General features: G+C 34.0%; 28 protein-coding genes, 1 long non-coding RNA gene, 3 other non-coding genes and 3 pseudogenes across 42 annotated transcripts; 21 read left to right on the forward strand and 14 right to left on the reverse strand.

Moving 5' to 3' along the window:
• The first annotated feature begins 16,083 nt into the window (after positions 1–16,083).
• On the forward strand, positions 16,084–19,595 carry LOC145562703 (uncharacterized). Its single transcript, XM_081623070.1, has 4 exons — positions 16,084–16,365; positions 18,042–18,539; positions 18,904–19,050; positions 19,155–19,595. Exons 1-4 carry the CDS (start codon positions 16,258–16,260, stop codon positions 19,242–19,244), a joined length of 843 nt encoding a protein of 280 aa, XP_081479196.1. The 5' UTR covers positions 16,084–16,257; the 3' UTR covers positions 19,245–19,595.
• A 4,268-nt stretch (positions 19,596–23,863) lies between these two features.
• LOC145562704 (histone-lysine N-methyltransferase ATX5-like) lies at positions 23,864–35,318 on the forward strand. The gene is made up of 23 exons (XM_081623071.1): positions 23,864–25,617; positions 25,723–25,778; positions 25,870–26,089; positions 27,055–27,183; positions 27,388–27,456; positions 27,562–27,630; positions 27,709–27,797; positions 27,951–28,043; positions 29,073–29,208; positions 29,592–29,697; positions 29,839–29,938; positions 30,092–30,216; positions 30,636–30,781; positions 31,009–31,113; positions 31,712–31,776; positions 31,867–32,080; positions 32,595–32,681; positions 32,795–32,851; positions 32,936–33,025; positions 33,518–33,604; positions 34,268–34,342; positions 34,607–34,707; positions 34,816–35,318. The coding sequence occupies exons 1-23, from the start codon at positions 24,451–24,453 to the stop codon at positions 34,904–34,906; spliced, it is 3,477 nt and encodes a 1,158-aa protein (XP_081479197.1). The 5' UTR covers positions 23,864–24,450; the 3' UTR covers positions 34,907–35,318.
• A 1,066-nt stretch (positions 35,319–36,384) lies between these two features.
• Positions 36,385–40,082, reverse strand: LOC145564330 (F-box/kelch-repeat protein At3g23880-like). The gene is made up of 2 exons (XM_081624645.1): positions 38,885–40,082; positions 36,385–36,775 (listed from the first exon to the last, which is right to left on the reverse strand). The coding sequence occupies exons 1-2, from the start codon at positions 40,044–40,046 to the stop codon at positions 36,747–36,749; spliced, it is 1,191 nt and encodes a 396-aa protein (XP_081480771.1). The 5' UTR covers positions 40,047–40,082; the 3' UTR covers positions 36,385–36,746.
• Positions 40,083–51,397: 11,315 nt separating this feature from the next.
• LOC145565560 (F-box/kelch-repeat protein At3g23880-like) lies at positions 51,398–52,660 on the reverse strand. Its single transcript, XM_081625523.1, has one exon. The coding sequence runs from the start codon at positions 52,658–52,660 to the stop codon at positions 51,398–51,400; it is 1,263 nt and encodes a 420-aa protein (XP_081481649.1).
• A 3,555-nt stretch (positions 52,661–56,215) lies between these two features.
• Positions 56,216–57,755, reverse strand: LOC145562706 (F-box/kelch-repeat protein At3g06240-like). Its single transcript, XM_081623074.1, has one exon. The coding sequence runs from the start codon at positions 57,712–57,714 to the stop codon at positions 56,521–56,523; it is 1,194 nt and encodes a 397-aa protein (XP_081479200.1). The 5' UTR covers positions 57,715–57,755; the 3' UTR covers positions 56,216–56,520.
• A 1,172-nt stretch (positions 57,756–58,927) lies between these two features.
• On the forward strand, positions 58,928–59,000 carry TRNAR-ACG (transfer RNA arginine (anticodon ACG)). Its single transcript has one exon. It is a non-coding gene; the product is annotated as a tRNA-Arg (tRNA).
• Positions 59,001–59,151: 151 nt separating this feature from the next.
• LOC145562705 (pentatricopeptide repeat-containing protein At5g13770, chloroplastic-like) lies at positions 59,152–61,218 on the forward strand. The gene has a single exon (XM_081623073.1). The coding sequence runs from the start codon at positions 59,257–59,259 to the stop codon at positions 61,102–61,104; it is 1,848 nt and encodes a 615-aa protein (XP_081479199.1). The 5' UTR covers positions 59,152–59,256; the 3' UTR covers positions 61,105–61,218.
• Positions 61,219–62,126: 908 nt separating this feature from the next.
• Positions 62,127–63,764, reverse strand: LOC145562707 (F-box/kelch-repeat protein At3g23880-like). The gene is made up of 2 exons (XM_081623075.1): positions 63,627–63,764; positions 62,127–63,432 (listed from the first exon to the last, which is right to left on the reverse strand). The coding sequence occupies exon 2, from the start codon at positions 63,411–63,413 to the stop codon at positions 62,316–62,318; it is 1,098 nt and encodes a 365-aa protein (XP_081479201.1). The 5' UTR covers positions 63,414–63,432; positions 63,627–63,764; the 3' UTR covers positions 62,127–62,315.
• A 4,135-nt stretch (positions 63,765–67,899) lies between these two features.
• LOC145565561 (F-box/kelch-repeat protein At3g23880-like) lies at positions 67,900–69,920 on the forward strand. Its single transcript, XM_081625524.1, has 3 exons — positions 67,900–69,115; positions 69,510–69,633; positions 69,803–69,920. The coding sequence occupies exons 1-3, from the start codon at positions 67,900–67,902 to the stop codon at positions 69,918–69,920; spliced, it is 1,458 nt and encodes a 485-aa protein (XP_081481650.1).
• Positions 69,921–71,926: 2,006 nt separating this feature from the next.
• Positions 71,927–80,277, reverse strand: LOC145562708 (uncharacterized). Of its 2 annotated transcripts, none has more exons than XM_081623077.1 (5): positions 79,203–80,277; positions 75,078–75,981; positions 73,571–74,882; positions 73,393–73,476; positions 71,927–72,688 (listed from the first exon to the last, which is right to left on the reverse strand). In XM_081623077.1, the coding sequence occupies exons 1-5, from the start codon at positions 79,807–79,809 to the stop codon at positions 72,062–72,064; spliced, it is 3,534 nt and encodes a 1,177-aa protein (XP_081479203.1). In that variant the 5' UTR covers positions 79,810–80,277; the 3' UTR covers positions 71,927–72,061. The 2 variants fall into 2 exon arrangements, with proteins under 2 accessions (XP_081479203.1, XP_081479202.1); XM_081623076.1 differs by having other exon boundaries at positions 73,393–73,479.
• Positions 80,278–84,381: 4,104 nt separating this feature from the next.
• Positions 84,382–91,421, forward strand: LOC145562709 (putative plastid-lipid-associated protein 14, chloroplastic). Its single transcript, XM_081623078.1, has 14 exons — positions 84,382–84,808; positions 85,085–85,414; positions 85,513–85,556; positions 85,758–85,836; positions 85,930–86,046; positions 86,224–86,406; positions 86,512–86,598; positions 87,611–87,711; positions 87,824–87,911; positions 88,101–88,181; positions 88,301–88,377; positions 89,179–89,314; positions 89,951–90,013; positions 90,289–91,421. The coding sequence occupies exons 2-14, from the start codon at positions 85,100–85,102 to the stop codon at positions 90,916–90,918; spliced, it is 2,001 nt and encodes a 666-aa protein (XP_081479204.1). The 5' UTR covers positions 84,382–84,808; positions 85,085–85,099; the 3' UTR covers positions 90,919–91,421.
• Positions 91,422–91,696: 275 nt separating this feature from the next.
• Positions 91,697–101,698, reverse strand: LOC145564331 (splicing factor SF3a60 homolog). Of its 6 annotated transcripts, none has more exons than XR_014094800.1 (14): positions 101,301–101,698; positions 101,084–101,197; positions 100,546–100,650; positions 97,851–97,993; positions 97,629–97,725; positions 97,145–97,306; positions 94,097–94,168; positions 93,722–93,883; positions 93,442–93,519; positions 93,207–93,335; positions 92,828–92,974; positions 92,370–92,528; positions 92,139–92,199; positions 91,697–92,047 (listed from the first exon to the last, which is right to left on the reverse strand). XR_014094800.1 is itself a non-coding variant. In XM_081624649.1 (13 exons), the coding sequence occupies exons 1-12, from the start codon at positions 101,472–101,474 to the stop codon at positions 92,382–92,384; spliced, it is 1,530 nt and encodes a 509-aa protein (XP_081480775.1). In that variant the 5' UTR covers positions 101,475–101,698; the 3' UTR covers positions 91,697–92,047; positions 92,370–92,381. The 6 variants fall into 6 exon arrangements, 3 of the variants coding, with proteins under 3 accessions (XP_081480775.1, XP_081480773.1, XP_081480772.1); XR_014094802.1 differs by having other exon boundaries at positions 91,697–92,060; XR_014094801.1 differs by having other exon boundaries at positions 91,697–92,060; positions 92,139–92,528.
• A 2,695-nt stretch (positions 101,699–104,393) lies between these two features.
• On the forward strand, positions 104,394–109,132 carry LOC145564333 (uncharacterized). Of its 2 annotated transcripts, none has more exons than XM_081624651.1 (6): positions 104,394–104,562; positions 104,663–104,716; positions 105,830–105,903; positions 106,523–106,644; positions 107,201–107,259; positions 108,534–109,132. In XM_081624651.1, exons 1-5 carry the CDS (start codon positions 104,455–104,457, stop codon positions 107,239–107,241), a joined length of 399 nt encoding a protein of 132 aa, XP_081480777.1. In that variant the 5' UTR covers positions 104,394–104,454; the 3' UTR covers positions 107,242–107,259; positions 108,534–109,132. The 2 variants fall into 2 exon arrangements, with proteins under 2 accessions (XP_081480777.1, XP_081480776.1); XM_081624650.1 differs by having other exon boundaries at positions 106,523–106,640.
• Positions 109,133–121,549: 12,417 nt separating this feature from the next.
• Positions 121,550–132,630, forward strand: LOC145562710 (glutamate synthase 1 [NADH], chloroplastic-like). 3 transcript variants are annotated; one of them, XM_081623079.1, is made up of 22 exons: positions 121,550–122,197; positions 122,296–122,415; positions 122,515–122,628; positions 123,137–123,289; positions 123,941–124,041; positions 124,158–124,254; positions 124,705–124,814; positions 125,034–125,137; positions 125,262–125,441; positions 125,524–125,867; positions 125,992–126,062; positions 126,144–126,613; positions 126,736–127,605; positions 127,733–127,887; positions 128,171–128,332; positions 128,423–130,018; positions 130,109–130,327; positions 130,431–130,699; positions 130,800–131,105; positions 131,197–131,464; positions 131,600–131,857; positions 132,058–132,630. In XM_081623079.1, exons 1-22 carry the CDS (start codon positions 121,838–121,840, stop codon positions 132,334–132,336), a joined length of 6,606 nt encoding a protein of 2,201 aa, XP_081479205.1. In that variant the 5' UTR covers positions 121,550–121,837; the 3' UTR covers positions 132,337–132,630. The 3 variants fall into 3 exon arrangements, with proteins under 3 accessions (XP_081479205.1, XP_081479206.1, XP_081479207.1); XM_081623080.1 differs by lacking the exons at positions 121,550–122,197; positions 122,296–122,415; positions 122,515–122,628; positions 123,137–123,289; positions 123,941–124,041 and adding an exon at positions 124,314–124,458 and having other exon boundaries at positions 124,164–124,232; XM_081623081.1 differs by lacking the exons at positions 121,550–122,197; positions 122,296–122,415; positions 122,515–122,628; ... (1 more) ...; positions 123,941–124,041; positions 124,158–124,254 and adding an exon at positions 124,349–124,551.
• A 663-nt stretch (positions 132,631–133,293) lies between these two features.
• On the reverse strand, positions 133,294–135,233 carry LOC145564334 (uncharacterized). Its single transcript, XM_081624652.1, has 3 exons — positions 135,048–135,233; positions 133,668–133,834; positions 133,294–133,541 (listed from the first exon to the last, which is right to left on the reverse strand). Exons 1-3 carry the CDS (start codon positions 135,109–135,111, stop codon positions 133,524–133,526), a joined length of 249 nt encoding a protein of 82 aa, XP_081480778.1. The 5' UTR covers positions 135,112–135,233; the 3' UTR covers positions 133,294–133,523.
• A 4,679-nt stretch (positions 135,234–139,912) lies between these two features.
• On the forward strand, positions 139,913–144,225 carry LOC145565562 (putative RING-H2 finger protein ATL21B; annotated as a pseudogene).
• A 2,509-nt stretch (positions 144,226–146,734) lies between these two features.
• Positions 146,735–148,245, forward strand: LOC145565564 (zeatin O-glucosyltransferase-like). Its single transcript, XM_081625525.1, has one exon. It carries the CDS (start codon positions 146,735–146,737, stop codon positions 148,142–148,144), a length of 1,410 nt encoding a protein of 469 aa, XP_081481651.1. The 3' UTR covers positions 148,145–148,245.
• A 7,901-nt stretch (positions 148,246–156,146) lies between these two features.
• Positions 156,147–156,665, forward strand: LOC145565565 (RING-H2 finger protein ATL22-like). The gene has a single exon (XM_081625526.1). The coding sequence runs from the start codon at positions 156,147–156,149 to the stop codon at positions 156,663–156,665; it is 519 nt and encodes a 172-aa protein (XP_081481652.1).
• A 1,518-nt stretch (positions 156,666–158,183) lies between these two features.
• LOC145565566 (RING-H2 finger protein ATL22-like) lies at positions 158,184–159,571 on the forward strand (annotated as a pseudogene).
• An 846-nt stretch (positions 159,572–160,417) lies between these two features.
• On the forward strand, positions 160,418–161,971 carry LOC145565567 (putative RING-H2 finger protein ATL21A). Its single transcript, XM_081625527.1, has 2 exons — positions 160,418–161,093; positions 161,781–161,971. The coding sequence occupies exons 1-2, from the start codon at positions 160,418–160,420 to the stop codon at positions 161,969–161,971; spliced, it is 867 nt and encodes a 288-aa protein (XP_081481653.1).
• A 1,292-nt stretch (positions 161,972–163,263) lies between these two features.
• Positions 163,264–164,747, forward strand: LOC145565568 (RING-H2 finger protein ATL22-like). Its single transcript, XM_081625528.1, has 2 exons — positions 163,264–163,997; positions 164,275–164,747. Exons 1-2 carry the CDS (start codon positions 163,367–163,369, stop codon positions 164,745–164,747), a joined length of 1,104 nt encoding a protein of 367 aa, XP_081481654.1. The 5' UTR covers positions 163,264–163,366.
• Positions 164,748–169,544: 4,797 nt separating this feature from the next.
• Positions 169,545–171,829, reverse strand: LOC145564335 (bark storage protein A-like). Its single transcript, XM_081624653.1, has 5 exons — positions 171,536–171,829; positions 171,291–171,446; positions 170,648–170,848; positions 170,095–170,274; positions 169,545–169,774 (listed from the first exon to the last, which is right to left on the reverse strand). The coding sequence occupies exons 1-5, from the start codon at positions 171,806–171,808 to the stop codon at positions 169,598–169,600; spliced, it is 987 nt and encodes a 328-aa protein (XP_081480779.1). The 5' UTR covers positions 171,809–171,829; the 3' UTR covers positions 169,545–169,597.
• An 11,712-nt stretch (positions 171,830–183,541) lies between these two features.
• LOC145564336 (bark storage protein A-like) lies at positions 183,542–185,703 on the reverse strand. Its single transcript, XM_081624654.1, has 5 exons — positions 185,431–185,703; positions 184,887–185,042; positions 184,463–184,663; positions 183,945–184,124; positions 183,542–183,830 (listed from the first exon to the last, which is right to left on the reverse strand). Exons 1-5 carry the CDS (start codon positions 185,701–185,703, stop codon positions 183,654–183,656), a joined length of 987 nt encoding a protein of 328 aa, XP_081480780.1. The 3' UTR covers positions 183,542–183,653.
• A 3,695-nt stretch (positions 185,704–189,398) lies between these two features.
• On the reverse strand, positions 189,399–190,475 carry LOC145564337 (uncharacterized). Its single transcript, XR_014094804.1, has 3 exons — positions 190,339–190,475; positions 189,952–190,131; positions 189,399–189,718 (listed from the first exon to the last, which is right to left on the reverse strand). It is a non-coding gene; the product is annotated as an uncharacterized LOC145564337 (long non-coding RNA).
• A 1,154-nt stretch (positions 190,476–191,629) lies between these two features.
• On the reverse strand, positions 191,630–193,756 carry LOC145565569 (bark storage protein A-like). The gene is made up of 3 exons (XM_081625529.1): positions 193,484–193,756; positions 192,837–192,992; positions 191,630–191,650 (listed from the first exon to the last, which is right to left on the reverse strand). The coding sequence occupies exons 1-3, from the start codon at positions 193,754–193,756 to the stop codon at positions 191,630–191,632; spliced, it is 450 nt and encodes a 149-aa protein (XP_081481655.1).
• An 18,956-nt stretch (positions 193,757–212,712) lies between these two features.
• LOC145565570 (bark storage protein A-like) lies at positions 212,713–217,090 on the reverse strand. Its single transcript, XM_081625530.1, has 6 exons — positions 217,050–217,090; positions 216,160–216,389; positions 215,894–215,961; positions 215,577–215,736; positions 214,799–215,112; positions 212,713–212,892 (listed from the first exon to the last, which is right to left on the reverse strand). Exons 1-6 carry the CDS (start codon positions 217,088–217,090, stop codon positions 212,713–212,715), a joined length of 993 nt encoding a protein of 330 aa, XP_081481656.1.
• A 285-nt stretch (positions 217,091–217,375) lies between these two features.
• Positions 217,376–222,407, forward strand: LOC145565573 (putative RING-H2 finger protein ATL21A). The gene is made up of 2 exons (XM_081625531.1): positions 217,376–217,379; positions 222,046–222,407. Exons 1-2 carry the CDS (start codon positions 217,376–217,378, stop codon positions 222,405–222,407), a joined length of 366 nt encoding a protein of 121 aa, XP_081481657.1.
• A 7,674-nt stretch (positions 222,408–230,081) lies between these two features.
• On the forward strand, positions 230,082–231,181 carry LOC145565574 (putative RING-H2 finger protein ATL21A). The gene is made up of 2 exons (XM_081625532.1): positions 230,082–230,829; positions 231,000–231,181. The coding sequence occupies exons 1-2, from the start codon at positions 230,082–230,084 to the stop codon at positions 231,179–231,181; spliced, it is 930 nt and encodes a 309-aa protein (XP_081481658.1).
• A 4,088-nt stretch (positions 231,182–235,269) lies between these two features.
• On the forward strand, positions 235,270–243,134 carry LOC145565575 (trans-resveratrol di-O-methyltransferase-like; annotated as a pseudogene).
• A 966-nt stretch (positions 243,135–244,100) lies between these two features.
• TRNAV-AAC (transfer RNA valine (anticodon AAC)) lies at positions 244,101–244,174 on the reverse strand. The gene has a single exon. It is a non-coding gene; the product is annotated as a tRNA-Val (tRNA).
• Positions 244,175–244,267: 93 nt separating this feature from the next.
• Positions 244,268–244,341, reverse strand: TRNAV-AAC (transfer RNA valine (anticodon AAC)). Its single transcript has one exon. It is a non-coding gene; the product is annotated as a tRNA-Val (tRNA).
• A 5,743-nt stretch (positions 244,342–250,084) lies between these two features.
• On the forward strand, positions 250,085–251,599 carry LOC145564339 (putative RING-H2 finger protein ATL21A). Its single transcript, XM_081624655.1, has 2 exons — positions 250,085–250,844; positions 251,166–251,599. Exons 1-2 carry the CDS (start codon positions 250,094–250,096, stop codon positions 251,597–251,599), a joined length of 1,185 nt encoding a protein of 394 aa, XP_081480781.1. The 5' UTR covers positions 250,085–250,093.
• Positions 251,600–252,486: 887 nt separating this feature from the next.
• On the forward strand, positions 252,487–254,188 carry LOC145564340 (putative RING-H2 finger protein ATL21A). Its single transcript, XM_081624656.1, has 2 exons — positions 252,487–253,231; positions 253,761–254,188. Exons 1-2 carry the CDS (start codon positions 252,487–252,489, stop codon positions 254,186–254,188), a joined length of 1,173 nt encoding a protein of 390 aa, XP_081480782.1.
• Positions 254,189–263,547: 9,359 nt separating this feature from the next.
• Positions 263,548–266,587, forward strand: LOC145564341 (putative protein phosphatase 2C 8). Of its 2 annotated transcripts, none has more exons than XM_081624657.1 (3): positions 263,548–264,202; positions 265,799–265,904; positions 266,061–266,587. In XM_081624657.1, exons 1-3 carry the CDS (start codon positions 263,576–263,578, stop codon positions 266,381–266,383), a joined length of 1,056 nt encoding a protein of 351 aa, XP_081480783.1. In that variant the 5' UTR covers positions 263,548–263,575; the 3' UTR covers positions 266,384–266,587. The 2 variants fall into 2 exon arrangements, with proteins under 2 accessions (XP_081480783.1, XP_081480784.1); XM_081624658.1 differs by having other exon boundaries at positions 266,100–266,587.
• A 3,433-nt stretch (positions 266,588–270,020) lies between these two features.
• LOC145565576 (protein FAR1-RELATED SEQUENCE 5-like) lies at positions 270,021–275,084 on the forward strand. The gene is made up of 3 exons (XM_081625533.1): positions 270,021–270,253; positions 270,613–270,706; positions 272,817–275,084. Exons 1-3 carry the CDS (start codon positions 270,021–270,023, stop codon positions 275,082–275,084), a joined length of 2,595 nt encoding a protein of 864 aa, XP_081481659.1.
• Positions 275,085–288,358: the final 13,274 nt, after the last annotated feature.

The raw sequence follows: 288,358 nt of genomic DNA on the forward strand, positions 1-288,358 counted from the left end.
TTTTAGTTCAGTTCAACTCCAATCAGTTCACTTCAACTCAATTTAGTAAATGTGAACAAGCCCTTAACCTACTACTCCGTAGTAAAATGCAATTCCACTTGTTTCTAAGTAAAGTATGCTAATGAAAGTTTATTTACATATTAATTGATCGACCCTTTAGTGTTAAATTATGAGTATAATTAGGGGTTCATTCATAGAGTCAGATATTTTATGTTGGAAAAAAATTTTCAAAATTTATGTTTATATTGTACATATTATTAGACTAATTGTAGTCATTCTATAATTTGAAAAAAATGAACAATCATATTATTTTTCAAATGGCCGCTTTAAAATCATCCCAACAACAACTTATACAACGGTCAACGTTATCCCTATAAATGAAATTTGGGGTTAATTACATTTTAAACTTATGCTACTATTTTTAATAAAATGATCTTTCTAGCGTACATTTGTAGACTACATAGTAACGATGTACTTTTTTTTTTTTTTTATTTTTTTATTATTATTAGTAGTATTTCGATCCGGATTAACAGTATAGGCTATGCGGGATTTAATCTCACAACTTCAAGGTTGCGAGATGCAAGTCTTCCTACTAGACCAAACTATGCTTGGTAGTAACGATGTACATACATATACAAGTTGTTTTGTAGAGTTGTAGAGTACTGTTTACTTCGGCTGCCTTTAGTACTGTGGAAAGGTCAAAACTGCCACGATCTATTTTTAATTGACAAATACAAGTTTATCTGCCAGATAAACGTATTTTTGTTAATCTGGTGGCAGTTATGTAAATATATTGAAATGTAGTCATATATTCAGTACTTTTGGTGAGCTGTTCAATTACTGTTTGCAACTTGCATTTACTATTTGGTGATGAAATTATACATGTACCCCTCAACTAGTACATAAAAAGACGTATGTACCCCTCCACTGGAACTTGAAAAGACGATTATACCCCAAATAAACAAATGGGGAATTAATTGGGCACAACTCATTTTTAATTAATTGTAAGTAATTATTAATAAATGAAATTACCAAGTACCAGCTCTACTTTACTGCAAGTCAACTAAAGTGGAAGGATATGAAAGTGTGAAATGAAAACAAAGTCAGCGAAAAAAACAACAGTTTGAAACATAAATAAAAAAAAGGGGCAGAGAGCTGACATTCTTCAGCATCTAACTCACTTACCCTTAAACGTTCTTTTTTTTTTTTTTTTTTTTTCTCCCTTTTTCGCATTTTATGTTTTGTAGGGTTCTTCAATTCAAGTCGAATCCGCTTCCTCGATAATACGTACTGTACTGTTTACGTGCAAGTAAAATCAACTACTCTTTTCGTTCTTATTTGTTACCTCCTACATGCTCTTGTCGAATGAAATGTCTTTATAAATTATGAAGCATAGCTCGTAACAATAACATTATTTTGTGAAATATTGATACATTTGTCCCTCAATTCATTTGTCCTGATTCTTAATTCTTCAATCTCAAGTACCTGTAATGTTTTAAAATTAGTAGGAGTAGGTATATATACTTAAAATGTTACAGTAAAAATGTAGGTAAAGGCCTGTTCTCTTTGGCTTATTTTCAGTTCACTTTAATTTCTAATTTCCTTCTCTCATAAAATATTCATTTCATTTCAGTTCAGTTCAGCTCCAATCAATTCAATTCAATTCAGTTCAGTTTAATTTAGTAAATCTGAACAGGCCCTAACTCTGACTCTTTAATTCATATTTTCACTAAACTTTCTTCAAATTTTGAAAACAAAATAGCAAACACACCACTTTGAATTGAATGAACTCATAAGAGTCTAACATAAACAAATCGTTCCTACATCGTCTATCCAAGAGGTAATCAAATTAACGTACATCGATCCTAGATAGCTTTAGCTTTACTATTAGAACTTAGTAGGAGTTTCCTAAAAAAAAAAAATAAAAAAAAAAAAACACACATTTGTTGACATTGATGTGCTTGTTATATCATAGCTAGCTAGACACCAATAAAGATAAAAGAGTAAAGAGATACTTGGTATTCGATTAGTATCATGCATATGTACTATATATCACTGTATATGTAGTGGCTTCTAACTAATGCTTTTCTTGGTGATTCCATTATATATCATTATTAGAATCTTTAATTTCCGCGTTTTCTTTCTTTCTACTTTTTTTTTTTTTTTTTTTTTTTTTTTTTTTTTTTTTTTTTTTTTTTTTTTTTTTTTTGCTATTTCACGTGTCGAATTATTTATATGCATAGGAAAAAAAGAGTATAAAAAAAAAGTTGCTCAACTTCTGGAAACCAAAAATAAGAAGGGGATGGAATACACAAACAGAATTTTGGAATCAACAACACATCAACTTACAGTTGTCCAATCGTTTTTGTTTGTAAACTTTTTCATTCTAATGATGCTTCCAAAAATGGCAAAGAGAAATGAACACTATATTGGTTGTTCTCCAATATTTGCCACCATAAGTGTATGTTTCACTTATTAAGGGGTTGCTTTACACTTTTATGTCAATTGCCAAGCCAATATAATTATGTGATTTACATTGTGTTATAAAGTAGGAACTTCAATATCTAACATACATGTATAGGTATAGCCGGGTAGACTAAGTGTGAAAGAGTGTGTATTGCATACGCCTAGCACATGTTGTACAAGCGTCATTACACACAAACCCATGAATTACACATGCTAGTCTTGTGCCCCCATTTTTTTCTACTTTTTATGACACTTTATATTCATTCGTCCTAATAAAATGTTAACGATCTTTTTTCCCCAAAAGTATATGATATGCTCAATGTAAATTAATCTCACTATGTTACATGAGATGTTATTAGGTGTACGTGATTATTAAGATACGTTTAAAACATGAATTAGTAACATCGCTTATTGTTGGTTAAATAATTCTATATTTGTAATTAATATTACTAAGAAGTCTTGTTAAAATGGAAGGGAGCATAAGCTCAATACTAGTGATTGATATTAGGTTGTACGGAATGGGGTTGAAATGTGAAATGAGTAGAATTCATTTTAATGTGTTTGGTTAGCTAGACATATTTTGGCATAGATCATTCATCAAATTAAACCATTATAATAATCTAACTCTATTTCTTTCTGGTCCTCTTAATGGTACAGTGGTATACTTAATATACCATTATATATGTAGTGGTACTTTTTGTCATCAAATTTTCCACCACTGTTTTTTCTCATATTCTTCTATTTACGAAAATGTCATCCTATTTATTTCATTGGCACATAAACCCTGTACGCCAATACTTCTCCCCACTTAATATGTTATGACTTAGGAGTGATAGAAAGTAGGTTACAAAGCTATGGAAGAGTCGTGGTCCCATTAGTCCCCCAAATAATCCAATATAACTCCAAATTATGATTAAACTTATCACTGATTTGAACGTAACCCAAAAATAGTTCTTGCTCCTTATGCCATTTTCACACCATCTTTCTCCAGCTGTTTTTAAACTTTACCAGGTTTTTCCTTTTCTTTTTTTATTCTTCGCGTCATCTCACTTTCTTCTCCACTCTTCAATTTATATTTTATACTACTTTACTTACAAATTAATTTCACTCTGTCATGGTCACTAATACTCCGTAGCTAGTAACACAAATTATACTAGTATTTTACATTTTTAATATGTATTAGAAAATATTAAGGGTCTGTTCACTTTAGCTTATTTTCAGTTCAGTTCAATTAAGTTCAGCTCTAATCATTTTAGTTCAGTTTAGTTCAACTCCTAATATCCTTCTCTCATAAAATATTCATTTCAGCTCTATTTCAATCCAGTTCAGTTCAGTTCAGCTCCAATCAGTTCAGTTCAGCTCGGTTCTATTCAGTTTAACTTAGTTCAGTAAATGTGAACATGCTCTAATTTTGATAAGGATCATTATATTCACTTAATTTGAATTACAAGGTGAATTCTTTAAAAAAAAAATAATAATAAAATCACAAGATCCGACACATTACAACTTATAATAATTAAGTCGTCACATATTCTTAATTATCATTCAAAAGCAATTTGCCAGGATCACATTATTATGATACATGTAGATACTTCGTATGATTTGAACTATTTTCTTAATACACATAGAAATTATATGACAATTTCCTCTTAAGACTGAAACTATATGTAACTCCAATTATATTAATCAATCAGTTAGTACGCTAACTAATTAATCATAGGATTATTAACTAACCTTTAAATTCCATTTGACAATACCAAATAAATCTTTAACAGCAAACTTGTTAATGGGAAAAGTTGGAAGAGAATAATGTGGCTAAATTCAGCTCATCTCATTCCTCAACTCGACACTAAAGAGTGGGGATTCCCATTCATGTTATTGTTTTTTCTTAAATGATTGCGCGATGTTTTCACTTTTTTGCGGGTATATTCCAACGTAGTGTTTTTTCTTTTGTCCAACTCTTCTTCTTAACGAAAACAAAGTGCTCATTTGGCATTATGTGAAGTTTTCTTAAGCTCCACAAATTAAATGATCTCATTTTTGAATATTTTTGCCTTTTATTTTACCAATACAATCAACTAATTAATTAAAATGTAATACACGTTTTGAAAGGAATGTGACGAATTATTGCTCATCTGTTTTAAGTTGAAGAGAATCATAAGATCTTACTTCATTCAAATGAATGATAATTGCACTTATTGTTAAAAGCACGGATTCTTGTTGTGTCTTTTTTTTCTTCTAATTTCTCTTATGTATGTATGAGGACTTCATCCGAGTCTAGGTCCTACGAGGTGAAGGTGTCACCACTCAATTGCTCCCGGCCCACTGCCTCATGCATATATGTAACGTTGTAACATGTATAATGTTATACTTGAAAGTCTTTATTACTAAAGCTCTATTATTGAAAATTTTGTTATATGCTCCCCAATACCTCAATAATGGACAACCAATTAAAATGGGCACGAGGTGGTATGAACTTATGTAAGATGTCAAAAACCAAGATATGCCACGTGTATGGAGCTAATAACTTGACATAATTTTTCCTTTTGGTGAAAGTGTACGCATCATTTAGTTCTAGTTCTAGCAATTTGCATATCTTTTGGGCCAAATGTGAATGAAGAAATTGCATTAAATTGCTCATCTCTTGATTTACATACAAGATTCTCTGTATGATCGAAATGCTGCCAATATGTAGTTGTGCCCTTATAGATATTAATTGATGATGATGACTATGCATACAATATAGAAAAATAAAAAATGTTTTGGCATATGGACCATTGATAGTCGTATGACATCTTCAATTGAATTCAAATTCAACCAATATAATTACATACTTCGTATATGATTATATTGAAGTATTAACGATATAAATATGTCGTTGAAATAAACACAAATCACAAACATCTAAACTTAACTCTAAAATATGTACTAACTCTGATCAGATATGTACGTTGTCATCAACTAAGTTACTAACTACTTAAAGACCTAATAACTTCGCATGATTACGTTTGATAAATATGTACATGTCTAATTATGTGAAAAATTAGTTGAAGCTAGAACTTATGTACCCATAAGCCATAGCCATGAGAAAGAACAATCCATCAACAAAAGTTTGTTTGCAATAGAGAGAGATGGGAGGAATCAAAATACCTAATAAGTGATGTGAGAATTAAAAATTAATTATCACACACGGAGAGCTAGAGGATTACATTGTTCTATAAATTGTAATCATTTTTGTGTTTTCTATGAAGTCAAAATGTTTGCTTTCTCTTAATTTTCAATCTAAAAAATATAACAAATTATTATAGTATGAATCACGAGTAGTGAAATATATAAATTAATATTTTGAAAATATATAGTAAAAGAAATTAAACAAGACCAATCGTGCCGAAAATCTCGGAGATTATCTAGCTATAACTTTTTGATTTAAAACTCATCAACATAAACTATTTAGTTTAGTTTGGTTAAAATCTCGAAGATGGACCCAAAACCTTATTAAATCGAATCCTGTGTACACTATTATTTTTGCGACTGGACAGAAAATGTTTAGAATGCACAATTATGTAATTTTAGTCATCACTATTCACTCATCAGCATAGAAGATTAGAAGGTAGATAGCCTCCACTATATACTACTCTTATTGAGTATTGATTGATTGTTCCCTAGCTTTTTCGTTGAAATTCCTTTCTACTTTTAGATATCGACCTAAATTTCCTAAGTGCTACTTGTTCCTCTTTTATTTTGGATTAAGAAATATGTCTCTTCTCGAATAAATATTATTCCTTTAAATAAATATCATTAGAAAAAGGGTGTTTGACAATTGACTAAGAAATAAAGCACGTCCATTTGCAATTAGGCTGCGCGTTAATTAGTGTAATTGGTGGAAATACTCTGGTGGATCATACTGTTTAAGGTTCTGTTACATAATTCCTGGACAATTACTTAATCTATGTTAGGTTATTGGTTGTAAAATCTTTATTTATGTGGTACATGAACTCATTATATTCACTAACTGTAGGTTAAAGTAACTAATTTGATTCTTAAAATATAAAGGAGTCATTATCTACATAACAAGTTGGCCAGTATTTAATTTAGTACTTGAACATCTCATTATATGTTATTTTTTCCTTTTTAAAAAAAAAATTATTTGAAGGGGACATCTCATTATATGTTAGAGGTAAACTTTATAGATCAATTTATTTATTTTTTGAGGAAATTAATTAATTTATTTAGGAGGAGGATATGATGACCAAATGTGAAGAAAAAAAAAATAATAAATAAAAACAATTTTTTATTATATATTTTTTTTAACTTAACTGATAGTATAAATTTAATCATTGGTCTCAAAACAGTCACGTTTAACTTTTGATTGTATAAGAGAAGAATCAGCGTGAAAATAAGGTCACAAATTGAATCTCATCCACCGTACCATTTCTTTCAAAGTGGATATATTAAGCGTTAAGTATGGTGGGACACATGCTACTTTCACATTTCTAACCCGACTGACACTCATAGTCTCATGCAATGAGCATTTGAGCAAGCGTGATAGAGTATAAACTATCTATTTTTAGGCCTTGATTATTAGCTTAACCTTTTTGCTAAATTAATCCTCTAACATTAGTTATATATGCGAAACCCTTCAACTCAACTTTATCAAACGAAAATCATTGAAAGATTTAACATGATATTATATATGCCATGAAATTATCAACGCAAAACTACCTAATGCAATGCGTTTTAAAAAATGCTCATGCTATACTAGCTCCTTCACTTGCAATTTTGAATGTAATAGTATATTATACATACTACTATGAGACACTTTAAAGAACTCGGAATTGTATTGCCATATTATTCTTAGTGGAAATATGCATAAGATCACATACATTACAGATATATACACAAAATTAAATTTAAAAAAAAATTAAAAATAAAGTCACTTGTTAGTTCATTGTATAAAACCATGAAATTTATAATATAAGGTTTGAATTAGAGGAAAAGGACAAAAGTTGGTATTGACATACTTATGTTATACAGTTATGAATTTTTATATCCAAATTACAAACTGGGAAGCAAAAGCCCCGACCATAATTGATAGAGAATTTGAAATAATTTGAGCGAATAAGTAAGCTAAATATAGAATCTTTACTTCTTTTACAGCTAACATAAAATAATCCGATCTACTCTTTTTTCTATTCTCATTTTTTCCTACTTTGGATTTGGATAACAATTAAATTTAATAACATTATTTATGTAGGTATAAATGTATAATGACAATTAACTTTCTTTACAACCACAAATTAATGTATAGGAGCTATATTTACACCGTTACAGCTACGATAATGATGTTAATGTTATTAAAATATCAATTATATCCATTTAGATAAAGATTAATACCTCTAATTCATATGTTTGACGTCATTAAATTTGTGTTGGATTAGATCATGTTCTATTAGGTGACTTGGAGTACTTCGTGCCTGTTCTGTTTAGCTTAATTTCAATAATTCAATTCAGTTCAATTCCAATCAGTTCAGTTCAGTTCCAATCAATTCAATTCAGTTCAGTTCCTAATTTCCTTCTCTTATAAATAATTTATTCCAGTTCTATCCAGTTCAGTTCAGCTCTAATCAGTTCAGTTGTTTTCAGTAAATTGGAACAAGTCCTTCATATTATAAATTACTTTTACTTTTTCATTTTCAAAAATCAACATATATCCAATAAAATCAATGTATTTTTGCAAGAAATGATACATATTTCGTACTTTATAAACAATTGTTTCAGTGTATAACAAAATTAAAATTAAAAAGGATTAGTTAACGATGTATTTAGCATGTATTGAGTAACGGAGGAAGTAACTAAAGTCATCCCTGAGACCTGAAAATTTGGCTCTTATTTACTTTTATTGTAAGAACTAAATCTTCTAGGTAGCTAATTGATATTACTAAGAACAATCAAACTAATAATTATGGACTTTGATAACATTAAGTCTAAAGTGTGCTAAAAAAAGTTGGGTGCATGAAGCAAGTAAAGATAATGTTGTTGATCTTATGCATGTGCTGAAGTGAGTGATGACGGTGAAGTACTACTATACTGGGTAGGATACTGGCAGAGTAGCACCTAAAATCAATGCAGTACATGTTATTATTGACATGCTATTATTGTTTTATTTATCTATATCTTTAAAAAAAAAAAAAGTTTTATTTATCTATATCTTTAAAAATAAACAAATAAATAAATAAATTGGAAAAAACTTGTACTATCGCTTTCAACTAGAAAATTAATTTATATTAGGAAATTTTGAATTTTGGTACCTCGAAAATGACCCTAATTGAATTTTCACACTTATTTAAAACCTTTTTTTTTTTTTTTATTTTGGTACCCATCAAATGTAAAAAATATAGGTTTTGGTACCTCTGTCTATTTTCTGTTAACTTTTCCGTTAGTGGGGCCTAGCCAAAGTCCTGCCATCTCACAGCCACCCTTAGCCTCCCTCCCCCCTCCCTGAGCGGCTGTCGACAACCCCGATAACCACCTTCCAGCCACCAAAACACCAAATATCAGGTGTGCAACCAACCACAGCAGCTTGCCGCCGCGGCCAGGCCGAAGCCTAGCCACAGCAGCCTGCCGTCGCGGCCAGGCACGCAGACCAACCACAACAACCTATCGTCGCGGCCAGGAACGCAGCTTAGCCACAACAGCCTGCCACCGCAACTAGGCACGCGGCCCACATTCACCAATTCAAAGCCGCCGAACACACTTTAGCCGCCACCACCATCACTCGAAACTCCCTAATTCACCTCCAATTCGCTACTCTATCACACCACCACCACCAAAATTACCCCCTGCAACATGCACCAGCAAAACCCACCTAAAACATCCCCGCAAAATCACCTGAAACAACCCAGAAAACCACTCGTTTTCTGGGTTGTTTAAAAACCCTCAACGGGTTTTGTTTTTCGGGTTGTTTCAGGTGGGTATTAGGGTTTCGGGGGGCGGCGAAAAAGGGAGGGTGGTTGTTTCAGGGGGAGGGAGGAAGCCGGTGAACAGGGGAGGGGTTTTTTTTTTGGCGGACAGGGGAGGGGTTTTTTTTTCGGCGAAGGGTGGTTGTTTTGGAGGGCAGCTATACGGGGTGTGCGGTGGTTTAGCGACTGAGATCAGAGGAGGGAAAGGGTGGAGGTGGGCTCGCCGGCACCGGGGGAATGTTTGTGCACCGACAGCCGGGACGGGGAGGGGGAAGGGTGGCCGACGGGGAGGGGAGAGGGTGGTAGTGGCTAGTTGGTTTTTTTTTTCAAGTTTTTTTTTTCATTATTTTTTAAAGTTTTTTTTTAATAAATTAAATTATTAAATAATTAGATAACGGGCCCTACTAACGGAAAAATATGGACAGAGGTACCAAAACCTATATTTTTTGCATTTGATGGGTACCAGAATATAAAAAAAAAAAAAAAAAAAAAAAAAAGGTTCTAAACAGGTGCGAAAATTCAATTAGGGTTATTTTTAAGGTACCAAAATTCAAAATTTCCTTTATATTACTCACTAATACGAAGTATATGATTTTATTTTTGTTAATTGAATTGATGATGCTGACTATAAGTCTATAACTACTGCATCTTTACAATTAATAAACCAGTTGCCATTTTCTGCCATCGTATGCTATTAAGTATTAACCTAGTAAGATTAATTAATTAATTAATTAAATGTTTGTTTTGCAAACCTTATTCCACTTATTTTATGAAAAACTCTTATCAAATTTGAGTTGAAGTTTTCTAATCAGATTTTATATGACCTAAGTTCTTTTGTTATTTACCTTATTTTTACTTATGCTTTGTATATATCAATTAAATAAAAAATTTGATGTAATATTTTTTTTAATCACATTTATTGATTCGACTAAGCTTGACCTTACATAGTTATATGTCATAATATAATTCAATTTGATTTGAAATGGTCTAATCTAACCATTTCTTATACCCAAGTATAACTTCAAAATGTTGATGTGAATGTAGTCTCAAGTTTGGGAGAAAAAAAAAGGTTAATTATTGTTACCTATGTTTAATACATTCAATAAGCTCAGAACAATATGTAGGTGAATAGAATGTATCCAATCCTTAGTTAAGTTATTTGAGGTTGTTCTAATAACATGTTACTATGTTGGTGATCATTTAAGGACTTGGATTAATTAATCTTTATGTTATTGAATTTATAAGTCTAAGTATTTCATGCATATCTAGCTAATCTCTGGATGTATTAGGCAGAGTCTTAAGTTGTGGGGTCCCATGTGACAAGTTCTATGATATAGTATCTCAATTATTGCAATAAGTCACAAGTAGTTTTCACTTTCCAAAACAAAAATTGTGGTCCCGCCCTCATCTAATTACTCCTTTAAGTCTTAACAATGAGCTTATTGGTCATTGCAAATTTTCAAGCACTAATTACAGATGAATTGAAGTAAGATAGATGTGATAAGATAGTTCTAAATTATCTATCCATAAATAGTGAAAAAGATCGATACTAAATACTCCTATTCTCAAATGTATGCCATTTTAGCCGTATTTGTACATGTTGAAGTTTTGTTGAAGTTGCATGCATTGCTATTAAATTTAGGGGTTGATTGTTTGGGGGTATTTATCAAAGGGAATGGAAATCAATTGCGCTGATTTCCTTTGTTTTTGTTTGTTTGGCATTTTTTCCCATTCCTTTTACCCTCTTCATCATCCCAAATCCTTTCAACTTCATTCTCCACCCTCCAGGTTTTTCCATTCCTTTTCCTTAGCCGCCACAACACCACTATATCCAAACAAGCCACAACCATCCTACCCTATCCCCACCACCTAGCCACCATCGTCGTATCTCCACTGTCCCTTGTTGGATCTCCCCCCCCATCGTCGGAGCTCCCTTGTCCCTCGCCGGAGATCCTCTCCCCTAAAAAGCTGCTAGGATTTCAAGGGTGGGAGCAGGGCCGGCTAGCTGTTTTACGAGGAAGGGGGTGAGTTTTTAGGGTTTTTGCGAGAGTGGGGGAGTTTTTCGGGGGAGGGGATCTCCAGCGAGGGACGAGGGAGCTCCAAAAATGGGCGGCAAGTGGCGAGGGAGGGGCAGCGAGTGGTGGGGGAAGGGCAGTGAGTGGTAAGGTGGCTAGAGAAGGTAGATAATAGGTCTTGTGTGGTGGTGGAAGTGGTAGCTTGTTTCCCTTTGTTATTCAAAACAAACAACATAACAAATTTGGGGGGGGGGGGGTTTGTTGCATTCCTTTTCTTTTCTTTTGTTCGTTCCATTCCGATTATCCTGTGTGAAACAATAGCCTCTTAATATAAGATGGTAAAATGAGTAGTGAAAGTCAATATGCTATTCAATAAGCTAGCTCGATATAAGAATGGGTATTTAACATTTGGATTATTTTCCATCGTTGTCGATCCATGATTAGTATTAGTAATTAATTGGAAGATTTAATTTATCCATAGTTATAGAGAAAGGAACTGAACAACTGATTGACTAGCAAACAAATAGGCTCGACTCGAGGATGGAATGATGGAACTTAATTATTCAGATTCCTTTGTTAGAATTGGGGTGTATTTCACATAAACACTTCGCTAGTGACAATGTCACATCTGATTTCTAGTTAATTTTTTGTTTTTTGAAACTAGGCCCCTCATTTGTACCTTAAAAAACCCTTAAATAATGGTAATGAGCATTTGATGTACATATTTATATTATTACTTCCGTTTCTTATTATGTACAAGAAAGGAATATTTTATAGCTCACAAATAATACCCCTTTGTTGCACATAATAAGAAACAGAGGTAGTATAAATTTCACGTTAAGAGTTCAAGCCTATGGCCCTCCACAATTTTTTTTCCTTACTTGATTCTTGGTAGCTTTGATAGTTAGTTGTGTAACATGTGCTATGTATACATCATCTCATGAGGTAAATAGTATAGGACGAACATCTTATGAATAAAGTTCCAATCCATCTTACGCACAACATTGACGACACAGCTTCCACTCACCTAACTTAATGAGCAATTATTGGCACTTAAAAGAAAACCGCATACTCTATGCTTCGATACCAGTATGCACCGTAGGTCTAGTTCTCTTTACCTCATTTTTATCAAATCTTAAATTATTAGTACTTCATTAGTTTTCATAAAGCAAAATACTTTCATCTTTGTCGTAACATATCTTCATACAGAATTGTCATCGTCTACATCACTCACTCAATGTACAACACATTGCATAACACTTGAAAAATCGCTTGAATCAATCATTATTTATTAATTAAAAATTGTACACGTAGGAATCGTATTAAGTGATAATGCAACTTTGTGGTCTTCAACTAAGTTGAGCAGATTAAAATAATTAGTTTACAGTGAACACACAATAGATGGTTTAGAGTTAATTAAACAAGCTTTAGCTACCCTTTTATGAGATAACCGAAAGGGTAAAAAAAAATAAAGGCCAAAAAGCCCATAATTAATTAAAAGGGTCGGATAATCGTCCAAATTCATTTGAAGATAGTGGCCTACACGCCGTTTTTGTCACGTGAGATGAACTCTAGTTAATATTTTTCAATTATTATATTTTTAGTAGCCCACCACAATAAAATTAGAGTAGCATAATGATTACAAAAAGGCGAAAATACCCTCAAAAACAATTGGGCATTGCAATTCATCTTAACATAATTGCGGCATAAACCCTTTATTAATAGTAAACTTAGCCTATGATTTAAATTAGACTAGACTAGATGTTAACAACTTATTCATGATATGTTGGACTACATCTACTTGTAGAAATTAAGGTACCCCAAATAATAGGGCAAGTTACATCAACATTAGAATGTGTTAAGAAATTTTTGTTTTTGCATTTTAATTAGCTAGTAGACATGAACTAATTATATGCAATAAGACTGTATTATTGAATTTTATATGATAGATATTGTTGTTTCAAAAGTAAAATAAACTATTTCCTCATACAAAAAAAAAAAAAAAAGTAAAATAAAATATATGATAGATATTGTTATAATTTTTGCTAACGCATAGTTATGTAGTTACAAATTCCTTAGAATTTGTTATATACACCCGGGTGTATCGTACATCCAGGGTCATTTGCTCATTTAATCAACAAATAAGCAAATAATATTTTCACTCATTTGTTGGTTAAATGAACAAATGACCCCGAGTATACGGTACATCTGAGTGTATATATAGGCTCTCTAAATTCCTAGTATACAACCTCTCAATCACATACATAGATGCATATATATTTGACAAAATATACATGAGATAGTCTTATTACTCATTGTAGTCTTATAAACAATATGAAATGGGCCTCGGCAACCCGAATAAGGAGGAGGGGAGTTAGGTCCACAAACAAGGCTTTGGAGCTTCCATACTAAAACCAATTGGCAATAATAGGAGTTACTCCTCTACCTTATAAAGTGGAACCACCTCTCCTCTTTCTCCAATGTGGGACACTCACAAGTGATACACATTGGGTTCCAACACTCCCCCTCACTTGTGAGTGTCCTTAGAATTAGAGCACACCAGAAGGTACAATATAAATCCTCTTTGGGAATGAACATCCAATAGAGGCCCCTTAACCAGTGGCTTGACAAATACCCAGTTATAAACGGCCAAACAAACCTGGGCTCTGATACCATGTTAAATTTCGAAACAATATGAAATGGGCCTCGGCAACCCGAATAAGGAGGAGGGGAGTTAGGTCCACAAACAAGGCTTTGGAGCTTCCATACTAAAACCAATTGGCAATAATAGGAGTTACTCCTCTACCTTATAAAGTGGAACCACCTCTCCTCTTTCTCCAATGTGGGACACTCACAAGTGATACACATTGGGTTCCAACATTATTTTATTTTATTTTATTTATTTATATATATATATTAGTTATTTGACAATAATCGTGGTTCATAACAGACAAGTTACCATTAATTGACCATTAGCGTAATTGTTTTTTTGTTAATATTAAACTTATATATTGAATTCGAGCTCTTCAAATTATAAACATTACTCATAACATATTCTATTTTCATTAAGGCTCTGTTTGGTTCAATTTTTCTGTACCTAATATGATCTAAACTTTTTTTTCTTTTCTGATTTGATGGTCCTATTTGACTAAAATTGTACATGTTTGTACGCTAATATAATGAAAGTATATATTAAATGGAGTCTTGTGAATTAAAAAAAATTAGCAAAAAATATCGCACATTATAATGTATATTTAGCTAGAAACAAGCCTAAGTTTGAACTTAATTTTACTGATCTAATCTAACATAATTACAAAAGTAATAAACATAGCCTAAGTTGCTAATAAGAAAGCTTCAATTATAACAATTGCTAAAGTCATAAGGAGTTATTAATCATATTTCATATCATTGATAAAAAAATAAAAAAATAAAAAAAAAATCTAAAAAATATGTGAGAGCAATATTTAAGAGTATAAAATGTAAACAAAATCATCTTAATTATTGTAGTTGAATGCTTGATTTCAGTATCAGAAGGAAATAAATAAGAAAGCAACATCATTAAATAAGTTTCAAACTGAAATTGATTTGTAGTGAATGGAGTTAGGCATGACCCACAAAATATATGGGATTTATGAATTAATTTAAGTAATTTATTATGTATTACTAATTTACTCAAACCTTACATGTAGGATTATTCTTTTGGACTTATTTCTACTTCACTTTAAGTCCTTTAAGTTTAGTTCAATTTATTTATTTATTATTTATTTGAAACACAGTTCAATTTAGTTTAGTATAACAGAAAAAAAGCCTAAATGTATTAATCTTCCATTAAAAACTATTGTATGAACAAACCAAAAGTTGAATTTAAACTAATCCCGATTTGAGGATTAGTTTAGATGTGATTATGTACAAATTATCATTCTATGGCATGGCAAATGACAATTAGATGTTAGATGATAATTATTGGTTGTATTAGTTATTTGACGTAGCTGACTTTCTTTATTCTTTGTTTAAAATTGTATTGGTATATATATATTCCGTACTTTGTAAATATTAATCCACATTTATTATATTGTGTAAAGTGGTCAATAATAATATATTGTTGAAACTTGAGAGCATTTTAAGTACCTTTGATAAATGATTATATATTTGATCAACTTTAAAATATGATAGTCGTCTATATTTATATAATTATCTTTAAATAAAAGATATGACCTTTTCAATCTCTTTTCCTAAATTAATTTGATGGAATCAAAATTTTACCCTATTTTAAAAACGTATAAACTAAAAAAAAAACGGAAAAAATATACAAGTACAGGATTTGGGATGAACAAAAGAAAATGAAACAAAGTAATCAAAATAGAAAAAAGGTAAATTCCCAAACATTGGGGGATGATGTAACAATAATCAAAATAATAAATAAAAAAAATTAAAAAAGCATCAAAAAGAAAAAAAAAATAGGGAGACATGTTTGACAGTGCACAAAATACTGATGATATTATTATTGTCCTTTATGCCTTTGTCCTTATTGTGTACTGTTCATTATTGATAGCAAAATGTCTTAATTTTAATATTTTTTCTCTATAATTTATTACAACCCACTTTCAATACAATTTTGTGGAGTAATTTTCTTATATAAATTCTCTCTCCTCCTCTTCTTACCCCCACCTCTTCTTGAAGAAGGAACCAACCCATTTCCAGAATCTCTTTTAAGGCTGCTGTTGTTGCTCTTGTTGTTTTTCTCTGCCACTCCCACTTACTCATACCTTTATTTCTACTGATTAACTGCTTAAAAGTTGTCCTTTTTTCAAGAAAAAATGTATGCAGAAACAGGTTTAATGTATCCATATTTCCAGAATTTATCTCAGGAAATTCAGCCATTAGAGGAGCTTTGTTGTTACTCTCAAGAACCCACTTCTTCACTGGTATTCAGCTTTCTCTCTCTAAAGATTTCATCTTTTTGGGTGATTGTTAATGCCCAATTTGTTTAAAGTTTTGATCTTTTTGGGATTTGGATATGAATGGTGAAATGGGTATCTGGGTTTTTTTTTGGGTTACTAAATTTAGTGAAATGGGTATCTGGGGTGTTGTTTTTTGAAGTAGTTGATTTGATATTGATAACAAGTTTGGATCTTTTTCTTGGGTTAATATGGTAAATCATGAATGCTTTGATTTTGACCCACATTTGTTTAGCTTAATAAACCTTTATCAGTGATCAAACTGTTGTTAAACTTGATTAAGCAAGTTAAGAATTTTTTGATTGATGCATAAAATTTGATTAGTATATGATTTGATTGCTCTGAATTATATGCTAAAATTGGAATTAATGGAGGTGATTAAAGTTACTGTAAAAAAATAAAAGAGTAGAGAAATAATGAGTGAATTCATAGTCACAACTAGCGTGTGCTTTATTCTCTTTTCCATTAAAAGGGATTTGTTCAGAATAGCTTTTCCAACCCACTAAACACAAAGACAACAGTCAATAGGACTTTCTAAAGAAACTTTGAAGGAGATAAGTGTGAGATGTTTTTTAATGTAAAAATGGAGTTTTCTGGATTTGTGAGTTAGCTAAATTTGGGAAATTTTGGATTTTAGAAAAGATACCTTTTTTTTACAGGTAGAAGTTGATCTTTGCTGTACTTGATAAAAAAAAAAAAAGTTGGGTTATTTTTTTTGGGGGTTAAGCATCCTACTTCATTTGTGTTGTATGATTGTAATATATTGCATTTTCTGCCGAAATCGATGTAAAAACAGGTTGATTCTCTTGGTTACTTCTCAAAGATGTGAAATGGTAAAATGTGGAAAACTTGGACATAGTGGAAACTAAAGCTAGATATTTGTTGGTACTAATGTTTTAAAGTTGGGTATGTAGGAAATTGTGTTTGTACAAAGTATAATTTCCTTTTTGCAGTTTATATAATTGACTGAATGGCTATTAGATGCTAAGCTTTCTCACAAATAACATCAAGTTGAACTACTAGATATACTTTAGGTCTTACTTTATGAAGTACGAAGTATGTATCGGCAAAGGCCTCAAATGTGTTATGCACTTACGCGCACTTATGTCCACTTATGCGGACTATATTCATGTCAGCTGGTGTTAACCATTATAGCTTGTGGCAAGGCAGGATATAAGTATTGGGCTGTCTCTGCCAGAAACTTGTAGATTCAACTTGCCAAAGCTGTGTTAGGTGGTAAACATGGATTCGAGTTCTATGTTATATAAATAAACTCAATGACTGATGTTTTTGCAGAACTATTATCCATTTTTCGGTTTTTCCTAGTCTCATTGTGGTACAGCTAATCAGCAAATTATTTTCTGCTAAACGTGCTGAGTTTGCAACTTTGTAAATAATTGATTGAAGACACAAGTACAAGTCAATTATGTGAAGACAGTCATACTAAGTACAATCAAATGCTTTCCAAACATATTGGAGAGTCTGTCATAATATCTGTCACCATAATGGCGTCTAGCAGAAAACCTTTCAGGGTTAGGTCTTATGTTAGCACAAGAACTAAAAAAAAGAATTATTTCAGAGATGATGTGACACTGTAATATTTGTGATAATTGCTAATTTTCACTGTTTGTTTACTTATTCAGGACAGCATCATTACAACGTCTACAATCTCCGACTATGATTTGGGAGGCGAAGGGGATCTCTTCAAAGCACCAGAGCCCATAATTGAAGAGCCAATTGGGAGCCTCGATCCTATGACAGCAGCTATTGCTATGATATCTTCTGTGGAAGATTCTGGGCTCAAAGTTAGTGACATGGAATCCCTGCAAAATGAGCAACTTTTGTGTGATGTTTTCGATGGATGCCAAAATGAACTGTTGGAGAAAACAACATCTATGGAAACTGCTGTCTCTGATGTTCTGGACATCAAATTTCCTCTCATGATGACAAATGAGGTCCAAACTGAAGAAAACAAATCACTTCCTGCCTTGCCCTTTTCAAAAAGTGGTAGCTCGGGGTCTTTAAACTCAATGGAATGGGTAAGTAGCGCCACAATCAGGCCGAATTTCTTAGATTTTCCTGAACTGGATTTTGGAGCTGCTTATGGGATGAGGAGGGCATTCAGTGAAGGAGACATAAAGGTTAGGTTGAGAAGTCTAATATATATTCCCTCATTTTGCTTTCCATGTAATCCCATGAAACTCTCTATTGAGAAACCTGTTGAATCATACATGAACAAGAACAAGAGATATATCTCACAATTTGCTCATCTGATTAGCATGCTTTCTTTGAATCTCTTTTGATTGCATATGGGAACTTGGCTAATTTAGTGTAAGAAAAAGATGTGCTAGATGATTTGTTGTGGTGAATGCTTGAATCATGTTCAGTATTGAGCAAGGAGCATTTACAAGCTTTCAGACCATATAGGACCTAAGAAATGTTTAGATGTTTCTCATCATTTCCACAGGATGGGGCTAGATCATTGATTCTCGGTTTTTATGACAGACTCTAGCTAATGGCAATGTTAGTCTCATCCAATCTACACTCCAGCGTCCACTGCTGATTGGCAGTTGCACTTCTGAAGATCGCCTACAGAAGCTTTCCAGATACAGAAACAAGAGGTCAAGGAGGAACTTTGGCCGGAAAATCAAGGTAAATTGGTGATCATTATGGGTTTTCCTTGGTAAGCTTAAGGTTTGCATTTTTCTTTTGAGAATATCTCAGAAATATTGTCTTATATGGTATACCTGCTTCAGTATGCCTGCAGGAAGGCTCTAGCTGACAGTCAGCCAAGGATTCGTGGAAGATTTGCAAAGACTGAAGATGCTGATTGCAAGAAGCAATGAGTGACAGAACAACAGATCTTAACGAGCAAATGTAGGAAAGAACATAGAGATAGACGACTTTTGAAAAATAACAGCCTAGAATCGGTAGTGGTCTTAAGGCATAGCTTCTATGAAGTATATGATACACCTATATATCAGGGTTTGCTTAATAAGTGTTAGACCACTAACTCTTGGAGCGAAAAAAGGAAAGTAGTAGGTAATCTTTTAATTGTTGTGATAAATTCCTTTCTAGTTTTAGTATAATTAGCTGCTTAGCTTAGATTTGTACATAGGGAACGAAATAAGTTTTATGATGCTAATACCCTGTTACTATCAGCGTGTATCCGTGAATGAAAATGTCTGTTGTTACTAGTTCTTTTCCGTTACTGCTGTTGGTTCTCTTTGCGAAACATATATTTGAGATCACAAGCGCAAAAACCGGGGCTAATATAGGTTTGTTTGCCATGCTATCAAAAAATTGACTGGAGCAACTTGGAGTCCTGAAACCTCAGCTAGATGGGAGGTTTTTGGTTAGGTTGATATATACAGTACATATAGACCAGACAAAAGTTTGCATGTTGTTGAGACCAAGTCAAGTGGGTCACTTGATGCTTATGTTTCTCAACAATTATTGTTGAATGATTTATCAAAGACAAAGTGTTAATTAAGACTAAAAAATCAGAAGGAAAGAAGGTTTTGTTTGCTGCTTGGTACTCTGATTGCAACAGAAATAGACCTTTAATTCAGATTTTATGTTTACTCCGTATATTATGAGCCACTAACTAGTACAGGTTATTTCCTGGAATATTATGCAGAATCTTATCATGAAAATAATTTACTTGTCCAAACGCTAGGATTTGCTTTCTTTAGAAATTTGCATGTTTTTGGTCCTGATACAATGCCATCATGCCAAGTATATTACCTAGCGTTTGGACCAAATAACTTCTTAATTTATCAAATCCCATGAATTTCCCCTTCCCCCATTTTATATACCATGTTGAAAAGTCGAGTATCCATATGACTATATGACTAATACGAGTACTTAAGGGGAGAGTAAGTATCATTAAGGCACCAAAAACAATACCAAAGCTTTAATCTAATTCAAAGTATATCATGAGCTCTAGGGCCTGTTTGGTAATTAGCTGGTAGCTGATTGATATAGCTGGTTATATTAGCTGGTTTGACTAGCTGATTGTGTAAAAATGTTTGGTAAATAGCTGTTAATTGTTAGCTGTTTTAGTGTTTTTAAGAGACAAAAAGCTAATTGTACAATAAGCTAATTTTAAAAAGCTCTTTTAATAAGCTATTTACCAAACACCCAAATTAGCTTTTTTAATTGGTCAAACATCTAATTGGACAAAATAAGCAAAAGCTCTTTAAAAAGCTCTTTACCAAACACACCCTTAATTTGAAATAAAGATGGGCATGGGCCGTGCCGGCACGTGGGCGGCACGGGCCCGACACGGCGGTCCACTTCTGGCCGTGGGCCGTGCCGTGAACAAAAAATTGAAAATCGGCACGGGCACGGTGGTCGGCCCGTGGGTCGGCCCGGCCCACCATCCTGGCACGTGGCACGACACGACCCACCAATTATTGTACGATTTTTAATTATCATTAATTTTTTGTATTGTTGATTTATCGTACCGACTACAGGCATATAATAAAATAAGTTATTCATCAATTTTTTGTGTTATCGGCTTATCAAACTCGTAATTTTTTTTAATTATATGCATTATTGTTTTTTGCTAAATTAATAAAATTATTTATATAAACTTAAACATAAATTATTTATATAAACTTAATTAAATTAAGATTGTTCAAAAAAAAATATATTAACATTAACATAAACATAAATTAATAAAATTATTTATATAAACTTAAGTTGTTAAAAAAAATTATATATCGATTTTTTTTTAATATATATATATATATAATCGGGTTGGCCCGCAGCCCGGCACGGCACGGCCCGCCAAGCACATGGGCCGTGCCGTGCCGTAGGCTAGGGTGTGCCAAAATTTGGCACGGCATTGCACGGCCCGCGACCATCCAGGCACGGCCCGGCCCGGCACGATGCCCATCTTTAATATGAAATGTGGTCTATTTTTTAAACATACTTTTTTGAGGGGCTTAACGCTACTATGAGGTTGATGGCTGGATATTTATGTACTTAAAACTTCTCATTATCACTCAAGAATCTTATTCATGCAAATAAACTGTTTACCTTGAATACAACACTTCAAATTGATTTGAAAAAAAATAGCTCAAAAGGTATATGTTTCACAGTTCTTAATCCAAACAATTCCGGCTTATTTGAAATATACAAGTAATACTGTAGGAGCTAGGAGGTTTACATTAGGGATTTTTTTTTTTTTTTTTAAATAAAAAATTTCAAGCTAGCAAGAGGTTGAACCTTGACATTGTTCTGGTTTCTGTCAACTTAAGCACAATTCTTCGTTGGGAAGTAGAAACTAGCAAACCATGTAAAATGTCCACTTTAACTAGAGGTGTTAATTTGAGTCATTGTAAGGGCTCAGCTCGAGTCTAGTTGGACAGAGTCATTTTATATTTAAGTCATGCTTCATTATTGCGTCCATTTGATCAATTTTTAAATCGGATCTCTTTGGGTTAAACCCGGTTAGTTCCGCAGGTCATCATTTGCATTTTGTACTTGGTGGGACTCGAACTCGTGACCTTAAAGTCACAAGGTGAGTTCCCCACCAACTCCACCAAGCTTTGCTTGGTATAACCAACCATATACTTGCACTTGTATAGTTTAACATGGCAAAAGAGTCTGCTTCTCTAATTCAGCAATTTCTTCTTCATTGTCTTCATCACAGGTTCATAGCCTACTAAACTTCATGAACTATCTCTTTCATTCACCGTCTTCTCCATGCGCCGAGGCTGCAACCGACATCCATTTCTTCCTCATCTCCTCATACTCCACCTCTTGGACAAATTTCCATCTACACTTTCACTTTTTGAAACCAACAATTTCCATTTTAGATCAATCAAAGGCAAAGGCAAGAGCGGGACAAGGTCTAAGACACTCAACGAAAAGGCAGAAGGTTAGATTCTAGGCAGTCGAGTCCTCCACCACTTTTAAGCTAAGTAATCCAGCCAAACACGGTTGTCCCATGTTAATTAATCACGCAATTAATACAACTATGTTAAGAAGTAACGCTAACCAACAAATTCATTCAAGCCACAGCTATATATACAAGGCAGCATTAAGACACGGACCACCACGATTATTGTTGCGTTTGAAGGTTGCTCTCAATTCTTTGTCCTCCCTAAAACTAGAACATTAAGACAGAACTGAGGAAACCCGGATAAAGACCGCGTTTCCCCATCCTCGTATCATCAGCTATCGAACTTCAGTGGAAGATCGGTCTAGATCGATCTGCCCGCTTCTTCTCCGGTAGCCGGTACACCGGATTTTTCCAATACCACAATAAAAGCGAAAGATATACCAATTACCAAAGCCTAATGAAAGTTGTACAAGCTTAAACACGAGAAAGTCAAAAATACCACCTAAAGAATAACATATTAGTGCTGAAGGGGGTCTTTTTGGTAGACTTTTCCATTGTTTTCTTGCTTTCATCATCATTTTGGGATACTCTTTTGTCCTTAGACATTTTTTTAAACATCCAACTAATTTGTTTATCTCATTCAACCATTTTCTTTCTCTAGCAAAACTTGTTATTCGCGAATTCAATTAATATTCAGTCACAATTTCCAAAAAGTAAGAGAAAAACTCCAAAACACCATGACAAATTATCCAAAAAAAGAAACAGAAAAAAACCGAAACACTGCGAAATTGCTTGTTTATATGAAGTTAAAACTGAGAAAATTGGTAAAGAAATTCGTAACCACAATTCTTCGAACAAACCATGTTTGATTGAACAAAAGCTTAGTAAAATCCATTTTATAACTCAAATTAATTATTGCCTTGATCCCCCACCAAATAACAAAAATTTACTGTAGCAAATTATTTAAGCTACCAACTAAAAACTTCGAATAATAAAAACTGTACTATTTTCAGAATCGTGAACATAAACTATATAAACAACCACGAACTTGCCACCTTCATTTCATAAACAGAAAATAACGTTAGAATAACATAACATAAAAATAGAAACCTCTTGCCATTAAAACTGCAGCTTAAGGCCAGTAAGAAATTCACAACCATGGAAAAACCAAATTTGAAAACAGCTAACATCATCGTATCAATCTTTAATCTTCGAACCACCATTAATTTCTACATGCCAACAGCTTTCGGGCTGATCGAAATTGTGTTACACTACGAATTAACCTCGAAATAATGCTAATAGCTTAAAATGCATACATTTGGATTACATATTATACATAGTCCCGTAAGTTTTTCTTTCATTCTTTCATGGCAGCCATGAAATTGGTTACTTTTATACCTAGGATTCATATAACATTAAATTTAACCGTATCATTAAATATAACTATATAGTTACATAAATTTAAGACTAATAATGAGTGTCACAAACAAGAAATAATTTCATTTCTCAAATTCCAAAGTTTTTGGAACGAAAAATTTAACTCACCTTCATCCATTGTTACATTTACAGAAGAATTATATTAACTTAAAAATTGCACAAATTGAAATTAATTTATAAAATTAATAATTAGAAAAAAAAAAAAGGGAAATTAGAGTAACGAGAGTTGGTTCTTTCTTTTCACGGAGGATAACGCCGACCCATCTTTCTCTCTCCTCTCAGTAGTCAATCCCCATTCTTTCTTTCTCTACTTTCTCTCTCTAAAACTGATGAACATTTTTCGATTGATTTTCATTTTTTAGGGATTTTTAATTGTCTCTGTTTACATCAAACTCAGCGAACCCCCATAAAATTAGATCCCTTTTTCGTCTTCCTTTATCTCTCTTTTGTCTCTGTTTAATTTAACTTTTTCTGAAAAAAATTTCCCCCAATTTCCCGCCTAATTCTGGTTCTTCTTCAAATTCCCAGAAATTGAAGAACCCTAATTGGCATTTTCTCTCTGTTCTACTGTTATGTTTTTGTAATTTTTTTTTTTGTGATTGAGTGGGGTGTTAATTGTTCCTCTGTTGCTGCATCGGCGGATTTTTTTTTTTTTTTTTTGGGGTGAGATTTGATATGTTAGGGTTTGTTAATTAGGGTTTCGAATTCGAAGATTGGCTGTTTTCGGATTCGAAATTCTGGGTTTGGGTTTGATAGTTGAGATGATTATCAAACGGAGCTTGAAATCGACAATGCCTACCCTAAAACGGTGTCGTGTTATTCAACCTTCGAAAACTGAGGATGAAGATAGCAATGATAGGAAGAAGCGCAAATCCAAGAGCTATAATGGCAGCAATAACAATGGAAGCAATAGTAGTAACAGTAATAATAATGGTGGGAATTACTTCCCTTTGAGTCTTCTCGGTGAAGTTGCTGCTGGTGTCATTCCTTTCAGTGGATTTCATCGGATTTTCTCTGACAATAATAACAATAATGCCGATTTCCGGGGTTTCGCTGCGTCGTGGTGCAGCGAGGTTTCGTGCTCCCCTGCCGAGGAGGAGGATGAAGATGAGGATGAGGACGATGATGATGATGAGGAGGAGGATGGGAGGAGGGGGAGTTTGAGTAAGGTGAAGACTCGTCATGTCGCCGAGGTGGCGAAGGAGAGTCCGAGACCGCCATTAGTGAGGACTTCGAGGGGCCGAGCTCAGGTACTTCCTTCTAGATTTAATGATTCAATACTTGATGATTGGAAGAAGGAGAAGACTAGTAAGAATAATAATAGTAATGCTGCTAGTTATAGAGAATGTAATGGTGATTTTGATTATGATACTAATAATGATGATGAAGATGATTATGTTGGTGTTAGGAAGAATGAGAAATTTGGTGTTAGAGCTCAAAAGGGAAAGGTTTGTGGGAGTAAAAATAGGGGTAATGTGCATAAATTTGAAGATGATACTTGTGCTGTTTCGACGTCCACGGAGGAGTGTGGGTATGGTAATGGTTTCTATGATGATGAGGAGGAAGATTATGGGTGGAGAGGTGGGAGGTCGACGAATCATGAGGCAAGGAGGTACTCGAATTCTCGTAGTACTTTCACGTCGATTCGTGATAGAGGGCATTGGGTGGAATATGAGAAATCTGCCGTTGGTTATCATGGTAATAATGGCAGGTTGATGAGGGATCATAGAAGAGAAAATGGTGTGATGGGTATGGATGAATTTGTTCCAGGTGATATAGTGTGGGTAAAATCGGGGAAAAATGATCCAGCTTGGCCAGCAATAGTTATTAATCCAGCATCGCAAGCTCCTCGACAGGTTTTGGAATTCCGTGTTCCTAGAGCAGTTTGTGTGATGTTTTTTGGTTACTCACAGAATCGGAAGCAAAGGGTAAGGATGAAATATCTGTTTGTTTTTACTTGTTATTAATGATATTGATACTTATGTTAGATGCATTTATGATTTTGGAATCTTATAAACTACCATGCTATGCAGGATTATGCTTGGGTAAAACGTGAAAGGCTTTTTCCATTTGCAGATAATGTGGACAGGTAATGCTCCTTGACTTCTGTTTTTGTGTAAACCTGAATTTTTTTGTGCTTGCATGTCTGCTGATATTGGGTGCTCTTTTGATGAATTCAGGTTTCAGGAGCAAGCCTGCCTGAATGGTTGCGAGCCCAGCAACTTTCATAGGGCGCTAGAGGAGGCGTTTCTGGCGGAAAATGGGTTTATGGACACATTTATGCAGGAGATTAACATGGCAGCTGGAAGCGGTACTTGCATGAATTCCATTTCTAGAAGGGCACAGGGGGGTCTGGGCACTGGTTCAAACCAATATCAGGAAATGCACCATTATAGCCAGGTTAGTCTATATCTTTCTTTGACTTTGATTTTTGATGATATCTTTATCTGCATATGTGGTGCTGTCTGAGCAACCTGGGAGTTATAAGTCATGCTTCAGGAATCTGGGATTGTGGAATGTAAGGAAGTCATACTCGCTGAGCGTGATTTGGTTATCTCCTAGTTTGATAATTAGTGAGATTTTTTCTCTTCTAATTTTGTGAATGAACAATGTAGATGGTTCCTTCTGGGACTTCAGCTAAGATCCTGTATACACACTTTTCAAAAAATAATTTCATTATGACAATCCTTGTGCTGTCCTAGGCACCCTGGCTTAGTCCTTTTTGAAGGATAGTATCTTGCCCTGACTGGTTTATAAAGGATGTGCTCACTCTGAAGCACTACTATTGAACATGCTATTACTTCTTTTGTGGAAATTCTGTGCAATGAGCCATCTCTTTTTTCTTTTAAAGTATTTTGACTATGTTTACTCTTACATACAAGTGATAATATACAGTCAAAGTTTTGTAAGTTTGACATTTAAAAGAGAAATGGTGCAACTAATTAGTAACGGAGGTACTATATACAAAGTACTAAATTAGGACAGAGATTTTTAGTGGATTAAAGGGTTGATCTTAGTGCTCTATTCTCACTAGCAGTGTTGAGTGTGATTTCTTCTTTGCAAATCCTAACTGAAAGGGGTAGAGTTAAGAAAAGTAACCACACAAGCCCTGATTGAGGAGGGAGTATTTATCTGTGGGCATAGGGTGTGGTGGAGGTGCCGGACAAATTATGCAGTATTCACACACAGGACGGGCATAGTGAGCTCACTTCATAATGACGGAATAAAACTCTGGGAACAAAAGTTGTTGAAGTTTTTAACTAATTTTTCTGCGTGTTTGAGGGGCTGAGCCATTTTTGTTTCATTAGTTTCAACCAAAATGTTTTCTACCTTCTAAGTTTAACTAAACTTTTTCAATGCTGCAGAATAGCTTTAAGAAAGCAAAAGACGCACCATCCTGTGCAGGATGTGGTGCTGGCCTTCCACTTAAGATGAAGAAGGCAGGAAAGGCTTCAGGTTCTGAAGGCCACTTCTATTGTACAGCTTGTGCTAAGGTTGGTAGAAAATGCAAATATCTTTTGTTTTGCAAGCTCTGTTCTTTTTCTATCAAGCTTTTATTTTACCGGAACAAAAACAGTTTTTTCTGATGGCCTTCTCGCCTGATCCTCTTTGTTTATGAGATTGTGTGTGTAAAGGTATGCAAGTAACATTTGTTGTATATGCTTGTCTAATTGACTAATTTTTCCTTCCTATTTCAGTCACTAAGATTGAAACAATATTGTGGTATTTGCAAAAAGATTGGAAATTACTCAGACAGTGGGAAATGGGTAAGACTACCTACATCTTGACAGTGTATGCGTTTTTCATGTTTGAGATTATTAAAGCAATCTTGCTATCAAGTTAATTTGTTTTTGGATGATTTTAATCATCAGGTGAGATGTGATGGTTGTAAAGTTTGGGTTCACGCAGAATGTGACAGAATCTCAAGCAACCTTTTCAAGGTTTCTTTTCCTTGCTGAGCTACATTGAATTTCTAGTTATTAAAAAGAAGGTTTAATGTTTACTCTTGATGATGGCAGGATCTTGGGGCCACCGATTACTACTGCCCTGATTGCAAAGTGAAGTTCAACTTTGAATTGTCAGATTCAGAAAATCAAATTCGAGTCAAGTAAGTATTTTTCTCGTTAAGCATAATTATTTAGTTTGAATTTTTTCCAGTGTATAAAAGAAATTACTTCTATTATGTTTTTCCCTTTCCTTCAAGGGCTCTTTCTTGGGCAAAAAAGTTTAACGGCAAGTCCTCTTCTGTTCTTCAACACAGGTGCTATAAAAATAATGATCAGGTCAAGCTGCCAGACAAGGTCAATGTTATTTGCTCTGGCATGGAAGGCGTATATTTTCCTAGCTTCCATTTGTGAGTACTCTTCTTATGGCATGGACTTTTGAGAAGTGTTCTATCTCCCAAAGATATTGTTCTGGAAAATGTTCTAGTTTCCTTGTTTTCATATGGTATTTTATTGTATGTTGTGGTTATTGTTAGGATGATCTATCCATTAATCATAAGATGTGATAAAATCCGTGAACCATCTCCTGAGCATAATAATCCACTTGGTAGGTCTGAAGAGTGAAATACCGCGTGGTTAATGACCTTTTGTTCCTTAACATGCACTTATTTATTTTCTCAAATTGGGCTGGTCATGGGATTATGGGAATGCTCAGGTGCTTCTTGATGTGGACTCTAGCTATGACTTTAACCTCAAATTCCATTGTTATGTTGTGAGTTGTGACAGTGGCAGATGGCTGTACTATGTTGTTTGATCTTGATGCGTTCTGACATGTTTGTTAATTGTTTACATACTCCCATTATTTCAATTTAATTTCTCTAATCACTTTTGTCTAGGAGAATAAGAATGGTTATTGAATGTAGCATAATAAATGATGAAAGTGGGTAGTGAGAAAAAATACGACATGGCTTTGGAATGGATGAAGAAAAGGAATTGATCTGATGGAGGGAGATAAAGTGACTTTAACCTAAAATGATAATGAGACTTTGTCTGGGACATCCTTAATAGAACTACAGAAGTTTAATAGCATGAATTATTTAAGGAAGGGAGATTTTTTTTTTTTTTTTGTTTTTTTTTTTTTGTCTGTGGTGAATTTGGATATAGCTGAAGCCTGTACTGCTGTATATCATGTAGAAAATATCACTGCAAGATCAAATTACCACATGTAAAACTGAGTCAAATAGACTTTGTAATTAAAAAAATTTCGTAATCCTGAACTCAATATGGACCTTCTAGCCTATACCACAGGTCCACAACTTCCTTATGCATTGTATCCAACATCTCATGTTCCTTTAATTTGCATAGTTAAATTTACGGACTACATAAAATCTATTGATGAGAAAATTTTAGTGATTTTCTATACCTCTACCTTTGTTTAGAGTTGTGTGCAAATGTGGATTCTGTGGGTCAGAGAAGCAGCAACTTAGTGAGTGGGAAAGGCATACGGGTTCGAAAGTGAAGAACTGGAAGACAAGTATTAGGGTCAAAGATTCGATGCTGACACTGGAGCAATGGGTATGTACTTCAGCACTTTATATGCAACATTTTTTAGTTTTCAGTCCTTTTGCCGACATTGCAGAAATGTTGCTGATGTGTAAAGTAGCTTGTACCAGCAATAAACTTGCAAACCACCATCTTGCGCCAAAAGTTCTGTATTATGATAGCTTGAAGGCTTTGTTACTATTACAAGTGCTTATTATGGCATTGAGCTCATTTTCAAATGTTTGGAATATTAACATGTATCTGTCTCTTTCAGCTGCTCGCAAGAGTACTATTACTACTATAGCCTGTAGTTTAATGACTTATCCATCTACATGGTAGCTGTAATTTAACAAGTCACTGTTCTTGATTAAATATATTGATATACTAAAACTTGTTTTTTCCTTGTGTTTCTTCAGATGTTGCAGATGGCAGAATTTCATGCACAAGCTGCTGCTTCTGCTAAGCCTCCTAAAAAACCTTCGCTAAAGGTTCGAAAGCAGAAATTGCTATCTTTTTTGCAAGGTAATTGATGGTAATAGGATATCAATCAATCGATCAATCAATCAATCAAAGCTTTATACCCATAAGCGTGGGATAATATTATACATGGATAGAAATAATGTATCTATTTTGATGTTGACTGCATTTTTGTTGCATTTACAGAAAAATACGAACCTGTTTATGCTAAATGGACCACCGAAAGATGTGCTGTCTGCAGATGGGTTGAGGATTGGGATTATAATAAGATTATTATTTGCAATAGGTACTTTGTCTGAGATCTGTTTGCCTGGGTCATTTACATTGTCTAGCAAGGATAATGGCGGGGGCTGTGTACACTTTAGCCTTCTGAATGATGAGATATTCCCTTGTTTACGATTTTATAAAATTTAATCATTTTAAATTTGATCATGTTTAGATGCCAAATTGCTGTCCATCAAGAGTGTTATGGAGCTAGAAATGTTCGAGATCTAACCTCATGGGTATGCAGAGCATGTGAGACACCGGAAATTGAACGCGAGTGTTGCCTTTGTCCTGTAAAAGGTATGCTAGCACTTATTTCAGACTGAACGTTGAAGGGATACAATGCCTTTTTGCATTAAGTTTTATTTTTGTTGGGTCATTGTTTCTGATTTAGGCATTGGTGATTGCGGAAGCATGTGATCAGGATTGATCTGTACTGATTGACTGTCTTTTTGAATTAGTTCCGCAGTTTAGCTTTCCTTTTATGACTGTCTTGTTAGTTAATTTGGAGAGGTGGCCTTGCATTGACTGAACTATAGCATGTCAGCCTCATTGATGTGGATCCAATTCACATCACTCATATAATGAACTCTTTTCCACCCCCTCTGCTCCCTTTCTGTTCTTTTTCCTATTGAAGACTTATTCAGATTAAGTTCATTCTTGGCCGTGTACTTGTGTTTTGGAGTCAATCTCACGGAATGACTTTGTCTATTATACAGGAGGTGCATTGAAGCCTACTGATATTGACACATTATGGGTTCATGTTACTTGTGCCTGGTTTAGGCCTGAAGTTTCCTTTGCAAGTGATGAAGAGATGGAGCCTGCTATGGGAATATTGAGCATTCCATCAAGCACTTTTGTAAAGGTATTTCATGAATTTATGGTGCCATTAATCTTGTATTATCTTTTAACTGAAATGCCTTAAATGTCAATTACTTGCGCTTAACACTATTTCCATGTAATCTGGAAGCACTTTAGAGGTTTTTTTTTTTTTTTTTTTTTTTTTTTTTTTTTTTTTTTTTTTTTTTTTTTTTTGGTACATATAATATGGCTCATATACATTATTCACCTTTCTGTTTTTATGAGCTGCAGGTGTGTATAATTTGTAAGCAGATACATGGTGCCTGTACTCAGTGTTGTAAATGTTCAACTTACTACCATGCCATGTGCGCATCAAGGGCTGGCTACCGCATGGAGGTACTGGATTTTTTTTTTCTTTGGGTTATCGCTACTACATCACTTGTTAGCAATTTTATTATGAGCTTGTAGAATGGTCTTAGAATGAGAATACTTTTGAACTAAATGTGCAATTTTTTTGGTGCACACACACACACACACAAATGTATATATAAAAGTCCATATATAGTGTAGTTAATAGTATGCAACTGCTTTATCACTTAGAAATCAATGAAATTGTGTAATTGTCATTATCTCTCTCTTTTTTTTTTTTTTTTTTTTGGGTATGTGAGTGTGTGTGTGTTTGTGCACTCCATCATCTTGTCTCCATTCAACCGCCTTTCGAATAGTTTACTTTTTGGTATTTCATTCATATACCCTGATGAACTCTGCCCATTTACATTGTCCAGCATTGTCGTAGTTATTTGAGTTTTTTTTTTTTTGAGGGAGTTGTAGTTATTTTAGTTGGTAGTAACAAGTGAGCGACATTTTTTTTCCATAGTACCAAAAGTTTTCTTTACATTAGTGTTCTTTTTTACATGTCAGCTTATGTGTGGAGTGTTTTATTTTGGGTTATTTTCAATAATGGTGCTAAATTTGCCAATACCTTTTATTGCAGCTGCATTGCTTGGAGAAGAGTGGGAAACAGATTACTAAGATGGTTTCATACTGTGCTTACCACAGGTATTTGATAAAATAAAAGGGGGAAAATGGAAAGAGGAAGTAAGAGAATCATATTGCCTTTTGGACTAATTCTGTATATAATTGATGCAGGGCTCCTAATCCAGACACTGTTTTGGTTGTACAAACCCCGACAGGGGTTTTCTCCACCAAAAGTTTACTTCAGAGTAAAAAACGATCTGGTTCAAGGTTAATATCATCTACGAAGTCAGAACCTGAAGAGGCTCCAACACAGGTCAGTGAAGCTGATCCAGACTCTGCGGCACGATGCCGAATATACCAGCGTTCCAAAAACAAGAACTGTAAGGTAGGCTTGAATTGTGTTAAACTACCGCGGACAAATGCCTACTATCTAAGCATTTTTCTTTTAGTCTGCCTCCGGTTATTGGGAGTTATTTAGGGTATTTGCTCTCTTGCTGAGAATCTGAGATTCTTGATTTATGAACATGTTTCCTGGATGATGTGGAATTCATGATGTTCGATTCCTAACCAACTTACTCTGTATTTGCCTTATAAGATAGTGTTATCTTTATTTGGGTCTTTCAATTTCTTACATTTTTATTCATGGGTGTTGCCTTTTACTTATATGATGCCTCCGATGCTTCAAATACGTTGCACCTGGAGCCTTGTAGGTGATTTCTAGCTTTCTGAGAATGGTAATTATAGTTTAATTCACTTTTTAGGAGAAAGGGTATAATATGATGCTTATCACTTTAGCTATTGTCTTATCTCTTTTGGCTTAATTAAATTATATAAGTTTAATTGTGGTGCAATTGCAAAAGGCTCGTAAGTATCTTATGTTGTGATTTTGTGCTAACTAGAGGGCAGAAGAAGAAGCTGTTGCTCACAAAGTTAGGATGCCTTGTCATCATTCTTTGCGAGAGATGGAACGCGTGAATGCATTTAAAGTAAGCATTGCACTTCTTTAATATATTCCCATTGATATTTGATTATATACCCTATCTTTATGTGGGCCTGAGACAATACTGAGTTAGGCAAATTTTCATTTCTAATTTTACAGGTGGTAGAATATCCTAAGACATTTTCAACTTTTAGAGAGCGGCTATACCATTTACAGGTGAGGCTCATATTGTCAACTAATAGCTATTGGCTTTAGTTTCTTAAACTTGATTCTGAAGCTTAGCATTTGCTCTGAGTGCAGAAAACTGAGAATGATCGAGTTTGCTTTGGTAGATCTGGAATACATGGGTGGGGGCTCTTTGCTCGCCGTGACATTCAGGAAGGAGAGATGGTCAGTTATTTTTGTTTATTTGCATATAATGGTGAACTGCTCTATGGTGGTTTCTGCCCTTTAATATACAATACTATCAACTTTTGAAGCTGCCATAGTTTTCTGTCACTGTTAAGTACAATATCTGTGTTTTCAAATCCTCACACCTTAAGTTACATATTTGTGACTTTTTAAAATTGGTGCTGCCTGTGCATTATCATCTGGTTTCAGGAATTATCTAAATTGTTATGATATGCATCTGCATCTGCTTTATGAAAACAAAAGCATAAAGTATGACACTCAGAACCGATTTCTCTAGTTCTAAATCTCCACATGAATCTTTTGGAAAGATGCTTTTAAAATTACAATGAGTTTATCATTTTGATTGTACATTATGCATGAGATATTTTGGGAGGATATGTAGGATATAGTAATCAATCTGCATTTCTCCCTTCATGAAATAATTGTGGGCTTGTTTCTTCAGAATTAAATTGTCTGACATGCACTCTTCAGGTTCTTGAATATCGTGGAGAGCAAGTGAGGCGCAGTGTTGCAGATTTGAGGGAGGCTCGTTATCGGATAGAAGGAAAAGACTGCTATGTGAGTTACTTGTGGTCCAGTATTTTTGGTGCACTAAAACTTAGTCTCTATTTGACAATTAAATTTCTGTTCTGTATTAAAGTGACTAACAATTTCTTCACCAAATTATCTTGGGCTTCTTAATCATGCAGAAGTAAAGTCTTCACTAATTATCATGCGCTTTTTAATTATGTATAAATAATTGGTGTCAGTATGTTTCCTAATTACTATGAGAACAGCTTTTGCACTCAGTTGCAAATTTGCAGATACGTAAACCTTATCTAGATGTATGCCTGAAACCTTGTCATTGCCACCTGAATTGTGACTTAACATAATTTGTGGATCTTACAGGGTAGTACAATGGGAGATTGAACAAAAGGACATTGGATGTAAATGAAAAAAGATATATTATTCTTTTTAATGTGGCCTTACTTGACATGTTTAAGAGCAATTTTGTTGATTTGATACTACTTTACATGTTTTAAGAGTTTTTCTTTTTATAAATGGAACATGGGAATAAATTTGCAATTTGTACTTCTGGATTTTGGAACATTCCCTTGTCATTTTGTGCAATGTTTTATACATTCTATTTGTGGCTTTATTTCTGAAAATATGAAAACGTACATGAATTGTTTCTGACAATCAATGCCCTAGAGCTAATTTGTATCAATAATATTGTAACAGCTGTTTAAAATCAGTGAAGAAGTAGTTGTGGATGCTACAGACAAGGGAAACATAGCTCGCCTAATCAATCACTCAGTAAGTTATTTTTACACAGTTACTGTATTGCTTCCATCCCTTGCATACCTCAGCAAAGTTCTCTTTTTTTTTTCGTTACTTATGCGGGGTATGACCTATTTATTGGGAATTTGGGACTTCCTGCTTTTAGAATGACCCATCTTGTAAGCAAATTCTATGGAGCTGGGAAGGACCGTAGTTCAAGAGGAACAAGTTTAATCTCTCTCTCTTTTTTTTTATATTGAAATATTGCTTACTGAAGTATCGTTTCATCTATAATTGCAGTGCATGCCAAACTGCTATGCAAGAATTATGAGTGTAGGTGATGATGAGAGTCGAATTGTTCTTATTGCCAAAATGACTGTTCCAGCTGGTGACGAGCTAACGTATCTCTCTCTTTCTCTCTCCCCTTTGCACGCACTTGTGTATTTTTAGTTTTCACTTTGATTATATCTCTGCATATATTTATTTATCTTGGAATGTTCATATGGCAGGTATGATTACTTGTTCGATCCCGACGAGCCAGATGAGTTTAAGGTTCCCTGTTTATGTAAAGCTCCAAACTGTAGAAAGTTCATGAATTAGGCTACAGCATACACATTGTTTCTCCTTGCGGAGTTCTAACCTGCTCGTCTTCATCACCTCGATTTTTAGGCTTAACCTATTTGTAACCTCTTTTTGGCCTCTTACCAAATGTGTATAACCCCCTCTTTGCTTTAATAAAAGTGCGCCTTGAAAAAAAAAAAAGAAAAAGAAAAGAAAAGAAATGGAACAAAAAGAAAGTATATGTAGTGTGTTTATTAGGTAGGTAGTCTTGATGTATATGGTTAGTACACATTTTTTTTGTCTTAATTTTGTTGTTAAAGCATTTTCCTTGTGCAAATAGCTTAAATGTAATAGCTGGCTTCAGAGCCTTCAGTTATCTTTGTTTCCTCATTACAGTTATACATGTGATGATATTTGAAAAGATGATGAATACATGATAATCTATTTCAAAGTCGAGGTAGTTGGTTGCATCTTCAATTAATCATCAATTACTTATCAGCAATTATACTTGCATTTTTTTCATGGATCATAGCTTAGCAAAAGTTGAAGATGGGTTGTTCATATTATAGCAAAAGGATTTTCAAAGTCGAGGTAGTTGGTTGCATCTTCAAGTTTCACGTCTTGGTGGACAGCAGCAAACTAGCTCTCTTCTGTCAAAATAAGTTGCCTCTCTGAATCAGAACGACTGCTGTTGGAAACCATCTGCAACTTTGAAAATTCAGTAAAACAAACCAACACTTTGATCCTACCAATTTTAATCTCCTCTTCTTCATCAACATCAATATCAACATCTGACTTCACCGATTTGTTTTTATTTCTAGTAAAACCTGCAACATTATCCTAATAATGATGATTAAGTTAAAAATTATCACCAGATTGTATAAAAAGGGATTCAATGGGGGGACCTGGCCACCTGGGTAAGAAAGTATAATTTTTTTTTTTTTTTTAATTATGTAATTATGGATGAAATTTGGAGAAGATATAGAAGAATACCATTGTTTGGAAACTATGAATTGGGTTAAGAGTGTGATGGGTGAATATGGAAGAATGTGTTGAACTATGAGATCATTTGGAAGGTGCCTTTGTTGAATAGCTTCTCTTTTAGTTTTGTTGCTCTTCTTGTCTTCCATATCTCTGACCTTGTAGAGTTGTATGATATCTTACTTCTAAACTTCTACTGTACTCAGGTAGTGGAGTAGTGACTGTAGTGTAATAAAGACTATGAAAAGTTAGACCATTTGTCCACATTGTGTTGGGACCAAGGTTAATCCTGTTTTTTACTAGACATGTACTACATAATTCTTTATGTTAATGTGGACCTTTGATCAATAATACTCGAGTGTCTATAATCATCATCATCACCAAGTGTAGGGTAAATTATACTCCATACTTCATATTCCGCATAAATTTGATGAAAAATATATATAATACGTGTCTAGGTACATTAAATCAATTGTAACAACTATATATATACCAAGTAACTATATTTTTACTTTTATTTAAATCATCACTTAGAATGCTCAAAGTGAAGTATGTGAATAATATAAATAGAAAGATATGGGTATTTAACAAATCCAAAGGAAAAATCTAAAATAATCTACATTTGCCCAAATATTTCTTTTTATGCTACCCGGTTGCAATGATCATTGAGGTCGGTAAGAAGAAGCCAAAGACTGAATTAATGCCATGTCTACACATACGCCACGGATTAATTGCCAATAAGGTACATATCAATATTATTTCTGAATGCAGTAAATTATTTGAAACTGAAATCATGATTAGATGGAACAAGTTGTAAACAAAGACTTTCATAGTTCAAAACAGAGGTCAGTTGCACCATTGAGCTTCACATCTCCACAGACACCGCCACAGCGGCAAACTATCTTCTGTCAAAATCATTCTGCAATCCTGCATCACCAAATAGGAACCTGGTTAGAGACAAATCTACAGATTTACGATCTCAGCAGTAAAGTTGCATCAACTGTGGAAGAAACAAACCCTGCAGTTGTTAAGTGTGTCGTTTGTAACAACAAAGTTCTTGTGCCAAAACCGAAAAATTTGTAAAGCTAAATCAAAGACAACACATCAAGGAAGATGCACATTGGAAACAGAACGTCCAACATTTTACAACAGCAGTTATACCTACTAGCATTTCTTCATGGATCACATAGCTTAGCAAAAGTTTAAAATAGCTTTGTCAATATAACAGCAAAAACAGTTTCATAGATCAAATTAAAGGTTGTAGGTTGCATTTTCGAGTTTCATGTCTTGGTGGACAGCATGTCAATAGGTTTATGCAACCTGCCTAACTGAATCATCAGAACTGCTGTTAGAAACCAAGTTGTAACAGTCAAGCTTCAAAAATTCAATACTAGATGGGGCATGTTGAGACTTGAAACAAGGGTAACTAGTGAAAAATTCTGACAGAACTGCTTCTAATTACTGAAATTGAGTTGCATCTATTACTTTATTTGATAAGAATTGCATCTTAGCAGTAGCGTTAATGTGTTATAGGAGTCACTTGACTATTTCAATTCTTCCTGATAAACAATAAGATCCACTAAAAATTAGCATTCTGTACTTGAAAGTCAGAAACTAAAATGCAGGCCAATTAAGTGCTCGAACAAAGTTGATCAAACAAGTGGAAGAAGGCATCTTTTAAGCCTCACAAGCATATACCACGTATTCTTTAAACCATGAAATCAAAGTGGCAAATTTACATCCATTGTCATATTTAAACAGCTTGATTTAAACTTTCAAGAAAACAAAAGACAATGGATTTAAATTTAAAAGTACCTCTCCTATTACATTCGTCGAATCTGTAGTAGGATGAGGTGAAATTAGAACCGGAACATAACATCAATCTCATCTCTCCCTTAACCTTCAAACGTAAAAATTGGTTTTCTTGAACTTGAATCAACCAAGCCTAGCATTAGAGGATATTGCAAAGCAACATCCACCTTACCAATCTTTGTGAACTCGGTCATGTCTCTGATATCACTGTCTAAAGTCACATGAAAAACAAACAGAATCTACGTCTCCTGGATGTTTCATAATGTCTATAACCAATTCATTTTCAGCATTGAGAGTACACTTGGATAAGCACCCTCCCATGACACATAAGATAGCACATTGCCCCCATGGCAAATGCAAAGACAAGTGAGGGAACAATTCATATGTCTCAAGAGCAAGACCAAAGGCAATAATTCTCAATTCATATCTCAAAAGCAGTCCAGTACAAAGTTTCATTGACCAATTTTGGCCGTTTAATATAATATATCCATGAAAACCAAATTCAATCTTCTTCCAAGTGTAAAATTTCAATGAGAAAACATGAATTGATTTGGCTCAATTGTTGAATAATTCCAACCACCTTATGATCATTCAGAGAGGTTACATACCCAAATCCCCAAATAATACTGAAAAAAGATAGAAGTATTTCAACTTCTAGAAACAAGGTTTTATATTTATGATATTGATTATTAGCAGGGTTGTATAATATAACTACTCACTCAAATATAAATCGACCCAAATGTACTTAAACCTAATAGCTCAAATCACTTCAAATAACAAGAAACAGCCATAAAAGCTTATACTATTTAAAAAATGTATGCATAAGACACATCATGGTCTGTAACAAGTAATAAACAAAGTTACTACATGCAACTCAAGCCATAACAATTTAGAACATCATTTAAACACATACATTCATTGATTTCATTCCATCATGGATCATTGATAAAGATGAAGTTAAATAGCTCAAAAGATATTAGTATTAACAAATGAATTATACACTTTTAACATATTTAAAGCAAGAAGTCAAGAGAGGATGTTCTTAACATAACAAAGAGTCTCATAGTTCTAATCAGAGGTCAGTTACGTTATTGAGCTTCACATCTCCACAGACGCCGCCACAGCACAAAAGCAAAACCGAGAAAGTCATAAGCTAAATCGAGACAATGAGCTAAAGGAAGCAAGTAAAACAGAACAAATAAAAGGCAAAGGCATAGAGGGCACCTGTTCTAAAGCATTGGGCAACTCCACACTCCACGGGAGGAAGAGGTGATATTTGACTCGGAACATAACTCGCCATATAAGTGCTCCCCAGGTTTTCATTAGTTTCAAATGTCACAATTGATTTCATTGAACTCGAAACAACCAAGCATGGCACCCAGCAACGAGGATAAACAACAAATATCTTGCCAGCCTCTGTCAAGCCGATCAAATCATCAAAAACAGTGTCTCTCACATCAGAATAAAAACCCTTAACCACGATTCCCGGTCGTTTCACAATGTGTATCACCAAATCATCATCAGAGTTGCGAACACAAACAGATAAGCACCCTCCCATGACACATAAGGATAAGGTAGCATTCTCGGGTGCTCGAATAGCCAAATCAGTGAACATAACAAAAGTCTCAAGACCCAAATCAAAGGAAACAATTTGTACATCCCCATTACCATTATCATCCTCCTTTCTCCAATACAAAGTCTCATTAACCAACCTTGATCGACCCACTAATCTACATTCACCAACACCAAATTCAATCCTACTCCAAGTATTAGTCCTCAATGAAAACACATGAACTGAATCAATCTTGGCCCGAAACCGGAACTGAGCGATTCTAACGACCTTATAGTCATCAAGAGAGGATACATAACCAAACCCCCAACAAATATCCCTAGAATTTTGCTCCAAAAATTCAAAATAATATCTATGAAATTGATTGATTTCAGGGTTCCATAAAATGAAATATTTTCCATTCATTTCACCTAAACAAATCAACCCATTACATGATCCTGCCAATCCAATACTTTCCCTCCTACCAACACGAAAACCAGCATTTAATTCAACCAAATTATATTGACTAGTACGAACATATTCAACCTCAACATCATCATTATCATGATTATTGCATGTATAAAGGTAAAATGTTTTCCCAGATTGAATAAAGAGAGTTTCAATTGGGGTAAAAGGGTCACTAAATATAGATTGTTTGATATGATCCAAGAAGAAATTGACATTAAAATTCCATTGCTTTGAAATTAGCTTACATCGGATTAACGGTTTGGGAGGAAGGCGCGTAAGAATGTGTTGAGTTATGATTTCATCAAGAAGTTGTATTTCTTGAACATCTTCTCTTGATTTCTTGTTGTTGTTCTTATCGCTTTCTTCCATTTCTCTCACTGTTTGTGTTTAGTTTCAAGAATGAGGTCTCTTTAATCCGATTAACAAAACTGCCTCTTTTTATGTTTTCAATGTAACGGTGATAAATTTTGTTTCGGAAAATAGATATTATAGCTCAAACTTTTATTTCCCGATGACGGTAATAATTTATCGGTTGTTGTAAAAGTTCAAGAATTAATACTCCCTCTGTCATTTATTGAAAGCAAAATTAATATGAAAAAGTTAAATTTACACAAATATTGTTGTAAATTGAAGGGAATTTTAGTAAACAAATTGATATTAAAGGTACTTTAAAAAAGCAAATGAGACTATTATTTTGGGACTTAAAATTGACCATAAAAGATTATAAGGGACGGAGGGAGTACACCAATTAGTGTTTATGACCTTTTATTTCACGGAAAAGTATTGTTCAGAATGGACTCACGTGAGTCCAATCAAACAAAAAAAAAAAAAATTATTTGATTATTATGTTTATGACCTTTTATTATGTTTTGCCAATTGAACATCTTTTAAATTATTTTCATAAATGAACATATAATATTTTGTAATTGAACATCTTTTAAATTATTTTCATAGATGATAAAAATTTTATAAAAGTTATATTTTTTGTATTATTAGAGGAATTTGAGGATAACTGTAGAGGTTTATGTGAAAAATAAATATATATTAAAAATTAGTGGAGTATATAAAGTATATGAATATTTATACATATGAAAATGAACATCAAATAATATATAAATGATTTTTTTTTTTTTCATTTTCATGTAAAACTATAGAAAATAACAAATTATTTTTGAAATTCCTTATTAAATCTGTAGAAAATATATAAAGATCGAAGATGGAAAAAGTGTGGACATTTATCATATATTTAATGATCGTCTATTAATATGCGAATAATGATCATATACTGATATATAAATGAACATTTATCAAAATGAAAATGAACATTCAACAAAAAGAGTTTTTCGTAGTTCATCAAGTAAACACTATAGGTTGTGCAATATGAGTTTATTCTCCTGTAGCTATTGATTTACCTGTATAGTCAATATATCCATAACTCAATAACTTGATGTACATGTATAAATATGACAACGAACATGCATCCATTTCTAGATGAACATATTTCAATATAAGCATGAACATTTATTAAAATATCAGTATGAAATTCAAATGAAAATTAACAAATATCTTGACCGTGCATTTAAATTATGGGATCAAACAATTGCAATAATATCTGTATAAACATCTACTAAAAATTTGAAATATACATCTATTAATATCCTGGATATGTATCTACATGAGAATGAGCAAAAGAGTTTGATAAGAACATCAAATTTATTTATAAGTAGTTTAAATATAGTAAATATGAATATTATTAGACGCTAAATATGTATATATATATATATATATATATATATATATATATATATATATATTATAGGAAAAATAACACATGAAAAAGTATTTTAAAAAAAAAAACAATATATACATAAAAATGAACCTAAAAGAGTATAGAAACTGACATGATCAACATAATATGTAAATGAGCATATATGGGAATGATAATGAACATGGCGTAAAATTAATGAGCATTAAAAAATATATGTGGCTAAACATATAAAGCTCTACTCAATGTTTTTAGTATCTTATTGCTTGCATAAAATATACTCTTATGTTAGGTGTGACATACAAACGATACAAGCAAGCTAAGTAGTAAGTACTACATATACTTAATTACTTACTACTCCATACTATACATAAAAAAGAGTACGTATTTGTAACAATCAATACACATTATTTACAAAACGTGAATGAATGTCTATCAAAATTGAAATAATAAACTTATCAAAATAAAAATGAATATTTATCAATACGAAAATGCACATTTATTAATACGAAAACGAACATACACCATGTATATATCAATATCGCAATAAATATATATTAAATAAAGTGATCATTTATCAATATGAAAATGAACATTAATAAATTTAAAAATATAAATAAAATAAAAATAAAACTACTTTAATAATTTTTCTTTCATGATTTGGGAAAGAAAAAGAAAACAGCTATGCTTATAATAACTGTCAATTAGAAAGAGAAAGTAGAATTAGAGACTAAAAATTTAAGAGGGACAAAAATTGATGGGAAATTCAATCAATGAAATTTTTGTTGATTGAATTTTCCATGGAAATGATCAGTAGAAGAACAAATCACACACTTTTAAGTCACATACACGATTAATCGATTATCCATCTCCGCCATCGTCGCCGACGGCGACTTTAGCGTTGGAGGTTTTGGAATGCAGAACCATGGAGGTAGTTTGGGGAGTGTTTAATTGTTAGATCATTAGTTGCTAGAAATCTCATTGTCGACGAGCGATCTCGATGGTTTTATGAATTGAAGCGTGTCATTTTGATGGATTTAGATACTGGGTTAATAGGAGGCTAAACGCATTGTTTTAGAGGGAGTGTAGGTAGAGCTACATACACTAGAGTGTAGGGATATATAATTACTTTTAATTTGGTGTTTGAAGAACATATTCGGGCCCTTGCTGTACTATGTATCAAGGTGATCCTCTGGAACCCAAACCGAACCATTTCACTCATGCATTGGTCCAACACTCCAACCTTACCATATACAAGTATAAAGTAGAATATGAGTAATAGCCCTATAACTAAGAATGTTTAGCTTGTTAATCTTCTATTAATGTGAGACACTGTCATTTAAGAAGTTTATGTTTCATCACTTGAGCTCCTCCTTTTCTATGATTTAGTCTCGTGTGATGCGTAATGGGCTAGAGTGCATCTCTACATTCATTCACACATGTAGGGGTGTACATAAATGAACCGGACCTGAACCCGGACCTGAACCGGACCGGATTGGACCGGACCGGAACCTTCAGGTCTGCTCCCGGTCCTTATAAAGGTCTATTCCGGTTTTCGGTCCGGTCCGGGTTTAACCCGGAATTTCCCGGTCCAGACCGAAAACCCAGTTTTTTTATTAAAAAAAAAAAAAAAATTGGGTATAATCAAACATTTCATTTCAATCTCAACGTTCATTTTCACACTCTCTCTCCTAAAACCCTAAGTTCACTTCTCTCTCACGGCGATCCTCCCTCACCGGCGTTCTTCCTCACCGGCGTTCTTCCTCATTCATGGTTAGTGTTTTTTTCTCAATTACATTTACTTGTTGATGTTTGCATGTTGATTTTTTGAATTGTATTACATTTTTTGAGTGCATTTGTATGGGTTTTAGGGTTTCTTTGAATCTGTGAGTTTATGATTTTTCAATAGCTTTGTTTCTGGGTTTTTGTTTTTTCAATGCCCACCACCTGTTCGATAAAATTACCCCACCTCCCAAAGACCCAAACACCTTGTTATCCGTTGCTTTGCTCACCAAATTTCTCAAATGGGTTATATTTTCTTCTTTTTTTCTGCATTTTTTCAAATGGGTTTTTGAAATTCATGTAAAATTTGATTAGATATTGATGAAAATTATGCCCCCTACAATAGACGTGGCTGTCCTTATCTGTTTGTTCTTTGAACAATCCCTACAATTTATTCAATGAGTCTGATTAATGGGAATATCATATGGTCTTCATGTCGCTGTTCAGGGAAGGGGGGTTGTATTACATTTTCGATTGTTGATTAATGTTGCTGGGCAGGGGGCACATGATTTGAGGGTGCGTAAAGGGTTGAAGAAGAACTAGATTTTGCTAAAGAAAAATCCAACATAATTTTAAGATCTTTGTCTGGAAATTTGCAACATAATTTTGCTGTTGTACTGCCATTCAAATTAGCATTCTGATGAAATTTGATCATGAAATCACAATGGCAAACTTGGACTGAGATGATAAAAGTTGTTCATTTCAATAAGGTTACTGTCAAATTTTATGATTTCCATTTTAAGATGTAATTTCTTTTTATGGCAGATTATAAATCTTTATAATGTCCTGGCCCTCCTGGGCATTTAAAGCTCTGTATTGTTCAGCAAGGGAATGCTGCTTATACTGGCAGATTATACTGCTTATAAATCTTTATAATGTCCTGGCAGATTATACTGCTTATAAATCTTTATAATGTCCCGGCATATTATACTGCTGCTTTTTCTTCCCTGCCCTAACCTAACTCTTTTTAATGTAGGCGGAGAGCTCCCAATCCAAACGAATGCCCGCTTTTTCTCAAGACACGGCACAATCACTTAGTGAAGTGGATGTAGAAGAATTGTATGCTAGTTTGCCTCCGGGTAAAAAGTTAAAAGTGGGGCGGGAGTATCTACAAAATAGAAAGAGCAAGAGGACAAAAGCTTATTGGGGAGACTTCATTGAGTATGTTGAAGGCGGGAGACTACGAGCCGAATGTAAGTATTGTGACAAAACCTATGCTGCTGATGGAAACCTTAATGGCTCAAAAAATATTAAAAACCATGCAGAATCGTGTCAGAGTAATCCTACCAATGTAAATAAGGGCAAAGATAAACAAACTGAATTGCTTTTTGATAAAGAAAATGATAGTGGCAAATTAAAGTGTGGGAATGTTAACTTAAAAGAGATTAGGGAAGCATTGGTTTATATGATAATTGTTGATGAGTTACCTTTTAAACATGTAGAGAAGCCGGGTTTTAAGCACTTAATGCAAGTTGCATGTCCACAATTTACTATTCCCTCTCGTGTGACCATTGCTCGTGATTGTGTAAAGCTCTACTATAGTGAGAAAGAAAGATTGAGAGAAATGTTTAAAGCTTGTCAAAGAATTTCTGTGACCACAGATACTTGGACCTCAATACAACGAATCAATTATATGTGTCTTACGGCTCATTTTATTGATAGTGAGTGGAAATTGCATAAAAAGATAATCAATTTTTGTCCAATATCTAGTCATAAAGGAGAGGCTATTGGAAAAGCCGTTGAGGCATGTTTAGAGCATTGGGGTATTGAGGATAAGCTTTTTACTGTCACTGTTGATAATGCCTCTTCAAATGATGTTGCTTGTATGCACTTAAGTAGAATGGTTAGAAGAACCGGATGTATTAATGATGGAAAAAATCTTCATGTTAGATGCATGGCTCATATCATTAATCTAATTGTGTGGGATGGAATCAAACAACACGGTGTGTGCATTGATAGAGTTAGAAATGCCGTGAAACATGTGAAGAATTCTCCTGCTAGAATATCTAGGTTCAAAGATCTTGTGCAAAAAGCAAACATAGATTCCAAAGCTTCCTTGTCTTTTGATGTCCCCACTCGTTGGAATTCTACATTCACAATGTTGGACACGGCTTTGAAATTTCAGCGTGTTTTTAGTGGGTTATCTCTTCCCGATGGAGAGGATTTGAATGATAATGAAAGACCTCCCGAAGAAGAAGATTGGAAAAAAGTACAAAGATTTACTTTGTTTTTGAAGGGGTTCTATGTTTTGACTAAACGTATCTCTGGGTCTCATTATGTGACAAGTAATAAAGGTTTGAGTGAGATTGCTTCCATGTATAATATGTTGAATAAGTGGGAGAAAAGTGGGGATTTGAACTTTCAAGCTATGGCTATTGCAATGAAACAAAAGTTTGATAAGTATTGGGGGAATGTGAATAAAATGAACAAGCTTATTTATGTTGCTTCTATTCTTGACCCTCATTGCAAGTTCATACTTGTTGAATTGTCTCTAATTGATATGCATGGAAAAGAAAAGGGTTCGAAGCTTGCCAATGAGGTGAAGGATTTCACTTACACTTTATTTGATGAATATAGGAACATGTACACTTCTTCTATTTCTCAAAGTAGCCAACAAGGAGATTCAATGCCAATAGATGTTGATGTTGATTTTGATGTTGATGATGATAGTGCCTTTGGTATAGAAGGGGGTGATGATTACATGAAAAACCTTAGAGAAGTGGCAAAAAAATTAGAGGGGACAAGTGGGTATGTGATGAACGAGTTGGATAGGTTTTTACATGAACGTATAGGGCCGGAGGAAGAAGAACTAGATGCATTAACTTGGTGGGGTATTAATGGTCATCGATATCCAGTTCTTAAGTGCATGGCACGCGATATTCTAGCTGTCCCCTTGTCTACAGTAGCTTCTGAATCTGCTTTTAGTACGGAAGGTCGTACTCTAGATCCATTTTGGTCACCCAACACCGGCTATTGGTAATGACTATTCGTCTGAAAGAGAAGGCGAAGAAAAAAGTTAGACAAGAAGAACCAAGGATAAGATGGTGGACCCTAAGGGATGCAAAAGCTAAGGTTTTTACAGAAAAGGTAATTGAAGAAGCGGATTGGGATGAAGAGGTGGATCCGGACATGACCTGGTTACGAATGAAGAACTGTTTCCTAAGAGTGGCCAAAGAGGTCTTAGGGGAAGTAAGGGGAAGAACTTCGGTACAGAGAGATACTTCGTGGTGGAATGAAGAGGTGAAAGCAGTAATTAAGCAAAAAAGGGAATGCTATCAAGCCTTAGGAAAATGTAGGAGTGATGAAACCTTTGCAGCGTATAAGGAGGCTAAGAGTAAGGCAAAGGCAGCTGTTCGCCAAGCAAAAGAAAAGGCATATCAGGAGGTTTATGAAAAGCTTGATTCCAAGGAGGGAGAAAGGATCATTTATAAGATGGCAAAGAGAAGACAAGAGGCAAGGAAGGATATTGGCATGGTGAAGTGTGTCAAAGATAAGAACCAAATGGTCCTAGTGCAAGAGGAGGGCATCAAGGACAGGTGGAAGGGGTACTTCGATGAATTATTTAATGGAAGTAATGGAGTTGTGATAGGAGATACCTCTATGAGTGATGAAGAAATCAACATGGAGTATGTGCGAAGGATTAGGAGAGTAGAGGTGGAGATTGCACTGAGGAAGATGAAACCTAAGAAGGCGGTTGGCCCTGATGGGGTACCGATAGAGGTGTGGAGGTGTTTGGGTAAGATTGGTATTGATTGGTTAACAAACCTTTTCAACAAGATATGGACGGCTACAAGGATCCCACAAGATTGGAGGAAGAGCACCTTGGTCCCGGTTTATAAAAACAAAGGAGACGCTCAAGATTGTTCTAACTATCGAGGAATTAAGCTTATGAGCCATACTATGAAGTTGTGGGAAAGGGTGATTGAACAAAGGTTGAGGGCATGCACAAGCATTTCAGATAACCAATTTGGTTTTATGCCTGGGAGATCTACTATGGAGGCAATCCATTTGATAAGACAAATGATGGAGTTTTATAGGGTAAAGAAGAAAGATCTTCATATGGTCTTTATTGATTTAGAGAAGGCATATGACAAGGTGCCAAGAGAGATACTTTGGTGGGCAATGTTGAAGAAAGGTATCCCACGAAGGTATGTAGACCTAGTTAAGGATATGTATCGGGATGTGTCAACAAATGTGAGGACATGCGGAGGGTTGACAAAAGATTTCCCTATTACAATCGGATTGCATCAAGGGTCTGCATTAAGCCCTTTTCTTTTTGCAACGGTCCTAGACGAATTAACTAGACCAATTCAAGATGAGGTTCCATGGTGTATGCTGTTCGCAGATGATATCGTTTTGGTGGATGAGACTAAGGATGGGGTTAATGTCAAGTTGGAGCAATGGAGGCAAAGGTTGGAATCTAGAGGGTTTAAGCTAAGTCGGAGTAAGACTGAATATTTGGTATGTCGTTTTGGCACTCAGAGGGGGACAAGCAATGAAGTGGTGAGTTTGGATGGAAAGGATTTGACCATGAGTGAATGTTTTAAGTACCTAGGGTCGATCATCCAGAAGAATGGTGACATTGATCAAGACGTGACCCACAGGATTAAGTCAGGGTGGCTTAAATGGAGAGCGGCCACGGGAGTGCTATGCGACCGCAGCATTCCCTTAAAGTTGAAGGGAAAATTCTACAGGACTGCCATAAGACCAGTGTTGCTCTATGGTACAGAATGTTGGGCTTCTAAGAAAGAGCATATTAAAAAGATGGAGGTTACGGAAATGCGCATGTTAAGGTGGATGTGTGGAAACACTTTAAGAGATAGAATCAGAAATGAGGTTATTCGCAAGAAAGTAGGTGTGGCGGGCATTGTAGATAAATTAAGGGAAAATCGTCTGCGTTGGTTTGGACATGTAAGACGGAGACCCGAGGGTGCACCGGTGCGAAGAGTGGAAGAGTGGGACCATGGAGGGATTAAACGAGGAAGAGGGAGACCAAAGATGACTTGGTTGGAAGGAGTGAGGAAGGATATGAAGTGCATGGATTTACGTGAGGATGAAGTTTTGGATCGTAAGGGATGGAGGAGAAAGATTTATGTTGATGACTACACGGAATAATCAAATTTGGTTCATGTTAGCCGACCCCACTTTTGGGATTAAGGCTTTGATTGATTGATTGATTGATTGATATCTGTTTTATTATTATTATCAGGTTCTGTTTTGTTACCTTGTTACATTAATAAGCACGCGATATTCTAGCTGTCCCCTTGTCTACAGTGGCTTCTGAATCTGCTTTTAGTACGGGAGGTCGTACTCTAGATCCATTTCGGAGCTCTCTAACGCCTAAGGTAAAATTCTGTTTTGTTATCTGTTTTATTATTATTATCAGGTTCTGTTTTGTTACCTTGTTACATTAATAAGCTTTGTTCTGTCAGAATCTGCCATATGCTGATGTTATTATATGGTCTGCAGCATATCTTTATATATATATATATATATATATATATATATATATATATATATATATATATGCTCAGTTTTATTATATGGTCTGCTGTACAATATTTGGCAGCAATGAAATGAAGGAAATCTACAGACTTACAGAGATTAATCATGGTCTGCTGTTGTAATATGGTCTGCTGTACAATATTTGGTCTGCTGTAATATGGTCTGTTCTGTCATAAATTTTTGCCTTTTCTCACCTCAAAAAAAGGAAATCTACAGACTTACAGAGATTAATAATGAACACACCCTGAGAATGATTACCATACATAAATCTAACCAAATCAGCTTGAATTTGAGACATAATGAGATACAATATTGAGTATGAATGCAAGTCAGATACTTCTACTGTGAATCTAATGCCATAATCTCTTGGACTATAGTTAGCAATAGTTGTTGCATCATACTAAGCATTTTAATCTTGATATTTCACAAGCTCTTATTAAGATTTTGTTGTTAGCTTTCAATATTACCATAATCTCTTGGACTATAGTTAGCAATAGTTGCTGCATCATACTAAGCTTTCAATGTTGTCTTTGTATTAAGATGGTTCAAGCTCTTATTTGCTCACAAGATTGGTTAAGAGCAAAAGGATTGCCAATTATTGATGTGGAGGAAACTTTGAAAGAGTTAGAGGAAATTGAGAAAGGTAGTTATGTTATTAAGCACTTTTACTTATTTTTTTTATTATTATTACTTATTAATTATCAATACAATCTAATATAATCTATTTTCGTTTTGATTTAGATGTGCAATGTGGCGATGTAGACAATGAAGTCGTGTTTGTAGACTCGTTGGTTTGAAGCGCGTGATTGAAGGGAGATAAGGGATCAAGCATACTAATATAATCAATTTTGGACTTTTTTTTTTAATAGAATCAATTTTGGACTTTAAGTAACTTGTTAAGTATGGTTTATACTATGTTTTGATGTATATAATAAGTAGATAACTATGGTTTGTACTAAAAAAAAAAAAAGGTCAAAAGTTTGTCCAAAAACAGGTGCTGAAACAGGTCCTGAAACAAGTTCAAAACAGGTCCAAAGTAGGCCTTTATAAAGAAAGAAAAGAAAACAAGTCCAAACCTGAACCGGACCTGAATTATCAGGTCTGGACCGGACCTGGACCGGCTGAAACAGGTCCATTCCAGGTCTTTAAAACAGGTCTGATCCGGTCCAAGTCCAATCCGGTCCCGGTTCGGTTCTGGACCGGTGTTCACCCCTACACACATGGATCTAATTCATTATGACCCAGCATAAAAAAGTTTCAACCATGGGCTTAACTCTTGTACTATGCCAAAAAACAATTCAACCAAAAGAATAAGACTACTTTATTAGGACCTCTCTATTTAAATTTCTGTAGCTTTTGCTTTGTGTTTGACATTTGGAACTGTTTGCTATGCTATGAACTATGATCAACGGAGAGATGTAAATTTCACAACTAATGTGAATTACAGAGACTAAATTAGTAGTGGTTACACGCGCGCGCACACGCAAAAGATGGAATTAAGCGAAACATGCCTTCAAATTTTATTGTGTAATAGTGTAACACCCTCTCCTCCCCAATCCCCCCCCCCCCACCCTCCCCCCCCCCCCCCCCCCCCCCAACCAAAAAAAAAAAAAAAAAAAAAGAATTAAACAAAACGTGATTTCAAAATTTGTTTTTAATAGTAGAGTTCGAGTGCTTCCTAGGACCTCACAGTTAGGCACAAGCATATACATAACAATGACAATTTTGTAAATAATGATATTGGAAAATTTGCAAATTACAACTATTTAAAGTTCGTATTTTGCAAATTGCAACCATTTAAAAAAAAATTGCAAATTGCAGCCCAAAAGTTCGTATAAATTGTAAAATGACCCCTAAAACCTTAACCGAAAATTTTTCGACATGTAAATGAAAAAGTTAAATCGAACTGCAATTTACAATTTATACGAATTTTTGGGTTGCAATTTGCAATTTTTTACAATTTGCAAAATACGAACTTTAAATGGCTGCAATTTGCAAATTTTCCAATGATATTTTAAGAATACTACTGAGAGGTAATATAGTACTACTGGACATCCTCAGTAGTACTATATATGATTTCAGTAGTACAAAAGACTCTGAATAGTAATTATGTGTGTCTAATGGTGATATATTAGGACTTTTTCGTAGAACTCACACCTTTCAACCATGAAGTTGGAGCATTTAATTTTCTTTGATATCTTATCGTTTATTATTACGTGATTGTAGTTATCACTAATTTCCTTTCCAAAGCCTATTGTATCCATTATTTTAATTTGTCATTTTTCATTCCTGTCCCCGTTTCGTTATTGACCCTCTTTCATATCCAAATGATAAAAGTTACTCGTATGTTGTTGTGGTGATCTACTATGTGTGTTCAATATAATGAGTTGTTGGATTTGTTTCTCAATACATTATGATAGAGAATATCATATTTTTACCATATTATTACAGATACAGAAAATAAATTATAGTTTGGTCCAACCGTAATAGATGACTAGATAGCACCATCAGTTTTTATTTGTTGCGATACAAAATACACTTTACAAACTACTTCGTATAAAATATGATATCGTATTATACAAGATAAATTAAATATCCATAATTAAGTTTTGCTTAGCAAAAAAGTGTAATAGAGTACTTCCCCTGTTCTTCAACACTTCTGTAAACTTCAAACTACAAATGGTGGGATTAAACTAGGGAAGTACCCCACCATATAAGGTTTCCGAGCTTCATCGAAAGTTACAAGGGGAATGTACTGCTTAGGGGATGAATTCATATCAACCAAAGCCAGCTCCCAACTCTTAGAGACCACAAGTGACTTGCCAGTCCTTGTGAATCCCACCAGGCTAGAGTAAGACCACGATTTCGAGTTAGAGGATAGTGAAATTGATTCCAGAACCTCACCGGATTGCTTGATCATCGATAAATAAGACTCCTTACGTAGTTTCGAGCTGCACAGGGACAAGCACCCTCCCATGACACACAGAAAGTGATCATGAAAACCGGCACTCCTAGGAAAAAGACCGGGAATTTCATCAAACTTCTCAAGTTTCAAATTGAAACCTACAACAACATTCTTCCTAGTAGAATCTCTTGTCTCCATGATCCAATAGAGTGTGTCATTCACCAAAACACCGGGGTTAGTTTTGGCTAAAGAAACACGATGATCAAGCCCATGATCATGAATCTGTTTCCATTCCTTGGTCTGCAATGAGAAAACTGACACACTGATTTCCTCAGTGTCATAGTTTTCTGCTATTCTCACTACCTTATAGTCATCAATAGAGGAAACATAGGCGAAACCCCAAGAGATGCAGTAGTTATAAGAATACAAGCAGAGGTCAGAAAACTTCTGCCAATTATAAGTAATGGGGTTCCAAACATAGATGTAACCTGCTAAAGAATCTGATAAACATACTAGGCCGTTACATGAGCCTACCAAATGAAGCTCATTTAGGCTGTTAAATTCAAAATTAGGCTCAAGTTTCACTAAGGAATAATCAAGCACTTTTTCTCCTTCTTGAAGGTAGAAAAGATAGAAATCTTTTTCTGCTTGAATAAACAGGCAGTCTACAGGAGAAGAGGGACAAAAACTAGAGTAACAACTTTTTAAATGAATATTAGCAAATTCTTTAGAGGAGACAGTAGTGTACCATTCTTTGGAAACCAACTTTGATCGAAGCAAGGATTTGATAGGCAGTCTAGCAAGTATCTGATGCATTAGTATATCGCGAGGGAGTTCACTTTTCTGCTCAAGAACATCTTCTTCTTGATCCTTACTAACCTCCCTCGCGCTTACAATGCTGCTTGTTCTGGCAGTATTGCAGGATTCAGTAAGCAATCTGATTCCTGATACTATCTTCCGATGATGTTTCTGATGGATGATGGTTTTCAGACAGGTACTCCTATCTTCATATTCACAAGTATTCATTAATAACTCACTCTTTTGATTCATTCTTTCTTATTCCCTTTCTTTTTGCTTCAGCTAGAGGAGGTGTTATAGATACTCTCATTTGGCAGTTGGGTTGCACTTTAAATACAAGAAAAAAATAGAAGCATGTGTTGACAGTTGTGTTTCCTCCCACCCTAATAAATAATTGGAAATTTAATTTTGCCAATGCAGAATTTTGATCATTAATTTCTTTAATATTTCATACACGTGAATCACAAAAAGTTGAAATTTTAAAAATATATAGAGTTATCTAACAATACTTTACACAATGACATTAGTCAAAGTTAATATATTAATGGCGCAAAAAGACAATTATTATTATTGTGATTAAATTCTGAATTTAAATGTTAATGTTGAACACGAGTACGCGTACAAGTGTCTACTGCATGTTTATTTTAAAAATAAGTTATTCGTGTTCCAAAATAAAGACCTAAATTTAATTAAAGAATACAAGAAACATGAACCACATAAACAATTAAGAAGATAATAGTTTGTACATAATAGAGATCGTTATTCGGCCAGCAGCCTCTATTCTCCACATAAATGAAAAACGTATTAAAATCATAGTGACAAATGATGACATAAAAGCTCATTATTCTTTTTGGTGCAACAACATTTCATTATTAACATGATAATAGGTATCTTAATATTGGATTAGGATGCCAAGCCAATCATGACGCGACGAACAAGAAGTTAGACAGTAATTAACAAACCATTTAGTCTTAAAAAGCTAAATCAACAAGTAATCTTACATATATCATCGTCCTTTCTCCACTAAATTCCCAACCATTCTCATCTTTTTCTTCAATTCAATATAGGGTATAATTAATGACTATAATCCATGATTAGGAATCCAAATTACCCCCTCAAATTGCCCCTTAAGAAAAGCACTAGAAATTTCAGGAAATTCCATATTATGTTCATTTAATAACTTTATTATAAGCATGGAATTTGGCTCTTGCAAATAACAAAAAGACAGCGGAAATTATAGACAGATTTAGAAGTAAAACAAGATTCCTGTAAAAACAGATTACATGATAATCATGTAACACGAGGGCATGTGTTCGAATCCACCTAATAATCATACCTTATCATCTTATCTCTTAATTAAGTCAATGACTTAATCCAGCTTCAACAGCAAGATTACATAAACAATTCCCAATTTCCCACGTTTACAGACTGCAGAGTTCTAATTCAAAGAAACAGATCCTATCTTATTAGACCTGTCAAATCGATATCATCATTTTTGGTGACACACCTCAGGATAAAATTATTCGGGTTAATTTTGGTTTTGGGTTGATGACTGTTTTAGATTTCATGATTGTCAGGCAGGCTGTTATAGGGTATTTTCCGGGTTAGATTCTGACAGTTCAACCTCAACTCGATTTTAAAACCAATTTACATCGCTGGAATATGGTAAAATTCAGAGGACTCTTTAAGAAGAAAACTGTAATGAGGATAACCGAAACTGACAGTATGCACTGATGCAAACCGAATTATACTAAAATTGGTCCTATACAATCTGACATTCTGATCACTCATAAATTCTGATCCTTTCAGGTTGCAACTTCCAGTGACCTGATAATTGATGATACAGAGAAGCATGGCTAACTGCAGGGCCAGATGAATCTACCATCACTAGTCCGATACGGCACTACCCCACCCTCCACCCACCCCCTCGCCCCCGCCAACCGAAATCATACAAGAGTAACAGTAGGACCGGACACGTGGTGGTAAATCTCATGGAGCTTTCAAAGGACAGTTTGGGTGGGTCTCTAAGCATAAATGCTCATAAAGTTATAATTCTCCCCAAATTCGACTATAGCAGGACTTTCGTCCATGTGGTTGCCCATTATTGAGCACATGAAGGCATGACCCTCTTCTGAGCTAGACCTTATTAGCTACCATAAGACTCTGTCCCCAGAGTCCGATACAGAAAAAACAATGGAAGGTTATGAAGGTCTGAAATCAGAAGTTTTAAATTCCGGAAGAGAATCAATGATCAAAATGCAGAGCTAAGCATTATATACTTACCAAACTTAACATCCAAACTAGCATCTGATTGTGCTTGCGCACACTGCACAAAGACACACTGAGAGACGACCTGTCAAAAAATATATTTCAAGCAACTTACTGACATCATCATGCCATTCATACAACTAGTTCAGTATTGTGGCAACAGAATGCCAAATGCCATTATTTGGTAGCTTAGTCAATTAACATTGCAGCACTATCTCTGGCCAAGCACTACAATAAACTAGTGATAAGAACTGGCAGCTCTTAAATTCTTATAAGCAGAGCATGTATGACTGTATGTTCAGATTAGAATGATGAAGATATCTGAGTGGTAAAATGGTAATTACAAAGTTCAAGTCACCAAACTTGGATCCTTACAACAGATTAAGGAGCTCTATGAAAAGTTCTTACAGACATTACTGTTGTAATTTACAGCCTTTCAGAATGCTTTTCGCCAAAGGTTATCTAAGAACCACTATCATCTAGGATCAACACAGGCTACAGGTAAAAAGTCCATTACTTGATACTTAATCTTCTTCCATCGCGCATCTTCATATAAAAATTGCATCTCCAGTTAAGCAATGAATTAATGACAACAACGAGTCAATGACTCAATTGGCCGGTTAGGATCTTACAGGAAACAACAGTAACAGAACATGTGCCTAACAAATCTAGCACATAGCAATTAGGGGGCGGCCTAGATAATAATAAGGCTTGGTGAGAAAAGCTCAATGTTGGACAATAATAGTAATGCCTTCCATGTTCTATGAACAAAAAACTTCCTGAATATTATTATCTGATGAGTCTTAACGTTGTGTACAGCCTACAGGTCTTTACAAAGGGAAGACTCGATCAGTATTATTTTCTGATGAGTCTTAAAATCCCCCTGAGTGGTGCCATGAGGTCTAAATTCGAATTAATTGTCCTGAGACTCATGACTGATTTTAGGTGCTGTATAATCTATGGTCTCTGAGTTAAAGTGGCCATTCTGGACTCTCAGAAGTCAGAAGCTCCTTGGTGCTTCAGGCACTTACATCCAAACATTCCACCAGCATCTGAAAACACATAAGTCACAGTTTGAACATATGACCTTTGAAAGGAGCTTTCATACAATTAATATATTACCTCAATACCGCTAACAAACATCCTACCTAGGCCCGGTTAGAGAAGGCAGATTTATTTAGCCTGACATATACAATTGAAAAGAAACACTTTTAGCCTTTGGAATGGGCCTTACCAGGGTTGATTATTGTTTGTTATTATCTAATGCTGTAGTAGCCAATAGCTACAAGTCACCTTAAAAATCTTGCAAGGACCTAAAGAAACTTCCTCCTGAATACAATAGAAGATTTCCACTAACTTCGAAAATACACCACACTGGCTATTTTTGGCTTTTTTTTACTTAGGGTGGGGGGATTATCTAAATCAATGGTTTTGGTGGCCTTTAACATAGCCTCAACGACACTCAGAAGATGAACTAAAAAACAGTATGCAGCAACTGAAAGATGTTAACAAGCATTGAAACATGGAACTCAAATTCACAAAATATCAGAAGTCAGAAAATGAGATACATCTGCAACTGAAAACAGCATGAGAAATGATAAAAGTAACATTCCAAAAAGATGTCCATTTTGCATTTCTTCATCTGCTTTCTTTTTCCACTTTTAGGGAGATGAGGGTAATTATTGCAAAACATAAATACATCTTTGTTTACTACTAACAACACAATTCAAAGGTAGTTTACATGCAATAATTCCATGCAATCTATACAAAAAGAATACACAGATAAATGATAATTGTACCGTTCCACAATATTGGAACATTCAAGAGAAAGGAGAAACAGGACTCCGAATGTAATTCACTACCTCAATATCACCCAAATCTTTCACTAATGATATAAAACGTGGCTGACCTTGATCCGGATCAGCTAGCAAGAGACATCCATCATTTGTTTGGACCAAAACTTTCCCGCTCTCTAAGCATCCATAGAAGTTATCCAAACCCGGAATCATGTCAATCTTGAAAAGTTTCGTCCAAGAATCCCACACCCCATATTGCATCAACATCCACATTTCCACCCCACCATAGATATCTTCACCCCAAGCACACAATGATCCATTCATCTCACTCAATTTGAAGTCCAAAAAATGATCATTACGCCAAAACACCCTAGGCATCCTCACATCCTTGAAGCTCTCATCAACCAAATCAAAGCCACTTATACACTTAGCATTCGTTCTTCGAACTTGGGTTGTAAGCCAATGCAATGTCTCATTAACCAATACTCCTCTACCACCCAAATATATCGAAAACTCATCTTCATCAAACTCTCCGATTTTCTTCCAATCATTAGACCTTAATGAAAAAACGTACACAAAATTCTTATAACTCTTCCTCTGAAGACCACCAACCAACATCAAATAATCATTTTTACAAGAAACAAACCCAAACCCAAAAATCAATTTCCCTTGAAAATTCCCTAAAGGATCTGATACATGAAGAAACTGACCCATCACCGGATTATAAACACGAAAGTTATAACCAAATTTATTAAAAGCAGTTCCACGACCAAAACATACTAACCCATTACATGAACCAATTAAGAAAGTATTCACACCATTATCATCAAAATGAAGACTTTTAACCTTAATCAAACCCTTTTCATCATAATTATCATCTGGGTATCTATCATATGCAGAATAATTAAGAATGTAAAAATCATAAGCAGATTTAATAAACACACAATTTGAGGGCACAAAAGGGTTTGAAATAGTGCATTTGAGATGGGAATTAATGAAATTTGGGGAGGAGATAATGAAATTCCATGTTTTTGAAACAGATTTGAAGCGGGTTAAGGAATTTACCGGTAATCTTGGAAGGATTTCAGAAAAGATGAGTTCTTCAGGAAGTTCAACAGAATTTAGGGGTGATTGAAAGGGGTTATTTTGGGGTTTATTGTTTGTTTTCTTCAACCTCTGTTTCTTCCTTTTCCTGTTTCTTTCGATTGATCTCACCATTTTAGAATGAAGGGTTTTGGTATGTGGAGGGGGCAACCGGAGGTTATGCCGCCGGTGACAACAAAAATTGTTGAGCTTGACTTTGTTATATAACAATGTATATGCGCTTGACTTCTTCTTTGATCGTTGATTTGTTACTCGTATTTTATACTCTGTATTTTTTTTTTTTTACTCTGTATTATTATACGGTATTTTCTATGATGGAGTACTGTATTTTTTTGGTGTTACTGTATTTTCTGTTTTTTTTTTTATTTATTTATTTTTTTTTTAATTTGAAACCACTGTATTTTCTTTACAAATGAGGTACATTGCGAGTTTGTGACAAATTAGATGAACCCCAGCATAACTTTTTTTTTTTTTTCATTTAAAATAAGTTATGTGAATAATATTCAACATCAATATCAAGTTATCAACTACTACGTAAAATAAAATGGATGAAGTGGTTTTGTTGGATTTATTCAAAAAAAAATAAAAGTATATTTATTGAAAATCCAACTTATGCATTCTTAAATTGTGCTTCCCCTTAAAACCTAGTAAGTAGTAACCCAACGCAAGCAGCGCTTGATTAACCTCCAATTAGCCTCCTAATAACAATAATTGACAGAGAATGCATGAATTGATAAAATTGTCTCACAAAAAATATATAGTCATTGTACTTAACCTTCGCCAAAAAATTTCCTTTGTAAAGCCAATAAGTTTGTCACGCCATTTAGGTCTAGACTCTAGAGCAAATGGATCCTATTAGTCCTTGTATTACAATCTCCATATTGTTTTAACATCCATGAGGCCATGAGTCCACCAAATAAAAAGTAGACAATTAGTATATTAACAATGCACAAGTCAAAATAAAACATTGATACAAATACAAAAGGTATATATTTCTTAACACTCTACATCGCCTTTAAGAAGGGGGGAGAATGAGAGATCATGAAAGACCACTAGTCCACTACTATTTTCATCCAACAACCAATGTTAATACTCCGTACTTTGTATGGTTTTTTTTTTTTCTTCTATTTAATCCGATGTAATTATCCCAATTTATTTATTTTATTTTTTGAAATGGAAACTTAAGAGTTAACACATTCATATGTATTATAAATAAAATAAAAAATAATAGCCAATGCCAAAGGGGCAATGGTTAATTGGTGATAAACTTTGAACGGACTATGTTCTTGTAGTTATTATTTGTAAAATCAATATTAACATTAAATAAGACTCCATGGCCCAATGGATAAGGCGCTGGTCTACGAAACCAGAGATTCTGGGTTCGATCCCCAGTGGAGTCGACTATTTTATTACTTTTGTAACGCCAATATTTTTACCCTTTTTCTTTAAAAAAAAAAAAAAAAAAAAAGGCAAAAAGTACTTTCTTCCCACCTATCCTAAAAATCTAGGACAAAAGTTCCACGACCTCAAACCATCCACGTGTACTCCAACGAGTGGCTAATCAAATTCTTTCATATAAAAGATAATCCACCAAAAAAAAAAACAAATAAACTAAAAAAAATAAAAACTCACAAAATTCTCAAATAATCTTCATCAATGGCAATTTCTCCCTCAAATTTGTTCTACCCACTTCAAAACTCCACTAAATTCACCATTTTCAAAGCATTTCACCATTTTCTCTCTCCTCCAAAGCTCATAATCCTCCATTCCTCTGCTTTTCCTTCCCCTGTTTTAGAAGAAGAACCTTCCCCTGTTTTACCCCTTGTTGATTTCTCCTATAATAATCCAAATTCTGATTTCCAACCTATAAAATCAGATGAAAAGAACATAAATCAACTAATAAGAGAGCTTTTGAAGGATCCAAGGACTGAAAATCTGGGGTTGGAGTATTATGAGAAGGCGAAAGCGGATTCGGAATTTCATCCACAAAAAGCAACCATCAAGGCTTTGTTAAGGTACTTAGTGAATTCAAAGAAATGGGATTTGGTTTCAATGATGTGTAAAGATATAAAAAAGTGGAAAATTTTGCCTGATAAATTTTTTTGTGCTAGATTGGTTAGTTCTTGTATTAAAGCTAGGAAGTTTAAAGTTGCTGATTTTTTGCTAGAATGCTTTGAATTTGATCAAAAAGTTGCTTCTTTTGCTTATGATTCTGCTTTGAGAAGCTATAATAAGCTTCATTTGTATGGAATTACAATTGAATTGTTTGAAAAGATGAGATTAAAGGAGATTGTTTTGGATCCTGGAGGGTATGTTTTGGTTATGGAAGCTTATCTGAAATTGGGGAATTTCAAGAAAGTTGTTGAAGTTTTTAGTGAATTGGGAGAAATTAATAAGGTTGAAAATGTTGATAATTTGTCTAAGATTTATGGGGTTTTGATAGATTCATTGGGGAAATCAGGGGAACCTTTGAAAGCTCTTGAGCAATTTGAGCTAATGGATGAGAAGGGAATTCCTGTAAATGCCTCAATTTACGCTTCGTTGATCGGTTCATTGGCCGAAGATAAAGAGATTGGTGTGGTTGAGAGACTCGTTGAGGAAGCAGAATCGAATCGAATGTTGAAGGATCCAGCATTGTTTTTAAAGCTGGTGGTCATGTATGTTGAAGAAGGTTTGTTGGAGAAGACCTTAGGTGTCGTGAAGAAGATGAAGGCGGCTAACCTGAAGATTTCTGATTGTATTTTTTGCGCAATTGTCAATGGTTATGCCAAGAAAAGAGGGCTCAAAGAGGCAGCAAGAGTGTACCAAGAGCTTACTTTAGAAGGGTGTGAACCGGGGCAAGTGACATATGCATCTATAATCAATGTTTACTTTCGTCTTGCATTGTTTTACAAGGCTAAGATAGTGTTTAATGAGATGCAACAAAGGGGTTTCGACAAATGTGTGGTGGCTTACTCGACTATGATTGCAATGTATGGTAAGACGGGGCAATTGAGAGAGGCGATGACACTTCTAGCCAAGATGAAGGAGAGAGGGTGTGAGCCTAATGTATGGGTGTACAATACGCTTATTGACTTACATGGGAGGGCGAAAGATATGAGGCAAGTAGAGAAGTTATGGAAGGAGATGAAGAGGAGAAAGGTGAAACCTGATCGAGTGAGCTACACTAGCATTATAGGAGCTTACTCTAGGGCGCAAGAATATGAAACTTGCACCGTGTTCTATGATGAATATCGAACAAATGGTGGAGGGGTTGATCTAGCTTTGGCTGGGATGATGGTGGGTGTCTTCTCAAAGATCAATAGGATTGATGAATTGATTAAGCTATTGCAAGATTTGAAAGCTAAGGGAATTCAGTTAGATACTAGACTCTATAAATCCGCTTCAAATGCTTTGAGGGATGTTGGGTTAGAAATGCAAGTTAGATGGTTGGAAGAAACATTTGGGAGGCCTTCCATGATTTCGAATAGTGGGAAAATCAGAAGAAGGCCAGTTCCGTTTTAAGCATAAAGCATTCAAGAGCAAGCAGTGTAAGACTGTAAGTAACAATATATTTTGGTGTTGTACAGAATTTATGCAGCTGTATAATGTTAATGATCAATGCATATTATACGTAAATATCATGATGTGTAGAGCTGTTTGGCTACATAATAAGCATTACCTGAATCACCGTTATGCATCAATGAGAGTAGATTGAGTGGAGAACCTAGATCGTAGCCTCGTTTAGTGCTGTTATGCCTGATTTGGTCGGTGAAACTTAACATTGGTTGTTGAGAGATAACCACCATGGTTGGAACCTCTTGGCGTTTTTCTGATGGGAATCACCTAACAATCTGAATCTTTTCAAGCGAAGAAACTTAAAAGAAGGAAACATGTACTTCTCCTGGGATACATAGGGTGTTTGCTCAAGTAGATAAGCTTAAAGAAAAATTGAAAGAATTTGGATAGCAGAATTTGACAAATTGATCAATATTTTCCATCCAAGTTTCTAATTCAGTTTGGACAGCAATTGAATAAAACTTGGATCAAGTAGAGAAGCTCAAAGAAAATTGATAGAAAGCATAAAATCAAATCACATACCATTCATTCATTCAACACCAGCTTATTTAAGACTCCAAGTACAAGAGATTCAATATCCAAAGCCCGTTTTCTAGCCAAACTCTTTCCTCCAATATCCAAAGGGAGTCCTATTGCATATACAAACTAGTCGTAATAAAAAGAAAACTTACAAGCATGAGAGAGGATATCATGAACAATGACAGCATATGATCTTCCTTTACATCACCCCTGTAATGCCACGTTCAGCTACAATTTATCAGATTCCACCTTAAGAAGATGCCGGAGTAATATGCACTTTGTTGCAAGCTGCTGACAACAAATCTCTGCACTCTCAATCCCACATCCCTACTGAATTTGCAACATTTTCACTAAGCATAATCTGACTCTCTGTTTATATCTTGTAAACCCATAAGAGAAATTAAAGATGTCACAAAAGTAGTATATCCACAATGCATATACCCGCTCACTGCAGATTAATCATCATCGTCATCACCATAATCATCATCAGCACCATAATATAGAAAATCAACATCATTGCTATCATCATCATTATCAACATCCTTATCAAGAGGAAGGGGATTTAAAGGAGAAACAAGACTTTCCACATAATCGGTCAACTTAAAAACCTCTGCACCAGCCTCCCTAACAAAAATATGTCAAGGCGGATTGCACCTTGGGTTAACAACCACAAGTCCATCAGCCACAGCTTGAATGCAAATAATGCCACTGTATGTGAGCCCTAAAAATTGGGTGCAACGTGTAGCAATCTCTTCCCGCAAGTCAATTCTATATAACTTTTTCCAAGAATTCCAATTGTCATATTCCTCCAACATCCATAACTCAAGCATCCATTCCACATTTTCACAGTTTTCCCTTGAGTCTTCCTCCTCAAAGTCCTTCATGGAATAATGTACAAACACAACACATAGACAATCATATTCTCCAATGACACCAAGCAGCACCTGATCAACTCTCGGAAATAGCTTAGGCACTATTGAGAAGGCTATCCTCTCAACAATTTCAGTATCTAAATCAAATTTAAGTATGCACTCGCCATGAACAAGGTAATGCAACGCTTCATTGATGAAAACTGAGTTAGATCCTGACATAAAAGACAAATCTTGATCACTAACACACATTACTCTCCAATGATCACTCCTTAACGAGTACAAATGCATTCGCTTCCCACAGTATGGCTTACACACCGTAGAAACCAAGACAATCCTGTAGTCATTTAAGGAGTGAACAAAGCCAAACCAGCAAGAATCTACATGAACATAAGTCGAATTCCCTCCAACAGGCAAAGCAATTTTTTTGGCTTTTCTAACCAAAGGGTTCCAAAGATACATCATATCTTCTCCGCGTTTCCCCTCCTTAATGTAACGACATAAAAGACCATAACACGATCCAATAATGAAATAGTAACAACTCTCAAAAATGGCATTGTTGCCAAATTGTCGATCCCATGGGATTAAGTTTACACCCTCATTGATATCAGTGTAACTTGTAAACTTGAGTGAGGCTATGGTATTATATTGTAGCATAGCAATGGTTAAGGGTGGAGTGGTAGATTTCGATAATTCGAGAAGAGGGATGGTGAATTCGGGGTCTGAGATTAGGGTATTCAATTTCTTGCAGACACATTTGAGAATTCCTAATGATTTCAAGGGCGATCGAAACAGGATTTCATGGATTAAAACATCTGTTAACCCCACAAATGAGCTTGCTTCAAATTTTGGGTTCTTTGACATCATTATCAGCGTCTGTGTTCTTCTGTCAAAATACACAAAATCACAAAATTTAACTATAAAAAGCTATAATTTCACACCAATTTTATACACAGTTCTAAAAAGGGAAATTAAAACAACAGAATCATGTAATTAAAAGATTATTGAATTAAATCTGAAATTCAACAAATTAAGAAGTCTTTGAGAGTAAATTGGTAAGAAAAACGGGGATGAATTTACCTCAAAAAGCTCAGAAAATGAGGGAAAGTGGAAAGGAGAAGCGAAATGCTGAAATACAGAAGATTGATTGCAAGAAAGCGGTTGCCGGAGAGTGAGCGACAGCAGATCACTGCTCCCTTCGTCCAATATTCTAATTAAGAAAATTTCAGGGAAATTAAATAATTTTGTATATGCAATAATGGGGTGTTTTGCATTTGTAATTCTATATTTATACTACCTCCGTTTTATATTATATGCAACGATTTGACATAAAGTAGAGAGGAAAAATGTCTAATCATTGCAGATAATATGAAACGGAGGTAGTATGAAACTTGAACAATTTAATGTACTGAGATTATTCGTAGCCACTCGTTGGAGATGAAACTGAGTACGGTTTTACTATTGTACTCTGTACTTCTTCTTAAAACTCATTATTTTCATTCCTCTTTTAAGACACAAAACACACTTTCCCATGCATTAGTTTTTTTTACTCCTTGACAAAGACGATTTCTAATTTTTGCCAAGTATTTTACCTTTAAAAACTGAACTGAACTTAATTTATTGAAAGTGGAGTGAACTGAATTGAACTAATTGAAAATAAGCTGAAAAAACAGACTCTTAATCTTTTCAAAAAGGTCTTAATTAATTTAATAGTAAAGAGGGGTATAGGGGTATTTATGTACTTTAGTAACACGGAGTCTAATAAGGCCACTCCACTAGTCCATTATGGTTACCAAACTATGTTTGTAGGATTGTATCATTTGTCCTTTATAAGTCTCATTACCACTTGCAGTAACAAAATTTGTTAAAGTGAAAAAATTACTTAATTTCTTCTTCCCCAATTAACTACTCGTATCACATTTCTTTCTTTTTTCCCCCAAGTAAGTACAACATTATTATCTTCACATTAGTGTTATTTCTTCTATTCCATTTGATCATACAAATACACATTATTTTATTACATGAGCCAAAGAAAAAAAAAAAAAAAAAAAAAAAAACTTTACAAAAATTAAAATATTTAACTGAATTTCGTTAGTGGGCTGCAATTATCAACGACCCATATGGTCCATTCATTTGGGCCAATCCAAGCCTTGCATTTATTTTTTATGTTTAAACTCATTTTACTCGTACAATTTTCATTTATAAATACTCCTGAAAATCATGATTCGTCATCAAACTCTCGTTACTACAAACTAAAAACACACTCCCCTGTTTTTCACCCAAGAACCACTAAAAACAACCCATTTCCTCTCTCTTCCCCGCCTGCTCTCCTCCACAACCACCACCGCAAAACCCGAAAACTAAACTCAGATGGAAAAGCTTCCTAATGACCTAATCTCCATTACATTCCTCTCAAGACTCCCCATCAAAACTCTTATTATATGCAAATGTGTCTCGAAGCAATGGTTTTCTTTAATCTCATCTTCCCACTTCGCCGAAACCCAACTTCAGCGCTCTTCTCATTTCTCTTCAAACTCCATTCTTACTCTTAACTATGAAGGTACATTTGAATCTATTAATTACGAAGCATTTGACAAGAATCTTGATAATTTCAGTCGTAAATTTGTGGGTAATCATGAGAACGAGTTTAACACTCGTTCGATTGCTTCTTGTAATGGTTTAGTACTCTTGATTTCTTCTCTTGTGTTGGTAAATGATCGACATAATAATAATTTTGACTACATTGTTTACAACCCATGTCTTGATGTTGGTGATAATGTTGTGAGTATCCAAAATGATCGAATCATTGTTAGTAATCGTGGTGAAAATCAGTTCAGTTTCGGGTTTGGCTATGTGTCGTCGACTAAGGATTACAGCATTGTTGCCATATCTTTGCCAATTAGTCCACAACGTCCCGGGATAGTTGTGTATGTGTACTCATTAAGGTATAGACAATACCGCGAAGATTTGGGCCAAATGTACTGCCCTTGTCTTGTCAAGAATGTTGGTATAATTGTATAGGAGTATTGGTGAATGAAACCTTGCATTGGGTTTTTACTCTAGGGAAATTCGGGAAATACATTGGTGCATTCGATTTGGCTAATGAGAGAGACAATGCGTTTAAATTGTTGGATTTGGCGCCAAAAACCGAGTTAGGGGACGATTGCGTGATTAAATTGTGCAACATGGATGGTTGCTTTTTGTTAAAATGTGGGTGATGAAAGAGTACGGTGTAACGAAGTCGTGGACGTGCTTGTTGAAATTGAACTTAGGAGGTGTTTGTCACGGTATATTTCAACCAACGGAGTCCGGGAAGGTTATGATTGTCGTCGAGAATGATCTAGTGCTGGTTGACATGAGAAGTGATCCGCCAAATTTTGTGCAATTTCATCGTTGTGAGAGGTTAAGTGAAGTGGTGATTATGTTCAAAGTCTTATTCGACCCGACATTGAGCCTAGACAAGAGGTGTGACAGCTTAGGTTGTGTGCAACTACTCTGATATAGTAGTAGCCTATTTTCGACATCCCAAGAAATTCAGCAATACTTGGTTGGATTAGAATTGGAAAGGAAGAGTTTTTTTTTTTTTTTTTTTTTTTTTTTTTTTTTTTTTTTTTTTTAAAGAAATATCGATCTTAATGATGTTGGTATGTTGTAGCCTTTGATTTGTAGTGTTTGATCTTAGAAGTGTGTTAGTTGTTGTTTCTTGTTTGTAATACACCCAATTGTTTGATATGATAGATTTGTCTTCTTTCTAAATATGTCATAAATCAAGTTTATTTGACGGGAAAACTAGATACAAATCTAGAATGACCATTAGTTGTGATTACTGAAATTTGGTAAAACTTACTTCAATATGCTCTTATTTTGAAAATGGAACTCCATAGAGCTATTAATGTTCAAGTAAAAAAATACAAAGTAATTCCCTTATAACCATTAAGATACTACTCCCTCCGTTTTTAAATACTTACTCCATTTTTTCATGCGCGGAGTTTTAGGAGAAATTGAAGAAAATAATAAAATATAGAGGTAGTGGGGTTGGTGGAAAATAAAAAATTATATAAAGCGTAGGTAGTGGAGAGAATTGAAGGAGAGAGAATATGAAATTAATAAAATATAAATATGTTGGGTCCACTAGAGAGAAAGTAATTAAATATTGTAAAAGCTTTCCAAATAAGGAAATGGAGCAAGTATTTAAAAACGGTCGGAAATGAAAAGTGGAGCAAGTATTTAAAAACGGAAGGAGTATAATAGTTCTATTGTAAAAATTTCATAACTCGATAATTTATTAAAGGCAACTCAAATACTATAGAGTATTCCTAAAAAAAAAACCTACACAATAGAGTAATTTATTTTCTTCATTTTTATTTTTTATTTTTTTTTATTTTTTTTTTTTTTTTTTTTTGTGTAAGAGTATAACCTACAACAATTAATAGCAAATTTCTTTTAACACGATACTTTAAAGTTTTTATAGTTTGACATAAATTTTTGTAATTGGGCAAAAAAAAAAAAAAAAAAAAAAAAAAAAAAAAAAAAAAGAAAGAGAGAGAGAGAGAGAAAAAGGGGTACAAATTATCATTAATGAGTGCAACAACAATTAAAATTGTAATACTCCATAGTATATTACTTGTAAAAAATTGTTGTGGGAAAGGAGAAATTCGTAATTTAATTTTCTATATACTTACTATAAGGAGTAATAAAATGAGTATTTATAAAAAACTTCCTTGGGAATGAAGGATAGTTCAAGTTATTAGATCTTCTCTTTCGATTTTAGGAGGTTCTGAGATCGATTCTTACCCTTATCCTTGTAGTTCTCTAAACACTGAAAAAAAAATAATAATAATAATAAAAACTTCCTTGGGAAGATTATAACAAGTACATCCTAATATTAAATAAAAAAAACTAGGGTAATTTTATTTCAAAAAACAAGAATGTGGTAAAGTTTTTCAAAAATCTCTCCTCTTTCCCTCTTAAAACTACTGTGCCGATTCATCAGGAAGCCATCGCCGTCATCAATCTTCTTTCACAAGTGCAGCTTCAGCATTCCTTAAGGTATAATCTTTGTTTCTTTTAATTTTCCCATTTTATTTATCATATTACTCCCATACATTTTTTAATTTTTGTTCATAATTCTTCATTTGGGTACCTGATTATATTTCAATGACACAATTCTATAGTTTAAACAATAAAAAATTCAACTTTTTGTGGGAAATTGTTGTGGGTTTTTTGTGGGAAATTGTTGTGAAGTTTTAGTGGGAAGTTGTGAAATTTTAGTGTGTAATTGTGTGAAATTGTTGTTCTTGACTGTTGGATTTTGTGAATTTGTTTTCAAAGGAGTGCCAAGCCTTAATCTACTATGAAACACACCAAATATGAAAAATCCCTATTTTTGGGGTTAGCAGATGATTTAATCCATGAAATCCTGCTTCGAATGCCTGCAAAATCCTTAGGAAGGCTCAGTTGTGTGTGCAAAAAACTGAATTCCCTAATCTCAGACCCTGAATTTGCCATATCTCATATCAATTTTTCGTACTCGGCCGCTAATCCACCCTTAACCATTGCTATGCTTAGATATAATACCTTGTCTTCGCTCAAATTTAGTAGTTATGCGGATATCACTGAGGGCGTAGAGTTAAACCCATGGGGAAGACAATTCGACGATGATGATACTTTCGAGGGTTGTTACTTTTTCATGATTGGATCATGTAATGGTCTTGTATGTCTTTACATTAAGGAGATGGATAAGAAAAGATATGATGAGGATTTTATGTATCTTTCGAACCCTATTACCAATGAAGCTAGAGAAATTTCATTGCCTGTTGGAGGGATTTCGACTTATGTTTATATTGATTCTTGCTGGTTTGGCTTCGTTCATTCCTTAAATGACTACAATATCCTCTTAGTGTCTAAACAGTATAAGCCATACCATGAAATGTACATGTATTTGTACTCGTTAAGGAATGGTAGTTGGAGAAGGATACGCGTTAGTGATGGTGATCTGTCTTCCATTTCGGGATGTAACTCAGTGTTCAAGGATGATGCATTGCATTACCTTATTCACCGCAAATGCATACTGAAATTTAATTTGGTTACTGAAGCCTTTGAGAGGATACCCTTCTCAATTGAGCCTGAGCTATTTCCGAGTGTCAATCAGAGGCTGCTTGGTGTCATTGGAGAATGTGATTGTCTTTGTGTAGCGTTTGTACATTATTCTTACAATGAATTTGGGGAAGGCTCTGAGGAAGACTCGGAGGAAGATTCCGAGGAAGAAATTGAGGAAGGGGAATGGATGTTAGAGCTGTGGATGTTGGAGGAATACAACAATTGGGGTTCTTGGAAGTTAATGTATAGGATTGACTTGCAAGAGGAGATTGCTGGACGTTGCATCCGTGTATTAGGGCTCACATACAATGGCATTATCTGCATTCAAGCTGCGGATCATGGATTTGTGATTGTTGACCCATATTGGGATCTGCCATCATATGTTGTGAGGAATTCTGGTTCTAAGGTTTACAATTTGAACGATTATGTAGAGAGTATTGTTTCCCCCTTTTCTCCTTTTCCTCTTGATGGTGATGATGATGATGAGGAGGAAGAGGAAGAGGAAGAAGACGAAGAAGATGGCAGTGATGATGATGAAGAAGAGGACGAAGAAGATGGTGGTGATGTTGATGGTGATGATGAGGAAGAGGACGAAGAAGATGGTGGTGATGATGAGGAAGAGGAAGAGGAAGAGGACGAAGAAGATGGTGGTGATGGTGATGGTAGCGGTGGCGATGGTGGTGAAATTGATTTGACTTTGAGTTTATAGGACTTTTCAGTTTGTATTTCCATTCAGACTTTATTTGTAATACTAACTACTAAGTTCTATCTTACTTCATATGACTAATCATCAGTTGGTGGCTGTATTCATTATGGATCAATTACTACTTTTGTGGGATCTTTAATTTCTATGGGATTACAAAGAACTAAAGAAGTACAGAGGGTCTTTTGGATCTAGGAGACAAATTATGCCCAATGCTGTGGCCATAGATTGGGAATTGTCTTGGAAGATTTGTTGTCATCAGCTTCTAGCCTTGAGATATGGATTGTAATTTTGCAAATGACTCCGGTTTCGTCATCCAAACTGATAACTTGCAACTGAACTTGCCTTTTGTAAGAGTGATATAGAGGAAGATCATGTTTTGTCTTTGTTCATGATATCCTCTCTTATGCTTGTAAGGTTAGTTTATTATGAATAGTTTATGTCTTTGCAATAGTTATCCCTTTCAGTTTTTTAAGGAAGATCTTGGTTTTGAAGCTGGTACTACTTTTGGACAAGTTGGTGTTGAATTATTAGTGATTTATATGCTTTTGGTCAAAATTTTCTTTACCTGATTAATCTTACAGTGGTTAAATAACCACACTTCTAGAGGAATAATTGATAGTTTCCACTGTATCAACACATGAATCAAATACAGTCGAATTTGAATCAGAAACTTGGATGGCAACTTATTTAGACCGGACTGTATCTAGCTGGTTGGACCAACCCGGCCGGTTTTGTTCAAGCTCGAGCCGGAATTTGCCATGGGTATTACACTAGAGTATTAAGTTATTAACCCCTTCCTTCTGGCTTTGCGACGGGTATTAACACATAAAGAATCCTAGCTTTTCATTTTTTTGATCAAACGTGTATATATAGTTTGTTGGTAGTTCCCTTTGTGGCTTTGCAAATTATACCAAATTATTGGACTCCTCAATCAAGCGTGAGATACATTATGTTCTAACTGTCCTTTCAAAAAAATTAAAAAAAAAAATATGTTCTAACTGAATGTTGGTTGTAATTGATCAAGGATTGTAACCAATAAAATGTTTTTATTTAAAAAATGAAACATTATCGAATTTCATGCAATTCCAACTAAGATTGGATCATTTCATATTATCAATGAGTGGTGAATTAATTTGTCAATTTGCTAATGTCCTCATCTCCCACCCTCTCCTCTCTTAAACCCTAATTTTATTTCTTTATTTATTTTTATTTTGTTTATTGTTTCAGGTTTATGATTTTATAAAATTGTAACGCCTTTCATAAGCCTAGGGTACTTATGATGCGAGTCGAGTTCAAGTTTAGAGTATCTCAACTCAACTCGTTAACATATCGAGTCGAGTTTTGACCGAGTCGATTTCAAGTAGCTTGTTAATTAATTTGGTCTTAGTGGTGCCTCCTATATAAGTACTTAAATGTTATATATTTATTAATTATCACTGCAAAATAAAGTTTTAAATAAAAATATTTTTATTTTATTAATTATAATAATGTATACAAAATTCGAGCTTCTCACAAGTTTTCGAGTCGAATATTGAATTACTCGACTCGACTCATTAACATTTCGAGTCAATCTCAAGGTCAACTCGAGCTGACTCGAGTCGAGTTTTGACCGAATCGAGCTTGAGTAGCCCACGAGTTGTCTCGTCTCATAAGCACCTGATAAGCCAATGCAAGAGAGTAAGTTTTAACAAAGAATTCCTTCATTAGCATTGTGGATCAACATACATTATGTAGTTATGTGGGACTTATAATTTCTTAAGTTAAATACTTCGTACTACAAACTGGCACAACTCGAGTCCATACTATATTACTAGTACCCTAAATAAATAAATAAATAAAATAATAAAAGAATTGGCTTCCCACAAATATTGAGTTAAAACATAAGGTACGAGAATCAAATAAAAGAAATTATATCACTATTGACAGTGCTAACGAAGGAAAATACATATAATTTTTAGAGTAAAAATGTCCACACACTATTGTAAAGGAGAAGCAACTAATATTTACAAGAACACATAAAATAATTTAACATTTTAGAGGTTATAATTATCCAAACATTTTTTTATTTGAATAAATTTTAACACTTTTAATATATGAATTATCTCAAACATTTCAAAATGTAGTTATATGACACAAGCTATTATAGATTTAGGATTTCTCATGTAGTCACACACAGAATTCACAAAGCACTCAAATTTTTGTTTTTCTTTTTTTAACTCACAATCTTCACAAAATTTATAGAGGGATACTGATGGTGCATCCGTGCATTAAACGCAAATGGATGAAGTGAAAAAGGCATCTTAACAAAACTATGTAAGAATTTCAAAGATGAGATTGCATGTTTTACTCCAAATAAAAATAGTTCAATTCCAAAAATTAAACAAAAGCACAGAATCCAAATAATCCAACAAATGGAACATAGGCAACATAGAGAGTGATACAGATGCTTGCCAAAAGAAACATTTTGTCTTTTCATGTCAAGATTATTAGATTAGGCACAAAATAGGAAGGAAATGCAGAAGCAAGTGCAAAACAGCTCATCAAAGAAAGAAACACTTATTAGGGGCAGAAAAAAGAAACACAGATGCATTTTGATTTTATTGCTTTGACAACACTTTCTCTTCATAATAGAGAGAAATATGAAAGGATGGATGAACGGAAAATTGCTGAGCATTAAACGAAAATTAAAAATATTTAAAAAAAAATTGTTTCAATGTGTACTTTCAGGAGCATGATGTATCCGACTCAAAATTACCGAATCTGACTCATTTGACACTGACATTAAAGTTTCACATACTTTAACAGAATCATGGGACATAACTAAAGGACCACTTACAGCAACATCCAACTGCTCATCAGAAGCGGCGGACTCAGCACCACCTCTCATACCATCATTATATTCATTACCAACAACCTCTTTATTGGTGTTTGATTCAAATTCATCGGAATAGGTGTTCTCAACAGACAAGAGTTCCTTGTCAGGATTAATTTCTTCATCCACTTTCTCCAGCATGAGAACTGGTGTTTGTCCTTGATTGCTAAGACCAAGATCCAGCTCAGCACCCTCAAAGGATTCATCGTTCAGCACTTCATCACTGGTTATGGAAACAGGTTCTTTCCCTTCTACCACAGGTGTGGTGGAAACGACTTCTGGAACCGCCAGAATAGGCTCTTCCTTATTAGCACTACAATTAACAGGATTGTCTAATTTATCCTCTTGCGCCAAAATTGGTTCCGCCTCAAGCTCGGAATCTTTGGGACTATGCAAGATTTCCCAATTAGGTATCCCAGAAAATAATCTTTTAGTGCTCTGCGTCTTGTATAGATTCATTGCTTTCTGGAATCAAGTTGAAAGCACATTAACAGTTACATTTAAGCACAAGCTAGATCAGTAAATTCCACTTATCAGGTTTATTCAGTTAGTCAGGAGGTCAAAAAGCAACAATCACAAGAAAATAATTAACAATAACTACATTCAATTGTAACAAACAAGGACTCAGGAAAGTTAAAAGTTAAACTAATGTAGTCATATAAATGTTCATCACCAATTATATATATCTCGCATGAGAGCAGAAACAGATATACACACATCTCACTAACTGATGACATAAAACAAAAGTCCAATTGAATGAAATTTGCAACAAAAGAAACAAAATAGCCGTATTACTCATATATAAGCATTACCATTTATAAGGAATACATATTTAGGTGGATAAGAACTAATAGCAAACCAAAAGACAATAAAAACTAACATAAACAGCAACCTTGCCAGTTATTATAACTTATTTATTAAAACAGCATCAGCCAGCTTGGACAAACAAAATCATCTTAATAGACTAAATATAAATTTATTTAAATAATACTCCATAACACAAATCAACCTTTTTAGCAGCTGAACCACCTAAGTGATTCCAATACTATTTTCGTAGTCATTATTCCGAAACCACACTATCCCTACCCCAAACAGAAATGATTTTCATTTTAGATGTTATAAAATCAGACCCAAGAGTCAAGGTATATTGCATCAGTTAAAAGACACACCTTAAAAATAGAAGCTTTGGCAGTAGGGAAAAACGTCAAACCCATGGATAGATTTGCGATCTCTGAGTCAGCAACTGTCCTCTCCTGCTAATGAGTCACAGAAATATAAGCACTATATATATTCAATCTATGTCAAAGATGATGAAGGGAGGCAAGACAAAATTCGAGAAGATTCTACCTCAGTAAATTCAAGTTCCACTTCTTCAATTAATTCAGACTGTCCCTTGACAGCAAGGTTAATAAATTGATTATACAATTCTGGATCAGCCATATCTATCGAAATATCAAGCTTAGCAAGGTATGCACGCACTGATTGAGCAGTTTCATCAACACTAGATGATTCAGGAGTCTTCTCTGTAGTCACTTTAGCTGGAGTCATTGGAATTTCCTTTGTGGATGACGGACCACTTGAAGTAATCATCTTTTGACTTGGCCCCTCATCAAAGGCACCACTTTCAACATTAAGCCTTGAAGCACCCTGCACAGATGAAACTTCATCCATAGATGCTTTAGCCATGGGACCATCTTTTTGAGACACAGATGTCACATCCATATTCGGATCGCCATTTGGTTTCCACATATCTTGATTCATGTCCCTTCTTTGAGCATTGGCAAGATGACCAGGCCCATACATGGATGACTCATCCCTAAGGACACCATTACTTACATCCCATCCATGGAAATGAACTGGGCCATCTACCATATTCTGCCATCCTAAAGGTCTTACATGACCAGAAAACCGGTCCCCTTCAGACATATGATAAGGCATCCCAGGGTGGTTCATGTCCATAGATGGTCTAACACCAAAAAGAGGAGGGAACTGAGAGAGCATGGGTGGGAACCCCCCATGATGTGGCCCGGGAGGACCTGGTGGGAAGGGCATAAAGCCATTAGGTAGTGGTGAGGGCCAGTTAGGTGCCCCCTTCCAACCATTTCCAGGCCCTCTTCCTACATTGGGATCAACACTTCTCCTGAATCGGCTTCCTGAATGACCTCTAGTGTCTTCTCCTAAAGATCCCATGAAGGAAGGGCTGTCAGCTCCACTCCTAAACCCAGATGGACCAGGAGTGTGAGATGAAATATTGCCCTGACTTGACTTATGGTGAAAAGGAGATTCTACTGGAGGATACTCCTCCCCAGTAGGCTTCTTTACAGAAAAATCTCTACCCTGTCGGTCCTCATTAACAGAAATATCTCTTACATCATTGGAGCCACTGCTCCTCCTCTCAGCCTCATCAACATCAAGGCTCCTTCTCCTGCTAGTTCTATTTTGAAATCTGCGATCCACACTAGTTGTAGGAGATCTTTCCTTCAAACCTGCAGGAGAAGCCTTGGCATTTGGAGATCTTTCAGATGATTCTCCTACATGATTGTCGTCAAACTTGGTGCGCTTCTCCCCTGATCGATACTTAGGAACTTTATCAAGTGCCTCAGACGTAAAGGCATCTCTCGAGGAATCACCATACTTAGCCTCATCTTGGATTCCATCTCTAAAACATTAAATAACAGCAAAATATGCAGTTAGAAATATCATGAATTTGAAGCCAATCACTTGGATACAGCAAAAGGTAATTTTCAAAACAATGTGTCTTCGAAGCCAAAATGTAAATATCCAAGTAACAATCTGCAACTACATACCCAGTTATACAAGAAATGCATTTAATAGGTACAGACAAGAAGAGCACCTGTATTTATCTGTACTAACATAAGCCCTAGAATTGGGTGAGGACCTACGTCGACCGCTGCTCACAACACTGTCTATATGTGCTTTTCGGGGTAAAGATCTTTCCTTATCAACCTCTGACTCTACCCTTCTAGATTTATCACCATGATAGTCATCATACCCCTCAACAGATCTTCTCCTCCCTCTATCGTCCTTGTACCTAGAGCTCTTATCATCAACATGAGAGCCATACTCATGATCATAATCCCGATCTCGGCCTCGATCATGGTTGTGATCACGATCACGGTTTCGGTCTCTGTCACGTTCACGGTGATAACGATCACGGCCACGTTCCCTGTCCCGGTCTAGTTCACGATCTCGCTCATAGCTACGCTCAAGATCCCGCTCACGATCAAGATCATGCTCCCGGTCATCATGGTCCCTGTCACGTTCACGATCCCGATCATGACGGGTGCGATCCCGCTCTCGGTCCCGAACCCTGTCTCTATCATTATCACGGTCTCGTTCTCGCTCTGACTCTCGTTCATATTCGCTGCCTAGGGGCTTAGATTTCTTTTGGGACACATCCAAATCTTTCTTCTTTTCATTTAGATGTTTATCATCTGACCTGACACTGCTATACTCTTTAATAGCCCGATTATCCCTCTGCTTTTCATCCTGATGCCAGTTCTCCTTATCTATATCTTCTTGGTACCTATCTCTAACTCTCTCATCCTTGTGACCTTCATCTTTAGACTTCCCTGATCTGACAATATCTTCCCTAGAAGACAATCTTCTATCATCCAGTTCTCGAGTACTTTCCTGATGCTTGTCCCCATCGCCCGAACCATCTCTTTTCCTTCTAACTCGTCGATCGAGATCTCTCTCTGTATCAGGGTTACGAACTTCCTCTTGTATGATATAGTCTGATACAAAATAACAAGAACAATGTTCAATAACTCTACAAATCTTCAAAAAGAAATAAAATATCACATATCATCCCTTATCCAATATATAACTTCAGCATAGATCCTTACTCAAATCAATACACAATACTTAGCAGAACCAGGCAATCACCAGAAACAAAAGGCAAACACGGCAAACTGATTTTGTGTCAGAAAAAGTGTAATGTTAACAATCACAAATCAAACATGGATTCAACTTATTCAAAAACCTTCAATACGATAGAGGCAAACAAATATGCAAAGGATATGCAGTATAACCAAGAACATATATATGTGCTGTCAGTATGAGTCCACTCCGATAAACACAAGGAAAAAACCAGCATGCCAGAGTTTTGTGCCTTCATTGTTCTGTACTCTTAGCTTTATAATCCTTAATACTATAAATAATCTCCACTTAAAATTCTTCCTAGAGGAAAATAAATCTCATCAACAAAATAGTGGGATATACATTATATTGAATTGCATCGCACATATCTCAAATCAATTAATTATTTCAATAAAACCGAGATAACAAAAAAAATTGAAAAATTATAATGACAATAAACAGTCAGTGGACTGAAAATTCTATTACTGGTAGAAATTCTTATTAAATAAGGAAATTATGATTAGACCTTAGAGTAATAATAAATAAGAACTGTCAACTGACAAAAAAACTCTCAACTTGAATATTGTTAAATAACAGGGCAAAGATTTGAACTAGCAATCACTAACCACAGTATGAGTGACCTCCAGGTCTGTCTCATCCTGTCCAGCTTCCAAAGTCATGCATTAAGACAATTTGTCAAAAATATAGTTATCTACTTTAAGAAACAAGACACTCAATAACTGATTCATGCAGCGCAGTGATTCTAATGGCCTTTTTTGGCGGTACTTAATTATATCATAGTGCCAAATGCCAATGAGTCTTCTTCTACCAAAAGAAACAATGAGATTTCAAAGTACCCCACAAATAAACTCCCAATAAATCAAAGATCTTAAGCTCGGCAAAACCAAAAAAAAAAAAAAAAACTTTTTTCACTACTCTCCAATGCATTCAACAATACAGTATAGAAGTTAAAATAAACACAAATAAGCGCCATATTGCTGAATTTTTAACATCATCAACCGGTTAAATATCTCATGTGTACACCAAAACAGAAATTATTCTTTTGACAAATAATTGAGGTATAACTAATTGACATAGGTGGTGACTTTAAAAAATAAAGATAATCACAACCCCAGCAATGCTAAGTAACCAAATAAATTAAGGAATAAAAAAAGGATACTCCTAAAAATTTCTGCCTAGAAAAATACTGAATATGGAAACTAATACGATATTTAAAAGTTAACTTTAAAAAGTAAATAAACTTCAAAACACCAGATCATAAGTATAGTAACGCATGATCTCTTAGATCCTCTATCATGTAAATTCCATTACTGAACATCTTTAGAGATAAAAATAGATGGTAGTATGCAAACATTTATCACAAATCTACAAAATGTAAGATGATTGAGCACAAAAAATACCCTTCCACAACACCAACAGGGACAGTCCATGATGAGTGCAAGACCATACCCATGAAGTGCAAAACCTTATAAAATGACCAAAGATAATAAAATTCTAATCTATAAGGATGCTTTTTACAGATGGTAACCATGCTAAGGACCAAGACTCCAGGTGACAATTTCCAGTGCAGCCCAAAAACAATTAAAAAGCCAGAGAGAGAGATAGCCACGATGCAAGAGCTAACTCAAATGCATGATGTAGATATAAAGGTGCATTCACAACACCACAAGTCTCCTGCAAGAAAGAAGCTCTGAAGGGAAAATTCAGATTGCACTCCTCAAGGTTTTTCAAAACAATCATTAAGTGAATAATAATGAGCTGAATTATCAACCAAGCAAGCACCAATCAAAGAGGAATGAATATTTTTACTAAAAAAATACTTGCATAAGAACAAAGAGCATAACAAGCATAATGGATAGACAGTTTTTAACCCAATCCACAATACCCATTCTGTTTTCACAAAAAAGAAGCACTCCATGCCATGTATAATATCCCATATCTAGCTACATGATTGCCTCTAGCATGAGGTGGATAGCATGACATTTCTTATTGTCTTTGATCTTACTGCAACCATTAGCCTAACTTCTTGGTCCCGTAACAAAAAAAAATATTATAATTAGCCTCTTACTTCTGCATTTATAATTCAAAGCCATCCCCCTCTCCAAAAAAAACAAATACAGACTTTTTTATTTGATGAATATGTCCAGAAGATAGCACACTAACATTCACATAAATACAGGTACATTAAATATGTACCGGCAATGACTGAGGTCAAAACTCAGGTCATCTGCTCGATTACCTATCAACCAGCCCAAGTGCCCCAAAAAACCAACTACTAAACAAAATAATCAGCTTACCAGTATCATCAGAAATACAAAAAAATATTTCTTCCTGCTTTCCCTAAAATCATGCAGATGAAAATCCCAAAACTGGTCCTTCCCACATATATTCCACCTTTACCACTTCTCAAAATCATTGTAATATTAGAAGGCTACCTTAACACTTTCACCAAGCCCAATTAAACAAATTAATACATCCAAATTCTAGATACTCTTTCTTCCATTATATTGAACTTTAAACCAACAAAAGCCTATATACAAACTATTCTAACTTACTGAATCTAATTGCTAAGACAGTAATAACGAAATACGAGGAAGGGAAGTGGGCGCGGAACAGCAAATTCCTCTCACAAAATTTACAACATTTAAAAGTTCAGCTATACTAAAAATGAAGGGAAAAGACTCTTTCCTTTTGGCTTTTGCCCTTCCAATATCCAAGCAAAGAAAATGAATCCCTCACCTTATTTCCACTATCATCATTTCTTCAAATACTCAATCCAAACACACTATTAACATAATCCTTGTGCGTCATAAATCAGTTTTAGAGCTAGACATGACATTGCCCATACAAGGACAGCCAATTGAAGCAACTAGTAAACATCCACCTCCTTTGATGTATGAAAGGGTGGCAATGAAAATAAAAACAAATAAACCCTACACTACAATACCAACCACACGACGAAGAAACACCAGGACAATATCAATCCTACTACACCATGTAAGCAACTGTTCCCTACAAATCAAACAATCATTCAACAATAAACAATAGTAAGAAGCACATAAACAGGTTACCTTACCAGTATTACCAACACCATGCTTTCCACCACGCTCCTCTCCACTGCCCTGTTTCCTATTCCCTTCATTGCCAACATTCTCATTTCCAGTTACACCAACCACCAATCTCTCACTTTTACTGCCCTTTCTATCCCGCTCCGAACCCCCTTCTTTCTCATTCCTCTCTTTCCTATCAGACCTATGGTGCTTCGACTCCGCCTTACTCCCACTTCTCTTCCCTTCTTCCCCATCCACCACCAAACTCCCTTCTCTCCTACTCGACCTTTTCGAATCACTTTTAGACAGCTCGTGCTCGATATCACCTCCCGTCCACCGGTCATCATCCTCCTTCTCTTTCCGCTTCTTCGACGTCGAAGGCGCAACATACTCCTCAACAATATCAACATTCACAGCAACACTACTCAAATCCTTCGTCACATCCGCCGATTTCGAATCAATTTTCCGTTTGTCAGCAGAAGTAGACTCCTTCAAATGCCTACTACTACTATTACTCCCACCATCTTCCCTCCCTTTCTTCTCCTTCAATCCAGAGTCTTTCTCCGAATCAGAGTAATCCCTCACTTCCCTCGAACTATGCTTGCTAGATTTATGTCGCGAACTTCTCGGCATTTATCTTATTTCCTCAATTCAAACCCTTTATCAACTCAACCAAAACCCTAATTTCCTCCCTTTCTCAAACCCTAATTTTTATTTTTATTTTTTTTCAAATCGAAAAACAACTCCTACCAAACAAAAAACATACGTACATTACAAAACCTTCAAATCTCGCTTCCAAAACCAATCCGCAAATCTTCTCAAATCTCAAATTCAATCCGCAATAAAACCGAACCCTAATTTCAAAAATCCAACACCAATCCACAAAAAACGAACCGCTACTATAACCAAACAACCACGAAAATCACAACGAACAGAATCTCCGGCGACCGGAAGAATGCGAAACCACCGGAGAAAGATACCGGCGACGGAGGATCTCGATCGAGAGGAGAGAGAAAATTGTGGAGGAGAGAGAAAATAAGAAGAGAGAGGGTTTGTTGTTTTATCGGAAAGGAGGCGAGCGTAGGATAATACAGGCTTAAAAAATATGACGAAAATACCCTTGGGATTAGAATTGTAAGGGCGTGTTTGGGTTAGAGGATTTGTTTATGGGTGGGAAGTTTTAGGGTTACGTGGGTGATGCCAATTGGAACTTGACACTTCATCGATTGGGTTACCATTTATTAAGGGTGGAACGATGCGTTTTATGAAAATTAGGGAAATTGGAAATTTTGGTATAGTGTTAATCAATTAGTTGTTTGATAAATATAGATTAGTAGTTGGTTTGCTTTACTTGTTTGATTAAATGATGATATAATTGTTTGATTGATATGTGAGTAGTAGTAACTAGTAAACTAATCATTGCACTTGAATTTAACTTATCATATCATATAACTAATATATAAACCTAAACTTTTAGTTAGATCATGAGACAGCGACACTTGGCATTTCAACTTTTTATCAAGTGTCGCACCACGTTGGATAGATTTAAATAGATTTCCTAAGATTAAGAAAGTTGGTTTAGAATTCTATTTGGATAGAATTTTAGGATAAAATAGTTTAGAGTTTTATTTTCGATAAAATACCAATATATCATATGTACATATAATTCTCAAAAATTATATAAGAATTTATTTTTTATATCATAATATTTTTTTTGAGTGAAGGGAATAGTTTAAAGCGTAAAACACCCATTTATGATCTATACTAATCGGTTAAAATAATACATTTCACAATCCAATAGAATTTTATTACGATGTAGATTATCAATTAGGGTCGGGTCATGAGTCATCTTGAATTGGATCACTTCAAGATACGAGTCAAGGAATGTTCAACCCTTGCCCAAAGTTTTAGGTTTGGGTCAACCCAAAAAATTTATTTTTTTTAATATATTAAATTAAATCGAACATTTTTACCAACATTATTATTAGTCATTACATGCCTACTAGATAGCAAATCGTTACAAAAGCATATCAATTCTTGACTAATTTTGTATCAATGATATATTTTAAAATTTGACATATAGATTAAAAATTTATCTTAAAATTCAATAAATAATTCGGGCATCGCACGGGGCACAAAACTAGTAACTAATATATAAAACTAAATTTTTATTCAGGTCACAAGGCAGTGGCACTTGGCATTCCAACTTTTTGCCAAGTGTCGCGCCACGTTAGATAGATTTAAATAGATTTCATCAAATAAAAAGTTAGTATAGAACTCTATTTGGATAGAATTTTAGGATAAAATTGTTAGTTTAGAGTTTTATTTTCGATAAAATACCAATATTTCAGATGTACAAATTGAATTATATTTTTATTCAAAAAAATTATTAGATTATAATTCTAAAAAAATTATCATATAAATTTATTTTTTATCATAATATTATTTGGAGCGAATGAAGTAGTTCAAAGAGTAAAACATATATTTATAATATATACTAATCGGTTAAAATAACATACTTCACAATCTAATAGAATTTTATTACTATGTAGACATGTCAATTAGGGTCGGGTTATGAGTCATCTCGAATTGGATCACTTTAGGTTACGAGTCAAGAAATGTTCAACACTTGCCTAAAGTTTTGGGTTCAGGTCAACCCAACTGTCTTTGAACATTTATTTTATTTAATTTATTTTTTGCTAAATTTTTTTTTTAATTTTTTTTAATGTATTATGGGCTTGTTCACTTCAACTTAATTTCAATTCAATTCAGCTCCAATCAGTTCAGTTCAGTTCCGCTCCTAATTTCCTTCTCTCATAAAATATTCATTTCCGCTCAATTCAGTTTAGTTTAGTTTAGTTCATCTCCAATCAGTTCAGTTCAGCTCAGCTAAATTCAGTAAATGTGAATAGGCCCTAAATCAAACATTTTAACCAACATTATTATTAGTCATTACATGCCTACTAGATAGCAAATCGTCACAAAAGCACATCAATTCCTAACTAATTTATTTAATATATAGATTAAAAATTTATCTTAAAATTCAATAAATAATCCGGGCATCGCACGGGCATAAAACTAGTACTTTGTATAAAATTCTAATCAACTTTGTATTATTATCGAATAATACAAGTACTCCGAAATAAACTATTTACATTAAAATATATATATATATATATATATATATATATATTTATCTTTATCTTATAAGCCCTCATTGTATCCTATCTGAAATTTTTAATCATTATCTTATTTTGTTTAAACTTAATAGACTTAAGATAATTGAAATTAAGGTAAAATAAATATGACCTTTATTATTATTTTGAATCACGATTATTACGAGCGGTAATTAATCATTTGTGGGCAAGTTCCTACAAAATAAGTGAGCAAAAGTTACTTTCTCTTTCTTATAATTACTTTTCTTTTTTCTTTTCCTAAAAATGACATTTGTTAACACTAGTTTTGCTTATTTGAGAACAAGAAAAAATAAGAAAGAAAGAGAAAGATATAAGATTGAGCATAATTTGTGCTTAGTCCTTGCAAGGCATGTAATGTGAAAGATGACACTTTTAAAAACTTATTGTAATGAGGTTTGTTTATCAATTTATTTTATCTTATTTTGTTATATTACAATAATAAATGACAATTGATTATATGTGTTCAAATCAAATTGCAATAAAGTTTCAAAGATTTTGAGGAAAAGATATTAAATTTTATCCTAGATTTATTTTTTCCAAGCAATTCTGCATACATCAATTTGTATAATACACTTAATGTGTTTGGCTCTTGTTCAAAATTATCTCCTTAGTATTAAAGGTGGATGTTATAAATGAATTTATATATTACTTAATCAATGATGACCAAGTCTTGTTCTAGTAGGCCCTTGTACCTAGCAAAAAGTTAAATTCAATCGTTCCACATCAAAGTAGAAGTTGCCCCCTTGCAAAATTGAAATCTATGTGATGGATGCTCTTACCTAGTTTAAAAGAATAATATGTATAAGGGTCACGTTTGAAATGGTCGGTGGGTGACATTCATATGCAGTATGTGGACAGGAGAAATTATGTTAATAAGAGATAGTGCATGGTAGCTTGACATGATACTCCCTTCTCGTGAGATGATATTTTAAACTAACAATGTTGTCCAACTAGTTCATATAGCTAGCAAGCAAATATGGTGGGCTTTACTCATTGATTCATTGCTTTATATTATTGGTGTATCATCTCCGGTCAAGAGCAACACAAAAGCCACATTTTATATGGGGAGTGGATCATAGAGTGTATAAAGAAGATAGATTACAAGACATTGATTGGAAGCTAGCTAATGCACATATTAAATTTTTGATAGGCGAATCTTATCATTGGAAGAATATTAGGAAAAAGAAAAGAAAGTGCTAGGTATACCTAAGGTTAGAAATGAAATTTAATTTCAACTAGGCCAATTTCATCACCTTTGTAAAGGTGTTTTGTTATTGCATGCATACAACTACAAATTAAATAATTGATTGAGTTCAAGGCAAACACACCACAACCATGTTTCTCCCGTTTTTTTTTTTTCCATATACAATTAGCAAATTTTTCAACTTATCTCCCAAATCCATCATTTAATCTACCATTTTCAAGATACACTTTCTTCAATTTGGTTGTATAACTGAACAATTCGACAAGGTGAATTCGACAAGTACAACATTAATATTTTCCTATCCAAAGTTAATCAATGACATTTGGTTAAGATAGATTCCCGCTCTTCTCTATTTGGTTACTTGTATCTCTAGTGGAATAATTGGTGCATGATGTTTATGATGAATATGAAGGGGTACGGTGATCAGTGACATGGCGAGGATGATCAATGATACTTGTATGAAAGAAGAAGTAGATCACATTTTCTATTTCATTCATCTCACTAATTAGTTCTTCAAGGGGAGAAGATAATAGATCAAGAAAGCCAAATTCTTTAAAGGAAAGAATGAAAAAAAAAAAAATATATCTAACTAAACTAAGCTAGAAGAAACATATACCTTGTTTTCAATCTGCTACAAAAAACTGAAAGTTGTATGATGTAGGAATAAACGATAATTCTCTGTTAATATTCTATTACATACAATACATTCGGGATACAAGACACAACCAATAATATATAAGCGATTTCAAAATTCCAATCCTTGGCGCTATACAAACAAGTTTTTTTTTTTTTTTTTTTGGAAGGAAATACAAACAAGTTAAAATAGAGTCTATTTGCATAATCCAAAAGCTCAAGAACTCTAACAAAGTCCACGAGCAAACCCCGTGAATAACTTCCTCAAACACATGCAAGCAGAGCATTTCCCCACGAGTCTATCCAAAATTGCGGCGCGTATAATTCAACCAGTCATCATTGATGAAGATCTCAACTACAGAACACATCAGAGAAAACGAAGAAGATAGATATTTTTCACCAGTCTTTTTTTAATTTTGTTTATTTGTGTGTGTTTGGAAGAAATTGACATGCTTTGGCGCATGCCCAACTATTCAAACCTCTACTTTGCGCTCAATTACCACACGCCATCTTCTTTCTTCTATAATTACTTCTATTTCCCTTCAATTTGATCATTCTGCAATCAAAAATTTTCTGGGATAATCTCCAATTTTTCTGGGTATGTTTTTTAATCACCAGTTAATTCAATCCCTTTTCTGTTTTAGCTTTGCTTAAATTTCTGGGTATGTGCTTTAGTTATCTGGGTATTTTTCATAATCATCAATTAATATTCTTGTAATTTAAAGTTTCAATTTTTTTTTTTTTTTTTTTTTTTTTTTACGTTATCTTGCTGAAATTTTGATTATATAAATGTCAGGTTCATAGATTTGGGCATTTATAGAATAACAGTTTTTAGCTTCTGAAATGTTGATTTGCTGAAATTTCTATGTCATAGGTTGAATGTTAGTAAATGGCATTTGGCAGAATTGGAGCTCATCCGAGTATGGAAGCCATTGATTTACGCTTCCCCAGTATAAATTCGTCGACTTTACGACTTAAACCTGTATTTTCAGGGCCAATTTTGAAACCCTTTGATCAATTATTGCGTAGAAGTTCTAAAAAATGTGTTAAAATAACATGCAAGGCTTCAAAAAGTATTGCCTCAGATGAAAATGATAAAATGGGTGGATTGTCTACTGTGGATGATGAATTGGGTCTGGTTAATAAGTTCGAAATGTCTGATTTCGAGATTTCTGATCGTGTTAGCATCGGTCTTGGTGGGCGGGTATACCTTCTACTTGAACTTGTATCTTTTTGTGATCTTTTAGCTGAGAAATTATGTTGCTGATGATATTGTACCCTTTTACTTTTAAATTTATTTAGGGTGATGAGCTAGTTTTTGAAGCTCTTGTGAAGAATCCTGACAGGTTAGTCTGAAAACTCTTCTGAGTAACTTTTTTGGATTGTGTAAGTTGCATTATAGCCCCCCTCCCCTTTTTATTTTTATTATCGTTGTTAGTATGTTTACTTGGTGAATTGGCAGCCCAATGTGTATTTGTTAGTATGTTAATTTTGGGAATTGCAGCCCATTGTATAAATGTTAGTATGCTGATTTGGGGAAATTGCAGCCCTTTGTATAACACAAGAGTTGTGCTTCGGGAGCTTACCAGTGTTCAGGCTCGAAGGAGAGGCAAGAGAGCGATAGAGGTCTGTGAATATTTCATTATGTGAATGATGTTTTTGCACTTTGGAGATTTGATTTGGTTAATTAATGTCAGCTGTTAATTTTGTTGGCATCAGGTGTTCAAGAAGTTGGTTCGTCGTAGACTTTTGTATCTTTCTTATTCCATGCAAGTTCATGGTTATGTCTCTTCATCAACAAGTGATAATCGTGCCGAGTTTATACTGGTCCATGGTGTAGGTTTCATTCTGTTTAGAATTATATCTTTGTGCATATTCATAGTGTATTCAGATGGTTAAGCTGATTTAATGTTGGGTAGTTTACATCTTCTGTCACAATTTGAATTTTAGGAGTCCTGGTCCTGGATAATTAGCTCTACAATGAAATTCATGCAATTGCTTCTATAAATGCAGTATCATGGGAGTTTCTCGCTAAGGCACTGGCTTCAACAGTCAGACTGGTTACCAACCTTAGAAGCTACTCTTGCTCTCGATGAAGAGTCTGTTCGAAAGGTAGGGGATGACAGCATTGGAGGTCCAGCTGTGTCCAGGAAATTACGTCTGATTCGATTACTTATGAGGGATCTCTTGATTGGAGTATGATTATCGTTATTATTACGAGTATTAATCTATCCATGTCTTATGTGTGTTCTCCTGCTTAGAAGGTCCTGAAGTTCATTATGCACTTCCCAATGCTTTCAGGTAAATTATTTGCATAGTCATGGACTTGCCCACACTGAACTGAGGCTGGAAAATTTGCACGTAAGCCCTGTGGACAGGCATATTAAAGTGAGTAGCTCTTATCTATATGCAATGGTATCATGTAAAGTATTGTTTTTTCTTTTTCTTATAACTTATAAGCATGAAGTTGATCTAGTATACTAAATCATGATGGTTTTATCAATTCGAAATCAGAGCTCATCCAAATGGTTTCGCACACAAATGTGTGTTAACAATCTTAACATGTACTGGAATGAAACAGGTTCTTGTAAGCACTGCTTAGAAATTGTTGGTTACTTTATAGTCATGACTAATATCTGTATGCATATATAATTTTTGTGGTCTCATTGTCTTCATGCTTCACTAGCCTGCAATTTGGTAATCCCATAAATATGCTCGAGGTTTGCTGGTTTGTAAAGAATGAAGAAAGGCTGGGTTGCTGTCCTTGCTGATGTGTGTAAGCCTCCTTAGGCTATCTGGTGGTGTGTGTAAAGAGAAAGAAACAATTAATTTTTTGAGGAAAAAGCTTCTGCTGTCTTCCCTGAAGGATTTAACCCTTTCTTTTGGTTCTGTTGTGTAGTTAAAGTTGCAATGCAACAGGCAATTTGCTTCTCTTTCCATCCCTTAAGATTTTTTACATGCGGGTTTGGTAAAAATAATAAAGATCGATTTTTTTTTTTTTTTTTTTAGTTTATGGAGAAAAATATTAAGGATAGATGTTAAATGTGGATAAAATATGTACTACTGGATAAAAAGAGAAGAAGATAAAATCTGTCATGATAGAGAGAGATAAAAGGTAGGTGTGATGGAGAGAGGAGGGAATGTCTACTTGAAAGAGAAGTGCGGTTTTATTTTTTTCAAAAAGGCATGTCTGAAAGCTATTATGGGACAGAGGGAATATTCATACGTGATAGCCTACCACAAGTAATAACCCCTTGGAAAGTCATATTAATATAGTTTCTTGATAGCTCCCTCTGCTCCCCCCTCCCTCACAGAAAGTTTTTTCATCTATAAAAAGCTGTCATTCTCTCATTTTTATGATTTCTTTAGCAGTTTGTCTTATGGATTCATATTTTTCCAGGTAGGTTTTTTGGGAAATGCTGTTGACTTCATTGAGAATGCTTCAAATAGTAAAGTTTTTAACAGTAAGAGAAGGCAAATGATGATTGCATTTGATATGAGGTAATGAAAAGGAATGTTTATGTGTAAATCAACTTGTAAGTCTTGCTGGATAATTAGTGATTAAAAAAAAAATCCAGAGACCTTATACATGCTATTTACTTGTTACTCTTAGGTGTGTTGGATTTATCATGGCAAAGATGGTTCTGCCGGAGCTCATGGATCCAGTAATCTTTGCAGAGTTCAAATCATTTCTTACCAAGGTACTTATTCACGATATCCTTGTTAAGTATCCCATTTTGAATTATTAACATGTGATGTCAACTATTAAATAAGATTCCATGTTGCTGAGTTGTCACGAATGCTATGCTCCTGAGCTATTAAAATAATTCTATGCTGCTTAGTTCTCGCTATGTTATGTTCTCCTAGAGTTAATGTTCATTATTCTGTAGGGAAATGATCCATCATGCTTGCGTGAATTCATGTTGCCGATTTTGTGTAAGAACTCCCCTTCTGGAAATATTGGACTTCAGGTTGGTGAACTCTACCCAATTGAGTTGCTGCATTTTTCCATCCTGTCCTCTGTCTCTCGGTTTCCTTTTCCTTTTCCCTTTTCTTGGAAGAAGGTTGTTAAAAAGTCATTTAATTGCAGATGCTGGATCGAAACTGGGGTGCTGGGTGGAATCTTTTGGCGTTGCTGCTTGCACCAAAACCTTTTGATAGAATAAGGTACCTTTTCAGTTTTTCTAGAATATTGATGCTTTCCATCGCCCTATGATCCAATGGGATATCTGCTTGTCATTGTTTCTCCTTCTATTTACAAGTACTTGAATGTGAAAATATAGCTTCATGTATTGTCAGCTGAAAACCCTAAAATGTTGCAGAAGCCGCACATGTAGTATTGAGAAATGAGAATAGCTTTTATTGTGGATTTTCACGTTATCATTTTCATCAAAATACTGTCCTCATTGCTCAGAGGACTATCAGAAAGATAAGGCATTGTGTCTTCTGCGTTGAATGCAGAGATGATGAACTTTTTGCTTCATTAATTTGGCTTAAGAACTTATGCTGTTATATAGCTGTGAATTGGTGTGGTAGATGTCCATTTACCTTGATAACGCAGCTAAACTGGCAATGGTTGCAAAGCTGTGATATCTTGAAGAGATACAGAGAGCTTTTGCTTTCTGTGAGCATGGCAGGTGTTCATTTATCTTGGTATAGTATTTAGTCCAAAGACTTATAATGATTTTAATTAGTAGTAAAGAATGCTTAAGAAATGTATGGCGAGGTTTGAAATCTTGAATGCATATGATGTATGGAATAATTCTCATGGCTTCATTTCGTTATTTTATTATGTCATGTTCTTATTTTGTTGACAATCTAGTTCTGTTATTCAGCTGAACGGCTCTGTATATTAAGTTATTTCATTTTATCACGTTCTTATTTTGGAATTAAAAAATAAAGAATAAATAAAACTGAAAACCTGCTGCAGTTCTGATATGGGTTATGCTATCTATGTGTGCTGTGCAGCTGTTTAGATGCTCTGAGGCACCCATTTTTATGCGGACCAAGATGGAGAGTGCAGCCATCAATGAACATAATTAGATGGGGTCTTGGCTCTACTGCTGTTCGAATTACCGAAGAATACATCTATCGCCAGCCTCAGGTAGCTCTCAGTTGCTTACCCTTGTGACTTTAATTAAGATATAAGAGGATCTTGACCAATTATGTTATCCTCTTTTCTCATTATGCGAGAACAAAAATCAAATTTGTCCCTCTCTCTAATATAGGCTTCATAGCCATATATGATTCTGAGAACTTAGAAGTCACATAGTTCTTTGGCTTTGGCTTTGGCTTGATGGAATGCGTGGTTCTACCTACTATAGAGGAGTAAATTGTTAAATGTGATTCAGATTTAGCCATTGGATGACTGATGTTTGATGGGAATCGGAGGGAGAGAGGGGGTCAGATAGCCATCCTCACTTCCATTTGCTTGTTATACCTGGTCAACAAATTGAGATAAGTCGATAAGGTGCCCTTCCAGTACCAAGACTGGTTGAATATTTGGTCTTACTTAGCTTTTCATTTCCCTTCTCCCAGATCTAACTTGAACAGTGAGCTTGAAATGTAGTCTAGTAGTCTTTAACCACCAATGCCCATATCAGTCATGTGTGTTAGTGGCTAACATGTAGTCAAGTAGTCTTTAACTCACCAATGTCCGTATCAGTTGTGTGGGTCAGTGTGTGTACTATCCCATTGCCACAGCATGGATTTGGATTGACCTTGATGCTCGTGTTTTCAGCGTAACAGGCTCTCCTACTTTGTTGAATTGATGGAGATGCTGAATCCTCATCCGAAGCCTAAGGTACTGCTCCATAGTTTTATCTTTTATCTTACCACATAGACATTATTTGACATAGATTTAGATTTTACTTCTGTTAGTTGAACATCAACTAGTCCTGTTAGTTTTATCTTTTCTCTTACCACATAGACATTATCTGGCCCATGGTGGTTTTATACTGTTAATTTGTACACTGTTTTCTTTCTGTTTATTGATTGTTACCACGACTTCAAGTTGAAGAGTTAATAAGTTTTAAGTATTGAAGATTTTCTGTGTAGCTAATTTATATGATCTCGCAGAATTGGCTGGAGCTGTTGCCTGGAAAATGGCGTCTACTTTACTGCACAGGTCGGCACATTGGATTGACTTTTCGGCAACCAGCTCACCGAGTTCTTATTGGTGATGTGCACTTAATTGTTGATAAAATATCAAGTCCAGAGACAACATTTAAGTTCACTTCAGATATTGCTTTCAATGTGATTACTGGTCAAGATTGGCCTCATGACAAAACCGGTACACCTGGAAATCTTCAAGTAATGTCTCCATCCAGATTAAGGGCTGGCAGGCGGCAATACATTAAGAAAGAGAATTCGGAAATGTCATTTTCTACATCTTCTAGCGCAACTCCGGTAGTGAAGATATCATCTAACAGAAAATGGAAAAAAGCATTCCCTTACAAGGAGATTCCTTCAAGTCTTCCAGTAGCTAAATTAGCATCTAGTGAAATTGAATTAACCATGAACCTTGGTGAGCCACTAAGTAATAATGTTGATGATGCTAAAAATGTGCTTAAAGAAGTTCGACTGCAAGTACCACCGGAAATGTTTGATTTGTCAAAAGTTGTATGTGGTACATATGTAGATTCTAGGCTGCTTGTCCTCCGTAGTGTAAATGGTTCGGCACTTATCTTTACAAGATCATGTAGATAGGTCTATAGAATTGTATCTGTAAATCCCTTGGACAGGCCGGTAGCTTTGTACAGTTTTAAAATTATGTAAAAATCAGATCCTCTGCATAGCTTAAGAGAGATTAGGCAGCACTACAATTATTTTGTGCTGTAGGTCATGGGTTTAGATTATACACCCAAGGGGCTGCAAGCAGTGTTAAATGTAGCATATGTCCATAAATTATTTATTGCTTATTTCTCAAGTTAGAGATTAAATTCTGAAAAATATATAGCCCAAGAGAATTGATATACTTGTACAAGTATATAACCATATGATCTGTAGCTCTATTTAAAAGAAGGCATTAGGATAGGCTGAGGCCAGCTCATCATGAAAAAGCATGCATGTATAGATGTATTAATCGTAGTTGATGGTTAGCTGCTTATTGTTGCTTTGTAATTAGGAAGTTAAGAAACCAAGCTAAGCTTGGTCTAGTGGTCAGGATTGCACTGAGTGAAGCAAATCTATAAGGCTAAGTGTGCAGGGACGTCTTGTACAGGATAGAATGCTAGTCAGTTTGGTTGTCGATCTTGTCATCAGTCCTTATTTATTTTGCTTTCATCTACTCTCGGTTTTGTTAGGAAGGTTGAGGTACTGTATCTTTTGTCTAATACCAAATTTCGTACCATTTCAAGGGCGTTGAAACCAATCAAAACTATGGCTATGTGCTGTTAATACTCCTGTATAATTCTTCTATTGCTATGTGCTGTTAATACTCCGTATAATTCTTCTATTTCGCGTTTAAAAAAAAAAAAGATGATACTTTGTTACGTTATTTCTGAATTAGACCGAAATAATAGAAGCCAACTCCAAAAAGGGGACAATTGATCCTTTACTCGGTGAAAATAATGCAAAAACAGTACACCATCATCATGGCAAAACATAATACCGTTTTTTTTTTCATATAAATATCATCATGAATAAGAATGCCGCTTGCAAATTTGCAATACATCCTCAAATTTTACACTTGCCATGCTTCCATAATTTTTTCTTTATAAAATGCAATTGGAAACTGATACTCTTCAGATGCAACCAGTGATAGGAAAATGGTAAGCTCCAACATGCGGTTGCAGCTAAGCAATGATCACAATAACCAATATATGGTCAGAGTTCCCTACACAAAAATACTAGAATGATCAATTAAGTTTTTGTCATCAACTTTGGTGATGACCAAGGGGCTTAATCAGCGAAGAGTTACCGCTTACCAGAATGTCGTTTAAAGACATTTGTATAACAAATCTGCTGAGAAAAAGCTCAAAAATAACTCTGTTTCAAAGAGAAAAACACAATTACATTTCTTTCCCACCTTTAAACAATTACCATGCTGCATTAACTTCTAAAGTTTGGAAATAGAAACAATCAGGCAACAGGGGGAAAATGAAAAATGTTCTTGGGCAAGGGCAGCAGTATATATGAGAGGACCCAAAATGACTTACTTAATAGAAAGTCTATATCAATCCTTGACGCTGTAGATCAGTGTATGTCTTCTTATTGTAGATATTCCCCTCTTTATCTTCGTATTCCTCTTCAAGGTCCGGTCGCCACTTGTGCAATCCTTGTCTCCTTTGGATTTTTTCCCAGAGATTCTTAGCATCCTGCAAACCAGATTGAACATGCTAAATCAAGCACTTCCTAAATTTAGAAAGATAAAAGGTTTCGTAGACATCTTTGAAGCCAAAGAAATCAAAAAGTGATTACAAACTATGTAGCATAGGAAAAGTGGGGTTTTGGAAGCAGGAAAAACTAAGTTTCTGTGTTTCTTAGTTTACGAACACAATGCAGATGCAGTATGCAAAAGGCACATACAAGTAACTCTCAGTTTACTTCAAAGTTCAAACCTTTCAGAAAATATGAAAAATGTCTCCAGTATGCATAGGGAAACAGAAAGTGATACCTGAATAGATGTGATTTCGTTAAAGTTCTTTGTGTTGGGAATTCCAAGACAGCGCATTCCATGTTGGTGACGCCATTCTTTAAAATGTCTCTCAAAAGCTCTACGGCCCCAGTAGCTATGGTTCCCACAAATTTCACACTTAAACTCCTGAATTAAACAAGAGAGTCAATCAATCAATCACTCAAAGCCTTTATCCCATAAGTGGGGTCGGCTACATGAGCCAAATTTGATTAGGAAATTAGAGAGTAAAAAAAAAGTGTTAATTTCACAGAATGGTGACCTAAGATATTTAAGCCAACACATTATAAAACATAAATCAAACCAAATATATCAAGCTGCGGTAATGCCCTCTTGATGACTAAAATAAATGAAGGCATACCTGTCCAAGACCGTGGAGCTTATACAGCCAATATGGTATTGGTTTTCCATCCCAACCAAGAGGCAACTTTAGAGGATTGTATATAGGTTGATCTTCTTCATCACTTTCAGATTCAGCATGTACATCTTCCTGCAAAATCATAGACACGGAACATCACTGTATGAAGCAACAAGGTACAATTAAATAGCAGTAGAAAACATATGATGAATAAAAGAAAAGCGACGAATAAATTCACCTCCTCGTGTTCATTCGCAAGCTCCTCATAAGTCATTCCCTGCTTCTTCTCAGAATTTTCTTTAGTTCGGACTATAATCTGAAACCAAAAGAAACCAGAACGATAGCAACACTATCAGCCCCTTTTTTCTCACGTACTAAAAAGACAAATATACCCAAACAGAAGAATTAATTAATACTTATTTAAAGAAGATAATTTGTATTAAATACAAGTAAAAGCGCTAGGCAGATTCTTTTATCAATGCTGTTACCAGCAAAACTACAAAGAGTTATGAGCTAACCTCTTCAAGCAGTTCACAAAGCTTTACCATCTTGGCCTCAACTAAGGCCAACTCCTTAATATCTTCCTGCTTCTGAACCTGCAGGTCGCCATTACCATTCTGCTTTGAACCACGTTGCAGTTTAGTAAAATGCTTTTTGTCCAACTTTTCGAGAGGAGTGTTCTGTAACAACGGAAAACAAGACTTAATGTTGCAGGATATGTGCTAAGAGCATTTACAAACAGTAGAACTAAACAGATGTTGCTTTCATGGCACACCCTAATAGCCTCCAGTAATAAATAATGAAAATGTTTCACTACAAGGGGCTTAGCTAATTAAATTAAGCTCGGATTCAAAAATTTGAATTTCTTCATCATAAGGATTGTTCGAAAATACCTTGGTAAGGAATAGTCTCTCAGCTCTTTGTTGAACAGTACCGCCTGTTTTCAGTCCTAGAGCAGCCAAGGCCTGAAGGAAAACAACAAAGAAATCTACTTTTAACTTTTAAGTGCTCAAACAAATAATCACATACTAAGAGCAGCATACTGTAACAGACCATAAAGAAAAATAAATAAATCCTTCAAAGGGGGGAAAAAAAAAAAAAAGGAATAAGAGAAAAGGCAAAAATGCATGAAAAATAATAACCAGCAAGGTAAAAATGAGGCTAAAATTTTATTAGTACCCTGTTCTCCAATACAGATACATATTTGACTCTCCTGAAACCAACCCAAAAATATCCAATTCGGATTTCAGCTCGTATGGACACAAGAAATTATCTTGACTCAAGTTTGAAAATAGACCCAACCCGACCCGGGAAATAACGCCGCCTTAGTCCCAAAGGCATCGGCTAACATGAATCGTCATAAGAAACTGTACAATACTTTAAAAAAAAATAAAAATAAAAAAGAAAAAAGGGACATAATCAGATAATTATTTGAAATAGTTTGAAAAAAAGGTGAGTAGAGTAAGCAAAAGAAAGAGCATCCAAGAAATATTAAGGGAGTTTTAAAAGAGAACCAAGAATAAAGTTCAAGAAAGTTTAAAAAGAGTGGTTAAAACATTGGAGCAACGAAACATACAGATTTGGGAAAACTTTAGCAAAGGAAATCAATAAAATTCATAAAACATTAGTGGGATAAAATAACAAAATTAAATACGAAAATAATTTAGAAAGTATATATATAATCACGACGTGACCTCTATTCCCATAGGATTAAGTCAGCCAGGAGGGTGGCTTAAATGGACGGCGGCCATGGGAGTGTTATGTGACCAAAGCATTCCTTTCCGGTTGAAGTGGAAATTCTATAGGACTGCCATAAAAACAATATTGCTTTATGGTACAAGATGTTGGGTAGAATTTAGAAGGAGCACATTTAAAAGATGGAGGTTATGGAAATGCGCATGTTAAGATGAATGTGCGAGAATACTCTAAGAGATAGAATCAGAATTGAAGTTATTCGCAAGAAAGTGGGTGTCGCAGGCATTGCAGACAAACAAGGGAAATCCGTCAACGCTGGTTTAGGCATGTAAGACGGAGACCCAAGGGTGCACCAGTACAAAGAATGGAAGAGTGGGATCATGAAGAGGTTAAACGAGGTAAAGGGAGAGTGAAAATGACTTGGTTGAAAGGAGTTAGGAATGATACGAAGCATATGAATTTGCATGAGATGAGGTATTTGATCGTAAGAGATGGAGGAAGATTTTTGTAGATGACTATACGAAACAATCACTTCTGGTTCATGTAACACTTGTGGGATAAAGGCTTTGATTGATTAATATATAATCACGACAAGTCGTTGATGTGAATTTTTTCCCTCCACACCGCCCTATCCAACAATATATTTTCCTTAATCCCCAAAGCATTCATGTCACTCTCAATCACCCTCTTTCAAGTTTACTTAGGTCTTCCTCCGTGGGAACCACTTTTCTCAATGAACTACCATCCAAACAACATGCTAATTAATATACACAATATAGGCATACCAACATTATGTGAAGGATTATGCCTAAAGGAAATGTTGATTTATACTTCCTTTATTTTCTTTTAATTGCAACACATCTTATGAATGGACATGTCGTATTAAATGCAACACTATACATGGTAAGTTTTTTTAACGCTTACTAAAGCAACATTACACATTTTAATTACTCACCAACAACTCTTAAACATTAAATAAACTACAAACTACTCCAGCACCCAAACCTATTAATGATGATCTCACCTCCACCTCCACCTCCCCCCCCCCCCTCTTTCTTTCTCATCTTCCTCTTTTTTCCCCATAGCCGCCACCTCCCACCAAAACCACCACCAACCACGCACCACCATTCCCACCATCAACAAACATCATCAGGTCATCAACCAAAACCACCGCCAAATCCACCATGTGCCTCTCCACCACAGCCCCCCGAAACCACCACCACCTCCATGACTCTCGCCAAAACCAAAACCAACACCAATGTTCATCACTATCTCCAAATCCATCAGATCTACAAACCCTAAAATGTTAGCCACCGCCACCACCACTTCACCAAGTCTATGAACCTTCAATTGGAACCATCCTCTTCTGAAGACCAATCAAATCAATTTCCTGCACACTATAATTGTTGAATTCTGACCATTTTCTCCTTTCCTTGAATTGCATATCTGAACCCTAAGTTTCGTATTTTTCGGTGAGCATAGTGGGGTGTTTTAGTGGTTTTCGGTGGGAGTGGTAGTGGTGGTTTAGAGTAGTTTTGGAGGGAGTGGTGGTGGTTTTGTGAAGTGTCAGAAGTAGTGGAGGTGTTTTTGATGGGAATGGCAGTGGTTCTAGGTAGTTTTGTGGGAGTACGTGTTTTTGGTGGGGATGGTGGTAGTTTTTGGTGTAAGTGGTGTTGGTGGTTTCCGTTGGGAGTGGTGGCATGGTTTTGGGTGGAGTGGGGTGGGTTTTAAAGTTTAAATACAATTTATGGTTCTTAATATCTCCTCTAAATAAAATGTTTAAGCCCATGTGGGGCAAAAATTTACCCTATCTCTCCACTTTCTTGATTTATGTGCAAAAGTGTATTGCATTTTAGATTTATGTGCAAAAGTGTATTGCATTTTAAAAATACGAAGGAAGTACTTCGTAATTATTCAAGCCTTGAGATATGTTAAATTATTTAATAGAGAACAAGCATGTTAACATTCTCAAAGACCACAAGCTTTGAATATGATAACATTCACCAACAAGCACTTTTTTTCCCCAAAGTAAACATGCTAGGCGTATAAACAGATACAAATACATCCAACATTTGCAATTTAGCATCAATACATACACCAAATTAACAGTCGTAAGAAAAACATTAGAGCATTAACACTGTCTATTCTGCAACATGAAATAGCTTAATGAGGTACCTAAGTTTAAAGACATTACGGTTTCTACAGTAAAGACAACAATGCAAGAATTAGTACAACAGATGACTAACCTCTTTCAATTTCTCAGGCCCCAATTCCAAAAGCTCCTCCACTGTGCTATAATAATCAAGATCAATCAAGGCAGTCTCAGAAATATGTCCATTCTCTTGTCCCTCATTCTCCCAACCCTTTACTTTCCCATTGGCCCATTGCTCTTCAAATTCAGAAACTACCTGTTTTTACAAATGCATAACAGAATAGAAAGCAAACAATCAAGAATTGCTAACAATCATCATAATTTGTTGATTTACTAACATTAGCTAAACTTAATCAATGTTCTTCACGGGTAATTAAATAGCCACTACCCTAGATCACTACAGAATTCTATATGGAGTAATGTGCAGTGGCAAAGGGCACAATACAAGAATAATGAATTATTAAGACGTGCAGCCCCTCCGTCCATAAAACAAATCTTATTCATCTAAGGTCAGTCTGCAAAAGGTATCAATCATGCTCGGCAAAACATGTTATGTAAAGAAAATAGGGACATCTAACCTTTGAGAATATTCTATCTAGATCTTTTAATGGCTCCGTTCTCTCAAAGAAAGAGATCAGATACTCCAACAGCTCAATAATATACTCTTTGTATTGCCTGCAGAAGCATCATGAAAACAAAAAACAAGGATGTTGGTACTATTGCTCAAAGAAAAAATGGAGATAACTTATGACCACAAAAGACAAATAAATAAGAAAAGACTTCAAATATGAAGGGCTTACCTTGTCATCTTTCGTTTGCGAGGAATCGTATGTGGCTGTGAGAAATTTTTTAAATAAGTAACGTAATCCATTGGTTCACCAAATTTTGAATTAATGTACCTATTGTAGAATTCGTGTAAATCCAAGTACCGGCCAGATGCTTCCTGAAATTCCATTGAGCATTTTCGTAAAAAAAAAGTACAAACGTTCAGTAATAAAATTGCAACATTGCGAGGTAAAAAAATAACGCAAAATTAATACTAAAACTACACAAAGTAAACTCTTTAATGTTAAGAACTATTGACCTGTCGTATTAACATTTGAATCAATACAGGCTGCTTGATAGAAAAGAAACATATTAGAGAAGAACCATACTGTAACGATCTCTTGAACATATTACAGACTTTGTTATCTACACCTTAGGCATTATAAAATGATTCATCCATATACCCCTACTACCTTCTCTGTAAAGAGACACCCAAATAAAAAGAAAGAAAAAGGAGGAAAAGCAAATGGACTGCCTACACGGCTACATATTTGGCACAATCATTTCTAGATGCCTTTTTCTGTTCTTGGCAAGTCCAAATGAACAAGGACAAGAAAAAACAAATTAAATAGATAATTCCAAGAATGAATAACAACTCCTCTTGTTCAAAAGCCTTAATAATGACCCCTCGAATTAGAAGTTTTTAAGAGCCTATCAGGACAGAAATAGATAGTCATGCAGAAACATTACAAGTTCACATACAGTCATACAGACACGAGGAAATACAAGAGATATACTTTCAAATATTAGGAAACATGGAAAGGGCACCCAAGCTAATTTTTTTTTTTTTAAACAAAAGCTAGAAGAAAAAAAATAATCAACTAATACTTGGACAAATACATTATTGTCACAAACAAACCCCCAAATCTTATCCATAGCCAAAGGCCCAATCAAATCATAGCCCCTTTGACCAATATACAACCAAGAACCTAGGTTACCTCCTCCATCTTTCCTCTTTAGCTTTAGTTTTACCATCAGTTTTACTATCATGTCTCCACTTTCTCACAACAGCCAACCCAACTATAGGGGTTGACCCTTCATTTTCTTTCATTTTGATCGTTAATCAATATCCATATGTAACACCACCGGCATATATGCCTATCTCTGATTCCATCATGAGAAAAACCAAGAGACTCGGTTTCGCCTTAAATACACAAGGTAAAAGTAGTATTAACGACAAAGATTGTCAATCTTTCAAGTTGTATACACGCAGTAACACAGGCTTCTTAGTTAAAAATGTTTCAACCTTGGATGCACAACAGTTGCTGATTTGAAATATGATAGGGTTAAATAATCAATCCGTCTATTTCCTACTCTTTTCCCATGCTTCATAGAATCATAGCTAAGGTTGGTTTCTCCAAAGATAGTATCTATACAGCTCAACCACCTATATCTATTTATTGCCCCCAAAAGATGATTCATAGTATTTACTATTTGACTCCATCCAAAATCTTATCTACTAGTCCTAATGATAAAGAGTTTGTGGTGCAGAGTGCACCCACTTAAGGTTTACTGATCGTCCAAGCAAATAGTTGGCGTCATTAAGGCCAATTTTTCTTAGATGATAAAGATGGAGGAATTACATCATTAAGCCATACCCATCATCATCGAGAACAACCACACTTGTAGTAATACTTAAAGTCATCAATCTTTTAAACTATAGTTGTCTTTACAATCATCAATATGAATGACTCCCATTGTACCATAGACTTCCTATTGTCTTTACCTACCTTAACGGGTTTTGCAACAGGTTAAAAGTTGCCCAAAAATATGCTAAAATTAAATCTTAAGCATTCATTCACCCAATAATCTATTACCTCAGTAGTACCAAAAATTCTCAAAATATTGAAAATCCATCTATGATTAACCCAAAATGTAATCCTTTACAAACTCCCGCCAGAGTTTACCCTATTGATGCAATTATGACAGCTACCATATCCAAGCCTTGCAAGAAAGATAAATTTTATGATGTTTGGGGCTTTCAAGAAAAGGTTTTTTTTTCCTTCCTCGCCTTCAAAGTGAAATCACCCTTTCTACTCTTTCATTTAGCACCCAATTTGAGGCTTGAATGTCAAGTACCATGAAAAGAAACTAAGCATGATTGTTTGTCACAATACACAAAATGACCAATACAATGACTCCTCCATCAATAACCTTGAATTGAATCATTTGGTGGTCATTCTTTCCTAATAAAGTGTCTTGTCTTCATTGTGATGTAAGTCACAACTTACATAAACAAACCACCAACCAAGCCCCACATTTCCAAACTGGATGTACTTTAGATAAATATCACAAGAATAACAAAATTAATCTCTTTCTCGCTTCCTAAAAACAGTGCTTTTTATCTCTCTCCTCCTGTGTTCCACTTTTTTCCTATCCCCTATGGTCCTACCTATTTCTATGTTCTCCTTTAATACATGATTCTAAATTCTTCCCTTCTTTTCTCATATACACTTCTATTTTTTGTTACTTCTTCTCTAAATCCTTGAGATATTAATATCAGTTGTGCCATTTTTAATCCTCAACTTCTCTAATTGGGCTAACACATAAAATTGAAGAAAGCATACAAAATATCCTGAATTATTCAATGGTAATGCAGTTCCATGAAATATGTCACATCCAGGCGGGAATTCTCAAAACATAAAACAAAATAAATGATTAAAAAAATACCTCTCCACTAAAATCAAGCAATGGGTCCTCCTTAAACATCTGCTCATATTCCTCTTCAGCATCAATGACACGCGCAGATGGATGCCGCCTGTGATACTCACGAATCTGCACACAAATTTCAGATTAAAAAGTTTCACAATCCCAACATGACAACATCCATAAAAACCACAATTCTTATGGAAAATCAACAAAAGGCTCAGAGACAAAGAAGCATAAAGAAAACATGACGTTTTCAAAAGTCCCACACAAACAAACAAACATTTTTTTCCTCCAATGGGAATAACATTCGAATATACAAAACAATAAAACATACATATATCCCTGCAATCATAGCTAGTTAACTACTCCATAGTTAAATTTAACAAGGCAATTCAGCTATTTCACAACCTAATATTGTTTGAGACAACCACAATTGACAAAACCTCAAAAATTCAAACATAATCTCACCCTAAATTTCTAACACAACAAAGAAAACCAAATTTGCAATTATACTGAACCGAAAAAAATAAAAAAATAAAAGAAAAGAAAAAAAGTTTACCTCTTTCAATCTATCATAAAAAGCACTAAACACATTGGTACCAGTAGCAGTCTGACCTCCAAGTGCCGCAATTTCATCTTTCCGAGCACCATCTTTATCTTCATAAATCTCAACCTATAAATCAAATCCCATAACATAAAAAACCATAATCCCAGAAAAATTATGCGCAAAATCTACTAACTGAAAAAATTAAAATCAAAACACAAAGAGAAATTACGAGTTTATCAGTGGTAGAGAGGATGTGCTCAATCATGAAACGAACACGATGACTCTGCAAAAGACGATCTCTGGAAGAAGCACCTTCATTCTGCAGCTCCTTAACAATGAGGCGCTCCAATCTCTCTACCTCTTCGTGAGAACCTCGAGTTAGTTCTAGAAGAGTCGACGACATCTTCTAGTGTTTGCCCTAATTTCGATTTCGATTTTGATTTCTAGGGTTTTTGTTTCGATAGAGGAAATTGCAATTTGAGTTGCAGGGGTTTTGAGTTGGGGTTTTTTGAAAAGAGGGAGTTTGTGTTGCCGGAGATTTTAGGAAGAATAGATGGTTTCGGAGTTGAGTCGGTTTAGGAGAGAGAAAGTGCGCAAAATAACCCAGGGAGTGCCACCACCGGTTAATGTGGGTGAATGGGGATGAGTTCGTTTTGTATATGACCGGCTAATAAGTAATCGAGTAACAGATTAGATCGCTAGGTACGGTCAAATTTAGCGTAGTCCAACAAAAAAGTTGGTTTTGGACATAATTTATAGGCTCAAAATTGAATCGGTCCGATTAATTTATTTTTAGATCTTAGGCAAATCAAAATTACAATCTATACTTACTAACGTATCAATCATCAATAATTTAATACTAAAACAGACATTGGGAATAACACATGTCACCTCATGATGTAGTTTTTTCCCTCCAAAAACTTGATTATTCTTTTGATATCTTTTTTATTGACAGCTTATTTAAGACAATAAAATTATTTATATTCAATTTATATATTATATATCATAGAAATCAAAGATTCTTATTACTAATATTAATATTATTTGCTTAAAATAATTTTTTTCTAGATACATTACAGTCAAATGGTTTTAATTCATAGTATGAAATTTAAAAGCAAAACATTTTTACATTATATTGCATCAAATTGATCACTTTAACACTGAAATCTAACCAAAAATGACATGTGTCATATCCTTTTTAAAAATTTCTCGACAATATATATATATTTATTTTGCCAAATCTTCTTAGAGAATATATATTTAATATAATACAATAATATTTCCATTAGTATTTGGTAATTATATATTATATAATAACTAATATATAAAGCTAAACTTTTAACCAGGGCACGAGACAGCGACACTTGGTGTTTTAACTTTTCGCCAAGTGTCACGCCACATAAGCAACAAATAAATTATTATTATGACACGTAGGAGAAAAACATTGTATAAATTTATATAAATTTTGTAAGATAAAAAAGTAAGTTTAGAGTATTATTTTAAAATTTAGATAGGTTTTAAGATAAAATTGATGGTTTAGAGTTGTATTTTTATATGTACAAAATAAATTATAATCCAAAAATTGAATTATCAATAACTTAATACTAAAACAGACATTGGGAATAACACATGTCACCTCATGATGTAGTTTTTCCCTCCAAAAACTTGATTATTCTTTTGATATCTTTTTTACTAACAACTTATTTGAGACAATAAAATTATTTATATTCAATTTATATATTATATATCATAGAAATCAAAGATTCTTATTACTAATATTAATATTATTTGCTTAAAATAATTTTTTTCTAGATACATTACACTTAAATGGTTTTAATTCATAGTATGGAATTTAAAAGCAAAACATTTTTACATTTTATTGCATCAAATTGATCACTTTAACACTGAAATCTAATCAGGAATGACATGTGTCATATCTTTTTTAAAAATTTCTCTACAAAATATATATATATTTATTTTGCCAAATCTTCTTAGAGAATATATATTTAATATAATACAATAAAATTTCCATTAGTATTTGGTAATTATATATTATATAACTAATATATAAAGCTAAACTTTTAACCAGGGCACGAGACAGCGACACTTGATGTTTTAACTTTTCGCCAAGTGTCACGCCACATAAGCAACAAATAAATTATTAGTATGACACGTAGGATAAAAACATTGTATAAATTTATATGAATTTTGTAAGATAAAAAAGTAAGTTTAGAGTATTATTTTAAAATTTAGATAGGTTTTAAGATAAAATTGATGGTTTAGAGTTGTATTTTTATATGTACAAAATAAATTATAATCCAAAAATTGAATTATAACTTCAATAATTATTATCTTATTTATTTATTATTTTATATCAATAAATCCATTTATTATATACTTTAAAAAGTATAACCCACAACTTTATGATCGGTACGGTAGTACTATATTATGGAGGGAACTCGGGGCATCGCCTGTGGTACATACTAGTATTTCATATATACACATTCCACAAAAATATTGTTCTTTTATTTTATACTATATAATTATATTTTCCTACATATAACTTTATGACATAATCCGTAATTATTTTTATTAGTTGTGCATGTGATACTCTACTATTTTCTTTAGTATGATATAATTTTATTTTTATTTTGTAATTGGATAATTTTGTATAATTGAATATAGTGTTAAACTATTAATAAAGTGAAAATTACCATGTATAGCACGGGATCTAATCTAGTTAAAAGACGTTTCTAAGAACGTTGTGCTACGTATAGTCCCTTTTGTATTGCGCTATGTCACCTTTTGAAACATGGGTAGATGATGAAGGGTCAATGAATTAAATAACACATTCAATTCACTTGTGGCAAATAGGGCAATGTTTTGCCGAAGTTTGCACTACGTTGCGTAATTAATGGATTGAGCTGCACATACATACCGAAGTTGATCAGGAAAATACGAAGTAGCAATGCAACTTCTTACATACATAGTCTTGTTTTGAAACAAAAATGTTTGTTACTACTGCTTGTCAACAGTTATTAATTCAAGGTCCGCTTAAAATTATTTTTGGAGTTTAAAAGCTCGGTGTAATTTGAAATGCATACTACGTACTTGTATTACGGAGTACTCCATATTAAAGAGGTTCAGACTCAACCACCATTGTAAATCCACAATGACTCTATTGCTTGTACTGTACAAGTATAAAATATGATATGAGTATGTAAAGTACTTCCTATGATAATCCGGGACATCGTTTGGACCATTTAGTTCAAATTTTATATGCTGGCAAGCAAATGTTAGAGCCCAATTGGTTCAGCAGGCTACAGCAGTAGAAGAAAGTTAGAAAGTAAACCCAGAAACAAGAGAAAGAAAACAAGTAAATAATGTGGAAATCCATTTTAGGAGGAGACGATGATGAAGAAAGAAATGAACGCTTCTTCGACGATCAAACAACCGATGATGATGATCTTTGTGCTCTCTCTTACACCCAGGTTCTTCATTTCATCTTTACTCTTTCTGTAAATTCATCAGTTTTTTTTCCCAAAATTTTTTAAGTTAATCTCACTGTAAATTTTGATTTTTTGTCCGCAGAGAATGTACGCGTTTGCTGCTTGTCTGCTCGGCGGATTTCTCTTCATATTCTTGGTATGAAATATTGAAACCCTTTTCTTTTTAATCTTAATTTCAAGGATTTGGATCAATTTTCCTCTTTTCTGGGGAAAATTTTGGTACCTTGTGTATTATAGGGTGTTAATGTGATGGAAATTTTGTTAGTGAATAATTGAATCATGTGCTTTGGTATAATGGAAGTCAATTAGCTGTTTGAATTCATGTTATGCCTAAAGTTATGATTTTTATGTGTTTACTTTATTCTATACTGCTCCCTCGGATTTGGTGATTTCAATGTGCATGATGTGTGATTATTTTTTGCATTGAATAATTCCTTAGATTTCATGTAATACTGGAATTACTGATAAAGGGATGGTCGATGAACCGGATAGCATCATGATTCATGACTTTGTAGTGGATAATTATTTCAACAAAGAAGGAAATGAAGGATCGTTGTGATTTGTTTAAGCAATCAGCATCTGCCTTATAATGGGTTTATTTTTTCATGGAGCCTTTTGTGCTGACTGTCAAGTAGTTGGATGGTTGACCTTGACCTTCATTGGCTTTCTATCTATGGAAGCTTATATGGAATTTAGTTCAGTCTTGAACATAATAAAGATTTGGAAAAAAACATTAGGGCCCTACCTGAATTGAGGGAGCGACTTTTTGAATCCGAAAGGGATTGGCATTGGGGTTTGGCCGTTTGGGGCACCATCTAGTTTTCTATATTTACACTTCACAGAATTTTTTTTTTTTTTTTTTTTTTTTTAATCTCATAGGGAGTAATAAGCAACCATGACAAGAGGTGGTGCGTAAAGGTTTATTGCTTAGGAATTAGGACTTTTGTTCACCTTGTCCACGTGGATTGGCTTTATTATGGTAAATTCCAGCTTAGCAGGCAAGCAGCATATGCTAACTTTATTTCTGCATGTTTCTTTCACTTGAATGTGTTGTGTCTTAGATTTTTCAGGATCATTACTAGCTTAAAGCTAAAAAAATAAAGAACTCTCTATACCTAGAAAGATTTATATCATTTGAATAACACAAGCTTTATCGTTATGTATTGTGACCAAAAGGATTTTATGTAATTCTTCATTGTGAATCATCAAAATTTCTTCCTAACATAGTTGGTATTTGAATTTTTGGCAGTCAATTATCGTGTTCGTAAAGCCCATCAAGTTTGCCCTACTGTTTACTTTTGGGAATGTGATGGCTGTTGGAAGGTAAACATGTTCTTTCACTTTCACTACTTGATATTCACTTTTTGTACAAGTCTAGGTCCCTAAATTGTTAATATGTACTTCTACTGTTTGGAACATGTTTTTTTTGGGGAGATTTTTCATTTATTTTACATCTGCGTTAGACACGAAGCCACATTCTCTCAGTAGGTCCTCTCTGGGAGTCTGATTTTATTGATTATCTTAGCTAGTTAGCTGTACAGGTATATAGTGCCCACGACTTGGAGCCTGCTTTTCAACTTCATGTTCTGTTTTTACTTTTACCAATAAAATCAATATGTCATACAACCTGCATTTGCTCCCACAAGTACAGAAAGATCCATGGTTACAGTCTTATGGCTCAAGGTTCATGAAAAATTCAAAAGGTTTCATTTTTTACATTATATTGCTAACTTCAGACCTTTGTGCTTGTGTAACCTCTGACATTAAAACTAGGGTACACAATATGTCCTTCAATTAACAAGTTAACTGTAGCTATGCCTAATTGTCTGTTATTAATCATGAATAACCTTTGGGCAAGCCACCATATCAACGTAAATTCACTTTTTCCAAACTATTCAGCACATTGCATGATCTTATATATCATGTTTCTTTTGTGTGGCAGTACAGCCTTCCTTATTGGACCAGCTGAGCAATTAAGAAAAATGTTTGATCCTGTTCGTCTTTATGCAACTGCAGTCTACCTGGGATGTGTATTTTTGGCACTAATTTGTGCTATTTTGGTAGGTCTGCTTTTTATCAATCAGCAACATTATTACTATATTTTTTGAATGCTGTTGTTGTCTTAAGGTTAAAAAGTTAAGACTTGGGGTAAATGTATAAAAAAAATCAATTAATCATTGATTGATTAGCAATTCCCTTTAAAAACCTGTTGGCATACTTCCTTGGCTACCTTTAGTGATATTTTTTATGAAACGGTGACACTATCTTTGTGGATGATATTTGTCCTTGATGACCCTCTGATATCTTCTTGTATTTCTATAGTTAGCTAAGGTTTTCTTTTCTTATGCACTTTGAAGAGTTTGAATTATATAGTCATTGAAGTTTGCCATGCAATTAAAAATTTTATGGCATAGAGATTATAGTGTCTCTTTCTTCCTTATATAAAACATTTTTCGTGGCATTTCAACTTTGGTGTGCATACCCTTTATTGTTCTCATAAGTGTATTCCCCCCCCCCCCCCCCCCCCCCCCCCCCCCTAGTTCTTTTATGTTTCTAAAGGAAGTTGAAGCCTTTGTTATGGTCTGATATTGGCAATTTCTTTTGCTTTCTGCCTTTGCAGATCCACAGCAAGATTTTAACTATGTTTGCTATGATATGTGAGATATGTGCTCTCATTTGGTGAGTTCACTCATCCACTGAATTTTAAGCTGCTTTTTCCTATGCGTGCATGTGTGGGTGGGGGAGGGGGGGTTATTCTAACCATTCTCTTTATGATTGTGCATGTGGCTCTCTCTATATCTGTAAGCCTGAATGTAGAAGCCATCTATTTATTGACCAATGTTCTTCATCTGCTCATGGTTGTATATGGTTTTTTTTTTTTTTTTTTTTTTTTTTTTTTTTTTGGGGGGGGGGGGGGGGGGGGCGGGCGGGTATTGAGAAGGCCTATCGTAGGAGGGGGGATTTCAGTGAAACCCCTACTAGAATGAGCTTCGTGAGATTCGACCCTTGGCCTCGCGTCTTGAAGTCAAAGAGCTAGCAAACTGCTCTAACCTCCTATCTCGAGAGGGGGGGGGGGGGGGAGTGGAGAAATCATGCTTGCATACATGATGCGGACATCTCTGAAAACATTACATTTTGACTTAAGCATAGCCTTTTGCTGATGATTTGATGAACATTTTTAGGCTGATGAATATAAGAGCGGGTCTGGGGTGGAACTGTGGAATCACGAGGTGGCCAGGAGGAGCTGTATTTCCCTTTATGAATAATTCTTTGTAGTTAGGAGATCATTAAGTACACTGTACCCCTTTAAGGACATTTGATTAAGGCTTAAAGAAGACAATAGGGGTCGTACATCACAGTATCAGAGAAAGCATATTTAGAGCATACACCAACCTCTGAAGTCTTATTTGACCCCCCCCACCCCCCACCCCGTGGGTACAAATGTACAATAAGACAATCGAAGATAAAAAAAAAAATTAATCAAACCTCCCAACTATCCGTTCTCTGGTGCCAAAGCTCGAAAAGGACATGTTTTGACACCTCTTCTTAAAGATTAAGAAATAGTGAATGAAAAGTCACTACATAAGCCCAACATGGTTTCTTATACAGAAAACTATATAAGTTAGCTAAATTGTGCAATTGCAATTAGGTTTATGAATGATGGTTGTTCTTTGCGCTGGAAAATATTCTTACAAAAGGTAAGTGATGGGATAAATTGATATTACTATATAGGATGGTGTTGGAGGAAATCCTAGCAGAAGTCAGACAAAGACTCTTTAAGGTGTTTGCTGTGGCCTGTGGGCCATTTAAACTCGCGAAATTCTAAATGTTGACTTGTGAGAAAAGGCTTTCCTGAAGGATAAATTTTCTATTTCCTGATATATTTGATCTTAAGAATTTAAGAAGCTGCTTAAACTACAAAACCAACCATTTGTATTCTTTGGCTGTTGCAGGTACAGTCTAAGCTACATCCCTTTCGCCAGAAGAGTGGTCTCTGATGTGATGATCCGCCTCTTTGACACTGAAATTGAATTTTAGAAGTGTCATTGTTTTATCACCTTTCTCCACTCAGTTCACGATTTTGCTTGGCTCTTTCAGTTTTCTGGTGTTCTATTTCAAGCAAGTTCATACAGTTCCTCTTACAGCCAATTAGCACTTTGCAAGTTACTCTAATTTTTCGTGTTCAGTTTCCCAATTTTACCTGTAAATTACCCGCAAAACCTTTTTTTTTTCTTGTTGGACTGGGAAGGAAAAGTTCCGACTAATCAATCAAGGTAACAAATCTCCTTGTGTGCTGTATTGACACTGACCACTTACCTCTGCACCTAGAATCTTATGATGTTGATTCTCAACAACCTTAATTCAGCCTTCACCACCTACCCCAGAATGTATACCTGTGCTACCAAAAAGTTTTACTTGTATTATTTTTGTACAAATGCTGTTTTTTATGGGCACTACTCTGATTGGCTATGCTCGTTCCGAATTCTTTGGAAGAAAAATGTACGCGTGCGGTAATTGCTTGTGTATTAAGCAAAAGCTTTCCAGCTTTGAATTCTAGTGTTGGTTGATGTTGATTTCTCTATTTCTATTTGAGTCTAATCGTGTCTTTCTTACCTTATTATATACTTCTGACCTTTCTGTACATTAGCAGTTTCTATATCTTACCTTATTATATGCAAAGTTCTTCGTACATAAGAAATTGTATAGTTGTATTATAATATCAGCAGCAGCATTTCAACCCGACTCTTTTGACATGTTCTACTAATTCTGTACATTACCAGTTTCTGTATCTTTGTCTCTTCACATCATCCACACATCTTATAGTTAATCATGTTAAATTCTATCTTCAGATTAAAACACCAACTTTAAATGCAAATCCTCGATCCCCCATAGTTTTCACGCATCATGCGAATTTGACTATTGCATATAGAACTAGATCGAATCCAGAGTCATCTAACTCACCCGGCTGATTTTTTTTATAACATCACAGGAACAGTTTTCTGTGTTCACTGTAACATCACACCATGCTATTGCACTATTATGGCAATCCTACTAGTAAAAACCTTTGATCTAACATCATGAATTACTAATTAAAAAAATTAAAAAGAAAAGAAAAAAAGCAACAGTAACTTCAGATTTATCATGCGCTATAGACTATAGTCTATAATTTATACTTGTATTGGATTGTCATGTGACCAACGATTTTAAGATCTTGCCGTATCGCCGACTTGGACTTGGACCTAACACAATAAAGTCCGCCATCTTTTACTTATTTCCACTACTTTTAATTTTGTTTATTACAAAGTACTTCGTTATTTTGCCGTACATGAGTATTACTTTAATCGAAGAAAATTGGGTGAGTCTTACATTAAAAATTTAAAATCTAATTTAATTATTGTTATTAGATATTAGAATATTATTGTCATATATATTGGACTTATAACGAGTCTGATCTTACGCAAATTCTTCTCTATTTTACTACTCATTCAAAACAGTATTAAAAGGGACTGAGGTAGCAATTCGTATCTAATATCTTAATTATTGTTGCTAGAGGTGCATATATGAGTATAATAAATTATCTAAATTGGTTTAACTTATTTTTTTTCTTCCTTCCAATCTACCGTCATTTTAATGACCAAACGATTCTAATTAGATCAATCTCAATTCGATTAAGTTAAGATTGAGCCATGTATTCAGTCTTATCGGGTATGCATTGAAGCTTAAAAAACAAATTAAACGATAAGTATCTTCTTTATGTTTAATTTTTTGAAGAACTTTTTTTAAATAAAAATAGATACGATCCCGATCTAAATAGAGAATATTGCGTGCCATGTATCACTACTTATAACCTCACATAAATAGTGAACTTATTGGAGCTGAATTAAATTGAACTGAAATGGACTGAATATTTTATGAGAGAAGGATATTAAGATAAGAATCGAATTGAACTGAACTGAATTTATTGGAGCTGAACTAAACTGAACTGAACTGAAAATAAGCTGAAGAGAACAGACCCTTAGTTAGAATATTTTTCCTAGCTTTTAAAAATTAGAGATTTTTTCAATATTGTTATATATTTTTGATTAATGTGTAAACCTCAATCATGAAAAAAAGTCATTTTTAAAAATAATTACAACTGCAATTACTCTTTTCAAAGGGCTAATTATATCCCTAGTGTTTGGAAAAATAAAATAAACACCTTTTACTACGTAGACGTGTCCTAGCTAGCTACCCCATCACAATTTCTAACTAGATGTATAAACAATGATATCTCAAAACAAACAAATCACTTTCTACAATTCTAACTTTTTATTATTTTATGAGTACTATGATTAATTTTATATAATCTTACTAAACTATACACCTAATATAATATTAATGCACTTTAACTAAGAATCTAAGAGTAATTAGTCCCTTAAACGCCTGGAAAGAGACAAAGGGTGATGCTACTTTTGGACAATTTGACTAACTTTTCATCCCTTTTCTTCGTTATTTGCATGTTATTGAAATAATTGCGGCAACTTGTAAGGCCAATTTTTTTTTATATGTTGATATTTAATGTGGCGACTAGCCGACTTGTCCTGCAATTCTGGTTTTGGATCATGTGAAAAAAAAAAAAAAAAAAAAAAAAAAAAAAAGCTAACCTAATAGAGTTTAGTGGTATTAATAAATGTAGCGAATTAGAAATGATCTTTCAATGATCAATTGGCTAAATAATGATTTATATTTGTCGAACATGATAATTTAAATTCATGCAATTCAAAAATATCATATACGGAGTAAAATTTAGATTATTTATACTCATTCGTCATAATTGATAATTTTAGGGAAGTGTATTGTGTTATCATTCAGAATAATTGGCTTTCCATATTCTATATTATACGATCACGAGGACTTAAGACCTCAAGTTCTATAAATGGCGCACTACCACTACTCATCTCAACCTTTTGCCTCACTAATCATTTATTATTATTATTCTTCTTATTATTATTACCAGCGAAGTACATATATTGCATTATATCTAAATATATGATGACTTATTTCAAACAAAATTCCTTAATACAAAGTATGACAATATAGGTGAATTAAGGTTTTTTGTTTATGAAATTTTTTATTCTAAAACACAGATGCTACAATGAAAATCGTGTAAAAGTCAACTTCTAAAGCTCTATATGACTTAAAACGACCAACTCTGATCTAATTATATATGTCTAAACATAACACTTTCGTCATTTACAAAACTTACAACTACAAAATGAATATAATACTAGCTCGTTGTCGCATAGTGATTATGTTAACTCTGGCCTCTTTGATAATAATAATTATACAATCCTGTAAACAGCAATTGTTAAATAAATTGGAGACGTGCAGTAGCAACCTCTAATTAGTCTGATAATCATATATAAAGATATGATAATAATGGTATAATTCCCAAGATCAACCGGACTGTCGGAAAGAAGCTAGGAAAAGGTCGTTGGCTGTTGCATGAGTGGAAGGGTATCATTGTTAACTCTTTCTCCTTTCAAAGGGTCAGGATTTGGCAGTTTGGAAGCCCACCACATACGGCAAAAAGCTTGGAGCGTGTGTCTTTCACTTTTTTATTTGTAATTTTCAAGTTTACATTATTTTTTTGATAGATACGAAGTTACTATACAGTCCTGTTTAGCGGGTTAGGTTATTGAGAATGAAGAGAAAAAGAACATAATTTGAAGTAGAAAGCTTATCTTTAAATCGTCCTTAAGCGAGTTTGAGTTTAATTGCACTGAAATACAAACTTTACCATTAGACTAAGTACTACTTCATATATACTAGTAATACTACTACAAAATATATGTGTGTCATGCGAAGTATGAATTGTTGTCATATAGGAATCTGTTAAAAATGTACTCTTCAGTCTTTAGATTGCACCACAAATAATGCATGTGACTAGAATACAGATCTCTAGAACTAAATATTATACTTGTACCTATAATAGTTTGTTGTTTTGTATTTCGCTTTTAGATCCTTCTCACAAAAAAAAAAAAAAAAAAAAAAAACCCTAAGCTATGGAGTATGGACTATTAGTCTCTAATTTTAAGAATCGAGATCACATATTCACATACACTTGACTCAGGTGTATTCATGTCTTCATGATCAAGCTAGAAACCTAAGAGACAACTATAACAAATTTTTTGAAAAATGAATTAAAATTAAAACAAAAGGTGAGAAATTTGAAGAACTAAAAGTTGAATTGAAGTACGTTGACAATTGGAGAGGGATACAATCATTTATTCTTGCAATCATGTGCAAAGATACAATGTGTTTTGTGACCAAGAATATTGGAATACTCTTTGTTTCATAGATCCTTTAATTTAATTCGCTCAATAATTTTTATAGAGTTAGAATCTTTGTGCTTTATTTTGCTATCCTAGATTATTATTGTCGAGGTTCGCACCGCAATGTACTAAATCTCTACTAGTGACAAATGTTCGTTCAGATATGTAGGAAAATGGAAATTAAATCAAGAATTTTTAGATGTTTTAATCATCGAACATTTATAGAAAGAATTAGTACTCATTTTAGCTTGCTTTATTTGCTTAGAAATATGCTCATAGGTTGTGGTACGATCCATCACCAACGGTTTATCATTTATAATCAAACATTTTTCTATCACTAAGAAAGAATAATATTTGTACCTTATTCTTTATTTTTTCTTCAATTATTGCTCTAGATACCATTGTTCAACCTACTCCACTTTGATGAGGAAATTAAAAAGTTAAAGTAGGAATATAGATATATATTGGTATTATACTTCGAATATGATAATGTAATTATAAATCTTAATAAATATATCGATCTATCAATAATAAAGAATATAGACATATAGTACAATGGTTGTTCTTACAAATAATAACAATAAGAAAAAGTGAAGTCAATTTACTATGAAACTTACGTAAGAAAAGGCCAGGGTAAGATTTTTGTAAGGCAATACATGATGTCGCCATTTGTCAACAAGCAATAGAAGTTGAAAGGGAAATTGAAAATTGTTTTGAAAATAAGAATTTTTTTTTTTTAATTTTTTTTTTAAGGCAATACATGGTGATATTGGCATATTGCCAACAAACAATATTAGTTGAAACTCAAGCTTCTTGATAGGGAAATAAAAATGCTTTCACTACCTTAATGAAAAATATCCAAGTTGAGAGTTTGACTACAACAATCCAATGTTGTTTTAGCATGTAAAAAATAAACTTCTTTTTTTTTTTTTTTTTCTTGAAACAAAGTAAACTAATTAATACAACAAATAGTTAATAAAGTATGCAATAACAATACAATAACAAAATATATGGATCTTGAATCTTTTTTTAAAATTGATATTTGATTCTCCTTCATTCATCTTCACTATATACTTTACCTTCTAGCTTTTAATGACTTTCTTAGGACAAAAACAAAAGGTTCGTCATGCTTTAAATCTTAATCTCCCAAATGATGCCTCAAAGGACCCAACTATAGGTTTTAAAATTACTTCAGAGCAGTCCTATGGATGATGGGCATATGCTATGCGTGCCCTCTATGAAGGGGAAAGTATAGAAAGTCATGATGATTAAGATTAAATACTTAGTTCAGAGTTAGTTATCATAAAAATAAATTACGTACATTATAGACTTAAAGTGTCATTCTGACTATTGGTTTTCAATGAATGTAGGGAATATATACTAATCTAATCCATAATAAGCTTTGAATTTACAAATCATATTTGTATTACATGTACAAGCTTCGTTCTATGCCTCTTTATTATCCTTCCTTCCTTACCTTATAAAAAGTTCAAAAGAACTCTTATAAATAGTATGATGCCTTTTTTACCCTAAAAATGTTTATTTCCCTACCTTATAAAAAGTTCAAAAGAACTCTTATGAATAGTGTGATGCCTTTTTTACCCCTAAAAATGTTTATTTACTAATATACCCATTTATGTCATATTAATTTATTAAGTGTGTTTATGGCCTTTATGATTCCCATACTTGTTCCTCCTCTTTAGTCTTCCTTCCCTTCCAACTTCCAACCTTTTCCTCTCTTTTAAAGCCCCCTTTCTCTCTCCTTCCTCCTTTACTTCCCTACTCTCATTCTCTCCTCCATTGAAGCGAATGAGTCCTCTATTAAAGCACCTGGTGATGGATAAAATCCACTTTGTTACTATTTTCTTAAATAAAAAAAAAAAACAACAAAACAAAACAAAAAACATTCACGCACACGAACCCATCGAAATCACTTTCTCTGTGTTCTACTTACCTCATCACCTAATTAGACATTTTCTTTTGAAACTTTCTCCGTTAACTTTTAGTTGCAACATTTTAACTTTCATGCTTGTCAATGCATAATTTTGATCTTCCGTATCTCTGATTATAGACGAGTAAAAAATCTAAAGATTAAATATTTAAAACATATATATACAGATGAATCTAATAAGATCCCACATGACTATTTTGCCCAACCAAAAAAAGTCAATAAAAATAAAGATTAGTCATAAAAATGTGAATAGTATATATATATTTTCAAGTGTTGCAACTAAAAGTGACGGAGGATATATATTATACCTCGCAACAAAACCCATATTACAACACAAAAAAGCTTACTACTAAAATATGAATAGTGTATATATATTTTTAAGTGATACATTTCCGTATCTATGTAAGGCTATGATTGTCAACGATTAATTTCTTAGTACATGCGTTCGTAAGCCTAGCCAATAAATTTTGGGTGTCATGACAAGCTATTACAACTCGGTCATTTAAACTAATTTGCGTATGCTCCCCTAGTATAATTAAATCTCTCAATAAATAGGGAAAAAGACCTTAAGAAAATGTAATATCGGTTGACATATATAATTAAAGCTCACTTTTATTAATTCTATCATTTATAATTACTCTAAATTAATTTCTCAGATTAATTGTGCTACTACTTGTCCGACTTTGAATCATAGGTTAGTTTTTTACTATATATTTAGAGGATTATTTGCGTAAAATATAATATACGGAATAGTTCATGTTGGATGATCTATTTTTTTAAAAATCACACTTGTATTAATTAATTCTTTAGGTTATGAATATACTAGCAACAATTGCTATATATAAAACTACAAATTTGATATGAATATTCTTGGACAAGGTCAAATGTCAGAATTATAATATTTTGACAACTCATCCAATGCAAGTATGATGATGAGCACTTAACCCATGCTCCATAATTATTAGTTGGAAGGTTGTCTAGCTAAATGATGAATAAGTAATGCAGTAATATTATAACAATTGGTTGCAATTTGGAGGATGAATCTTTCTATATTTGGACCACCTTGAATAAGATTTTTGACTCAAGAATATATATATATATATATATATATATATATATATATATATATATATGTCCCATGACTCCCCTACTCAAGACATTAACTGATGAACACACTATACTGCTTGACTCCGACTTGTAAACAGTTAGATATAGCTAAGTATTAAGAACGGAAGAGTTGCCTTGATGTCTCCTACAATGAGCATTTTTCTACTAGTTCAATAAATTGTTCAAACTAGGATATATATTACATTCATTTATTCTTAACAATTACAACACTTAACATTAATTTGTAGTTTACATTGTATGGTGTGGATTATCAACTAGCTTAATTATTTAAAGTATTGAGGAGTGATATCAAATCTCGTTTACAATATTTAGCTCTCTACACGCACACGCGCACGCACACTGTATAATCTATGGATTGAAAAATGTAATGTCTTTCGCGTCGGTAATTAATTAGCTACATGATAATATGATATGATCTTTGTTTGTTTATGTGTCTCCTAATGTGCATCACAAATTCACAATTGAGTAAAGTTAGATAGACACTGCACTCATAGACATCTGACATGCATAACTTTGGATAGACATGCAAAATTGTCAACACATTGACAATAACGATGATGGGTTTTTCTCATAAGTTTCGTGAGTATATGTAGGTTTGAAAATTGATTGGTTGTTTAGTTGCTTTTACATTGTAATTTATTGATAATTACAATTAAAGAGATGAGGTTGAGGTGTGGGAGACACTTGGAGTACTTAGCTAGTTAGCTTTCTCAATATCTCAAGACCCACCTCCAAACAACTCTTAATAATGATGAGTACTTGGAGGAAAGAATTTGATTGGCCCGGCCTGCTGGCCCAGACCAACCCGGCCCGAAAATACTGGGTTATGGGCAGATTTTATTGGGCATGGATTTCTAGTTCGGGTCTTTTTAACAAAAAAAAAAAAAAAGGGTTTTGGGTTTCCGGAGCTTACATTTTAGATAAAATTTAGGTCTGATCCGATTTTGATCTAAAAGTCTGTTTATTTTTTTCCCGAGGTAGTGGGTTTGTACACAATTTTTTCGACTCAAAATTCAAATCTTTGACACGAAACGGGCCACTTTGGGACAACCCGGACATGTCCTGTGATCACCTTTACTTTGATCCACTTACAAATTCAATGGAAATATGATATCAAATCCAAGTGATGCTAACATTAATAGCTTTCTAGTTTTCTATGCTAATTTCACTCTTTCCAGTCTTCTGCTATCATTTATTATTGTATTAATTTTATATGAAACTCTTACATAAGACTGATGTGGATTACAAGTGGATTTTATAAGCATTGAATTCTACATACTTTCTCCGCTTAAAAAATTCTCTATAAGCATTTTTTTTAGGGTAAGATAAAGAAAATATTAGAAACCGTACAAAAAGTAATGTCTATGTTATCACTAACAAGAGTATAAACATTGGTATATAACGGTATTTATGTATTAATATATTTGTGGACGTGTGGTCCATTGTTTGAGAAGTGGACATGGAGGTAACTTGATTGTGTTTTGGGACCATGAAGACGACCAAGCCGACTACATCAAACGATGTTCCTATGATCCTAACTACGAAGCATTTCTCTCCGGCAACCTTTGTTGATAACAACATCTACTTGTAATCGCTCTCCTTTTTTTTTTTTTTGGAAAAATTGACAACTAGACAGGTATAGTTAAATCATTTTTTTTTTCTTTTTTTTAACTTCCAACAACTAAATGAACAACCATAGCTAAAAAATAACTACAGGATATCCCTTTCGCATAATTTGCAACAATTAAAAATTTACACCTTACAAAAATAATCAATTGTTACACATTATGTAAAACAAAGGTAGTAAATAAATTACATGAACTTCTATTACCCAATAAAAAAAAAAATTTGCATAAAAACATTCGTGTATGAGTACGGATTGCGAAGTACCTAGCTCACTTGATCACAAATTTAAGAACACACAAATAGGGTATTAAGTTTAAGAGTATGTGTGTATTAATCCTTGATTAATTTAATGAGCTTATTTAATTCTTGTGCTTAATATTTCCTCCAATTGAAAATATGGAGTATATGATTTTTATGTGATAGATACAACTTTTTAGCCTTTTAGTATAATAGAAAATGCGAATTATTTTGTTCGTTTGAGTAATTTATGAGTTCACTAAGGTCGTTTAAGGAAAATTTTGTCACAATTGCCTATTGTAATTAACCTACTCGTAATTGTTATCCAATTATCTATGCAATTAGTCATTTAGCTTTCCTATGTACATGACGTGGTGTAACAATTAGTTATTGACAAGTGTGTTGCGTTATGCGGCCAACAGTAAATGTGATAGTGTTGCCAATAGTTTTACTCAGCCAATAGAATGATGCTTTGATTCCATCACCCCCCCATTAACTATACTACTCCGACTATATTCAAAATTCAACACTCTCCTATTTTTTGATAAAGTGCTTACAACATATATAAGTTCAAATCTCTTTTATTGTTCTATATGTGATTCGCTAAATATTTTTATTTTCATGATAAAAAGTTAAAACACAAAATTTTGATATATGGCTGCTCATACGATATGACCCACTATTATTGGACTTACTTTGTCGGGTTACTTTATTAGTGTCAGGGGTTATTTCGTCTCTGTTATAGGGGTTACTCAATTAATGTTATAGAGTTACACGATTAGCATTTTAGGTATTACTTTACTCTTTTACAAGCGGTCATATGTGTGACTAACCTCACACAAGATGCATTGAAAAGTTAGCTATAGATTCAATAGAACCTCATTTGATATATATATATATATATATATATATATATATATATTTTAGATCACAAAAATAGCTTATATTTTGTATTTAAGGCCAAAGTTCACTCAAATAAGACAATTTAATCATATCAAATTGGATTAAAAAATGAGTGTAAGTCAAATAAAATTACAAAAATAAATTCTTATCTGAACTATACTATGTAGACTTAAAGATGGCTCAAGGTTGTCCCAAGTTGTGCCAGACCCACGTGCTTTGGGGTTAGTTAGGCTCGACCCATGTCTCGGCCCACGAGTTTTGTGTCCGGCCGATGTTTTCAAAAGGTTGGCCCGTACACAGCCAGACCCATGTGCCATTGTCCTGGGCCGTATCGGACTTGCATGCCTAAGCAAAATTGCATTTATTTTATCATAATGTCATGTCTTGCCATACCTTTTTCGTGCTGGGCCATGTCAGGATTTAGGTTGGTCCGACCCAATGCCATCTTTCACTTTGTAAAAAATGACAACATTTAAAAAATTTCAGTAATTCAAATATATACGTCAGCCATTTCGTCATCTAAGACGGTCAACCATTCACCTAACAATGCACCTTTTACCATTTTGTCCTCCTTAATAATCACAATCTAATCTAACATTCAGCATGATTAATTAGGTGATACTTCCCCAGTTGTAACCAGATTTGCGTCAACTAAAGTATGCTTTTGAACATGTTATAAGACCACTCTCACTCATGGGCAAAAAATAAAAATGCCACTCTCTCTCTACTAACTTTCTCACTCCTCTTTTCCATTTTTTCTTATGGGCATTTTATTTAAGAATTCTTCCCACACTCATGGGCTAAACAAAAAAAAAACCACACCACCATCTCTCCTATATTTTCTCTCATAAACACTTATTGGCCCATAGGTACTGTAGCAATTTATTTTTGACATTCCTATGGGCATTTGATAATCTCCTCATGGGCATTTTTTTTTTTGCTCATGAGTGGGATAACATTTTTAGCATTTTTACCATTAAATTCTCCTCATGGGCATTTTTTTGCCCATGAATGAGAGTGCTCTTAAATATAAGATCTTACTGTTACTTATTTATACACTAATACACATGGTGCTTGAGCTCGTGTGGGCCACAAATGTCGTCAGAATTCAGGCCTAATTAAACAATTAACTAACTTCATTCATAAGTTTGTTGGTATCTAATACTTTCTCTGGGATTACGGGATACTATTATAATTTAGGCCTAATTAAAATATACTTATGATGACTAGTTGATGGTGTCTAAAATTATGAGTGGGATCAAAGTATACTAATGATGGGAGGTTGTACAATTAATCATGCAAGGGTTAAATGGGTAATAGTGTTTGGAATCCATTATAATTATATTGCCTAATATAATACAAGTAGATTTAAGATTATTAGATTACTAAGTATCAATTTAATAAATGTCTTGCTTTTATCTTCATAGTTTCATGAAAAATGTGACAGTTTTGAAAAATGGTGGGACACGGACCACACAAACTCATTACTAATCCGCATGTATCAGCTTGAATGGACTCATTGAGTATTTGTAGCATTCTAAAAAAACACCAACAAGATTTAAAGCCTTTTTTTTTTTAGTTGTTTTGCTCTGCTGAAATCTGCTTTACATAAAAGTTCAAGAGAATAGAGCCTAAATATTTATATAACTTGTAGAAAAATTATAATATAAACATACATGAAAGTGCAATGCAATACTAATTATAAATGTGAACCGGAACAAAATATACTGCGTACAATCATCTCATGTGTCCAATATACAACACAACAAAGTAGTCATTTTGTTATACTTGTATTATTGTTAATTCATAGAGGTAGATAATCACTCCATTGAATAGCTTATCGTCATTATCACATGCGAACATGTATAGCAACATGAGAAGCGAGTAGAAAATCATTAAATACTTCACAATACAGTTGTGGAGTCATCACAATTCATGTTGTTTGACTATAAAACATCAAATGCGAAAAATTACTGATATCTAGAAAACACTCTCTTCGGGCAGTATTTAAAAACAATGTTTGATAAATTTTTTATTTTGGATTGTTTTTGAAGATTTTTATTTTGTAAATTAGTAGTCTAGTACGAGAAAATCATAATTTAGGTAATAAAATGGCATTAAGTAAAATTAAATTATTGTCAAAAGTCTCTCAAAATCACCCAAGTTGAACTTGGATAATCAAAGAGAAAAAAAACACGTACAACGTTTTGCAGCTAATTAATTTGTAAAAAATTAAAAGGAAATAAACACCAAAGGAAACAAAATCAAGAAATAAAAGGAAAGTAATCCATATAATCCATTATCCATAATTTACTGCTATAGTTAGCACATTATTCATTATTTTTTTAAAAAATTAAATTTGGATGGATAATTACTATATTTATCCAAAAAAAAAAAAAAAATTAATCCTAATCCCTAAATCCAAGAATAAAACGACGCCGAGCCGCGGCGGTTCGGACCCAAACCGAGTGGCGGCGTACTCTTATCAACCCTTTTTACCTCTACCAATTTTGTAGGTTAACTCTATGAAATTACTTTTTTACCCCTTTTCTCCTCAGCGTCTGTCGCGTGCCGCATAAGCTCATTCCTCCACGTGGCATCCCGACACCCTATTTCCTTCTGTCACGTCGATCGTGGTCCCCACTTTCCCCACTTTTTTTTTTTTTTTTTTTTCTTTTTCCCGATTTTCCAAACTTTTTAATTTCTACGAATAAAAAAAAAAATAAAAAATAAAAAATAAAAAATAAAAAACCGAGCTCAACACACTCTCTTCTTGTTCTATAAAAAGACCACACAACCCATCTCTTTGAAACGCTTTCACCTCTTTTACTTTCTCTCTCCTCTGCAATATTTTCTCTCTCTTCTCGCGGAAATCCGCCATTGCTGAGGAGACGGGAGACCTTTAACTTCTCTCTCTTCTTTTTCCCTCTACTGTGTCAATACGACGCCGTTTTCATCACCCTGTATAATAATCGGAAATCAATTTTCGTATATATTTAATCAATTATAATTATAACGACGATAATAAATAACAATAATCTTAAATTAAATTAAAAATCAATCCTAAAATCAACCGGAAAAGCTTCGATTTAACGACATGTCGGTTGCAGCAGGGGTAGGTTCGGTATTAAACCTCCGAACCAAAGTAGGTTCAGATAACCATGGAGGACTAGTGGTGGTGCAGCCACAGTTATGTAGGTTCGGTAAGAGAAGCTCCCGAAGCTATGCGGTTCGGAGGTCCGAAGCCAAGATCTGTGAAAGCAAAATCTTCGGAAATAGGTTAAGATCCGAGAGACTACGACCACTGCTTCGGGACCCGAATTCGAGGTTCGTTATTCGATCCGCATTATCTCAGGTTCCGGAGCAGCCTCTCGGGTTATACGACCCGAAAAATGATAAGGATTCTTGTGGTGTTGGTTTTGTTGCTGAACTTTCCGGCGAATGCAGCCGTAAAACGGTAAATAAATTTAATTTAATTTAATTTTTTTAGGGTTTTTGATTTTAAGGATTAATTAATTTACTAATTATTTGGTAATTATGGTAAAAAAAAAAAAGGTTACGGATGCAGTTGAAATGTTGGTGAGGATGTCGCACAGAGGTGCGTGTGGTTGTGAGACTAATACCGGTGATGGTGCCGGTATTCTTGTTGGTCTTCCGCATGATTTCTTCACCGAGGTAATATTTTATTATTTCTCGGGTTATCTCATTTTACTTGTCGCATTTGACTGTGTTTATTTGGATGGTAAATTTATGAGGAGTTGTGAATTGAATTAGGTGACGAAGGATCTTGGATTTGAATTGCCACCTCTTGGAGAATATGCAGTTGGGATGTTTTTCTTGCCTACTTCTGAGAGTAGAAGGGAAGAAAGCAAAAATGTGTTTACTAAGGTAATTTTTGAATTAATTTCGTTAGATTTGACATTTATTATTCTGTTACTTTTTGGTAGAAAGGAGGTATCACGTGACTAGATGACTATCAAGTGGTATAAAATATCATGTATTTCTTGTGTTTTGTTGTTTGCGTTAACTTCCAATTTGTAGTTTGTTTACGGTTGAATGCATCAATCATTAAGATTATGGCAGTTTTCTGTTAGGGTCATTTTGCTTTGTCCATGTGTGTGTTTAGATTTTCAGTTAAAAGAGATGCAAAAGTGTTACGGAGTATAAGATAGTCGAGTTTGACACTTGGACATGAACCCGCTCGAGTCTGAGTAACTATGGTCTTGGTCACAACTAAGTTTTTCAGGAATACTTTTGTCTGGAGTTTAAGATAAGAAATTTGACTGTTTGAATTATTTGTTAGGTTGCACACTTGCACATCACTTGGTCATACAGTCCCTGGACTGTAGTTCTAGATTATGAAATTTGACTGTTGAATTCTGTGTTGTGTTTTTAGGTTGCAGAATCTCTTGGTCATACAGTCCTTGGATGGCGTCCGGTCCCAACTGATAATTCCGGACTGGGTAAGTCTGCTCTGATGACTGAACCAGTGGTTGAACAGGTGTTTCTTACACCAACACCTCGATCAAAAGCAGACCTTGAACAGCAGGTAGCTTTCAAATTATCTAAAATTTATGTTTTTTGTTTTCTTAGTAACTATGCAATGCTGGTTATATTTGAGATGATGTGGATTTTGAAATTATCTAAAATTTATGTTTTTTGTTTTCTTAGTAACTATGCAATGCTGGTTATATTTGAGATGAAGTGGGTTTTGAAATTATGTATTACTCCCTCCGTCTCTTTATTACATGCCTATTTCTCATTTTGCACGGGAATTAAGAAAGTTAAAGATTCCTTAAAATTAATAATTCGGAGTATAAATATGCATAGGGGGTTAGAGAGAGATAGAGAGAAAGAAAAAGTAGTTGGGAATTAGGAGAGAGAAAGAGAAAGTATTGGAAATTGATGTTAAAGTACAAAAAAGAAAAAGAAAAAGGGTGACAAATCATAAAAAGAGAGTAATATTGTAAAAAAGTACAACTTATGAATAGAAATAGGCATTTAATTTTGGTCACCCTAAAAATGAATACATGCATGTAATAAAGGGACAGAGGGAGTACCATAAAATTTGATCTTGTTAGGTAATAAGTAAAGCAAAAGTATGATATTTCTAATATCTGTGTTATTATTGAGCTATTTTCTCTAGTTTTATGTTCTACCTTTTTCTAGCTTATTTACAAATTTTATTTATTTCTAACAGATGTACATACTGAGGAGGGTTTCAATGGTAGCTATCAGAGCTGCTTTGAACCTCCAACATGGCGGTGTAAAGGACTTCTATATATGCTCTCTGTCCTCAAGGTTGGCAATATTTTCTGGCACTCTATTTTAGTTAATTGTGGTACAGGGTACTTTATGATTCTGTTAGCAATAATTTATTTTGGCAATTTCTGTAATTTGGTGTTTGATTATTGCAGGACTATTGTTTACAAAGGTCAGTTGAAGCCTTCTCAACTGAAGGAGTACTATTATTGGGACCTTGGCAATGAAAGGTTTACGAGCTACATGGCCCTGGTAATTATATTTTCTATTCACTTGCATCTTTGTCTGCTAACTTATATCTTAACAACCAGAAGCATGGGAACTACGGGTAACTGACGAGGTGCAAGGTTGAGGAATGACTTCTGAGGCATTGAAGTATGAATGATCTCTTAAGTTCTTCCACTCCTTGATTACTCTATGTATTTGGATGCCCGATTGGATGCATTGGGTGCGTTGGTAAGGAACTCATTAAATCATCTTTGCAGAATTTGGTGCTGTTGCTCTCTATGATGTTCTTGAGGAGAGATGGAAAAGAAAATGTGTGTCGAGGTAGTATAGGGAGTTCGGATTTTTGCTGGAAATTACCCTTACCATAGCCCCTTCGAATGTAAAATTGTATACAAATCGGTTTTAAGAGAGTTTTGGATGTGTATATGGTAGAGAATTTCTTTGACTGAAACGTATGCTTCTCATACTTTGCAGGTGCATTCTCGCTTCTCCACCAACACATTTCCAAGCTGGGATCGTGCTCAGCCTATGCGTGTATTGGGTCATAACGGGGAGATCAATACTCTTCGTGGAAACGTAAATTGGTAAGTTAACCAACTTACAAACTCTGGCTATGCTAAATTGACCATTTTGTAGATATTGTTGCCTATAATAACTGTCCTTGCTTTTTAAAAAGATATTCCAGTGGAATTTTTACTTTATATATGCTCCTTCACTCATCAGGTAAGTCTTCCACCTAGCAGAAATAGAGCTGAAACAGTTTATAGCCATCTTACTGTTTGTTCTAAAATAATTTATCCTAGGATGCGGGCTCGTGAAGGTCTGCTTAAGTGCAAGGAACTTGGTCTGTCAAAGAATGAAATGAAAAAGCTTTTGCCTATTGTGGATGCCAGCTCTTCTGATTCAGGTGAGAACAATACTCTCAGTATCAGAAATACTGTCGGCTATTCTTGGCTTGGCATGTAATTTCCAGATTCTTAGGATGAGCTGGTGGATTCAGAGAATGATCTTCTACTGTTTTATCTTTTTAGGAGCTTTTGATGGCGTTCTTGAACTCTTGGTTCGTGCTGGTAGAAGTATTCCTGAAGCCGTCATGATGATGATTCCTGAAGCTTGGCAGAATGACAAGAATATGGATCCTCACAGAAAGGGATTTTATGAGTACCTCTCGGCCCTAATGGAACCATGGGATGGGCCAGCTCTTATAACATGTAAACATTCATTTTTGATCTCTTTAGTACTTTAAAGTTCTAATAGTTTCCCTGCTGAGTGCTGACATCAGTTTCCTTGCAGTCACTGATGGCCGATACCTTGGAGCCACTCTGGATCGGAATGGATTACGTCCTGGACGTTTCTATATAACTCACAGTGGACGAGTTATAATGGCAAGTGAGGTTGGAGTTGTTGATATTTCACCAGAAGACGTATCCAAGAAAGGGCGTTTGAACCCTGGAATGATGCTTTTGGTTGATTTTGACAAACACATTGTTGTCGATGATGATGCCTTAAAAAAGCAATATTCAATGGCTCGGCCATATGGGGAATGGCTGAAAAGGCAGAAGTTAGTATTGAAGGACATAGTTGATTCTGTGGCCGAGACAGAGAGGGTTGCTCCTGCTATTTCTGGAGCAGTTCCTGTAAGTACAGCAATTGTTTCCATTTGCCTGGAATGGATTACGTCCCTGATGTTTCTGTATTTGTTGGATGAAGAAGCTTACATTATTGAAATAATCTAATTGGATTTTGTTTTTGTTGTTATAGGTGTCTAATCTGGATGAGGACATGGAGAATATGGGCATTCATGGTTTGTTGGCGCCATTGAAGGCATTTGGGTAGATGCCATGACTCAACACTATTGCATCATATTATGCAACATTTTTCTTGAAATATTAACATGAGGTGGTTTTTTTTAGGTACTCTGTTGAAGCCTTGGAAATGCTATTGATTCCCATGGCAAAGGATGCCACTGAGGCTCTTGGTTCCATGGGAAATGATACTCCCTTGGCTGTGATGTCAAACAGGGAGAAACTCACTTTCCAGTACTTCAAGCAGCTGTTTGCTCAAGTCACAAACCCTCCCATTGATCCTATTAGGGAGAAGATCGTGACATCCATGGAGTGCATGATTGGTCCTGAAGGTGATCTTACAGAAATGACTGAGTTGCAGTGTCACCGTCTATCATTGAAGGGGCCTCTTTTGACCATTGAAGAAATGGAAGCTGTTAAGAAAATGGATTACAGAGGATGGCGTAGCAAGGTCATTGACATCACATATCCCAAGACCCTGGGTAGAAAAGGCTTGGAGCAGACGTTGGACAGGATCTCTGCTGAAGCAAGAGATGCAATAAAGGAGGGATACACTGTTCTGGTGCTTTCTGACAGAGGTATGATTAACGAGTCACTGATTGTTTTTTCCTGGTTAATTGACAACAGAAATTAAATTATGTTCATCAACTCTGTGATATGACTGATATCTTTCGATCCTTATTTTCTTCCTCTTTTGTAGCTTTCTCGCCAAGTAGAGTTGCAGTGAGCTCTCTATTGGCGGTTGGTGCTGTTCATCAGCATTTAGTTAAGACACTTGAGCGAACTCGTGTTGGTCTGATAATTGAATCTGCTGAGCCACGTGAAGTGCATCATTTCTGTACTCTAGTTGGTTTTGGAGTGGATGCAATTTGTCCGTATTTGGCCATTGAAACTATATGGAGGCTGCAAGTAGATGGAAAGATTCCACCTAAATCAACTGGTGAATTTCGCTCAAAAGATGAGCTAATTACGAGATACTTTAAAGCAAGCAACTATGGAATGATGAAAGTTCTTGCAAAGATGGGAATATCTACCTTGGCATCATACAAGGGTGCTCAGATATTTGAAGCTGTAGGTCTTTCTTCAGAAGTCATTGAGAGGTGTTTCACTGGAACTGCAAGCAGAGTTGAAGGTGCAACTTTTGAAATGCTGGCCTCTGATGCATTGAAACTTCATGAGATGGCATTTCCAAGGCGGGCTCTTCCGTTTGGAAGTGCAGAATCAGTCGCACTACCTAATCCAGGGGATTATCACTGGAGGAAAGATGGTGAACTTCACCTCAATGATCCTCTTGCTATGGCAAAGTTGCAGGAAGCTGCTAAATCAAACAGTGTTGGAGCCTACAAAGAATATTCAAAACGTATCAATGAGTTAAATAAATCAAGCAATCTAAGAGGACTTTTGAAGTTCAAGGAAATGAAAGATCAAGTTCCCTTGGAAGAGGTAGAACCTGCAAGTGAGATTGTGAAACGATTTTGCACTGGTGCCATGAGTTATGGATCAATATCCCTGGAGGCGCACTCTGCTCTTGCTATTGCTATGAACAAGTTGGGAGGAAAATCTAATACAGGTATGTGGCTTTTGATCTTTCTCAATCTGTCCATGCTATCTAATTTTAATGGCTAAAATCTTATCACTATAAGTCAGGCTTTTCTTTTTCTTTGAATAACTGTCTTGACTAAAAAGTTCTTGTCTAGGTGAGGGAGGTGAGAATCCGTCACGTCTAGAGCCACTCCCAGATGGTTCAATGAATCCTAAGCGTAGTGCTATTAAGCAGGTGGCAAGTGGAAGATTTGGTGTTTCCAGTTATTATTTGACCAATGCTGATGAGTTACAAATTAAGATGGCTCAGGTATGACATGGCTTAAGAGATTGGAGTACTTGTACCAAAAAAAAATTGGTTTTCTTTGAACTACTTCTATAGCACAACCCCTGCATTCTTTAGGAATGGAGGTTTCCACTTGTTCATGAATTTATGTTTATGGGCAGATGATGCTGTGTCTGCAAAGCACCCACGGGTGTCTTTGCTTCTTTAACTCGTACCTACATGTTAACTGTGGTGAGAATAACTTTTATGCCAAATTACTTTAATCGTCGTTGAATCTCTTGCTAAGTTGTGGAATTTTCTTATTTAGGGTGCTAAGCCTGGTGAAGGTGGGGAGCTCCCTGGTCATAAGGTGATTGGAGATATTGCTGTAACTAGAAACTCCACAGCTGGTGTTGGGCTTATAAGCCCTCCTCCTCATCATGACATTTATTCAATTGAGGACCTTGCTCAACTTATTCATGACTTGAAGGTACATATGTGGTTTTGTAAGATCAATTTAACATGTTTACCTGTGTAAAAATTATATATAGATGTTCTGATGTATTATTTTGGAATTCAGAATGCCAATCCATCAGCCCGAGTAAGTGTTAAACTTGTGTCTGAAGCTGGTGTTGGAGTGATTGCTGCTGGGGTTGTCAAGGGGCACGCTGACCATGTTTTGATCTCTGGACATGACGGAGGTACTGGAGCTTCTCGATGGACAGGCATAAAAAATGCTGGGCTTCCTTGGGAGCTTGGCCTGGCCGAGACCCATCAAACTCTGGTTGCTAATGACCTTCGAGGCCGTACAGTTCTTCAAACTGATGGTCAATTGAAAACTGGAAGAGATGTGGCAATTGCTGCTCTTCTTGGAGCTGAAGAGTTTGGTTTCAGCACTGCTCCCCTCATCACACTTGGGTGCATAATGATGAGGAAGTGCCATAAGAACACTTGTCCGGTGGGCATTGCTACACAGGATCCTGTTCTTCGTGCAAAGTTTGCTGGTGAGCCTGAGCATGTTATTAATTTCTTCTTCATGCTAGCAGAGGAGGTCAGGGAGATCATGTCTCAGCTTGGGTTCAGGAAGCTTGATGAGATGGTTGGGCGCTCAGATATGCTTGAAGTTGATGAAGAAGTGACGAAGAGCAATGAGAAGCTGAAGAACATTGATCTCTCTCTCTTGCTTAGACCAGCTGCTACCATCCGTCCAGGTGCTGCTCAGCGCTGTGTCCAAAAACAGGATCATGGCTTGGACATGGCTTTGGATCAAGAATTGATTGTGAGCTCTAAAGCTGCCCTCGAAAAGGCCCTTCCTGTATATATTGAAACCCCAATCCGGAATGTAAACCGTGCTGTGGGAACTATGCTTAGCCACGAAGTGACAAAACGTTACCACTTGGAAGGACTACCTACAGACACTATCCACATTAAATTCAATGGAAGTGCAGGCCAAAGTCTTGGAGCTTTCCTTTGCCCTGGTATAACTTTAGAGCTTGAAGGTGACAGTAATGACTATGTTGGGAAAGGATTATCAGGTGGTAAGATTGTTGTATATCCTCCAAGGAGTAGCGGCTTTGATCCCAAAGAGAACATTGTAATTGGCAATGTAGCTCTTTATGGAGCAACCTGTGGAGAAGCATACTTTAACGGCATGGCGGCAGAAAGATTTTGTGTGCGTAATTCAGGGGCTAAGGCTGTTGTGGAAGGTGTTGGTGATCATGGTTGCGAGTACATGACTGGTGGAACTGTGGTGGTATTAGGAAAAACTGGCCGAAACTTTGCTGCAGGTATGAGCGGTGGTATAGCATATGTCCTTGATTTGGATGGAAAATTCCATTCCCGATGCAATTCTGAGCTAGTGGATCTTGATAAAGTTGAGGAAGAAGAGGATATAACGACTTTGAGAATCATGATTCAACAGCATCAACGCCATACAAATAGCAAGCTTGCTCAGGAAGTGCTAGCAAGTTTTGACACCCTCTTGCCCAAGTTTATCAAGGTCTTTCCTAGAGACTACAAGCGGGTGCTTGCAAGCATGAAAACTGACGGAGTATCCCAGGAGACTGGCGGTAAGGTGGCCGAGGAGGAAAAAGATGAAATTGAAGTGACTGAAAAAGATGCATTTGAAGAATTAAAAAAGATGGCAAGTTCTGCTTTGCAAGAGCAAGACAGTCAGGTACATTATGTTGTTGTGTTTTTAATCTAACTTATATCTTGATGGATTTCCATGGATCCATGTGGGGCTTATGTTTTCATGATCATGCAGGAAGAGGACGAAGTAGAAGAGTTCAAGCGTCCTTCTCGGGTTTCTGATGCTCAAAAACATCGTGGTTTTGTTGCATATGAACGTGAGGGGATTCAGTATCGTGATCCAAATGAAAGGATGAAGGACTATAATGAGGTCATGGATGATAAAAGACCTGCCCCCTTATTGAAGACACAAGCTGCTCGGTGCATGGATTGTGGTACTCCATTTTGCCATCAGGTAAGTGAAAATGTTAAATGCGCAAATATTCATATTAACATGTTCTTTCCAGTGGCTTAGTAGTCTTATTGTGAGACTTGCTCTATTTTGCTTTTTTTTGCAGGATAATACAGGGTGCCCACTAGGAAATAAAATCCCGGAGTTTAATGAATTAGTTTACCAGAATAGGTGGTGTGAAGCTCTGGACCGACTATTGGAAACGAATAACTTCCCAGAGTTTACTGGTAGAGTTTGTCCAGCACCGTGTGAGGGTTCCTGTGTTCTTGGCATCATTGAAAATCCTGTGTCAATCAAAACTATTGAATGTTCAATCATAGACAAAGCCTTTGAGGAAGGATGGATGGTTCCAAGGCCCCCACAGAAAAGAACTGGGTACATATTATTTATTTGCAGAAATTGTCAATTTTTTTGGGTTAATGAAATTCCACTTCCTAGATTTGTGATCTGATGGCCTTCATATGTGTGATATCAGGAAAAAAGTTGCTGTAGTTGGAAGTGGACCTTCTGGCATGGCAGCTGCGGATCAACTGAACAAAATGGGTCATTTTGTGACTGTTTATGAACGTGCTGATAGAATTGGAGGGTTAATGATGTATGGAGTGCCCAACATGAAGACTGACAAAGTGAATGTTGTTCAACGGCGTGTGAATCTCATGGCTGAGGAAGGTGTTCAATTCGTAGTGAATGCAAATGTTGGCAAAGATCCACAATATTCCATTGACCGGCTTAAGGAGGAGAATGATGCCATTGTGTTGGCTGTTGGGGCTACAAAACCTAGGTAAAACTGTGGGAAAATTTGTATTGCAAATTTCCTATTCTTCCCTTCTATGGCTCATAAAACATAACTATACCTTTTTTTTTTGCTTTAGGGACCTTCCTATTGAAGGACGGGACTTGTCAGGAATCCATTTTGCCATGGAATTCCTACATGCAAATACTAAGAGCTTGCTTGACAGTAATCTTCAAGATGGTAACTACATCTCTGCTAAAGGGAAGAAGGTTGTGGTCATTGGTGGAGGTGACACAGGCACTGATTGCATTGGTACATCTATTCGACATGGCTGTACTAATGTCGTCAACTTGGAACTTCTTCCCCAACCACCAAATTCGAGAGCTGCTGGCAACCCTTGGCCACAGGTTTAGCATTCCCTTCAATCTCTCTCAATTTCAAAAACTTTGCCGAAAATCATGTCTTCTTCCCCATCTTTCACTAATTAATATAAGTGTTCTAATTGGAAAATTATCTTTGTCAATTTTTTCTTGGTCTTGCAGTGGCCACGTATTTTCCGAGTTGACTATGGTCACCAGGAAGCTGCTGCCAAGTTCGGTAAAGACCCAAGGTCTTACGAGGTTCTCACAAAGCGTTTTGTTGGTGATGAGAATGGTAAGTTAAAAGGTCTTGAGTTGGTACATGTCGTGTGGGAAAAGGATGCCAGTGGGAAGTTCCAATTCAAGGAAGTTGAAGGATCGCAAGAGTTCATTCAGGCAGATTTAGTACTTCTCGCTATGGGATTCCTAGGCCCTGAAGCGGTTAGTATTCTTTATTTCTCATTTCAAAAAGAAAAAAGAAAAAAGAAAGATTAATACTAGTGGTAAATTTTGTGAGTATCACTTTTGTTTAAATGGGAGGGAGGGGCTAGAATTGATTTTTAGATAATACATCTAATGCCTCATTCTTGAAATTTAACTGGGGGATGGTTGCTTACCATTTTGTTGCTGTGCTCCTGCAGAACGTGGCAGACAAGCTGGGCGTGGAGAAAGACAACCGCTCGAACTTCAAGGCTGACTATGGTCGGTTTTCAACCAATGTGGAGGGTGTATTTGCTGCTGGGGACTGTAGACGAGGCCAGTCCTTGGTGGTGTGGGCCATCTCAGAGGGCAGGCAAGCTGCTTCTCAGGTTGACAGGTATCTCATGGGTGAAGAGAAGGAGGTCGATGTCAGCTCTCATGTAGAAGAAGTTGCCGGTAAGAGGCAGCTGGAGAGTGACAAGCGAACTGTGATGACGTAGGTTGCTTGCCTTGATCAATTCTTTTCTTTATGCCAGAAAGAACCAGCATTAGGAACTGCTGCTTCGTAAATGTGAGAATTTAGAGGTGTTTGATTGATGACCACCAAGCTTCTTGTGGCTAGTAATAAGTAAAAGAAAGTGGTCGTATTTGTTTCTTTGCCACATTTTGTTTATATGGACTGCCCATTACCTAAAAGGCGTTATCGGGTAGAATCGAAGCTAGATAGAGCAATGTACAGTTTTGTTTGAAAGCTATATATGTGAAAGTTAGAGCTGGAAACTTAAGATTGCATATGATGCCAGATTGTAATTGAATCTGAAGCACCAATGTGAGATTTTTCTTTGTGAACATACAATATGAGAAGCCTTGTCCACTTATAATTATTGAAATTTGAGGCTATTATTTGTCAGCTTTCTATAAATGTTGCTCTTTGTTTTTTCTTGTTTGAGTGTTTCTAGCCTTTCATTTTTTTTTTCTTGCAAATTTTACTGTCTGTGACACATACTTGTTGCAAACCGGTGCTTGAGCTATGTGCATTGGTGAATTGTGCATCATGCTCTCTACATTCCTGGGTTCCCGTAGTAAATTTTAGAAATTGCAATTGCACAAGCCACATTCAAGTGTTGAGATGTACGATTCAATCTCGTCATATTCATGTTGGATCATATCTGTGACTAATTCCATTTGCCAGTGCAAAATCAAATTGGGTTAGGTCAATATTGGCTGTAGGTATAAGTGTGTTTATAGGATGTGTTATCTGAGCCTGATATTTTGTTAGGTTAATGTCAATAATAAACGAGATCAAATCAGTCACCATTAATTCATTATGTGATGAGTAGATTGTCATCGGTTCTGTACTTTTGTTTATAGGCGGTTTTTCCTCAGGGGAGACAATTCATCTCCAAAATGATTTTCACTACATTAGCCGTTCTGCAAAGATCACTGTGATAACTCCATACGATAAAAAGTTTATTATATAGACAGAAAAGATATTTCAGTACATCTGATGGTTATACAGACTGTTGTGAAAACAACATTCTGAATTTGCCAAGTCCAAATGTGTCTCACACCAATGAAGTTGAAGTCTTCAGCTCATGGTCACATTTGGATTGGAAGGATAAGCAAGAAAAGGTTGAAAATGCAGCAGGGTCTTTGTTTTGAGTTTTGACAACTTTCTGAAATGAAACTAAACGCAGCCACCCAACTGCAAGGACATAACAGGAGAAAGCTTAATTACTCTCTACTTGTTTCTTCTGTGTCATTTTCGGAATTTCAATTGAATAAAAGGATCTGAAATGGAGGAACTGTAGTGGGAGGGAGTAATTCTTACCAAGATAGCTTCCATCTCTTTGTCCGAAACTGGTGTGCGTTTAGGCTGAAGTGAAGCTTTACCACCCCCTCCTGCAGAGTTAGGTGCTGCAGGAACGTCAGACTTTGATGTTGAAAGCTTGCGAGTGTTCGTGTTTCCTGAAGGTGGCTTTGGTTGGGACTCGACACCTAAAAAAAAAGAATTCAGACAGCAGGAAAATATTGATACAAATTAATGGTACATTAATACTACAACAACATGTTCTATCTGAAAACATGGAATGCAATAAAGTAGTAAAAAAGTGGAGCTCCTCATACCATGCACATATGCCATTGAAAAGCGTCTAAAAACATCATTCTTAACAAAATCAAAGGCTCAAAACATCCCTACTCACTTACTCAGTCACTGATTAGCATATAAATCACATCCCTACTCACTTAGTCAGTCACTGATTAGCATATAAATCTCAAAATCTGTCCCTAACAGGTGACAATAGAAAATGCAATTGATAAGGTCAGTTGCAGTATGCAAGTGAACTCTAATGGTAAGGAATCCGAAAGGCCGAAACCTTAACAAATTCACTTACATGAATCAGGCATGAACATAACACACTACAAGTATTGTGTAACATGCGTACTGCTACTGAGCATAATTCTAAACCAAGCTAGAACATCTGCTTTGTTTCGAACACCAGCATATATATGATTATATGCTAATGATCAACTGTTCAGATTAAAATTAAAAACTCCGTAAAATTAAAACCCTAACTTATTGTGATAATAACATAATTCTAATCCCACTTGCAACCCCTAAAAAGTCATATCTTGATAGACCACAACAATAATAAAGCAGTACTGTATTAACTTTACTCCATATTTCGGAAGGTTTAGATGTAGGCAACCTTATCCGTGACCAAAAACTTGATCACTAACTTTTTGGCAAGCTCAATTTTGATTTGTGACAAATGAAAAAGTGTGGACAATAGAAGAAGGAATCTTTAACTACCCACACTAATAAAGCAATCCCAAATAGGCCAATTATGGCAATGAAGTGCACCATAGTTAAATCAAGAATTTTCAAGCCGCCATTGAAGAACAAACACGCTAATGAAAAAGCAGAGAAAAAAAATAAAGGGTTTTTTTTTTTTTAAGCTAGATTATGACTTAAGTATGATTAACGCTATGGAATTTCTTAGAATTATTACAAACTGTTACAACATACCCAGAAAAAAAACCCCAATAATAAAAGATTAAACACAATAAAAATTAATAAATAAAACAGTAGAAGATTAAAGATTACAACTTTAACTAAAATGAAAAGTTAAAAAAAAAAAAAAAAAAAAAAAAATATTGCAAAAAACAGAGAAATTCAGAAGGAAAAACAGGGGAAAAAGGTTTATACCAGAAGTTGAAGAAGAAGGTTTAGGGTGTCTATCAGGAAATTTGATGCGAGGTATCCTCTTCATTCTTCCTGCTTTTCTTCTCACTTTCTCTCTCTCTCAATTGTTTGATTGTGAAATGGATGAAGTGGGCGATAATAATTGGGAGGCTTTGATGACAAAGAATAATCTAAGCTTTCCCTTTTTATTTATTTATATTTTATTTATACTTCTATATTTTTAATACTATTATTTCATGTCTTTATATCTTTATAGATGCCATTCAATAAAATCAGCATTGTTTACTCCGTTCTAAAATAACGGTTTAAAACTCATACGTATCTTAATAATTAAAATTATATATATTGAAGTAAATTTAGTAGAATTATATAACTATGTATTACGCATAAATCACAAAAGATAGTTAAATGGAGAATTTTAATTTCAATAGTGTAGAATAAGAAATGAGTTGTGCCAGTTAATTACCCAAATAAATAATTTGTTTATGTGGGAGTATAATCGTCTTTTCAACTACTAGTGGAGGGGTATATGCGTTTTTTTATGTACTACTTGAAGGGTACATATGTAATTTCCTAAATGCAAGTTGCAAACAGTAGTAATTGGACAGTAGTAATTGAAGGCAAGATTAGTCATCTTGGGTAACCACCAAGTTGAAGGTCTAGATTACAATGAGACGTTTGCACCAGTAGCTAAAATGGCGACAGTTCGAACTTTTTGGCAGTAGCAGCTGCGAAAAACTGGGAAGTACATCAGATGGATGTGCACAATGCATTTTTGCATGGTGACTTACAGGAAGAAATATATATGAAAATACCCCCTGGTTTCAACAAAAATAATTCTGATTATGTCTGCAGGATGAAGAAATCGTTGTATGGCCTCAGGCAAGCTCCCAGATGTTGGTTTGCAAAATTGACGTCAGCATTGAAGACATATGGATTTAAACAAAACTATTTTGATTATTATTTGTTCACATTGACCAAAGGAAAATTACAATTGAATGTTTTGATCTATGTTGATGATTTAATTGTTGCAGGGAACGATAACGTTGCCTTGTCACAGTTCAAGGCATACTTGGGAAACTGTTTTAAGATGAAGGACTTGGGAGTTTTGAAGTATTACGTAGGACTTGAGGTTGCTAGAAGCAATCAAGGGTTCTACATTTATCAACGGAAATATGCTCTTGATATTATTTTTGAGACTGGGTTGTTAGGTGCTAAGCCTGCCGATTTTCCTATGGAACAGAATCATAAATTAGCTATTGCGGAAGGCAGAGTGTTGGAGGATGTGGAAAAATACAGACGCCTTGTTGGATGTCTAATTTATTTTTCAGTGACTAGACCGGATTTAGTGTACTCCGTTCATATATTGTCTCAGTTTATGCAGCCTCCGAAAGAGGAACATTGGGATGCCGCACTTTGTGTGGTGCGCGCGCTACTTGAAGAAAAATCCGGGACAGGGAATTCTTCTTCGTTCCGACGGTGCTCTGAGATTAGAGGGATGGTGTGACTCTGATTGGGCAAGTTGTCATCTTACTAGGCGGTCATTGACAGGTTGGTTTGTGCTACTTGGTTTTTCCCCGGTGTCCTGGAAAACTAAGAAGCAACCTACGGTTTCTACTTCATCTTCGGAGGCGGAGTGTAGGTCAATGGCGGCCGTGACATGTGAATTGAAGTGGTTGAAACAACTCCTAAGAGATTTGGGCGTGTAACATTCACAGGGTATGAAATTATTTTGTGACAGTCAGTCGGCTTTGTACATTGCACAAAACCCGGTATTCCATGAAAGAACGAAACATATTGAGGTTGATATGCATTTAGTGAGAGATGCAATTACAGATGGTTTGATTTCGCCATCATATGTTCCTACGAAGGAACAACTTGCAGACATCTTCACCAAGACCTTAGGAAAGGCTCAGTTTGAGACATTACTTGACAAGATGGGCATTCGGGATCTTTATGCTCCATCTTGAGGGGGGATGTTAAGATAGAGTATATCTAATTAGGAGATAATATATTTTAGGTATATAATTATATTTTAGGATATCTTGAGATCTTGGGAATATTATCTTTGTTAGGTAAATTGTTCCCCAAGGATTGTATTCATATAAATATTGATTAACTGATGACACTACTACAAAAAACCCCTAGTAAGTCGGACTTTTAGAGTCACATGTACATAAGGTGCAACTTATAAACCTATCGAGTCGCCTCATACTTATTAGGCGACTCTTTAAGTTGGGGTTAAAATCAACAAAGCACCTAACGAGTCGCCTAATATATATGAGGTGACTTGATAAGTTAACAAGTCGCCTCATATATGCATGCGACTCTATAGTCCGACTTATTTGGTGGTTTAAATTAGATTTTCAAAGTCACCTGTACATAAGGTGCGACTTGAAAACCTGTCGAGTCGCCTTCTACATATTAGGCGACTCAATAGGTGAGTTTTGTTATCTATGACTCTCACCTAATGAGTCGCCTAATATGTATAAGGCGACTCGATAGGTTAATGAGTCGCACCTTATATACAAGTGACTTTGAAAATCTAATTTAAGCCACCGAATAAGTCGGGTTATAGAGTCGCATGCATATATGGTGCGACTTGTAAATCTATCAAGTCACCTCATGTATATTAGGTGACTCATTAGGTGCTTTGTTGATTTTAACAAGTCGCCTAATAAGTATGAGGCGACTCAATATGTTTACAAGTCGCACCTTATATACAGGCAACTTTAAATGTCCGACTTGTTAGGTGCTTTATTATATGACCACTACCTAATAAGTCGCCTAATACGTAAGACGCGACTCGATAGGTTAATTCTAAGAGTGTATTTAAAATAGTTACAATATCTTATATATATGAAAAGTAACTTTGGCATAATGGCAAGAACTTCAACCTTCCAGGCAAAGAGCCAGAGATCAAGCATGCTGAGTGTCATAAACATTGACATTATATGAGCTAATAAAAATAATTGGAAAAAATGTTGATTTTTTACGTGTCGCCTCTTTCAACACAAGCGACACAATAGATAAATCCATGGAGTCGCCTGTTTCAACACAAGCGACACAATAGCTTAACAAATAGAGTCGCCTAATAACTAATAGGCGACTTATATAAAAGCTATCGAGTCGCCTCAGAGGCGACTTCTAAAGTTGGAAGCTATTGTGTCGGTGGCTATAGAGTCGCCTTTAAAGCGACTCGTTAGGTCATTTATAGGCGACTCGATAGGGGTTTTTTGTAGTAGTGTGAATGAGAAGATTTGGAATTTTGTGAATTAATTTGACACCAAAGTACTGATTAAATGACTACGTTTTTTCAATATATTTATCGAAATGCCACCACATTAACAAAAATTCTTTTATCTGGCACATAAACTTGTATTTGCCGATACCAAATAAGAAATGAAACAACTATAGAATAAATGGGAGAAGCCACTATAGTTTTTGTAAAAATGTATCTATTTATCTACATTTTATATTTCTTAGCTTTACTCCTGTTTTCTTGTTTGTGAACCATTTGTGGGTGATGCTCTTTAAGTAATTTATTGTTCTTCATTTCCATTTCAATCCTGTTTTTGGATAAGGACATATCAGAGAAGGAATTTAACAAATAACAAAGCCTAGTCCAATAGTACAACCAACATAGAGAGCAACGGTTAGTTTACTTGTTTTGTGCAATAGATTGGGCTGTTATGATTTAGAATTTACTTAGAAAAATCACTCCCTACATCCAAAAATAAAATAGGATCTCGAGTCAAGCCGAACTTAACTGAGCATTTTAAAAGACGAGTAGATTTATTAATTTTGAACTGAACTTAACGGACTTTAAGTTTGTAATTTATAGTCTAAGCTATATATAACAAATTCTAAGACTTCCCTAGTCTTAAAAAGTTGAAACTTGAAAGTGATTTAAGAATGTATTGTGACCCTAGGAATGAGCTATATCATAGTCATTTTAGACCCTTACACAAATTCTGTTAGTAATTGTTATAATTTACTTCACAGAGAGAGTTATATACTTATACAACTTGTACTCCATTTGTTTTCTTTTATTTGATACACTAGGTTATACCCCGTGCGATAGATGCACATTAAATAATTTTAAAGACAAAAAAATTATAGTAAATAAAAAAGGGCTCGATACACCAATTAATAGAGAATATAAAATATAGTCAAAAAATTAATTTGTTATAGTGAAACATTTAATATTTTAGAAAGTTTTTAAATATACTTCACATAAGATACAATGAACCACATACAATTTCTGCTGGAGACTAGATAAAAATTGAAAAAACAAAAGGGAGATTATGTTTGGCCATGGAATTTCTATTCTACCCCCTAATAATATTAAGGGATACCTCTAAAGGGTCTAATCCAATCCTTTAAACCTTATCCACCTAATCAAAAGCTAACACAACCAATAATCATAATAATTGCCAAATCTCTAATGCAAATTTCCATAACTAATACAATTATATATTAACCCAATTTGTTCTACTTGTTAGAGAATAATAGAGATCAATTGTATAGTATATTTAATTATAAATTATACTTTTATGCTAATAGGATCTCCTGAAATTAATATACATGCAATGTCATCAATGTCATGCATAATGTTTATTGGTGCATATTTATGCCAACTTGGCCGCTTGTGTATTTGTGAACACACAACTAATCTACTCATTACTCAATCCCTTTTCTTGATTAATTAAATATTCCATTTGAGAGTGACTAATTAGGATTAAATAATCATCAACAAACCTATAATAACATAGTTTACTTCTTCAATCAACCCCTCATAATTTGAGCAACAAGTCTTATATGTATACAAAACAACAACTAGCTTGTTCTCATTCTAAATTTAAATCATGGATCTAAACACACTAATAATTAGCCTTTTATTCTTTCTTCTTACCTTCATTAGCAACTTCCCTTACAAGGTGATGAGCAACAACTGTTCCATCTCCAAGTGTGGTGAAATCTCCGGTAGCCCGACAATCCGATTCCCTTTCCGGGTCAAGAGCTCCGGTGAAGAAGAACCCGACTCTTGTGGGCGCCCGGGTTTCGACGCGTGGTGTGATGAAGGATCCAAAAGCTCCCTTATTGAGCTTCCAAGGTCAGGAAACTTTAGTATAAAAAGTGTAGATTATGTTGCACAAGAAATGTGGATAAATGATCCAAATAATTGCCTACCCAAATAACTCCTAACTTTTAATCTTTCAAACTCTCCTTTTGTTGGTATTTATCATCAATATTTTTCCTTCTTTAATTGCTCAAAAACCCTAAATACCACCAAAAATAACACCACAAATAATTTAAAAGGTCTCATAGGTCCAATCAAATGCCTAAGTGGATCACATCATTTTATTTATGCAATCCCTTCAAATGGGACTAATAATAACAACTTTACTAGCACTTTTTTGTCACCTTCAAATTGTTCCCTCATTGCACCTTTGGTTAAGGTTCCGGTCCAATGGCCGCCTTCTTTACACAACAATAACACATATTCATCCTTATCATCGGAGCTCCATGACGACCTCCGGCTGTCTTGGTACATGCCGGAGTGCCGGTCATGCGAGTTACGTGGTCAAATGTGTGGATTGGAGACTAATAATAGCGGTTCACAAGTCATAATATGCTCGAATATTCCAAATCAAGGTACCCTTTTTAGCTAATATGTTTCTTTCTGATTAGTTAATCTTGCTTATTTAAGTATAATCATCATCATCTTGGTGGGTTTGTGTTTGAGAATAGAGATTAGAATCTTTCCTTTTAGTTTTGGGTATAAATTACTTAGAATTACATAGTTATTGCAATATAATCCGTTTATTATAATACAACTTGGTTATAGAAAATACATATAAATTTTGTCTGTTTATTTATGGACCAGTAATTTGCTTGAATATTTAAACATGGATAATTAGGGTTTTCATGAAAAGCATAAATCTAAGTTGATATGAACAGCCTCTTATAATCTGGGAAAAAGCACTGTTGACTGTCCAATAACTTTAATTAATTAAGTTTACTGTATATTTTGCCGGCCTTAATCTGCTGCTTGCATTAAAAAAAGATAAATAATCCACTTTTTTCGGGTTTGATTTGTATTAACATGAAGATAGAGGCAATGAGAGGATTTCACATTAAACTAGATCAGATGATTAACATTTAACAATGCATTTCGGTTATTTTTTGGTTGCAACATTTTAACTTTTACATTATATATTCACATTTTATTATGACTGATTTTAATAATTTATAGTTAACGGAAAAAAAATGTATGTGATCATGTTACTCACTTGTCAAAAAAAAAAAATCTTGTTACTCAAATCAATGGACATAAAATACTTTTAATTAATATATCAAGTTTTCAATTTTTTTTTTTTTGATAATCAACGATGTTAATGGTTAAATATATATATAGATGGAAGTTAAAAGATGCAATTTGAAAGAAAATTTTGTGACACTGATTGAATGAACATTACCTCAAAGACAAAATCAAGATTGATATAGTAGACTTGCATTTTATTTGGATCTATAATCAGTAATCTTGAAACTATGCGTCGGGCTAATTATGGTAAAATCTTTCAACACTTAGCTTCTAAAAAACACATTAAGCAGCATTAAACTGCTAGGACAACCATTATGAAATTAGTCATTGACAAGTAACATTCAACTAGTGATGAAATAAATGACATAAAATGTCCTCTTTAAGTTTAAAAGTTGCATTAAATAATCACTCCAAATCTTATTTGATAATACGTTGAATACGTATTAATATTAAATTTTTTTAACTTATTCCATACACTACCATAGGACAAATTAACTTATTTTTTCTATTTTTGTAAGAGTTAAGATATGTTGTGAGTACCCAACTTTCTTCAGTTTTAGGAAGTGGGTACTCAACTTTGTTTTTTTAATTAAGTGAGTACTTTAGCTTAACACCGTTAATAATCAACTTTATTTTCCGTCAAAAATTGTGTATTATAATTCATCTCATGACAGATGACACCATAAGGCTTCCGCATTCTGAACTTTTCAGGCAAAAACACTAAAGGCAAAATCCACTGCCCACTCCAATCTTTTGATTCAAACTTTTGTGTAATAATTGGTAACGTTAATATGCTAAATATTAATGCTCCTTTAAGACACAATTAATTTTTTTTTTCAAAGGCAAAATCATGTAAGTGCTTTTCAGAGTATCTTCATCAATGGAGTTTCAAACTAAAAAGCTAATACTTCTAGTCTTCTAGATAGATTTTACCTTTTGCAACATTTTAAATTTTTAGTAGAATTTAGGCAATTAGCTTTCATAATTGAATTAAGTTATTATTATTATTATTATTATTATTATTATTATTATTATTATTATTATTATCAAAAACAAAAGGCATACAACCTACAATAAATTAGTGGGAAGCCGAGATACAATCTGGGCCCCCACTCCTCTAGCTATAGCAAATCCTACCCTAGTGAAGATATGAGCTGCAGCACGAGCCCCAATGTCTTGCGTCATCGAGAACCTCTGAATCCGCTTCAGTAACGCAACACCCTCCTTCTCTAATTCCCCAAGCGAAGAAAAGGAGAAGGGAATGAAACCATATCCAATCGCCTGACATCGAGCTTCATACTTAACCCGCTTCCGATGAGCAGCATCAGCCACAACCCGCCCAGGAATAAAGTCAGATAGCCCTGACTGTGTCAAAGGAGAAGACCCTGTCAAATCAATACAGACATCGCGACCACGATCCCATGAATAAAGTAACACATCCGCAGGTCTAATATATACCTCTTAAATTAAGCTTTCTTTTAATTGTTGAGGGAGAAGCATAGAGTTATTCATCAGTATTTTATTCTATTTACTTAATAATGAATTAATACAAAGAGGGATTGAAATTATAAGAGACGGGGGAACTAATTTATATTAATACCTCTTAAATTAAGCTTTCTTTTAATTTGTTGACGGGTTTTAGATATTTTTTTTTTTTTTTGTGAGAAAGAGGGCTAAGCCCAGATTATTTATAGTTAACAGAATTGGTAAGTTAACAGAAGTTAGCTTCTGAATACCCAATTGATTAAAAAATAAAGTTGAGTGCCCAATTCCTAAAAAATCAGAAAGTTGAGTACCTATTTACTATGTTAACTCATTTTTGTAACCTTGTTCTTAATACAGATTATTCAACTCAAAATCTATTTGATAATACGTTTAATACGTATTAATATTAAATTTTACAATATAATCCGAAACCCTATAGATCTTCCTTTAGCTAAAAAAAGCCTGTCTTTTGACATAGCTTTTTATCTAACTTAGATGTGTTTTTCAAAAGTGCCTAATAATTGAAACTATACCGCTAATGGACATCCATGCACCCGAACTCTTGTTGTATGATCGATTAAGAGGGGGTAAGAATGCAGGGTCCGACAAAAATATACTGTACCGGATAAATTCGATACAAAAAGGCCATCGAGTAAGCTTGTACTCCTGAGTATAAACTTGATACAATGGATCTGGACAATGCGACTATTATTTTTAAACTATAAGTGCTACTTTCTCCGTTCTTTTTTACTTGACCTACTTGACTTTTACATTATTCACAAATCACAATCCCTTCTTTGACTTTTATGACTAATATGTGAGAAAAACATATTCATGTTAGAATTTAATTTGTATATTTTTCGAATTTCAGGTATGGTTGGGAAATTGCCCATAACCACCTTCATAGCAGTGATACTAGTGATATGCTCACCAACACTAGTTTGTCTAGTGGGCTCACTAATTATTTGGATCCGGGCTTGTCTTAGACGTAGAAGTTTAAACCACGATTTACAACTCGAATCAGTCGTCACTAATGGGCCTGACCGCATTGGAGAATTGGGCCTTGCAGAACTTAACATAGAGTTTGCAAGACAAGTAGTTCGACTGGGCCTGAATGAGGAACCTAGCCCAGAATACCGGCCCACTATAGTAATAAGTGAGATAGAAGAAGTGGGCCAAGGCCCAAATAGGGAGAATGAAAATGCATGTGCAATTTGCATGGGAGAATATAGAAGGAAGGACAGAATTGGAACTTTACCTGTATGTGGCCATTATTTTCATGCAAATTGCGTAAATAAGTGGCTTTTATCTCGTGGTAGGTTTGGGAAAACTTGTCCAATTTGCAGGACTCCAGTTGATTCATCATGACAAAAAAAAAAAAAAAAAAAAAAGGAATTTTTGTTGTAGAGTGATAATAATTGTTGCTTGATATATTTGTATTCGATGTATCATAAAATATAGTTAGAAACTTAGAATCATTCGATGTATGTTACAAGCTATACATAAAGATGTAAATCTCACAAATTATACATGTCTCTTTAGTTGAAAATTGATCTTCATCATTTTAGGATAGGAATCATAGGATGGAGGGCACACGGCACAGTGACCTATGCTTAAGATATCCTCAAATACGGAGTTTTGAAATTTAAAGAAGTTATAGTGTAATTTTAGAATGATAATGTCATTATCCATCCTCGTATGTTATTAAGACTTCTCAAAATTTAGCATGTGTCTACTAATCTAAACTACTTACCAGACACTTTTACACAATTAGCGATTTAAAATCAGCTAGCCAAACCAGCTAATAACCGAACTCCCAAAAATAGAGAGTGGTTGAACTTCATTTGTTATGGTATTATGTGTTATGGTAATATAACTTGTTAGTTAAATCACTTAATTTAACTAATTATATCAATCAATTATCAACTAATTACCAAATAAAGCCAAAACAAGATGAATAAGACAGGAAATAACCGAACTCCCAAAAATAGAGAATGGTTGAACTTCATTTGTTATGGTATTATGTGTTTAAGTTCAATAATGGTATATTGGTACCAAGATATCATCATGAAATTCACATTGGACAACTCAACCAAAAACCAAACTTATTAATGAACAATTACTCAAATAGAAAGTTAGTATGACAAATTGACAAGTATGACGTACCATTAATTATGTGGTGGAAACAACATGTATATCATCCGAGTAGTAAATTACGGAGTAGTATGTTCATGTACTTGCTTCAGAGGAATTAGGGACCTTAGGCATCGGAGATTTGGGTAGTTGAACATACATTTAAATGAGGATTTCTCAGCTTATATTAACCTGTTTTTTCAATGACTTTTATTGGCCTTTAGCCCTTTAGTACTAAATTGTGCTTAGTACACTCATCTTAAATCTATCTTAAATTGCAAATTAATTAATGACATAAATCTGTACTACAGCAAGGTAATGGGCCCAATGGCTTTTGTCACAAAAAAAAACAAATGTTGCTTTGTGTAATTTAAACCCATTTATAGAATACCATACTGTAAACTTTTCAATCAAATAAAGGAGTGAAAAACTTAACAGATGAAAAAGATCCTATTACTAGAAACTAAAGTACTGATAAATTTATACACGCAAGAACTAAAGTATTCATTACAATATTAATTTATTGTTATTCTTATATTAAAAAAATGTATCTTTACTAATAAGTTTTATCCATCTATTGTTGTTGACATAAACTTTATCTATTTGCCGTCTTTTGATCATCGATATAGAAATGTACATATGGGCCTACGTTATTGGTTACAACAAGATGCTTTTCACACTATGGAATAATGAATCTTAAACAAAAATGGTCCAAGGAAATTAAAGAGCTTCCCATGCTAGCTAACATAATAAACAAGTAGGCTGATTTATATGATCTAGGCCATGCCAGCTAGCAAAATTTTGCAATAGGGAAAGATGGGAAGATAAGTAGTTATAAATCAATTACTTCATTGCAACTACTACTGAAACGCAACATGGAGCTTGAGTGCTTGACCAATGTGATGGGAGACGTACTACAACATTTTAGCAAATAATAAGTGTCTTTTACATCATTAACAACGTGTCCAATTTTCTTGTTATTTTTTCAAAGAACGTGTCCAATTTTTTGAATCTTTAATTTTCGTAATATCTCTAGTAACCATAAATTATTAATTAGCTTAGTTGGCATGATTTTTGGATGATGTTTTATTATTCTTCTGACTCTCTATACACAGAGAAGTAACAAAAATAATTCTTATTGTCAGATGTCTTGATGTGAATGCTCTACCGACAATTATCTTCAAAGCAAACATTGAATGACGATTTCTAAGCAAAACTAGTGCTTTGAAGAAAGACCTAAATTAGTAAAGAGGGTTCTACCAACTTGGTTACTACTAACTATCAATCATGGCTACTTGCCTTCTTTTCTCATGGTTAAATACTGAGCTTTACAATAATCAATGACATAAACACACTATTCAAGCAACCATGACAAGGACATGATTTGATTGTCTTCAAATATGTCAAATAAAGCCGCAATGTAACACAGTAATTCATCACCGTCAGAAATTAATTACACAATTTAAAATGTTTGAAAAGTATTCACTTTAATTTTTAAATCATAATAATGGTCTATCATTAGATTTATCTTCCTAAAAAATGTAGGCATTATTATTCAACCCATGGCGTCACAACTCACAATAGAATCACAGAAGTAGCACAAAAGAATAATGAAGAGAGGCTTGAATATTAGGATAAGTATGAGCATAATAAATGACATATGCTTGTATTATTTATGCTAATCTTCTAGCAGGACTATATAAAGCTACAACCTCTAGACCAAATATGTAACCCAAAACCCAAAATGGCTGATCAAAAATATGACCTTAAACATCCCTCAATTGCAGCAATCATAGTACCCTTTCCAATGCAAGGCCATCTCAATGAGTCTCTCCATCTTTCCATTCTTATAGCATCATATGGCATACCGGTTCATTTTAGCGGATCCATAGTACACAATCGCCAAGCCAAGCTACGTCTCCATGGTTGGGACCCGAAAAATACAAGTAAAATGCACTTTCATAACTTACAACTACCGCCTTTTACCTCAAATAATCCTCCCAAACTCAATGCCTATACTAAATTCCCTGGTCACCTCCAACCACTTTTCGATGCTGCTTTACAGCTTCGTAAACCAGTGTTTCAACTTCTACAAGAACTCTCAGCTAAGTATCGAAGAATCATCATCGTGCATGATACTATGATGGCTTCAGTCGTTCAAGATGTAAAACTAATCCCAAATGCAGAGTCATATGCTCTCCATAGTGTCTCTGCCTTCACCGTCTTCTTCCACATTTGGGAGTCAATAGCCAAGAAACCTTTCCAACTAGATTTCGATATCCCAAACGACAAAATTCCCTCGAGTGAAGGGTGCTTTACACCCGAGTTTGAAGACTTTGTAGCAAAGCAATACAAAGTTTTAAACTTCGAGAGTGGAAGACTCTACAACACAAGCAGACAGATTGAAGGTAGATATATGGATTTACTCGCAAAGCTGCCAACAAATGCTAACAAAAAGCATTTTGCAATTGGACCTTTGCATCCAGTAGAGATAAAAAGCAGATACAGCAATAGCAGACACAGATGCCTCGAGTGGCTGGACAAGCAAGAGACAAATTCAGTGATATATGTGTCATTTGGAACTAGCATATCGATGACAGAAGAGCAGATCAGCGAGTTGGCTGTTGGATTGGAAAGAAGTAGGCAGAAGTTTTTATGGGTTGTTAGAAGTGCTGACGGAGTAGATATTGCTGCAGAAGATGATGTGAGAAGGCCTCGGCTGCCAAAAGGTTACGAAGACAGGGTACAGGACAGGGGAATGGTGGTAAAAGACTGGGCACCTCAGCCTGAAGTTCTTGCACACCCATCAACAGGAGGATTCATGAGTCATTGTGGTTGGAACTCGTGTATAGAGAGCATCAGTATGGGAGTGCCAATAGCAGCATGGCCTATGCACTCTGATCAGCCAAAAAACAGCATTTTGATAATAGAAGTCCTAAAGATTGGTTTATTAGTCAGGGATTGGGAACAAAGAGCTAAGCGAGTCACATCAACTTCTGTAGAGAACGCAGTAAGACGATTGATGACATCAAAGGAAGGAGAAGAGATGAGGAAAAGGGCAACAAAACTAGGTGGTGCAGTCCGAGGATCAGTTGCAGATGGTGGAAGTTCTCGCTTAGAAATGGATTCTTTCATTGCTCATATCAGTAGATGATAATCTTTCTCATCAAATTACATAAGAAGGTTAAATAAAAGCCTATAAGTGAACATTATTGTTTCTCTTTGTAAACTTTACTCGTAGATAAACACAATTACATCAATATTATAGAAATAAATTGCAATACAATCTTGCATGAAACTACAGTTGTACTAACAATATTAATTAATTTGATAAGGTTCTAACAGGATAATAAGGATTAACTGACAATATTTGAGATGCTAATGGACTTCTCACTTCCTGAAAGTAGGATTTTTAATCAAGTCTAGGGCACTCTTAGCATTGTCCTGGAATATTTTTTACTACCTCAATCGCATTCAGATGTTACATTGTTAGTTCAATATCACAAATGTGCCAACTAATTCGGGATGGAGGGAATTCTATTTAGCAGTTAGAACATTTACAGAGAGAATTTTTATGTACGTAAGCCATGTATCCTCCACATACTACCAGCAAACTGCCGAGTTCATGATTGCGATCATAGAGTAGCTAAGCAAGCTACTAGGCACTACAGGCTTATTAGAGCACTACAGGAAGTACCACAAGAATCTAGAGAAACTATGAACAAGAATTCCGTGAGACTTGAGAAAGCACAGAGCTTTGACATAGTATCTAGTGGTCCAAGTGCCAGGCTAAACCAATTAATGAAAATCATGCATCTCTAAAACGTGCAACTGTTATTCAAATGACTTATATCCAAATGTCGAGCATCCGAAACAAGCACTTAATGCGAAAGAAAGGACCTGTGTAACATATAGCCGCATCTCACTATCACTTTAACCCTCTATTCTCTTAAAAAAACCAAATATAGCTATTTGCAACTTTCCCATCATTACAGATGTTGCTTTCTATGCACCTTTTTGTTTTTTTTTTTAAATGGTAATACGCTGATTAAGATCAAACTATACTATTAATCCAATGACTAAATAAACAAAATCTTGATCCACAATTGTCTAATTGCACCAGAACATCAAACTATGCAGATCTAGTTACTATTACATCACAATTAACAAAATTATTGCTGGAAATTTCATAAAACATTCCAAGAAATTTCATCGAGTCCAACTAGACCATATATATAAGTCAAGTAAGGTTCTGTACATCCTAAAACCAGTGGATTACCATGCTAAACTTTTATGTTAGTCCTACCCCTTTTTCAATGCGGCGCAATTAGTCCCAACTCACATGTCCAAACCCTTTTTCAATGCGGCGCAATTAGTCCCAACTCACATGTGCATTTTCCTTAACACATAAACATGTAAGAGCGGGGCATGGAAATTACTAGCACCCAAGATCATCCAATCAGTCTACTTTTTGCAGTTATGTTAGACAATCATATAAAATCCATAAATTATAAGATGTGAGAATATAAATTTCTTAAATTTGTGAGCTTTGATACAAATACGAGAGAAATTAAGTGTAAAATTACTGCATTAAAAATTCAATTTATCAATTGAAAATTAATTACCGACAACTTTGTAGCCTCCAATTTTTAAAAAAATCCCCTTGATGCTGCGCCCAAGAGTTTGACAAAACGACTACAGAGGATCGTTTCGATCATATTCATTTTGGGTAGTAATTCAATTGATATTCAGGTGATCAATTATTCTTTTTGGGAATGATTTGAGATTTAGGGTTTGGTTATATATTCGATTATATTAGTAGAACAGTAGAATATTACTCCTATAGTCCCTCCGTCCTTTTATTAGAGTCCCATTTCTCTTTATTATGTATTATGTGAGTAATAAATGTTAGAAATGAGACTCTAATAAAATAACGAAGGGAGTACCGAAAATCAAGTACTCCATAATTATTTCTCTCTCTCCCTTTTTTTTTTTCCATCTCTATTTATTTACTCGTACAGTATTTGTCTTATAAACTTGACCAAGATAAAAAATAAAAAAAAATTAAAAAATAAAAAATAAAAAAAGGAAAAATTGATGGGAATAATCCCACCTTTGGGCCATCCGCGAAAATGAATCCCACCTTTATACCTTATCCACTCCTAATGGTCCCAACTAGTCATGTAACTTGTTATAACAAGAGCCCTGAGGTTGGTAAAAAAAAAATAAAAAAGTTTTTAAGAAAAAAAAATTGAATAATTAAAAAAAAAAAAAACCACCCACCAGCCCCAGCCACCCTCCCCGCCTCCCGCAACCGTCGTCATTACCGCCAATGTCCCCTACCCCACAACGCCGACCACCCAAATTGACTCCCCCAGCGCCGACGCCCCCTCTCCGCCTCTCTCGAACCACAAACCTCCCTTCCACCGCCACTAAAACCCTCGAAAACCAACCATCCCACAACCCTTGAAAACCATTTCTCCGCCCCAATCCCGGCTCCCCTCCCCTTCCCCCGTTCTGATCCCAAAAGCTCTCCCCTTCCTCCGTCCCGATCCCGGCTCCCTCCCCTTTCCCCGGCTACGATTCAGGCTGATTGGTGGGTTTCGATTTATTGAAGGTGGTTTTGGATTTGGTGGGTTTTTGATTTTTCGAAGGTGGTTTTGGGGTTGGGTTAGCTGGGGTGGATTGCGGTGGTTTTGAGTCCGAGTGGCGGTGGCGGTGATTTCGGGTCTGGGTGGTGGGGTGGTGGTTCTGATGTCTGGGTTTGGATGGTGGTGGTTGTGGTGTGGCTTAGGTGGTGTTGTTTTTCTTTAATTTAATTTTATTTTATTTTTTTAATTTTAGACAAATTAAATTGTGACATGTGTAAATTAAACTAAAAAAAAAAAAAAAATTAACCTCTGCAATCGGTTTCTGGTCACCCAGGACCATTAAGAGCGGATTGAGTATAGAGGTGAGATTATTTAAAAATATCTCAAAGGTCGGATTATTTTTCGTGGACGGCCCAAAGGTGGGATTATTCCCATCAATTTTTCCAAAAAAAAAAAGTCATATGAGAATATGGGAGGGTGCAAATTTAATGTATGTACTATATACTATTCAAGTACGTAATATAATATACAAAGTAGTTGGTAAATCAATTAAATAAATTTAATATTAGATGATAATTATTACACAGAGTGTTGGTGGATGATGCTTTTGATTATCACACATTTTTCATGTGAGACGATTTAAAAATATGTTAAAAGTATTTAAAGTTACCATTTACATTACAAAAAGTAATTATTTTTCAAATAATACTTTTTATCTTATAAAAAACTTATAATGTATTAGATTAATCATATTAGTCTTTATAATATGTAATCATGAATCTATAAGAAATTACACATTAAATAAAAATCAAACAAACGACAAATTAAAAGTTACCTTTGACTCTTTAAGGGGTTAAAGTTACCATAAAAATAGTTAAATTTACCCTCAAACTGGCCGTCTTACAATTAAATTTATGTACATCTGCCTTACACAAGACTTGTTGTTTGATTATTCTTTAATATTGATTCCTTATTTTGCATTAAGCGCCAATCAATATATATTATCATTATATGACCATTAGTGGATTTGCTAAAAAAAAAAAAAACTTATTATCATTAACTTGTTATTAGTAACGATTCATGCACAAACGTATATCATCATCAAAGCCTTAATCTCAATGATGGAGTCAGATATATGAACCAAGAATCTATCTCCTTTGTATCTCTGAAATCCGACTATGAATCAAGTTTTATATTCTCCTTTAACCCCAATTTCTTCAATCGTACACAAACATGTCACCAATTAAAATATTTACATACAACACTTTGCAAAATGTTGAAAGCATTAATAACAAGGCTATCATCAACATTTAAGGAGTGATTCTAAGAATTCCTTAGTACTTTATTCTCATTTACAATACATACATAATCAAACAACCTGATTACCTGAAACAAAACTTCATATAGACCTACAATGTGCATGATCAGAAGTTGAAAAATTCAGCATTGAAAGCGGCAAACAGGGCAAGTTTGACTCAGGGGAAGCCATTGATCAATGCAATGAGCATGAAATAGATGGAAGCAATCCAGAAACTCTACCATTTCGCCGTCTTCATAATCATCCAAGCATATCGAACATCTTTTTTCATCGTCCCCTTTAGGCATGGACTTGGAGGTGTAGGCCACTTTTGGCCTCAAAGTTATTAAAATCTCCGAATCAGCTTCGTGGCACGCGACATTAATACAGCTTAGGAGACATAATGCACCCACCACTGGCATCAAAGATAATATCTCAACAAGAAACATGATCAAATGTACAAAATTGGATTAAAAATAAAGTTTGTTTTGGATGATGAAGACGATTGAGAGGTCAGTTTTTAGGGGGGACTAATTAGTTTGCACGTTCAAGTTGAAAGTTTTACCCCACTAATGAAAAATGTTAGGCCTTCTTTTATTTGGGGTTCTAGGACATTTTCAACAATTTTAAAAATTTGCAATTACAAATTAAAAGTCTTTTTTATTTTAAATATTTTTATCTTATTTCTTTTATATCTTTTGTTACCTAAGCAAGGACTAAGTTAATTTTTTTGTTTTTTTTTGTTTTATAACTATAATATGTTAGGAGCAATCAGATTTTTGATGCAACTTCACTTCCAAAAAGAGGAGTTAAGCTCCAATATGAAAATTATGAAACTTGATTTTATGCATCTTTATATTAAACCTTATTGGTTAAGCTAAAAGTTTTTTTTTTTTTTTTTTTTTTTTTTTTTTTTTTTTTTTTTTGACAAAAAGCTAAAAGTAGAAAGATCAATCATCTATAATAACTACTACTAAAGTAATTACCACTGATATCATAATTATCCACGTGGCAGCTTCTTATAAAAAATTTTCCCTCCAAAATTATTGTTGATATTTTTATTTTTACTTTTTCAAGGTCGAACTAACATTTTAAAAATATTATTATAGTTATGAAGTCAATTAAAATATTTATGTCCTTCATTTTAGCTTAATAAATTTAACGAGAGGGATCACGATTTATTATATTTTGCTTAAAATATTTATGTTACACACTTACAAGTGAAATTTTTATTATTAAAACCGTGCATCGCACGGGACTAACCTAGTTAATTAACAAAAACAACACCAATTGATACAGCCTCATAAATAACTAGACTATTACAAATTCAGAATTATATTAAAGACCTTTGATTAGCTTTTGCTTATATCAAAATTGTTTCATTAAATTCCACATATGTATAAAAAAAGAGTTTACATCAAAATAATCAAGTTTTAACACTTCAACTAATGTATATCTCAATTATACTCTATATTTCATTTATCTACAAGCATACATCTTGCATTTGCGTAATCAAGATCTATCAATACATAGTTGAATTGAAAATTAAATGAGACTTCAATTAAAGTAGGATATGTAGGAATTTAGGTGTTACATTGAATTGGTAATTTATTAAGGTGTCGCTTAGGCTTTAGGATCCAAATGTGTGGTGATAATATGTATTCGTAATTAAAATCTTCATATTGAAAGAAAGCTTTACCATAATATATGAACTCGCTTCACTATATTTTGTTTTGAAAAAATGATACATTCGTAGATTTTTTTTTTTCTTTGAAACAATATACGTTCGTAATTAATTGAAATTATATGTACGGATATTATCCAATAGTCATTATCAAGAATTGGTTGATAAAAATGAGTTCGAATTTTTGATAATGAGTTCGTTCTAAGCATTGAACTAGTTTATGAATTTGAATTAGTACTCCTAAACTAAACTTGGACGTGCCAACCAATCAATATATTTCATACATTGTCAAAATATAATGGCCACAATTAATGCTTTTATTAGTTGGATCAATTATCTTCTTATTCATTTCATTGCTAGAAATATATATGAGCAAAATTAAAATTAGCCATTTATTGAGAGCATGGCGTTTATAGCAGTCCTAGCTATAGTTCCTGTTATCGCGATTTCTTGTTTGGCTACGTTTATTGCATGCCAACATCCTCCTACAACCTTGACTACATCCAACTTATGGCCTTTCTTGCAATTTGCTTATCACGAGAAGCCAAACTCGTTCCGAGGTTCCTTTATTAGTCTTCCCTTTGACAAGCCAGAGAGTTCAGCCCAAGGTGCAGCTAGGAGAGCGAAGAGAGCAATCTAATAACGCGATTTATTATCAAGTGCACTAGGGATTGATGGCCAACCATTATATATACATATACTGAGGCACTCGTATTTGCTCAACATATATGCTTTTTGCTGGAATGTTGAATATATATATGGTTTTGGTGTTACAAGTATCTCAATTTTTTTTTAAGGTTCTACTTAGATTTTCATCATTTTGCCTAACATATTGTCATTAGTGGTGATTACTGGTTACTTTTTTCCCCTAATGTTGCTCATCTGATTTGTATGAAATCATATATATAATGGTTTGTAGTTGTACGAACTTGTGTGATATTATTATAAACATGAGTGATTTATGATAATTAATTAATTTTTTTTTTTTTTTTTTTTGGTGCAAATCACTCACGATATTATGGATATGATGTACGTGTGATGACATAAACTAAATTTAAAAAGTGGACTATTATATTTTTTGTTACGGTCTAATTTAATAAAGAGGTCGATGGGAACCGAGATAGTATTTAAACTCAAAATTAGTACTCCATCTAGAAGAGCTATGTTGGAATGTGACTCGAGAATCAATCGAGGCTTAACATATAAGCTAAGGAGATGAATTACTTGTGTTAAGCAAGGAAGCATTGGATGGGTCAACTTCAACTGGGCATATCTCTCAAACTACTTGGAGTTTTGAGGTAATTCAAGTTGGATGTGAAAGCTTGTTTCAAGATCTTTTCAATGATAGGTCATAAGCTTAATTCCGATGAGAAACGAGGAAGTTATAGCTGTTTTACTACGAGCTATCTGTGCTGACCCGAACAGGGGATGCACGTCCGTGCCAAATTTGGCACGTCCGTGCAGTTCCAGTTCCAGACGACCTGTAGCTACTGGAATGATTTATCTAGGCTAGCACGTCCGTTCCATATTTGGCACGTCCGTGCCTACTTGATACCCTGTCCAAATCCGTCGGGGGTATAAATACCCATTAAGGGTTATTTTGTTCATTATCCCCAAATTGAGTGAAACACAATTAGAGGTAGGGTTCTTATTCTTGAAACCCTTGTGCTTTAGAGTGGAAATTAGTGAGAGATTACTCTTGTAAACACTAATTATAATCAATACAAACATTCTCCTTGTTCTTGGGTGGGTTTTATATTCTTCAAGTAATTGCTTGAAGGATTTTCCCACCTTCCAATTTCTTGTCTCTTTTACTATCAAATTTCTTAATTGTTCTTGCTAATTACTTCAATTATCAACCATTTACTCTAACAAGCTATAATTCGTAGAGCTTTTTAGAAAAGCTTAGATACAAGAATAAATTATACCATCAGACCAAGCCGCTGCAAAAGTGGATTGAAGTTGGAGCAACATGCTTATTATTCTCAGAGATTATTGATATTAGAGTAACTGATTTAAATTAATACCCATTTAAGGTTAAAACGGTCAACAATAGATAAAGTCAGACCGAATTTCATTTGTGAAAGAACTAGTTACGTACATAATTTAAAATTTCTAGATTTTTCATCTATTGGATAAAAATATAACATATAATTTATTTAGTTGTTCTTATCTTTCATATATGCTTTCCAATCATTGTTAGATGAGATTTGTAATTTGAAAAAGATAAAATTTAAGTATGTGATCAATTTACAATTATTTATGATTAGAGAATAAGTAAAATATCCTAATTGATATGAGTTTCTAAGTAAAATATCTTAATTATTGATGTGGGTTTCTTAGTAAAATACCCTAATTGTGTTTTTGGGTTTCTAGGTTATCCTATGTGATAGGGTTTAAGCGTACTAGACAGGTATGATAGTATGGAGAAAATCATGAGAAAGATTGATTATAATATGGAGTATTATTATTTTTGTGCAAATTTCATTAAACAATATTATTTGATTGAGGGAGATCTAAATTACCTCATAAACACTTGTCTATTTTAGTATCGTATTATTGGGTAAAAAGGAGAAAATAAAGCATGAGAAATTCGAAAAAGCCAATCGTTTTCCCTCTCATCTTCCTCTATTTCCTATGTATGCTAAACATTAGCAAGGGTGAAGATGATTGCAGCACAATGAGCTGCAAGACTTCGAAGGACATCATCGATATCTCGGTCGCCTATCCTTTCCGGTCAGCAGATCGTCAGTCCGAGTCGTGTAGTTCTACAGGATTCGACGTGTACTGTGATGACAAATCAGGCTTCCTCCTAGAGCTCCCTAATGCGGGGAACTTCACTATCGATGCCCTCGACGGTTCTTTGAGTCTCATAGAGCTTTCAGATCCAAATGATTGTCTTCCAAATAAGTTATTATCTCTAGATCTTTCTGCGATAACTCCATTGCAACTAATTGACAAAAGTGAGGACTTTTGGGTGTATAACTGCTCTAGTGTTGGTGACTTTTCTGATCCTTTCGGCTTGTACGATAAGATTGATTGTCTTAGCAGTTCAAATTATACCGTATTAAGTGTAAGCTTAGGTCCAATTGCCGATGTCTAATTGTGCGTTGCTTAAGACCGTGTCGGTTCCACTAGCTTCGGCGACTTTTGGCAATTACAGTAAGCTTAGTAATTTTTCAAGTATCGAGCTTACTTGGGATACTAGCTAGTATTATTGTGATTCATGTGGTAACTCTGGTAAGTGACTCTTTTATTTCAATTTGCTAATTTTGTTTCTCCAGTTCTTGTTCAACTAACAATGCTTATTATTCGCGCTTATATATGCTTACAATACTTATTGTTAAATTAAATTTTTGTAGTTAACATATATAGATAAGAATAATACTCCGTATATACTTCATCGAGCCATTGTTGTGTATGTATGAATGTATGGGTTTACTTGTGGTATTGTTATTAGCTAGTGTGGTTTAGTTATAAAATAATAGGGCAATTTGATTGTGGTCAATTTTAAGAAATTGAGTTCAAATAATAATATGATTGCTTAATCTATGAATTAGGTTGTTACATACTTCATCAAATATAATTATAATACCTTTCAACTATTGGACTAAGCTTGAAATTAAAACAAAACAAATACAACTTGGAACAAAACAAATCGTATTGGACCATTGTGTAAGAACAGTAGTGTTACCCTTATGAGGTTTTGATGCTGATGTCTATAATTGAGTAAACTTCCATCTAATAAGGATTTTCTAGTGTTGTGATGTTTAGGTTAAGTAAACTCCGGGAGTTGAAGTAGGAACTGAAACAGAGGAACTTTAGGAGATCTAGGATAACAAGTAAAGTCAGAACTTTAGGAGATCTAGGATAACAAGTAAAGTCAGAAGAAGAGTTCCAAAAAGTAGCTCTCTGAATTCACCTGGATGAAACTACAAGGAGTTCCCTAACAGGAACTTATCAACGAGTTGTAACGACCTGGTTCCGGTGTAATGCTGGAGCACAACCTCAACAATCAAGGACCAGTGCAGAGCTCGAGATATCAACCGAAAAAGATGGACTTCATAACTTAGGTTGTATTAAAGATAAGTTTGTTTTCTAGGTTGATGTAAATATATATCTAGTTGTAATACATGAAACTTATTAGAAATCGGATAAACCTTGGCAAGCTAAGTAATTCGTAAAAGATAAGTTTGGATTTTTGAAAAAGTATTTTATTTGATTTTATCTTTTAAAATCTGATTTAATTGGTTTTATTTTTTTCATAAAATTTTATCTTTTAATAAAATGAATTTTACAGAAAAAGGTTTTCTTAAAAACGAGATTAAATCTGTTTAGTTTCGGTTTTAAATGACCAATCTGGCTAAATAAATATTGATAAATTGATTCAAGGCATATTCTAATACAATTTGAAATATAGATTTGGCCAATTTAATTATACTACATCAAGTTTTTAACAAAGTCAACGATTCAAAAGTCAATATTTCATCTTTGAATTAGCACTAGTTATTTTTGTAAACAGAAGATCAGAGGTTGATAGCAACTAGAATATGCTTGAAACAAATAATTTAATTTGCAACTACCAATTACCAATGGTATTTGGTAAACACAAGGAAAATAAAGCATGAAGAATTTCAGAAGGTTCATCATTTTCCCTCACATAATCTTCTATTTTGTATGTATATCAAAGATGAGCAGTGCTGAATATTGCGGCGTAGTGAGCTGTCAGAAGAAAGTATCTTCCAACTTCATCTACAACAATATATCAATCATGTCTCCTTTTCGGTTAGTAAATCATCATCCTGAGTCTTGTGGTTTTCCCGGATTCGATGTGTATTGTGATGATAAGTTAGGCCCCCTCCTTGAGCTACCTATTGCTGGAAACTTCACCATCGATGAGATATACTACTATTTGAGACTAATAGAGCTTTCAGATCCAAATAATTGTCTTCCACAAAAGTTGTTATCTCTAAATCTTACCTCGATAACTCCTTTCCTGCCACAAAGTAGTAAGGATTTCTGGATGTATAACTGCTCTGGAGATGGTGATTTTATTGATCTCTTCAGCTCGTATGACAAAATTGATTGCCTTAGCGGTTCAAATTATACCGTATTAAGTGTAAGCGGCCCAGGTTTTAATGTCGATGAATATAATTGCACGTTGATTAAGATTGTTTCTGTTCCACAACGTTATATTGGTTTCAGTCAATTGAGTTATTATTCAAACATTGAGCTTACTTGGGATGAAAAGTATTGTGATTCATGTGGTGAGTGACTTCTAGTCGATCTTTTGGATTTGTTGTATTCTTACGTTTCTTCATTTCTTGTTTAGTCTCCTTGTTTTTTTTTAAAAAATTCTACAGTAGTAATTCTTAAAATGAAAGTAATATATAGTCCTAATATTTTCGGTCTGGTATATGCTAAAATTTTCGTACCAAGATATATACAAAGTAACAAATAGTCCTAAAATTAATTTGATAGCTAATAAATTGAGTTAATTAATTTGTACTTTGTCTAGAAAATTTGACCTGAACCCCTCCTCCGACAGCTTCTAGATCCCGCAATAACCCAAGTTCAACGCAATTCTATTGGATCGGAGTAGCAGCAGTAGCAGCTGTAGCACTCGCCTTTATGACATTTTGTGTTTGCTGCATTTGTGTCTCTCAATCGTCAGGGAGAAACGTTGAAGCGCCTGCTGTCGATGCTACCACAGGTACAAATAATCAGGCAATCTCACAGAGGCAAAGCTCAACACCTTGTAATGTACTTGGAGGACTTGATCAGGTCACGATAAACTCGTATCCAACGGTGTTGATTGGCCAGAGTGGCCGCATGATCAAACCAGATGATGACAGTTGTTCAATATGTTTGACTGAATACTTAGCTGGTGACACCCTTAAGATATTACCAGAGTGTCTTCATCGCTTCCATGTCGATTGTATTGATCTATGGCTATCAGTTACATCCACTTGCCCAATTTGTAGAACTTTTCCAACGCGTAATTCTTAATTAAGCTACTTGTGGATCATCATCATCATGTGTAAATTATTATATCGGCAACTCATATACAAATACATTACGTGTAAATTCCATAGATTAATACTTGTCATTCATCAATTGTATACAATATTTTTCTTATGAAACAAATGTGTATATTCATCAAGGTGTGAAAACAAGTTTTTAGTATGACAAATTTTTGTTGGCATGTTTATGGTATTAGAAACTACCCTTTGTGCCCATCCATATATCAGCTATGCATATATATTGAAATCCTTTTATTGTCTTCATGTGAGTTGTTCCACATTAGAGAAATGGGAAAAGAAAGCTACCTTATAAACTACAATATCGTAAATGGGACTCCAGCACTTTGCTCTTAGATCGCATGAATGATGAATCATCCAAGTTTTGATTCATAAACTATCGCTCTTAACTTAGCTTTCATAGTTTCATCTATGGTGGGAAGGAATTCAAGGAAATCGTTTAAGATGATATTATGATGCTCTGCATATACTAGTACAGTAGCACAACATACTCAAATAATCATTTATAAACTGTTTTTGGAGCTTGACTAATAACAAGTCAAAGCAACATTTAGCACAACATACCCAAATAACCATTTATAAATCGTTTTTGAAGCTTGACTAATAGCAAGTCATAAACATGTGTGTTGCCTTTTTCCTAGTCTAAAGAGTTGGTTCATGGTTTGAGGAAGGTATAATATTACAAATCAACTCTATTTCTTGCAACAATCAAAAGCAATGACAAGAGCTAGAATGATTCGTTCATTGTTTTTTGTGAGTTACAACACCTCATAAACTACTCCATATTGGACTAGTTAAAATCATGTTAATAACCATGAGAAAATCCAAATCCAACACGCTCATCTTATATTTTCTCATCTCCATCCAATTCCTCTGTATGCCAAAGACGAACAATGCTGAGACATGTGACACAAGAATCTGCAAGAAAACACCGTCTTTCAACAATAATAGTATCATCGATGATAAAGACTACATCTCAATACAATTTCCATTCCACTTAATAGATGGTAAGGTCAATTGCACTTGTGGCTCTCCCGGGTTTGACATATACTGCGACGACAAGCTAGGAGGACCGCTCCTTGAACTCCCTAACGCCATAAACTTCACCGTCGATTACATAATCTATCCTACTAGAGAAATAAAGCTTTCGGATCCAAATAATTGTCTTCCACAAAAGCTCTTATCTTTGGATCTTACAACTTCACCATTTCGGCCAGGAAGCCTAGTTAGTAAATATCAAGTGTATAACTGCTCCGGAGATGCTGATAATTACCCATTAATTGACGGTAAAATTGGTTGCCTTGAAGGATCGAATTATACCATTATAGGTGCCGGTCCAAACACTAGAGTTGTCAATTCCAATTGTACGTTTGTGAAGAATGTTTCTGTTCCAACTATCTCTGACTATGACCATTACAATGAACTGAATCAACATTCTAGTATTTACCTTGCTTGGGATATACAAGTACATACCTGTCTTCATCCAAGTGGTAAGTAACGCCATTTTAAAACGTTCTAGGATTTTTTTTTTTTTTTTTTTTTTTTTTTTGGGAGACTAGAATAATTTTCTAGGATTATTTACTTAGATTGTTTGTTTTAGTATGCCATACATTTCGGTATTTCCCTTGAAAATTTTCCCTTCAATTTGTAATTATTTTTTATAATTTTATAACCACGTTGATTAAATCATTTTTGAAGAGTTATATGAAAAAACTAAAATAATAGTCATGTGAGCCCTTTAGCCCAAGGTTGATTCATTTTTTTGTAAGTTTTTATAATTCATGTTAAGGAGTAATGTATAGGCAAGCATAAAACTCATAATTTTGCAAGTTAATTGACTAACCTTATTATATTTTTAGCAATAAGTAAATGTTTTGCATCAATATACATGCATTATTTCACATAGTTGGTACTTTGTCTAGACTAAAATTTTTAACATGGACTCCGATCCTCTAACAGCTGCTAGCTCGCGGGAGCGAAAACCATCAAAATATTTTTGGATAGGAGTAGCAGTATCAGCACTAGTAGCTGTCTCCTTGATTCTATTATTAGTTCGCTGCTATCGCGGTTCCCTGTCCTCCTGGAGAAATGTTGAACATCAACAACTGCCACCACAAGTACAAATCATGTCGGACTCGATCAGATCACGATTAACTCATATCCGACGGTGTTGATAGGCAAGAGCGGCCGCATGATTAAACCAGATGATGACAATTGTCCAATATGCTTGGTGGATTACATCCCTGGTGACTCCTTTAAAGTGCTACCAGGGTGTCTTCATCGCTTCCATGTTGATTGTATCGATTTATGGCTTTCTGCTAAACCTACTTGCCCAATTTGTAGAACTTTTCCACCTCTAAATTCTTAATTATGCCACTTGCTGATCATTGACAATTTGCATTGTTATGTATAATTTATTTAAGTGGAAGTCTCACATATTGCGTGTTATAAGACTAATATCAATGATGTATATATAATATGTTTTGTCATTTAATTAATGTATAGCGTTTTCTTTATGAAACAATTGTGTATTTATCCAAGGCATTACAAATTTTACCTTTATTTAGGGAAAGATGTAAGTTTTCTTGATGTTGAAAGTGATTTAAACAAACTGATCTCCGATCTGTAAATAATTGGTTACGTAAGCTCTTTTGAAAGGTAGTGATCCAAAAAGTTGTCAAATATCATGTGATATATTTAGACCTTTTATCATACCATATGCATGTACTCCGTAATAGACTCCACTTTTTTTCTTTATTTATTTAAAAAATATATATAATACAAGTATAGGTTTCACAAATTATCATATGTGGCTGGTCATATCGTGTGGCTGGGGTTAGTTATTCAAGGATTACTCAGTCGATCAGGGATTACTTATTCAGGGATTACTTGGTCGGTTAGAGGTTACTTAGTTGATCGGGGTTACTCAATCTGTTAGAGGTTAGTCTTACACAGAAAATGGCTAAGCGACCGAGTAACCCCATGATAAGTATCTCTGACTGACTGAATAACCCCAAAATAAGTAACCCTTGACTAACTAAATAACCCCAAAATAAGTAACCCCAGGCAGAAAAAGCACCGATAAGTTTTTAAATTAAGACTACTATGTAGTACGTACTACGTTCATTATTTGCATGAAATTGTTGATTTGTTGGGCTATAAGCCCTTTCCTATGCGGAGAGGTCCATGTTCTTTGTGTTCTATAGTTAGTTAGAGGCAAATTTTGGCACATCCTATGGAGTTATTGACCTTAGACATCATTTGAGTTCTGAACCATCCACCACTTATAAATTAATTTTCTTATCAGTTATAAAATGAATACTTTCAGATATTAAGTCAATGACATGCACATATAATTATGCTAACTGGCTGGTACAGCATTTTCAATTTCTAATAGTTTGATTTGCTCTTGGTGATTGACTCGTAAGTATAAACACGTCGACACTATATATACTTAATTTAAGATATAAATGGAATTTTGCCCTTTCCATAACTTAAAGAGCTGCTCCATAATCCATATATATATATATATATATATATATAAAATTAAAAAATAAAAAAAAAACACATTTTTTATATTGAATCAATCCCTTTCTTTGCAACAAAGTCAATGAAAAATGCGAGACCAATTCATCATTGAATAAGTACATGTTTAAATGATTTTTTCAGCAATTAGATTAAGCCTAACGTTTAATTTTATTAGGGATGAGAAAATGTGGAGTCCACTTAATACAATCTTACAATTTCTCAACAAAAATAAAACATGAAAATTTCTAGCAAATTCATCATATTTCTTCTTCTATTATCACTTCATTTGCTATGTATGCTAAAGACGTGCAACGCCAAGCCTTGCAAGGCCACGGTATGTAATGGAAACGTTTCGCTAGTGTCAATACCGATCAAGTTTCCTTTTCGTATAGTAGGTCATCAGGCTAACTCTTGTGGTTCTCCTGGTTTTGATTTGTATTGTGATCATAAATTAGGCAACCTTCTTCGTCTCCCAAATGCTGGAAACTTCACCGTTGATGCTATATCCTATTCTTTGAGGGAAATAAAGCTTTCGGATCCGAGTAATTGTCTTCCGCAAAAGTTATTATCATTAGATCTTACCACAACCCCTTTTCTAGGGGTAAGGCAAAAGGATTTTTGGGTGTATAACTGCTCTAGAGTTGGTGATCATAGCGATTTATATGATGAAATCGACTGCCTTAGAGGTTCGAATTACACAATTGTTAGTGTACAGCGAGGTGTTAATGTTACTAGTACTAATTGCAAGTTATTGAAGATTGTTTCTGTTCCAACAAATTATGGTTTATACAAACTTAATATAAGTAAGCTGAGTAATTATTCAAGCATCAACCTTACTTGGGACGAGCAAAAATGTGAGTCATGTGGTAAGTTAATACATTAGTAACATTACTTTTCATTTTGTTACATGCATTGGTTTCTTAGCTTGTTTAGCTTTCTGATTGACTCGAAAATATAACAATTATGACTCTTTAGCTCTATCCTCTATCACGAATTTTAAAGTTACTCCGATCCTCCAGTCTCAATTTAGGCATACAAAATGGCCTGGACTTGGATTTTATGTTGGATTTATTTTCATATCTTGAAAACGAAGAATCGAGGGTTGGATTATAAGTTATTTTTGTGTTTCTTCTAATTTTGTAGAAAGCTTCAGTTGGACATCTCCAGCAGCTTCAGACTCCAACAAAAACTCGTTAGAGTACCGCACATTGGTAGCAATAGTAACAACATTCGTCGTGTTATTTTTAATCTTCATAAGCTGTACTCTATGCATTCTGTTGTCAAGAAAAAATGTTGAACAACCAGCTATTATTACTACGACCAATACAATATATACCGACTCTGATAGACATAGTATTACGCTAGCAGATATCGCTGGACTCGATCTGACCACGATCAACTCGTATCCAATGGTGGTGATTGGCGAGAGTAGGCGCCAAATTAAACCTGACGATGACAAGAACTGCCCTATATGCTTGACGGATTACTCCCGTGGTGACACCCTAAAAACGTTACCGGATTGTCTTCATCGCTTCCATGCTGGTTGTATTGATCCGTGGCTAAGAGCTAAAGCTAGTTGTCCCATTTGTAGAACTTCTCCTCGTCTAAATTCTTGAGCTAGTAAGTATTATTTGATAACAAATTTTTGTTAAGGTGTAATTTGGTTAACCATGTAACTTATCCCCTTTTGTTTTTATTATTTTTTTTGGTGGGAGAAATTTCAAATATTTACACATATATAATTACGATAGCTCATAATCGGTTGTACAATACATCATACAAAAATTGTTTTTATGATATATAGAACAATGTAACTTTTTTAGGCTTATATGTGGTCACCAACCTCGGCTTTGACCTTTCGATGTAGCAAACAAGTTTGGTGGACTAATCTAATCATTATTAGCAAATTAATTTTATGATAGACTCGCATACTTTGGAAAATGTAATGATTAGTAGTTAATTAATTAACCTTATACAGTAACAAGAATTACATGACAATACATACTTGCTCTACCGTCCGCCCAAATGATACTGCTTGTTGGAGCTTTAATTTATAAGTAATGACACGTCAAACCTAAATACATTTGCTTCATCATTAAATTATACAAAGCATATTCTACCATGCTTTCTAGCAGCTAGAACCTTTTTTTTTTTTTTTGAGGGAAGGTAGGATATTTTATTATGTCATGAATTAATCCCTTTTCTTGCAAATTTAATACGAATTATAAAAGAAGAAACAATGATTCATTGTTGAACTAGTAATGGTTTGAAACGAACAGGACTTTATGAAGACAATGGTAAGAGATTTTTTTTACCAAGATTTTGTTTCAAAGTAATAACTCATTACAACGCTCGGACCTCACACTGATTAAAATTTAAAACTAAATATAGCTTCAAATATTTGTAAATTTTTTAATACCTAGTATGGATCAAAGGATTGAAGGCACATTTATGAAGGCCCATTCAGATATAACAAAGCCCATCCAGACAAAATTGGTCCAACATATAACAAGGCCCAATTTCAAAAAACTAAATCAATAGGATTATAAATAGTTTTTTTTTGGGGTTCATTTTCCACTTGCGCACATCCTTCATATTGCAAATTAGGAGTAATTTTTTTCACAAATTTTTATACGTGGATGGTCTCATTGGGTGGCCAAGGTTGTTTATAGCTGTTACTTAGTTAGTGGTTACTTTTGAATAAGTAATCTCTTATCGATTGAGTAATCCATAAATAACTAGCTTTTATTAGTAATTTCTAACCAATCGAGTAATCCTAAAATAAATAACCCCTGAATAAGTAACCCTTATAAATAACCCATGACTAATTAAGTAATTTTTTTAAGTAACTCCTAACCAACTGAAAAACCCTTAAATAAATAACCTTATAATTAATCATTGACCAATTGACTAACCCCTGAATAAGTAATCTATAAGAGTATACACAATGGTTAACCACAATCATTATGGTTATCATCTACTTTATTCATTTCTCTATCTTCCACCTCACATGTAATCACTTTTATAACCAATGTATCTCAATAGTTGCCCATAAATTTTATTCAATAAGTGGAGAATCTTACAAAAGGTGGTTGAATATTTATTCAATAACCATGTTACAATAACCTGGTTACAACTTTAACTAGACTATTGTTTTATCTCTCCTTCTTTTTCTCTCTCTACAATTGTTTATAATATTTTTACACTCTCTCACCTAATAACCACCCTAAATGATTAATGGCTGGCTATGCTCTTAAGTAACCCGGCCACAAAAAAAAAAGCTACGAATTTTTTTAAATTTTTTTTGGTAAATGTCATTGGTCAATGAAATTACACGTGTGTCAGTTGTAAATAGTCGCAACTTTCATTTCTTTGTCGTATTCCTTTGTGCTTTGACTGTCTGAGTTGTCTATTCATTTTTGAGATGGAAACTAATTAAAGCTGGCTGGGACATGTCTCGTGACTTATTAGCAATTCCATTATTTTACCGTACACGCATGCATCTTTTCATTACTCTTACATTTTACGTACTATTTCCGCTTTTTTTTTTTTTTTTTTTTTTTAAATGTTATCCCTATCTTTTACTAGTACTCCCTCCATCTCCTATTAATATTCTCTTATGTGCATTTTTTATGAAAATTAATAAACAAAAATAAGAATAGTAAAAGTATATTGAAAAAGTAAATTGACATTGGATATGCAAAAAAATAGAGAGAGAAAGTAATAAAAGTACATGGGAAAACAAAATTTACATCAGAAATTTAAATTTGCACAAATATTGTTGTAAATTGGAGGGAATTTTGGTAAAAAATTAATATTAATGGTTGTTGGAAAAAGCAAATGGAGTGAACATTTTGGGACTAAAATTTACCCATAAGAGACTTTCATTTGGTGACGGAGGAAGTAATAAGTTTGAGTAAATATCTCTTTTAATGAGTTTGAATAGTATTTGGACGATTATATACTTTAAAATGTTTATTTACTTATTTGTCATCAGTTTTTTTTTTTTTTAATTTTTTTATTTACTTAATTTTTTTTTATGAACTCTTATTAAAAATAACGTGACTTTTTTTGTTTTTTTACATGATTACATGTGTGTCCCTAAAAATATTTGTTTATATAATTTCTCTTATTTATCATACCAACCGCTAAAGTTATAACCTAAGGCTAATTAAAATAACTTTCCGAACACATCTAGATATTACAATTTTTTTTTTTGTTTTTTTTGTTTTTTTTTTTTTTTTTTTTTTTTTTTTTTTTTTTTTTTTTAATATTACACTTTCTTTTTTAGCAAAAAAATTCATAAATTCTACTATGACTCTCTCTTCTCATAACTCACCTTCAAGCCCCACCACTATTTTTTTTATACACCTCTATAAGAGTAGTGTTACATTATATATATATTGGTAGTACATGACAAACGGGTCGTTTGGATCGGATCGGGTCGAGTTGGGTCATTTACAGAGCTAGTTGTAGGGTCAAGTTATTTGGGATCGAGTCAGTTTGGGTCGGATTGGGTCAGAATTGTCAGGTCCGATTGATAGTACACTCATTCAAATAACCGTATCAACATAAAGTCTAATAATATCAATAATCTTATATGGGTACTTTATGATCTTATGTTGGTTTATATTATACCAACATGAGATGTAAAAATACCCATGGACAAGTGTTATTGTCATATTGTTCACATAGACTTACAAGTTACAACAAGTGAAATCTATTAACCTAGCCAAGAGGCTAAGATTTAGGGATGGCAGTGGATCTGGACCCGACCCGAATCCATGGATCCAGATTCGTTTTTCACGGATCTGGATCTTCAAATTTTGGAACCGTTGGATCCGGGTCGGATCCGAATCCTGCTGAAAAAACGGATCTGGATCCGGGTCTGGCCCCTAGATCCTGATCCGTTTACCCGTTTTTTAATTTTCCTATTAAAAAAAACTAAAATTGTTTGTTTTTTTATTAAAAATGTTGATGATGTTAGTAGTGATAAAAATTAGCCCTTTCAAGAGATGAATTTTGGACGCTCATTTCGGATACATCGTTGTTATTTTTTCACTTGCTCATTTGAAACATCGTACTTTTTTCGTTGTTTATAATATTTATTTCAAAATATAAGTATATAAGTTGATTACTTTGTGTTTTTAGATTAGTTGTATAACTTTAATTTAGGTTGAACTTAATAACCCCCAACGGAAATTTGAAATGCATTTTTTGACCCAAATATTATATTTGTTGCAAAAAATTAGGCAAAATATATTAAACCCGTTTTGAACCCGGATCCGTTAAACCCGTTGGATCTGGATCCTTGATACAAAACGGATCTTGATCCAGGTCCATTTGGATCCGGTCCAAATCCGACTCGTTTTCATCCCTACTAAGATTGATATGAGGAGGTTGGAGGTATGTACTATGTAGTCTATTTGACTCTTTTCTATATATGATCATATGTGGTCCAACTCTCCTACTCCATTATGATTCAAACTCATTTTTATCTTCTATCCAAATATTAACATGCCACATGCATCTTAGCGTCTATCTCTATATTAATGATTTCATATATTTAGGAAAGTTTATATATCTGTGAATACTTGCATGTATGGCATGTGCACTTAATTAGACTTGGTCCAAAAAATCACCCTAACTATATATGGCTCTAGGACAATAGAGTTAGCCGTGGTAACTTTTGTCGTGTTAAATAAATTGAATATATGTACAACTTGTTGTAAACACTAAACAGGACTTACTACTCCACATTTTATTAAGTTCTAAATAATTAATAGTAAACTGTCATAATCAGTAAAGTTTAATGTGTTCACTGTATTTTAAGTGTTTTACAGATTGTTTGTTGCAATCTTGAGTATATAGCTTGTACATTATGCATGGTACACCTTTGACTATATAGGCATGCATGTACGTCGGTACATAAGTACCTAGTAAGCACTTGAACATAAAAAGTTTATACAAAGTAACATTTAGTATTAATGGTGTTATCTTATATGGTAAATCTCATTTTAGGGTTATAGTTATGTAAATAACTACTCCATATTGCTTTTTTAGCTTTATTTTCTTAGACGTCATAAAAAATATCTTCATAGTATAAGTTTGAAAAAATCATAATTAATTATCTTTTGAGGACAAATTGTATATACTATCTTAAATATTCAGTGGAATAATGTAGTTTCGGGCAAAATAATTCACATCAAGAATACTAAAATTGAGTACATAAAAACTTTTTGAAAAAAAAACAAACAATTGGAGATAAAAAGCTGCCAATAACTTGCATAGACTCTTCAAGCATATCATACAAACTTAAACGGAGAGTATAATCCCTTGCTTAAAGTTCTAATTTAATTAAACACCGTAACCTAGACTTCCTCTTGGCCCTTATTATTGTAGCACTTACTAGGTACTACAAAATACATACTAAGCTAGGCAAAGCAACAAGAACACACTAAATACCTTAGTAGTACTTGTACTTAATTAATGGTAGCTGATTAGCTAGTAATTTGACAAACTTAGAGGCCACTTTAAAAGAGTTTTTGGTTGCCAAAACACCAAGTTTGTGGTCATATGGCACTCCTGGCTTGTTCGAAGCTCCGCGGAACACAATGTGTTTCACTCCATTTGCAACAGCAGTCTGCAACATCATAGAGTATAATCACATTAATAATTCAAGTTACACAAGTTGGCTTAATCTTAAGGAACTTCAAAAAATCCCTAGCTGATTTTTTATTTTTTGAACAATGCTAAAGGCATACATAAAAAATTAAAAATGCATGAGGGAAGGGTATGGTATGGTAGCGATACGTATATACATATAGTCACGTTGATTGCGTAATTTGGCCTCAAAAACAGTAATAGTGACAATCTAGTGAACTTAAACTTATAATCTAATGTATAAGAATATTTTGAAGCGAAGGAAGTATCTTAGTTGTACATTAAGCTTAGAATACTCACCGAGACAACAGCGGCACTTTTCCTGTCAGCAGTGGAGACGTTGAGGTGTTGATAGAGGAACTTCCCGTAAGCCGCGTTCATCACATGTCCGTCGGACGATGAACCCTTAACACCGTAAACAACTCTAGGTACATTCTTAGTGCACAGCCTCTCATCGGTGCAACTTTCAAGATTTATGTTCTGAAATTAAACCACACAATCTTTTTATATTAAACTTAAGGGTTTGAGTGTGCATTTTCCAACCTTACTCCACACTAGCCCGGTCTATGATCACCTCTATACATTACTTCCTCTGTTTTTTAATAGTTACAACACACCTTTTATCACGTTTTTCGATAAGTTGATTAAATTAGGTAAACGAATTAATTAAGCTTTGAAATTTTAACCGTAGCAACTTATCCCTTTCTTCTTATGGGTGATAAATTTTGAGATTTAATATCTTTCTTAAAATATGTGTCAAAAAGGTGTGTTGCAAGTAAATAAAAATGGAGGAAGTATATTCTTATTTGAATGATTTATGTAATAGAATTTGGTGAAATTAAGCTGAAATTACCTTGAGTTGATAAGCCATTTCAAGCCATTCAGGATCAATGTAATACCAAAAGGTTTCCTTGTTTGCACCTTTAGGTGTATATTTATTGATCTTTTGGTATTGCAAACTACCCAACTTGTTTTCTCCAGCTTTTGGAACATTGTAGTCTCCAATTCTCAGTGATGGTAGCTCATTGGAAGCTTCCATTCTACCTTCATATTCCTGATGATTGTCCAAAAAAATTAATAAATAAATTAGATCTACTACGTTTATATAATATGGTCGTCAAAAAAAGAAGGAATGAATATACTACCTCCGTTTTATATTTTTTGCAACTTTGGGTATTATTTGTGAGACATAAAATATTCCAAAGTTGTAAAAAATATGATACAGAGGTAGTACTTAAAATATGATTTCTTATACTTGTATATGGTTACACTAAGTTGATGAAAAGGTAACTAGTGGGAGTGTTGGACCTCATATTATATATCATGAAAAAACAAAGTTTCTTGAATATGAAACATTGAAACATATATAGAGCCAGGGGGACAGATGGAGTATATATAATTATATAATATGTAGTAGTGTAGTACATATGAAAATTTTATGAGACGTAATTGTTTATGATAAAATTATGAATAATGAAAAAGGCTTTAGTAGTTACCTTCCAAGTCCAAGTACTAGCAAAGGCAGTTTCACCTAGCACAGCAACATCAGCAACTTTCAATGAAGGGCTAACCGCGGCGCCGTTTCCTAAATCGATCACCCCTGTGATGTGGAAATGATCGACCAGGATTTGAACTGTTGCACTAACATGAGCCTACAATTACAACAACATAGCAAAGAATTTAAGACGAGATATTCTAACAAAACAGTTAAATTAAAGGTATAGTACTAAGTAATTCTTACGAGTGGAGGTAGAGAGACAACGTAGACGATAGGAACACCGTTGAAAGTACCAATGTTGAATGTTCTTCCGGCTATTTGCATTGAAGAAGTTTCGGGCATAGGGACGTACAAGCCTGAATCCAAAAGGAGCTTCTCGGTGAAATCATTGGACAACACGAGCCCGATAAAAGGGGTGTCACGGTCGGGGTGGTTTAAGGGGAGTTGCGTGGTGTTGGGCACCATTGCTAGTAGGATCCCCATAACTATCGCCACCCCTAACATCTCACGAGACATTTTGGTTTTTGCAAGTATAATAATAATTGTGTTTTACTTAGCTTACTAGACTCGACTTGCTTTGTTGTGTAACTTATGCTGGTGAAATGTGTTTATATTGACATATAGTGGGTCCTACACACTCATTAGTCATAAGACTCATTACTTGTCCAAAATGTGCATTCATATTTACTCCCTTCATTTTTTTTAAGCTAAATTTGGGGTTGTGTAGAGTTTTAGGATGTTTAATTAAATAGTGGGTTAGATAAAATTATTATTTTATAAAAGTAAAGTGGCATGAGAGGGGGTCAGAATAATTAAAGGAGAGAGAAATGATACAGTAAGAAAGAGTGGAGACAGTATTGACTGGTAAATATAATACTCCCTCCGTCCCATAGTACTTGGAATGTTGGGGTGGACACGTAATTTAAGAAAATTACAAGTGGGTCTATTCAAAACATTCTTTTATTGTATAAAAGATTTTCTTTTATATTTTTATATTACAAGAAAACAAGTGGAGTAGGAGTGAGGTAAGTGGAAAAACATTTTTTTTATTAGTGATCTAATTCCATACTTAGTAATATGTCAAGTATTGTGGGGCGGATGAAAATGAAAACTATCAAAATTTGTCAAATTTTATAGGACGGAGGAAGTATATTATTAAATTATAAGGGATTTCCCAAAAAAAAAAAAAGGGCAAAAAAAAAAAAAAAAAAAAAAAAAAAAAAAAAAAAAACGGAAGGAATATATCCAAAGTGAGCATAATTGGTACCCTTTCAAATTTTCAAAATCGGAACGGAAACCTGTTACTGCTATACAAAATGACTCCCTTACCTGGCCTCATCTCTCATCCCTTCTTTTTTGAGATGGATTGCAGATTTGCAGGTACATATGTCTCATGAATCGTGTATCACAAGTCGTGAATAACGTGAGATTCCATTATTTAGTTGCTTTTATTTTCGGGACTGTAGTAGCAAAATGTCACCATATTATTGTCAGAGTTTCTATAAAAATATTAAAAACGATTTCTTTGATAAAGAACATTGATTATTATATTAGATCAAATGTTAAAAGTGCATGATGCTTTTGTCATATGCTTTATCACGGTTGATTCAAATTTACTCCTTTTGTTTTTAAATAATTGCTTTATTTTTTCATGTACGGATTTTTAGAAGAAATTTAAAAAAATAATAAAATATGGAGGTATTGGAGTAGAGGAAAGAAGGAAAAATTATAAAAAGAGCAAAAGTAGTTGAGAGAATTGGGGAGAAACAATATGAAACTAATAAAATGTGGTTTATGTTGGGTCCACTAGGTTAGAGAAATAAATTAAATATTGTATAAGCTTTTTAAATAAGAAAATTGAGTAAGTATTTAAAAACGGCCGGAAAAAAAAAATGAAGCAAGTATTCAAAAACGGAGGGAGTAACATGATTCATACTCGAATAATAATAATAATCTATAGTCTTGCCTTTTGCACACGTGTTTTGGAAGGTACATACAAATACAAATATACTAGATTAGTCTCGTGCGATGCATGATTTGATTAAAATAAAATTTTCTAAATTTGTTTACTTTTTCATACCACAATTAAAAAATAAAAATATTTTCAAAACAAATAAAACATCAGATATTAATAAGAAAAATAGAGCTCATAGAAAAATCAAATGATGAAAAACACACCTGTGAAAAAAATTAAATTATTATTGTTGAATAGAATAGACCGTTTTTCAGAATTTGTTACTAACAATTATGTAGTTGGCCAGAATTTTAATAGAACAAAATAATATCAAAAAATGATGACATCAATTATAATTTTGGAGGGAAAATTTTTAATGACAACATGACATGTGTCTAATTTTAAATTAAAATGATGTTAGCGGTTGCTACTTTAGTATTAGTTATAGATACTCCCTCCGTTTTTAAATAATTGCTTCACTTTTTTATTTTGGATTGTTTTTAAATATTCACCCCACTTTCTTATTTGGAAAGGTTTTACAATATTTGATTCATTTTTCCGGTTTTTTTAGTTAACATTGTTTGAATTTTACACTATTCACATAACATGCTTTGACTCGCTTTTGTGGTTTATAGATACGATAAAACATATTCATGTGGGATCTTATTTGAATCGTTTCAATGTATATTTTATTAATATCCACTTTTTATAAATTTATAATATTGATAATTAGCGATATTAATCGTTAAAAACATGCGTTGGCAAACGTGATAATAGAAAGGTGTCAACTAAAAAAAAACAGAGGAAGTATTTTATTATTTCATATTGTCTCTCCTCCAATTCTCTTAATCACTTTTACTTTTTACAATTTTTTATTTTTTCACCTACCCCACTACCTCCATATATTATTACTTTCTCTAATTTCTCCAAAAATTCCCCGCATAAAGAAATGGAACAAGTATTTAAAAATGGAGGGAGTAAAAAGAAGATAACAAGGTATGAAATACGGATTGAAAAAATTAAAGATGGAAAAAAATAAATAAATAAAAGTTGATTGATTAAAGGTAAATACTCCCTCCGCCCACAGTAGTCTGCAACATTTTCCATAAGTGGGTGCTCTCTATTATCTACAACAAAATTTTTTCTTTCCATTTTTAGTAAATTTTATACAATAAAATGACCACCTTACCCTTACTTTATTTTTTTCAACTTTGTTTAACATCTTATAATTACACTTACTTACCAACTAATTACACCTTACCCCAGCCACTTTGTCGCCGCTACCTGCCAACCACTAGCCAGAGCACCACCCCCACCGCGACGAGACCCCATATCAACGCACCACTCTCCGACCACACCCTAGATCGCCGCCCCATTCTCCGACCAGACCCCACCGCACCTTAGATCGCCGCACCATTTTCCGCACCCTAGATCGAACACACCCTAGATTGTCGCACCCTAGGTTGCCACACCATTTTTCGTCGCCACTACTCCACCACAACCGCTAATCTGAGTTTGTGCGAGGTCAAAGTTCGTGGTGAGTTTCAATTCAAGATTTGGGGTCATGGGTTTCGTGGTGGGTGTCGGTAGTTTGAGTTCGTGGGCCTGGTGCATGAGTGGGGGTTGTGTGGTGGTTTTGGTGGTCTGAGTTCGGTGGTTCTGCGTCCGTGAATGGGGGTTGCGTTGTGGTTTCGGTGGTCTGAGGTCGGTGGTTCTGCGTCAGTGGTAGCGGTTGCGTGGGTGTCGGTGGTTCGTGGGGTGGCGTGGTGGTTCTGCGTCAGTGGTGGGGGTTACGTGGGTGTGGGTGTTGGATTAATTATCCCTTCCCTTTCCTCTTAATTTTCAATAATCTTGCTTAAGAAGTTTTGCCTAGAATTCCGCAAAAAGTAGGTTTGGTGCAGATAATCGTGGGCAAAGGGAGTATAAAATTTAAACAAAAAGCTAAAGTTGAATGTACTATAAAAATAATTGAAAATTAAGGGATATTTATCATGATGAGGACAGGTATGTAGTAAATTCTTTATATGAGCCCCTAGCTACGTGCAGTGTCCAACATTTTGATTGAAAGTTGAAACTTTTTTTTTTTTTTTAAACTTGTACTCCCTCTATCCTTATATTTTTTGCCCTTGTAGACATTCAAATGTGTCTCCCCAAAACAAAACCCAGTGATGAATATCTTTCACGTCACTTGATTATCGAACGAAGTGAAAGTGTGAAAAGTCTAGTGATGCGGTTGTTTTTATTAAAATATCTCGCTTTCTGTTTTTGAAAATATTTCTTTTTATATACTCTATTTATGAAAATAGCCAGTCCAGTTTAGTTTGGTCCATGATAAGGGTTCAATAATAGTGTAGTTGGGTCGGGCTCGAAAAGAGCTTTCCAACGATATATTATAAGCCCAATTCCGATAAATAATGAGGAAGTTGTGGTAATACTACTAAATTGGGCTCGAAATGAATTTTATATGTGGCCCAATGATCTAGAGGAGGGCCTATTAATTATTATTCCTAAAGTTATTAGGATTGATTTTAATCTTCTAGAATATCTAGAAGGTTCTTTTAAGTTCTAATGGAAGTAGGATTGATAATTATTATTTTAAAGAGTTTTATTTGGAATAAAATGAGTGTTTTATGATAAACCCGATTTTAATAAACGCAGAATTTGCTGCTTAATCATACTAAGAAGAGGATTCCGCGTGCAAAGCGCGTCTTATTTCCGACTCAGCGCAAGACAACAGGACTGTCGCCTGACGCTAACAGTTGTCGCCTGGCGCTAGTGCCTGTCGCCTGGGGCTAACTCCTGTTGTTCGTGACAAGAGGTATTTTATTCCGAATGGGATTTGATTTGTTTTCGATCGGTTTTTCTGGACTTTTTTTTTCTACAAATAGGGTCATAGACCTCCGTTTTTAAGAAACAGCAACCATCTAATTCTATTCTCTCTCTCTCTCTCTATTTTTTCTAAACCTTCCCGTATACAAAATACCGCATACATTAGTTCTAAACACACCTAGTCAAGTTCGAAGTTGCCTTCCCCCTAGACGTGAAAGGTTGATAATTTCTGAGGGTTTGGTCCCAAATCTCTATTTCAATTATTTGATTTAATCGTTTGTTTAATATTTTCCTTGAAGTTACTAACGTGTGTATTTTGTTATTAGAAAGAGATACGAGACATCCAAGTAAGTAATTTAATTGTTATTATTTTGACATAGAAATCATGCTTTGATTATTTTGATTCCTAGTATTATGTTAGGATGTTTTATTGCTTCCTAGTATCGTGTTTAGGGTAATAACTAAGATTTTTAATATCATGTATGGTTGCTTCCTATTTCTTCTATCATGTTAGTATTATGTTAGGGTTAAATCTTTGATCTTTAATGTTTAGTGACATGCTAGGATTTGTTATTAATCTTGTTAGTATCATGCCTAGGATCTTGCTAATATTATTATGCTTTATTGAGAATATTATGATGATGATGATTATTTTTTGTTGCTTGATATTATTATTTTTAATTGCTTAATCACGCCCTCTCTTGCAAGATTAAAGAGAATTTGTACTTGTAATCACGCTTAATAAGATAATTAATAATCTTGTTTAGGTTAATATGATTATAATTAAAGTGATCGCCAATAATAGTTTTGTTTGTGCATTAATATTCAACCAACATAGATTAAACAGGTTTAATGTTAACCTAATGATTGTATGTTAGTCAGAAAGCGTACATGGATATGAGAAGAATAAATTAGAGGCCTATTATTAGGGCAGGTTCAATCTCTTTTAGGTTGAATTTGTACCTTCATCCCCGAATATCCAGTCATGGTTCCGGACCACTATGAAGTTAGCGATCTCATGGATCGTGAAGGGGTGTAACCTTCACCCTGTGAACATTTTACAAGTTCCTAAAACTTATTGGCGACTCTTTTACTCTATCTTCCTTCCTTTTGGACGTCACCATGCTTAAGTGTATGGTCACAGTGGGGCTCAAGTGTGGGCTGCTTGAAATATTCTCTACATTTTTTGGTGACTCCATTGGGGAGGATTTTTATTTTAATTTCTGAAATTTATTTTGGCTATAATTTAGAATGAGTGGATGAGACTCGAAAAGTTCTAAGTATTTCATGTGTGTAATTTTGATTAACATTATTGGCATAAGCATAAAAAAGGTCCGTATTGTAAAGACCATCCGTAATGCGTCAAAAAATAGGATTTTTACACGTAGGAAATTAGAAAAATATCTTTCACAACTAGAATCGAAATAACGCTGCGAAAAACTGGAAAATTCAAGAAAAGAAAGCTGTCGAGGCATATAGGAACTAGCGTTGAGAAAACAGTGGAAGCGAGTTTAACTCGCAGGGTCCCATCCACTCGCGCCAACCCTTCCAAAGGTAAGGCTTCCGCGTGGTGCATCCGGACTCATAACCATGGACCCTCTTCGACTAACCCATATCCTGAACTTTAGAGAACTAAAGCTATGGTTAAGTTGCAAACTCATTGCATCATATTGTGACTATTTGATTACTTGAGCATTATTTGCTTGTGCATACTTACATGTGATTAAACTAACCATTTAGTTTGACTTGTAATTATAAATATTCTTAAATAAACTAACCAAGGACTAAAATACTTTTCTTAATTAATTGATTAATTAATTTGAGCTAATAAATATGTCTAAAATCGAGTCATAGTTCCTTTGAGTCAACCCGGATTTTTATTCCCGTATACTGCACGAACGTTAACTTATTTTGGTCATATCCGGAGTTCTAGAATGAATTACGAGTGGTACAACCTATGGATCTGTAGCCCCGAGTTTTATCTTTCATTTGGAGTTGGTTTCATCCAATTCGAATTCACAGATCAAAAGTTATGACTAAAATACTACAGCCTGTCCAGTTTAGTGCACATACGTGAAGTCTTAACTTAATCTTTGTTTGAGTCTAGTCACATGGTCATGACACAAGTCTTAACATGTCACTTACACTCATTAGTCTTAGCACACACTTTGTATATGTCACCATAACCATGTTTTTAGGTTCATGCATGAGTCGTTTTTCCGTCATTTGAGTTGGGGGCCTATTCTATTCCTAATTCTCCCATATTTCTCTATCAAGATCATTTTTTCATCCATATCATTCTTCGTTGATCTCTTCTCATTTATTGCATGTTGAATAGAGCTTGAGTCAAAAATAAAAATTTACCCCCAAGTTCCCTTTCCAACACTTGGTCAAGAAAGGAAGGGCGATTAATCAAGGACAACAACCATTTAATTCTATTCTCTCTCTCTAAAAGCTAGAAGCTCTCTCTCTCTATTTTTTCTAAACCATCCTTCATACAAAATACCGCATACATTAGTTCTAGACACACCTAGCCAAGTTCGAAGTTGCCTTCACCCTAGACGTGAAAGGTTGATAATTTCTGAGGGTTTAGTCCCAAATCCCTATTTCAATTATTTAATTTAATTGTTTGATTTATTATTTTGCTTGAAGTTACTAACACGTGTATTTTGTTATTAGAAAGAGATACGAGACATCCAAGTAAGTAATTTAATTGTTATTATTTTGATATAGAAATTATGCTTTGATTATTTTGATTCCTAGTATCATGTTAGGATGTTTTATTGCTTCCTAGTATCATGTTTAGGGTAATAACTAAGATTTTTAATGTCATGTATGGTTGCTTCCTATTTCTTCTATCATGTTAGTATTATGTTAGGGTTAAATCTTTGATCTTTAATGTTTAGTGACATGTTAGGATTTGTTATTAATCTTGTTAGTATCATGTCTAGGATCTTGCTAATATTATTATGCTTTATTGAGAATATTATGATGATGATGATTATTTTTTGTTGCTTGATATTATTATTTTTATTGCTTGATCACGCCTCTCTTGCAGGATTAAAGGGAATTTGTACAAGGGAATTCGTACTTGTAATCACGCTTAATAAGATAATTAATAATCCTGTTTAGGTTAATATGATTATAATTCAAGTGATCGCCAATAATAGATTTGTTTGTGCATTAATATTCAACCAACATAGATTAAACAGGTTTAGGGTTAACCTATTGATTGTATGTTAGTTAGAAAGCGCACATGAGTATGAGAAGAATAAAGTAGAGGCCTATTTTTAGGGTAGGTTCAATCTCTTTTAGGTTGGATTTGTACCTTCATCCTCGAATATCCAGTCATAGTTCCAAACCACTATGGAGTTAGCGATCTCATGGATCGTGAAGGGGTGTAACCTTCACCCTGTGAACAGTTTACAAGTTCCTAAAACTTGTTAGCGACTCATTTACTCTAGCTTCCTTCCCTTTAGACGCCACCATGCTTAAGTATATGATCACAGTAGGGTTTAAGTGTGGGATGCTTGAAATATTCCCTACAGCCCTATACCTAATGTTTGGATTAATGTTTTTATAATTTTGATTAAAATATAGTGTTATCATGCAAAATTTTATTAAATTTGTGTAATTGTATACTTTATTGATATTAAATTCTTATAATTTTTATGCTTATATAAATGGAGATATATACATTTTAACATACATCTCAAATACTGTAAAAAGTCAAATAGACTTAAAAAAAAAATAGAGACAAGAGGAGTATATCCAAATATTAACATGCCAAATTTGAGCATCTATCGCTAAAAATAATGAATTGATATAAATAGGAAATAGAGACAAGCGGAGTATATACCTGTGTAGGGAATATTTCAAGGCATCCCACACTTGAGCCCCACTGTGATCATACACTTAAGCATGGTGGCGTCCAAAGGGAAGGAAGCTAGAGCAAAAGAGTCGCCAACAAGTTTTAGGAACTTGTAAACCGTTCACAGGGTGAAGGTTACACCCCTTAACGATCCATGAGATCGTTAACTCCTATATGTTTGGAACCATGACTGGTGTTCGGGGATGAAGGTACAAATCCAACCTAAAAGAGATTGAACTGCCCTAAATAGGCCTCTACTTTATTCTTCTCGTATTCATGTGCACTTTCTGACTAACATGCAATCAATAAATTAACCCTAAACCTATTTAGTCTATGTTGGTTGAATATTAATGCACAAGCAAAACTATTGTTGGCGATCACTTGAATTATAATCATATTAACCCTAAACAAGATTATAAATTATCTTATTAAGCGTGATTACAAGTACAAATTCCCTTTAAACATGCATAAAAGGCGTGATCAAGCGATAACAATAATAATCATCAAAAACATAATAATCATAAATCATAATAATAATCATAATAAAACTAAAGCATAATAATAGCAAGATCCTAGGCATGATACTAACAAGATTAATAACAAACCCTAGCATGTCACTAAACAATAAAGATCAAAGCTTTATTCCTAACATGATACTAGCTAATATTAAGAAAGAAATAGGAAGCATCATAACAACCATACATGATATTAGAAATCTTAATTGTTACCCTAAACATGATACTAGGAAGCAATAAAACATCCTAACATGATACTAGGAATCAAAATAACAATCTAAGCATGATTTCTATATCAAAAGATCAATAAAGCAATTAAATTACTTACTTCGATGCTTCGTATCTCTTTCTAATAACAAAATACACACGTTAGTAACTTCAAGGAAAATATAAAATCAAAACAATTAAATTAAATAATTGAAATAGAGATTTGGGACCAAACCCTCAGAAATATCAAACCTTTCACGTCTAGGGCGAAGGCAATTTCGAACTTGGCTAGGTGTGTCTAGTGCTAATGTATGAGGAATTGTGTTTGTAAAAGGCTAGGCTAGAAAGAGGGAGAGAAAGAATAAGCTTTAGCTTAGAGAGAGAGAAGAATTAGAGAATTCCGGTTATCGAAAAAAACGGAGGTCCAGGGACCCTATTTATAAGAAAATAGTCTGGAATTGATAGAAACGAATTAGAGTTTGAAAAGAAATAAAACACGCTTCTGTCGCCAACGACAGGGCTTGTCGCCAGGCGACGAAACATTCGTCGCACGACAGGCTTCGTCGCCAGGCGACGAAACTGTCGTTTGGCGATGCAAAAGGTTTTCCACGCGGAATCTATTTTTCGATAAAATCAAGTCGTAAAATCCGTACGAAGAGTAAAATCGTAATTTCATTTAAAACACTTCTTTTATTCCAAATAAAACTCATAAAACATAATTTTCAATCCTAATCCCTTTAGGATTCAAAAAAACCTCCTGGAAGATTCTAGAAGACTATTATCAATCCTAATTGCATGAGAAATAATAATTCATATTAGGCCCTCCTCTAGATCATTGGGTCGCATATAAGAACCAAAATGGGCCCAGTTTGGCCATAACTTCCTCATTATTCATCGAAATTGGGCTTATAATATATTGTTGGAAAGCTCTTTTCGAGCCCAATCCAACTACACTATTATTGGACCCATATCATGGACCAAACTAAAATAGAATGCACGTTTTTCATAAAAATAGAGCAGATTTTTGAAAATAGAAAGAAAGATTTTTAATAAAAACTAACCACAACATTAGACTTTCCACACTTTCACCTCATTCGATTATGATTCGACGCGAAAGGTATTCATCACTGGGTTTGGTTTTGGGGAGACACATTTGGGTGTCTACAACCTGTCAATACTTTTTTGGTGGAATATTAGTCAATACTTGCATGTGCATTTATTTAATATGTATTAAGGTCTCGTTTGGTTGATATGGGAAATAAATTTCCATAGAAAGTTGTATTTCATTAGAAGTTATTTCCCAAATGAAAATCTTTGGAATTTATTTAAGTTGTTTGGTTGTGACTATGGAAGTACAAATTCCCATTAATTTTTATTGACCTAGGGAAGCCTAAGTAATTTACTTCCTATGTTTTGTGGAAAGTAGAAATTCCCATGAATTCTAATTTTCCTCATTTTTATTTCTTTGTGTCAACCAAACCACTACCCATATTATAAGTTCCCATGAATTTTCACTTCCCCCTTTTATTTTGTCAACCAAACAAGCCCTAAGATTTGGTTCATGCCTTGACCCTAAATACACACATCATTTTACAACTTACTTTACGCACCTAGCTAGTAATCACATGAGCACAAAAACTTTTAGGCCTTGTTTAGTCCAATTTAATTTTATTTATTTCAGAAAAAATAAATTTAGATCAAATAATCATTTTATGTGCGTTCTTTTTATTGCGGTATATCTTGGATTTTGTAATAAAAAAATTATGAAAATTACATATTAATAAATGTTTATTATTATGAAGTTAACAAGACCTCACATGATGTATTTTTTGTTTATAGTTTATCGTACACATAAGGTTAAAGTTTGGACAATTCAGAAAATTAGATTATATTATGTCAGATCACATAAGCAAAATTAAATAAGGTGAAATGAACTAAACAATCCTTAGTATATATAAATAATAATAAATCGTTATACTCCTATAGTGAATCACCTTAAAGTGGCATATAAATATGTAGTTATTGTTAGGGATGGCAGTGGGTCGGGTTAAATGGGAGACCCGTCCCATCCCCGCCCAAGTGGGGCGGGGATGGATGGAGGTTTGGCGGGTGATGGGGCGGGGATGGGTATAAAATGTGTACCCATCATGGGTGATAGGGCGGGTATGGATTTTAGAGTAGACCCGCCCCGCCCCGCACCCACCTTATACCCCCACCATTTTTCTTATAGAAGAGTTTAGAATTTATGAAACTTGATACCCCCTAAAACCCAATAAGCTTGAATAGTGAAAGTCCCAATTTTCTTAACCTAATTTGATATAATTGTCATTAATGTGCTACAATAGAGCATCATGGCAATGGGTTTGTGACGATTTTAGGGCGGGTATGAGGTGGGTATGAATATTCAAGTGGGTGATGGAACGGGGATGGATCCTATCTTGTATCCGGTGGGGCGGATATGGATGTGGATATTGTACCCCCCACGGGTGGTGGGGCGAGGATGGGTATAAGATTTTTAGACGGGTATGGGTATGGAGGTACCATTATCCGCATCCGACCCGCCTCATTGCCATCCCTAGTTATTGCTTTGTAGGTTTTATCTTCATAACATGAGCGTGAAAAGATCATAATTTTTGTTATTTTAGAGATTGTACGTATTATATATATTATTTTTACATACATATTGAATGTAGTAATATTTTTTTTTTCAAATAATTCCAATCAAGAACTCCAAACCTTTTGTTTTCGGCCGATCAAAAAAAAAAAAAAAAAAAAAGCGAAATGCGTAATAGAGGGGCCAATAACTTGCATAGATTTCACTCATTATCATACAAAGCTAATTAGGGAGTACCAATGCTTAGGTAGGTCAAAGTTCTAAACACCGTAACCTAGAATTTTCTTCCTCTTGGCCCTTATTATTGAAACACTTACTACATAGTACATACTTGGCTAAACAGCTAGCAAGAACCCTCAAAACAGTACACTTCAGTAGTACTTGTACTTAATCAAAGGTAGCTGATTAGCGAGTAATTCAACAAACTTAGAAGCCACTTTGAACGAATTTTTGGTTGCCAAAGCACTAAGTTTTTTGTCATACGGCATTCCTGGCTTGTTCGAAGCACCACGAAACACGATGTGTTTCACTCCATTTGCAACGGCAGTCTGTAACATCATAGAGTAATTAACAATCATTTGAGTTACACGACTAAATATATATTTAGAGGCGGAGGAAGTAGCTAATAGTGTATATATGCACGTTAGACTTAGAAAACTCACCGAAACTACGGCGGCACTTTTTCTGTCAACGGTTGAGACGTTGAGGTGCTTGTTGAGGAACTTCCCGTAAGCATGGTTCAACACATATGCATCGGACGATGCGCCTTTAACACTATACACAACACTAGGTACATCCTTGGTGCACAACCTCTCTTCAGTGCAGCTTTCCAGATTCATATCCTGAAATTGAACCACACACACTTTTATTATTAGACCTATTGAGTTTATTTATTTATTTATTTTTTAATAAATAAAAATGGACCGCTTTGGATTGTACATAAAATCAAAACTTGGTTAGACCTAAAAAGATCACACAAATCTATCCCAATTTTAAGGTTGGGTTTGTGTTTGTGTCCATGTACTGACTCTATCCTCTTTTAGAATAGGGCCACTCTTTTTAACCATATTAAATCCCAACTCGGTTCGGTGCATAATTAATCACCTCTATATATGATATTCTTATAATTGACATGATTAATGTTCCTAATAGAATTAGGTGAAAATGAGGTTGAAATTACCTTGAGTTGAGAAGCCATTTCAAGCCATTCAGGATCAATGTAATACCAAAAGGTTTCCTTGTTTGAACCTTTAGGTGTGTATTTTTTTATCTTTAGGAATTGTAAACTTCCCAACTTATTATCTCCTGCTTCTGGAACATTGTAGTCTCCAAATCTCAGTGATGGTAGCTCATTGGAAGCTTCTATACTACCTTCATATTCCTGATCATTGTCCAAAGAAATTAATTAATTAGAGTGAAAAAGGAAGAAAAAAAATAATTAATTGAACTAAAATTATCTCATTCTCTAAATGTATACTTTAATTACATTTCCACGTAGTATTCTTATATTTGGTCGAATAAAATTGATGAAAACATATAAGTAGTATATAGAGACAGAGGGAGTATATATTACATGTACAGTATGGAATACAAGCGTAGTATACCTTCCAGGTCCAAGCGCTAACAAAGGATGTTTCATCTAGCACGGCAACATCAGCAAGTTTCACTGAAGGACTAACAACGGCCGCGTTTCCTAAATCGATGATCCCCCAGATACGGAAATGATCCACCAGGATTTGTACTGTTGCACTTACATGAGCCTACAATTACAACAATAGAAGAATAAAAACGAGTTTATCATCATAGATCAGAGTAACTCATAACACGTACGAAGTCACTAGAATTTTGTTGTCCCTAGTCCCCGACTCACTAATTGGATATAAGAGGTTTAAATTTTCTCGTTGTAGCCTTGAGTCAGTTAGGCACTAGCCTCTTTTTTAGAATGTTGTCAAAAAAAAAAAAAAAAAAAAAATCCCTGACTCACTAATTGGATATGATAGAGAAACTCCATGCTGAGTCGTTCATAGGAGCAAACCGATACAATGCATATTCCAGCAAAATATTTAAAAAAAAAAAAAAAAATAGTAACTTTTCTAACGAAACAAAACAATTAAATTAAAGGCATAGTACTAGCTAGATAATTCTTACTAGTGGACCAGTAGAGACAACGTAGATGGTAGGAACACCGTTGAAGGTACCGATGTTGAATGTTCTTCCGGCTATTTGAATTGAAGGAGTTTCGGGTTCAGGGACGTACAAGCCTGAATCCAAAAGGAGCTTCTCATAGGAAGAACCGGATAAGATGAGCCCGATAAAGGGACCATCAATGTCGGGGCGGTGTAAGGGGAGTTGCATGGTGTTGGGCACCATTGCTAGTAGGAGCCCTATAACTATTGCCACCCCTAACATCTCACGAGTCATTATGGTGTATTGTTTAATTGTGTTTTGCTAAAGTTTACTAGACTCGACTTGCTTTGTTGTGTTAGTGAAGTGCAACTCTACAAGTGTCCTTATATAGAACTATGGTGGGTTATTCGTACTCTTTTATTTACATCACATTGATAATTTTGTATTTTTACCTTTCTCTCTCTTTCTTTTTTCCACTATTAAAATTATTGTGCCCAACTTATATGGTGCAATAATAAAAAAAACAGAAAAAGTAAATAATGTATATATCATTAATATTTTTAATTATCAACAAGTAAAAATATAAATAGATGAATGAAATTTAACAAGATCGCATTTTTTTTTCTTTTTTAAATATGAAACACCAAAGAATCAAAGATAGTTAGAGATTTAAAGTAAGAGTCTGTTCTGATTGATCAAACTGAGTTGAACTGAGCTAAACTAAACTGAACTTATTGGAGCTGAAATGAACTGAATATTTTATGAGAGAAGGAAATTAAGAACCGAAGTGAACTGAACTGAACTGAACTTATTAGAGCTGAACTGAAAATAATCTGAAGAGAACAGACCCTAAAAGATGTAAATAGTGTAAAAAAAATTAAAATGTCCAAACAAAATAAATAAGATTGAATATTTAAACTAAATAAAATAATAAAATGTGAATGAAAATGTTGTTACTCTATCTGCATCAACTTTTAACGCACTAATGAAATATCTAATCAATATATTATGCTAAGAGCAACTTTAGCCCCCAATCTTAAATTTGAACGTGACATCATTTTTTATGGTCCCCATTGAAAATGATGTCATCAAATTCTTGTTAAGATTCATTAAGACTTGTCTAAATTTATTACTTTAGTCCTAAGAATTAAATACTACGTATATGACATAATCTTAAACATATATATATAAGGATAATACAAATAAAATTGAGGTGGGTCATAATCTCAAGTGTTAAGTTGAGTATGAAATTCCAAGACACAACTTGAGACTTGCTTGAGATTTAAGAAGAAAATTAAGGAAAGTCTTAAACATAACTTTTAAGACTCAAAATAATGATGTCACCCCAAGTCTTAAGACTAAGAATGGGGCTAAACATACTCTAAGGCTAATATTAGTTCAGGAAAATTATACAATCAATTTTATTTTATTTTATTTTATTTTTTTTTTGGCGGGGGGGGGGGGGGGGGAAGGGAAATTATACAATCAAGTAATCAACCATAGTTTATGTGATTTTAAAAAGAAATTAGATAAAGACTTTTTATCACTCCTTACAGTTTTTGTTGAAAGTATAAAATAGATAGTACAAATGTGATAACTGATGTTGGATATGCATGTGTTACACGAAATCCTTTTTTGTCCGTTCTTTTTCATCTTTTTCTATGAAAGAAAATCTAAAAGAGAATTATCTTATAATTAAAGACGATGCTTAACATATACGGAGTTGTCGGAGTAAAAAGATGAGTCAAAATGTCTATTTTTTTCAAAACTTTTTACCATAATAGCTATTTTTTTTTTAAAAAAAAATGTCTTTCAAAAATAAAAATAGCTCTTTTTTAAAACTATTTACTGAAATAGCTAAAATTCTACAAAAAGCCATACTAAGGGTCTATTATCTTCAATTTAAGTTTAATTCAGTTTAGCTCCAATCAATTCAGTTCAATTCAGTTCAGTTTAATTCAGTTCAGTTCATTTCCTAATTTCCTTATCTCATAAACACTTCAGTTCAATTCAGTTTAGCTCAGCTCATTTCATTTCAATTCAATTCAACTCAGCTCAGTTCAATAAATCAGAACAGGCCCTAAACCCATTATTTTGTGTTTTGATTTCTTCCTTTGTGTCAAGTTTATGCACTGTAAAATCCAAGATATTGAATTTCCTTATAATATACTAGAAGAATGATGTCATACTTATACTTCTAATGATAACCGTGAGTTTCAAGTTATAGTTATTTTGTTTTCCCTTTTTTCAAGCTAAAGTTAATCAAAAATCTTGCGCGGTGCGGTAAATCGGTAATTATAAGCTTCTAATTACATATTGACATTAGCTGATTTGCCTGATCAAGCATCCAATATATAAGCCCAAAGTAATGGTTGAAGCCTATATATATTGTAAAATTCCCAAACAAATTAATTATAATTTAACCAAGATATTAAACAATACGGAATACTAATGAAATATTTAAAGTTGCAATTGGAAAAAATTCAATGGGTAAGGCGTTTGCTGCCGTTGTAAAATTGCTTTCCAATTTCTCCGCTTTAATGTCGCCAAAATAATTCTAGGAATGATGTAGATATTTGATGAAATTTTAGATATTAATGGATTCTAGAGGAGGGTTTAATTATTAGTTTGTTCATTGCAATCGTTGAACCCAGCAAAGAAATCAAACAATAAATCCAAAAAACCAGTTTAAGATGAGTTTACAATGGATTAGTTTCACTATCTCTCTAATTTTTAGGTAATTTGGTAAATTCTTTTGTAAAGTAGCTATTTTGGAAAATAGTTTATTTGGGTTTTATTCTAAGGTTTGATTTGGTCAAATTTAGCTGATTTAATAACCTCCAATCAAATAAGAAAAAAGTTTATAAATTCTAATAAAATATTTATTTTATTAGAATTTATAAACTTTTTTCTTATTTGATTGGAGGTTATTAAATCAGCTAAATTTGACCAAATCAAACCTTAGAATAAAACCCAAATTTGGGCATATATTATTTTTAGACTTGATTTTCCAAAAAAGAGGGTTTGGGCATCCTGAAAAAACCATTTAAGTTAAAATTTTGTTCCGGGTTGATTTTGGTATGAAAAGCCTACTATTTTTGGCCCAAAAACGCCGCTTTGGACAAAATTTTCGACCTAAAGTAGGCCTAACCCAGCTTGAAGGTTTGGCCCGAAATAGGCCATTTTTTTTTTACAAAGTCTGGCCCAACCTTTAATCACCTTTATAATCAGCCCTTAAACATTCTTAAAAATTGGATGTACAATCAAATATTGTACCTCCGTTACAAAGTTACCTTAAATTGATCAAAAGTTAATCTTTAATGAATGAAAGTTACTCATATATATATAAGTTACCCTGATATAAATAAAAGTTATTTATGCTTTATTGATATAAGTTACCCCCAAAAAATGTAAAAGTTACCATAAATTCAACAAAAGTTACCCCAATGTACAATAATATTATTGTACATCGGGTGTATACAAAATTTTTTGTAACTTATTATATAAACTTTTTGTACCTTATATTATTTATTTATTATTTTTTTTCATTATTTTAGTGAAAAAAAAACCTACATTTATACTTCCTTCGTTTTTTTTTTCAGTTGACACCATTTGACTTTTACACTATTCATAAACTACATTTTGACTAGCTTTTGTGATTTATAATTTTGATAAAATATAGTCAAATGGGGTCTTGTTTGAATCGTCTCAATGTATATTTATTAATATCCATTTTTTATAATTTTTAATGTCGAGAATTAGAAATATTAATCATTAAAATAATGCGTTGACAAGCGTAGTAATAGAATGATGTCAACTAAATAAAAGCGGAGGTAGTATAATATAGCAAAATTCAACTATACTACCGACAACAAATTTAACATTATTAACAACCACAAAAACATGTGATAAAATAGGGCCAACCATAATTAGATAGGCTCTTCATTCATTTTATTATCCTACAAATTAAAGTTGTGTACAATGCTTAAATTAGATCAAAGCTCATACACCATAATCTTGATCGATTTGTCTTCGCTTAGGCCCTCTTTATTTTGGAACTTACAACGACACACCTACGTACAACTGTACAAGCTAGACATGGCAAAGTAGCAAACATACACACAAAAACACTTCAGATGTACTTGTACTTGAGCATAGGTAGTTCATTAGCGAGTAACTCAACAAACTCCGAAACCACTTTGAATAAGTTCTTGCTTGTCAAGGCTTTAATTTCATTGTCTGATGATGTTCCTGGCTTGTTCGACGCACCACGGAACACAATGTGCTTCACTCCATTTGCAACGGCAGTCTGCAACATCAAATATGGTATAACAATTTATGTTACATGAGTTAGTTTTATCGTAATATTATAGTAATTACTCATTACTTGAAAGAATGTATTATTGTTGAGGAAAACTTTGTAGATGGTTAAATTGAACAACATATTTTTTGTAAATTAATTAGGATAATAATTCTAAGAAAAAAGGTTTGATTGTACACTTCTCTAGCTCACACATTATCTTATAGCCTTAGAAAACTCACCGAGACAGTGGCGGCGCTTTTCCTATCAACGGTTGAAACACCGAGTTCCTTGTTTAGGAACTTTCCGTAAGCTTCATTTTGCAGATACGAATCCGAAGATGATCCTTTTACATCAAATTTAACACTTGGTACGTCCTTTGTGCACAACCTTCCGTTAATGCAGCTTTCAAGAGTAATATCCTGAAATTATAAAATTAAAACATACAATCAATTTTTGAAATTAAATTGATTAGAAACTATTATTTATAATGTGATCATACTATGTATCGTAATGTAAGGTACGTAAATTATGATATGTTTAAGGTATGTAATAACGTACCTTGAGTCGAGAAGCAATTTTAAGCCATTCAGGATCAATGTAATACCAAAAGGTTTTCTTGTTAGAACCTTTAGGTGTGTATTTGTTGATCTTTTGGAATTGTAAACTTGCTAGCTTGTTCTCTCCTGCTTCCGGAACGTTGTAGTCTCCGATTTTCAATGATGGAAGATCATTCAACGCTTCCATTGAGCGGCCTTCATATTCCTGGAGGCAGTGATGGATCGTTTAATCAATAAACGGCCTTATTAATTAGGTGGCTAATAGTTAGCCAAATAATTGGAGGAAGTAGTAATGGAGGAATGTTATGTATGTAGAAATACATAACAAGGGGCATTTATGTAATAACATATATATATATATATATATATATATATATATATATATATATATATATATATATATATATGAGAGGACGATAAAATAATGCCGCCGAACATACAGTGATATTATATATGCATAAAGTGGTATTATATATGCATTTAGTTATACTAAATTATGCATAAATAGTAGCACTGAAGATTCAATGGTACTATATAAGCTTACAATGGAGCAATCAGTATGTGGTCCTCCACCACGTGAGACAATCTGACTAAAAATAGGCGAGGTCCACCTATAGGCTTCTCTCTTCCTATCTCTCTCCTTTTTTCTCTCTCTATCACGTGTTTTTAATATATTTTAGTCATTGTTATGTATTTATAACATTCCCCCCTTTAAAATGCCTCAAATAATCGCATCGCAAATTATGCACACACCTATACTCCCTCTGTTTTTTTTTAATTTTATTTGTATCAGTTTGACCGGCACATTTACCAAGACGTAACTTTAACCATTAATATCTTTAATTGTAAATTAGTAAAAATTATAACAAAATTATATTATGAAACTAGACATTATGACGAATCTAATGATATATTATATAATAACATTAATTTATTTTATAGAGGTGAAAAAATTAAGTCAACCATGGTATGTGAATAGTGTAAAAATTAAAGTGATGCATTTTAAAAAAAAAACGGAGGGAGTACTTTTTTCCTAAAAATGTTTATGTGCCACGTGTATCTATTCTTGTACTAGAATCATGCCACATCATCATTCATAATCTCTATTTCACGTCATAATTAACCAAAAATGCATGCAAAGAGGTTTGAACACTAGACCCCTCCTTTAATAAAGACAACACTTGGTACCATCTTAGCTACGAATAATTCATGTTCTATAAATCTAAAAAAATATATAAATACATGCACATTAGAATGTATCATAAAAGTAAAAATAATCCAAAATAATTAGTTGCTGTCATGGTATTATGATTTTCATTCAAATGAGTTTGAACTCAATATCCATCAAAGCAAGGAGATTTTAAGAAAGTGAGCTTCCAGCCTAAATTGACAAATAAAATACAACAAACTAAGTCTTTCAAGCTCTTTAAAGAGAAACACCCTGTGTATTGCTCGGACCAAATACCAGGTTGTTTATTATGTAGGGAACATAAATGAGTGCCATTACTTTTTTGAATGCCCAAGATCTTCAATTGATTAAAAAACATGTGATGGTATTAAACGTCAATTTCATTGAAGGTATTAAGGACAACTCTTAGGGGTTGTTTGGTTGCACTCAAAAAAATGGAGGAATTGAAAATTCTCATGAATTTGAAAATAAAAAGCTTGTTTGGTAGACCTTAAAAAGTGAGAATGTGGGAAATGTAAAATCATGGAAATTTTCAATTTTCACAAAACATGGGAATTTAATTACCAAGCCCCCCCTTGGTAATTCAAAATTCCCATGATTTGTAAATACCCATATAACAACCAACAAGTTTGATAAATTCCTAGGAAATTTGATGTGGAATTTTAATTCCCATGAAATACAAATGCCGATTTTAATTCCCATAGGAAATTAATTCCTTTGTCAACCAAACAAGCCCTTAGCTTGGTTATCCCGTTGTTAAGCTGTCCCTTTCACTAACATAAATAAAATTGTCATTTTTTTTAATGTTTTCTAAATTATAATGTAGTATGTAGTACTATTTATAATAAGTGTGTTTGATTATGAATTAGGTCAAGATCATAACATATGGTACACAAGTTTAGTAATGGATTACTAAAAGACCAAAAAAGGCACAGTTAAAAGGGCAAGAGGAAATAAGAATTATAAAATTTTATTCTTTTGCTGTAATTTATTGTCATCGTTTTTTTTTTTTTTTTTGCACAGTTAAATCTAGGCGAGAATAGTACGGAGTAATAAGTATTAACTTGGTGTTACTTGTATATTAGGTTTAACTACCACAAGTTCACATATGTCCTGTCATTATCTTTATATAAATATGTAACATCTTTTATACATTGAGAGCAAAATTATTTAGTTATTGCACGTAGAATGTTAAGATAGAATATATCTTATTATATGATAGGAAAGAATATATTGTGTGATCTTGTAAGTATTATCTTGTGAGGAGAATTATTCTCCAGAGGCATAACTTTGTATAAATATTTCATAATGATGAATGAGAAGATTAGGAATTTGAGCTCAATTTGACATAGAAATTAAAAGGTGTAGTAGTATATACCTCCCAGGTCCATGCACTAATGAAGGATGTTTCACTAAGCACTGCAATATCAGCAAGTTTTAGTGAAGGGTTAATCGATGCAGCGTTCCCATAATCGATGATCCCCATTATTGGGAATGTGTCGACCATCATTTGGACTGTTGAGCTTACATGAGCCTACAAATTATGAGAGAGAAAAAAATATTATTAGCAATCATAATAAAAATTTAAAAGTCAAGTTTTATTCTAGTAGAGTTGGAAGGTTCAAAACACGGATTATTTTATGGTAGTCATTCTTTGTTCAATTTGAAAACTTGGTATATACTCCTATGCTGAGGTTATGCATTGGTCTCACCTTAGCTTTTCTACTCAGGCAACACAATACACATAGTTGATCATAGTATTGCTACCATGATTCTTTTCTATGTAGTAACATCATTGTTTTTTTAAAAACAGTTTATATCTGCAAGGCCAATATTGTCATATACTCGCCATGCTACATTGACTTAAATAGCCTTAAATTAATAGTCAACGATATTACATAGTAATAGAGTACATCTAAGGAGTATATAAGTTCATAAGGTGGTTAATTTCCGTCTCATTTCCCAAATCACATGTACGCCGTGTATATATAAAACAATAAAGGTGATCATCTAAATAAAACTTACCATAGGTGCTAAAGCAATGACATAGATGGTAGGAACACCTTTGAAAGTTCCAACTTTAAAAACTCTTCCGGCTTTCTTGACGGAAGTTTCAGGGACAAACAAACCAGAATCCAAAAGTAGCTGCTCATCATGAGCAGTCGATAAGATGAGCCCAATATAGGCACTACCACGCCGATCAAGGTTGGCGCCGGTTAAACGAGATTGCATGGTGTTGGGCACCATTGCAAGTAGGAGCCCAATAACCATGACCACCCCCAACATCTCACGAGCCATCTTGGTGTTTTTAGTGATTCTGTTTGTGTTTGGCTAAGTTTACAAGACTAGCTTGGCTTATTGTAGTTTAAAGAGTGTAACGCTTGCTCTTATATAGAACCTGTAGTGGGCCCTACTCCGTAGAGAAAGATTAGGATTACATGGCTCTTGAAAATTCTATAAAAAAAAAGGGCTTTTTGTCAAAAACTACCTAATAAAACCCATATTTTACTAGGTGATTTATCAGTAAATTCCTATGAAACCTAATAAAAAAAATGTTGTTAACTATCTAATAAAGGTAAAATGTTGTAAAAAACTCCCTAAGAAAAGGTAAAATATAATGTTGTAAAATACTAGCTATACCGAATTTTTATCATTGATCGACTTCAAAATACTCCCAAAACCACCGCTTTCATTTCCAAAACTAGTACAACTTGCTTGAAATCGTCTCCACCACATCTAAACCACCTTTCTACCCCAAAACCACCACCTCTAACCCTAAAAAACACCATCCCGAAGGACTAATCTACCTTCACCAACTCAAAATATCCTCAAAACACCCCGAAAATAACCTTACCACCTTGAAAACCAACCCTCACGGTGGTTTTGGGGATGTTCTAAGGTGGATCAACATCCTAAAATTAAGTCAACGGTGGAATTTTGGTCTAAGGTAGTATATTACAACATTTTATCTTTTATAAGGTAGTTTCTTACAACTTTTTTTTTATTAGGTAGTTTCACAAATTTTATGTTTTATTAGGTAGTTTTTGACAAAAATCCAAAATAAAATGTTTTGGTTACTGTATTGGTTTTAGAGTATTGTTGATAAATATTACTTCGAATATAAAGTTTAGAATTTTTATACTCCATTAAGTTAATTAGTAATTGTAAGTCACTTAAAATTATAATTTGACACATTTGATTGAAAATATATGTTCTCTTATTAGGGTTAGGAACTTGGGATGTACTGTATGTTTTATTGTTTATAAGTAAAGGCTATGTTAGTGGCATAACTCCAGCCATAAGGTCAATGCTAGAGGACTAACCCGTTCACATGAGAGCCCTTTGAACTTTAAAAGGCTGGGTAGACGAGATTTGTAACCTAACTTAATCACATACATATTAGAGGATCAATTCAACTAAAAAGTTGAGCTAAGAGTTAAAATTATAGGATTGTATCAATACTTAAACTAATAATTAAAGCCCAAGATTTTTATTATACTGATAAATCAATTAATAAGAATAAGATATACTACCTCCATTTCATAAAATCTGCAACAAACTTGGTTGCACATTTCCCAAAGCAAAATTTCTTAAGCAAAGATTAGTAAAAAAAAGCATGTGATTAATTAGATGAGAGAGAAAGTGAACACCACCACTCCACCAGCACCCACCTTGTAACCCACCCTCTCACCACCAGATTTGAAACCCCACCACCAGCCCACCACCCAAAACCCGACTAACCAACTCGCACCACCACCCAAAACCCACCCCACCAACTCGCACCACTACCCTAACACACCACTACTAGAAAACAGCTCATTTCCGACGGATTACGTCCGACGGACCCTAAATCCGTCGGAAACACTAAATTTTCAGACGGATTTTCATTCCGTCGGATATTTCCGACGAATTCATTAAATCCGTCGGAAAATAGGTACTTTACGACGGATTTAAAATTCCTCGGAAATTTCCAACGGAAAAATCCGTCGGAAAGTAATTAAATTTCTGACGGAATTGTAATCCGCCGGAAAATTAATGCTTTCCTACGGATTTTTCCGTCTGAACCATTAAAATATATATTTTTTTTATAACACCCTTAACCCTAAAGGGTATAAGGGGCGCCGCTTCTTCTTTCCTCCTTCTCCCCTCTTTCCTCCTTCTGGTTTTCTCTTTCCTCCTCCTCCTCTACTTCGTCTTTCTTTTTCCTCTTTCTCCTCCTTCGTCTTTCCTCTTTCTCCTCTTTCGTCTTTCTCTTTCCCTCCTTCTCCTTCGTCTTTTCTATCTCTTCTTCTCTTTCCCTTTGTTTTTTCGTTGTTTTTCGCGCAATATTGGTGATTTCACGGGCAAATTGGTGGTTTTCGTCACAACATTCGCATAATTCCGTCAAAAAACGATGGTTTTTATGGAGAAATCGAAGGTTTTGAGGTCATATTCGACCCTGAAAACTCTAGATCTAGAGTTTCAGGGTCGAATTTGGCCTTGTAAACCTAATTTCGAGGTTTTGTGCGGTAGAATCAAGGTATGTATCTCCTTTTTTTTTATTTTGTTTGTTGTTTTTTTCTGATTTTTTTGGATATTAATGGTGGTGGTGGGTTGTTGTGGTGGTGGTGGTGGATAGGGGTTAGTAGATGGGGTTCGGTTAGAGTGGTGGTGATTTTAATCTGTTTTTTTGGTTAATTTTTGGGTTAAGTTTTGTATTGGCGGCGGCGGTGGATTAAGGTGGGTGGTGGGGGTGGTTTGCTTAGGTGGGCTGGTAAATCTAGGCTCGTTTAGGTGTGGGCTGGTAGCGTGGGTTAGGGGGGCTAGTGGTCGGGGCTGGTGGTGGGGGATGGTAGCTGGTGGTCTTGGCTGGTTGTGGGGTGTGGACGGGAGGTGGTAGGCTTTTTTTTTTTGTTTTTTTTATTATTTTCCGACGGAATTTCCCTCGCAAATTTCGGAGATTTACGACGGAAAGTACCGGTGCCGGAAAATCTTTTCCGACAAATATATTCCGTCGGGACAGTGTTTCCGACGGAATTTTCCGTTGGAAGAGTCTTTTTTCCTACAAACCATTTTCTGACAACCACTTCCAACGGAATTCCGTTGAAAACCCCTTTTCTGATGGATTTCAGGGTGTTTTCGACGGAAATTTTCCGTCGGAAATGAGCTGTTTTCTAGTAGTGCACCCAACCAACTCGACTAGCCACCAACCAACTCGACCGGCCACCAATCAACTCGCACCACCACCCAACGAACCCACCAACAACCCAACCAGCCGACCAGCCAACGAACGAACCAAACCAACAACCCGACCACCACCCAACGAACCCACCCAATCAACTCGAACCACCACCCAACCAACACACCCAACCAACACGACCAACCGACCACAAACGAACCCTCCAACAAACCGAAACAACCACCTTACCACCTCCAACAAATCGAAACCCCAACAAACCACCACTAATTTAGATCTAAAACCCCAACAAATTAAACCACCACTAGTTTAGATCTGAAACCATAACTTTCCACCATCCAATTTCGATTTTGTAAAAGGGAAAAGAGGCGGCAACGACGACTTTGAAAAGGGAAAAGGAGGGGCGGCGACAGCGGCGAACTTGCGAGGGGAAATGGTCGGAGACTTGATCAGAATGGTGGTGGTGGTGCGATGGTTGTGAGAGAAGAGAGGATAGGGCTGCTGCTGGTGGTGGGTGAGAGGGAGGAGAAAGAAAATTGGTGATGTTGGTCGTGGATGTGGTTGAGACTTGAGAGGGAAGAGAGAGAAAAATTGGTGGTGGTGGTGGAGGATGTGGTTGTAGGGAGGAGAGAGAATGTGGCTTAGAGTTCTAATTATAGATAAATTAAAAAAGGGTTAAAAAGTTAATATGTTGTTTGTTGAAGTTAAGTAAAATTTAGTAAGGGTATAACTGTAAATTTACACTAAAAAATTTACTATATTAGGAAAGTTTTTTTTTGTTGCACATAATGTGTAGTTTCCGGTTTTGAAAATTGTTGCAGATTTTATGAAAATGAGGTAGTAGTTAGAATGTTATATGCAAGTATGAGAAGAATAGTACTATCAGTCTACCAATATTCCATATATTTATTCTTTGGACCATCAATTCAAATTAAAATGGGTCTATGTGGGACCTATTTCGTTTCGTTTTAATTAGAAGTACTCTATATTAAAATTTTTCATTACGTTCTAACCTAGGCTAATCAAAATTTGCACTTCATAATTTGAATTTCTCAAGATCGACCTATATAAGTTCATGTTGCCTGCCTATATGTGCATGTAGCTAACAAGTCGTGAGTATTTCCTAATTAGTAAAACACGTAAAAATACATGTGTTTATTATTACTCTTTATTTTAAATCTTTCTTACATCTATCACAACAAATAATTGATATGTACTACTACTCCTATTGTAATTTAGTACTGCCTATACTAAATATTTGAAAACATAAGTTTTTTTTTTTAAATAAATTGTTGGTCTTAATATATTAGAACAAAGAACATACTGTAGGGGCCGGGTGTGGAGATTATAATGAAGAGGTGTAAAGCAAGTATTTGATGGCTTGATGCTTGTATTGTCTTCGGTAGCAAATTAGAACAATTGGGGATTATTATTATGAATTTTTCGAAATATAAAAATACTTATTTTAAACGATCGTTGTAAAAACATCCTCCTTCCCTTTCAGAGTTCTTGTAGATGGTAACAAATCAAGGGCAATTATTGCTTCCAACTTCCAAGTTCAAATGGTATCACGTATTCACGTTCCCCAATCGCTCCATTTCATAAATGTCCAATACTTTTAAAGGTTGTACGTATATAATTGACATAGTTGAAGAATGAGGACGTACTATGAATACAACATGATAAGGAATAAGTGGACATTAGCTAAAGGTTGTACTACGCAAATCTACAATAGGCTCCAAATCTCGCACGTTTATTATTTGCTTTGTCACATCAATTTTAATAATATCTGAATTACGGATTATCTCTATCAAGTTTGTACGAAGTAATAATTATTATGGGGTAACAGCTATGCAAGACTAGTACATGATTCATGGAGTATACTGTTCAAAAATAGAGGGAAAAAAAACCTTTAATTTTATACTATTATCTCCGTTTTATATTATTTGTAACAATTTGACATAAAGTAGAGAAGAAAAATATTTAATGATTGCAAATAATATAAAACGGAGATAGTATTAGCTTGGTTTATAGTTTTGTTCGGCTAATTCGATCCTGATAAATTTGAATTTGTAAACACCATGAAGTACTTCAGCCGTAGAATTAGTACAGATGAAATCTTACAAATTTACCATGGATTAACAACTGCTCTCAATTATTATCATCGGTCATCATAAAATTAAAGAGGTAGGGCCAGATGCTTTATATATATAACACGTTGAAATGTTGCACAGGACCAAATCTATTTAATTTCGATCATTTTCTTTGGCCCTCTATATACATTACTGGTAAGTGGTAGACCCAATTACCTGTCTTCTATTTTTTAACACGTTTCATAGGAATGAGACTTTACAACGAGTAATGATGTGATCTCATACAATTCATACACCATAAAATAAAAAAATGAAAAAAAATTCTATTAGGTCTAGTTTATGACTTATGATTAAGTTGCACTTATAGTACGCGCCTAAAAAGCAAAATTTACAAACATTGGAGAAGATGAGGCTTACTTCTCTCTTTTCTTTCTTCTCTCTCCTCTCTCTTTTAGGGATTTAATTTTTTTTACTGTTTAGGTCGAAAATAGTCTAATTTCTTCGACCCTTTTTCTTTGATTTAATTCACTTATTTTTTATTGTTTTGTTTTGTTCTCTTCGTTTGTGAGTGTCTGTCCCAATTTTTTTTGGATTTTTCACAATTTTTTGGGATTTTGATTCTCACCTATGGATGAGAATTTTATTTTCAGGGTTTTAATAATAATTGAAAAGGTGATTTGGATTCATATGGGTTTACCCTAATATCAAAACAATTATATAAGATTGTAAAAGTTATGTTATTTTCTCTAAATCTGTTGTATACAAATCTTAACTATTATTATAGATGCCGTAGGGTTATTTAATAATGATAATATTCTTTTTCCTGTAAAAAAAATAAAAAAAAAGCAAAATTTAGGGGAAATAAGTTATTACGTGACTTCTAGCACTTTCTTTGAAAAATGTTAATTATGCCCCCCCCCCCCCCAAAAAAAAAAAAAAAAAAAAAAAAAAAAAAAAAAAAAAACCTAATTAAATACAAAATGTGAAGTGTAAAGATATATTTCTAATTGATCGAAATCTCAACATTCAAGTAGAGTGGCCTGGTGTAAGTGCATGAGTGCATCAATACATACTAAATTACTAACTAGTATTGGCTTGGGTAATTAATTAAATTAAGAGATGGTCTAAATTCAAAACCATACACACTACCGTTTAGGCGTTTAATGGAACAAGAGAGACAGATAAGTAAGCATATCATAGTTTTAAAAATGATTATGGAAAGTACATGGCACTCATAATAGTTTTCTACATTCATATCTTTTTTTTTTTGAAGCCTCTACATTCATATCTAGAACATGCTAATGAGCTGAGGTAATCATTTGCATTTAGGACTATTTGATAGTAGCTTATATCATAAACATTACACTAATCATGATTTTATAGCGGTCTTTTAAAAAATAACTACCATATTATTTTAATGATATATAATATGATCGATTTATTTTTTTACGTTATAAAATAGTCACTATTAGTCTTATAATATCTACAATATAAATATAAATTCTGAAAATTTTAATCCAATATAAATAGATATTTTTTGAGAAATTATAAAATAAGAATAAAAATTACATAAATAAAATTAAAAATTTGATAAATTAAAAAAAATATTGATAATACTATTTAATACTATTAATAAAACAATATAATTAATTACTTTGAAAAAATATGTCAATTATGAGCAATATAATCATTAAAACATTATGATAGTCATATTCCAAACAACTAATGTAAAATTTTCATTACACTAAGATGTGGCTCACTCAATGCAAATCGAATATGTGTTAAGAATTCGTCTGCTGAATAAAAAAAATCTACAATTATTGGACCAACATTGAAAAAATGAGGTTGAAATCAATTAAATTATTAAAGTGACATACTTTGACAATTGACAAATCTTATATTGCCTCCATTATATCTAACTGTCATAAAATTTTTAAGAAAGAAAGGGCTCTACTTAATAATTTAGCAGACCACTAACATTGTTATTATAAGGTCGTTTATATTATGAAAGTATATATTTAAATGAATCTACTAAGATCATATTTCATTTTATTAAAATTACGTAAAAATTACAATTAAATTATCGCAAGATAGCATGTAAATAGATAGTGTGAACCCAATTGTTACATTAAATAAATCGAGAAAATATATATTACTACTTTTCGTTACTAAAAGTTAATATTCTATTTTTTTGAGAAATTATCATTTAAATAAAATGAAGTATTACTGTATTAGAGTGGAGGGAGTACGTTGTTGCAATGATATGCACTACAACAATTAAGGTACTCCCCTTTTTTTCTTTTTTTTTTTATTTTATTATGGAACATTTTCACAGTTTGTTTCACAATGAAAATATACTACGCAATTTTAATTTATCTTTCTCCTCACACAATCTCGATAAAATACAAGTTTATAATCTTGATAAACAAATTTTTTTTTTTATCAAGGGGTGTATATATAAACTACATCTAACTTTTGGTTAAATGTTGTTTTCTTTCTTCTCCTTCAACCTTTTGGTATTTTCTGATTTTCTCTCTCCTTCTTTAACCTTTTGTTGTTTTCCCTCTCCTCAATCAACCTTCAATTTAAATGGTGCAAAATACCCCTCACTATGACTAGAACAAGTGACATATATGAAGGAAGAAAAGCTTACCTACCCTCTAGGGTTAACCGGTTAACCATGTTCGTTATTTTCACTTTGTATTTGGGTTTTCGTTGAGATGGTGGTACGAAGTCGAATTTAATGGAGGAAGAAAAACTCAGCTACCCTTCAGGGTTAACCATACCATTAATTTCTCCTTTTTTAAATAGAGTTTTCATTTAATTTCGCCAGCAGCGAAAATGGTGTCAATGGGACTTGGAAGAGCAGATGAAAGTGGGTAAAGATTGGAGAAAGAAAATTAAGGTGGGTGGGAAGAAAAAATATGAACAAGAGGAAGAAGAAGGTACGAGGAAGAAAATGAATAGTAGCGGCAAACGGTGAGTTAACGGTATTAACTCCAAAAATCTGTCTAACTTGTCATAGTGGCCCACAAACAGTAAAAATATATATTTTTTTAATCAAAAAATACAATTTTCAGTGCAACTAAAATGCCATTTGATAAACATAATTTGTTTATGAAGGTTATAAACTAGGGTTTTCTCTATAGTCTCCCATTCTCCCCTCTCTTTTATCTCATTCGTTATTATTAATTCTCTCTTACCACGTCATTTATCTTCAAATTAAATTAATGGGAAATTCTCAATGGTACTCTCCAATTTTATAAAATTCTCAATGGTGAACAAAGTTTTATGAAATTATGTTTGGTACTCACTCATTAACATTTCTAATTCAATGGTGACATTAATAATATAAGTATGCAATTATAAGCTAACCCTAGTTAATTAAAGGCATAATTACTAATATAACCCTATAAATTAAATAAAAAAACCCCAACCACCCCAATCCCAACCCACTGTCAGAGCCCCCCTCCTCTATCAGCGGCGACCGGCGCGACCCCCTATCCTTTCCTTCCCCCTAGCACCGGCGACCCTGTCCATGGCAACGACCTTCCTTTGACACCGAAGACCTTCCCCGATTCTCTCAGTTCTCCTTGCTTGGTTCCCTCTCGTTCCCCCCGATTTCCAGCCAGCCACTCACCCAAACCAAACTACACCAACACAAAACTCGAGGAGAGAGAAAAACCCTCAAAAAACCTTCAATCTCCTTCAATGGCAGCTTCCAGTAGCTGCTACGCTAAGGTTTTTCCCGCATTCGAGTGCCGTTCTAAGCCTTTCGCTACCTTGAAACCCGACATCCCTTCCTCAAACTCTGGTAAATAGGTGGGAGTTTGTTTTCTGGTACTAGCGATCGATCTTCGATGATCTTGCGATTTCTTAGGGTTTTATGGGTGGTGGTTAAGGTGGTGATAGAAGTGGTGGCACCGCAAAAAGAGAGAAAATGGTGGGGTCAACGCCGGCACCGGGATCGTGGGTAGGCAGGGCCGCAGGGGCTGGGCTAGGCTATTTTGGGTTGGGGGAGAGGGAATAATTGGGTGGGATTTTTTTATAAAATAGGGGTATTTTAGACATTCTCATTGCCCTCCCTTATGAAACATTAACCATGGTTAATATTTTCTTAAAATGCTTAACTAATGTTACCACTGAATTGGTTTTACAAATTATAGATTACCAACGATAATTTTATATTTTAGTGTTTACCATTGAGAAAAATAAAAACCTAATGAGTACCATTAAGAATTTTCCTAAATTAATTATTAACCTACACTTCTTCTTATTACTTTTCTATGAGTATTTTTCTATTCATAACAAACTTCACTTACATACGATAATATTACGTATATTAACATCAATCACCTAAAACTAAAATTCTTTGCTGGTCAATTGTATTAAAAAAAAAAATGGAGGTTGTGAGACTTGTGACGACATCATTAAACATTATTGAACGATAATTGACGGTCTACTAGATAACTAGATTAACGTACACTTGGCATTACATGTGCGGTCATTACATATATATCTCACGTTTTCGGATATGGAATCTCTCACTCAATTGGCACACGTGGGTAATTTAAAGATATTGAAATCCATAACTTTTTTTCTATATATATATATATTTATTTTAAATTTTTTATGGAGTAAGTTCCATTATACATCAAGGCTAATTTTTATATCTGGTTGCCTGACTGACTACACCGTATGGTCGGGGTTATATATTAAGGGATTTTTATTCTTATTATGGTATCACTTATTTAGGGGTTATTCGATTGGTCATAGATTACTTATTTAGGATTACTCAGTTGATTAGGGGTTACTCTCACACAGAAAATGCGCTAATCAACTGAGTAATAACTCCAGACTAAGTAACCCTTGATTGACTAAATAACCCCTAAATAACTAACCTTGTTCCTCGGTCACACGATGTGACCAGCAAAAAAAAAAAAAAAAAAAAAAAAAAAGCACCACAACCTCAAAGTTACAAAGTAAATACTCCATACTACAAATTATAAAGTAAAAGAATAGGGAAACAATTAATAATTCTTGTATTTATATGCTGTAAATTATATTACAAAAAAATCCTTATATGTTAAACATCTACCCAACAATTGTTAAATATTAAACTAAATATGTAGATTAGAGAGATAAATACACAACAATTGCTACATACTTACATATTAACTCCCTCCGTTTTTAAATACTTGGTCTATTTCTATTTTTCCACTATTCATTTGTCTTACTTTGACTAATGTTTGTAATTTATACATAAGAAAAAAATATAGTCTTTGTGGATACTTGTTGGAATCGTTTCAATGAAAAGATTATTAATTTTCAATTATTATAACTTATACTTTTTGATAATTAAAGATATTATTGATCAAAAATTAGTATCGGCATACGTGTCCAAGAGAAATGGAGTAAGTATTTAAAAACGGAGGGAGTAGCTTATAAAAAATTAAAAAGGTAGAGCTGGTCCAATAGTCTAACCAAAAAGATTTAGTAGAAAATCTGATAAAATCAATTTTAAGGGGATTGCATATATAAAGGTATAAAACAATAACAATCACAATCACAATGTTCATTTAATTTTCTTCATCAATAATAATAAGTTTTGCTCAAATAATTTTATGGCTGATGACATTATTGGCCATTACCTTTTGAATTGTTCTTGTGACCATTATAAAACATGGGATCACTTAATTAGCTTAACAAACTACTTCATATTTTATAACCTGATTGAGTTTGATCTTTATTGATTCACTAGTACATTTTGTTATATTCTAATCAAATTGATAATTTATTGCTTAAAATTTAATTTTACTAAATATTATAATATATGGTACGTGGAGGGAACTAGTTCTTAGGTTTTTGAATGTAAGATACAAGCATGTGAGAAACATGTTGATATCAGGTCCAAGCTTGTTCCATCATAAAGGTAGGTCCTTTATATGTAATTAATACAACGACCTACACCAATTCAACAATAATGTCACATTAAATTGGTGCCATGACTATGCTTCAATTCTTTTTTGTGATGCCAGTGTACGTAGGGCAAACAGCGAAAAGAGAGGGAAGGATTAGGATAGAGGAGAAGACAAAAGAGGCTTTGGGAAAAATGGGAGGGGTTAATTAGGGATGATAACATACTAGCTTAGCGATACTTAATAATTTACTCTTCAGGATGCCATTAATATTTTCGCATAACAATTATTTATTTATTTTTAAAAAAATCTCCTTCAGGATGAAATTGAAACAAATAATATATGGATGCCATTTATATTTTGCTTGATTTTACGACAGTTGTTTGAAAAATGACTATCATATTATTTTAATGATATGATATATAATATGATTGGTTCATTTATTTACGTTATAAAGTGGCCACAATTAGTCTTATAATACAACGTAAATATAAATTTTGAAAATTTTAATCCAATATAAAATAAATATTATTTGAGAAACTATAAAATAAGAATAAAAATTACATAAACGAAACTTAAAATTTGATAAATAAAAAAAAATGTTGATAATAATATTTAATACTATTAATAAAGTAATATAATTCATAATTAGACCCTGTTCATTTCACCTTACAAAAATAATATTAAGTAAAAATAATTTCAGTTTAGTAAAAATAAGTTTAGTTTAGTAAAATTCAATAATTGTAAAGAAAAAATACAATAGAAAATCAGTAAAAAAAAATAATAATAATTTCAATTCAGTACAAATAATTTCAGTTTAGTAAAATTAATTTCAGTTCAGTAAAAATAATTTCAGTTCAACAAAATAATTTCAGTTTAGTAAAAATAATTTCTATTCAGCATAATTAAGGTGAAGTGAACGAGGCTTTACTTGAAAAAAAATATGTCAATTGTGAACTATATAATCATTAAAATATTATGGTAGTCATATTTCAAACGAATACCGTAAAATTTTCATAATATTTTAGCATAACAATTATTTCTTTTGAAACAAATAATTTTAATTATTTTCCCTTGAGGATGAAATTGAAACAAATACTAAAGTCCCGTTCACCTTAAAAAAAATAATATTAAGTAAAAATAATTTCAGTTCAGCAAATATAATTTTGTTTCAGTATAAATAATTTCAGTTTGACAAAAATAAGGTGAAGTGAACGGGACCTAACAAATTAAATATGACACTCCCTTTTTTTTTTTTTTTTTTTTTTGAGAAAATATGACACTCCTTTAAATTAATTAATTGATGTCATATATATTATTGCTACATACTCGGTATATAGATAGATTATTACTCCGGATTGTATAATATAGTGGAATGACACATACAAGTTCAACCGACATGAACATATGACACTCCTTACAATGCAAATTACATTTTTTTTTTTTTTTGACGAGAATATTGTTAAAATAACTTCATACTCGCATTGTTGTGTACTTTTTTTTTTTTTTTTTTTTTTTGAAACCGTATTGTTGTGTACTCGATGCAAGCAAATTTGTTGAATTAGAATGTATGTCGTATATCCTTAATTAAAAACCATCCTTAAAAAAAAAATAAAAAAAATATGCATGCATGGAATTATTGAAATATATGTATATATAGTACTCGTAGTACTTGACTCCTTTAAGTTGAGACCAAAATAGAAGCTCTTGATTTAGTTAATCCAAAGCAAAAGCTCAATGCAAGTGTTACATTAGCCCAAAGCTCAAACTACATAATCATTCTCTTCTCTTCCCCCTTCTTGGTCCCTGTTTATTTTAGGTAATAACAAGCGTAACTGAGTAGAAAAAATGACTTCATTCTACTCAAATTAAACCAGAAGAAAATAAAAAAACAAATAACAAGGAAACAGTAGAAGCATGAAACTCAGTAGGGCATGGCGTAGTTCTTGATGGCAATCGGATACGCGGCGTCAACGAATTTGGCAACCGTCTTGAGAACATTTTTGGCAGTGACCTCGGACAGCCTTTTTTCTGATGGACTTCCAGGCCTGTTTGATGCACCACGGAACACTATGTGTGGAACTCCGTTTGCGATAGCAGTCTGCGACGTAAGTGTACATATAATAATGTTACGGACTATATAAATCAATGGTTATAACAATTATATCGAAAACTTGAACTCTAATTAATTCTACTCATACATATATGGAATCTTTTAATCGTACTTATTTTAATTACATGGTATCTTTGTATCAGTTGTATATTATTCTGGGTAGTTGAAAAATCACGTGGATATAGCCTAGTACGTACCTAATTAATTAATTATGACATAATTCAGATTGACTATTTTACACATTTTATTATTTTAACCTTAAATATTATATGGATGTCAATAGATAATCTATTTATCATGGTATATATTTAACGTTTATAAAATAGTACTCCCTCTATCCCTTTATTATATGCCTGTATTTCTTTTTTGGGTCATCAAAATTAAGTGTCTGTTTCTATTTATATGTTGTACTTTTTTACAATATTATTCTCTTTTTGATGATTTGTCACCCTTTTTCTTTTTCTTTTTTGTAGTTTAACATCTATTCTCAATACTTTCTCTCTCCTAACTCCCAACCACTTTTCTTTCTCTCTATCTCTCTCTAACTCCACATGTATATTTATACTCTCAATTATTAGTTTTAAGGAATCTTTAACTTTCTTAATTCTCGTGCAAAATGAGAAATAGGCATGTAATAAAGGAACGGAGGGAGTACCATCTACTAGAATGGACCATGCAGAAATTAATATTTATTTGTAATGAGGAAACTGACCGTGACAAAGGCGGCACTTTCGGTTTCCACGGCGGAGACACCAAGGATTTTGTTGAGGGCTTTAGCATAAGCATCGTTCAACAAGTAAACATCAGCCGATCCAATTTTAATGTCGGGACCGATGTGGACCGTAGGACGCTCACCGTAATTGATTTCAGATGCAAGCTTAACCCAGTCGGAGTGGACGTTAATAAACAAAGCTTTCTTCTGCTTTGAGCTTGTTGGTGTGTAAATCGGTGTCGATTGGTACTCAATACTGGCCAATGCATTTGCTCCCGCTTCGGGTAAATTGTAGTCTCCAAAACTCAAACTTTTTGCAGCCATCATTGACTTGTCCTCCTCAGACTCGTACTTCTGCGTGCAATCATATAAAATAGACTCTTGCAAATTAGTTAAATATAGACAAAATTTAAAAAAATAATGCACATGTGAGTTGTTCCACGTGATAATCAAACATCCATATAAGACGAATGACAAGGTTTACTTTGATCTATTTATTGTCAAATGATTCTATGACAGAATCATACTAGCCTTTCAAATGATTAAAACAAATTAGATTATGTAGCGATCAATGATGTAAAATTAAATAACGGACTAACACGAAAAACAAAAAGCCCGTATCTCATCCATTCATTAATCCAAACGTTAACATAAACCTAACAAAAACATCGCATCTAATTAGCAAATATATATATATATATATATATTTATCAAAGATAGCATGGCATGTATCCAAAGGTAATAAGACAGCTCGATTTATATAGTTAAATTCTAAGTTTCTTTGTTAGTCATCAAATTCGATGAGATTAGTTGATGTTTAGAAATTAATAGGATGATGAAGTACCGACCTGCCACGTCCATGAACCAGTGTAAGCGACTTGTGTAGGCACAAGAACATCAGTAATGAACACCTTGTTGCTTACAGTTGCAGATGCTCCATAGTTGATGATCCCCGAGATACGGAATGTATCTATGAGAATTTGCACGGTCACTCCTACATTGGCCTAAGTTTTCAATCATCAACATTAGTTAGTAATTTCGTAAAGGAGAATGTACTTAATTATAATCTTAATTATATGTATATGAAACCGAAGATGTATATAAAGAATTCCATATTTTCTCACCAATGGCTCCCCAGCTATAACATAGATTGCTGGAACGTCATTGAACTTCCCGATGTTGTATTTTCTTCCTGCATATTTATGCAATTTAATTAAAATACAAAGGTGAATCAATTTAAAATAAAGAGCAAGAAAAAAAAATTAAATATATTTAGATCTTAAGATATAATGTTCCAAGTTTTATGTTCAATACGATATAATATATATGTAGGTTAACCAATTTAATTTACTTATCGAAAGGCCAGAGAGGGAAGCGTACCGGAAATAGTTAGGGAAGGGACAGATTGGTGAGGGGTGAAATAAGTTGAGTTTTTAAGGAATTTCTCATCTCTTCCACTAGAGATGACCAGCCCTAAAAAAGGGCCGGATTCAATGTTAATCCTTTGAACAACACTAAAGAGAGGGTGGTCAACGTTCAATTGCGTGGATTCGGGCACCAAAACAAGGAGCCCTAGCACCAACACTGCCAATTTCACTCCCCACATCTCACTAGCCATAGAGACACTCTTTTTTTGTTCACAAGCTAAGACTAATAATTTAGTGTTAAGGATATAGAAGAAGTATTGGTTGTGTGATGAACTTTGGTGCAATCCTAAGTGCCCTTATATAGACTGTTGAGATGAGTGATGTACTTAATCATCTATGCATGAATGGATGACAATTATTCATCTCTCTCAATCAGTGAAGGGAAATAATTACCTCAAGGTAACAATCCCCAAGGTAGTAAAAGATAAGAACTTCCCAAAAAAGGCAATTTGATGCTTCCTGCATTCTCAAACAATCACAATAAGCCAATGCACAAATTTACCCTTAATTATATGCAATTTTGTGCAAAAAAAATTATTATTATTATTTTTTTTTTTTTTTTTTTTTTTTTTTGAAAATACACATTAAAATCGATCAAACAACATATTACTACACATTTACATGTAAAAAAAGTATATAGTCATAAAAATAGTACTTAAGTCAATGTTGCGAGTATCATTTCATTATAGTACTTCCTTCATTTTATTATATCAAATTATGAAACAAGATTACACTTTTCAAAACACAATTTAAACATAAATAAATAACTTTAATTATATAACAATCTAATATATATATATATATATATATATATATATATATATATATATATAAAGGGGAGTTTTTCCTAGAGGTTTTAGAGAGCCATGTAGGATTTTGTTATTTTAAAAAAAAAATAGAGCGTCACATATTTATGTGTGCCACGTAGGATGAAATAAAAACAATAAAATGAAAAATTAAAATTATCATACTAATCTAATGATTTATCTAAGTATTTCAAATAAAATATGTTAATCCTTTAAAAATTTATTAATTCTATCCTACCATTATCTTTCTACGGTTCAAAGAACTATACCAAAAAAAATAATAAAATAAAATAAAATAAAATGAAAAATTAAAATTATCATACTAATCTAATGATTTATCTAATTATTTCAAATAAAATATGTTAATCCTTTTAACAAGTATATTTTATGGAATTTCAAAAAAGTGATATTAAAAAAAACATAATTACAAAAAATCATAATATATGATTATTGTTATCCCAAATATCCAAAATCACGTAAAAAATGTAATATGTATAAAAACAAAAAATAAATAAAAAAAATTATTCATATAGATAATAACTAAAAAAATGATAAAATTTTAAATTAACAAGATAAATTACCATGACATATTCATGTGATTGATGTCCTTAATAAAAACAACATTGATATGGATAACAATTAAAAAGGATTTTATAAAGAATGATAAGATTTATGTAGAGAAGATATGATATATTGTATTTCCTTATAAATAGGCCTTAATTTAATTCACAATACATAGAAAAATATTAATTGTTTCTTTTCATAGTCGGAGATCCCAAGATTCATGGCTACACAAAGTGAAATTTATAATACGGATGCAATATTTATAATACCTTCGAGGATGCAATGGTAAACAAAGATACAACTAAGGTTGGAGATGGAAAAAAATTAATCTTGTCACCGTCATTGATCGGAGGCACAAGAAATATGTACCAGAATTACAAAGAAACGATATACTCTACACACTACATATTTAGGGCTGAAAAAGGGAATAGGATAATCTTGTCAGCGTCATTCACAGGAGACACAAGATACATAAATCAAAACTACAAAAAAAAGAGAATAGAGTACTCTGCATAGATGTGTAGAAGAGAGAATTCTATTTGAAGCACACATTGGTTTTTTTTTTTTGTTTTTTTTTATTTTTGTTAATATAATAATAATAAATGTCGAAATAAATCTAAAAATTAAAAATAAAGCCGTGCAACGCACGGGCTTCACACCTAGTTATAATAATACGGATGGAATATGCTCTTTTTTTTTTTTTTGAAAAATCTTTGTTAAGAGTTTGCCTATTGAATAAACAAAATATAAATCTACAATTATTAGATAACTGAAAAAGTATTGTTGAATTAAATTATTGACAAAAACTCCATTTGTCCTAATTTAAATGAATGATTTCATTCAACGCAAATTTTAAGTAAAAATGGATCTAGTTTGGAAGAAAGATAGAGAAAATTATCAAAAATGGTAATATTACAACTATTATTATGATGACAAGAGTAAAAAATATGTGCGACTTAATATACAGAAAAGTTCTCTTTGAGCTTTGCAACTCCATTCCATTTCATTAATGTTCAAGTTTATACTCCATGCTTCTTTTTTTTTTGAAGGGTTATACTCCATGCTTATTACTCCTTTCATTTATATAATCCTTCTCGTTTTAATATTTTTTAAATATAAATAATCACGGTCTAATTGGGAAGAAATTCTAGAGAGGTAGTTAGTGACTAAGTGGTAGTGCTCAATCAAGAGTGAAGACAAGTGAGGCAGTGACAAGATAAGACATTAACGAGCGATAATTGAGGAATGGTACTTAAATGTACACATGGCATTATTAGTATGTGTGGTCGTTACATATTTCTCTCAGAAATTATTTGTATGATTGGTATTAGAATCTCATACTCAATTGGCTCACGTGGATAAATTACAATTATATTTTATTCTATATATTATTTTTATTTATAAAATTGTCAATTTTTTCAATTCAATCAATTTTATCAAGGTTAGATTAGGGACTTTAGGGTACTAGGTCATCTAAACGTCTAGGTTCATTACGAATGTCTACTACAGTGTATCTTAAATACGGATTAATGATTAAAATATTGCTTTGATGCATGAGAATAAAACCCCTTTCACTTAACTGCTCTTGAAATTTTTTTAGACAAAATAAATAAATACGAGTAAATAAATAAAAATAAAAATAAATTTGAGCGCCTAAGCTAACCTTATTATTTTTTAATTAAATTTTTATTATATATATCAAATTTTATAAGTTAATAAATTAAAGAAAACTAAAGATATTAATTATCTTTGATTCTTTGTAAAAGAAAGTGATGTATTTATTTTGACACAAAGAAAGTAAGTGAATTTTTGTACGATTTTATTTCAAATTATTATCCATACGAAATGAATCCAGTTTAGGTATACGTACCGGAGTCTTTCCTCTACTCCTACCATCCAATTCAAATGTCTCAATAAATAGCTAATAGTACATAAGAGGATGGACGACTATTCAACGCATGCAATGAATCCAAATTATAGGAATTACATATGTCATAAAAACATAAATCGGAAAAACTTTTTGTGTTCAACTGATAAATCTACTCCATATAATACAACATTGTGCACAATCACATTTATTCTACACTGATTGTACGCAAATTGTCGAGTTTAAACATTTATCTATATATCCTTTAAAAAGTCATTTAGCAAAAAAATGTACTGTTTATATGCATGCAACAATATAGTATGGACTAATGCTTTTCTTTCAATCCTTTAATTTGAGACCAACATGGAAGTTCTTTATTTATTTAGTTTAAAGCAAAAGCTTATAGTATTACAACACTACAACATATGTAAAATAGCTTAAAGCACAAATAACATAATCTTTCTCTTCCCCTCTTTTGGCCCTTGTTTATTTTAGCTAATAACAAGATATTTATATATGATCATGAGCAGAAAAAACACCTTCATTCTACTCAGAACGTAACAACAGATATATAAAACTTAATTGACCATGGCGTCGTTCTTGACAGTAGTTGGAAACGCGGCGGCATCAACAAATGTGGCAACCGTCTTCAGAACATTTCTGGCAGTCCTTCTAGATAAACTAGGCCTTTTTGGGACTCCAGGCATGCTTGATGTACCGCGGAACACTATGTGTGGAATTCCGTTTGCAATTGCAGTCTGCAACGTAACCCGCCCGTGCAAAGTGTTAAATGATAAATTCGATTTTGTTTTTAGGAAAATGATAAACATAGTCTTTAGCTTTTAAGGCTATATATAAGAAACTAAAAAAGGAAATGTTGATGATAAACTAACATTAATCACTATGATCTATGCGTGATTTTGTTATGAGTTCTCAACTTAATTCAATTTTAAAAAGTATATTTAATGGTTTTACATAGTCTTAAGTATTACATATATAATTACTCTTCTTTTTAATCGTACATTACATTTCGATGGAGTTTATTTTTTTTATTTTATTTTTTGAAAGAAAAGAATGCATAGATGAATTGTTAAAGTTTACAAAAGTAGGATTAGCTGGGACTGTCACCAGCAAAATGGTTATACATAATCTTAAGGGTTACATACATATATCATTACTCTTCTTTTTAATACGAGTAGTACATTTAAATTATATGGTGTATTTGCATGAACTACAAGTAAACTACTTCAAATTAAAATAAAATCAATTACTAGATAAAACCTTGTATTAATCATGACATATTTTATATCGTGTTGACTCGAATGAACGATACAAGAGGGGAGTAAATTGTATTGTAGAGGAACTTGAGTAATTTTTGCGGAATTTGTAAAATAAACTTAAAAAAAAACTTAAACTGCAAAGAGAGATTTTTACGAGGAAAACTTCTTGGCCCTAATCAAGAAGAAAAACCTCGACCACAAGGGATTTTAAATTCAACTCTTAATTATAATAGGGCAAACAACCTATTTTAAACTAAGACACTAACCAAAGTTCCTCAACGAACTTGATTTCCCTTCAACTGATCCTTCAACCAGTTGAACTCTCTAACTCTTTCTCTCTTTCTCTTTACTTCACTCAAAGTAAAACACACTTTAAAGTTTACCCAAATTCTAACCCAATATAACTCAAGATTAAACTCTAATGCTAAGTACTAAAACACTCAAGGACTTAAGTGGATTATGACTCTTTTCGAAAACTTAAATCTTGCAATGCTCAAGTATATCTTTCTCAACAGAAAACCAAGCCTATTTATAGAAGATAAAGGAAGAGAAAACTGTCGTCGCTCAATCTCCACTAAGTCACAACTTCCTCAAAACTAGGAAGTGCAAGTAGTGGGATCTTGGGCAGCAAGCAAAACCGAACTTACAGGGAGTGGTTTTACTGCTTCCCTAATTTTCTCAACTTCTTTGACAAGGTAAAACACACGTTTAAAACTATTTTCCAAAAACAGATTTTCCAAAAGATAAGCTTTAATAAAAACAGAAAATCTCTTAACTCAAAAAGATATTTTATACAAAAAGATATTTCACGAAATTATTTTCAAAATAAGATAACCAAGTTAAGATATGGAAAATAAAACTTTATCATATAAAATAAAATCCACTTAAGTCCTATTAATCATCAAAGTACTTTTTTTTTGAAATCTATCATCAAAGTATTTGGCATAAACATAAGAAGCCTAAAATACAAAATAAATTAGACTTCTTGAACTCTCTTTGAAGCTTCGACTCTGGAGTTTCAGTTCCTCGCTCAAGGAACTCGTCTTTTGGTTGTCTTCTTTATCCTTCTTTAGCAGACTTAGACCTTGTTTCATGCTCTTTTCTTACTCCAAAAACTCGTAGCATACAACTTGATTCAACTAAGAACGTATCATCAATCATAGCTAAAATAGAAAGTTAAACTATTATAAATCTGCTTAGGTTCTTTTGAGTCATCGTCCAAACTTAGGGTCAACATATCGACTATATATGAATTATTTTTTAACCCAATATAAATATTGTATCTACGTCTATATATATATATATATATATATATATATATCGATTTATCGTGGTAATTAGGGGCATGCAAAAACGAACACTAAATTTTAGTGAGGAAACTGACCGTGACAACGGCTGCGCTGTGGGTATCTACGGCGGAGATGCGGAGTTGTTCTCTGAGGACTTTTGCATAAGCAGAGTTTAACAAGTAAACATCAGAAGTACCGACTGCAACATCGTGACCGGTGTGAACTTTAAAACCCGTCGTGTCGTAATTGATTCTAGATGCAAGCTCAACCCATCTACGGTAGACTTCAATAAACATGAATTTCATGGGACCTGAGCTTGTTTGCGTGTAGACTGACGTTGGTTGGTACTCAATATTGGCTAATGCATTGTCTCCCGCTCTTGGCAAATTGTAGTCTCCAAAGATCAAACCTGGTTTCACCACCACCGATCCGTAGCTCTACAATCGTATTTAACAAAGAGGGAGCCCTAGTTAATTTTAGAGATTAACATTTCAATTTATCTCCTCTCACAACTTTATGCATTGATTTCTGTGTCACTTTGTTATTTTTTATTTTAATCATATAAAATAAAAAAAAATGATTAAATTGTGAGAGGAGATATATTCACATATTTATCTCAAGAAGAAACTTGAATTTACCCTTCAACAAACTTTTTTTTGAGGAAAACCCTTCAACAAACTCATGATATGTCAATTAACATATATAGGTGAAAATTTTACATATATACTTGAAAATTTTACATTTTAAATGACTACCACTATACATAGTTTTCATTGGCCAATAATTACTAATTAGATTAATAGATAGCTAGATTTATGTTGTTATTTTGGACATTAAACTTGGTTAATGTTTGGAAGATTTAGAACGAAATACCGACATGCCACTTCAATGAACCGGTGAAGATGACTTCTGTGGGCACAACAACATCTCCGATGGACACCTTGCGGGTTACAGTTGCAGCAGATCCATAGTGTACAATACCAAAGAGAGGGAATAAATCTATAAGAAGTTGCACTGTCGCTCCTACATTTGCCTAAGTTTTCAATCACCCAAAAATTGTTAGTAATTTAGTATAGATAATAATCGTAGTACGTATGTAGTTACATGTAATATATATGAAACCCGAAAATTTATAAATATATATAGGAAAAAAAAAAAAAAAAAAAAGGGGGGTTGCCAAATTTTCTCACCAATGGGTCCCCTGCAAGAACATAGACGGTTGGTACGCCTTGGAACCTCCCAAAGTTGAATTTTCTTCCTGCATAAGAAATTTAAAATACAAAAAAGTAAAGAACAAGAAAATAATATATTTTTAAACAACAGTATAATACATTGTCTGATCTTAAGATACGTAGTATTTAAATTCAAAGTATTATAATTTTTTACAGTTATAATAACCTATTAAAGTACGTGTTTGAAGTTTGAAAGAATGAAAGGCCAGAGAGGGAAGAAGTACCGGAAATAGTGAGGGAAGGAAAAAGTTTGTGAGGGGTGAAATAAGTAGAGTTTGTAAGGATGTTCTCATCTCTACCACTAGAGATGACTAGCCCTAAATATGGGCCGAATTCCAGGTTAAGCTTTTGGACAACACTATGGAGAGGGTGATCAATGCGCAATTGTGTGGATTCGGGAACCAAAACTAGAAGCCCCAGCACCAACACTCCCAATTTCACTCCCCACATCTTGCTAGCAAAAGAGAAATTTTTTGTTCAAGCTGAGATTGATCAAGGGTTAAGGTATTAGAAAAAGAATTTCTTGTGTGATGAACTTTGGTGCAATCCTATATAAGTTCCTTTATATAGGCTATTGAGATGCAAGTGAGGTACGTAATGTTGTCCTCTATGCATGAATGGACGACAATAATTCATCTCTCTATCTCATTCTAAACGTTTTTTTTTCTCCAAAATTAAACATGATTATTATATCAAAAAAAAAAAAAAAAAAAAAAAACCAAATCATCAGGCGGAACTTTTAAGTTAGAGATGGGGGGAGCAATCAATATTACTCCCTCCATCCCCTTTTGATAGTCCTGGACAAATTTTAGTCCTAAAATATTCACGCCGTTTGCTTTTTCTAACAAACATTAATATTAAATTTTACCAAAATTCCCTCCAATTTGCAACAATATTTGTGCAAATTTAACTCTCATGTAAATTTTGTTTTTCCATATATTTTTATTACTTTTTCTCTCTACTTTTTTGCATACCCAATGTCCATTTATTTTTTCAATGTACTTTAACTATTCTTATTTGTATTTATTAATTCCCGTGAAAAATGCCCATAAAGAACTATCAAAAGGGGACGGAGGGAGTATATATTAAAAGCCTTTCTAAATAAATTACGTACCACGTGACACTCTCTCCTATTTGTTTCCCATTTTTTGTCATCAATTAATAATTTTAAAAAAAAAAATTTATCCATACAAGATTTGAACATGTAACTTGAATTCCAACACTACATGTCTTACCTTCAATCTATGTCATAGTTTGTGTTATTTTTTCAAAACCAAATATAAATATGTAGTTAATGAATATGTGAAATACAATTTAAATTAAAGAAGATTGAGTCATAAATTTAATACTCCCTCCGTTCCTATTTATTAGTCACACTTTGATTTTTGGCACTATTTATCAAATGAGGGAATCTTCTAATTTATTCTTATATATAAAAACATGGGTAATAATATATATAATTCTTAGGGTCATATATAAGCATTAAATTTATATATACGTCTTAAATTGGAATTAAGTTGAGAATTCATGACAAAATCACTCGTATATCAGTGTAATTAATTTTAATTTATCCTTAATATTTTCTTTTTTAGCTTCTTATGCATAGCCCTTAGGACAATGTTTATCATTTTCCATAAAAATAATTTAGTCATGTGGGATCTTATTTGATTCATTTCAACGAGTATGTTATTAATATTCAATAGTTATAATTTTATAAGTATGCATTAAAACTATTATGGAGAATATCAAAAATAAAATTTTGCATATAATTAAAGGACGAAGGGAGTATAAAAAACATGATAATCTATATATACTAAAAATTAGTTCATTCACCAAAGTAAAATTAATGATGAATAAAAGAAACATAATACAGACACACCCAATACAAGTACATTACTATTTATGTTGAAACTAAAAGCATAATTAAAAGGTGGACTGCTAAGGCTTTTAATTTATTTATTGTTGGGGGTGAGTTCATCCTCGTGTACTTTATAAAAACGTTTTTTAATGTATAATAATATAATTTTATCATTTATATAATCGGTCCGTACGTGATAACCAAATTAAATCCCGAAGACAATATCTAGAAACTCAAAAACAAGAAAAAAAAAAAAAAAAAAAAAAAAACAGCGCTCATTGTAGGAGAATATGATCCGAGTATACCGATAAAGTATCGTTATCAACTTTGGAAAGACATAATGATAGTAGTACTTTATATACTGCGAGGAACTGAGGAACATCATTTGATTGTTGGTGCAGTGGTAATTGAGACTGCACTGAGTAGAAAGGATTCGTGTTCGATCTCCCGTAACAATAATTATAAGGGATTGGAATCTAATAATTCAAAACTGATCTCCAAATCCACTCCGTAATATATATAAGAAAACATAGTCTATCTGTAATTCAATCTGTCGAAGAGCAGTTCTTATATAGGCTGGGAATTTTCCACATCTGAATCCGACTCCCTACTTTTTAGAACTTGATTTGCATAGCTAATAAACTAGTTCACTAAATAGAATGCCAACTCATTTAGCTAGTAAGATTTTTTTATCCTTAAATTACCAACAAATAAATTTAAGACATGCAACCCTTAGGCTACTCAAGAGTAGGGGTGTACAAAAACTGGCCCGGACCTGAAAACCGGCCTGAACCGGACCTGTTGGGACCGGACCTGATCCGGACCTGTAGATTCAGGTCCAGTCCCGGTCCTTGAAATTCAATGATTCCGGGTTTCAGGTCCGGTCCGGGTAAAACCCGGAAATTTCAGGTCCGGACCTGAAACCGGTAAAACTACTTTTTTTTATTTAATAAGTCTAAATAGGTCCATAAACAGGTCCAAACAGGTCCATAACAGGTCCAAACAGGTCCATAACAGGTCAGAACTTTCATATTATTTAAAAAAAAAATCAAAAAAAATAATAATCAGGTCTATTCAGGTCCAAACCCGGACCGGACCTGATTTTTCAGGTCTGGACCGGAACCGGACCTGTTTATTCAGGTCCGGTCTCCGGTCCTTAAAAATCAAGGATTCAGGTCCCGGTCCATTCAGGTCCGGGTCAGGTCCGGTCCGATTTTGGACCGGTGTACAACCCTACTCAAGAGTGTTGAACACATATTTTTATATTAATTTAACTTGAAAATTTGTGATATAATCACGAATTTATTGATAAGTACGGGGTATAATATTATAGCAATACCAATTTAAAATTTAAGGTACCACTATAAAGTATCTTTAATATCATTAATAAGCATTTTTAAGTATATAGTACCATACCACTACATTATCACTATTTAATGAGATTATTGTTATTAGATTTCAATTTTATTTTTTAATTTTTATTTTTTAAGAAGAAGAAGAATAGATTTCAAAATATATATGAAACGATATGTGATTGTGATACATTCAACAAATGTACCATAAGAAATGTTGCCTCGCAAGCCCCGAGGACATACATGGGAAAAAAACGAGGATAAAAATTGAAATTACTAGACAATTGTACATCAAGAGCAAGTATGACTAGTCCCTCTATTTAATTTCATTTAATTTGTTTGTTACGTATGGTTCGCTTTTAAAAACTTTGACCTACTAAAACTAATATAAACATCACCATATTATATAGGAGCTTGTTGGGATTCGATTATAACTGTACACTTAAATATTAATTTTTTACTATTACCGTTTCATATTATTTACAACTTTTGTCAAAATTAAATGCTACTCATTATTTGTAACAAATATTTTATTTTTATTTTAGGTTGTCGTTAATTTCTTTCTATTTCTATTTCTATCTCCTCATCACATGCATTCATACTCTTTCTCTCTCTATTTTATCGTCACAGACAAATTTTGTAGACGAAAGAAGAAAGATTTATCACACAATCAACCTGTGCCTCGCATGCCCCGAGGACATGCATGAAAAAAAAATGAGGATAAGAAATTAGTGGATGATCGTTCGGGATAGTTCTAGAAGAAGTTGAACGTAGCACCAAAACACCAATATATTATAAACTAGATGAAACCCGTGCGATTCACGGTTTGTTTGAATTTTTTAAAATAATTTTTTTATACATATATTTATTTGCTAAAATTTATTATATATTTAGATAAAATTCCTTATATCAAAAGATAACATTTTATATTTAATTAATTTAAACTGGGAAATCTCATTCGCCAATTTTGCTTACGTGTCATTTAAATTATTGAATTCTAAAAGAAATTAATAATCTCGTATTTAATTGGCTACCACTAAAATTTATTATCCTACATGGAGCGCTGAAAAAATTAAATTCTACGTGACTCTCTAAAAACTCGGGAAAAAACTCCTCTTATATATATATATATATATATATATATATATATATATATATATATATATATATATATATATATATATATATATATATATATATATATATATTAGATTTGTCGACGTTGTAAGTCTAGTAAGTCAACCCATCGTTTTCATGTTTTCGAACTCTAAGTTATGCCACTATTTAAAACCAAACACTTCATACTTCATAATCATAAATCAAACGTTTGATATTACGTATCAACGTATATGTTTATCTTCATCAATATGTTAATGAGTTCAAATTATACTCCAATATCCAATATAAATAACCACCGCAATTCAATTGATAGCACGAGTAATGTTTAAAAAAATTTACCAGTGCATGACTCTCAACTCAAAATGCGTGAAAATGACATTTTTCTAACATCTTTAATTTTCAAATAATTAACACATTTTGATTGGACATATTTATCAACATAAAAGTTTAAACTAACAATTAAGCCTCAAACTATCAATTTTTATGGAGTAGAGAGGGTACTTTGTAATGCGTATATCCTAAATTATACTGAGTAAAAATACGGCCATATATACATACAAGCTGCTCTCAATATGAATTGCCTATGAATTATCCTTGAAAAAGAAAATATGGAACACAAGTTTGGCCCATGTTCTTAATCTAGAATGAAGTCCAATGCTCCTAGCCCACCTTTCCCACTCTAACATTGGCCCAAACAACAAAATGATTTTGGACTTATTGTTGAATAATTTAGAGAACGGTAGACAATTTTCATGGTGTTTAATTAAATTACTTAGGTTAAAATGTTGTATTTTAATTAAACAATTAAATAGAAGCAAAATTACCTCAATATTGAGGAAAATTGTTTTACTCCAAGTGACGTTGTGTCAGTTAGTTTCTTAGTGATGTTTGGCTTGAATAATTGACGTTTGGCTTATATGAAAATAATAAAACACTTGTGATGGTTGTGTTTAAATCCACTTATACCATAATACCAAACATCACAATTAACTGACATTTACCAAACGTTGCTAGGAGAGTAAGAGTTTATTTGCTTTTCTATACATATGTTCATGTAACATATGATGAGATTAAGGCATGAAAAGAAGTACAGTAACCTTCCTTTTCATTCTTTTGTTTTTTCAAGAATTATCATCATGATAAATTACCTAAAAAGTTTTGCTTACATTAGATCACAAATATACTACACACTATAATGATTGTCTTTGTTGTATATCCTAGTAATTTCGTGATACCCGGTGTGTATATTAGGGTCGAAATATTACTTTGGAAAAATAATTTTGTTCATGTCTCGAAGTGTTAATTTGTTCAATTTCGTTCTATTTTTGTGACCCGATAAACCAATTTCCCCAACAATTGGAAACATGAACCTTCCTTTATGTAATTAAAATAAGGTCATTAATGAAAAATTAAGTTTGATTCTATAAAAATAATTTTAAAGCCTTGTTGTTGATCATGTAGACTTATATCATCTTAAGATTTATATCAGTTTCACAATTTAGTCAACATAAATGAAAAATTATTGAATAATAAAGCACAGTTTCACTAGTTGACTTTGTTCCAAGCTTGCTAAATAAAAACATCTATGAAACATTCCATTGATATTCTCTTTCTCAATTTACTAGTAGTCATGATGATTTCCTTGAACATTCCAAATAAGTTGTTGCTTACCTTGGTACGATTATTTTCATTAATATTTTTTGCTAGTGCACAAAAATGTAAAGACTACGAATGTAATGCAAACTCATATGGGACTGAAATCCGATTCCCTTTTTGAGAAGTCGATCATCAGCCTAAGTCTTGCGGCTACCCTGGATTTGATGTGCGCTGTAATAATGGAGGAAAACCAACACTCGAGCTTCCTAACTCGATCACATTTGAAATCGATAGGATTAATTACGACGATCAATACGTTGATCTGAGCTATCCTGATGGTTGCTTGCCTTTAAAACTTCTCTCTCTTAATTTATCCACCTCTCACTTTTATGCCCTTTATTTCCAAGAATTCGCGGTCTTTAATTGCTCGGGCCAATTCGATGACCGGGAGTACAACAACACTTCAAACAACGACTTGAACAAAATTAATTGTCTAAGGGGCAGTTTCTCTTTTGTCATCGACTTGTCAATGGGTTGCAAACGTTAGTGTTCCCGATTATTTTCGTCTTAGCTTTTCTGCAATCTACAACGATGAGTCAATGAATCCAATGATAACTCTTCGCTGGGATGAGCCAAGTTGTAGACAGTGCGAGACTATAAACCGGCATTGCCGTGTTAAGAAAGATTCTACTGACGAAATCGAATGTACATCCATGTTTTATTCAACTTCTAGTGGTGGTAATGTTATATTTTTGTTTTACCTGATTTTATGTCTTCTAACATTTCAAATAAAATCATACAAAGTATACCATGTAGTTTATGCGAAAGTATAATTTTTCCGTCATTTTGAAGGTTTTATATTTTCAAATTTATATGATCATTTAAAAAAAAAATAGTACTTCCTCCTTTTTTTTTTTTTTAATAGTTGTAATAGTTTGACTTTTACACTATTAATATGTTTCACTTTAACTAACTTTCATGATTTATAGCTATGTAAAAATGTAGTCATATGGAAACTTATTATATTCGTCTCGATTTTAAATTATTTTAATATCAAAAGTTTATAATTTTTACATATTGGTAATTAAAGATATTAACGATTGAAATCATGCACCGACAAGCGTGTGTCAAATTCTGGGATTCGCCATTAAAGCAAAGAAGAAACTCAAGTTTAGAGAGAAAGAAGATTGAATTTTTTTTTATTGAAGAAGAGAGAAAAATGAGGTAAGAATACAGTAAGTAGTATTACAATAGTACAGTAGAGTATTTATAACCAACAACTAACAACCAAAAAAGAAGAAAAACAAAATAATAGAAAATATGAGCTGAAATTCTGTTATTCACGTGGGCTGTTATCTTGGGCTTTCTGAAGTCGTGGGCTGGACTCTGTAGTATGCTCAACACCCCCCCGCAAGTTGGACTGGGGATTGACCAGACCAAGCTTGGACAGAAGCTCTGCAAACTGAGCTGAAGGAATGATCTTGGTAAATACATCAGCCAGTTGAGACTTTGTTGGCAAATAAGTCAGTTGAATAAGCCCTTCAAGTACTTTCTCTCTTGTGAAGTGGCAGTCGATTTCTATATGCTTTGTCCTCTCATGAAACACAGGATTTTTTGCAATGTGGATTGCAGACTAGTTATCACAATGCAAAGTTACAGGCAACAGATTAGCAACACCTAGTTCACCTAATAACCTGACAGACCAAGTTACCTCTGATGCAGCACTGGCCATTGTCCTGTATTCAGATTCTGATGAGGACTTGGAAACAGTTGGCTGCTTTTTTGACTTCCAACTAATTGGAGAAGAACCTAGTTGCAGAACATAACCAGTAACACTTCTCCTTGTATCAAGGCAAGAACCCCAGTCAGCATCACTGAATGCTTGAAGAGTAAGAGTAGAAGAACCCTTTAGCAAAATCCCTTGCCCTGCAGTATGTGAAACATATCTGAGGGTATGCTGTAATGCTTCCAAATGAGGAGCTCTAGGTCTTTGCATATATTGACTGAGCACTTGAACTGTATAAGATAAATCTGGTCTTGTGTTGGTGAGAAAGTTTAACTTGCCAACAAGACTCCTATACATAGCTGGATCAGAAATTAAAGGACCATCATCTGCTGTCAACTTCAGATTTTGTGGCAAAGGTGTGACTGCACTCTTATGCAGAGGAAAATTACATTCTTCAAGCAACTCTTGTGTAAACTTCTTCTGTGTAAGAACCACTCCTTCTGACAAATAACTGACCTCAATACCCAGAAAGAAACTGAGTTTTCCAAGATCCTTGATGCTGAAAACTCTGTCTAAGTGAGTTTTTAACACAACAATTGTATCATTATCATCACCAGTCAATATTATATCATCAACATAGATGGCAGCAATAGTGATCTTTCCATCCTTTCTCTTGATGAACAAAGAAGCATCACTGTCACTCTGAGTAAACCCTTGCTTTTTTAACTCAGAAAGGAGTTTTGCAAACCACTGCCTGGAAGCTTGCTTCAACCCATATAATGAATTGTTGAGCTTACAAACTTGGCCAGACTTTCCAGTAATACCCTCAGGAAGAGACATATAGATTTCCTCATTAAGGTCTCCATGAAGGAAAGCATTATTTACATCTAACTGATGTAAACCCCATCCTTTATTGACTGCCACAGCAAGAACACATCTGATAGTAGACATTTTTACCACAGGTGAAAAGGTCTCTTCATAGTCAATGCCAAACTTTTGAGTGTAACCTTTTGCCACTAGCCTTGCTTTGTATCTTTCAATTGTCCCATCTGCTCTGAGCTTAATTTTAAATACCCATTTACAGCCAGTGGGCTTCTTTCCAGGAGGTAAGTCAACTATATCCCATGTTCTGTTTTTCTCAAGAGCACTAATTTCTTTCTGCATTGCAGAAATCCACTCTGGATGCTTAGAAGCTGCCTTATAGGACTTAGGTTCAGAAAGAGAAGAAGATTGAGAGATTAAGGCTTTATGAGAGGAAGGAATATCAGAATAGATAACAAGATTACACCAATGTGAACTAGACTTTTTAGGAAGCTTACACTCATAGTCTTTCATCCACTTAGGTGGATTACTAGGTCTAGTAGAATGTCTGGTGTCATGAACTGTTTCTGAAGATAAAGAATCAAGAATATCTGTAACCTCTGAAGGCTGAATAACAAGATATGGAAGAGAATAAGAAGATGTAGTGTTTGAGTTGGAATCAGTACTGGAAAAAGACATAGCAGGAGAAGAATAATTTATGGAAGATGAGTGATTTATGGAAGAGAATTGAGAATCAGAAGAAGTGGGAAAGGGAATAGGAACTGGAGGTGGAACAGGAGGATACCCTTCTGTACAGTCTACAAAAGGATCATTAAAAATATGATTGCTATTTTCATTAGGAAGGAAAAACTGAAAGGGATGTTTGTTTGTGTGAAGAATATGATAGGGGAAATGTTGTTCATAAAAATGAACATCTCTACTGACTGTGATCTGATTGTTCTTGAGATGCAGGACCCTATAACCTTTTTGAGTTGGAGAATAGCCAATAAAAACACAAGGATCAGCCCTGGGATCAAACTTAGTCCTCCCCACTTTAGATGTTGACACAAAACAGAGACATTCAAAAGCTCTAAAGTGGGAAATATCTGGAACAGTCCCAAAAAGTTTATGACAAGGTGAAAGATTATTTAACACTGATAAAGGCATTCTATTGATGATGTGGGCTGCACTTAGGACACACTCACCCCAATACTTATAAGGAAATTTTGACTGAAAAAAGAGGGCTCTAGCTGTCTCAAGAAGATGTTTATGTTTTCTCTCTACTACCCCATTTTGCTGAGGAGTATCACTACAACTAGTTTGATGTAGTATACCCTTAGTATGATGAAACTCAGCAATTTTCCCTTCACATAACTCCTTAGCATTATCTGTCCTTATGCATTTAACCTTAAAACCATGTTGATTCTCAGCAAATATCACAAAATCAATCAGAATCTGTACAGAATCATTCTTAAAACCCAACATATGTATCCAAGTATGCCTTGTGAAATCATCTACTATGGTCGGAAACATAGTACAATTATTGTGAGTTTTGTGTCTAAGAGGTCCCCAAATATCAACATGAACAAGCTCAAAAGGAAAAGAAGTTTTTATTGAACTTTGAGAAAAAGGTTTTCTACATTGCCTTGCTTGAGGACAAATTTGACAAATGTCATCATAGAAATTATTTACAGGCAAACTAGGAATTACAAACTTCAATTGCTTAAAAGGTAAATGTCCTAATCTTATATGCCACAATTTAGCATCATTATTCAACTTACAAAGAGAATCCTTAGTACTATTAGTTGCTGTAGAAGCTAGATGAAAGCTATTCTCAAGATTCCTCTCAAAGGGAATATTATCTGCAAGATATAGACCAGATTTCTGATTACCAAGAAGAAGTTCCTTGGTCAAGGTAGGATCCTGTATAATACAAGAGGTAGAAGTGAACTTAACAGAACAGGAAAGGTCTTTACAAAGCTTATGAACAGAGATAAGATTAAATTGAAATTCTGGAACATAAAGAACATCTTTTAAAACAATGTTCTGTTCTAAAGTAATTGTTCCTACATGGGATATAGAGACTTTTCTACCATCTGGTATAGTTATGGAATCCTCTCCTGAATTCACTACTTTATATGTATCAAACATAGTAATATCACTGCAAATGTGGTCTGTTGCCCCACTATCTATCACCCAACCAGTAGCAAAAGCATAAAACAAGCAAATTTTACCTGCAAAATAGGCAGCTCTGGAGGTACTTGCCACATTTTCTTCATTGTTCTGTCCCTGAGCATTAGCTGCAACTGTCACTTGACTCACTTCCTTACAATTTTCCAGATAATTCATAAACTTGTTGTACTGTTCTCTAGAAAAAGATGTTGTAACATTGTCATCAAAATTACCAGAATTCTCACCCTGAGCCAAATTAGCAAATCTCTTCTGAACATTAGGTTTCTGATCATTAGGGTAACCATGGAGTTTATAGCACCTATCAATCAGATGCCTTGTCATTTTACAATGATCACAGGACAACACAGGTCTGTTCCCTTTGTAGTTGTTTGGCATGGTCCTTCCCTGAAATCCTCCTCTACTGCTATTGCTGTTGTAAGACTGATGACCAACTCTATTGCTGTTGTACCCTTTATTATCATAGAACTTTCTTCTGTCTGCTGCAAAAGCAAACCATTCTGTAGAAGTAGTACTGTGGTCACTAATTTGCTTGTGCTTCTGTCCTTGTAACAACATTCTATAAGCCAATGTAAGAGAGGGCAAAGGCTGCATCATCAAGATGTTACTTCTGACTTGCTTATATTCATCTTTCAATTTCATCAAGAACTGCAAAAGTCTTGAATCCTGTTGTATCTTCAAAAATTTCCCTGTCAAGTTGCATATACAACCACTACATGTACACACTGGAATAGGATTAACATCATCAAGCTGATCCCACAATACCTTGATCTTAGCAAAAAATTCAGCAATTTCTTCTGTTCCTTGATGAACAGCAGAAATTTCCTCTTGAATCCCATACAACTCAGTAGATGAAACCTGTCCATATCTCTCCTCTAAGTCTTTCCATATTTCTCTTGTAGTCTTATAAAAGAACACACTCTTCTTGGTAATTGGTCCAAGAACACCCAATATCCAACCAATCACTAGATCATTACATCTAACCCATGCTTTGTAAGCTGAATCTGTACTAGCTGGAACAGACAAACTACCATCCACAAAACTTAGTTTGTTCTTAGTTGACAATCCTATAACCATAGATCTTTTCCAAGAAGCATAGTTTTCTCCATCAAAAATTTCAGAGATGAACTTATGTATGTTGTTATCAGACGGATGACTATAGTAAATCGAACTAGGATCTTGTGTCAATTCCAAAACTCTACTCTGATTCTCAGCAGATTGTTCTCCAGTCATTTTTAATCAAATTCAACTAAGAATTTCCAGAATCAAGAATTCAACAAAAAATAATTCGCCAATCAAACAATTACTTCCAGAACACAAAATCTCCCAAAAATCAATCTCCAAACAACTTTTCAATCAAAAACAATCTCAATCAAATCAATTCTCAACAATCAACTCCAAGCAAGAGTTCAAACACAATCAATTTATCAAGAAACACGAGAATCAAGCAGAAAATTCTCCAAACAACCAAAAAATTCGTAAACAACCAAAAAATTCGTAAACAAACGAATTGAATTAATCCAAGAATCGAGAAAACAAACCGATCATCAAATGCGAAACGATTGCAAAGAACGAACACTGCGGAAGACGAGAAACTCCTAAGATCGAGCGCGCTGCTCTGATACCATGTCAAATTCTGGGATTCTCCATTAAAGCAAAGAAGAAACTCAAGTTTAGAGAGAAAGAAGATTGAATTTTTTTTTATTGAAGAAGAGAGAAAAATGAGGTAAGAATACAGTAAGTAGTATTACAATAGTACAGTAGAGTATTTATAACCAACAACTAACAACCAAAAAAGAAGAAAAACAAAATAATAGAAAATATGAGATGGAATTCTGTTATTCACGTGGGCTGTTATCTTGGGCTTTCTGAAGTCGTGGGCTGGACTCTATAGTATGCTCAACAGCGTGAAAAGAGAAGTGTTGCTAGTATAAAGAAATATAGAAAGTATGGCTTAGAAATTTATTCCCATGAAATAGTATAATTGTATAAATGTTCGAGATTTGGTTTACTTCAGAATTTGTACTAATTGATTGATAAGTTCTATAGTTGTACAAATATTAACGATTTTTGCTTTGGTGTTTGTTGTTTGTGGTGGTGTGATAGTTTTAGACTCGGAGTTACATAGCAAGGCTTTTATACTTTCCTTAGGGATTGGTTTGCCGGTGTTTCTGGTGGCTGCATTTAGTTTATTACGGTGGTTTCAACAACGAAATAACGAATCACCTACGGGCACTACAATGAGGGCGCGCAGTCATACAACCAGAGGAATCAGCCAATCCGTATTAGATTCCTATCCAACCGTTGTCATTAGTGAGGGCTGCCAATTGATCACTCCTGAAATTAATACTTGTTCAATATGCTTGTCGGAATATAAGATCAACGAAGTCTTGAAAATTTTACCACATTGTCTACATCGCTTCCATGTTGCTTGTGTCGATCAATGGCTTGTCCTAGATGGTACATGTCCAATTTGTCGGGTTGTTCCAAGCCAATCGTTGTCATAGTCAGGCTCGGACTCAAGATCAAGGATGAACATGCGTCTAATATCATGAGTGTATATTGCACGTATTATTGTATATGCTTGCATTTTCTTCATGTGCTTATTTGCGTATAATTCTGTACAAATTTAAGTACATGAAGTTGGTGAATTATACAAGTATGACTCTTTAAACTTCAAAGACTTGCAATTTAGATTTACTTTAGTGTGGACGGGTTAAACTAACCTGTGGTGTAAGAATATAAATGACAAAAAATTTTTGTTGTCCAAATTTTCTAAGTTGTTTAAATGTGAAGTTTTTCTTTGATTTTATTCATTTTAAAAAACTAAACAATTTAGGATCTAGGCAAAAACGTTTTAATTTGGCATGAACCAAACAAAGTGCCCTAGTCATTTGCAAAACTGAATCATTTGTTGCTGCAGTGATCCTAACTTCCTAAGTGATTAATTTCGAAGTATCCTATACTTTGAAGATAAAACTAGCATGGTATATATGTAAAAGTTTGAAATTGATGGAAAAATTATGGTATTATCACTCGGTTTAGTAACAAAGGTTCACAAGACCAGTTATATGTGGTCTATTGTTTATGAACGGAGAAGATATCAACAAAATACGTTACATGATGCATTATAAGAATTAATCATCATGATTAGAATGTTTCATCTTTGACTTAAAATAAACAATACTTGTATATGCTACTTGCTATAATTTAAGTACTTCACTAAACTCATTTTTAAACATGAAAGAGCCAAAAAAATAAATAGTTAGTTTCAAGTTGATGATCAAGCTCACGCGTTGAGATATAAGACTAAGTAAATCTAAGAATCATTTGCTGATGAATTCAATTCTTTTCATTCAAAGACACATTTAATTTAAACATTATTCCTATTTTCAGGTAGCTCATGGTGAGTGATGACTAAATTTGTTTGATTACTTCTGCACAGTTACATCACAATAATTATACTTTTATACACTATGAACATTTAAACACATTCAAAAAATCATGAACAAAACAATACTAATTATTGTTAGGTTTATGATCAATATTTTTCTTCCATTGCTTTTGGCTGCATCTATTACAGCAGACACACAACAGTCATGCTTAAAGTCCGTTTGCGGGCGACACAATGGATATCTTTCCATCCGATTCCCCTTCCGCCTTATAAACACACAGCCTGAATCCTGTGGATACCCTGGCTTCGATTTATTCTGTGACGACTCTAACAACACCCTTCTTCACATACCAAGTTCCAGAAATTTTTCAGTTCAAACCATTGACTATCAAAGTCAACAAATCATGCTTAGTGATCCTGATAACTGCCTACCTAGACGACTCCTTTCCGGCGGCGGCCTTAATGATTTTTCCCATTCTCCCTTTCACTACAAAAAAGTTGTTGATTTCATTGACGATTTTACCTTTTATAACTGCTCAGAAAAGCACGAAAATTACACCGAGTCTATGCATAACGATAAAATTAGTTGCCTTAGTACAGTCCCTAATCATGCCATTATTATGGAGACAAATCGGCGCGGTTCTTCTTACGAGTCATGGTGTCAAGTAATTGGGAACAACGTAAGAATTCCAAGTGAAGCTACCTCCTATACGTCGAGTTTCCTAATAATGCCGCAGTTGTCATTTACATGGGACATACCAAGCTGTGGACTTTGCGAGGAGAAGGTTACACAGTGCGCGTTCAAACGTGACACTAGTACTCTTGAAACTACGTGCATTGATTTTGATCCCCCAATCGGTAAGATCCCTTCAAAATTAAACTTGCAATTCGACATTGATTATTGATCTTTTGTGTTGAGCTAAGTTTTCAAAGATTATTTATGTTGCTATTATCGTGTAACAATATTTCTCTTCATAGGTTTAGGATATACATGTATATATTTATATTTCTCCCAATTTATTAAGCAGCATCAAGAAAGCTATCAAAGAATGCACGCTATGCAATTGGGTTTTCGGTAGGCCTTGGTGTACCGGCAGTTGTAGTCATTATCCTGGTACTATATAAAAAGGTGACCCGATCTCGTCGTAGAGCAGCAGCAAATCATGACAATGATGGAAGAACTTCCGTTGACATGAATTTGCAAGGATAGCTATACATAGATGTAATCCATAATTATGTATTTCTGTTTATGGCTTGATGCTCTATCAAATATAGCTAGTCCTTCGATCAAGAATGTTTGTATGTTCATGTGTTTGCTCGTAGGCTGTAAAAATATCTTTTCCTCTTGTCAAATGCAAGTTTTATGTAAAATGTTTGTACAATTGTAAATTAAGTTGTTGTACTGCTTATATGGAGCTGAAATTGATGAATTAGTTAAATCTAATAGATCGATTCTAAAATAGATAGGTTCCTAAAATCTAATTACAACGGTTGCATAGAAATGTATTTTGAGTGTGAAAGATAGCTCAAGTGGTTAGAGTTTTCCTCCTGATTCCAAATGATCCTGGGATCGATTCTCACCCCCAAAAATAGAAATGGGATCTTTTAACAAAATGGCTAATTTAACAAAAGTATTTACCAAAACGGCTAATTATAAATTTTAATTCCCAAACTAGCTAATTAATTTATAAACTTGGAAGGAATTATCTATTTCTTATATTCCTTTGAACCGGTTTGGTTCACATTATGGGTTTATATATATTGTTTTATTAAAAAAAAATAGTTTTTTTTTTTAAATTGTGGATTTTTGTTTTTCTGTGGGAAATTATAATGCCATAATTTAAAATATCATTAATTTTAACAATAACATTCAACATAATATATTTGCAACAATTCTCAATTTTTAAAAAAGTTACACAACATAAATGTTCACTAAAAAAAAAAATCATCCAAACTTCCATCCAAAAAAAAAACCTCTTTTTTTTAATACATAAAGATAGAAATATATTAAGGTTTAAAGGCCCAAAGTTTCCAATGCACTTATAGGGAGAAAAGGTGCATTAGAAATTTAGAATAAGATAAAATCCTAAAATTTAGAAAGCAAGTAGGAACAATCAAGTCTTGATTATAAATAACTAGAGTTATACAACTATCGACCATAGGATCATTTCATTTGCTCCGAAAAAGATGAACAATACTTTATTTCTCTTATCGTTGTATAATTTATGATATTCTTATAGAACAATACTACTTGAAATTTCAAATTTTTGTGATTGATATGATCTGGACGAAATTAATTAAGGATTTTTTTTCGGATCAAAATTAGGGTTCTGCCACTGTTTACATACTCTGCATTTTTGTATATTGCTTAAATTTTCCAACTTTAAAAAAAAACTTTAAGAAAATTAAATAAAACCAAAAAATCAAAATTTTTTAAAAAAAAATCAATAAAATGAACCAAACCGGTTCAAAGAAAAATAAGAAATAGATAAATTCTTAGCCTTCCAAGTTATAGATTAGCTAGTTTAGGAATTAAATTTTATAATTAGCCGTTTTGGTAAATACTTTTGTCGAATTAGCCGTTTTGGTAAAAGATCCATAGAAATATGTATGTTTAAGTAGCTAAAATTATTTGCTTTACTACAAATTGATATATCATGGATAACTTTTTTTTATTGGAACTTTATTGATAATTACACTAATCACCACTTTACATATATATACTCAAAATAATTGATAATTTTGTAATTTTCTTAACAGAATCCTGGAAGTTACCGTAGCTCATCTAAACAAGCTTCAAACAGTGAAACACGTTATTTCTTGAAGTTTCAAAACAATTTCCTAATAGTTGACTCAAATTATAAAACAAAAGTTGACTTTACATATCAGTTAAATCTCATATTATATAGTTAGGCAAGATATAAGATCATTAAGACAATATGTCAATAGCTAAACACTAACTAAAATTAACAATGTTTGATAAACCTGCTGTCCCCTTTGCTGTGTTTTTCAGTATCATCATCGTTTTTCTTCTGTTTAGGTTGTTTTGCAGGGAGAGAAGAACTGCAAGAATCCAAGCCCAAATACCAGTATCCATGGATCAAACCCAAACCCAAGCCCAAGAACAGGCCCAGTCGACCCACGAACAGCAGCCCAATAAGGGGCTGAATCAGGAAACAATAGATTCCTATCCAACGATCGTGGTTGGAGATGTGTTGCATTTAGATGATAACACGTGTCCCATATGTTTATGTGAATATGATCAAAATGATGTATTGAAGGTTTTGCCAGAATGTGTGCACCGGTTTCATTGTGATTGCTTGGTCGAATGGCTTAAACTAGATGACACGTGTCCTGTGTGTAGGACTCATCCACCTCGCCTTAGCGATTGATACTTGATTTTTTTTGTAATCGATAGAATATGAAGTTATTCTTTCTACTTTCCGTTAGAACCAAGATATCGTTGTTAGAAAATAGGAGACTTTAATTGAATTAATCATAGATTGAGCTCTCTTTGCAACAACAAAGAAAGTGTTATAAGTCTTGCTATGGAATGCGAAGTATGTTGACTATGTACAATGAAGGAACTGCCTTGGTCTTCTACGCTTCTTTTTTGAGCTAAAAGTCTTTATTTAGTCTATTAAACTATACTACTCTCTATATGTTATGTCATTGTTGTATACTTGGATTTTGATCTTATTACGAAGGAAATAATAAGTTGGATTTTTGGCCTCAAATTGGTTTGCTTAATTACTACGAGGTATTATTTATTTATCAGGCAACATAAGATTTATTCTATTTAGCCTATTTTGGTGATCTGGTTGCTTAGTCCGCCAAGTATAAGTGTAGCCTTTTTTTATATTCTCGTACCAATTAACACTTGAGATAGATGTGGCCTAATCCAAATTAGCTCATGCATATTAGGGTCTGTTCACATTTACTAAATTGAACTGATTAGAACTGAACTAAACTGAATAGAACTAAAATGAATATTTTATGAGAGAAGGAGATTAGGAGTTGAACTAAACTGAACTGAAATTAAGCTGAAGTGAATTGTCCTAAATTTATTTGGACATTTCATATAAATTTTTAAAAATCTCGTATAAATTATTAGACATATCAGTTTTTAAATTTGTATGTATTGAGGGGTGGACTCATGTTCAAACGGACTTAACCAATGCTTTAAGAGAGTGAAATAATCAAATTTAAAAAAAAAAGTGTAGGCAAAACAAAATTGAAGTATAGTAAATAGAAAATTAATCTTTGATCTTATTGAATGGCAAATACCAACCTACATGCAATTGTAAATTTCTACTACTATATACAATTACAAAACTATCAGCGCCAAAAAAGTTTGCAGTAGCTAATTTTTTGTTTTTAACTCTGGTTTATAACCCTTAGTTTGATGAATGAAACATTATTTTCAAATTGATGTGATTTCTCAAAATAAAGCTAGATCACAAGTTATATGACAGAGCCAAATGTAACAATGTTTCATTCATACATGATAAATTAACAAGGTCGAGTGGGTTTCTCTCTCTCTCTTTTTTCCGAACGGTTGGTTGCATCAATGCATGAGTAGTTTGTCAATTGTCATGAAAGGGCCAACATACATGCAATTGCTCTAAGACTATGTACACCAAAAAGATTCAAACAAATGAATTGGACATTTCTTAAAAACTTTTCCCTAGTAGGCCCTTAGTATATATATATATATATATATATATATATATATATATATATATATATATATATATATATATATATGATGACCAAAATAGCTTTGTTTTAGATTGATTGTTCCTTGGGAGTTTTATGAGATGTGCTGAAAAGCTACCTAACATTTATGTAGCATGGATACACTTATGAAAGACATAATTTTCGATTCGCTAAATTAACCTCCTCATGGCCTACATAGTCTTTGGACTTGTTCTCTTCGTCTGATCTGGTCTGAATTTTGTAAGATCTGGTCTGATCTGATCTGAATTTGCGATTAATTTTTTTATGTTTGACCGTTTCTATGTATCCATTTTCAACTTTTCCTTATTCATGAACTCATAGCCTAACAGTCACATATATGATAGTTAGGCATGCATGACACATTCAAAAGAAGTCTAACTCATTTATGATTAACAAAGGTTGGTTTTATCTGTTTTTCTGAAGAAAAAAAATTAGGTAAGGTACTTAAAGAAAGATCTAAATAATCACAATATGATCAGTTAGAATCATATCACAACTTTATAAATACACAACCAATGAATGAAATTAAATTAGACGGAACCAAGTACTATAGCCAAGATGCAAGCCAAAGAACTACTAGATGCACAAGCTCACATATGGAATCATCTTTCCTAAATTCCATGGCCTTGAAATGTGCAATTCAACTAGGCATTCCAGATTTCATCCACAAAAATGGCAACCCTATGACTCTTAGTGAACTTGCCAATTCACTTTGTATCCACCCTAACAAGGCTCCTTCCCTATACCGCGTAATGCGTCTTCTTGTTCACTCCAACTTCTTCACCATGAAGAAACTACTCAATGGAGAAGAAGTGTTCGGTCTTACTATAAACTCGCAACTTCTATTGAAGGATCACCCCCTCACTCAAGCTCCTCTTGTAGTGAACGCGCTTCATTCTATCAATACCGAACCATCACACTACATACATGAGTAGTTGGCTTCGCGATGAGGTTGAGTCTCCTTTCCATGCTTCTCATGGGAGGGGTTTTTGGGAACATTGTGTTCATGTACCAGAACTTAACACGAATTTTAACCAAGCTATGACATGTGATTCTCAATTTGGGACTAGCTTGTTGGTTAAGAATGATGAGTTTAAGGGCTTAATTGAAGGGATTAAAACTTTAGTAGATGTTGGTGGTGGCCCTGGTGCTATGGGTAAGGCTATTGCTGAGGTCTTCTGACAATTTAGGGGAAAGAGTTAATAGAATGGCTTTTTATGGCTTTTATTATTTATAGTCATCATCGATAGGTAGAGTATTTATACAAAATCTACGCTCATAAGATAGGAAACAATATTCCTAAAAGATATACTATCTTAAAATAAAATAAACCTAAATATATATTCTCTTAATGATATCTACGGAAAATATATCACATATATTTTCCGATATCTAATATCTCTAACACCCTCCCACAATCGTAACATCAGTAACACACTAACATGAACGTTGCGATTGGAAATTCTTTACTTTGTTGAAGTCGATCGAGTTTCATAACTCAGTTGATGTCGCCTTTAATTTTTTTTCTTTTGAAATGATGAGAACGTTCATCTTTTCGAACCCATCAATCATCGATCAAGCAGGAACGTCACTCTTTTCGAACCTGCAAATATAACAACTTTTGGTTTTTCCAAACCACACTCAAATCTTTTAATGGTCTTTCAGAGTAAACAACACTCAAATCTCTTAATGATTTTTTAGAGTAAACCACAATTAAATCTCTTATTGGTTTTTTTTTAGAGTAAACCACAGTCAAAATATTTAAAACCAACACATGAACCTTGTCTCACGGCACAAGGAGAACCAATATATCTTGTCTCATGACACAAGAGAGCCTGTTTTTTTTAGTCAAATCAAAGTCAAAGCTCAGACCCTGATTCATCATCACCTCGTCAACACTATAGAAAACTCACAAAAAAGAAAAAAGAAAAAAAAAATTCCTCATGCATGATCATCAAGTGATCAACATACACTAAACAAGATCCTTAGATACGTAAAGAAAAAAAAAATTGTAGTTTTGGCTAAAGGTTTATCTCACCGGTGGGTTTAAGTTTCCAATCCACCGGTAGGGAGAAATTTTTCGTAAATACTCCCAAGATCTAACATGTTCTTGATACCATCACAAATTAGGGGAAAGAGTGAATAGAATGGCTTTTTATGGCTTTTATTATTCATCGTCATCATCGATAGGTAGAGTATTTATACAAAACCTACGCTCATAAGATAGGAAACAATATTCCTAAAAGATATTTTAAATACTATCTTAACATAAAATAAACCTAAATATATTATTCTCTTAATGATATCTACGGAAAATATATCACATATATTTTTTCTGATATCTAATATCTCTAACATCTTCCCTAGGGTGCAATGTATCGTGCTCGATCAACCACGTGTAGTTGAAGGATTCACCGGTAATGGCACGAACTTGATCTATGTTGGCGGCGACATGTTTAAGGCCATTCCTCCTGCTATGCTCAAGCAGTTTTGCTCAAGGTAACTCTTTCATTCATACCATTCTAAAGTAATTTCATTATCGTGCATTCCTTTTTGTAGAAATAATGTCAACCAAACAAATTCTTATATATAACTAAATATGTAATTATGAGTCAACTAAACCATTAGGGATGGATCATGATTCTGGTTGACAGGGTCCAATTCCACCGTGATTATTTTTTGAGTATTAGATTTAAGAAATATATTGGCTTTTTACATAAAAGTTTATGATACAATATGATGACATAGGGTTACATAAGTTATTATAGTATAACTTTTGTCTTTTGTCTCCATTTTAATATCAGATATTAACATGAATCGTTAATATAGTGGCAATTCCGAAATTATTAGCCTTGGAATGTGTACTTAATTGATTTAATATTACATCTTTGTTTCCTGGCAGACATGGACTTACTGTTAGCTAGTTAACTCCATTAATGAACTAGAACAAACGGTCAGTTATGGTTATGATAGCAAACGTTACTGTACTTTTCGTTTATTCATGAAGTAAATTCCAGAACAAACGAGAGAGAAAGCTCCATAACATTTGCAGAGAGTATGTATGACCTTATTCACAACCAACATCCACTCCACTTCTGCTTCAAACATCCACTTCCATCCATGATTGTACTTTCACGGATAAATCGAGCTTATTTTGTTGAAAATAGCAAACAATTCGAATTAAATTGACAAGCTCTAAATCGAAACCTTAAACTTGTTTCAATCGAAATTAGCAAGAGTTCATCGTGTTCAGGTTTTCAGTGTTAATGGAGGTCTTTACGTCGTTAACGCTGACTTTACAGCAACAAACAGTGTTAAAGTCATCCCAGTTACTTTGTCATACGGACTTTACATCACTACCCCTTCAATAACGCAGGAAATGACGAGCACACCTACTTGTTAATATAGGATATAAACTTGGATTTTTTCCATTTTAATTACTATATGTTGAAGCTCAAACTTAAAAGAATAATTAATAATATGAAAAAAGTGGAAGACATATTTTATAAAGAAAAGATAAGAGAAAGCAATTAAAACTGATTCATTTTACACACACTAATACCCAGGAAAATACAAAAGATATATATACGCCTAATACTAACAAATTGATACCTTAAACTCCTAAATAATAGGAACTCATACTCCACTAAGGGCTAATGCCATTCTCCACTAACAAAGTACTAACTGTTAGATTTCGGGAAAACTCCTTGGGTTGGAGTGTGTACCATTGAATAATATATATAGTGTTACAATACTAGTCCTAATCTTGTTAGGAAACCTAGTACGATAAGAATACAAACTATATCACAAATATATACAAATATATCCTACTCTGCGACAAATATTATAATAATCCTATAATATCTATCACACCCCCGCAGTCGTAGCGGGAGGAGGGCGAACGCTAAGACTGGACCTAAATTCCAGAAATAAATCTCGTGGTAGGCCTTTGGTGAAAATGTCTGCAAACTGATATCTAGTAGGAACATGCAAAACCCGAACTTGTCCCAAAGCAACCTTTTCTCGAACAAAATGAATATCCATCTCCACATGTTTGGTGCGTTGGTGTTGTACCGGGTTGCCAGAAAGGTAGATAGCACTGACATTATCACAATAAACAATAGTAGCCTGCCGTAGAGGACAATGTAACTCAAGTAAAAGATTACGAAGCCAACATGCCTCTGAGACAACATTCGCGACGCCTCGATATTCCGCTTCTGCACTCGACTTAGACAAAGTATGCTGACGCTTAGATGACCAAGACACGAGGTTGTCCCCAAGGAAACAACAATAGCCCGATGTGGAACGTCGGGTATCGGGACAACCTCCCCAGTCAGCGTCAGTGTAAGTAATAAGTCGATGAGAAACAGTCGGATATAAATGTAAGCCGTGATCAATGGTACCCTGAACATAACGCAGAATGCGTTTCAATGCCTCAAAGTGAGGTTCCCGAGGATCATGCATAAAAAGACACACCTGTTGTACCGCATATGCAATATCTGGCCTAGTGAAAGTGAGGTACTGAAGAGCACCTGCTAAACTACGATACAAAGTCGGATCCCGAAATGGTGGTCCTGCATCTGCACTAAGCTTTGACTTAGTGTCAACTGGAGTAGCTGCAGGTTTGCATGAGCCCATACCTGCACGCTCTAAAATCTCCTGTGCATACTTTTCCTGTGAAAGTAGCAAATAAGAGGGAGTACGGGTTACCGCTATACCTAAAAAATAACTCAACGGACCCAAATCAGTCATAGGGAACTCAGTTTGTAACTGAGATATGATCCCTGCACGCAACTTGTCAGAAGAGGTAGTTAATATAATATCATCAACATATAGAAGCAAATATGCCATATCATCACCCTGTTGAAAGATAAACAGAGAGTTGTCACTCTAAGAGATGACAAAACCCAATTTGATGAGAAAATTTGCAAAGCGTTGGTACCAAGCTCTGGGAGCTTGTTTCAAACCATAGAGAGCCCTGCGGAGTCGACAAACATGAGTGGGTGCTTTCTGATCAATAAAACCCGGAGGTTGGCGCATATAAACAGTTTCCTGCAAGTCACCATGTAAAAATGCATTTTTGACATCTAGTTGATGTATCGACCACTTTTTAGCTATAGCTAAACTGAGAACAGTACGAATAGTGGCCGGTTTAACTACCGGACTGAGAGTCTCATCACAATCCACACCAATTTCCTGCGACCTGCCATCACATACAAGACGAGCTTTGTGCCTTTCAAGGTCACCATTAGACTTGTATTTATGTTTAAATAACCACATGCAATTAACAATATTCACCCCCGCAGGCCTAGGCACCAATTCCCATGTCCCTGTCTTAATTAAAGCACTATATTCATCATTCATCGCCGCATTCCAATTATGGTCATTTAAAGCTTGTTTATAGGACTTTGGAAGGGGTGATTTATGAAGAGTGGGACCCGAAGGTTGAACTGTAAGGTTACAATATTTCGGGTTGGGTTTAAAAATACCACGTTGACTACGGGTGACCCGGGGCGAGGGAGGTGGTGGCCGAGTTGGTTGTATGGGAGGAACGCCACGCATCGGTGGCGGAGAGTAGGCTGTTGTGGCTGGGCCGGGGCTGCTGGCCGTGGGAGGTGAGGGCAGTGGGGTTCGCGGGCTACCCGCGGCTGGGACTGGGCTGCCGCAGCCAGCCTGCGGAGTAGCCTGCTGGACAGGCGTGTGTCTGGGCTGGTGGGCAGGTGACACGGGGCTGGGCTGCTGGCAGGTGGGCCGTGTGTGGGCTGTTGGATAGGGGAGATTTGTGGGCTGACAGGATTGGCAGTTGGGCCTTGTGTGTTTGGGTTGGTTTGTTGCGGGCTATGGAGTAAGGGGTGCAACAAATGGGGTGAAGGTGTATCATCATCACTTAAAAAATCATAATCCTTACTTCGGAATTGAGCGAGATTTCGGAAAGGAAAAGTCGCTTCATCAAAGGTGACATGACGGGAAATGATTATTTTATTTGTGGTGAGATCAAGACATCTATAGCCTCTATGGTCAATAGGATAGCCCAAGAAAACACATGGTGTAGACCGAGGAGCTAGTTTATGTGGAGTTGTTGCGGATAAATTAGGAAAACATAGACACCCAAAGATACGAATGTGATCATACGAAGGAGTTTTTCCAAACAAGGCAAATGCAGGAGTATTGTTTTTAAGAGTTTTTGTGGGAAAAATATTTAGGAGATAAGTGGCCGTTTCAAGAGCATAAAACCAATACGAAGGGGGAAGAGACGCATGAAAAAGAGTAGTACGCTTAATATTATTAAGAGTACGAATCATACGTTCGGCTTTGCCATTTTGTGAAGAAGTGTGTGGACAAGAAAAACGAAAAAGCATCCCATGGTCAATACATTTCTGCTTAAAGGGGTCATTATCAAATTCCCTACCATGATCACATTGAAAGCTTTTAATTTGACGTTCAAATTGGGTTTCAACATATTTTCGAAAATTGATAAAAGATTGAAAAGCTTGAGATTTGTATTTTAAGGGAATGGTCCACACAAAATGAGTATGATCATCTAATAAAACTAGATAATATTTGTGACCTTGAGCACTACGAATAGGAGAAGTCCATAAATCGGCATGTATAATATCAAAATCACAAACTGTAGCATTATTAGAAATCTCTTTAAATCTTTTCGTAATGTTTTAGTTTTTCATTGTTTTAGGGAGGGTAATAAAGTAGCCGATCGTTTGGCTAACTTAGGTGTCGTTCTCGAAGAGAGGGTAGTTTATTTCGATACTCCTCCAATCGAAATAAAAAATCTTCTCTGGGAGGACATAGTTGGGGTTACCTCACCCCGGTTTGTTAAGTAGTTTTGTTTGTTTTATTGTTCGGACTTGCCCACCTTTGCATCAAAAAAAAAAAAAAAAAAAAAAAAAAAAAAAAAAAAAAAAAAAACTAACGGCTATCCTAGCTAAACTATAGGAAATAATAACAACTAATAATTTGAAGCAATATACCAACACTATATTCTTTTTGACGGGCTAATTACTATATTCAAATGTGTTAATCCTAGTTGATTTGAACTCGAAATACATTGCATTTTAGGAGCATAGTATAGACTATAGAGTAGTATAATTATAATATTTTGATCATTATTTATATTTTGAATTATAATACAATATTGTAACTCTTAACCAATATTATTATTGCAGTGGATATTACACGATTGGAGTGATGATTATTGCATAAAGATACTCCAAAGGTGCAAAGAGGCAATTCCTAGCAACATCAAAGGAGGGAAGGTGATTATCATTGATATGGTGGTAGAGGACAAAAGTGAAAATTACAATATTGCCCATTACTCAAAAACCCAATTTTTATTTGACGTAAAGATGATGACTTTTGACATTGGATCAAAGGAAAGAACTGAAAAGGAATGGAAAAAGCTCTTCATCAAAACTGGTTTTTGTGACTATAAAATATATCCTACTAGCTTAAGGCTCGTATCATGCACGGTAAGTCTAATTTTTTTAAGAAAATTAATTATATCCAACAAATAAAATTTGATAAAACATACAAATCAAATATATAAAAATTATAATGTCATAATCTATATTAATAGGCAAAGCAACAAATTATCTAAAAAATGGATTTTTTTTTTTTTGTCTGTCCGAACTCGAGAATTTTTCAGGTGGGCTTGATCAGATCTAGTGGCCATGACAGTGAATACTTATTTATAAATGTGTTTCTAATATATATCAAAAACCAATCGAACAACAAACTAAAATCTCCACTAAAATTATTAGAAAAAAGTGCAAACATACACAAAATTACAAATAATATATCACCTTTATATCTAAAAAAAATCATTTGTTAAACACAACATTTATTATAGCTATACTATACTCTATAAATCAATTTGTGATAATATGTACGTATAGTAGTAAAATTTCATAAATAAAATTGTAATTAACTTGATAATATAGTTATATTGTATTGAAATTGAAATAAAAGATTTTATTTGAAAAAAAAATGAAGTGATGTTTTAAAGTAATTTCTTTATTATCTATTATATGAATCAATTTATTATAACTTTTTTTGGCAAAATCTAATAATACTCCATTTATAAGATGGTTGAAAAAAGTTGATTTTTTTTTTAAAAAAAGAAGTTGAAATAGTTATTTAGGTAAATGTATAAAGAATAATTATGAACACCGAATAAAAAGGAATATATATTTGTCATAATGATAATATAAAAGATTTGAAATGATATTATTATAGAATCAAATATTAACAAAAAAAAAGGGTTAAAAAGAAAAAGGGAGTTTTGGAGGGAAAAAACAATACCAGGATGTGACACATGTTACTCTCAGTTTCTGTTTTAGTATTAAGTTATTACTTATTATTATTGATTGATTTTAGGGCCAATATCTGTCATTGAAGTTTATCCTTAATTAATACCATGTAACTTAGTAAGTATTTACAAGAATTTAATTTAAGTATTTAGTGTTTCCTGTTTTTTCTTATATGTACTACCAACGAGCTAGCTCTTATATGTAATAAGTGCAATATTTTGAACATGATAAGCATGATCTTTAAGGATTATTTATGTCAATCTTATTATCAAGTACTTTCTTCGTCCCTTATTTACATGTCTATGTCTTTTTAGTATATGAGCAATAAATGTTAGAAATAGGCATATAAATAAGGGAGGAGGGAGTATAATAATTCAATCATAAACGTCTTGACGGGCATCTTTTTTTTATACTTACTTATACTGTGATTATATGGAATTCTCTTATTTTGAGAACTAGAACATACTCGTGCAAAGCACGGGTACATTATACATGAAAGAAAATAACCTAAAGTGAAATGTCGGTCGTTATAATAAAATTTTAAAATTGTGGGATGGATATGGTAGTTATTGGTGTTTACAAAAAAATTAAAAAAATTAAAAAAAAAAAAAAAAAAAAAAAAAAAAAAAGTGTGATCAACAGAATTTGAGGATTTAGGGGATTGTGCTGAATTGACTCTACATTATATTATAGAAACGATTTCAGAAAAAATAAAAATAAAAATAAATTAAAAAAATGGAATGGCTTATACCGTGATTACATGGAATTCTCTTATTTTGAGAACTAGAACATACCCGTGCAAAGCACGAATACATTATACATGAAAGAAAATAACCTAAAGTGAAATGTCGGTTGTTATAATAAAATTTTAAAATTGTGGGATAGATATGGTAATTATTGGTGTTTACATAAAAAAAAAAAAATAAATAAATAAATTAAAAAAAAAAGTGTGATCAACAGAATTTGAGGATTGAGGATTTAGGGGATTGTTCTGAATTGACTCTACATTATATTATAGAAACGATTTCAGAAAAAAAAAAAAAAAAAAAAAAAAAAAAAAGGGAATGGCTTCGCCCAGGCTCGAACTGGGGACCTTCAGTGTGTTAGACTGACGTGATAACCAACTACACCACGAAACCATCTTTGGTTAATAATAGAATGTAATAAGATTAAATTTAATATTTATTTGGACCAGTGCTTAATTCGCAATTTTCTTGTAAAAAGAAAACAAATGGCTTCGCCCAGGTTCGAACTGGGGACCTTCAGTGTGTTAGACTGACGTGATAACCAACTACACCACGAAACCTCTTTTTGCAGATTTAAACGTAATAATTATCTACTTCATGAATTTACAAAGCCTCTTTCACTGTTCATTCATCTAATTTTTGTTTGTTCACTTGTCAAAATTGTTCAGGGAAAATTTATAGTATTCGTTTGAAATATGATTACCATTATATTTTAATGTTTATGTATTTTATAATTGACATATTTTTATCTAGTAATAGATTATATTACTTTATTTTAGTATAGAATAGTATTACAATATTTTTTTTATTTATCAAATATTTAGTTTCATTTATGTAATTATTATTATTATTATTTTATAGTTTCTTGAAAAATATTTATTTTATGTTGGATTAAAATTTTCAATTTTTTTTTATTTTAGGTATTAAAAGAATAATTGTGTCCATGTTACAATGTGAAAAATGAACCGATTATATTATTTTTCATTAAAATAATATGGTAGTCATATTTCATACGACCGCATATAGATGGAAAGTAAAAGTGTATTTTTTTGATGGATTTCAAGGTAATACTGTGACCATATAATAATGCAGAGGCGGGGCTACAAATGCTAATACTAGAAATGGCCTGGTGCAATTTTGTTAAATTGGACCCTAAAATTAATTTTGTAGAAGTAAATTTTAAAAACTAAGACCCTTTTATAGTAGTTTTACTTAGAGATCCTGTGCGATCGACCACCCGTCCACCCTACACATGCTCGGATTCAACCCTGTAATAATGAAGAGTAATTATTGTTTCCGTGGGACGTTTTAAGGCAGATTCTAACACTTTCATTATTGATTCTTACAAAAATATGGTCCTAACATTATTAGGAATGAAAATGATACAGATAAATTCCGAACCAGTATAGATTGAACCTTTATACAAGTATGTGCAATTTGGCAAGAGTTGACCCATGAACTGATCTAATCAAATTGACTTCTTCATTAAAACTAGTACTATTCTAATAGGTACTTACTAATTTTAGAAATAAATATTACCATAGGCTAATAAACAAATCATGATAATTAATGAGTATTTGAAGCTCTTCTGTAAATAAATTCAAAGGCAAGACAAACATTTTCTTTCTAATCTCATTGAAGAAATACGATTAATAATCATATTTCTACCAATTTAATTATGGCCGATGTTATTACCATACTTGTAACAATTTTTGGTGTCATACTTCTTCTTTCAAGTCTATGTTGGACTTGCCGGAACAGAAGAGTCCAAGTTCAAATATCGTTTGCCATGCCCGAAGCCCAAGCCCAAGTCCAGGCCCATATCGAAAGCCAACAGATTGAAGACAAGGGACTTGACCAAGAGACTATTGATTCGTATCCAACGGTGGTGGTTGGAGAGGGTGGCTCGTCGATGAACCATCAAGATGATAACACGTGTTCCATTTGCTTATCGGAGTATGTTCCTAACGATGTATTGAAGATTCTACCGGAGTGTATACATCGATTTCATCGTGATTGTTTGGTTGAATGGCTTAAATTGAATGCCACATGTCCTGTATGTAGAACGCATCCACCTCACCATAGTCATACATATGCTACTTAAGTCTTGAATGGTGTTGCATATGTACTAAGCAATGTAATGTTTGCCTATTTGGCGTAATGATACAACTACAATGTACAAGTTAATTAACATATATTGAATTATGGAGTGTAATTGAAATTGTACATATATATATTGGATGGTTTTCTTTACTTTGTGCATTTTATCATTTAATTTGGCTTAAATGAAGAAAAACGTAGGCCTAACTTTGAATGAATAAGGTTACAAACTTACAATAAGGCCTAGGGCTAGGCCAAAGAGCCTTACTGCCAACCCAAGCCCCTGCCTTGCTTGCAAAATCAGATGATAAGAAGTTGACATAAGCCAAAATTGACCCTACTTAAAAAATGAATATGATTGAATTTGATATAGAATTCACATTATGTTAAGTCTTTGATTTACAATAAACTTGAAAGTGACCCGAATAGCTCCTCACTTAGATACGAACCCAACATAAATTGATCCAACTATAAACTACAAACGACTTCTTTTAGTACCTACCTAATGTACATAAGTCATATTGATCAGACCAATAATGTCTTTAAATTTGACCAAATCATGTTGTTGTTACTCTCTCTGTCCCTATTTTTTTGCCCCATTTGACTATACGCCTTTTCCAATATACGTCTTAAAATGTTTATATATTTATTTTCATACACGTAAAAATTATAAAAACGTGATATTAATAAAATATATAATGAGATGAATCTAACAAGATCACTCATGATTATATTATCTTTTATAGATTAACAGTAATTTAAGATCAAAACTTTCAAAGTTTGACCCAACAAATGGCAATGGGGCAAAAATAAAGGGACGAGGGAATATCTTTTTGAATGCTTATGATCAATCAATGGATGTCTTCTATATTCTAAAAGTAGATTAAGTGGGTTACAATGACATAGGAATAATGTTCATTTTTTTAATTTCTCCAATACAATGGGGTAAAAAGTGTAATTACATGTTAATTGAAAAGGAAATATCTTCATAATATATAAATTAAAGTATTGTATTTTCCTAAAAATCTAATAAAATGATCATGGTCCAGGTGGGAACATTATTAAAACCTAAATTGAATACCAAGTCTTGAGGAGATTATTAAAATAAGACCAATATATATACTCCCAGTTGATCAACTTTAATCCTACTTTTGGTAATTAAATTACTTCCACCAAGGAATTAGGATCTCATGCACTACAATACCCTACTCCCAATTTCTCATTTTTCTAGCCAAAAACAACATTAATTAAACCCATGGTTAATCTAGCAATTATTCCAGCAATTGCTATATTTGCTGTCTTTCTATGTTATGCTTGTTGTTGTTGCTGCCTAAGAAGAAATAGCAACAATAGCCAAAGTCGTCGAACCACGTATGTGTTTGATATAGCCCCAAGATCGAGAGCAAGCAGTCCAACAACGTTACAGCCTCATCCACCACCACCACCACCACCAATTGAAGTGATTGGCCTCGACGAGGAAACAATCGATTCATTCCCGAGTATAGTGATAGGAGAGAGTGGAAGGATGATTAAGCAACATGATAATACTTGCACCATTTGTTTGTCCGAGTATACTCCTAAGGAGACATTGAGGATCTTACCTATATGTTTGCATAGATTTCATGTTGATTGTATTGATCAATGGCTTCGATGTAATGGAACTTGCCCTATTTGCAGAATTCTTCCTCCCAATTCATAGTAGAGTATGTATATATCTTCTCTTTTATGTCTATTGTGATGGTTTAATTTGATTGTTACGAGTTTTTGTTCGATTTTGAGCTGATTTTGTTGATATAAATCTAAGGTAGAATTGGTGGTTAATTAATTAGTACCTAAGCTAGTTGTATCTTGTATATATGATTGATATGATTTATTTTTCTTTAAACCAAGTTTATAATTGATAATTGATCTTTGATTAAAGTTGAGTGAAGTTTAAAATTGTTAAGAATAATCCATGATCATAGGAAAAAGTCTAGGAGGAGACTTAGTTGAAACGTAACCCTGCTTGCACGACATCGAATTTAAAGACTTTTATTAGACATTCATTATTAGCATCTACAGCTATACAAGAAATAGTATGAAATTATTTAATAGAATACGTATAAGAGTATATTCTTGTAGAAATCGAACAGATTTGCCAGTGCATGTTCATTATTACTCCCTCTGTTTTTAAATACTTGCTTCACTTTCTTTTTCTGACCATTTTTAAATACTTGCTCCATTTTCTTATTTGAAAAGCTTTTACAATATTTAATTAATTTCACTCACCAAGTGGACCCAACAATATTAATTTCATATTATCTCTCCTTCAATTCTCTCCACTACTTTTTGGTTTTTACAATTTTTTATTCTTTCACCAACCCCACTACCTCCATAGTTTATTACTTTCTCCAATTTCTCCTAAAACTCCACGCATGGAGAAATGAAACGAGTATTTAAAAACGGAGGGAGTAATTGTTATGGTTCCATATTCATGTCATGAGAAGAATATTATCAAGCCATACGGAGCGGATAATCATTAGGGTTCAAAGGGGCCCGAGCTCAAAAACTTTTTGTCTGATTGAGTGTAAGGAAAATAATTCACATGTGAGTTACATTAATTGTCCGACGTTGAAAAATAAGAGGGGGTGACCAACATATATGCAAGCTAGCTATTAACGGACTCCTTTGACTTTGTAAGTGAATCGAACTCTCCAAATGGTGATCGTCTCTCCGGGATACAACAAGCTTGTGCAAAATGTGGCGAACAATGTACACATTGAAGGATGAGAGAGAGAGCTCGGTGATACTTACAGAAATTTGTTGATTCTAATAGAGTATAAAACATATTCCTGGGCCTCAACCATTTAGCTTAAGCTTAAACTTTTGGCTGAATTGGTCCTTTAACATGGTATCGAAGCCTGCATCACACAAAGGTCACGGGTTCGAATCTCATCCACTCCCCACTTTCAAGTGGAATATTAAGCGCAGGGTATGAGGAGGGCCCATGTTGCACCCACACTTCTAGCCCGACGGGCTCTCATATAAGGGGGCGTGATAGAATATAAAACATATTCCTACACCTCAACTATTAGCTTAAACTTTTGGTGAAATTGGTCCTTAAAGAGATTCTGCTCACCTTTTCTAGATTAGAATACTGTAATTCTTTACTTAGCCTTACGATAAATTATAAAAGTTTCCAAACTTTACTATTAATGATCAAAAAGAAAATTGTACTGTAGTATTTCATAACTTAGAAAAATTATTGATATTTGTTGCTTCATTTCGAAGAAAGAATTGAGTAGTAACATCCACAAACTCCTTTTTTTTAGGTGTTTAGACTCTTGATCACTCAACCAAAGCAGACTTTTTGTGATAAAAAGCTTCAGCAGTGGGCTCATTATGGCGTATACGGGTCTTGTATCTCAAATTGGGTCGTGCTGAGTGTAAGATTAGGCCCAATTAACTTTGAATGAAGTGGTGAAAATTTAAAAGCCCAATGGACTAGAAGCCCTTGGAAAATCTTCTTGGGCCATACCAGCCCAATAGGGATCATACCATGCAAAAGACTAAAATGAGTTGCCCCTTTGGCCTTTGCCCTGTTTAAGGGGCTGATCTACTTGAAAGTTGTAACTTGTTTACTCTGTATCTCCGGGGCTCCGGTTATCTTATATAATTCAATCCAAACTCGAGCCATAACGAAACATGAATATTGACATTAATTAACTCAAAAACTAATATTGTTTGGTTCATTTTGTACTTCATGGCAAATTATTTGACAAACAACTAGTCGATCAATTAAGTTGATCATGTAATTATAAAACATACATAGAAGTATAGAACCAACAAGTTTCCAAACCTGTTTTTAGTCGGGATATGATGAAAGAAAATAATGTTAATACAACTTTGAATCAGAAAACCCAAAATTAAACTAATTGAACAATTGCAAGTTGCAAGAATAATACAATTATTTCATGCAAGTGAGAATCATGAATTCATGATGACACAAACATTGTTGCATCTTGCATGAATCTTCAACTATATACAATCCATTGACTTCATTAATAAAAACAAAATAGATCTATCATGATTATTGTTTACATAATAACAAGCACCTATCAACTAATTACAAATTAAAGTCAATGGTATGTAAAGACTAAATGATCATCACAAAAATCAAAGCATACATTCTAAAATTAGAAACTAAGTTTTATCATTCAACTTTACTAAATTATGCGTATCCTCAAAAAACCAATCTTTTTCCTCCTATTTTTTTTGTTCTTAATCTCTACCAAATCCATGGAAAATAGCACAAATCTTTCTGATCTTTGCTTGATTCAAGTATGCAGCTACCGCGAACCGGTCAATCGATACGTTCAATTTCCATTTCTACTTAGCAATGAGTCCCTTCCAAGGCCTTGTGGGTATCCAGGGTTTGACTTGTTATGTAACAAAGATTATGAGCTACAAATCAACCTGCCTAATTCAGGGGTGTTCTCTGTTCAAGAAATAGATTATGTTCATCAAAAATTATGGCTTAATGATCCTGATAATTGTCTACCAAAAAGGCTTCTTTCACTTAATAATGCCTCAAATTTCTTTGGTAATAATTCTCCTTTTAGTCCTGTTTTAGAACAGGATTACTGGTTTTTTAATTGCTCTTATGATTTCTTCAACTCTTCGGATGATCATCAAGCGAATCCAATCGAGTGCATAAGTGGGCAAAGTTATGGGGTTTTTGCTACTCCCTTAGAAAAAATTGTAAAGGGTAATTCTTCTTTATGTGTTAAAATAGGTCCTATAAAAGTTCCTGTAAGAAAAAGGTCTAATAAAATTATGTACACTTCTTCGGAACTTAAGGATGATATTATGCTCACTTGGGCTCAACCTCACGAGTGTAGGGAGTGCTACAAAAGAGACGGAAATTGTAGGTTCAAGAGCAATTCTAGCTTGGAAGTGGGGTGCTTCAACCTTCCTCGTCGTGGTAAGTCCCTCTAACTATCTACTACCTCTATTAAATGTTATGTGCAACCTTGGGGTATTATTTGTGAGATATAAACTACTCTAAAATTGCACATAACATTTAACGGAAGTAGTATATTAAGCTATCTATCTCGAGTTTTACCATATATAAGTTCTAAAGGGTGAAAATGACCTCCAGTTTTCAAAACAACGGTCAGATGTGCATGATAGGGGGTTTTAACCCTTTTTTTTTTTTTTTTTTTTGTTGTTGTTGTTGTTGTTGTTTTCTATGTTCATCAAATTATTTCTTCTTATATATATTTGATTGGTTAAATCATCTTAGGTTTTTCAAGAGGAGCAATGATTGTTATTGCCTTTGCATTTGCAACACCATTAGTATTGGTTACTATATGCATTACATACTACTCTATCAAGGCGGTTTGCTTAAGAAGGAGAGCAACAAATGCAAGACTTACAAGTCTTATACTCACCTCAACAGTCACTCCGCAACCTCAACATGTCATTCATGGTCTCGACCAATCAATAATCGAGTCATACCCAAAAGTAGTCCTTGGTGAAAGTCGGAGACTGCCAAAGCCGGATGAAAAATGTTGTCCTATATGTTTGGGTGAATATTTGGCTAAGGAGATTTTAAGGACAATACCGGATTGTCGCCATTGTTTTCATGCTGATTGCATTGATGAATGGCTTCTTTTGAATGCTTCTTGTCCTGTTTGTCGATATTCTCCTTCCCACGTTCAAGAAAATAATACTTGATTAGCTTACTTAAGTTCATAGACTCGTAGTTATTGTATGTTACCAAGTTCTTAAGTCAAAATTGTAGATAGTTGATTAAGAAAATTGCAAGACTATAAATGTAGGAGACAAATTTTGTTTGAGTAGAAGAATGAAACTATGAATCAATGCTCCTTCAATCCTTTTTTTGTATATCAAGCAATATTTGGTTACGTTGTTAGAAAAATATTGGACAATGTTAAACCTAACTCTTAAAAACTTGGTTGATTGACTTTTATTTATTTATTTATTTTTAAGTTGGAACCAAATTGTTAGGCTTGGCCTATTCCTATTTGATTCATGAATTGTTATTGGATCTACATTTAAATATACCCTTAATAAAAAAAAATGTGCATCCCTTTATGTTGCAATTAAAAGAGAACCGAAGAAGAATGTGTTTCTAATTATTATTTAATTATAATGTAGAAGACATTCATTGTGGGAAATTTTGTGATGGACAACCAAGTTTAGTTTTTGAAGCTTAAATTAATTTTGTTTGAACAAGTAGTAGCTTTATTAAAAACAAAATTTCTTATAAAATACAAACTTAATACATCAACTTGTAATTGATTAAGACCTAATCATTTGTTATATCATTATTTTAACCTTCCACCCTTCAATTTCATTAGACACAATTAATAAACAAACCTTGTTAATGTTGATGTTCTTCGCACGTCAGCCAACATGTCTAGCTAGATTTAATTGTACCTCTACGTACCCTAAACAAAATTTATGATTTAATTTCATATTTTCTACCAACCATTATATTACTAAAGTCAATGATAATGAGCAAAAGATGAGGACTAATTGATATGTATCAAAATATTGTAATGTTCTAGAACAAGAACAAGTCTTCAAAGTTGATACAAATGCAAATCCTCAAAATTTCAATCTTCTTCCTCCTAATTATAATCCTTTCGTTCTTAGGCACGACGAATTCCAATCATGAAAGCTCAAAGATGGTTGATCATTGCTTAATACAAGTATGTAGCTACAAAGAACCGGTGTCGCGGTTTGTTCAATTTCCATTTGTGATCAAGAATGATTCCATGCCATGGTTTTGTGGGTATCCAGGGTTTGATTTGATATGCAATGGAAATGATAAGCTACTAATCGACCTACCTAATTTAGGATCTTTTTCTATTGAAGAAATAGACTATATTAATCAAGTGTTATGGCTTAATGATCTTGATAATTGTCTTCCAAAAAAGCTTCTTTCGATTAATGGTTCAAGTTTTATGGGTAATAATTCTCCTTTTAATCCTTATTTAGAGCAAGATTATTGGTTTTATAATTGCTCTAATGATTTCTTTAATTCTTCGGATAATCTAAACATTACGCTAATTGGGTGTCTTAGTAGTACAAATTATGGGGTTTTTGCAAGTCTTAAGGAGAAAATTGTTGAGGGTAATTCCTCTTTGTGTAGAAAAATTGGACCTATTAAAGTTCCTATAGGACCCAATAAAGAGGACTATTCTTTAAATTTAAGGAGTGATATTAGGCTCACTTGGTCTCAACCTAATGAATGTGCGAAATGTTATGGGAGAAATGGTCGATGTAAGTTCAAGAGCAATTCTAACGTGGAAGTGGAATGTTTCAATCTTCCTAACCATGGTAAGTTCCCCCTTTAATTATTTAATTACAATTTTCTATCCATGTACAAGTTTAACGTCTAAGGTAGATTGTTGCGTAGAAAATTGATCTAAGACTTTCTTTCACTAACTTAACTTGATCAATTATTAGTCATTTGGTTTGCTTTTGATTCAGTTCAGCTCAACTCAACTCGATTTTAGTTATATTCAGGTGATGATAACTAGTGATCTAGCTAGTTCGGTTCAAAGTGAATTTAGCTTTATTTTTCAAGTCCACTAGCTTGGTTATTCGATAATTATTTTTATGTTTTTAAAAGAGATATTATTTTTCGACTGGTCATATCAAAATTGTTAGTATGTTTTGGAAGCGGCTTAATTGGGTGATTTAGTTAATTATTAGTTGTCCAAGTCGGTTTTATCAATCCTACCTTTACTTCATGGATGACTTAAGATGATAGATATGTTTATACTTAATGTTTAAAATTGAGATATTTTGATATCACAAGTACATTTTGAATAAATTCACTCATACCCCTTTTATTTATTTCCAGGGCTAACAAGACAAGCAATAATTGCCATTGCCTTGGCATTTGCTACACCATTAGTGTTGGTTACATTTTGTATGCTATACTTCATATTAAAGGCGGTTAATCAAAGACGAGGGCTTGTAGGCGCTGCACTCGCCCAAGCAGAATCAGAGGATCCGCAGCCTCAAACTGTTGTCCAGCAGGGTCTAAATCGAGACATAATCGAGTCATACCCGAAGGTAGTCCTAGGTGAAAGTCGAAGACTACCGAAGGCAGATGACATGTGTTGTCCAATATGTTTGGGTGAATACATGCCAAAGGAAAGCTTAAGGACAATACCAGATTGTGGTCATTGTTTTCATGTTGATTGCATTGATGAATGGCTTCAATTGAATGCCTCTTGTCCTGTTTGTCGAAATTCTCCTTCTAAAACTACACAAAATAATGATTGATAGGTTCATGTTGTACATAGTCTTTAAAAGTGCATATTGTACATATACGAAGTATAATGGAAAAACGGTTGTACTTTGTACAAAATTTTGTTAGCCTATGAATTGAAATAATACTCATGTTGTTTTTGTTTTCTCAATGTTGAACAAATTAACTCATAATTATTGACTAATTAGTCTAAGGAAAATTTGGTTTTAATAATCTCAACTTTGACCGATTTTCTTTAAATAATCTCAACTTTCGATTATCACAAAGTCTTATATGTGGCTAGCGGCTAGTCACATAGTGTGACCACTTCACATAATCACATACAAGACAATTAATTAAGTATTAGGGGATTACGGTGATGAGCAAATGGGTTACCTTAACGCGTATGTAGGTTACTTAAATGAGAAATAGAGGTTACTATCTTAAATAAGTAGAATTATTCTTTCATTTTTTAAAAACAAAATAATAGGGGTTACTCGAATGAACAAATAGAGTTACTTATTTCTAAATACTTGAATTCACTCGTATAATGAATCTGGGTTACTTTTATGGACAATATGAGGTTACTCTTATGAAAAATTGAGGTTACCCATACATATAAATGAAGACTACTCTTATAAACTAAACTAATGTGGTCACACCGTGTGGCTAGTCACATACAAGACTTACTGTTTGATTATTATTGAATAATCTAAACTTATATAGGTATCTTTCTAAAATAATCAAATGTGTTATTTTTGCCTAAATATGTTAAATAGTTCGAATGAGTTTTAAATTGTACTCGTATTTGTGTTGTTAGCCATGTACTAGGTTAAGTCCCGTGTCATGCACGGTCATAATTAAATTTTACAACAAATAAACAACAAATAATGGTGTTGATTCAACGATAATTTATCCAAAAAAATTATTTATAAAAAATAACTTGAATTTTAATTAGTTTATACCAATACTAAATACGAAAGGTTATTGAATTGAATTGTATAAATAAATAAATATCGTAATAGAAACTTAGAAGCTATAAGGTTTTATATAAGAAAATTAAAATATTAGCTTAGGTTAGTACCCATATACGAACTCATATACATTTGTCCTTAAATTGTTGACACACTTTGATCGACATAATTTTAAAATTTAGTTGAGTTCATTTTACTTTAGGATAATTAGTATTCAATAATCAACTTTTTAAATATATCTTTAGTGAGTAGTAGGGGTTTTTTATTTTTTAAATAATCACATAAATGTTTAGAATAATTAAATAATTTTCCAATATATGTTGTGTACAAATTTATTTTGTTCTTATAAATGTTACGTATAATTTTAAAATTAATACAAAGTATGCTACCAAAATGATTTTTCTTTTTTTAATTAAAATAAATTTTATTATCAAATGATAAAAGTTGGAGAAAAAAAATTGATATTGATTATATTATAACAATTTGGAAAAGAATATATTCCAATACATTATTTTTAATCAATGTTAGTATTTTTGTAACTAAAAGTTTCCTAGTATATAGAATATATGTTAAAAATTTAATTGAATATAATTGGATTAAATTATATATGTTGTCAAAAAACTAAAAAGGAAAGGAAAAAAAAGGCGGAAAAATTTTTAACCGGGAAATGACAAATGTCATTCCTAGTTTCGCCTTTAGTATAGGTTTATTGATGATTGATTGATGGTAATTGCAAAATATGCCCAAATTGAGGATAATATAAGATTTAAATAAGCCCATTAACAATTCACTACTTTCTTCAGGCTTTTTATATCGGCCCATAATTCACTAAATAGCTACCCACAAAGGCTACATTTAGTAGCTCAAACCTTCAGCCCTTAAATTCGTTGTGTTGTTAGCCATGTTGTGATTTTGATGTAGTAATGAATTTACAAGTATTTAAGATTCTGAGCTTGCTCACCTAGGTACTACCTTCGTTAAATATTATGTGTAACTTTGGAGTATTATTTATAAAATATTTCAAAGTTACACATAACATTAGGAAATTCATACGCTCTATGGACGGAGTCAAAAGTGGAGTCTTGGTCTGCGCTAAATGAGAAAATATCATTCCCATGGAATGTAATTTGTGGGGCAAAACCTCACTCACTTTGAACTTCGCTTATCTGAATGAAAGTCTTTCTTAGGCGGCTTAGGGAAAACCCTGCGGATATCGATTCCGCCTTGAATAAGTTCCAAGGTCTTCCATACTTGTAACAGATTGAGGACCTGATTCATGGGCCTACTTCTACTTCTCTTATAGGCTTTCACGGTCAACAACAGGCTTGGCCATTATATGGATGTCCGTTTCGGTAAAAAAAGGGATAGATTCTCAAGCAGTGAATTCGTCGAAAAGACTATCAGTTGATTCTCCAAGAGTAAGAAGGCATTCCCTCACAACCTAGCATGAATTTCGTTCCTCCCTCCTACTCCTCGTCCATTAAACAATAGAAGTTGTCCTTCAAAGAGGCTATTCAAAGAGGGGATTGGTGCAAAGACCTTCTTTGTCCTTTCCTAATCGCCTATTGCTTATACTATTGATTCACGAGGTAGTATTTGTATTTCCACTTCTCAAGCAAGCCCTCAAGGAAATTCAGACTGGATCGCCTTGCTACTATTGTTAGCAACAAATTCCTGAGGAGACGGAGAAAATTATAGTTGGGCAGCATCATAAACCACTTGCTTGCGAGTTGCAACTACGATAATTAGCCTAAGGTCGTGGATGTATCCCTATCCCATACTAGGACTTGTGGGTGTTCATTACTGTCATACAGAGACTCCAGTATTTTTATTTTTATTTTAAGGAAAAATGAGCAGGTTTTTATTAAATTCAAATTGATTTCCATCAAAGTTGCTTGGAGTTATATGAAAACCAGCTCTGATCCATAACTAATAATTGTGTAATTGTATGAACAACACAACAGTACAAGTACATATAACTTTGTATTTAATCCATATCTTATTAAACAATATCATCTTTTAAGATTAATTCCATGCCTTATCTATGTATATACGAGTATATATACTAATTTTTTTTAAAAAAGCAGCTTGTATTAATAAAATTGGAAGTACGGAGTATTTCACAGGTTTGGTCAGTTCATTTAACATAACCTTAATGTACATTCCCTTTTTATACGGATGCATCATTGTTTTACATAAAAGTTCTGTCATGGCCTTTTGTCCAGTAATTAGTGACGAACTCCATGACACTCTTCACGGTTTGAAAATGTATTCAACACTTCCCCATAAAAATTGCATCAACGAAGTACGTGAATCTCAACATATATATAAAACTATTTCATACTTCAACGTGATGGTCCGTGGTCAATTCTCATCAAAATTGAGGTGTAGGATTCGATTCAGGACTTTTTTTTTAGGTAAGGAGAAGTGCTCTTCCAGACCGGAATCTCTCACGAATCTTTCCGGCCCGAATTAACGGATTAAGCACTTTAAGAGTGGGGGTGAAAGGTAAGGAAATCTCCACTCTAAAATGTCTCTTGTAGACTTTGATTATATAACCTCATGGTTAAAAGATGCAAACCTTATCATTATATTAAGATTTGCTTGATATAACATTTGATATGTGGGCATGGGAGAAATAACAATTAGGATTAAGATCTTGTTGGGATTGTAAAAATACGGGCAGTGTTTTGGTAGTAAGGGTACAAGTAATACTCCCTTGGTGGACTCACTAATATGACTTTTTAATTGTTTTGCTATCTTATACAATGATCCAACATTTTTAAAGTTTATATTAAAATAATTTTCATCCTCGTAAACTCAAATATTTCACTACCTCTACTAAACATGCTTGGACATTTGGCTATATTTTTGTTGTACCGATAATTTGTTTGCTTTTGACCAAAAAAACTATCACAATAAAATGGGCTCATGGTACAGATAGAAAGGGAAAGAGGGAGTACTACTTCCCCATATACCTGATCCCAGCGACACGTAATCAATTTTTCTTTAATCAGAATCTTCCCTTTGATCAACATTTTTTTTTTTTGCTACACATTCTGCTGTTCATTGATTTCAATAATCTACAAGTAAGAATTATAAAGTACGAAGTAGTAGATTTTTCAAGGGATTAATTAACATGAAAATAATGCATGTTTTTATTATTAAAGTATTTTATACAATCAATAAAACCATCAAATATACTCCGTAAGCTCATTACAAATTTACAAGGTATGACTTTTTTTTGAGATAGGTTGGAAGTACGGCGTAAAATATAGGAGAGCAATTTTAGAAGTGATTTTGTTATGTAAAATTAAAAAAATGCAAGTAAAAAATAAATACTTCCAACAAAAAGAATAAAAAAAAATGTCAATAATCTCTACTAACATTACTTGCGGTAGGGATGGCAACGGGTCGGATTCGGAGCGAATTATGCTAAATCCGACTCCGACCCTACAGGAAGTCGAAGGCTAAATCCGACTCAAACTCCGAGACCCCGACTCCGACTTTAATATCCAACCTCTAACTCCATTTCAATTCGACCCGACTCTGAGTTTTTTTTTCGTTAGAGAAATTGGGCTATTTGGACCTTTACAACCCACACCCAATGTCACCATGACCCACACCAAAATCCAAGATCTATTGGAGTTAGTGTCGGATAATCAATTAAAGTCGGACTTTTGTCAGAGTCAGTTTTTTTTCTCGGATTTTTTGTAAGATCCTACTCCGACCCTTCTCCGACTCGGAGTTGGATTATTTTAACGGAGTTAAATTCGGATTACTTTTTTCTCGGAATCAGAGCAGATTTTTTACCTCGGATCGAGACGGAGTAGGGTCGGATCCGGACTGAATTGCCATCCCTAACTTGCGGAAAGTCTAACACCGTGACAAGTTAAATTAAAGTTAAGTGAAAACTCTAACAAGCCTAACCTTAAACTATGGTCTTATATACTCGATGAGCTTAATCAATCATACTAAAATTCGAACGACCAAACTCTATTTCGCATAGCTCAACTCAGCTCATTATTACAACTTATGTCACAAAAGATCCATGTAATGTAGATTACATTTTTTTCTCAAACAATAACCTCTCATAATTAGAATTTTAGATTATCTTGTTTGTATTTTTCATATTGAGAATGAATTTACCATACACTTTTTATGCATGTACCTGTTACCTGTATTTAGAAACAGAGTTGGAACAAATACATTGATCCAAACTTCAAGAACTAAGGGCCCCACCATCCTGTTCCAGGGACACGTAATCCAAATTATCATTATCAGAATCTCATCCTATCGATCAAAAACTCCGCTTTTAAAGAATTCAACAGAATTCAATATCATAAAATATCCTAAAATTATTTATGTTGGTGCAAAAAATATCTTATAAAAAAGTCTTACGATTAAAATAATACGATATACTTCATACAATATTACTTTTCAAAGGGCTAATTATGATAGTGTTACCTAATTAATATGACCATCTAACTAACGTACGTAACTCAACTAACGGAAGACAATCCAAATGCCGAAAGTCCCTCGTGTCAGTTTATCCAATTTAACTTCTAAACTATTCACTATAATTTTTTAATCTTTTGGTACTATTAGAACCGAATTCATGAACCAAATTCCATTTTTCTTTGTTGATTTTGTTATGCGTGGTACAAACTTTAATCAAAATTAGATTAAGAGGTAGCTTCTTTTAGAGAATTATGTATCATTGAATGATTCCTGTTATGTATGATTTGACTCTTAATAATACTTTTATTATATTAATCAATGTCCAAATAAAATTACCCCGTATCAATTAGCATATGATAAATAAATAGAAAAATAGGAAGATTAAATAAAGTTATTCATTAACTTCGGTATCATTTCATGTTCATATGTTGATGCAGAGTTCTTGTAAATATATACTGTACTTCGTAGTTTACCAATTTGAGATTATCACGTCTTAATTAGTTAACTACGCTAAATCACTTTAATATATTTTCGTGGCCCGTAATACACCAAAAATAGATTTACCTTCAACTCTCAGTACTCTAAGAGCATCTCCAATGGTTTAATTGTAAGGACTTGCTTGCAATATAAATAAAATTTTAAGCTACATGCTTATCATTGGAGAACAAAAAATTGAGCAACATGCTAGCAATTGTAGCCTAAACAAGCTACATGCTTGATTGTACAATAGACAAATATATTCCACTAATATTGTAACATGTGTATAATTATTTATTTATTTTTTATAATTTATTTTTTACGAACTAAAAAATGTTGTAGCTTACCATTGGAACACTTTGTTGCTAAAAAGTGTTGTAGCTTAAAAATTAATGTGAAAAGGCAAGCTACAAAGTATTGTAGCTTGCCATTGGAGATGCTCTAAAAATCCTACAAATGGAGAGGGAAAAAAGAAGGTTGATCCACCAGCTCAACTAAAAGCATTTGTCTAATGTGTTTAAAAATTATTTGGTTTATCGAGTAAGAAATGTATCCTAGACATTACTTTTAGAAGAGTCTTACAAATTTACAATATTTCTTGTTCGTACTTAACCTGTCGGTTTTTGACATTTGGAAAGTTAACTTGACTCTTAATTAATTAGCATCTTGATTGACATTTTATTATTGGAATGGTAAGCTTAGAGTTAGCTGGTAGCTGGCACTCCATCATTTATTAATTAATCTTCTTTTTGGGTTGGTATTTCAAATTTATAAGCAAGTTAAATGAATTCATAATAACTGAAATTAGAGATTATAGCAAGCTTACATTTGGCATTTGTACATTAAGTTCCTCAACCGTTTAGTACTCTTATTCAAACTTGTAAGTTACTTCCTCCGTTTTTATTTAGTTGCAACACACCCCTTTGACACGCATGTTAAGGAATATATTAGACTAGGTAAATGAATAAATTAATTTACAAAATTTTAACACCTATAAGAAGAAAGGAATAAGTTGTTACGGTTTAAATTTCATAGCTTAATTCATTTGTTTACCTAGTTTAATCACCTTATCGATAAGCGTGATAAAAAGTGTGTTACAAGTATAAAATAACAGAGGAAGTATTTGACATTTCAATCGCATTCATTTGATTTTATTTTTGACACACCACAACATTATTCGTAATAATTAATAAAGTTAAAAAAATTGTTTTGCGTGGTCCAACTGGCACATGGTATTTTATAAATAATAAATTTGCACCTTTTTTATATCCCTTGAATCAATACGAGTACCATTTTACTAATATCATTAATAGGTTGTGCATTGTACGGGTCAATTACTAAATCACACTTATATATATAGAGAGAGTATTCAAACATGTATCATATCCCATATAAACCCTCATAATTACATTGTGTTGCCAAATAAAAGCAAAACACAACTTCGTATAGAAGTTTTTAATTATGAAAATGATAAATATTAAAGGAAAACTTTCACAATGTAAGCTTAATTAAGCAAAGAAAGATTCTCGTTAATGTCGGAATAATTTTATTGGAGTAAAAGAAAACCTTTAAATATTTGAAGACATTTGAAATAAGAATTGAATTATAAATTTTTAAAATAAGAATTGAATTATAAATTTTTAACACATATTGAAAGAAAATAACTATTTTCTCAATTTTCCTAACTAATTTCTAATTAAATATGAATATACAATCCCAAAAGTGCATAATTTTCATATTTAATTAGAAAATTTCAATTAAATTATATTATTAACTATTGTTAACAACTCGTAAATAACTAAACAACATAATATATGTAGAAAACCCAAAATTTAAAAATTCAAATGAAATATATTTTCAAAGCTATGTTAAATAGGGTAGCTTAAGAAGGAAATATATATATATATATATGACATCATCCTTGCATTTTGAAGGGAAAAAATTAAATAAAAAGTGACACGTAGGCAGTGATGACATCAGCGGTTGTTATTTTAGTGTATATATACTAGATTAGCTCCCGTGCGATGCACGGATATTATAAAAATAATTTATAATTATGTACATTTTTAAGTCAAATTATCACTCAAAATATGTAAAATCTTTGTATTAACATAAACAAAATTGCAAAAATTAAAATAATATAATCAAAAGAAAATTTATGTGTACAACAAAATTTAGTGGACTTTCTAATTAGAAGGAGTAATCAAATAAATACATGGTTAATATTTGCTCTCTTTAAGATTATCTATGTGTAACAATTTTTTTTTTGGAGAGAATATAACTTAAGATAATGTATTGTATAAAAGTATGTTGTAGTTAATATTAACTTTTCAAAATTAAAAAAATAAATAAATAAAAATTAAAAAAGTAATGAAAATTGGAAGAGAAAAAAAAAAAGTTTAGGAGGGAAAAAATTGAAGGATAAGCTGACACGTGTATAATTTGAAAAAGGGATGATGTCAGCGGTTGTTATTTTAGTATTAACAAGATAAGTCTCGTGCGATGCATGACATAAAAAATTTCTTTGAATAAATATTTATTTTACATATGTCCCTCGTATGAGATAAATTATAAAAACCTAATCATTAATTGCAATGTTATTTAGATCTAACTAATTTTGAAGAAAAGTATAAATTTAAGTAAATTATGCAATAGAAGTACTCTTTAACTGAGAGTAATTATATTTTGAAGCCAAATAGTAACTCAAATTCATCATAATATAATATATGGAATATAATATAATATAATAATTATTTTCAAAAAAGAAAAAAAAAAACTATTGTAATAATTTAAGGTAAAAAAATAAAAATAAAAATATAATGTTAGCAATTAATTTAGGCGGGAAAATTTTCAACCACAACTTGACATGTGTACGATTTGAAAAGTAATGATGTTAGCGGTTGTTGTTTTAGTTTATTTATAGATTATAGATAGATAGATAGATTATAGATAATAAATAGGTAAGTTCCAATAAGTTAACGTTGAGAAAGAATAATGTTACGGGAGTACAAGTGTATTTCTCTTCTTTTGATAAAATCTTTAACTGAGTAAACTTCGTAGAAAAATAAGGAAAGTTTAAAAAACAAGCAGTATTCATACTAGAAAAGTAAAATTAAAAAAGGAAATAGAAATGCAAGAAACATAAACTCAACAGAGGTCAAGCAAAAGATACTAACGACTACTCAATCGCCACGTTTTCAACCCACAAATCTAAACGGGTCCCACACTTTTTAACCCCACTATCAAAACCGTCCGATTAACTCTCCACGTGTTTCCTTCCTTCCATCTGAACCGTCCACGTCTTTCGTCAGCTAATCCAGCTATTGGGGTTCACTTCCCCAGCAATGACCGCCGTATCGCTAAGCACGTGTCATCAACATCATTTCCAATCCAACGGCCCACATTTCATCTAACTTTTCTTATTTTCCTTTTTGTATATATAACCACCTATCTTTACATTTTGCAATGGTTTATATTTTCCATTATTTTTTTTTTAAAAAAAAATTAAGAATGACACTAAGAGAAATCTCGTTGCCGGAGGGAATCTCCTCTACGGCGGCGCATGCTAGTACGGTAGACCCGCAAAAGGCGAAGTCATCTCGGAGAAGAAGAGTGGAGATCCAACGGCTGAAATCGAGTTGCAGAGAATCACAAAACGGCGTCGTTGAGGATGTTAATGACACGTGCGGCGCACACGGTGGGGTGTCGGTGATGGGAAGAAGAAGAGAAATGGAAGATGCGTTAACAATGGAGAAAGAGTTAGTAGAATTAGAATTAAAAAAGTACGATTATTTCGGAGTGTACGATGGTCACGGAGGAAGCCACGTGGCGGAAGCGTGTAGGGATAGGATGCATGCGATACTACTGGAGGAGATAATGAGATGGGACACGTGGAGGAAGAAGAGTGGGGATGACGTGGAGGGTGTTGATTGGGAGAAAGTGATGGGGAAGTGTTTTGAGAGGATGGATGAGGAAGTGGGAGGTGGTGGTGATGAGAAGGTGGAAGAGATGACGGTTGGGTCGACTGTTGTTGTTGCTGTTGTTGGTAAAGATGAGATTGTTGTTGCTAATTGTGGTGATTCTAGAGCTGTTATTTGTCGCAACGGTGTTGCTGTTCCTTTGTCACTTGATCATAAGGTATTTCATTCTTGTTATTGTAAAATTTTCAAATTTTATGTTCATTGTATGTCCGTTCGTCTCTATGACTTCTTCCTATTTCCACGGTTTTTGTATCGTCAAATAATTACTCGTATGAATATGTACTCCGTACATGATATTGTAGAAATTAATGGTGAATTTTGGACCTTGCTAGTTTTTGTGTATTGAAATATGGTAATTTTACAATTAGTAATGGAAAAAATTGGCAAAAGGTATGAAAAAGGAGTTTTTTTTTTTTATTTTTTTAAGTCGTGTTTCGATCCGATGATATAGAATGAAATTTAGCTAAAAAGAAGTTGGTAGGATGATGTTTTAATGAGGAATTTTGTAGGTGTGATCAAACTGAGTTTTTAGGTGAATCGTGCGTGAGTCATAGGTGGTGAGAAAACCGAAGAGATAACATAGGTTTTTTTTTTTATCTTATTTTTTTACACAGTAATTTTTCTTGCAACAATTTACCATTGTTACGAATACTAGGTGGAAACGTGCAATGGATTATCTGAACTTATTTTCCCTGAACTTATATAGGTAATCTGAGGTAACTATATATTTGGCTTGACCCCCAACCGCCTAACCTAGTGGGGCAGTGGTTGTTTCGACTCAAATCCGAATTAGTTGGCATTAATCTGAGGTTGTGGAGTGTTTGCTAGTAGGATCTGGAACAAAGGCTAGACATTGAAGTGGTGTTTGGTTGTCTATGAGATTTGCCACTAGAAGATTAGAGATATGTTTGGCTGGAATGGGAATGGATCTTATGATTTGATTTCTTTTTTATAAATTGCCAGCTTGGTTTTAGGCTATACATATAATTGGGTTTCACACACTTCTACTTATGAAATCAGAACAAGAATGAGCAAATCTGGTCATATAATAATAAATATTTAGATTATCCTTGATAAAAAATACTATATGTGGGTGTTTACGTGTGTGATTAGGATTCAGTTCGACTGTTCGAGACTTAGAGTTGAGTGTATTCACAAAATTACCTTATATCGTGGGTTTCTTTCTGATTTGCACTTAGCAAATTAGAAAAATCAAAGGCGATGGAATTTGGATCTACACTCCATAAAGAGTTGTAGCATTGGTAAGCGATGAAATTTCCAACTTTAACAATACAAATAAGGTTGCGTACATTTGATCCCCTTGTTAGAACTTTTGTTGGTAATCACGGTTGACCCTGTGCAATCTCTATAGAATGTAGAAGCATGACAAATCCGAGATATGGGCATTTGTGATCACTATTCAAGATCGATCATAAGATAAGGTAGGTCCCCCCTTTCCCCTCTTCCTCTATGGGCTCTATCTGAAAATTGAAAGTAAATGCGAAGAACATAAAAGATTGTGTACAATCTAGTTTATTGTCTCATCCAATTTCGTACATTTAATGTCGAAGCACACGTATATGAATAATCAGTTTGTATGCCTCTTTGTGTTGCATATATATGGCTCAATTAGGCCCCCCGCATTAATTTGTTTAGGTCAAATCATTGAATGTCTGTCTCCATTGCGTTATTCATTTCGTTTCTATCTTATAATTTAAGTGTTACATGCTAATAACGTTCAACTTCTTCTTAGCCTGACAGACCCGACGAGCTAGCTAGAATTGAAGCTGCTGGTGGTCGCGTGATCAACTGGAATGGTCATCGAGTTCTAGGAGTTCTTGCAACTTCAAGATCAATAGGTATTACATATTTCTCTACTAGTCCTTCATATTGTATGATGGATTTAACCCTACACTACTATCAGGAGTATAGTGTTAAAACAACTATGTGCTTGTTTCGTTGTCTTGTAATCAGAAATCGAGGTTCTCACACTATTAGCTTTGTTTTGATTCCAGGAGACTATTATCTAAAACCGTATGTGTCATCTATTCCAGAGGTAACAATCAGCAAAAGAACGGAAGCTGACGAGTTTTTGATACTGGCAAGCGATGGTTTATGGGACGTTATCTCTAACGAAATTGCATGTCAAGTGGTAAGACGATGCTTTATGGGCAGGATTAAGTCGCAAGAGTTCTTTAACCAGATTTGTAAAATAAGCAGTAATCGTGCAGAAGTTGCAGCTGTTTTACTTGCCGAATTAGCCATTGCTAAGGGCAGCAAGGATAACATAAGCGTTATAGTCGTAGATTTTAAAAAATTCAGTAGATTAACATGTTGATAAGAGGTAAAAAGAAAAATGTGTCTTTCTGTTTAGTCAGCCCAGAAGGATTGACTTAATTTTTGACATTCTTTCTTCTTTATTTTCACATTTTGGTTGTTGCAACCTGTAAGAGGTTTCTTGTACAGCAAAAATTCTACCAAGAAAGAAAAATCCGATAGGTTGTGTCGGCGAGATTTTTACTAAATGCTAATTAAGCAGATTGTTGATATTAACAATTTTACTAATACGTGTTGTTTCAATAATTGCTTCCCAAAATTAATTTCTAATTTAGTTGTAAATAGAATCAAAGTTGAGCTAAGGTGGTTGAACAAATTTGATTTTTCTTAAGGTTGTAAATAGTAATTTAAAGGCCTGTTCTGATTGACTGAATTGAGCTGAACTGAACTGAATATTTTATGAGAGAAGGAAATTAAGAACTGAACTGAACTGAATTGAAAATAATCTGAAGAGAATAGGCCTGTTCTAATTGACTGAACTGAGCTAAACTGAACTGAACTGAGCTGAATATTTTATGAGAGAAGAAAATTATGAATTGAACTGAACTGAAATAATCTGAAGAGAACATACCCTAAATTTGGTGTTTAATCAATGGGAATAGTTGGTGTGTTTGTACAATGTGTATCATAAAAGTTACAAGTATAAACGTAATTGTGTATTTGATCTCCTTCTCTTGGGAAGGAGAGAATTGTAGGTCTCTCTTAGTGATTATGATAAGTGCTAAGGTTAACATTGTCATGTCATATTGAGGTAATTGCGATAACTATTAAATTAAATCTAAGCCGTTTAGGCTTAAAACACCTTAAATATAGTATTGTGGTAATTGCAATTACCATTATGTCTAAGTCATTTCTGTTGTCAAAATAGCATGTCTATTATCAAACGGAGGTATTAACAACTTATATATGCAACGTATTTTAAATCTAAATTAAAATCTATATTTATTAATATATATTCAAAATTCAATGATATAAAGTGTCACTATTTTGATTTGTATTGTTACGAGGAGCATAAACCCAGTGCAAGATGGAAGAAGGTAATGGAAATACTATATCAAACAAAATAACTCTGTATTATGGATTTAGACTGGGGCCTGTTCTCTTCATCTTATTTTCAGTTCAGTTCTTAATTTCCTTTTCTCATAAAATATTCGGTTCACTTCAGTTCAGTCAATCAGAACAGACCCTTGGTGTAGACACATTCTAACATCATCTTCTTAAAATCTACAAAGTTTTAATGGGACAATTTTCAACAAAAAAATAAAAATAAAAGCCTGTTAATTTCTACCATCCTTATTAACGTGAAAGTCAATGGGATGTGGAAGGAGAAAGAGACATAGAATGTTTTTTACATCCATTGCTATCACTTGTAAGGGTCTATTCACTTCGGCTTAATTTTAGTTCAGTTCTGTTCAACTCTAATCAGTTCACTCCAGTTCAGTTCCTTATTTCCTTCTCTCATAAACAATTTAATTTAGTTCAGTTCAGTTCTGCTCAATTTAGTAAATCAGAAGAGGCCCTAAGACTTCTCAATTCACACTTATGAATGAATTATTTCAATCACTATATAAAATATTAACAATTTTTTTTTTACAAAGATGTAATATGGTAAATCAAGGCAAATTTAACAAAATTTTACAAGACTTTAATTTCTTGGACTATAAATAATCAAAAATTTGTTGGATTATATTGCTACAAATAGTGTATAAGTCAAAGACTCTAAGTGACATGCATGTAAAAAAAATGGTAGAATTGTGAAGTACTTTTAAAGATGGATCAACTACAACGAGGACGTCCTAATGTCTAACAGTTAGACATTTAAAAAAAATAAAAAATAAAACTAACAACCTTTTATACTGCTGCAAGTCCTAATAGTACTATTGAGATTTTTTTTATAAGTATTGTTGAGACTGTCTCTTATATTTCTGGAAATATATATTGTATTATATATATATTTTTTTTTTGACAAGATACACTGTATGATTGAGAATGTCTAGTATTACTCTCAAGTTTGCCATTATTTACAAATTTGCCAGTGTTAAACATTTGTCAATGTCTAACTGTTAGACATTAGAACTTCCTCACAACAACATTTCTTTTTTAACAAGATTGGCAGTTGGTCTTTTCTTTCTTGTTTTTTTCTCTTGAAAGAAATGGGGCCTTTGGTCCTTCTAAAAACTTTCTTGGGCCTTTGTTGGATCGGACTAGCAAAACTGATATGGACTATATATCATCCTTCCTTTTACTCCATATAATTTTATTTTTTTATTTTTTTTATAGGATACTAGCTTAATTCTCGTGCCATGTACGGTAATTTTAAATACTTAATACTTATCATTAGTTTAATATTATTATTTAATTATAAAAAATTATACCTAATTGCAAAATAGGATGAAAGTTCTGTAATTACAAAAAAGAAAAAAAAAAATATCACACTAAAGAAAATCGAGAGAATAATATATGCACGACTAATAAAAATAACTATGAATTACATTACAAAGTTATAGATAGCAAACTATTATTGCATAATATTGTACAAAAAAAAATAATATCTTTGTTTGAATGTGTACAAATGAAATATACTTATCAAATACGAAATGAAATGTTATTGTATAGTTTGTATTAAAAACTTCTCTAAGAAGCTTTGGCCAAAAAAATAAAAAAAATAAAATAAAAATTATAAAAAAAAAACTTTTGGAGGAAAATTTTTTAACCAGAAGATGACATGTGTCATTCCTGGTTTCGCCTTTATTATAAAGTTATAGATGACAATATGACATCCTTCCATTAACTCCAAATCTCCATTATTTACTGACTTTACTCGTATTTTCGTACTTCTTCCATTCCATAAACATTGTAGCATGAGGAATTTTACGCACCTTAATGAACAATTTTAACCTTAAATATTTGTTAGGAAAATTGTGAGGAAGGTCCTTTTAAGTGGTCGACCTTGTGAGAAAGACCCTTTTTTTTATATATATATATATATATATATATATATATATATATATATATATATATATATATATATATATATATATATATATATATATATATATATATATATATATATATATATATATATATATATATAATTAAAAAAAAAAAAAGGTGGCACTGAAGGTCCTTTTATCCATTTTGGGTTGTGTAGAGGGTCCGTTGACTGAACTCCGGCGTTGACTTAATTTTTCCGGCCAATTAAATGCACGTGACTACTTATTGAACTTTTTTTTTTCTTTTTTTTTTTCTTTTTTTTTTTCCCTTTCCCCTATTCTTCCCTCGATTTTCCCCTTTTCCCCAATTGAAACCCTAACTTTAGCCCAGACAACTCAGAAATCTTGAATTCTTATCCTTCAAATCACAATTGAAGGACAATCAAAGCCTATAAACAACAGGGGAATTAGGTAAGGTGAGAATCCTTTGTCAATTTCAGGTTTTGTTTCGCAATTTTGTAATTTATCATTGAATTTTTTAGATTATAGCTGCACATAATGATGAAGAGGTGTAATTACTGGCCAGTTGCCAGGTGAACATCGTGGACTCATGAAAACCCAAGAAGGAAGTTTTGGTCTTGCAAATTCTTCAATTTTGAAACAGGGCAGAGTGGTTGTGATTATTTTCAGTGGATTGACAGTGACATGGTTGGTTCGCAGAAGGATGTGATAAATGTGTTGTTGGCTGAGAAACAAAGGATGGTGATTGATCAAAATATCCTTAAGGCTAGAGTTGAATGTTTGGAGCATGAGAAAAGAAGACTGAGTGAGCAGGTTCAGCAAATGCCAAGAAATGCAACTGCATACACTGTGGGTGCTAGAGATAGTGTGATTAGTAATGATCAATTGTTCATTTTGCTATTGTTTTGTGCAATTGTGTTAGTTTTAGTTAGTGTTTTTGTTGTAAAAGTGTTTGGTTAAGGTTGTAATAGTTGGTTAGGTATTATCAATGTATTTGAAAGGTGTAATGAACCAATTTGGTTGATATTATCAATGAAATGAAATGAACACGTATTTGGAAATATTATGCTTTAATATTGATGTTTACTTCATTCCAAAGCATTCAAAATCCAACACATAGTTTCAAAAGGCTATCAAACTTGTCCTTACACAAAACAACAAAAGGATATCAAAATTTTCCATACATAAACATCAAAGTCACTTAAATATGAGTGACATACAAAGCATGAAACTTAATTTAAGCTAATAACTAAGACTGTGAGGTTGATCCCTGCAGTATAACACTAATAGATGTTGTCTTCTGCTTCCTGTGGTCTTGGGGTTTGGAGGAAGAACTTTCTGCTTGCCTTTTGCTTGGCTTTTCTGCTTGTGTAATATTCCGTATTTTTATGTATTTTTATAAAGTATTTAAGTATTTATAAAATATATTCTTAAGGGCTCAAGTATTTTAATTAAATATTTTATAGGGTTAAAGTATTTTAATTATTAAATTTTATAAAAGTAAAATATATTTTGGGCAAAACATTTATTAATTATTTGGGCTCATTTAAAATATCGTATGTAATTTAGTCATATATACTTTAATTGGAATAACCCATTTCATTTAAATAAGCCCAACCTTTATTTAAACCCTTGGGGGTCAAATATTCCATAACCTAAGCCCATATATTTACTAAGCCCAAACCTACCCTATACTTTCTACTCTATAAATATCCCTCAAACCCCAAAATTTTCCCACACAAAGAGACTCAAAAATCAAATTTTTATCAAAGTAAGTATTCTTTTTCCTTTTTCTTATTTTTCTTTCTTTCTTTCTTTTCTTTTTCCTTCTTTTTCACTTACTTTTTCTTTCTTTTTTTTCTTTTTCATGTTTCATGTGTGAAACATCACCCAAGGCATACACGCAATGGCCTCCACTTGCTGCCACCTCACCTCATCGGCGTCGCAGCCACGTCATCGCCAGCCGGCCACCACCAACGGTGGTCCCCTTCTCTCTCTTCCTTGTTTTTAATTTAATTTATATATATTTTGGGTATTATTTTGATTGTTAAATTATTACTAGTATGTTTTATAATCGTGTTTTAATGATTAAAGAGTATAAATTTTAGATTATAAGGAGTTTTAATTTCAGATTTTATAAAGTATTAAAAGTTAGGGTTTTAATTATTAAAGTGTTGATTTTTAGGGTTCTAATTAGCAATTGATTTGGGGGTTTTATATACTCATTGATTGGAAGTGTTAATAAAGCTTAAAGATTGTATCTTTATGGAGTTTTAATGATTTTTTATTTAAAATAAATTACTGGAATTTTATTACAAGTACTACTTTGGGTGTTTTAATTAAAGGGGGTTGATTACCCATAAGTAGAGAAGGTTTTATTTGGTTTTAATATAATTTTCAGATTTATTTGAGGGGTTTAGACTTTAAAAAGTGTGCTGGAATTTCAATATAAGCATCATAATTATGTTTTTATTTTGGGGTTTTAATTGCCCACTTAAAGAAAGAGTTTTAAAGGTTTTAAACCAAAATTTCAGCTTGTTAGAGAGGTTTTAAAGTGTTTAAAAGTTGCTGAAATTTTGTGTAATCAAGGGATTAATTGAGTTTATATACTTGGTATTGTAGGAGACTTTAAGTTGAGTAATTTCTAGCATTTTGGCGAGTTGGAAAGACGAATTGAGGTACGTTCGCGTACTTAGCATATTTTTGATGATGTAGTAACATGCTAGGCTTGATTAATTAGTCCCAAGTAATATCATGCTAGACTATGATTGGAAATTATGATGTGGTTGATATTGGTGATTGAATTATGAAGCATGGTTTATTTGTGATGGATTAATGATTGGAAAAAAACAATAATCGTTTGACATGTTGTATATGAACCACACTTTTATTTATGCCATGATAAGAAGCATGTTTAATTAAACTAAATGTTTAATTTGGTTTGGAATATTAAAAAGGAATTTTATATTGGTTCATATATTTTTATTGATGCTATAAGCATGAGAAAGGAGCTATTTAAGTGTCTTTGTACACAAGGAATGATTAAAATGTAAGGTCCAGATTAAAGGGTTTACCCCATATAAAAACTTAAAAAAAAAAAATCAGCCCCTTCCCCTTCTTCTTTCTCTCTCCTCTTGAGTTCTTCTTCCGTTCTTTTCTTTTCCCATTGTTGATTAATGTTCTGCGTATGACGAACAATTCAACCATACTCCATTGAATATCTTGCTATCAGGTTTGAATTTGGAATTTGGGTAAATACAAGTTATAGAACATGATGGGCACTAATTTATTACTGACGAAACTAGATAATTAAACATGAATTGTAGGGTCTGCCTACTATTGTAACAATTTTTTAATTGTAAAGTGGTCATTTTATTAATTAACAAGTTGTCATTGTTTATTTATTTTAATGTTTTATTATGTCTTTTTATTTAATTTGATTGTTTAAGTTGAACTTATGTTGCACATGTCATTTTTCAGATTTTTAATATGGACCATTCCTATTCCAATGGAGAAGAATCTGGGAGTAGGCGTACAGAAATTGAGCATTCCACACCTAACAGAGGAGAAAATCATATGAAAATTGTCAAGGAATGGGTGCCTATTTGTGAGGATGAAATGAAACCAAAAATAGGCATGGAGTTTGAAAGTTTAGAGGAAGGTGAGAAATTCTATAAAAACTATGCTCATCATGTTGGATTTAGCATCCGTAAGTCATCTAATAAAAAGGGAGAAAATGGTGAGAACAAATATAAGAAGCTTGTTTGCTATAAAGAGGGTTTCAAAGTACCATCAACGAACGGGAAGAAAAAATTGAGAAAGAGAAAGTTGACCAGGGAAGGGTGTAATGCCTGGGTGGGATTTAGAAAAAATATCGGAGGAAACTATGAGATTTATAAATTTTATGAAGGTCACACCCATGTCCTTGCCACTCCTAGCAAGCGTCACATGTTGAAGTCAAATAGAGAAGTTACAAGTGTGCATAGATGCTTGTTTAAGTCATATACTCGGGCTAATATTGGAGCTAGTAAAGCACATCGTCTAATGAAGGAGCAAGTAGGTAGTTTTAGGAATGTAGGATGTAGTAAGCAAGATTTGAAAAAATTTCAAAGAGATCTGAAAGTTTATATTAATGATGCGGACTCAGACATGTTCATTCAAAATTTCAACAGGAAGAAAAAAATTAATCCATCATTCTATTTTGCATATGAGGTTGATGATGATTTGCATTTAAAAAGAGTATTCTGGGCCGATGGCATTTGTAGGAAAAATTATGCTTTGTATGGAGATGTAGTGACATTTGATACTACATATGATACTAATCGATACAAGATGATTTTTGCTCCTTTCACTGGGTTGGATAACCATAGACTTTGTGTGTCATTCGGTGCTGCATTTCTTGCGGATGAAAAAACCGAGTCATTTGTATGGTTGTTTGAAAAGTTTTTGGATGCTATGGGAGGTCATAAGCCTGTTTCTATCATCACTGATCAGGATCCTGCTATGAAGGCAGCAATTGGACAGGTATTTGACTCATCCATTCATAGATTTTGCATTTGGCATATAATGAGAAAACTTTCTGAAAAAGTGGGATGTTCATTAAATAGTGATGATGATTTTAATACTCAGTTCAAGTCATGTGTGTATAGTTCAGAGACTCCAATTGAATTTGAGGAGGATTGGAAATTAATTATTGAAAAATATAAACTCCAAAATAATAGTTGGCTATCACAATTATATGACATTCGTGATATGTGGATTCCAGCATACTTTAGAGATTTGTTTTTAGGAGCTGTTTTGAGGACCACATCTAGGTCCGAAAGCGAAAATAGTTTCTTTAGCAATTTCTCAAATCCGCATTTGAGTTTAGTGGAGTTTTGGATGAGATATGAAAGTGCTATTGAGTTGCAAAGGTACAACCAGTCCATTGAAGACAATGTATGCTCTTCTTCAAAGCCTGAGTTGAGGACAAATAGAGATTTAGAAAGGCATGCAAGTGAAATGTACACCTTCTCAAATTTTTACAAGTTTCAAAAGGAGTTTTGGGGAGCTTGTATGGATTGTGAAATTGAGGAAAAAAAAGATGTAGATGAAGGGAAATTGATAATAATTGCAGATGTAAGCTACAAGAATTCCAAGACAAGAAAGATAATTTATAACCCTTTAAATCATATTGCTCAGTGTTCATGTAAGATGTTCGAATGTGAAGGGATCCCATGTCGTCATATCTTGTGTGTTTTAAAGGGAAAATGTCTACCTGAAGTGCCAAGCTACTATATTTTGAGCAGATGGACTAAAATTGCAGCAAGCAAGCCTATTTTCAATTTGGATGATGATGTTCAAGAAGGGAATTCACAAATAAAATGTGAAGAAAAATTAATTTCAGATAATTGGTGCAAATTCTTAAATTGCATGGATATAGCAGGAAGGGACCCAGAACAACTCACTATTGTGTTGAAGGGAATTGAAAATATCTCGACACAATTAATAGAGTTAAAGGGTAATGTAACCGAAATCAAGACAAATGAATTAGAGTCTTTTATTGGATTGACTGCTCCAGAGGAAGTAGAGATACTTCCACCCAAACAATCCAATACCAAGGGAAGTGGAAGTGGAGGTGGTAAGAGACTTAGAGGAGGAAAGGAAGTGTCAATGGAACAACAAGCAAAAAAGAAAAGACATTGCAAAACATGTGGAGAACAAGCTTACCATGATAGTCGAAATTGCCCTACCAAACAATTATCTTAGGTAAGGTATTAAAATTTTCTTCTCTTGTTTTCATGTGGTTATGTTGTACTTATTATATTTTATATGCTCATGCTGTTGTTTTTGCTTGTGTTGTGTTTCTAGTGATTTTGCTCGTGCTAGTATTTGTCTTGTGCTGCTGTTTTTGGGCAATGGCGACGTCGTTACAGTGAAGATGAAGATGTTGCTGCTTTTTCTTGAGCCTTATTATGCAAATGTTGATGCATTTGTCCACTTGTATTAGACTTGGTCTTGTTATTCAGATACATGATTATAATTTTTTGTAAAACTATTAATGTCGTATGTTATCAACTTATCATGACAAGTCTAATAGTCTAAATGCTTTTACACATCATTTGAGTAATACTTGAACCTCTTTTAAACTGATTTTATCTTTACCCATCAACAACTAACCAAGATACAATAATAATAACCACAAATATTAGGCTATGTGGGAGTTGAACCCACACCTTGTGTACAATAACACATTGCTCTACCATTTGAGCTAATAGCCTATAAATTAAAGAGATTGAAATACAGATGATGTGTTCATTTTATATATATATTTATCCCCGTCCTTTGGTCGTAATTAGTAGTGTTTTTGGCTCCTACGAGCCACTTTTATTACTAATTTGTGTTTTCCAGTGCTTTGGTAGTTTTGCTTGAGTTTTGTAGGAATTTGCGTACTTGGAGCATTTTTCCGGGTTTTTCGAGGAGCATCTACAAGTATTGAAAGACCGCGACCACGTTCGATAGCCCAAGGCCGATTGGAGGTAGCAAATCGGTGACTAAGGGCTCAGTTTTGGAAATATGAGGCGTTTGGGCCAAGTTGGTGAGCCCAAGGAAGAGCCTCGAGGACCAGAAGCCTCGCCCGGATCACTAGAGCTCCGCCCGATGGCGCGCCCGGCCGGGCGGGGCGGAGCAATACCTTGAAGGGACCCGCGCCCGGATCACGCGCCCGACCGGGCGCGAGAAGATATCTAAGGCAAGGGAGGCGGGCCCGGTCGGGCGAGCCACTGCCCGGCCGGGCGCGAGAAGACATTTGAAGAGGAAAAGGCGGGCCTGGTCGGGCGAGCCACTGCCCGACCGGGCGCGTGTTTTCTTTAGGGAGTTTAGTTTTCCGTTTTACTTTTGTTTTAGCGGAAATCTTCTTGCTTAGTATTAATGCAATTTTAGGAGACAAAATTGGAGACTTCTTCATAATTCTCTTACTCTAGTTTTTATCCTCTTCCTTCTCTCTACTCAACTTTCTCTCTCTAGACTTTTATTCTCTTTCTTGTTCCTCAACTCTATTGTAATTCCGCCGTCTTGGTACGATTTCTCTCTTAATTAATCTCAGTATTTTATTCATTCTATTTTTTCTTTCATGTTTTGTTTAATTATTATGTTTTGCTTAATTTTAATTATGTCTGAGTAGTTTTCCTTCTAAGGTTTTTGGGGATCTAATAAATAATATGAAAGGGTAATTTTATGATTGCTGATCATTAATGCTTAATTGATTTCCTATTGATTGTTTATTTGCTATGCAATTAGATTTGGCCAGGTTTAATTGTATGAGTTTAGCAATATTGATTCGAGATTCGAGAGATGAGAATTGATGTTTAGGCCTAGTTTCAATAGGCAGATTAATTTATAAATGGTTAGGTCGAGATTCGAGAGATGAGATTTAATACCGGTAAATTAATTCTGTGATTGTAATACGTAGCGAAAGCCCTTTATGATCTGATTAATTAATGCATTGATGATTGATTATTGTGTTTTACCCTGGAATATTGTTTATTAGTGAACCTATGCCCTAGGCTTTATTATTATTGATTTCTTCCTTAATTATTCTCTTTACTCATAATCTTCATAGTATAGTTTATAATCACAACAAATATTGGTTACTTTAATAATTTGGATTATAATAATTAATTAGGAATAGAAAGACCAGTTTCCCTGTGGATTCGACCCTACTTCCCTATCTACATTAGTTAGAGGACTTAGGTAATTACTTTTGATTAGGTGATACGACTTTAGCCTGTCAAATTTTGGCGCCGTTGCCGGGGAGACGGTTTTATTTTTATTTCTAATTGTTTTTGTAGTTTAGATTATTTTTCCCTTTTGCCTCAAAGGACATTAGTTCCTTGAGGTAGTTCTAATATCTGTCTTTTTAGTTCTTTGTTTATGCCCAGGTGTTCCAGATCAGGTTACATTCCATTCGATCCTGAGATCGAACGCTCGTTTCATAGACAGAAGAATTTCTACAGGCAGATCTCAGCAGACTCTGGGAGTAATAATATTCCTAGAAATCCATTACCTACTTCTAGTGATTCAGAGCATTCTTCTGATTCAGAACTAGAGATGGGTACACCACCACCACCTCCACCTCGCAAGCTTAGCGATTATTCGCAACCATCGCTGACGGATTTTCCACATCTTTCTCCTACGCCCGACCTCGAGGGAGTCCAGTTCGAGATCAAGCCCCAGTTCATAACGATGATAGAAAGAAAGCAATTCAGTGGAGCAAAGGGTGAAGATCCTAATCTTCACATTGCAGATTTCTGTCAATACTGCAATATTATTAGGCATAATGGGGTAACGCAGGATCGAATCAGGGAGATTCTTTTTCCATTTTCTTTATGTGGAAAAGCTAAATTATGGTTTAATGGTTTGAATAGAGCTGCACTTGGTATTACTAATTGGGAGACTCTTGCGTTGAATTTTTATAATAAATATTACCCTGCAGAGAAAACAGCTTTATTGAGAAGCGCTATCCAGAATTTTGCCCAAGAGGCAGATGAAGCATTATATGAAGCTTGGGAAAGATTCAAGGATCTGCAGAGGGAGTGTCCCCACCACAATTTGGCGAAGTGGCAGTTGATTCAAGCTTTTTACAATGGTTTAGGAAATGCATCTAGGACAATTTTAGATTCCGCAGCTAGCGGTAGATTTATGAATTTAAATGTTGATGATGCGGGTCAGGTTATTGAAGATATGGCAATCCATAATTCCCAATATGGGAATGCTAGAGGTTTTGCTAACAAGGGCAAGCATCATGTTGATTCAGTCACTTTATTGCAAGCCCAGCTTACTTCTATTTGTCAGAAACTAGATAATCTTACTACTAACAATCCTAATTCTGTTGCTAATGTTTCTGCTGTTTCTAATAATGCTAATGATGCTTTCTGCGAAAATTGTGGAAGTGTAGGTCATTTTGAACAAGATTGCAGGAGTTCAATGGAGCAAGTTAATGCTTTCCAAACTTACAAGCAAAATAACCCATACTCTACAATCCTGGCTAACGGAACCATCCCTACCTATCTTACCGTAGCACCAATGTTCAAAATCCTCCACCTCCACAACAACCACAACAAGCACCCCCTCCACAGCAGAAATATTACCATCCTCATGCTAATCAGAAACCCCCATCACAGCCCCCTACTACATCTTCTGACCCTGCTTTATCAGAAATTAGGGCAATGCTGACCAACATGCAAAAACATATGGAGAGTAGAGACCAACAGATTGACTCTATTATAGCCCATAATAAAGTCATGGACACCCAAATAGCACAATTGTCCTCTACCCTTCAATCTCGTCAGCAGGGAGCTCTACCAGCGCAGGGAATTCAACCTACGGATCATGCAAATGCAATCACCCTAAGGAGTGGTTCACACTACGATGGGCCCCAGATGCCCAAAGAGGATGAACCTGAATTATCTAATATTGCTAATCCTGATTCCGTTGTACCAATTTCCCTTGCAGGGCTGCAGGGTAAAATTCCTGATGCTAATATTTTTGATGATTCATTGCAGGGTACAACCCCAGGGAAGGATGTACCCCAGGGGAAGAGTAGGGAAGCACCACCAGTTATCAAATTACCATTCCCTAATCGCCAACTAAAGACTAAGTTGGACAAGCAGTTTGGTAAGTTTCTGGAGGTTGTTAAAAATTTGCAGGTGACAGTTCCTTTTACTGAACTTATTACACAGGTTCCTGCATATGCTAAATTTATGAAAGATATTTTGACTAGGAAGAGGGCCTTTAATGAGGTAGAAACTGTAGCTTTTACTGAGGAGTGTAGTGCATTGTTACAAAATAAATCTCCTCCTAAATTAAAGGATCCTGGTAGTTTTTCTATCCCTTGTCATATTGGTAATGTCTTCATAGATAAAGCATTATGTGATTTAGGTGCTTCTGTTAGTGTAATGCCATCGTCTGTTTGTGCTAAATTAAATATGGGTGATTTAAAAATTACTAATATCACTTTGCAAATGGCAGACCGTTCTGTTAAATATCCCCTAGGTATTTTAGAGGACGCCCCTGTTAGAGTTGGTAAATTTTTCATCCCTGTTGATTTTGTTGTATTGGACATGGCTGAGGACACACAAATACCCATTATATTAGGTAGGCCTTTTCTCCATACTGCAGGAGCCATTATAGATGTTAAAAATGGTAAACTAACCCTATCTGTTGGTGATGATAATATTACTTTTAATCTAGGGAAGGTTTTAAAAGGTCCTATGCTTGAGGAAAACTGTTGTTTGATTGATGTTATAGATATAATGGATGATATTTGTGATGATAGCTTGACACAGATTCTTGCAAGGGATCCCTTGGAAGAAATACTTTGTTGTCATTTGTCTGCAGATGATGCGAGTATCTGGAGCAAGGAGGTGGATATTATTGAGAAAGCACTTGCCATGGAAGAACTTGATGACAAAGAAAATAAGAAGGTAGTAAAATTAGTTCAGGAATCGAAATCTGCAGAGGTAAAGAAACCTGAACTAAAACCTCTCCCTTCTCATTTAAAATATGTTTTTCTTGATAAGCAGGAAATGCACCCTGTGATCATTAGTACTGCACTTGATGACCCACAAACTTCCCAACTTCTAGAGGTTCTCCGAACCCACAAAAGGGCAATAGGGTACAGTATTGATGATCTCAAGGGTATAAGCCCAGATTTTTGTATGCACAGGATACACCTAGAGGACAACTACAAGCCCTGCATTCAACCCCAGAGGAGGTTGAATCCTAATATGCAAGAGGTGGTCAAGAAAGAGGTTATGAAATTACTTGATGCAGGTATTATCTATCCTATTTCTGACTCCAAATGGGTAAGTCCTGTACAAGTGGTTCCTAAGAAGGGTGGGATGACCGTTATTAAAAATGATAAAAATGAATTAATTCCCACTAGAACTGTCACAGGGTGGCGTATGTGCATTGATTATCGTAGATTAAATGTCGCCACTAAAAAGGACCATTTCCCTCTCCCCTTTATTGATCAAATGCTTGAGAGGTTAGCTAACCATAAGTTCTTTTGCTATCTGGATGGGTATTCAGGATTTTTCCAAATTCCGATCCACCCTGAAGATCAGGAAAAGACAACATTTACATGCCCTTATGGCACTTTTGCATATCGTAGAATGCCTTTTGGTTTGTGTAATGCACCTGCTACTTTTCAACGTTGCATGATGAGCATTTTTTCTGATTTCATAGAGTCTATCATGGAAGTCTTTATGGATGATTTTAGTGTCTATGGTTCTTCATTTGATTCATGTCTAATAAATTTAGCTAAAATCCTTAAAAGATGTGAAGAATGCAACTTGGTTTTAAATTGGGAAAAGTGTCACTTTATGGTGACGGAGGGAGTAGTCCTAGGTCATATTGTATCTGATAAGGGCATACAGGTAGATAAAGCTAAAATTTCAGTGATTGAGCAATTACCTCCCCCAGTTAATGTTAAGGGAGTTAGGAGTTTCTTGGGTCATGCGGGGTTTTATCGCCGTTTAATCAAAGATTTTTCTAAAATTGCCAAACCACTGACTCAGCTTTTACTTAAGGATGCCCCTTTTATTTTTACTGATGAGTGTCTTGAGTCTTTCAACAGGATTAAGCAGGCTTTGATATCGGCACCCATCATATGTGCTCCCGATTGGAATCTTCCTTTCGAGATCATGTGTGATGCAAGCGATTTTGCTCTAGGAGCCGTGCTTGGACAGAGGAAGGACAAAGTTTTACATGCTATCTACTATGCTAGTAAAACTTTGGATGAGGCTCAAGTCAACTATGCCACTACGGAGAAGGAGTTTTTAGCTGTCATTTATGCTTTAGAAAAATTTAAATCATATCTAGTTGGTTCTAAAGTTATTGTTTTTACTGACCATGCAGCTTTAAAGTACCTGATAGCCAAAGCTGAATCAAAGCCTAGGCTACTCCGGTGGGTTCTCTTGCTCCAGGACTTCAACATTGAAATAAGGGATAAAAAGGGTGCAGAGAACGTTGTGGCAGATCACTTGTCACGAATCAGGTATGATGAGGGTAAGGATTTTCTCCCTATAGATGATTCATTCCCTGATGACAACCTGTATGCAGTTGTAGAGCAACACCCCTGGTACGCCGATTTTGCAAATTATTTAGTGGGTGGTACTCTACCTCTTGACTTGTCCTACCAACAAAAAAAGAAATTCATGTATGATGTCAAACATTATTTTTGGGATGATCCCTTTTTGTTTCGCGAGTGTGCAGATGGATTATTTCGCAGGTGTGTCCCAGAATGGGAGGTACATGGTATTCTCACTAGCTGCCACACTTCACCTTATGGAGGACATCATGGTCCCTCTAAAACAGTGGCCAAGATAAACGAGTCAGGATTCTATTGGCCCACCATGTTCAAGGATGCTAACATTTTTGTGCAGGCTTGTGACTCTTGCCAGAGGACCGGCAACATTTCGCGGCGGCACGAGATGCCTCAAACTGGGATTTTGGAAGTAGAAATTTTTGATGTTTGGGGTGTTGATTACATGGGACCGTTCCCTTGCTCTAGAGGGAACCGTTATATACTAGTCGCCGTAGATTATGTATCCAAGTGGGTAGAAGCCATTGCCACTCCTACCAATGATGCCAAGGTGGTCCATAGGCTTTTCAAGAAAACTATTTTTCCTAGATTTGGAGTGCCTAGAGCCATAATCAGTGACGGAGGATCCCACTTTCATGAGCGGAAGTTAGATACCCTCCTAAAGAAGTATGGTGTTTACCATAGGATAGGGCTAGCCTACCATCCCCAAACTAGTGGCCAAGTCGAAGTGTCTAATCGCGAGATTAAGGTCATCTTAGAGAAGGTGGTAGCAAAATCTAGGAAAGATTGGAGCGATAAGTTGGATGACACCCTTTGGGCATATAGAACCGCATTTAAGACCCCTATAGGTACCACTCCCTATAGACTTGTGTATGGTAAAGCATGTCATCTTCCGGTGGAGTTAGAGTACAAGGCATATTGGGCTATTAAAGAGCTCAATTTGGACGCTAAGCTAGCGGGAGAAAAGAGGCTTCTACAACTTAACCAGCTTGATGAGTTTAGGTTGATGGCCTATGATAGTGCGCGAGTCTACAAGGAGAAGACTAGGAGATGGCACGACAAGATGATCTTTCCGAGAGAATTCAAAGAGGGTGACAAGGTGTTGTTGTTCAACTCCAGGCTTAAACTTTTCCCAGGAAAGTTGAAGTCAAGGTGGTCGGGTCCTTTCACAGTGAAAAGGGCCAACAAGTTCGGTTTTGTAGAGTTGTTAGACGAGCATGGTAATGAGTTCAAGGTCAATGGTCAGAGGCTTAAGATATATCACGAAGGGGCTACAATTGGTGCAGTTGAACTACTACACCTAACTAGTTCCAGTTCACCTTGAGAAAACTATGGTAAGTAGGTCGTGCGGGACCTAGATAAACCAGCGCTTTGCGGGAGGCAACCCGTATTTTATTTGTTTTTATTTTTGTTTTTCTTCTTTTTCTTATAAGAGGAGAGAGGAGGGAATTTAATGAGTTTTACGAGTTTTTTGGTACAGTTTACAGGAAAAGAGTTAGCCAAATTTGAAGAAAGTAGAATCGTCAAACCTTACTCTCGGGCCCGGTCGGGCGGAGTTTCGCCCGAGCGGGCGCGAGAGTTGACGTATACGGGCATTTATTTGGTCCGGCCGGGCGGAGCTTCGCCCGACGGTGCGCGAGAGTTGGCTTAGAATTTGTTTAATAATCGCCCGACCGGGCGAAGGAACGCCCGACCGGGCGCGAGAAGAAATTTTGGAGAAGAATTGATCGCCCGACCGGGCGGTATTGGCGCCCGACCGGGCGCGATTGGAAAAAAACGGCTCAATCAGATCGCCCGACCGGGCGAACGTCCGCCCGACCGGGCGCGACAATCTCACCGTCTTTCTTTTCTTTCTTCTTCTCCTTTCTTCTTCTTCTTTCCTTCATTTTCTTTCTTTTCCTTCACTTTCTCTCTCTAAAACTCTTATTTTTCTCTGACTTCTCTCTAAGATTTCTCCTTCATCTCTTACCCAAATCCAAAACTTTTCACATATTTTTACTCCTCTCTTCATCCTCTACACTCCTACATCAAAATTTTCAAACTCCACAAAATTTAATTTTTGACCACTCATAATGGCGGCTAAAAGGGCGAGGAATTTTCTCGGGGGAAGCTCAAGCGGGTCATCCCAACAATATGACCCGGCTCTTCAACTCGTTCAGTGGCCGACGATCAAGATCGCGACGGCGAAGCAACGGGAGAAATTGGAGGTGCTCTACGGACGAGAGGTAATTCCCTCGCGGTGGTTACACCGTCCCACTTTAGAGGCTTTAGGTATTTATGGCTTTGTTAAGAGATTTTTGAATGATATTGGTATGCGCAAATTTGTAGATATGCATTATTCGACATACCGTGAATTAACCTGTGAATTCTTGTCATTTCTTGTTATTCAAAACCATAAAAGTGGTCCAAAATTAATTTTTAGGCTTAACAATAAAAACATCACTCTTTCTTTTGCGGAATTTTGTAAATTGTTTGAACTGGAACCGGAATTAAACAGACAATGGCATGCTGAGTTTAAAATGGAGGATGTGTATTTAGCTTTGACTGGTATTCCTCATGTTTCTGCACAACATGCTAGTGCTAGGCCTATCCACCACCCCGTCCCTAAAATGTGGCAAAGATTTGCCGGTGTATGTTTCCTAGGTAGGAATGAACCCCATAACTGTCAGACCAATGAACTAGCTGTAATTGGCCATTACATGTTTGGGTATGAGAAATTGAACATAGCCCGGTATATCATCCACCACCTAGGTAGGCATGCTACGGCCAGCAACCACCACACTACCCCCATCTGTCTTGGTGGCCTTATCACTAGGATAGCCATCAAGAAGGCCGGTTTTGTAGAGAGTGGACCCCACCGGATGACTAACATGGGACCCGACACCTACATGACCTCTAGGTACCTTGAGGAGCTTGGGTGGTTGCGGGTAGACGAGAACCAGGTCACCCATTGGTGCATTAGGACAGGGACTGAACAACCCTTGCCCATTTTTCCTTTGCCCAACCCAGACCTGACCGCCTTTCCCCCAGGGCAAGAGTCCTACACTTATGCCCTGTTAGTTGCCCATGCTAGGGGTGAGGATCCACAGCAGGCCCAGGCCCAACCACAGCTTGTAGTTCAACCCATTCCACAGCCACCATCACCACCCCGACAGTCCCATTCCGTCCCTCACGGTGACTCTGACCCAGTTTGGGACTTGCAGAGTATTGGCCAGGCCATAGGTCGCATAGAGCAGACCCAGACCGAGTTCAGACAGATGATTGGTTCTGTCGACCAGAGGCTAGGCTACCTAGAGAGGAACCAGGGTAGGGGACTCTACCCCATTTATGACGATTATGCTCGTCGGGGCAACATTCCCGACGATGCTGTTTACCCAGACTGGTTCCAGCCCCCACCTCAGGGATACGATAGGGATCCCACTGCCCATGGTATTTACACAGACTATTCCTCGTTCCATGGGTACGGCCAGGACATTCCTTTTGGGGGACCGCCGGGGGGGACTTTTCAAGCTAACTATTTTGGTGGTAGCTCTTTTGGTGCAGAAGGCGCAGGGTCCAGTGGTGGAGCAGGTGGGTCCTCTCGGATGGACCAGGATGAGGATGAGTAGCCAGCTGGGCTACTTTCGAGCCAATGAGGACATTGTCCGATCTTGGCTTGGGGGAGATTTTTGGATTTGGTATATATTTTTTTTCTTCTTCCTTTTTCTTTATTTTTGTTTTTTTTTTGGTGTGTTTTGTTAGTTTAGATTTATTGCTTTGTAGATTAGTTTATTGCTTTCCTTATATGAAAAATACAAAAAAATTGAAAAAAAAAAAAAAAAATACGAACCAATGAACTGTAAATCATGCTTCCCTATGCCCCATACTTGAAAAAAATTGATTTGATTCTTGGTATTTGATTTTGAGCATTGTGGATTAGTTGATCATGATTTGAAGTTTAGTTACTTGGATTCCTAAACATGCGTCAATTTTGTCCAACTACTTGTGAATATAGTGCTTGACTAGTTGATTTGGTTAGGAATGTGTGATTAGTTCCTGGTATGTCAATGAATTTGAGTATTGGTTTGCAACTATGAGTAGTGTTTCATAACTCACTATTATGCGCATATGGAGGACGAAGGCATTTGTTCTTTTAGGTAGCCTTCAGATTTATTTAGATACATTTGTTCCCTTCTTGCTACCCATGTTGTTGCCTTGACTTTTTTATTGTTTTTAGCCACATTACAAGCCATGTCTGCCCCATTGGTTACTAGTCCCAAGCTTGGCTTGGGGGAGCTATTAGTGAGTGAGGTGAGGGAGTTTGTAGTGTGCACATTATTTGCACAATTTGGGTGGGTTTGAGAAGTTATTTGTTCTTGATCATATTTTTATTTTGATGAGTTTTATTGTGTATATATTTGAAGAATAAAAGTGTGATGAAAAGGGAAAAAAAGAAAAAAAAGAAGTTCAAGAAAAAAAATGAGAAAGTGAACTTCTGAAAAAAAATGAAAAAAAGAGCAAAAGCGAAGAAAAAGTGTTTCATGTTCAAATTATCTAAGTGAAGGTTTATCAAAAGAAAAAAAAGAAAAAGTTGAGTTTCATTGTAAATATTTGAGTTTGAGTTCAAAGTTTGTTTATTCACTCTTGTTCCATATTATCATAGTTTTATGAGTGATATTGTAAGTATTGGGTTTGGTTTTTATGATTGGAGTATATTTGGTGGATTTGTGTTGGAGTTAGTTTTGTTGGAGATGTGTATGATCATTATATTTGGTCATGGGTTTATTAGGATATGGCTCCCTTTTAGCAAGGCTTTTCTCTCACATATTCCCAAATTTATCTTACCCTTTACCCTAGCCTTACATTACAAGCTTTAAAGACCTTCCGACCTTGTGCATAGAGTTGTGTAAATGTGAAAGTGTTGTTTATCAATGCAAGTTATGATTTGACATATTCCGAGTCGACTACTAGGTTGAGTGCTTATCTATTTAAACACACGAGTGCGTGAGTTTGGGAGGGCATTGTTCACATTAAAGGGGTTGGTTGGAGAGCGATCGAGTACATCTTTTACTCGCCACATAAATGAGAGTTGAGTGTGTGAGCACTAGTCTTGAATTCTATATGCTCTTGTGGTTTGCTCTATTTGACAATTGTTGGGGAGGAAGGGCGATTAGATGGATAGGATTGGTTGGTTTTGAAGCATGCTCACTTGATTTGCCTTGAATCGTTTGTGCTTGATTTTTATATTGGGGTGAGGCATGTTTTATTGTCCATTGAGGAGCTCTTTGCTTAGGGACAAGCAAAGGTTTGGCTTGGGGGAGTTTGATGTGTTCATTTTATATATATATTTATCCCCGTCCTTTGGTCGTAATTAGTAGTGTTTTTGGCTCCTACGAGCCACTTTTATTACTAATTTGTGTTTTCCAGTGCTTTGGTAGTTTTGCTTGAGTTTTGTAGGAATTTGCGTACTTGGAGCATTTTTCCGGGTTTTTCGAGGAGCATCTACAAGTATTGAAAGACCGCGACCACGTTCGATAGCCCAAGGCCGATTGGAGGTAGCAAATCGGTGACTAAGGGCTCAGTTTTGGAAATATGAGGCGTTTGGGCCAAGTTGGTGAGCCCAAGGAAGAGCCTCGAGGACCAGAAGCCTCGCCCGGACCACTAGAGCTCCGCCCGATGGCGCGCCCGGCCGGGCGGGGCGGAGCAATACCTTGAAGGGACCCGCGCCCGGATCACGCGCCCGACCGGGCGCGAGAAGATATCTAAGGCAAGGGAGGCGGGCCCGGTCGGGCGAGCCACTGCCCGGCCGGGCGCGAGAAGACATTTGAAGAGGAAAAGGCGGGCCCGGTCGGGCGAGCCACTGCCCGACCGGGCGCGTGTTTTCTTTAGGGAGTTTAGTTTCCGTTTTACTTTTGTTTTAGCGGAAATCTTCTTGCTTAGTATTAATGCAATTTTAGGAGACAAAATTGGAGACTCCTTCATAATTCTCTTACTCTAGTTTTTATCCTCTTCCTTCTCTCTACTCAACTTTCTCTCTCTAGACTTTTATTCTCTTTCTTGTTCCTCAACTCTATTGTAATTCCGCCGTCTTGGTACGATTTCTCTCTTAATTAATCTCAGTATTTTATTCATTCTATTTTTTCTTTCATGTTTTGTTTAATTATTATGTTTTGCTTAATTTTAATTATGTCTGAGTAGTTTTCCTTCTAAGGTTTTTGGGGATCTAATAAATAATATGAAAGGGTAATTTTATGATTGCTGATCATTAATGCTTAATTGATTTCCTATTGATTGTTTATTTGCTATGCAATTAGATTTGGCCAGGTTTAATTGTATGAGTTTAGCAATATTGATTCGAGATTCGAGAGATGAGAATTGATGTTTAGGCCTAGTTTCAATAGACAGATTAATTTATAAATGGTTAGGTCGAGATTCGAGAGATGAGATTTAATACCGGTAAATTAATTCTGTGATTGTAATACGTAGCGAAAGCCCTTTATGATCTGATTAATTAATGCATTGATGATTGATTATTGTGTTTTACCCTGGAATATTGTTTATTAGTGAACCTATGCCCTAGGCTTTATTATTATTGATTTCTTCCTTAATTATTCTCTTTACTCATAATCTTCGTAGTATAGTTTATAATCACAACAAATATTGGTTACTTTAATAATTTGGATTATAATAATTAATTAGGAATAGAAAGACCAGTTTCCCTGTGGATTCGACCCTACTTCCCTATCTACTTTAGTTAGAGGACTTGGGTAATTACTTTTGATTAGGTGATACGACTTTAGCCTGTCAACAGATTATACAATCAAATTAAATTTGTAAGCTATTTTCATTTGTGGTAAAGTGACGTTTGTGAAATAAGTGCTAAAAAGCTCAAAACTCATTCTACTAATCTCCTTTAATTATGACAAAAAGTGCACAAAATCATCTAAATTGTTGTCAT

The sequence above is a fragment of the Chenopodium album genome, chromosome 10, assembly GCF_948465745.1.
Source record: "Chenopodium album chromosome 10, dcCheAlbu1.1, whole genome shotgun sequence".
NCBI lineage: Eukaryota > Viridiplantae > Streptophyta > Magnoliopsida > Caryophyllales > Amaranthaceae > Chenopodium > Chenopodium album.

Excerpts from the sequence above, each read along its gene's own strand:
- LOC145562703 (XM_081623070.1), top strand. The coding sequence starts at position 16,258 with ATGTATGCAGAAACAGGTTTAATGTATCCATATTTCCAGAATTTATCT. Across the intron at positions 16,366-18,041 it reads AAGAACCCACTTCTTCACTG|GACAGCATCATTACAACGTC; the intron begins GTATTCAGCTTT and ends TTACTTATTCAG. Across the intron at positions 18,540-18,903 it reads TCAGTGAAGGAGACATAAAG|ACTCTAGCTAATGGCAATGT; the intron begins GTTAGGTTGAGA and ends TTTTTATGACAG.
- LOC145562704 (XM_081623071.1), top strand. The coding sequence starts at position 24,451 with ATGATTATCAAACGGAGCTTGAAATCGACAATGCCTACCCTAAAACGG. Across the intron at positions 26,090-27,054 it reads AAATGCACCATTATAGCCAG|AATAGCTTTAAGAAAGCAAA; the intron begins GTTAGTCTATAT and ends TCAATGCTGCAG. Across the intron at positions 32,682-32,794 it reads AACGCGTGAATGCATTTAAA|GTGGTAGAATATCCTAAGAC; the intron begins GTAAGCATTGCA and ends CTAATTTTACAG.
- LOC145564330 (XM_081624645.1), bottom strand. The coding sequence starts at position 40,046 with ATGGAAGAAAGCGATAAGAACAACAACAAGAAATCAAGAGAAGATGTT. Across the intron at positions 36,776-38,884 it reads TGCCCAATGCTTTAGAACAG|GATTGCAGAATGATTTTGAC; the intron begins GTGCCCTCTATG and ends TTGGTGATGCAG.
- LOC145565560 (XM_081625523.1), bottom strand. The coding sequence starts at position 52,660 with ATGAATACTTGTGAATATGAAGATAGGAGTACCTGTCTGAAAACCATC.
- LOC145562706 (XM_081623074.1), bottom strand. The coding sequence starts at position 57,714 with ATGGTGAGATCAATCGAAAGAAACAGGAAAAGGAAGAAACAGAGGTTG.
- LOC145562705 (XM_081623073.1), top strand. The coding sequence starts at position 59,257 with ATGGCAATTTCTCCCTCAAATTTGTTCTACCCACTTCAAAACTCCACT.
- LOC145562707 (XM_081623075.1), bottom strand. The coding sequence starts at position 63,413 with ATGATGTCAAAGAACCCAAAATTTGAAGCAAGCTCATTTGTGGGGTTA.
- LOC145565561 (XM_081625524.1), top strand. The coding sequence starts at position 67,900 with ATGAAACACACCAAATATGAAAAATCCCTATTTTTGGGGTTAGCAGAT. Across the intron at positions 69,116-69,509 it reads TTCTCCTTTTCCTCTTGATG|AACTAAAGAAGTACAGAGGG; the intron begins GTGATGATGATG and ends GGGATTACAAAG. Across the intron at positions 69,634-69,802 it reads CTAGCCTTGAGATATGGATT|TTATCCCTTTCAGTTTTTTA; the intron begins GTAATTTTGCAA and ends TCTTTGCAATAG.
- LOC145562708 (XM_081623076.1), bottom strand. The coding sequence starts at position 79,809 with ATGCCGAGAAGTTCGCGACATAAATCTAGCAAGCATAGTTCGAGGGAA. Across the intron at positions 75,982-79,202 it reads GCATGGTGTTGGTAATACTG|ACTATATCATACAAGAGGAA; the intron begins GTAAGGTAACCT and ends ATTTTGTATCAG. Across the intron at positions 73,480-73,570 it reads TGGAACTTGAATTTACTGAG|CAGGAGAGGACAGTTGCTGA; the intron begins GTAGAATCTTCT and ends GTGACTCATTAG.
- LOC145562709 (XM_081623078.1), top strand. The coding sequence starts at position 85,100 with ATGGCATTTGGCAGAATTGGAGCTCATCCGAGTATGGAAGCCATTGAT. Across the intron at positions 86,047-86,223 it reads AGTTTATACTGGTCCATGGT|TATCATGGGAGTTTCTCGCT; the intron begins GTAGGTTTCATT and ends CTATAAATGCAG. Across the intron at positions 87,712-87,823 it reads ATGATTGCATTTGATATGAG|GTGTGTTGGATTTATCATGG; the intron begins GTAATGAAAAGG and ends TGTTACTCTTAG.
- LOC145564331 (XM_081624649.1), bottom strand. The coding sequence starts at position 101,474 with ATGTCGTCGACTCTTCTAGAACTAACTCGAGGTTCTCACGAAGAGGTA. Across the intron at positions 93,336-93,441 it reads TTGCGAATGAACACGAGGAG|GAAGATGTACATGCTGAATC; the intron begins GTGAATTTATTC and ends ATGATTTTGCAG. Across the intron at positions 92,529-92,827 it reads ACGAAATCACATCTATTCAG|GATGCTAAGAATCTCTGGGA; the intron begins GTATCACTTTCT and ends TCTGGTTTGCAG.
- LOC145564333 (XM_081624650.1), top strand. The coding sequence starts at position 104,455 with ATGTGGAAATCCATTTTAGGAGGAGACGATGATGAAGAAAGAAATGAA. Across the intron at positions 104,563-104,662 it reads GTGCTCTCTCTTACACCCAG|AGAATGTACGCGTTTGCTGC; the intron begins GTTCTTCATTTC and ends TTTTGTCCGCAG. Across the intron at positions 107,260-108,533 it reads GAGATATGTGCTCTCATTTG|GTACAGTCTAAGCTACATCC; the intron begins GTGAGTTCACTC and ends TGGCTGTTGCAG.
- LOC145562710 (XM_081623079.1), top strand. The coding sequence starts at position 121,838 with ATGTCGGTTGCAGCAGGGGTAGGTTCGGTATTAAACCTCCGAACCAAA. Across the intron at positions 126,614-126,735 it reads TCTGGTGCTTTCTGACAGAG|CTTTCTCGCCAAGTAGAGTT; the intron begins GTATGATTAACG and ends CCTCTTTTGTAG. Across the intron at positions 131,106-131,196 it reads GTTGGGGCTACAAAACCTAG|GGACCTTCCTATTGAAGGAC; the intron begins GTAAAACTGTGG and ends TTTTTGCTTTAG.
- LOC145564334 (XM_081624652.1), bottom strand. The coding sequence starts at position 135,111 with ATGAAGAGGATACCTCGCATCAAATTTCCTGATAGACACCCTAAACCT. Across the intron at positions 133,835-135,047 it reads ACCTTCTTCTTCAACTTCTG|GTGTCGAGTCCCAACCAAAG; the intron begins GTATAAACCTTT and ends CTTTTTTTTTAG.
- LOC145565564 (XM_081625525.1), top strand. The coding sequence starts at position 146,735 with ATGGCTGATCAAAAATATGACCTTAAACATCCCTCAATTGCAGCAATC.
- LOC145565565 (XM_081625526.1), top strand. The coding sequence starts at position 156,147 with ATGAGAAATTCGAAAAAGCCAATCGTTTTCCCTCTCATCTTCCTCTAT.
- LOC145565567 (XM_081625527.1), top strand. The coding sequence starts at position 160,418 with ATGAGAAAATCCAAATCCAACACGCTCATCTTATATTTTCTCATCTCC. Across the intron at positions 161,094-161,780 it reads TACCTGTCTTCATCCAAGTG|GCAAGAGCGGCCGCATGATT; the intron begins GTAAGTAACGCC and ends CGGTGTTGATAG.
- LOC145565568 (XM_081625528.1), top strand. The coding sequence starts at position 163,367 with ATGAAAATTTCTAGCAAATTCATCATATTTCTTCTTCTATTATCACTT. Across the intron at positions 163,998-164,274 it reads GCAAAAATGTGAGTCATGTG|AAAGCTTCAGTTGGACATCT; the intron begins GTAAGTTAATAC and ends CTAATTTTGTAG.
- LOC145564335 (XM_081624653.1), bottom strand. The coding sequence starts at position 171,808 with ATGTCTCGTGAGATGTTAGGGGTGGCGATAGTTATGGGGATCCTACTA. Across the intron at positions 171,447-171,535 it reads TTGTCTCTCTACCTCCACTC|GCTCATGTTAGTGCAACAGT; the intron begins GTAAGAATTACT and ends TTGTAATTGTAG. Across the intron at positions 170,275-170,647 it reads AAATGGCTTATCAACTCAAG|AACATAAATCTTGAAAGTTG; the intron begins GTAATTTCAGCT and ends GTTTAATTTCAG.
- LOC145564336 (XM_081624654.1), bottom strand. The coding sequence starts at position 185,703 with ATGACTCGTGAGATGTTAGGGGTGGCAATAGTTATAGGGCTCCTACTA. Across the intron at positions 184,664-184,886 it reads TTAGCGCTTGGACCTGGAAG|GAATATGAAGGTAGTATAGA; the intron begins GTATACTACGCT and ends GACAATGATCAG. Across the intron at positions 184,125-184,462 it reads AAATGGCTTCTCAACTCAAG|GATATGAATCTGGAAAGCTG; the intron begins GTAATTTCAACC and ends GTTCAATTTCAG.
- LOC145565569 (XM_081625529.1), bottom strand. The coding sequence starts at position 193,756 with ATGGCTCGTGAGATGTTGGGGGTGGTCATGGTTATTGGGCTCCTACTT. Across the intron at positions 192,993-193,483 it reads TCATTGCTTTAGCACCTATG|GCTCATGTAAGCTCAACAGT; the intron begins GTAAGTTTTATT and ends CATAATTTGTAG. Across the intron at positions 191,651-192,836 it reads TTAGTGCATGGACCTGGGAG|GCTGGAAGCTCACTTTCTTA; the intron begins GTATATACTACT and ends TTGTCAATTTAG.
- LOC145565570 (XM_081625530.1), bottom strand. The coding sequence starts at position 217,090 with ATGACAAAAAATGGGAAACAAATAGGAGAGAGTGTCACGTG. Across the intron at positions 215,962-216,159 it reads TCCTTCCCTCACTATTTCCG|GAAGAAAATTCAACTTTGGG; the intron begins GTACTTCTTCCC and ends TTTCTTATGCAG. Across the intron at positions 212,893-214,798 it reads ACAGCGCAGCCGTTGTCACG|ACTGCAATTGCAAACGGAAT; the intron begins GTCAGTTTCCTC and ends GTTACGTTGCAG.
- LOC145565574 (XM_081625532.1), top strand. The coding sequence starts at position 230,082 with ATGAACAAAACAATACTAATTATTGTTAGGTTTATGATCAATATTTTT. Across the intron at positions 230,830-230,999 it reads TGATTTTGATCCCCCAATCG|CATCAAGAAAGCTATCAAAG; the intron begins GTAAGATCCCTT and ends TTTATTAAGCAG.
- LOC145564339 (XM_081624655.1), top strand. The coding sequence starts at position 250,094 with ATGCGTATCCTCAAAAAACCAATCTTTTTCCTCCTATTTTTTTTGTTC. Across the intron at positions 250,845-251,165 it reads CTTCAACCTTCCTCGTCGTG|GTTTTTCAAGAGGAGCAATG; the intron begins GTAAGTCCCTCT and ends AAATCATCTTAG.
- LOC145564340 (XM_081624656.1), top strand. The coding sequence starts at position 252,487 with ATGCAAATCCTCAAAATTTCAATCTTCTTCCTCCTAATTATAATCCTT. Across the intron at positions 253,232-253,760 it reads TTTCAATCTTCCTAACCATG|GGCTAACAAGACAAGCAATA; the intron begins GTAAGTTCCCCC and ends ATTTATTTCCAG.
- LOC145564341 (XM_081624657.1), top strand. The coding sequence starts at position 263,576 with ATGACACTAAGAGAAATCTCGTTGCCGGAGGGAATCTCCTCTACGGCG. Across the intron at positions 264,203-265,798 it reads CTTTGTCACTTGATCATAAG|CCTGACAGACCCGACGAGCT; the intron begins GTATTTCATTCT and ends ACTTCTTCTTAG. Across the intron at positions 265,905-266,060 it reads TGCAACTTCAAGATCAATAG|GAGACTATTATCTAAAACCG; the intron begins GTATTACATATT and ends TTTTGATTCCAG.
- LOC145565576 (XM_081625533.1), top strand. The coding sequence starts at position 270,021 with ATGGTTGGTTCGCAGAAGGATGTGATAAATGTGTTGTTGGCTGAGAAA. Across the intron at positions 270,254-270,612 it reads CTATTGTTTTGTGCAATTGT|TATAACACTAATAGATGTTG; the intron begins GTTAGTTTTAGT and ends TGATCCCTGCAG. Across the intron at positions 270,707-272,816 it reads TGCTTGGCTTTTCTGCTTGT|ATTTTTAATATGGACCATTC; the intron begins GTAATATTCCGT and ends GTCATTTTTCAG.